The sequence below is a fragment of the Anomalospiza imberbis genome, chromosome 6, assembly GCF_031753505.1.
Source record: "Anomalospiza imberbis isolate Cuckoo-Finch-1a 21T00152 chromosome 6, ASM3175350v1, whole genome shotgun sequence".
NCBI lineage: Eukaryota > Metazoa > Chordata > Aves > Passeriformes > Viduidae > Anomalospiza > Anomalospiza imberbis.
The window spans coordinates 50784032-51072389 of NC_089686.1; the positions used below are offsets into that span (position 1 = coordinate 50784032).

General features: G+C 41.9%; 3 protein-coding genes and 3 long non-coding RNA genes across 23 annotated transcripts; 4 read left to right on the top strand and 2 right to left on the bottom strand.

Moving 5' to 3' along the window:
• The first annotated feature begins 7225 nt into the window (after positions 1-7225).
• Positions 7226-53489, top strand: RRAS2 (RAS related 2). Of its 2 annotated transcripts, none has more exons than XM_068194128.1 (6): positions 7226-7509; positions 41992-42079; positions 42562-42664; positions 44051-44159; positions 51333-51451; positions 52027-53489. In XM_068194128.1, exons 1-6 carry the CDS (start codon positions 7405-7407, stop codon positions 52112-52114), a joined length of 612 nt encoding a protein of 203 aa, XP_068050229.1. In that variant the 5' UTR covers positions 7226-7404; the 3' UTR covers positions 52115-53489. The 2 variants fall into 2 exon arrangements, with proteins under 2 accessions (XP_068050229.1, XP_068050228.1); XM_068194127.1 differs by lacking the exon at positions 7226-7509 and adding an exon at positions 14877-14903.
• Positions 53490-55777: 2288 nt separating this feature from the next.
• TUB (TUB bipartite transcription factor) lies at positions 55778-215551 on the top strand. 15 transcript variants are annotated; one of them, XM_068194138.1, is made up of 13 exons: positions 55778-55828; positions 177507-177558; positions 178896-179058; positions 190617-190754; positions 199034-199201; positions 203433-203504; positions 205800-205921; positions 206704-206895; positions 207473-207585; positions 208523-208637; positions 213349-213447; positions 213846-214017; positions 214422-215551. In XM_068194138.1, exons 1-13 carry the CDS (start codon positions 55803-55805, stop codon positions 214553-214555), a joined length of 1566 nt encoding a protein of 521 aa, XP_068050239.1. In that variant the 5' UTR covers positions 55778-55802; the 3' UTR covers positions 214556-215551. The 15 variants fall into 15 exon arrangements, with proteins under 15 accessions (XP_068050239.1, XP_068050233.1, XP_068050235.1 ...); XM_068194132.1 differs by lacking the exon at positions 55778-55828 and adding an exon at positions 72229-72380; XM_068194134.1 differs by lacking the exon at positions 55778-55828 and adding an exon at positions 72230-72380 and having other exon boundaries at positions 190620-190754.
• LOC137476091 (uncharacterized) lies at positions 61437-69635 on the bottom strand. The gene is made up of 2 exons (XR_011000244.1): positions 69002-69635; positions 61437-62796 (listed from the first exon to the last, which is right to left on the bottom strand). It is a non-coding gene; the product is annotated as an uncharacterized lncRNA (long non-coding RNA).
• Positions 215552-229064: 13513 nt separating the features above from the next.
• Positions 229065-232505, top strand: LOC137476096 (uncharacterized). Of its 2 annotated transcripts, none has more exons than XR_011000247.1 (2): positions 229065-229137; positions 232054-232505. It is a non-coding gene; the product is annotated as an uncharacterized lncRNA (long non-coding RNA). The 2 variants fall into 2 exon arrangements; XR_011000246.1 differs by lacking the exon at positions 229065-229137 and adding an exon at positions 230791-230907.
• Positions 231725-246711, bottom strand: RIC3 (RIC3 acetylcholine receptor chaperone). 2 transcript variants are annotated; one of them, XM_068194147.1, is made up of 6 exons: positions 246555-246711; positions 240695-240918; positions 240043-240121; positions 238428-238521; positions 233521-233666; positions 231725-232433 (listed from the first exon to the last, which is right to left on the bottom strand). In XM_068194147.1, the coding sequence occupies exons 1-6, from the start codon at positions 246682-246684 to the stop codon at positions 231946-231948; spliced, it is 1161 nt and encodes a 386-aa protein (XP_068050248.1). In that variant the 5' UTR covers positions 246685-246711; the 3' UTR covers positions 231725-231945. The 2 variants fall into 2 exon arrangements, with proteins under 2 accessions (XP_068050248.1, XP_068050246.1); XM_068194145.1 differs by having other exon boundaries at positions 233521-233669.
• LOC137476097 (uncharacterized) lies at positions 233665-237879 on the top strand. The gene is made up of 2 exons (XR_011000248.1): positions 233665-233873; positions 235004-237879. It is a non-coding gene; the product is annotated as an uncharacterized lncRNA (long non-coding RNA).
• Positions 246712-288358: the final 41647 nt, after the last annotated feature.

Genomic DNA, 288358 nt, shown 5'->3' on the forward strand with positions numbered 1-288358 from the left:
ATTTGTTTTAATACTTTTTCTTCCAGAAAATGAGATTAGAGTAAACACTTTTCTACTCTTGCTTTTCTGTCTTTTTAACACTCTCCTCAACTTCTTGCCCAATTTCTATAAAGTTCTAAGGGTAACACCAATGTCTCTGAGACTACTAACCATGTACCTTACAACAAATGTTGTCAGACTGAGATGATTTATTCCAACCAACCTAATTTCTCACCCTTTCTTTCTCTAATCAAACTCAACTATCTCATAAGTGGATCTAGAACAGTACTGGTGTGGGAGCTTTGGTGAGAAGTGGAAATGTGGCTTTCTTGAGTGCACTATCTTGCCAACTCCAAAAAAGCAATAGAAGCCAACTAAGAGGTGCCCACAAACCTTCAGGTTTTTGCAAGGTGAGCAGCAGAGAAATCTTGGGAGGCGTGATAAAAGTTGATTCTACATTTTGGGGTAGCAGGGTCATGAATGATGGAAAGGTGTATGAAAACGTGGCTGTTCCCAAGGCTGAGATTCAGAGACAGGTTTGGATAGCTCTGTGTTTCCTACAAAAGAACTACCTTTTTATTATGCTGCCTCTTGTAGCTCTGCAGAATCATCATAAATGTAAGAAAGCAAAAAGGCTCATGAGCATAAGGGGATAAGAAGTTTTCTATATCCTGTATGAGGGGAACAGAAACTAGCAGTGTTTAGCAGTTTTGATGATGAAGGAAAAAACCCAGTTTCTGACTCTAGTGGGGTTCTGATCATCCTGTGGTGGTACATGGAGTACATTAATGTGTACACATGATACATGTGTACATTAATCAAGGTCACTCATTTTCTGGCCAAGGAAGTCTAGCTGTGGTTTGTGGAATTGCCTTTCACAGCACTGCTGGTTCATCCCCTTCCAAAGCCCCCCACACTGTGCAGTGAGCTCGGCTGCTGAGCTTCATCAGGCTGGAGGGGCCCTCCTGCAGTGTGACAGGAGAGGGGCAGCTCTGTGGGGTGTGCTGATGTGACTGGCAGGCTGGGAATCCTCCAAACCTCTCTCATTGCAGGTGGCACGTGCTGCTATTAGGGACACACACCGAGACCAGCACGGGGACAGAGTTGCAGGTGTTACCTCAGCTCTCAGCACTGGACTCTGAACTCGCCACCCATGGGTTCACTGCAGCAAGTCAGGAGCTGCAGGGCTCTGCACTCTCACTGGGGGCAAGTTGTGGTGCTGCATGGCAGCTGCCCTTCCTGAGAGACAGCCCTCAACCTGTCCCTGCATTGTGGAATGGTGGATGCAGTTATCCACCAAGGAATGGCCACCGTAACGCTATTCCCCCGGGATCTCTCTGACCCAGAGACAACTCTCAGAAGATGCCAGGAAGACCCTGCAAGGGGTACAAACAGCAACCAAGGGCATGTGTGGAGCTCAGCAGCCTCTGGGGAATGCTTCCCTCAGGTCCCATAGTGTGAGGAAGATGGGTCAGCCATGACCACACTGGATGGAAAGGGGTTTGTGGTGTAAGGGATTGAAGGCACCACCTCCATGGCGCAACATGGACATGGCCACTCTGCTCCAGAGGGAATGCCATCTGCTCTGAGCTTACTTCTGTGTCACAACTAGTGTTTGTACCCCTACTTACTTGCCTTCATCTTGAAAGAGACCAGGAAAGGTACACACACCTTTCCAACAGAGTAAGAGTCTTCTTTCAAGTAGTAATTTGGAAGTGATTTGTGGAGAAATTTCCTATTGGGATCACTTTCTCATTTTTAAGGTCTACGGACAAGGTCAAAAAGGTACTAATTTAGGTTTCCTTCCTGCCTCTTTTTTATTCTAGTAACATAATTACATGAAGAGATAAATCAAAACATGTGTAAAAATAGATAAATACATATTATCGAAATATACCATATATCAAATCAGTCAAGATTGGATTGCTTGGTTTGGTAGAGGATTGACTGAATGCCCAGGTGTGCAGAACCTGAGCTGCTCACTAAAGAGATGATGCTCGTGCATTCTCTAAAAAAACCCCCATGTATTATTTTCCCTCATGTTAATTGCTCAAGGCAGTTATGTAAATGTTAGGGAACACATATAGCATCACAAACTTTAAACAGTCTTGTCGAAAAATACTATTCATACAGAGTTTATTTTACTCTTTTCTCATGGGATATTATTTCTCTGTAATTATTACTGGGTATAAACACGTGTATTCCTAATGTAATCGTAATAATTAATAAAAATTGACAAACCCATCTTAAACATTACAGAAAAAAAACCCAAAAAAAAACAAATTAAAAAAAAAATAGGACTTTTGTTTGTAGATCAGTTTCAAGCCTCAAAGAAAATGACATATTTGAAGTGCTTACTACAGACTACTTTACTGGAATAGATAGATGTAAAAATAGATGAAGATTTATAAAAAGCTGTAGTTACTTGGCTGAAAATAGTTTTACTTTTTACTCAGCTAGAAACTAATAAGTGTGTCTGAGGAGAAACAGCTTATTTTTCTCCCAGTTTCTGGGCACTCATTGCTCATTAAATAACTCATGTTTTTTGTATAGACAAGAACAATTAGCAGCTCTTTTCTTCTGAATTAGGTCTTACTTTCCTATTCCAAGGGAAAAAAAATCTATCTTTTTTCCCCAAGCTTTTTGTTTTATGGCTCTGAGAAAGCCAGTTTCCTCAAATATTCTTATGGTCAGCAGTGGAGTCCTTGATGGGAATTGCAGCACATGTATGTCCTTTAGGTGAAACTATCCACAGAAGAGGTGATGTTTATGGCCTGTTTGAGCAAGGTCAATAAACAAGTGATAGGTACATATAGAATCCTAAATCAATGGTATAACTCAGAGTTAAATTACCTGCCACTCTGACTCATGTCCCAAAGATTTTTGTAACTTTTTTCTGTACTAAGCCTGAGAAGAAGTTTTCTTCTAAGTAAGCTTTTAGGTTCTCACGGAGTGCTTTTTAGCTTTCAATATGTCACTTACTGCATACACATCTTCTAACCTTCCAAACCCACTTCTTTGCAAGGCTGCCAATGTAAAATAAAGTTCTGGATGTTTCCATCAAGCACTTCCTGAAGTCTTTTTTTTTTTTTTTTTTTTTCTGACATTATGTAAAACACTATGGTGATCTTTCTTTTAAGCCTGCCATCTGGATGTCATTCTGATTTTGTCTCTTTTTAAATATGCATATTCAGGCTAGACCTGAAATGACGCAGCTTCTTTCTATGCAACACTTCTAAAAGATGTACTTTCTTTCCCAGCTGCTTCATCAAAACTTTAGTTATGGCTCCATCATCTCAACTCTCAGTATTTCGAGTTCTTCCTCCCTGTTATGAAATCCCACATTTGCTACCTCCCCAGGGATATGAAAACTGGTGCTGCGAAATTTATTTTCCTGGCTGCATGGAGCACTCCAAACCCTTTTTGCGTCATCTTGCCCTGCTGCCTCCTATCAGTCCCAAGTTTCTTGTCTTCACCTGCTGGGTAAAGTGCGTCACCAGTCAAGTCTTTCCCAGGTTAGTGGATCTTGAAGTGAATCCTGGAGTGTGTAGTTCCCTCATCTCCATGTCTTTATTCACAGGTATACCCCTTGTCTTCTGAAACTAGGGCTCACAGCAAGTGCTGTTCCTGAGGGAAGACAAAGTGTAGAGACTGGCACTTCCAGGGCTGGACCTGCCCTTGGCTGCCCTGCTTTTAGACTGTCTCTATACTTGATATTCTCTCTCTCTACTTGTGTTTATACAGCAAAGAGCAAACAATTCTTATTGACATCTTTGGGTGCAGTTACAAAACTACAAAGCCCACCACTGTTCATTAATTGCAATCCATCTCCTGTTTTTCTGTGATCACTGCTTTTTGCTTTGAAAGAATATAACTCTATTTTAAAAACTAGATTTCAAAATTCACAAATGCAAAGAATTTAACAGTATTTTTTTGCAATAGACTCTTTTGATCATAATAGATTATTGTATTATTTTAACCCATTGTCATATCTACCAGTGTTATTTAAAGAACAACAAGATTTTCTTGCAGAATTCACAAGATTGGATAGCTATATCAGTGACAATACTGATATTGTTTTCAGAATACTAAATTTGTTTTATGTATAATGAAACTGAAACCTAAAAAATAAGGGATAATAAAAATGTTTGGCTTTCTATGTAACTTTGAACCAAGAACTCAGATATCCTATTCCAATAGTTTGCATAGAGATTTGCGTGTCCTTAAAACTCACTAAAAATCTGCTTTTCATGTCACTGCCATTCCTGGCAGTGGAGTTTAGTGGTTACTGTAATAATGGCCAACTGCGAGATTGTAGCTGTATTTTGATTAAAAACCACCCAATACTTGATAAATTAGCTGCAACTTCACTTCCTCACAATCTGTACTTTTGATTTTTCTTAGGCTGGAGAATGTAATTAAAAAGTAGGAGATTTGTCCTGCTGGATTAATACTCGCATGGGTCCCCGATCCTGGCAGTGGCCAGTAATTGATTTGTAGGTGAGAGAACACCAGAACCAGGACACGTGGGAAGAAAGTGGTTTCTTTGTTCAGCAAACATGCCTCCAGGCTGCCAGTACTTTAGGGGCTTCCCAAGTCAAAACTGTGCCCCTGGTCACTGTGCTTAGTAGCTGTTTTATGCTGCTTTCTGCTCTGTGACTTTTTCTAACCTTTTGTCTAAATGAAACATGCAGTTTCATTTTCCACAGTCCCTTGTGGCAGAGATGTCCACAGTGCCATTGATTGTGTCTGTGGAAAACAGTATCCTTTTTTTATCCCTTTTTGTTTGTTTAAACTTGTTTCTTCCTACTATCACTGGGTGTCCCTCAGTTCTCCTATTCTGAGGCTTTTTCTGTTCAACTTCCCTATGCTGCTTAGGAATTTACAGACCTCTGCTTTATCTCCCACTCACTTATCTTTTTTTCTGAACTGGAAAATATTAGGCTACGTATTCTTTCCTGTGTGAGTTGTTCCTTATTTTTGATTGGCATGGGCAATAAGGAAACCTATGTGAAAAAGCAGCTTATCACTACAGGAGAATACCGAGGCAACTGAGCCTGAGCTCTGGCATTCCTCTTCCGAAATACCGTTGTGAGTCCTGGGGACAAAGTATCTCCTTCTCATACACTTATCACAATTAACTCACAAAGTAGCAGTTTGTTTCCTGTGTGTCAGACACTCTTCTCCCTTGAGACAGAATAGGAGTTGAAGGATGTTGTTCTTGGTTTCAAAGTTTTGGGGTTTTAAGCGAAGAAATTCAGTTAAAGAATTGCAAAGCTCAGCATGACAAAGTGGGTAATAGTGGAATTCAGATTAGGCTACATTGTAGAAGAATTTTTGAGAGAAAGAGGTCACGATCTGGATGTTCATGATTTATATGGTTGGAGTGAAGGTTGAGCTACCCCAGCCTAGGCCTCAGATGTGGGCCTCGGTGAGGCCTTGGAGCCTGTGGCGCAGTTAAGAATAAGTTTGTGGCGCCGTCAGAAATTATGTTAAGGTATAACACAATGTACTGAGCTATCTAGGTGTAAATTAGTATAGGTCTGCAGTGTGAAACTTTAGCCACCTTAAGACAGGAACAAACAATGTTTGCTTGCCACTGAGAGTGTGCTCACGATTGTAAACTATCTGGAAGTGTATAAAAACTACTGTCTGTAAACAATAAAGGGAGAACGTATGATTAGCCATATTGGTTCAGATCTGCATATGTTCCTGTCCAGATCACCTTTTTTTTTATTAGTCCCTGCTTTACTACATCATGGATTTGCCCCCATGTGTATATATGATATCATGTTAGCTCATAATTAGCTCCACAAGCTGTAATTTCTCAGTGGATCTCTGTTAGTTACTGCACTGGGCACTCAGTCCTGTCCTGGGTCTGTGGGGGGAAGGAGTATCCTGCCTGTGGGACCTTCCCCTCCTTTGGTGCAGAGCTGAAATGTGTGTTGAATGTTGAAAGTTGGGGTTTCTTGGGTGAATAAGCAGGAGGATGCTGTCCCTGTCTCCCCACACAGCTCCAGTGTTGAACAGGTCAGGTGCCTTCAGTGAGGATTCCATGTGTGGCCACTACTTCAGGAGTTTTGTTCGTAGGGAGGAGGAGCCTGTCTGCTTTGCTGATGTGATTGTGCCGTTCAGGAACATGATAACAGCTCTGTCATTCTGTGTTGGCAAAAGGATGCACGTGTATACAGGTGTGTAAGATTAGACATACGTGGGGTCGTTGCTTTATATCTTCACAAAAAGGGGAGAGGAAGCAAAGAAGGAATTACCTGAAAATTCCCTGAAAAGCCAAACTTCTGCTTTGTTGTACTATGACCATCTGCCGAGTGTTGGTTGTGCAGAAACACCGTGGACAGTAAGATATTGCCCAAGGGGTAAGGACACCACTGGAAGGTCACAGCAGCCTGTCCCCAGCAGAGGCGGTGGAGATGCAAAGGGTGAATTTATCACACACTGAAACCAGAGTGCTCTGACCAAGTACAGAGGGGGATGAATATGGGGCTGTGACATCTAGCGGTGGGTGACACTCAGAGGAGAGGGTGGACTTGATCTGAATTGCTTAAATGAGTGAGAAAGCTATTCATGTGCACGCTCACAAGAAAACCTGATGAAGAGTGGCGAAGGGCTTTAGTCACTATGACTTTTTCCCATTTTTCCCTCTTGGTAGGACGCGACATTAGCGACGCTTCGGCTTTAAACCTCTCCGCGCCTTGCTTCTGCATCTGTACGAAGGGCCACCAACACCTCCCTCCCCATCCCGTGGGCATCCAGAGCCTCATTAATGTTGATGAGGCACTTAGACGGGCGCCCCACCAAAGCCCGTGAGGACATCGCTAATTACCTCCGCGGCGCGCTGTCTGCCGGGGTGGCCGAGGGGACACCGGGGGCCGCCGCCACCCGCACGACACAAACACAGCGGCGTGCCGGTGCCGCAGGGCGGGCAGCCCTCATGCATATGCAAGATTCATTAGCATGGCGATGAGCAGGCCCCGCCCCGACGGCCGTTTGTACGGCGGCTCCTCGCTGGCCCCGCCCCCCCGCGCATATCCCACCGTCATTTGCATGCAGATAAGATATGCCCCGCCCTCTTATTAGCATGGCGGTGCGCGGGCCCCGCCCCCGGCAGCCATTAGTGCCGCGGCGCCCTGGCTGCGGGGGCGGGTGGTGCTGTGCCTTCCGCTGTGCTCCGCGCCACCGCACCACCGCACCACACCACCGCACCACCGCACCACCGCACCACCGCACGGCGGGGCGGGCTGGGCTGGGCTCTGCTGCCGCCGCTGTCGCCGGCGGCGCTCGGTGCGGCGGGGCCTGCGGCTGCTCAGCCCCGGCGGCACGACGAGGAGCAGGAGGAGAGCGCCAGCGAGAGAGGCAGGCGTGGGACCCCGCGGCGGCGCTGCCGCGATCGCTCCGCTCAGCTCCCCCATGGCCGCGGGCTGCAGGGACGGCCCGGGGCAGGAGAAGTACCGGCTGGTGGTGGTGGGCGGCGGCGGCGTGGGCAAGTCGGCGCTCACCATTCAGTTCATCCAGGTGAGGGGCCGCGGCGCCCGGGGGGAAGCACTCCGCCCGCCGGGGCCTGGGCGCTGCCCGGCGCGGGGGGGCCGGGGCTGGAGCCGGCGCGGCGGGCGGCAGCTCTCGGCGGCGCCGTGGGATGCTGCCGGCGGGGCAGCGGGAAGCCCGGGGCGGGGAGGCGGCGGCATGACCTTGAGGGGCTCGAGGCGGCGGCGGTCGGGCTGGTGCGAGCCCCCGGGAAGAGGCGGCCGCTGGGCGCCGCCGGCGGGTGGGGTTCGTTGGCCGGGCGCGCTGGGCTCCGGGCGCCGCGGCGCTCGGGACCGGCGGCTTCGGTGTGGCGGGAGGGGTCCGGCCCCGCGCTCCGCCCGGGAAGCGGCAGCCGCGGCCGGGGAGCGGTGACACTCGGCGTCCGGCTCCGAAATAGTTGCCTCGGGCTGAGCATCTTGTGTTGGCCCGGCAAGGGGCCAGGAAGCTCCCGCGGCTCTCCCCGAGAGGAGGGGTGATTGCGAGCTGGGGCCAGCCAGCGCCCACCGCCCCTCGGAGCGCCTGCTGTTCATCCTGCAACTTGTAGACAATTGAACTTTTTCGTCCATTCGTTTTCAGTACACGCCAGAATAGGCGATACTAAGAGTGAGTGTCAGTGTTACGAGGACGATCCCTTTTTAGTGTTTCGCCACGAATTCAGCCGTGCCTCCTTTACTTATTTTGATCCTCTGCCCTGTTGCTCTTAGCTTTTCTACCTCTGTTTATGGTGGTAGGGGGAGACAACTACTTGCGTTCTGCTTGCTGCTGTTGCTGACGACTGAGCAGCAAATCTGGAGAGCATGGCTTCTTGTTTGTATTTTTTTTTTATTCCACTGTGGAGAGCCAGTAATGCTCTACCTACCCCTAAGATGGGCTGCTTGGCAGCAGGGCAGACTAGTCTTTTAATGCTTGGGGCAATGATGTCCTCAACTAATATCTTGTTACAACAAAATAGGTGTTGGGTGATCTAATAGCAAATAGACTATTCCTTTATTTCAGTCGTTTTTTTAATTCACATGTGCATCCATGTGTTCATTAGCTCAACTACTCTGTTAAAAATTTAAGCTCTGCAGCATAGACTAAGTAACTTCCTAGAAAATATTACTTTGAATTTTTGTGTAAGTACTGGATACCGGAATGCCTGTAAGATCCAGTATTGTAGGGAACATTAAAAGAAAATTTTCCCTTTGGGAGAATTAGTTCTTTGGATCTAGTTTAGTTTGTCTGGTGTCTTTTGAGGTGTATTGTACAGGTGTCTTTTGTCAGGTGTGTAGATGGCTGCTCAGTTTTGGTAGAGTACTGGCTGGTTGATCTGTTTGAAGGTGATGGGGCTGGAATAACTGCAGTCCTCTCAGTGTGTGGCTTGAATTCCTCATTGCTTGCATATGGAGATAATTAAACCCTGAGTTTTCTGCAGCTGGTTGAGGGTGCCATTCACTCAGGCACTACACTGCTGCTGTAGGTGGTGTTGCCTGTGTCTCGCTGTGGCAGTCATGTGTGCAGCTGGGTATGGCTTCAGTTCTGTGATGCTGCTGTCTCGGGAAATGTTGCTGAAGGGATTTCTGGATTGAGGCAGCATTCAGGGCTTTGGGATAACTTTACCTTTGCAGCAAAAAAGCTGTAATTTCTACTAAAGTTTGTAAGGAGGGAAAAAACGGAAGCTCACACTTGATGCCTTTGTATAGCCATCTTTTCTAAGAGCAGTAAGGTTCTGCTGAGTACTGGATAGCTTCAGTATTTGAGTACTTGTAGAAATTAAGTATTTAACTTAATAGTTTGAGCTTACATTAAAAATAAATATAAATTTTAGGCCAAGTGCTGTGACTGACACTTGTCTTTCAGCAAATATCTGCAAAAGAGGATCCCGTGACTGTCTTGCCACATATAAGGATCTTCTCAAGTTAACAGCAGAAAAATAAATCGTTCACTTTGAAAGAGTGTTGAGGCAACAGCACCATGGTGTTAAGCTGACACATTGAGGGTGAATTCTTCAAAACAACTTACTGTCAGTTTGCATAAAGTTATTTCCATCTTCTTGCCCTCTTGGCAGCTTTATCCTGAGATAAAATCATGCCACTGCAAAGTGAAGTTTAGCAGAAAATTCAGCTTAAAAAACCCCAAACAACCTGAAACAAAACTGAAGAAAAATAGCTGGGAAATACAGACCTGGGCAGTACTTCACATGCCTTAGAGAAGAGTTTTGTGTTGTTTCTGTGCTTGCTGTGTGGTTTCAGACAGTAAGGGATGAGGCTTGGTGTACTATTTATATCCCACAGCGTCTTCCTGCACTCTTAAAGCTGTGATGTTATCAAGTGTGTGCTTTGCCATGCAGGCACCTGGGTAGTTTCTGTATGGCAAGCGTATTGCCAAATATGTTGTTTGTCTTTTAAGGCTGCACAGAAACTGCTCCAAGTTGTTTTAAAATTGATTACAAGCAAGTCACATGCTTCATTTTTGGAATTTCTTAAGATTAAGTGACAAACATGTAGTGGCCTTCACTAAAACATGGATCAGTACTAGCTTTTGCTACATGACAGATCCTGATGTCAGTGGAGGATTTAAATTTTTTTGCTTCTTTAGTGCTTGTGTTTAAAATAAGGCTCTCACCAACTGAAGCTTAAAAAGGAAAACTTTTTTCTTCTTACTGATACTAGCAAATATTTCTACACTTGGTATTGCTTTCCTTTTTAATTTTCAGTAAATCAGTACTCAAGTACAGCTTTTATTTAGGTGCTGATTGTTTTCCAGTAAATCAGACTTTTGTGGTGATAGGATATCATGAGGAAGCATATGCCACAATTTATGTTGTATCTTTGAAAGACAACAGGGGATCCATACTTGAAAATGGGAAAACTCTTCCTTTATTTCAGATAAAACAAAGGGAAACATGAGAAAGTGAGGATGTAAGAAGAACCAGTTCTTCTTTCTTTTGCCCGCTTTCTGGCGTGTCTGCACAGCTCATCCTTCCCTGCCTTGTTTGGATGATGGTGGGAAAGCAGAGAGCATCCATCCCTACAGGAGTGGCAGTGGCTGAGGTTATGGCAGTGCAGAGTGCTCCTGTGCTTGCTGTCCTGTGTGTATCAGCTCCTGATGATTGTTGTGCCTCAGTCTGGCCTGAAACAACAACATGTTTGTAAGGAGGCCAAGTGAGCAAACCCATCTCCTACAATGGAAGCTCTCTGATGTCCTGAGTTTGGCCTCACTGTGCTAATTAGTGCAGTGCAGGAGTAAGTGAGGTGTAACTGGTCGCTTGTATAACTGCCTGGGCTCACCTCTCAGACATTCATCTGACACCTTGGAGTAGCTTTAGAGTTAATTAGAAGATCAGAGCTTTCAGTGGTTAGATGAGTAGCATGTTCCTTGAAATTCTTCCTCTAGGGAGGTAACACACAGCTCGATATTGCTGTTGGTGGGCCAGGATTTCATCCTGGAAATATCAGATCATTTCCTTTAAATCAGGATATGATAGATGAATTTACTGCTGTTGAGCCCATGCTCTTGTAAGACAGGAAGTGAAGATATTTTAATTGTGGAGGAGAGTTAATGGGATATTGCAGCTATAAACTCTAGGAAAGCAGCAGTGAATGATAGTTCAGCATTACACTACAGCATTTTGTAAAAGGCTAAGTGGTAGAACTAAGCATTCCTTCTGTTATTGAAAACATACAGAAATAATCCATCATGCTCACATCCCAAGAGGCAGAAAACTTTTAAAATGCATTGCAGCCAGTTAACTGGCCTCTTAGCAGGCTGAGGTATTTGGGAGTATGAGCTGTGCAGGGCACACAGCTGTTGCCACAATAGCTTTTCTCCAGCTGTCATGCAGCGGTCTGTCACAAAATACCCCACATTCCCTTGTAACTCAGCCCTTTGTAATATTCAGGTTTCCTTGCTCAAAGGGAATACAGCCTAGCAACTACCTAATCACCCTCTGATTTTTTTTATCCTGCAGTTGCCATTTACTTAATGCTTTTTTTTTTTTTTTTTTTTGCAAAACTGAGCAATATATAGCTAATTTTAACAGTATGCAGCAATAAAGCCACTAATTTTTTATTCTCTCAAGTCTGCTGTGCAAAATACTGCCTATTTTTGATCAGAAATGATAAATTTCTTTGTCCTGGTGTTTTTTCCTCTATGTAAAGCTATGGCTTTTGTTTTGTGACAATGACATGTATAGTTTTGCATACTGAGTAGGCTTTGGTGACTTGTATGAATGTATTAGTTAATAAATGTCACTAGATCCTTGAGATGATATTGAATAGATGTAATTCAATGTGGCTGAGTTGAGCTTAGTTTGTCAGTCAGCTTAATGTTACCTGTGGTAATGCATGAACATGTTTGAAACTACTAAAACACTTAACACAACACGAAATCTGTGTAAGGCTTCAGTGTTTGGAGCTCTTTTTATTTGTTTACTGATTTCATGCTGTATTTACAAGCTCAAATCATATTGCCAAGTTTGTAAAAGAAAATACTTTTCCTACTGCCCTTAAAGTGCCTGTAACAAATTCTGATTGGAGCTGAACTTACTGTTCCACTCACTAGTGAGTAAAATGAGTTGGATGTAGATTTTTGACTCTTTAATTTTAATATGAGACACTTTGTCTGAAAGCAGGCATATGACTTGCAGACAGATGGGTGAGCAGTTGTTCAGGCTTTTTTTCCCCTTTTTCCTTTCCTTTTCCAAACTGCTACTTTCACAGGACTGTTCTCATTAACTAGAAATAAATCCAAAGGTGGGTTATCTCAAAGTGTCTTTTATCTCTGAAATAGCTGTTGGGCAACAAAACAGCTTGTTCTGAATTTTATGCTCTATATGTGAATTCCAAGCTCCAAAATAGAGTAGTAGATTGAAAAGCAACAACTGAACGTGCAGCTGGTGTTGGAACCAGCATGCTGGGTGTTTGACAGACCCTGATGTCTTGGTGCCCCACTTCCCTGTGCTGCACTTGGGATGTGCAAATCCCTCCACAGTTTCTGGGTTTTCTGACTAACCCTTGGTGACCGTCAAAAAATACTCTTGGAGTAAGAGTGCAAGCAAATTAAAGGAATAAAATGCCACGGATTCCAGGCTGCAGATTCACTCAGGGCTATGCTGGGACTGGTATGCTCACACCGAGATAAAGCCTGGGGCCTCCTTACAGTAACTCTAGGTGACAAAATACAGTTTAGGAGCAACTGATTGTTGACATCTGTTGAGGTTAAAGGTGGGAAATAAAAATCCTAATCAAAACAAAGGACTTGTGGTGCAGTCACCTGGAACAATAAGGGCTGCTTGTCACCCTTCTTGTGAAACTTGAACTGCTCGGCTCCTTGCTTCCTGCAGCACTGCTACCAAGCAGAGTCTGGGCTCTATCTGGTTACAGATCTACAGCTTGGGAATGTAGTAGGTGACTTCAGGCTTGCCTTGCAGGCCAGCAGGAAACCTCAGGCTGCGTGAGTGTTCCAGCGTAGCCAACAGTGGCATAATGAATCCTGTCATCCAGCACTCATGCCTTGTACTAATGCACACACAGGGTAGAGCTGAGCTGGGTTCAAAAGCTGCCATAAATTTGGAGCAGTGCTTAAGTTTTGAGATACTCACCGTTCTGGTTTTGAGTGATTTACAAATTTTTTTCCAAAGTGAAATTCCTTTGGGGTAACTTAACCGCGGTGGCAGTCTGAGAGCACCTTTCTGTGCGCTAGCTCCTAGCAGTGGTTGCTTGTCTAGCGAGTAAATATTGACATACCTTTTGGTTATCAGGTCGTCTTCTACTGCCACTTGCACAAGGAGTCCTGGCACAGTTTCCCAGATCTCTGCCTGGCATGCCCTTTGCACTCCTAGGGATGAATAAGCAGCTGCTGGCCTCTAGCCCTGTGCCTCCTTCCTGTACTAGAGGGAGAGGCTCCTGCCTCTGGTTTTGGCTGGAGCTCTGAATTCCAGTGCTCAGTAGCAGTGGTGGAGGGTGGCTTTTATAAGTAGGGCCCTTATATTCTAAGAGTTTGGAAGGGTCTAAATGGCTCATGTTTGTATACCTTGTGCAACCTGTTTGCACTTAACAAAAGCATTCCCAGCACTGTAAATGTTGTGACTGAACTCCTTGAAGTATCCAAAGATAAATAGCAGCTTCATGAAGTGGAATGTAGCAGGCTTCTGGCTGGCTGATAGGATGCTGGGTTTGCTGCAGACCTTCCCAGATTAGTCGGTCTGCAGGTCTAGACTGGTGTGACACAAGCGGAGAACTTCTCCCTTTGTTCCAACAATTCAGGTGGCTTAACTGCACCGGTTTGGTAGTCTTATTCTTCAATTATGGTCAAAAGGCAGTGTTAAAGGACAATGGAACCAGAGAAATGCACCACTTCTTGTTCTAGTTCAAGAAGTACGTAAAACCAACATTAAAACAGAAATCATGCCTGTAACTGGTTGCTCTCTTTAGGACATGTCCAAAGATTTCTGGATGCAACAACCAAGACAAACTGTGAGGAGTAGGAGGCAACCAGATTGAAAAGTTTAATTGCAAATAATGCACTTAGGCGATGTTGGCCTCCAAGTACAAAGCTGTACTAAGTTGCTAGAGTTCTGTTTTGAAATTCTGAGAGATAACAGTGGTAGCCTGCCATTACAATTTTCTGGTTAGATCCCAAGTGAATTATTTCTGTCTGGGCAGTGGGTGAGACCCTTTCTGTTCGTCTTGAATGGTATCCTTTATGAAGACATGCTCTGTGACTGTGAAAAACTTTTTTCGTGTCTCTTTTTTATCTTTTCTTTCCTATTTTGTATGCTCTGTGTTATGGTTGAAGTGTGGTTGCAGCTCAGGTTTGGGATAGCCTGTAGGGCACTTAATGGGAACACGTAGCACAAAAGAAAATATTTTTCTTCTCTTTGTAACTTAGTTACTTAAAGTAGATAGCAGACAAGGAATGTTTGCTTAATATGTTTGTTTTGCCTTTTCTTACTTTTTTTTCCACCATGCACATACTTAAGCTGGTCACATCCCAGCACGTGAAGTTCATGATACACATTGGTGCTTCTGGGTGGAACTTTGGTGAGGTTGAAATTACTGTTTTATAGATTACTTGCTTTTACTAGGTTGTTATTAAGAGGGTTGGCTGGTCTGCTGTGCCTGGATTGTTCTTGGTTAAGCTAAAGAAGGTCGTGTATTCACATTTGAAGTGCTTGATCTTGAGGCTAATCAAGCATTGTGTGCAAGGGCTGCTGTTGCAACGAGGTCAGGGATTCTGATCTGCTGCTGGAATGGGAAAGGCTGGAGAACTTTGACTTATGCAGAGCCTCAAACCTGGCTGAGTGAGGGCTGCTGAGGAGGACTGTGTGTACTTCTCTAGTTGTGTGGGGGAATGACATAAACTCTGCTTACTGAGGGAGATCCTGTTGGATGATGGAGTTCATGGTGAATCTTTGTAACACACAAATGTGCTCGTGCTAAATCTCACAAAGGACTAAAGAGGAGAAGGTGCCTCTGGAAGAGGCTCATGTGGAGTTCCCCAGAACTGCAGTTGGCAAGTGAGGGCTGTATATATGACCACAAGTGCTGTGCTGGTGCAGATAGGGAACTGGAGGGCCTTGAGAACGAGGGCAAGTTGATTATTTGCTTTTTAGAAGGGACTGACGTGGGGAGGCACAAGGCTGGGGAAATATTTTTGTTCTTCAAGCCTGAAGAAACAGGGCTTTGCTGTAACTGAAGGTTTAATTTGATAAGCTACTACTACAAGTAAGGAAGAATGTTCAAAAGGTCCCCTTGTTGCCACAGCAGTTTGCCATTATAGCTATTTACTCCCTCCAGTGCACTGAAACTCCGCAAGCCATCAGAGTTAAAAATAACCAGGGAATGTTTTTACCCGGGATCACTTACCCTGTCTGGTTCACTATGCAGCTCTGCAAACAACTTCATCTGGCAGTCGAGCTCATTTAACCAGGCCTGCACCAGCTTCTCAGTTGTGAGCAGAAAGTGTAATTTTCAGTGAATCCAGATAGGAATGAGTTCAGGCAATAGAATGTATGCAGAAGGGTGCTATTAAAGGTAGCATAAAGTGCTGGCTGCTGGGACCAGCATGCTTTAATAATTAACTAGATGTTAGCTCTGACATGTAAAAATGGTGCAGTTGAAGAAAAAAAATTAGTGTAACACTCACAAGCAAAGTGCTCCACAAAGACCTTTATTTGGGGGGCCTATGAGAAGTGTCATTTATCAGCAGCTTAGCTGTGGGTACACACATTAATAACTATCAAATGTATCACTTTCCTCAAGTCTTCTAAGCCAGAAAATAAACTTGAGCTTCCACACAACTTACCAGCAAATTATTCTTCCAATCCTGTTCAGGGTATTCTGTAACTGTAGTGATATAATATATTGAGTCACCAGTTATATTTGCTAGGAAAAAACATCTGAAAATCACTCTCGTTACCATTTCGAGTTTTCCTGACAAAACTAACAATTTAGCTCATAATGCAGAGCATTTTCAGTATTCCTTATTTAAGCAGACATAAATCTATAAACCTGCAAGCAAATCTGTGTGTTTTGCTTCATATGTGGTAAGTAGACCATGAAATGGTAGGATGCCAGTGATAAATCTGTGTGAAAAATCTGGTATCTTTGGGTAGAAAAATGATCTACTAAATTTCTTGTTATTAGACTTGTTCTATGCAGGGAAAGTAAGTGGGATTACAGTAATATGCACTGCTTGAGGTAGGGAGTTATTTAACTGTGTGCTCATAATATTTCTGTGTTTCTCCCTCCTTTTAAGAAGGTGCTTTATGATCATGTTAAAAGGTACCCGTCTATAATATTCTTGTATATGTGCTGCCAGCTCTACTAAAGCAGCATGAAGTGTTTTCCTCTACTAGCTCACACTAACAAGCTTTCATTAGCAAAACCCAATAAAGTAATGGTGATGTATTTAAATGGATTCTGGCTTTGCATGACCCAGTATTACTGAGAATGCAATAATGAGTATATTTGAACTTTGCCTTGCAATTTCAGTTGCTGCTTAGGATATTTTTTTTTCCTAGTAGCTTGGGTTTGAAGTTCTCCAGAAACACAGCATCTTTGCCTTTGCATCCTATTCTCCTGCCTCCTCTCAGACCCCAAACTATGTTACCCGAATCTTGACCATGTCCTGAGAGATTTCCAAGATGCACCCATATGTGCTGTATCACTTTGATTTCCCATACTTTGATTTTCCTTAAACTGATGTTCCCCCTCCTTCTGAAGCAGGTTTGCATCCTGATGGGAATTCTCAAAATATCATGGATGGGAGGTGATATCCTTCTGTGCTCAGCAGCACTCCTGCAATGTTGCAGCAAATTATGAAGCTTTTTTTTAATGGGTGTATGTCATGATAAACATTTTCCAGACCCTCCAATTTGAAATTGAGCCTGTGAGGCCAAGATCCTTCTTAGAACATCAGCAAAGTTAACCAACTGTGCCTTGTTTTACCATCTGAGAGTATTTAAAGGAGAACTCTTAAACCGTGTAGATAATCTTATTTCTGTCTCTGTAGGGGCCTTAAGAGGGACGTTTGTGGTGGGTTTTTTTTTCTGTTGTTTTTAGAAGTATATTGTTCTGTCTGTGGCATCCAGTGGACCAACCACTTCGAATGTCCTGCCTTGCTGCTTTTATTGCTGGCTCTTAGCAGGTTGTCACCAAGCCACAGTGCTGTTGTCTACTCAGCTTTGGTTTGGAGTCTTGTGCTTCCAGCTCTTTTGAGTTGGTTTAACTACTTCTCTAACTGTTGGGACAATATTATTTTATGTTGTACAAGCGATGCTACCAACTGAAGGAGTGCTAAACCTTAAAGCTCTTGTCTGGTTTGATTGCTGTATGTTTAAGCTGCATGCCGTACCTGGAATACGGGAGGTTTAATCCTCTGGAGGCACTCCAGAATCATGAAGAAATTATCAGAAGGGAATCAGTCTGTTCACTGTAACTTCTTGAGCATGATTTTAGCATTAAATTTTACATAAAAACCAGGCCTTCTGCTGTAATGTAATTTAAGATGCTCCTGCTTCTAGCAGTTACATATTTTGTAACTTGCTCTGTCCTACTGTGTCAGCCCCGGGGTGATGCTGTAGAAAAGCTCATAAATGTCCACATAGAATTGGAAGAATTCTCTGTAGCTCATGGGGACCAGCAGAGCCATGGTGAGACCGTGGCGCAGGCAGGGTGGGTGGGACGGGCAGCTGCTTCTGCAGCAGATTAACCACAGAAGATGTGTGTACAACTGGCTGCAGCCTTGTGTAATGGGGGGAAGTTGACCTATTCCAGGGTGCAGGCTGACACTTAAGGGTGGTTGTTCCTCTTGCAGAGGGCACAGGGAGAGTTTTGAAATGCCCCCTGTGTGTAATCCAGATGAGCAAGTCGTGCTCTCGGAAAAGAGGGTGTTCAGCTGAAGCTTCTGAGGTCAGACTGTGTCAGAGCAGCTAATGGATCAAGAGGTTTGATTTCCTTCAGGTTCAGCTTGTAATGTCAAGGCAGCTCTTAAGTTTTTGAGGTGTGTCTTCTGCCTGATCCAGCTGCTGTAGGAGCCTGCACATCTCTGGGACTGCCTGGCAGTGGGTTTGCTCTTATATCTGTCCTGAGAACATTACTTAGTGCAAGGAGACATTTTAAACAGAGTGCTTCACTTTCATCAAGGATGTTTAAAACCTGAAACATTTCTGAATTCCTGTATCTGTGACCTAAATCTACTAACTATAGAAAATGTTTTGTCTCATGCGGAGTTTCTGCTTTGTTTCTCTCTTGCTGGAGCAGTACACCCAAATATATTTCTGCAGACATCTCAACTTCTTTGAATTTAAAAAAGACACTTGAAAGCTCAGCTTTTGAAGTAGCTAAAGATATGTTTTCCTTTAGCTGTCTAGAAGTTTTTGCACCCATTAGAATGAATAGAGTGTCTATCAGGTAACTGGCAGATTTGACAGATTATTTTTGTCAGTTAAACTATTTTTAGTCATGTATATCCTACAAAGGTTGACAAAATTCACTAGCATTTGTAAATTTGAAATTGCCCAATGTCTCTGTTGGTGGGACTGTATGGGAAAAAAGCCTCAGATCTGAAGTAGTCGACTTCCTTGTCCCATTATCTGCTTTCTGCCCAGTAGGTTACATTCCACACATTTTTAATAGTGGCTTCCCCTCCTCCTTAGCTGCTTTGACTTGTTTTGTGGGAGGGCTTGAATATTTCAACTGACACTCCAGAGGTTTTCTCCCAAAAAAGGAAACTGATAATAAAGTTGTTCATTTAAAGGAGATTTTTAAAATAATTGAGTTTGTGTTGATCTGGGTGTCTGTTGGAATTGTGACCTGGGGTTTTAAAATCCAGTTGAATTTGGGATTTTGCTCAAGGTTTGAGTTGGTTTTATTTTTGTAGTTTAAGAGCTAAAGTTGCACCTTGAAATTCTATCTCCTGTGCATTTCTTCAGTTTATAAATACTCTGAAGAAAAAAGAACAAAAGCCCTGCATCCCTTGAGCTGATCTCCTGAAAAAGATACTGGATACCTGCCTGCATGAGGGAAGGTGGTGATCTGGAAGAATTTGTTCAGGGTGATTTCATAAGATGAATAATTTAAACTTGCTTCAGACTAGGTAATTGAGGCTGGGTTTTCTAACAGCTTACATTCAAACTTTAAAAATTCCCTGCAGCTCATGTACTTTAGGTAGCTGTTTTGTACATGAGTTAATCCCATGCCAGTTGAGTAGTGTGAGACATGTAAAAGTATCTCAGCTTTTCCCCTGTGCTAGGAGTTATGAGCTGCTGCTGTGTCTGCCTAGCACTATTCACCTGGTTATTTATCATCTCTTTGTAGCTTCTTCCTTGAATGGATTGTCTCTCTTCAGTCCAGAAAACACATGATACACACAGGGAAAGGGACTTGTGCTACTTGATAACAAACCCCATGTTCTGTTATTGCTGACTGAACATCTCCAAGTTAGAGCACTGACTTTTGTCAGCTTCCAGGCTGTGTTTTGAGGTGTGAGCTGTTGCAGAGGAATGGCTGCCTGCTCTCCCAGCACTGGGCTGCCACTGCCATTCCCAGGAAGATTTCCCCAGATTTGTTTTTATGTCTTCAGGGTCTGACGAAGCACGTAGACTGTTAGTGCCAAAATGTACTTGAAGAGGTCTTTGTTATAACTCTGCTTTCCTGGTTAAATATATATATATGTATATATGAAAAACAGCAATGCATTAGTGGGATTTGATTCTGTCCCACATGTTTGTAACACATACGGTCCCCTCCAGGCAGCTTTGAGTTTTGGTCATTATGAAAGGTTGAGTTTAACACATGCACAGGAAAGGAGTCTTCTAAGACTTATGACTTAAAATACTTTCTAATGCTGGAAGAAAGCTCAAAAGAGAAACTACTTGCCTTTAATTGGTAGCATCCAGCCTGTCTTTGTAAATAACATCAACTTTGTAGCCTGTTAAACGCTGGCAGAGTTGTGTGGTGATAATGCTGTGATCACAGATGTTCACACTCTAGTACATCCAAGTTAAACAACAAGAAGATAAGGTCTCCTGAAGGGTTTCTAGACTGCCTGTCCAGAGGCTTCACCTGTGATTACTGCAAATCTGAATAGTCCATTATTCTGAGTGTGATGAAGTTGAAAAACCTGTTTCTAATCTATAGAAATTGAGAGAAACTAATGTGCTTTCCTGTGGTTTTTGGTGCAGAAGGATGTCTGCCTGTGCATTCCACACTCTGTTTTTCTCTTCACTGAATGCCTAACCACAAGATCTCTACTTGGTAGAATATGGGAGCGGAAATAGCAGTAGGGTTTGTTTTTTTTCTTTAAAGCCAAAAAAAAAAAAACAAAAAAAACCCCCTCTGATCAAACCCAGTGCATTCTAAAGCTGCTTTCTGTAAGTAAACAAATTGAAGGTCTTTGCATACTGCTCACACATTTTTAGATGACATTTGCTGTACTGCTGCCTCTGTATACCTTTAAATGAAACATTTGCAGTTCTTTGCTCAAGAAAGCAATCAAATAATGATTCTTTCTGCTTATTTGACACGATACTTCATTATGTGTGCCTGTCAGACCGGTAGAGAAGGCTGCACATTGCAGTTTGAATTTAGATGTTGCTCTGTAGTTCAACTTTGTAATGAAAACAAATGGCTTTAGGGGTATGTTCTTGCCTCAGGACAGAATGTTTAAGCTGTCTTTCCTACTAGATGTATGGTAAAGCCATTTTTTTCACGTGCTGTTACTCTGTTAGTAGCAAGTTAGCAGAGTTTGGAGTTAAGAGTTAGTAACAGTACAGAAGGACTGACATGTAGTGAGTCTGGTTGTTTTGCTATGAGTCCCTTACTTCTGTACATGTTTTCAACTGGGCTTGGGTAATTTACTTGTTAGCTACTCATTTCCTGTCAGTGTGAACTTGCTTGCAGAGAGAACAACTTGAATTTTGTATGTTTCTAATGTTTTTGTTTGTGGATTTTGTAATTGCTGCATTTCATGCTACAGAAGCTCTTGGGTTGCCATCTTTTTTCTTGTTTTTTGCATGGGGTAGCAAGGCCTGTTTGTGCTGTCCCTTCTGCACTCTGGAATCGGCCTCTGCAGGTCTGTGGCCTCCTGAAATAAAGTGAGAAATGGAGGGATTGCTTTGGAGAGGACTAAAAAGCAAGTAAGGGCAGCAAAGAGTGACATTTCAGGAGTACTGGCTCCCCTCCTGGAAAGTCTTATAGGACTTGTCAAGTTGAAAGACTATAAGCTAACCTAGTGTGGCTGATTATGGCATGTAAGTATCATTTGGCATGTTGAGATGATAAAAAGGATCTTGCTTGTAAGCTGGTCCTAGACTGTGGGGAAATCTAATACTTTCTGTGCTGTTTGTGGAATTTGTAGAAGTACTCTCTTTTCTGAGCTTGCTATATGCCTATGTTGGTCTAACATGGTTTTCAAAGGCAAAATATTTTAGTAATAAACAAACTAATTTACTTTTGTGGCAGTGGCTGTTCACAGTGTCTGTCCTGAAGAAGGTAGCTTACTTCACTTGGGATTTGTTACAAGTTAGTAATCATAAAATCAGAGGGAGAGATGGCAGCTGCTAGTAGAACCAGCTTGTCTGAAGTGGAAAAATACAACTAGCATGATCAAATTATTTTTCATCAGCCCTTGTCCTTCTTCCCTCTGATCATCCTTGTAGGTGGTTTAGACAATAAACCACCTTGTAGGTGGTTTACTAATGCCTTTCATGAGCTATATTCATCTGACATGCACCTCTGTTTTTCAGATAATAACGCTTCTCTTCTCAACTGATATTTGTAAAAGAATAATGTATAGAGAAGTCAGCCTGTATCTTCTGATGTAAATGAAGTAAAAATTATGTGGTCTGGCTGGCCTGTGCAGGCTGGCTTGTAAGTTTAGAAAACAAGTTTATTGGAGAATTTATGTAAATTCTTTGTAAGAATGATTGCACACAGGGCAGAAGGGAAATCACCTTGCTGGAAACCCCCGGAGCAAATCTTGACGATATGCTGTTACTGAACTGAAATATCTGAATTTGAGCCCTTAGTTTTTAAGTTCACACCTTCAATGCTCTAAAAATCCCAAAGCCTGCCGGTCTTCATGAGGTGGTGATGATAAACTGGTCAGTGTGAACATGCTGTAGGAGAAAAATAAGTTCTTTGTATATTTTGTGGTGTGCCTTCCTTATTTTCCCTTAGATCTTTAAAGCCTGCTAAAATACTAGATTGTTTTATTCAGAACAGGAGTAGCAGGAGAGGGAGAGAAGAATTTATTCTATTCTATTCAAGTGCAATTTGTTTGAAGAGTTGTTTTTGAAGGTTTGTGTGGACCTACCAAAGATTTAGCTCTCAGAAAATGGCGACAGAAAACTGGGCTCAAATCTGTTTAAAAAGGCACATAAAGTTACAGTTTTGCAAAGGATGAGAAAAGTAGTGTGTTTACCTGAGTGGAGCTGAGATGTATTGTGTGTAGTCTAATGGTGCTTCTGTCCACTTCAAGTTAGGAAGGAGCATTTCCCTAAAGCAAAGCATGTGAGGAGAGCAAGATCTCTCAGCCAGAAGTCTCTCCTTTCTGTTGATGGCTGGTATCTCCATTCTAGAGATACCATCTTGTCAGGATTTGTATACCTGCAGCAAATATGGTGTTCCAGAGTTTTTTAATATGAGGTAAAGAGCAAGGAAAGAGTGCAGGAAGTTTCTAGATCCAGTGGAGGTTTGCATGCTCTTGATGGTCTCATGTTCTGTGGATGCATTTAATAGTTTTCACAGAGTTTGCTGCTGTACTGTTGGAAGAGCATTTTGATGTTAAAGCCCTGTTTGCTGTACTAATCTGCTTGCCCAATTACTTAAGGAAAGCTGTGTTTACAGGCTTTAGATGACAGAACCAAGAGTGGAGAATGACTGTCTGAGGGTTGTGCTGTCACAGCAGGTGTGGCTGGGTCGGTATATGGAGCACTTGTGCTTCAAACAAGGAATTACAATACCCATTGTTTCATGAGAAAAGGTCACCACTGGAGAGCTCAGGTTCAGCCTGAGCATCCAGCTCTGGAAGGAAATCAGGCACTGTTTCCCTTCAGCAATTCATGCGCTTCTGAATGAGAAGTGTTTGCTCTTAATTTGATCTTTAAACTCTTCTTCCCCTTGGAGGAACTTCACTCACAAATGGGTAGAGAACTATTTTGGAACCTGCTCTACTGTACTGCTAAATAGGATATTGGAGAAGAAAATACTAAACAGATTTTCAGTGATCCTAAGGTCTATGTGACTCTAGAAAATGCTTGTAGCTCAAGCTGTGAATTCCTGAAGCAATGATGGGAAGGCTGTAGATGTGGTGTTTGATACAAATAATATTTTTTTATCTGTTACTTGGAATCAGCTTCACCATGGCAAGTGATGGTGCTTGTTGAGAAATTGCTCCAATCTTTCATTTGCCTTCTTTACTGCTACCATAAATGGCCATACTGTAAAAACATTAGTTGACTGTGTGTGGTGTTTGATTGTGTAGCACCTCAGCTGAATGTTTGCTTGCAGTTTCTTGATGTGGTTCATCACAGATGTGGCTTTTTGACATGTGAAAGTAGGTGTTTGCACATAAAACTAGTTTGTGGCATGAAGTAGATCTTAACATTAGAACAGGTCTCCCAACATGCATCTTGAGTGTGCTCTGTCTCTGGGTTTTAATGGAATGTGAATGGTCCCTTACAGGAGCTGTTTGGCTTTTTTGCTTTAGTTGTAAAAGCACGTGGTTTGGGGTTAATTATATTCTCACTGAGGTAGAACAATCCTTGCTTTTAAGATATACATGCTCTGAAAGTGCAAAACCCAGGATTAACATCTAACTGGGTGTGTCCTCCAACTCAAAATGTCATGTGAAATATTCATCTAACAATCACAGAATCAGGCTGGAAAAGACCTCTGAGATCAGGTCCAACCTTTGATCACCACCATATTACCTAGACCATGGCACAAAGTGCCTCATCCAATCTTTTCTTGAACATTCTTAACATTAACATCAGTGCCATAGATATTAATTGTTCGTTATCTCCACCTTTTTCTATTCCATGCAGTGTCTGTGATAATTCAAAGTGAAAAATAAACTCCCTCTGAGATTTCTACGTGTTTCCCTACCCTGTGAGTGGGGTGATGCTGACTGAGAGTGGTACTACACCCGCAGGTGCGTAGGCGAAGGGGAAGAAACACTGTGGTTGGTTTTAGTACAATCACATGTTTTGCTGGTAGATTTTTTTTAGATGGATATTGTTGCATGCTTAACTATGTAGACTGACTACTAAGGGCAAAATCATTTTTAATAAAATTTAAGGACATAAATGTGTTTCCATTTGACACTCTTTAGACATCTGAAGTTGCTGAGGCTGAAAATTCTGGCACTGCTTAAGAGGATTTTAATTGGGCTTACTGGGGCTTTAAGATCTCTTCCTTTTCCCTGTAGATCCACTAACAAGCTAATTTAGCAATTCAGTGCTTATAAGCAGTTCTGTGCTATGAAATGGTACTTATGTCAGGATCAGCAATGGTAAAACCATTCTGTAGTTTCTGGTTAGGGAAATTTGACTGTGTGGACATCTCCCTGTATGTCAGTTGTGACAATATTGGTCACATTGTGCTGTTAAAGTATTGACTAATTGGGAGGCTAATGCTACTCAAGCACTTGCCTCTGTCAAGCTCCCTAGTGAAAATTCCAGTTGTGAATGATTTGGCTTCGTGTCTGCCATGCTGCTGGGGTGGGCCTGTAGGTGCTACTTGCTTGGTGGAACAAAAGGGTGGTAATCCATGCATTTTCTGCCAGGAAATCATCCTCTGCCCAGACAGCATCTCCTCCTTGCTTGTTCTGTGATTCTGATGTTGATGGGACTTCATCCACACTGTAAAATAATTCAGGAAAAATAGATACTGCCCCGTTTGATACTCTTCAGCTGAATATAATTAAGTGTGGATTCTGAAGGAGGGGCACAGCCAATGTTAGGGTCGCACATAAGCTTTGTGTGTCACTCTGCAAATGTGCTGATTTAAAAGTGATGTCACTGAGTAACCTTGTGCTACTGAAGTGCAAGGTCTGGAGATACTGCAGGACAGCATGTTTGGGTTAACTTGTGGGATGCTGATGCAAAACATGGCATGGAGCCATAAATTCTGTCTTCCCAACAGTGAGTCTGGTGGTTTGGGTTAACTTGTTTTTATTTATATTTAGGATAAAACTTTCTCTTTTACCTCTTGTGTTTCTTTTAAGAACTTCAGCTGTCTGCCTGTGATGTAGAAGTTCCAGTAGACATGGCTTTGCTTCTGAAGAGTCAGAAATTAAGTGCTACACAGCCTGTTGTAAACAATCCTCATGTGCTGTACTGTGCCTCAGCCACTTGATGAGAAAACCAGGCTGAATTATGCTGATGTCAGATGGGAATGAGTAATAACCTTTGATCTTGAAATCTGCTGCTGCTGTAGTGAGAGAGACTATGGAGGCATTCTTCAAGGACATTAAGATTAAACTTCTCTGCGGGCACTGATTAGGCTGGAAAGGAAAGTGTTGTACTCCCCTGGTATCTGTGATGGAAAATACTCTGTATTGCTGCTTTTCAAAGTGGTTTGTCCGGCTGAAACTTTGTTTCAGTTACACCGGTCTGCATTGCAGGGCCATGTATTTGCACCCCGTGTATTTGATTTCTAAGTTTTGTTCTTCCAGAAACCTGGAATTTTGAGGATAGTGGTATTAATTTGAACAATTATTTCTGAACAGTAGTGTCCACATCTGTGAGACTAGCCTCTGTTTAATATGCTTGTGCTTTGTGACAGGCATCATGCCCCATCACGATCTCAGGTCAGCCTGCATCACTGAAATATCTGTGTTGGGTATCTCCCTGCTCACATGGGGTAGGATTTCCCCATCTTGCTCCAAAGGTGGAGTGACTTACCACATTGCTTTGCTAAGTTCAGTTTACAATGGCTAAGTCTGGGTTCTTTTTCTTCCCATCTGTCAGAATCAGATCTGTTGAATGCCGTGCCCAAGCAGTGGGACTAAACAAAGGCTTGTGTGCCAGGAAGGTCTGAACACTCTGTCCCCGGTGAGAAAAGGCTTACGCAGCCTGCCCCACCTTGGAAGAGATCCCCTTCCTTCCTTTCCACTCTCACAATCAGGTGCATTAACCTGACACCTTAGGTTAGAGCCACAATAAAAAATACCCTTAAGATTTTTGTTGTTTGGCTCTAAATCCCAAACTGAGGTTATGAGTGCTTCTCCTTGATGTGTCTGGGTTAAAAATCAGATGGTGAAATTTGAATCTCTTGAAAAACTTCACTTGGCAGAGGGGACATGAAGGTTAAGGAGCTTTTTGCTGGTTTGGGAGTGAGCGGTGCGAAGTGCTTTGTTCTGCCTCCTGGTCCCCTGGGAGCCCGTGTGCTGGCCTGGCTCGGAGCAGCCAAATCTCAAGTAGAGATCACATGGAAAAAACCACTTATTGACCAGTGCAAATTCTCCTTCTTTCTGAGGTTTTGCTGCTTAGTTGCAAACTTCTGAGAAATGGTTTCAGGTGGAGGAAGGCACATATTCATCTTAGAATACAGTGTGATTGATGACTGATGTGGATGTGCAAAAAAAGCCTGGGTACTCCTGCTACGGAGCTACTTTGCCTGCAGCATGGGACAAGTGAGCCTTGGGTTAATCAGCCTGGCTTTCATGCCCTGCCACTGTGGTATGTGAAGAACTTTGGAAATTGATGTGTTAGAAGTGTGTGTTTAATATGGTTTTGCTGTTGGGAGTTTTTAGCATGAATTTCTTGTTGATGGCTTGCCATTTGCAAGCTGTTCAGACACCCTTTTCTAAAGGAAAGTTACCCAGTGTGTGTTGTAGATGTCGGCAAACCCAATGGGAAGAATGATGATGTCTGACTTATTTCAGAAGGCTGAATGATATCTTTATTATAATCATGCTATGATACATTAATATACTATATAAAAGAGGATACTAAAAACTACATGCTACTCTCTCTCTCTGTCATATCTAACTCACTCACAACTCGTGACCCTGTTCGCCAGAGTCCAGACACAGGTGGATCTGACTGGCCTTCAGGCCCAAACAATCCACTGTGTTCCAACCAGGCATTCGCTCTAGGTAAACAATTCTCCAAACACATTGCACAAGAGAAAAACAAGGAGCAGAAATAGAAATTGTTTTTCTTTCACCTCTCTCTGTGCACCTTTATAAAAATCCTGAGAGAGAGAGAAATGTGCTTGCCACATATCACCGTTTTAGTATAAATTAAAAAAAAAAATAAAAATAAAAAAACCTGCATCTGCAAGTGTTCTGCAGGACCCTGCAAAAGAAAGCAAACACATCTCAAGAGGTCCCCTTATCAATTTGCTAGCTATCAATCAAAAGCCAAATCAAATACTGATGTGGAATGTTCAGAGATCCTTTACCTGCAAACCATCAAATCTCTAAAACGAATCTTACAATACAAAAACCCAAACAACAAGGAAAAGAATGCTCAAAGTTCAAAGTCCAAACAGCTGATTCTCAGGAGAAGGTGTCCATTGTCTGGAAACGTTTATCTTGACATCCTCAAAAGTCCTTCTCATTGCTGAAACAGAGAACTGCTGAATCCTGAAACAAAACAACTGAAGAAAGTCCAAATAACCATTAAAAAAACCCATAAAGAAAAACCAAATGTGACATCATATAATTTTCAAACACCAGAACACTGAATGTCATCCCAGAGACTTCAACAACCGATAAAACCAACTCTGGGCTGATCATCAACCATGCAAACATACCTTTCACGTGCAAAAACCCATCACCAAATAAAAAAGAAAAAAACCTGAAAAATCTCTGAAATGCCATGGCCAAAACTTTTAAATCGACCACTTTTTTCTTGTTCTCTTGTCTTGTCAACCACCTCTATTTAATTAATCTTAAATTTAACTTCAATGATTTTTTTTTCCCCCGAACTCTTGGGATCAGAATGCCCAGCAAGTAGCAGGCTTTAAGACCCTGCGCAGCTGGCGGCCCCGGTCCATGCGGGCGGAGCCAAGATCCCAAACCCGGCCGTGGGGGGCGCGGGGCCCTGCGGCCAGGGGGCTGGACCAATCGGCCCCAGCCCGGCCGGCGAGGCGGGGTCTTCATCTTCACAGCCCGCCCCTACCATGCGGCCAGCATCACGGCAATTCCTCCAGCATTTTGTTCATCCCGCACCTCAAACGAGAGCAGGACACAAGAACTGCCCCAGGGCTCAGCAGAGAAGGTGCTTTCCCCAGAGAAATGTTGATTCTCAGGACTTGCGCCACGGCTGGGCCGGCACGCAGCTCCCTGACCCCTGGCAGCAGCACCCCCACGCTCTCCGGGCACAAGACCAGCGGCAGCATTCCCAGAACTCATCCCCCCCGCCCCTCAAACGGGAGCGGGAGGGACGAGGGGCCTCGAGCTCCCGCGGGAATCCCCCACCCAAGCAAGAATTGGACCAAGAAAAACTCTGTTCCCCAGAAAGGCACTAAACTTCATAACTTCCACTTTCGCGGCAGCTGCAAAGAGCTGCTGAGGAGCGCCAGCACTAGGGAACAGGCCGGGAGGGGACCCCGGGCTGATTGGAGGCGGCGGGGTCCGCTCCAGCGCGGCCCCAGGCTGCTGCTTGCTCGCTGCTGTTGCTGGTGGCAGCGCCTGGGGACCCGGCGAAAGCCGCGGGAGGCGACGGGGCAGCCGGGACAGGCGGGGCCGGCGCGGGCGTCAGAGCTGATGTCGGCGGTGGAGCCGGCGCGGGGAGGTCCTCGGCCTCGGCTGCCGACGGCTCAATCGCCGGCTGCGGCGCCGGGGGGCTGGCTTCCAGCGCGGGAGGACCGGCTGCTGGTGCAGGGAGCGCGGCCGCCGCCGCGGGAGCGATGACGGGCGGTGCCGGAGGCGCCTCTGTCGCTGCAGGAGGCGCGGCCGCCGACTCCGAGGCACTGGCGGGCGCGGCGAGCGGGGCCGGCGCGGGCGGTGTCTCCGCCCCTGCCGAAGCCTGAAGTGGCTTCAGGCTGGCTCTCAGCGGCGGTGTGTCTCCCAGCTCCGAACGGGCAGGAGGAAGAGGAGGCACGGCTGCGGGCGGGCGGACCGGCGAGGGAGGCGGTGTCTCCGCGTCCGCCGGGGTCGGGAGCGGGCCCGCCCCCTCCGATGGGACGAGAGGGGGCTCACAAGCTGCAGGAGCAGGAGGTGGAGGAGGCAGTGAAAAAACCTCCCTCTGTGCAGAAGCAGAAGAAAACTTCTGAGCCACGGACAAAGGCTCTGCGCCCCCCCCTTTTCACGGGGCGCCACCTGCCGCACAGACTGGACTATCGAAAAAGGGGTCCATTTCTGGACTATCGGAAGAAGCTCGAAATAAATTCTCATGTATCGAAGCGCTCGGAGATCTCGCATGATGCTTTGCCTGATAGGAAATACAGGGATCTCCAAGCTTCTGGATTCAGGGAAAAACCCAGATCCCTGAAAAAAACACGAGTGTCTGCATATTCAAGAAACTCCAATAAATCATCCTCAGGGATATAAATTCCATAGACCTTAGCCAGATCTCTCCAGACGGCAAATATACGGCCATGTACACAATACAAACCAGTATCTATATCTTCAGACATTTCTTCCCAAAGTTAAAGTCCACCCCAGGTCAGGGCAGTATTATAATCAAAAATCAGTACCTTTTCAAAGGCAGGCAGAGGCGTCCGGTTACGGCAACTGCTCGGGGCTGCACCTGGTCCGGTAGAGAGGGTTCCTACGGCGTCTTACTTCCCCTATCCCTCGCAGGGACGTCGGACATGCCTTTTCAAGAGGGTTCACCTCCTTTCCCGTGTAAAATCACGGTTGTGGACCGATCCAGGTCCTGGTTCTTAATTCAACGTTCGGCGTCACCACTTGTTGTAGATATCAGTGAACCCAATGGGAAGAATGATGATGTCTGACTTATTTCAGAAGGCTGAATGATTTATTATAATCATGCTATGATACATTAATATACTATATTAAAGAGGATACTAAAAACTACATGCTACTCTCTCTATCATATCTAACTCACTCACAACTTGTGACCCTGTTCTCCAGAGTCCAAACACAGGTGGATCTGACTGGCCATTAGGCCCAAACAATCCACTGTGTTCCAACCAGGCATTCGCTCTAGGTAAACAATTCTCCAAACACATTGCACAAGAGAAAAACAAGGAGCAGAAATAGAAATTGTTTTTCTTTCACCTCTCTCTGTGCACCTTTATAAAAATCCTGAGAGAGAGAGAAATGTGCTTGCCACAAGTGTGGTTTTATTTTAATTAATTTTGCAGCACATTTTGCCATTATAATACATGCACCATGCAGCCTCTGATGTTTGCAGTCCTGAATGATTAACACACTTTGAAGGAGTCCATCATTTCATGGGTAGGCAACCAGTTATTTCATTATCATTTAAAATTGTCGTGCTCCAGGATAACTGTGTGTTTTACTGAGTTGGGTGAGGATCTGGGGGGAAGGCCAGTAACTATTAGCCTTGCTAATGAAAATAGATGGCTAAATAACACTTACACAGCTGTAATTTCAGCATTCCTGACACTTCTGGTTATGACACTTTCCAAACTTAAAGATAATAGAAATTGTCTGTAGTCTGCAAAATTAGTCTAGATAGTCTAGTCTAAGGCGAAAAGGCTGGAGTTGAATAAATATGTAATTTGGGTGAATAAAGCTGTTAGAGTTGTGCTCATCTTCTTGAAGCAATAGTTCTTATTAGATAGAAGTGCTATTTTATAGCTTTTTCCTAAATAATTAGTGGTTAATGATCAGTCAACAAATCTTTGAAAAATAAAGCACTCCAGACTTTGCTAATGAAACTGAGTGTTACTATGTTGGATATTGTCAAAGCTGATGTTCTAATATTCCATGGAATTTACTGGTAAGAGAAAAAACCCTACAGGACAGGAACTAATGCATTGCTATCAATGTCTACAATGACCTGGCTGTGTAAATAAAATGTGTTACTGGGTCTGAAAGAGTAATTTCAATGTTTTTGTTTCCCAGCAGGACAAGTGCTAAGATCAAAACTTCTGGAAGCTTTCATTCTTTGGGTTCAGTCCCTATTTAGCATTTACATATTTGAGCAAATTGTGTATTAATAAAGTAGTTGAATATATTGAAGTTAGGTCAAAAGGTGTCTCTTGGTGGTATTATGTGAACTTTATTAAGGTGCCTGGACATGTAAACGTGGTTTGCATGGCCAGTATTTATTTGGATGAGGGATTTTTATTATTTTTATGTGGCAATTCGAACTTCCTGATCTCTTGATCATCCTGAAGGCATCAGGGAATTACAGTGGAATGTCAGGACTGGAGATGATAAAACCTCCCTCTTTCATTAGGAAGTTGCTGTGGTTTAATTGTAGAATGAAATACTATCTTATAAATATTTAATCCTAGCTTGACTCATTCTAGAAAACTCTAGGCTCTGGGTTTAGTGGGCTAGTCAACCTGATTGTATCTTCATGTTAAACAAATGTTTTAAGAGGAAGAATGTGGGGAATTTACCTTCCTTAGGCTTTCTGCCTGACTCTTTCTGATGAATGGAGTCAGAATAAGAAAGGTGTTAACTTCAGAAAGTTTTGATCTTAGCTTGCTGTGGAGTCCCAGGGATCAAACATTTTCAGGTAGCTAAAATGTGAACTAGGGGTTAGAGATGCTGGAGTGCAGCTTTGTTCCACTGACTTGTTGGGCTAGAAAAACTTCTTACTTTAATTAATTTAATTACTGTAATTGTCTGGCTCCAAATGTCCATAACCTAAGCTAGACAATCTGAAAAGTCCAAGTTGATCAGAGTTATGAAGTGACTTCTTTCTTAATAGACTGGAAATGCCCTGAACATGGGTCTCCTTGGAGCCACTAAGCTGAAGGCTGTTGCTGACTGTGGTATAGTTAGATCTAAGTTACAGCAGTGAAGAGGGATTTTAATTGACTAAGTCTTTTCCAGTTACTGTGCTTAGTTTATAAACCAAATCTCTTAATTACACTGTCTTGAGGTGTTCTAATGATTTCATGTGTATGAGGAAAAAGTATTCTGTGACTTTTGCCTCCACAGGGGATTTTTGGAGCAACCTTACTTTTTCTTCTTACAGCTGTAGTCCCCATTATCTGATTATACAAAGTCCTAAAATCAGTCCTAAAATGTACTTTTAAAAAAAATGTCACTGCTTTCTGGAGAAAAAAACTTGAGTTCATTGTGAAGAGCTTGTGTGAGCTGCTAGTTTGAAAGCTATCTAAACATGATAACACTTTATGGATAAAAAGATGGTGCGTCATGAATGTTTTCAGCATTCCTTGAATTACAAGTGGTTAAGATGAGGAAGATGAAGTACCTGGTGTATTCATAGTTCCTGCACATATTAACTGTGAAACAAAAATGAAATGAAATTAAATCAAGACTCAACTAAGCTTGCAGTATAGAATATGCTTTACAGTCAGACACGTTTCAACTTGAGAAATAGCAGTGCTGCCTTCAAAGAGCTCTGTAGGTGCTTACTGGCATTAAAGAGCATTAACTGAAGGCATTACAAAGAAGTCTTCTCAGACAGTGAAAGTGCACCTTCTCTGATCTTCAGCAATGAAAACTGCACTACTAGGAAGTACTTGAGAGGCCAAAGTTCAGAGCACATATTGCCTAAACCAGGTGTCTGAGTGAGAATGTTTGGTGTGGTTTGAGTTTTGAGAATTATAAATTGGAGGGGAATGTTCACAGGCTGGTGAGCAGTTAATACCAAGTTGCTGTCCCATGGGGAGAGCTGTAAACTGGGGACTGAAAGGAGACCTAAGCACAGTGCAGATTCAGTTTGAGTTTAAAAGGTGGAAGCTGTTTTTTAAGGGAGTTAATATTTTAAAAGATGTTCACATGCACTGCAAAACATATATGAAAAGAAAACCCACTCTCATCAGTATTCACATGATGTTCATATAGCCAGCATCCATAATTTGAATCACAGAGTTCTTTAAATTGGAAAAAGCATTTAAGGTTTTCAAGTTGAGACTGTGCTGGAATCTGATGGTGTCTTTAAGTATGTTAGCAAAAGGGCATGTAACTTTTCAGAAAAATAGTTTTAATGATTATTCTTGAACTATTCATTCAATTATGAATATTCTGGAATATTACTCATTTTGAAGACATTTTCTTGAAACTGAAATAATTCAATTCTGTTATTTGAACATGCACTGAAAGGCTGTCTTAGTCAAAGTGGTGAAGACACTTTCTTTTCCCCAAGCAAATCTACTGTAGCTGGGATTATTTTTTTCCCCCACTGGATCTTGTAATTATCTCTTTAGCAGTTGCACTCTCCAGATTTCTACCTGTAAACCCAAGCTATTTTGCCAGCCATGCCTTAGGTGCCAGGGAGAAAAAAAGGGTGGGGTTGGAGAAGGTAAAGCTGCTTTTTTAAAAGTAGCAGTTAGGGGAAGGGCAAAAGTTAGCAGACAGTTTTTTAAGGCATGTTGAAATGTATAAGAGCTGATGGATGTTCCCTGTCAGTGCACAAAAGTTAACTTGATTTCAGTCTTTCATATCCCTGAGTGTTGGTCCACTACTTGACTATAAATTGATGAATAAATTGATGTTCCAGAACCAACCCAGCTTTTAAATCTGTCACACAAGTCAGTCCTGCTTAACTGGGGTTGAAATCTGAAATTTCCTAGCATGCCTAGCTGTCTGGAGAAATACCATTGGAAATGAGTGTGTTAATGGATACAAAATCCAAGTGTTCATTTTGTAAAGGCAAAAATTAAAGGTGCATAGAGAGATTTATGTGTTAACATTCAAATTGAAGACACTATACCTTCCATACCCCTTCCCCCTTGCCCCCCCATCCTAGCACATCTTTCCCCACACCTGTAGGGAATGCAGAACCAGTTTTGTTATTAGGTATTTTGGGTAGTGAGCAGAACAAAGCCCATGTAGAAGAAAGCCATGTTATATTTAGCTATGTGCCTTAAATATGCCCATGCGCTGAAGAGGGTTTTCTTAGGAGTTTTCTTTTTCTGATGTGCTCACTCAGTGATCAGTGTCCCATGGAGGGAGAGGGACAGAAGAGTCTGTGGATGTGTAATAGGACTCACACTTTTAGTGTTTCCAGGGTAAGCACAGCTTTTGACAATCCTTGCATTGCACAGAAAATTTAAGGAGAACTTACTTCTGCTTAACCAAGTCGGGTATCTATTTCTGTATCCTACTCTCTTCTGTCTTCGAGTTGTATGTTGGCAGGGGAATAATCTAATGGATGTATTCTGAGGCTGCCATGGCTTATAGAACAACTTCGCATTTCCCATTATTATTTTCTTCTTTAGTAGAACTGTTAGTGTTTGATTAAGCATGTACTTAATCACAGTTTGGTATTATATATATGTATGTTGCTATTTTTTCAGGAACAAATAAAAATTTTCAGCTGTTGTATGAATTTCCAAAGGGTTTAGCTTGTACATGTCTCATGTCATCTTTCCTTCGCTATAACTTCCTTCAGCTTATTCCTCTTCTGACTTAGTGACTTCATGAAATGAAGTGTTTCACATCACTGGGTAATGGCAGTAATTGAAGTTACAAATGACATCTGTTTCCCTGGACAGCCATAACAATGCTGACAGTACACATTAGGGCAGTGGAAAGTAGTGCAAATTGAGGGAAGCCTCATTGATTACTTGCAAGCACTGACTATCTTTTAATTTATATTTCTTGGAAGAAAGGAATGGGTGCACTTACTTGTTTGTATAATTAAAAGAAAGAACCTCTTAAAGATTTGTAGGAATATGGGATGATTGGATGATGACACACTTTTCTTTCTGTAGCATGAGGCAGTTTTCTAATCCTTGTTTCTTTAGTCTGGCCTTTATCAGGACAATTCTAGACCTTTGGTCTCCTATTCTCCCAACATTCAACACCAAAATATTTGCCCTCGTTCAGTAAAGTGTGACTGTTTATGCCAGCAAAGTGTGCTGAATGCAGTCCTGAACATTTATGTTTGGAGTGGTGCTGGGTTGCTGTGGGTACCTCCTGCAGTCCTTTTCTGGTACTGGTTTGGGCATTGCACCAAACCTTTGCAGAAGATGGCAAACCTGTCATCAACCCCAACAGCATCCACCTTTTGCTTTTCCAGCACCAACCAATTAAACCTGTCTGGAAATACTGGGTTCTAGTGAACCACCTGCTCCTGGGAAGAGGTGTGTGTTTGCTATTGGAACAAGCTTGTCAGAGGCTCTCTGATTAGTGGTGTGCTTTTAGTTTGTTTGGCGTTTTTCTGTGACACAAGTGCTCGGGGCTCTGAAAAATCCTAAATTTGTGTGTTTTGCTCTGTCTGTTCCTTTATTCTGGAATGCAGTCTGGGTTTATGTTTGCTTCTAGAAGTCACTTCGGGGTTTTTTTACAGCACGTTTTCCTTGTTTTCTAGCCAGCCAACTCATGTACTCTAAAAGAATGACTTCTCCTTTGTGCTGTGAAAGGAGGTTCTTTTAATCCCTTGAGGTGCTGGGGCCCTGAGCTGCTGCTTTGCCTGATTGCCCCTTCTGGTGAGCAGGTTAGCTCTGGACCAGGGCAGCACAGTGCTTGGGCAAGGTGACAGGTTACTGTCACCCATCTAGCGACTTGCCTGCAGTGACATAGAACCTGTCTGCTTCCTCCTCCAGAGAGAGGAACATAATTAGAACTCCTAGAAATGGTCTCTCACTTCCTTTGCAAGCTGGAGGAGGGCACAGTGTGTCACTGGGGTCACTTCAGTGCAGACTTGGCTGCTCTGCCACTCTCAGGTAGAAGAGTTATGGCACAGGCTATAAGATGTCATGGAAGGGAAACCAATGGAAGTTGCAAACTGAGTTATGCAGTCAGTCATTTAGATCTTAATTCATGGTCTGGGAAGGCTTTTATGGTGTAGTCAAGTACCTCAAAGAGAAAGGCATCCACTTTTGGCCCTACTAACTGGCCATGACACTGGAGCCCTCGTCTTAACCTGTGGCAATGACCTAGTCTGTGGCTTGGAATGAATGCTGGAAATAGTCATTTAAATGAAGAGAACTTGAAATGTCTGTCTTTCTGGGTTAAATATTTCTGATGTGATCAGTGTGGTGTGTGATAGGGCTGTAGGTGGTACTCTGCTGTATGTTGTATGCCCATGGTGAAGACCTGGCGGTGCAGGGGGTGAATTGGACTTCACATTGGTTGAGTGGGTCAAGAGTGTTCTTGGTGGAGTGCAGGGGAAATGAGGTAAAACCTAGAGAAGAGATGATAGTGTAAAAGGCAGGCAAAGGAGAAACTGCCAGAAGAAATACTCTGTCAAGGAGCACAGGAATCTTGGGATCTTACATTTCAGGTATTTGGGAATGTATTCAAGTCTAAAGTTGAAGCTTTGGTGTTGGTGGATGCTATACATATTTGTTTTAAATTCTATCATAAAAATTATAGCTAGGGAGGATTTTTGGGCTGTTTGCTATTCTCAAATTGCAGATGCTTATTTAAATCCAGAGCTGCTCTGTAACTGTAGCTGGAGGGTGGAAACCCTTCTATTTCCTTGCCTTTACTGGGTTTGAACCAAAAACTTAAAACGTGGAAAAAATGTAAATAAGCAACCAGTGGCTCTTTGAAACATTATGTGGATGTTTAGTAAATACAGATGGAGATTATAGAGACAGCAAGGATGAATATATATTTTGGCATGTACCTCTCCTTTAACTTACTCATAGTGGTGGTGTGCTCTCACTGTGCTGGGCTGCCTTTCATTGCATGGCCTTCAAGCTTGGTGTGAAGAGAAAGGGAAGAATGTTCTGCAGCCAGCCTCTGGACTGCAGCTTAGAGCAGCTTCCTGTCAACAACATCCTACTTCTCTCCCACCCTAAAACATAAAAGTGCAAAAGAAAGTTATCTCCTGACTTTTCATTTTGTGGACTGTTTATTACTTTATGAAGGGTAAATGTGAAAAGCAGCATAAGAGCCATGAATTGTCACTAAGGTTTTCCATCAAAGGTGCCTTTACTTTGTAATTTTTATTAATTTATGGAGTGGGACTCAAGCTTGTCAGCTAATGGAGGAGTTTCTTCATATGTATTAAAGGCAACAAATAAATGGAGGAAGAGGATAAACTTAAGAGCAATTCTCATATCTTCTCCTTACCAAAAGACTTGAGTGATTGATACAATGACTTAGGGATTGCTATTGCCTAAAACAAAGACTGCTAGAGCAGTAGTCTGTATAGTGTCATTGTTTCCATGCACTGCAAGTAGAAACTCCTGTTAAAGTCAGGAGATCATTTGAAATGCATTTTAAGATGATGAGTGTGTATATATGAGAGATTTTAGTGGTGAGTTGCCCATCTATTAGTGATGCAGGTAGTGTGGGATCAGGGATTTTTGTTATTTTGGTTTTTTTTCCCCTTTGCAAAAGACCTTGGCAGTGAGCTTTCCCATCTCTGGGCTTGATTGCCTCAGCAGTCTTAGAAAGAGCAAACCTAGAAAATCTGTTGCATGATATTCCGGGTAAATCGCATGGTTGATGAGACTACTGGGCTCAAATTCTCATTTACATTCCAGGAGATGGGTGGAAAGAGCTTTGATTTTGCTCGTGATTAAGGGAGTGTGTAACAGGAGAGAGTGTTGAAGTTACTACCTCCTGAGAAGAAATTTAACTGCTTCTAATTATTTCCTGCAGGCAGTGGCCAGCTGCAGTGGAGCCAGCTGAATGAGTCATGGCTCTTTGGATTTGTCAAGAGAAACTCAACGGCTCCTAGAGGAGCAGATCTGACACCCTGGGCTGTATTGGGCCACCCTAGAGAGCTGTGCCGTGTGCTCTGTGCCAGCTCTCATCCCAGGCTCCTGCTGTACTTCCTGGGACTGCTGTAGCCTGGCAGAGTGGCTGCTCTGAGGTGTTAGGGCTTGCACAGACAGCTTTCATCAAACAGACAGCACTAGACAGCCCTGGGTATTCCAGCACTCTGGGATGTGCTTCCTCCTCTCATTTGTCTAGACTGGGCATCAATTTGAAACCAGTAGGTTGTCAGTGGTTTGTGTCTGCTGGAACTGGGTTCCTGTTAGGTTTTTTAGCAGTTCTGCCACAAACTCTTTGACCTCTACAAAGTTATTTATTCTGGTGTAGGGTCTTGTGCTTGCTGGGTGAGCAGGCACCTTGCCCAGACAGTATTCAGGAGCAAAGGGATGGCCTCATGGAACACTTCAGCATATCTGCCAGGCCTTAATTCTTGAAACACTGTCTGAACAGCAGCAGGAAGGTCCATTTATGCCTAAATTGATAAATACTGTGTCTACTACATCTGTTTTTTGTAAATCAACCCTGACTGAATAAGGCCTGCGAGCTGTAGTTGTTGTGTGTCCTGCAGCACATAGTCCCAGTGCAGTCTGGGAAGACTCCTTCAAAACCAGCAGCTGTTTCAGCTGTTTCTGTTCCAGGCCTTGCCCAGTGCCTGGAGGTAAACCACAGCACTAATTGCCTTGCAAACCTTTCCTGTAGTGGCTGTGACAGCAGATTTGGCAGTACAGCTCCATGGGAGGGAAGAAAATACTTGTAAGAGCAATTGTTACATAGGGGACCTGTGGCATCTGCTCATTCTGAATTTGACATGTGGCTGATGCTGGATTAGGATGACTTAATCCTGTTTCCCTTTTTGAGGGAGGAACCACGTTCCATGTCTCTGTACCTAGTCTTGCACTCTTGCTTTGTGTATAGTTGGGGTTTTTTAATTAAAAAAAAAAAAAATAAGAAGGGTGGAGTGTTATAAACGCCAATCACTTGTTTCAAAAATTTAGAAAGTTTAATAAAAGTAAAATAGTTATAAAAAAAAAATACAAATGTAGTAATAAAGGTTACACAATTAGAGTTAGGACAATTAATGCGACAATAACAGCAAAGAGTTACAGCCCGGGCTGGGTACCCCTCCCTGGACAAAAGTAAGCCAGGAAAAGGGGGGACCCTGTTAAAAGAAATTTTACTCCTTAAAAAGGGTAATCTGTTGCATATACAAAACACTTTATGAATATGCATATATTTTATTTAAAACAAGAAATCCATCTGGTACGTGTCAAAAATTTTCTATAATCCCCAGGTGCCTTCCAATCTAAGTCCAGCTTGAAAAAGTTCGTTTCCGTTGATAAGGAAAACCATAAACTCCTCTCCTTTGGAAAATTTATGGGTTTCTGTAATTGTTATCTCTGTGCAAAGAATTTTTTTATTATCTTCTCCTTTTCTTGAGCTAATTAAAAGAATACACACATAATTTCTATTTTAACTGCTAAAGCTTACAAAACTACATTTACTATATTATTAAAATGTTAATACAACATAACTTTCCAACCTAGCATAATACATATAGTAAATATCTGCGTAGAGCCATATAATATGCATTTTTCACATGGAGGGAATCACAGAAATGCCCTGCAGATTACAGAACATACTGTAGTTGTTGGCCCTTGGACAGCTAATGAGGAAAATAAGAATCCATCTGAGATCATTATGGCTTGCTTTTTCTGAACTCTCCTAGTGAAAAATACCGCCCTTGCTGGATACAAACTTGCTGCTGTAGGTGTTCTACAAACACTGATTCATGAGAGCAAAATAAATTGATTCCAAATTCTCCCTTTTATTTAAAAGCTGCTATCCTTTACCATTTTGTAGATATAAAGGTTCAAACAGTAACTTTGAATTCTGCAGGATGGAGGAATAAAAGCTGAAGCTGGAGAGGGATAGGGAGTAATTTCAGAGTGCAGGCTCTATCTTCCATGGTTTAGTCACCTAATGCTTTTTTATAAATATCACTTTCTATTTCCTTAATGAAATATAGGACTTAAATTCCCTTCCTTGTGATCACCCCTTTAAAGTCAGATTCTGTAAGTGATATTATTTATATACTTGTATGTTCACAGTTTGTTAAAGGCCTCAGAAGAATTGAGACCTTATTTAGAGTTTATGTAAATCATGTAAATTCATTCCTCAAAGTTTCTTCTTAAACTCCTGGATAGCACATGTTGAGTCATGAATACAGGCAAAATAAAAGAGAACAGTTTTGAAGACTGAATTTTTTCCTCTTTAAATCTTAAAGGGAAGCAAGGTAAAGGGATGAGTTGTAGTTGAAGGAGCTTCTTGTTCTGAGGTGAGTGTTCTGCTGTCTATAGATGGGCGCTTTGGCTGTGTGTTGCATTTAGGATCCCATGCCTGTTGGTTTACTGGAGTTTTTTTAGTGGTAGAGGGCTTGTTAGGGTTTTTTTGTTTGTTTTTGTTTTTGTTTTTTTTTTGGTGGCTGTGGCTGCTGTGTAGGTGTATCCTGAGAGGACACCGATGTCTGCTTAAAATGCAGAGGAGCAGCTCAGGGTCTCTGCTCTGGGGGCAGCAGTTTTTCAGTGTGGTGCCAGATCTAAATAACAGATCAACAGCAACCTGTACAAACTCGTCCTGCAGCCAACTTGCATGATGGCTGTGGTATATGAGCACAGGTCATATATGTGCAGGTCATATATGTGGTCATATGACCACAGGTGGTCGAGTGTGCCACAGCTGGTGATGTGCTTCTTCCAGGAAGGGAGCTGCAGCTCAGTCCATGATCTCTGCTGGGGAACCCCTGTCCATGCTGCTGAACCAGGAGCCTGGCATGGACATGTCCAAGTGGTGGGGTCAGCTGGGTGCAGTCAGGACAGTGTCCTGCAGGCTGTCCTCATGTGCAGCTCCTAACCTGAGCTGGACAAGGGCAAATACAGCCACATAACTTGCCTGCAAAGAACAGAGTTAACTGTGTTCTGCACTGACAGTGGTGTGTCTGGAGAAGGTTAGTGGACTAGTGCTGTGATTTCAGTTCTTTTCCCCCCCCCCCCCCCCCCTTTTTTTTTTTTTTGTTTTGTTTTTCCAATGGTGACATCTGTTAACTTGATTTTGGTAAGTTTAGAGGAGCAGTGTGTTGTCTTGTTGGTATCTTTGTGTCATGGGGAAGGTGCTTCACCAAAGCCCCCTTCTTTTTTTTTTTTTTTCTTCCTAGGAGAAGAAAAAAACCATTCCTAATTCCTTACTGGTTTACAGGACTGAATAATGTACACAGGTGGTAGACCTGCAGTTCTGCACAAATTGTGCACTGAGTGCCTGCTGGGAGCATAGATGGGAAGGAATTTGATCAGGGTTCCGATTTCTTCAGTTTTAGGTGAAGTTAACTTTACTATGGCTGCATGCAAGCTAAAACTAAACTTGTCTTCTGATGGTGTTGTTAACCCACTATTCAGTACCAGGTCACGCAGTCTCTAGAGAAATGTACCAGAATGTGCTCTGCTCCACAGTCTGGGTGATAAGCAACAGCCTGGCAGTGTCTGGTGGAGCCTTGTGCTTAGGCCATGGGTGGCACAGGCATTTCATGGTTTATTCTGCTTTCAGGGGTTGTCTGTCTGGAGGATGCGAGTGCTTAAAGTAATTAAAACCAGGAGAGACATCCTGGCAACAAGGATGTTCCAACAAACTTCTTTCAGCTAACAAACTAAGTGCTACTTGTGCTGTGTGGAGCTGTTGCTAGAACTAGCTAGAACTAGCTAAAACTGCTAGGGAATTTTAGAAACAGCTGAGAAAGTACTGGTACTTCCTAGAAACTTCTGGCTCTGGGATGGGGAGAGGAAGTCCTGTAGACTTGAGAATTTCAAGGAACTTCTAAACCCTACCAGATGTTCAGAGAAATTAGAAGAGACCTTAGAAGTCCCTAGAAACTGAAAGTTTCAAGGGATTTCTGAGAAATCCTAGGCATTGCCAGTAATGTCTAGAAAATGCTAGAAAGGCTGTGGGAATCCAGTTAACTCAGTGACTCTGCTGGTAATCTCTACAATTTATGAGCATTTTCTAGGAATAGGAAAACCATTACTGCTTATCTCTGGATGAAGAACCAAATGGTTGTACATGGATAAACACATTCACCTTCCTTATGCTGTCAAGTGTCCAGTTTTAGCATCTCCCTCGGTGAGTGTCCTGTGTGTGCTTGTCTAAGACACAAACTTGTTTTCTTGTCTGCAGTCCTACTTTGTTACGGATTACGACCCAACCATTGAGGACTCCTACACCAAGCAATGTGTGATAGACGAGAGAGCCGCGCGCTTGGACAGTAAGTAGCTCACCCACAGTGCCCACAAAACTGGGATTGGGAATTGGTGTTATTCCCAGGAACTACCTGGGTGACATGGTGGCATGAAAAACACACCTCTGTGTTGCCTCTCCCAAGTGCAATAGAAATGCTTTGCTTTAAAAATTTCAATTTTTGCACATTGGTGATTTCTTTAAGAATAAACCAACAACCCTCATCCCCATGTATCTCTGAGCATTTTCCATCTGTTTCAGATGGTCAGGAATTAGCAGAAGTCCTCAAGTGTTTTGTTGTTTAGTTTCTTTGGTAGGTCTTGAATTGTTCAATCAGTGCAAGAACTTGTTTGGAGTATTAGAGAAATATCCAGTAGTATCTACAAAAAGTGGAATCTGCTTGGTGATGATGCACAGGAGAGACTTTCACAATATCTTATCAGGAATAATTTTTTTTTTCAGTCTATCAGATCACGAAATGTAGTAATTCATATTTTTGCTTATGTTCAGTTCTGGATACAGCAGGACAAGAAGAATTTGGAGCCATGCGTGAGCAGTACATGAGGACAGGGGAGGGCTTTCTGCTTGTTTTCTCAGTCACAGATAGAGGAAGGTAAGCCTGAGGTCACGTTATTAAAACAAACAAGTTTTAATTATTCTTAAATTGCACATGATCCTTAACTGAAATATTCTCAAACAAAACATTAAATATGTGTTCACTCTTAGGTGCAAGGTGTGATGCTCTTTCAGCACTGAAGAAGACCAATTTTGAACCAATCACTTTTTGAAAGTCTCTTTTTGTTTCAATAGATGACTTGAAAGTATACGCAAAAAAATGACAGCTCTATTCAAGAATGTTATTACAGTCCAGAATACCATTTTCCTGGGAGTGTCTGGTATTCAGTCAGTTCTTAGCAATATCCCTTTGCCATGTGCAGCATCAAGTAGCTGGCTCTGGGTTTCTGAGTGGGTTTAGAGTATGTGCCTGCACTCTTTTGCAGGCAGAGGTCCCTCTGCTTACTCCCGTGCATTGACTGAATGGCTGCAGAATGCAGATGAAACATCTTAGAAGCTCATGGAGAGCTGTGCTTAGTGACATACATCCCTTCTAGTTCACCTTTGCATAAGGTGTCTGGCTACCTAGTTCTTTTTAATGTGACTTTTTTTACTGGTGATCATCTTGCTTTTAAATTTTAGCTGGCAAACTAGATGTAAATGCCTTCAGGCTGTATGTCTGGAAGGCTACAAGGCGTATGTGATTGTCTGCAAATGTCTGTGCTGAAGGTCCTTATGTAGTGATGTAGCTTTAACAGTGTTTACTTGAAAGCAGTGATTTCTTTATTCATTCTCCAAAAATCCTTGCTTAGGCCAGAATTAGCTTGTTTAGCATACATCCTGGAAGAAGTTTTCTGCTCTGCTCAGCTTTCCTTAAGCACTGCTGGAATATTCTTTATGCTTGGACAGCATCAGTACCTGGTATAACTTGGTAACTGCAAAGCTTTCTGATATTTAGCCCTGCCATTTTTCTGTGCTTGACAAAACAAAACTTTCCAGCTTTGATAGCTTCCCCCAGAATTCTTAGAAGTAGCTCTGGAGGTGGCCAGCTGAAATATTGATCACCAGGGTCTCTATACTGTAGTTTGAATATTCTAGATGGAGTAGAACTCCAGAGTCAGTATTCGTAGAATGGACCATGGTTGCTTGATTCTCTGCAGCACATTGGCTGTGGGTCCCTATGGATTGAGACACAGTCAGTGTTTTGCTCACCCTGCAGCCCCACCTCAGCCCAGTGCAGAGGACACTGCTTACTTGGGGATTTTTTTTGAGTGTTGAATGGTTCTCTAACTGGTCATGCTGTGACTCTGGAGTGCCTGCAGCTGTCTGTGCTTGTGTGTCATTGCAGGGCAAGTCCCTCTTGGTGACTCATAATTTCTGAATTTTTCAGAACCCAAGAATCTGTGAATTAGTGCACTGATGTTCTACTTGTGTTCTTTCACAGCTTTGAAGAAATCTATAAGTTTCAGCGACAGATTCTTAGAGTGAAAGATCGTGATGAGTTTCCAATGATTCTTGTTGGTAATAAAGCAGATCTGGACCATCAAAGACAGGTAATTCATTTGCTCTTAGTTACTGCTCACATTCTTCCAGAAAATGCAGTTTTTCCCCCAAAACTATACTTCCTTCCAGAATGGGAACAAACAAATGAAAATCATAAGTCATATCATACAAACTAATTCCAAAGCAAGAAACTCCACTCAGTTTCTGTACTTGAAGAACCTTAGGAGTGTGATGGCATTCCAGCACATCTTCTGTCTGACTCAGTGGGGTTATGTTGAGACCAAGTCTATTCACAGAGCTGAGAGCTTTCTGTCATGTCTTGATTACTCAGGCATGAACGTGTCTGGTTCCTCAGTTCTGTTACTCACCACTGCGCTGTGCCAGCAGAGTGCATTCCAACACTAACTCCAACCATTCTTAGTCTTCAGTGCTCTTGCTTTTACCTTTCACTGCTGTTATGTATAAATTAGTAGTTATTCACTTCTTTCTCTTTGGCCACTCATCTTCTGCATAACTGACTTAAAGCTTTAAAAGTTGGAACTACAGCAACACAGTTTGTTATATTTATGTTCCTTAAAGTTTTGAAACCAGTAGTTTTCAACCTCACCTCTAGTCACAAGACTACTTAAAATATTTATTTTAAAATGATTTAAAGGACTTTCAAATATGTTTTTCTTAGTTGCTGTTGATTTTTAATGAATCCAACTAATTTGAGCTGAAATGAAAATAACCTTACTATAGCAACAGGAAAGGAACAGATGTCAAACTTGTATTTTCTTCAGCAACTAATTTGAGAAGCTTAATATTTTCTCTTGAGGCAGTAAGATGACACCAGAAGCTTGGTGGTAACGCATGATTTTCTGGGAATAAAGTAAATTGCTAAAATTGGTGGAATTGTTCTAAGAGTTTCACAAGAAAAAAAAACATGGCTTAAAGAGCTCAGTGAGTTAGTTTATGCAACATTGAATTACAATTACAGTACAAAAAAAAGTTCCTGTTGAATATGGTCCCTTGACTGTCACAGCCTCTTCATCCCAGAAGCTGTGTAGAAAGATCATGACTAAATTAAAAGCTATGCTGAAAGATGCTGCATTGAAAGAATTTTCACAGAAGTAGCTCACAAATTCCTCTAAAGTAACTTTGAGTACTCACACATTCACAGAACAGCCTGTCCCTGAGACAGGGGCCATTTCATTTCATTCCCTTTCATTCTTCAGTTCCATCAGAATTCCTAGATTTAACCTTGCAGGTCCTGGAACATCGGTACTTCATCTCCTGCACAAAAGTTAGCATTGAAATTATGGAGATGAAATTGAACTATTCTGCTAATTGTAATTGCTGAAGGACAAACTCCCCTCTGGGGGGGAGGGAAATAACATTTGGGAGGGAATAACATCAATGTTCCCTCCCAAATAATATTTGGTAGGGAAATAACACCATGGCTGTCAGCCCCAGCTCTCAGGATACCTGCAATTGTAGTTGGTAATCCTGGACATCCATTTCTAGAAACAGCTGTGAATTTTGCTCTCTCTCCTCCACCCTCCTCTTGTTATTACACTGCCTCTGTTTCTCCCTTGAAGGCAGAGAGGTGCCTGTCACCTGTTCTCCTGGTCCCTCTGCCCTGTTCCAAGCTGCTTTTTCAGGTGGAGATGGGCTGGAACACATTCAAGCTCAAAGCAGCTTTTTCTAAATTGCCTAACTTTGCCATTTTGCTGCTTATATCAATATATGTCTCCAAAATTTCCTTTTGGTTTTTTTATGGCAATATTAATTGCCTTGATTGATTAGATGCTGATGGGCATAACCTTTTGGTGCTCTCATTCACCATTTATATACCAATTGGTGGGCTTCATAAGCTGGGGCTTAGGCAGATGTAGCTGAGAAAACTTTTCTGGGTTTGCTTCAACAGCTGCTGCATGTTCTGAACTCTTCCCTGCCCCATCACATGTGTGTTTCACTTAGCCTTCAGTCAGTGTGAAGGAATGGGATTATGGGATGCTGAGCTGACATAATGGGATCCCACAAGGGAGAGGCTCCCCTCCCACTTGACTTCACATTCCCATTCTTCCCCAGATCTCACTTGAAGCACTTTTGGAGTTGAATCATCTCTCTGGGTGGGAAGGAGCAGGAATGGCTTCGTGGGACCTGTGTGAGCCAAATCAGCTTGCAGAAAGATTTGAGTGCCAGTGCTGGAAGCATGGGAAGGGGTGAGACTGTGGCTTGGAGCAGAGCAGGGAGGAGTTGGGCTGGGGGAGCAAGTGAGACGTTGCCCTTTGGCAGTAGCAAGCAGTGAGATGTTATCAGCTGGGCATTACACATGGGGGTTGAGGTTGTTTCTGCTCCACCGCGTGAGCTCTCAGTACAGCCATCCACTCACTGAAGGGGACCAGCTTGTTCATCTGGCTGAAAACTTGTCAACTAGTCCAGCCACCAGCTAAACCAACTAGTCCAAAAGTGAGGAAAAACTTCAGTCTGGCAAACAAGGTCATCCTGCTCTGGCTGCAGGTTTCTTGGCAGGCAGCTGCCATAGGAGCGGTGGGCTCAAAGGGGAGAGTGCTCCCTCACCTTGGCTGGGAGTGCTGGGTGAGTGGGAAGTGTGGGGCATCCCCAGGCTGTAACTTGTGGCCAGAAGCATAATAAGGGCAAGTCTTCTGCATTTTTACACTTTGCCTGCTGTTGTGTCAGGCCTCATTGAGCACCACCAAAAGCCTGCTAGGCCACGCTTATCTTTTACTTATCTGGTTCTTTTTATCTTAACTTGTTTAATCCCAATTGTACATTTTTCAGCTTCAGAATTAATGTAACACTTTTAGAGAGTCAGGAAGCTGGGTGTCAGTTTTTAGAGTAAAACCGCTTGTACCTGCTTTTTCCAAAAGGCAGGAGGCAAACCAATGAAACACATGCAATCTCTGAAAGACTTTAGCTAAATAAGGTAATTTAGTATGTCTTTGGATCAGCAAATGACACTCAATAAACCTTCCCAGAACCCAAAAGAGTTAAACATGTGGAAGAGTTCTGGTTGTCTCAAGGGTCTGGCCACACCTTTATCCAAGTAAATATGTGTTGAGGTTGAACAGAGTACAGAGTGCTATCTTTGTGACACCATAAATCTGGAGGCTAATGATGCATAACTAATCATCCTCATGTGGTGGCAACTGTTTTCTCAGGAAATACATGAACTGGGTTGTACAGCAGAAGTGCACAAACAATTGATGAATTGTTGGGGCTCACCAAAGGTGTGGTGTAAATTAGTGGGGCTTTATATACCAGAGACCATCTCACAAGGGGTTTTGGGAGGGACGTGAAGGAGTAAGTTTGAATTAGCAATTTGTCATGGTAATAACTGTATAGATAAATAGTTAAGCAGCTTTCTTGTGACTTTTGTCTCTCAATCTCCACAGGTTACATTGACAAAGAAAAGTGAGTCTTTATTAGAGGACAAGCAAGCATTAATCTTTAGAATGTATGATAAGAAATGAAGCTGCCAGTGTTTCCAAATACCCCAGTCACAAATTGCTGACTCTGAAACCAGAATTGAAGCACCATCTCTCATTGCTTTTTCCTAAAGTAAAGCTGTGTAGCATTCTTTCTGTTAAATGGGTTAATTCCTTAGAACTCAACACTGGATATTTCTACTGTAAGATAATTCTGTAGAGCACCAGATGTTTTAATAATAACCACTAGTGATGGAGGAGTAGACTTGTCAGTGCAGGATATGTGTGACTTTCTGTAGATAACTGCTAGCTTAATCTGGATCAAGTCTGATCATTCCCCAGATGGCACGGTTTCAAGGAAAATCCATGTTGCAACAGGAAAGTGCTTGGGTTTCATTAAATGCTAGTTCTTGCTTTTGCATTATGACTGAACTAACACAATGACCTAGTGCTGAGATCAGCTCTGTTACCTTTAAAGCAAGAAGAGAAAGAGAAGTCCATGTGACTTAACTCTTAACTATCTCTTTCTTGTATGAAAGTGTGACATAACTTCTTGCAGTGGTGGGTGTTGGGACTATGTCCAGGGACACATCTGTACCCACAGACAGATTGTACCTTTGATAGAAGAGTGTGGACAAACTGGAATTAGGGGACACTGAATTACCCCTGTAGGAAAATTGGGATGACAGATACACTCTTCGGGAATGATAGAACTCTTGGCAGAAGTGGGCAATGTTTTTGTGCTGGGAGCACTGTAGGGTGACCATAGAGTGGTAGAAATTGATTTCTCTCAAACTTGAGGAAACATTTAATTGTTACCTGTGTGATGTGTCCCTTAGTCTTGTGTAAGTGTCCAGGCAAAATACAGGTGCAGTGCTAGGTTAGGCAGCCTTGTAGAATTGCTTTAGGTGGAGGAAAGCATGGAAACTTCAGAAATTAATATATTTCTGGCAGATACCAGATGGAATAGTGAAGAGAGAAGGACTTATGTTCACAGAATTATTGTGCAGATACTCAAATGGAAACTGTTTCAGAAGAAGAATGTTAACTTAGGGAGGTGGGGAATAAGCTTTTCCATGTTTGACTGGCTCACATCTTCTGTAATGAGTTTTCATTTGAGAAACTTTCACTAACTGTCAGAACAGGGTTGAATGAGTGATATCCAGAAACAAACAGTAAAATATCCTATAACAAAAGGATGAGCATGGGTGAGCATTATGACTGGTTCTCATTTGTATTCAGCCTTAAGCTCACTAAAACTGCAGAACCAACACACACAGATGTACACACAATCACTACCATCAAATCTGTGGTTCTCTTTAGTTCTGTCAAGATAACATCCAGTCTTCTTTGAAGAAAAAGGATTTAATTTTTATTTTGGTGGTGATGTTAAATAAGCTGTCCCATCACACTTCCTGGAAAACCTGTCATACTCAAGAAGGGACAACAAAAAGATGAAAATTCATGTTTTTATTTACAAGTATTTCTATGTTTGTACTTACATTTCCCTCAGCTTTGAAGATGGTACTGGTATTATCTGGCCTCTAATTTACATCTTGGGCACTGCACATGTTTCCATTGTGTTAACAAACCAAATATTTTTTTAAACTGACTTTTGAGGTCACCAAAATTGACCACAAGTAACTTGACAATATACTCCTGAGACTGGCAAAAATTATTTCGGAATTTAACAGTTACAGGTATTCTTGTAAGTACAACAAGAACTTTAGTGTATTTGTAATGTTTTAGGTGCAGGATATTGTGGAAATGTAGCTTAACTTCATTACAGTGTTAGTTGGACATGTACCTGTAATGTGCTTTAGCTACAATAGTGAAGAAGTTCTTTAAATGTGTGTTTAAAGACTGAGTTCAGCTTCTCCTCAGAATTATACATTCTTTGCAAATTATTTATTTTTGTTGAACTTCAGCCTCTCACTTTCTGGAGCTGCAACAAACTGTGCAGGGATGAAGAAAAGTAAAAAAGAGTTAGTTTTGCTAGAACTGTTATAGATATAACTTATTAGTCTGAGGTAGAGAGGTACAGAAGGTTCTGGAAGCACTGGTGCAAACTTTAGGAGATTCTACAGTCATTGAAGTGCCAGAAAAGAGCTACAAATATTTGTCCACATGCAGCCTTCATAAGCTTTGCATTTGGAATATTTCAACATCTGAGGTCAGAGTGGAGAGTTGAAGTGGAATTGTTCTAGCTGGGGGAGCAGGGGTCTTCATTATTTTTCAGTTTTCAAACAGCAATAGAGGATTGAAGTTCCAGTTCTTTGACTTCTCCTTATGTGCCCTGCAGTTAAAAAGGCAGCTCCAGTAGCTCATCTTGGGGTTGAGTTGTTTCTGGGGGTTTATTTTTTGGCTTCAGCTGGTGATGATAACACTGAAATGAATGCAGAGTTGCTGTGAGGGTTTGAGATCAGCAGATGCATCCTGAATTACTCCAGCTAATGGCACAGGATGCTGGGAACATTTTGTTGAGCTTCACAAGGGTTTAGTGGGAGCAGCCCTGATTTCAGCAGGAGGTGGTTTGATACAGTACTACTAGTGGGATGCTAAGGACAGAGGAATCAAACATGTGGAGATGCTATCTATGCATGAAGGCTCTTAAACCACTGTGTAGCTGTTAAGAAACTATTTTACAAGCTGAAAAGTACTTCTAGACCATACACTGTGGTGAATGCTGCCACTACTTTTCTATTCCCATTTCCATTTCTGTGTAGCTCCTTAATCTGATGAATATTCTGGGTTCCTTTTCAGAACTAATTTAAAAATAAACCCTCCTTATTTTTGTTCTTATATCAGTCCTCTAAGTGCTGGTTTAATCTTTTTCTGTGAATGCAGTGTAATCTTTGACATTTCTTCCTTTAGGCATTGTCTTGGCAAGATCTGTTGTACTTCCTTTAGTCACTGAAAGGTGCCTTTTCCTCCCTGGCCCTGGGGATCACCTTCCCATTGGAGCCTTGCACCACTCAGGGTGGCCTCTGTTCTCTGACTTCACTGCTTTCCACCTCATCCAAAAATACTCTGTGGTCTCCTTTGGTTTTGCCTTATGCCTGACTTATTCCTCCTTCCTAGAATGGTCCACTGGCTTCCTGTCTTCTGCCTCATCACTTTAAATTTTGTACCAACTTTTCATGATGCTCTTTGTTTCCTGTTCATCTTCTTTTCCACTGTTGTCTCAAGGAGTCATTATGTAGCCAGGGTTTCTTTAATATTTCTGGATTGCCTGAAGGCCTCATGGATTTTTAGAAATCTGGTAATCTAAGATATATTTAAAACTGGCTGTGTTTTGCTATGTCATGAATAGATATTTTTAATGCCTTTTCGAAAGACTTAGAAGCTAAACAGCAGTTGTTGTTTTAATAGTAGTCTGATTTTTTTGTTTGTTTGTTTCTCTAGATTTAGCTGGAACAATGCAAAGGTGAATTTAGTAATAATATTCAGAATTCTGTTAGTAATTCAGCAGATGCTGACTGAAGCACTTGCTTTGAGGAGGAGCAAGGTACTAATGTCTGCCTGTGAAGGAAAACTTGGTCTTATGTGGAATTGAAGGCACCTGGAGGGAGGGGAATTTCTTGGAAAGTCAGTCTTTGTCTGTTGCAGAAACTTCCTTTTAAAAAAGTCTGTTTCCCAGCTGTGTAATGTGGACAGGGTGAAAACTGTGCTGTGCCCAAATAACCATTATTTCTTGAGGGAGCTGGATCCTTAACATGCACATGCCGAGTGTACTGGCAGAAAGCTGCTTGCAGAACCCTTGAGCTTAATGGCTGATATCTGTTACAGGTGACACAAGAGGAAGGCCAGCAGCTGGCACGGCAACTTAAAGTAACGTACATGGAAGCCTCAGCAAAAATCAGATTGAATGTAGACCAAGCTTTTCATGAGCTTGTCAGAGTTATAAGGTATGGTAATTGAGACCAGATAATTCATGTCCCTGTATTAATGGATAGCTGCAGCAAAGGTGTTGAAATGCAGTGAGAAATTGCTGGGAGGATTCTGCCTGCTGTTTCCTCTAAGCTTTAGCCAATGATCTCCATTATAAAACACTCAGGTGCATTAGGAAAAATGCTTACATGAATTTGATATATATTTGAAAGAGAATGTTGTTGTCTTAATCTTTCGACTTTTATTGATCACTCAGTCTGTAAATGTGATAAACTGCATCTGATAAACTGCATCTGATGTGATAAACTGCCTAAACTGCCTTCTGTAAAAAATTTGGTTTCTCAAAAAAAAAAAAACAAAAAACAAAAAACAAAAAAAAAAAAAAAACAAAAAAAAACAAAAAAAAACAAAAAAAAACAAAAAAAAACCCAGAAGGTGAAGTCAAAAACTATAACTTACTTTATCAGTAATTTGAATGTAAGAAGGAAGTGCATTCCCTATGAAAGTGCAAAAAGAAAGTGTGGAATACAGTAGTTGTGTTTATTTACCTGAAAATTATTCTGTGAATTTAATTTGAAATACCTGTTTCCAGGAAATTTCAGGAACAAGAGTGCCCTCCTTCACCAGAGCCAACACGGAAAGAAAAAGACAAGAAAGGCTGCCATTGTGTTATTTTCTGAGAATCCCAAGAACCAAGCTATCAACTGCCAGATTATTTTTTTTTCTTTCCATCATTTTACATCACTTCTGGTATTGGTCTAGCCTTACATGTGCATGTCCTAAAAGTGGTCACCAGAATAGCCTTAGTCCAAGAAGCTGGCAGAATAGTTCCTGAGGAAGACTTGGTCATCCTGGGGCAGACTTCAAACCAAAACACTAAGGCTGCTTCTCTAATACCACAGTTCCTTCCTTCTCTCCCTTCAGAGCTTGCGCCTTGTGGAGTTTTATTCGCAAAGGAGATGAAACAAAACCGTGTAGGACGAGGTGTTGAAGTCATGCATAAGTTGTCTCTTGTGAATTAATTTATTTTTACTTCTGACATTTCATTAGCTATTGCAGAGACCTATATTGGAGTATAGAGAATACTTTTTAAAAAAGGGGTGGATTGCCTTTTTTGTTTGTTTCTGCCCTCAGTTAAATTAGCCTTGAGTATTCAGCTAGCCTTATGAAACCTACACTGAATTTCATTGTCAGCAAAAATTTTCATCTTTCATTTATGCTGCAGTTTTATTTTGGTGGCCAAAACATTCTACTGTATTTATTTTTTGAATCCAGAACAGCTACAGGATGATTACTACTACCAATAGGATATGGCCAAATACCTGAGCTCATTCTGGATTTAGGCATTTCAGCTTATTAAGAAATTTCACATTATGTTTGAAAACAAATTGTGTCTTCCTTTGTATTTCTGGGTAAGGGATTAAGTAAAACTAAAATTGTAGCTGTTTTTGTTTCATGTGATATAAAAATGAATTTGATCTTTCCATTGCCAGAGATAATTAAATGTTTTTGCTATATACTTTTATACATTATTTTCTTATCAAACTAGTTAACAAGTATTTTTATATGTTTGTAAGCAAATATGCTTTCACAGCATAACTTGTGTATATGTAAAGATGAGTATTTAATTCTCACAGTTCACTTTTAACTGACAAAATGTGGGATTTGCCAAACTGTGGTAAAATTCTCCTTACTCTCCCGGTTATACCCAAGAATGGCCAATTATGTGCCTGCCCAGCACACCTATAGAGTAAAATCTAGTGTTGTGTTTTAATGAATTTCAGTATCCCTTGCTAAAGACTGACCATTATGTGAATTATTAAACTGTAAGAACTTTTAACTGATTGTTTAGTTAAACAGTGGATGGTTGTTTAATTTTGAGTTCTGTGGATTGTGTTTAAACAATTCAAGAGTATGGTCCCTGATACTGAAATACTGAGTGGTATTGCACAGTTGTCACCTTAACTGAAAGTGTCCAACAGTTCTTTGAAACTTGATTATTAAGCAAACCCTTGTATAACTTCAGGTGCTAGAATTAAAGATGATCTAACCATTTTTGGGGGGTAAACACACTGCCTCTTTCTGAATCTCTTCCAAAACCTCTATTTTTTGGGGGAGGTAGGGGGGTGAAGGGAGTGATGGAACCTGGCTTGGGAATAGCAATGCATATCTGCAACAGCTCAAGCTTGGAAGTAAAGAAACTTTACTTTGAAGAAACATTTCAGCTTAAGTCATGACAGATGACAAAAGCTGATGTTTGTTTTGGCTTGAAGTGTGTAGTCAGTGGTCCCATCAACAATCCTTGTGTTTTCAGGCTGTGCTCACTGTCAGGTGCTCTGCCAGAAATCTGGCAATGTCTCCTGAGAAAACAAGGCTGAAACCCTTCCAGTTCCAGTTACCTTTACAGCAGCAAGGCATTAAACCTTGGATTCAAGCTACTGCCAGGCATTGCAGAGGAATTTAAGTTTTTTTAATGTAATTTAGATTAGCTTGTGTAATGCAGTTTTGAGAGAGTGGGCAGCTTCCCCTCCCCGGTGGATTTATTGGTTGATGAAAGGCTACTTAGGAGGAGTGTGTGGAAGATTCAAAGAAGGAGTTACAGTGGAAACACATTTGGGAGATGGATTGCATTTTTCAAGTCAAATGTACAGCCTGTAGCAAACACCACGTGCTTTCTTAACTATGTAAAGCTCTCTGGAGGTAAATCACTGAATATGTGGCTTTAGAATGAGTTAAGACAACAGATTACAGCATGTATGATGAGACTGAACTTGTTCAGTGAACATATCTTTAGATTTTATAACTTTTTTTCTTTATTTTTTAACCTTTCACTCATAGTAGAATGGCTTTAAATAGTAGAGTGTTACAAAAATAAGTTTTTTTAACATGCAGCTTCTCATAGCTGATAGAGAAGGTGGTAGAGCTCCATGTGGAGAGATGGATAACTTTGAGGATGTTGATGCTGAAGAACCTACACCTGCTAAGCCACGTTGTAAACACAGCGCGAACCTTACAAACAAAATAAACAATCCTGGCACCACCAGCAGCTGCTGTGCAAAGTTTATTAACTAAGACATGTGCATATGCTTTTTAAGGCTTCTCTTGGAGAGAATGTGCAGAGAAATTTGTGTGGTGTTGTGTCTTTTTCTGGACTGTGGCACTTTAAGGAGGTGTTAAATGTAGGCATTTGCATCCTACTCTTCAGGCATGAAGTAAATATTTAGAAAAGAAATAGGGATTTTTGGTGTGTAATGGTGATCTAGGTGGTTGTGAGTTCAAAACAGCTGAAGGTATTTCAATGATTTGCTTTTCTAATGGTTGTAGCTGAAAGTAATGGTGAAAAATGATGCTTCTGGCCCTGGTGTGGTGCTTAAAGCAATATAATAGGGACCTTGTCAGTCTTTTTAAAAGTAGTAGCCCTGATCCATAGGCCATCGATTGGTTGTGAATTTACAGCATTGCCACCTTGCTGTAGGATAAAGTTTAGCAGACAGTCCAAGAGAGATTCTTACAACTTTTCCAGGCAGAAGAAATGCTTTAAGATTTGTCACTTATGTTTGTAGTTACTTCAGTTCAAGGCCACATCCATAAATCTATTAAACTTGCAGTTCAGGAATCTAGAGAGCTTAAAATGTACCCAGAAATTATCTCCTGTTCCTCCTAGATCACAGGGTAGGGTCCGGATCTGTGTTTCAAAGCACAAAACACCTCTTTATGGCCTCTCACACTTGCTGAACCTGCTGTTCCACTGGATGAGGAGTGGGGTTGATGTACTCATAGGCAAAAGCCTTTTTTATGCATAGGATTATGAGGCAAGCTGTTGTGAAAGGGTTAATAAAGCAAAATATATTTGGAAGGTGTTAACTCCCACTAATGCCAAGGAAAACTCTGACTTTAACGCATGGCCTTGTGGTTAGTCATCATTGATAAAGTTCAAGTCTGGATTATAACAAATACTGGCTAAGGTTCTTCTGACATCATTTATGTGACACGATTTCACCCGTGGTGTTGTGTAGTTGCTGACTGGCCTTGCCACATCTTGTTACAAGACTTTGATGAGCTTACTCCAAACAGGAGACTTTTGAAGTCAGTCACCACAAGCCCAGCACTGCCAAAAATTATCTGCACTTACTCTTTAGAAGGTCATTGCTGGGAAAGGGTCAGGCTGAACAGAATGCATTTGCACTTGATTTAGGTATAGATTTTCAAGATAGTTACCCTCATGTACCAAAACCATGATGATAAAAACACTCAAACAGAATTTAGGAAAACAACCAAGCTGGAAATAGGGGGAAATGGGAGTGTTTCCTTCATTACTGCACTGCCCTGCTGTGCCTTCAAGATAGGCTCTTGCTCAGAGCATCCTGGATGGTAAATGCACTGTTCATCACTTTGTAAGTGTGGCTTTTCCTGCCTTCTTACCTGGGTCTGTTGTAAAGTCAAGTTAAAATTGCAGGCTTGAAGCAAATTCTGGGTTTTGCATGGTGGTAAGTAGAGATCCTAATCCCAATGTTGTGCACAAATGTTGGAAGGCCAGAAAACTTTGGAAAATTCTTGATATTTAAGTATCCTTGTAGAGCTCTGACCATGGGAACACTTGCATGCAACAGGTCAGGTGCAGAAATGAGGATGGGGGGTAGTTAGAGTAGCCTGTAGCTGGAAAGATAAAAAACTTTAAATGAGAAACCACAGATGTGGAAATGGCAAGGGATTCAACCACAAGGAAAACTTCATAACAACATTGTGAATATGTGCTGGCTTGCTTTCTGTTCTAGACTTTTCTATTTCTTGCTTGCTATTCTAGACTTTTAAGACTTCAGTTATTAAGTTAAGCGTTTGAGAGACTCTTAATTATTTATAGTGACCTTAGCACTTCTTAAATTACTACATTTTAAAAAAATGCTTCTGACATGGTAGAGGGAGAAATTAGCAAGCTATGTGCAAACAACAAAAATGCAAGTAGAGACAGTGATTAAACCTCAAAATTCCCTATCTCTTAGTCCCAGGTGTGGAATAGGGTGTGCTAAACCCAGTTTTCACATCAGTTAAACTAAACTGAAGAGCAGTAGGAGTAGCAATTACTGAACTGAATGCCCTGAGATCTCCTACAGACCACCACGAGATGGCACCAGGAGATCCCCTACAGAGCTCAAGTGCCTGCTCTTAACGCGCAGGGTAAGAATGCAAATCTGTTGGTTTGTAATAAAACGGCCGTATGTCAGAGTTATTTCAGAGTAATTATTTTCCATGGATTCTGTAAAATCTTGATGGTTAGTAGCGGGGGGAAAACAGTGGTTTATAAATAGTATTTCTGAAGAAATCAGTATGAAAAGCAGGAAGGATGCTTGCAAGTTGAAAACATTAGATGTGTGTTAATTAAAACATTGTACAAATTCTTAATTTCTTCAGAGTTTGCCAGCTTTTATAGTTGCCAGCTGTGTTGGGAATATCAGAGACAAAGCAAAGATGAATGGTATTTGTGTATCGTTAGTAACAATAATAACAATAAAGAACATACAATTTGCAGTCAGAAAGTTATGTATAAACACTTCAGCTAAATAATACATCCATGATGATTACTGAAACCAAATTTTGTTGTGTTTGTAGGGTATCTGGGAAGACATCTGTCACTGCCAGGTTCTAAGGTTTGGGCTCTTCCATTGCTGCTTTGTGATGACTTCTTTCCAGCAGTATTACTTGTAATGCATGTCCTTGAGGGGCAGGGGAGTGGAAATAGAAAATACACACCTGTTTCTCACTTGTAGCATCAGAGCAATGCCTTAGAACTCCTATTTGACATCTTCATATTGCTAGGACTGAATGTGATATATTCCAGACCATTCCCCTCTGCCTTTCAGGAGTTAGGTGCTGGACAAGGAAAATGGGGAGTTGTTGCTGGGTGATTTTAGTGACAGTAGACACAACACCCAGAGCCTCCACTGCCTCTTGACCAAACTGATTTCCAAGGTCCATGTGAGGAGGTAGAATGAGGAGAAGAGGCAGGAGCAGTGGGTAAGGCTCAAGGCAGGGGTTATTTTGGAGGGCTCAACCTATACAAATTTATAGGGACTTAATGGAGTCCATCCAAGATGGAGAGAGAACCTGCTGATGTCCTCACAAGGCTGTTGGGACATCTTTCATGACCATCTTTAATGGAGAGCAGGGAAAATTCCTGGTGGCTGGAGGAAAGCGTTTCCCCCCCTCTTCAAGCAAGACCTGGGAAACAAACATTGGGAACAAAAGTTCCCAATGTAGGGAACTGCAGGGAGTCATCCTTGCCTCTGTGCATGGAAAGTCATGCAATGAGTCCTCCAGAAACATGTTTCTGGGTGCATAAAAGAGAAGTGGTTGATTATGGTCTGTATAAATATATAAATTGACTGGAGTCAGTCACACCTGACCACCAGGATTGCAATCTGTGATGAAGTGACTGAATTTGTGGATGAGGAGAGAGCAGTGTATGCATTTACCTCAACTCAGCAAGCCTTTCAACACTGCTTCCTGCCCTATTTTGATATCAAGGTTCAGGGTGTTGTGGGCTGGGTAAAGCATGGGCTGGCAGATTGGGCTCGGAGTGGTGGTCCTCAGTGTGTAACAGGATGACCTCCAGGCAGAGTCTGGTGACAAGGGAAAGGCTGCAGGCATCTCATCTGGCATCTTGAACATTTTACCAGTGAGCTGAAGGAGACAACTCAGTGCACTCTTAACATATTTGCAAGTGACACCATGTTGGGGAGAACCAGCTGGTGAACTTGGGCATGGGGCTGCTGGAGGAACAGGTCAAGGGGAGCCTATGGAATTTTACAAGGACAAAGGCAAAGACCTTTTTAAAATCAGAAGTTTTCTTTAAAGCAGCTTAGAACTCCAGCAGAGCTCTGTGACTTACCTGGGGGTCAGGTTTGCACTCATGCATGCCAGAAGGTTGCACTGGACTGTGGTGGCTACCCAGAGCATGCCAGGCTTGCATTGCTGGCTCCAGCTCATCAGAGATCCAGAAAGAAGAAACAGGAGCAGTGGCTTGTGCAGCTGATGTGTTTTAGGAAGTTAATTGGATACTTCTGTTAAATTTTTGAATGTGTGAAATGCTGCTTCCCATTTCAGAGAAGTTGCTTGTTGAGTGGGATGTCAAGGAGACAAATGGTGAAGTCTTGCAGCTCAGGCTCAGATTTTTTAAGTGAACCATGAAATAGGTATTGTATCTTGTGTGCAGAAGGACAAGGGGCTTTGGTCTTTAATTTGGGCTGCTTCCTATGAATGAGGAATAAATACATTACAAGGCTTTTGCAGTTTGGTTTCCAACTGGTCGCCTGCCAGAAGATTCTGCTACTTTAATATCCATACATGGATCCTCTGAAATAATGCCCTGCACAAGAGGAGACCTCTACTGTGGTTTTATGCTCTAGTGAAAGATTTCATAATTCAAAACTCTTCTCAGCCTGAGCAGGATCAAGTGACTTTTTTCCATATCTGGCAATTACATTATTCATTTCAGAACAACATTAAAAGCCTGGAAAGCATAACTGTTGTGTTCCAGGGTGAAATCTGTTACTGTTTTTTACAAACCTGAGATGTGAAAGGGCTGACAGCTGCAGGGAGATTTGTTGATGCTTTTTTGCCTGCTCTACTGAAAATTACAGTGTTTTTTGCCCTTTGAAATGTGGTCACTGCCTCATTTTTGGCTTGTGTCACTATGCTGAGGTGACTAAGTTCCCACTTCCCAGCAGAGGGGACAGCCTGATGCATGTGGGATGCCTCTGGATTTCAAATTCACTTTTTGATATTTTCATGTTCTGTTTACCTACAGTAATCCAAAATTCTCATGACATTTAAACAATGGTAATGTATTTTGTAAGCTTTAAAAATCAAATTTTAAAAGAGTAAATTGATTGGATTTTTAATTTGTTTTGCTATTTTTGCCCCCCCCCCCCCAACACTCCCCCTTCCCAAATCTGATTTATAAAGCCTGAGGAGCCTTTTTTAATGCTCCTGGTACTGAATTCCTTCTCTGGCAAAATGCCTTATGGAAGAAGGCATAATTCTTTACTGTGAGGGTGTTGAGGCACTGGAACAGGTTGCCCCGGGAAGCTGTGAATGTCTCTTCCCTGGAAGTGCTCAAAGCTGGGCTGGCCTTGAGCAACCCACTCTAGTGGGAGGTGTCACTACCTATGGCAGGGGGTTGGAATGAGATGCTCTTTGATTTCCTTTCCAACCCAGCCTATCCTGTGGTTTAAAATCTCTGTATTAGAAGCCAGTCAGTGTCAGTCCTTGTACTGGACACGGCTGCCTGGCTGGCTACTTCTCCACTATCTGTGATAGCTGCAGAAATCTGGGAATGTCAGTATGGTGTTCGAGGACACAACCCAAAGAGGCATCAACAGTTTCCTTCTGAATGCTGATGCCAGCAGGAATCATGGAGGAACAGGAATGGGAACAACACATGTAGTGCAGGGCAGGGATTTAAAACACCTTTACTAACACCTGGGGCTGATGCCATTGCTCCTGCAGCATAAATTGGAAAAAAAAACTCCAACTATTGTGGCTTTTTTGAACCTGAATTTCAGTTGGTAAAGCTCAGGACTTCTTTCACGGATAGGAGGATGCCAGTCCAGAGGGATGAATGCAATATAAAAATCCCCAGCAGATGGGGACTGGAATTTCCCAAAGAGTGGCACTGCCAGCTTGTTCCTGAGGGGCTTTAGGGCTGACACAAGCTGCTGAGTCCTTGAGGGAAACATTGGAAAGCTGCTGGTGTCCCAGAGGAGGGGAATGTGGTCGATTGGAGCATCATTGTCCAGAGCTGCTTTGTGCCTTCTTTAACACAAGGGAAACTCCAAGTTGTCAGAGCAATTTTTGTATTTCAGCTTTTTATTTTTATTGATTACCAAAGCAATACCTCACTGAAGGCTACTATACTCATCAATTGGCACAGTCTTATGTTTTATGTCCCACCATTTCTGTACATGTGGGAAATCAGGATATATTTCAGAGGGGAGTACAGGATGAAAAGAGCTAATGAATTACTAAGAGATTGCCTTAGCAGTTCACACTGTACAGATGGATGAAACCACCAAGCTGTCCTTTCAGCAATATGGTCCATGAGGGAGACGGAGCCTGCTAAAAAATACAGATCAGCATGCAGGCTGCTGTGGACTTCCTCTGCTTTAGTAATTATAGTATTTTCTATAGAGCAAGTACAGCATACACATCATATACATATATATAGTAAATATAGTATTTTCTAGCTCTTAAAAAGAAGGAAGAAGTTGAGCTCTCAAGAATGCATTGCCAGTTTCTTACACTTGTGAAGACTGGGACTTTAAAACCACCATGGGTGGCACAGTCAAGTTTCTAAACACTTCCAGGCAGAAGATTACCAGAGGGTTGGGTCATCCTGTGGCTGTGTAGGAATGGGGGCATTGCAGTGTGGAGGCTGCAGAGCCAGTGTGGGTGTCTCCCAGGCTGTCTTGTTTGCTGCTAGGAAAGCTGTGCTGCTTCAGGTTCCTTTCTGCAAGACGTAAATTGTCATGCTGGCTTCTTTGCAAAATGCCTGGAGCCTGACGAATGACGCTGTTTATTGTATCAGGAGCAGCATAAAATCATAATGGCTCTTGGAGGGAATTTTTAGAAGCTGCATTATCCTTTGAAAGGAAGATGAAATACAGAATTATGCCAGATGCTCTTAAGGATGTAAATACTCTCTTTTCAGGCAAAATCGTTAAGCCCAAATTTCATAAGCTTTACTTTGGCAGGGTAATGTGAGGGAAAGTGGAAAAGCAGACAGGCACGTTCCTCCTTCCTGTGTTCCCTGCATAAAGCATTATGTCATGCAAGGCACTGGTTTATGGAGTCCCCAGCAGGGATGCTGGGTGTCCTGGAGTCACCACTGCTTGTCCCATTGCTGCTTCTCCTTACTTCAACGAGCTGCTCTGCAAGACTTTTGTGCTGTTGTCTTCTTTTTTTTTTTTTTCTAATTTTAAAATTATGTAGTGTTTTTTTCACAGACATTTCATGCTTCTTGTAAGGGCAGCAGAGCTCCTGTGGGGATGCAGACTCTGCAGTGCTGTTCCTGTGTCCAGGCCCAAATCTCCTCCTAAGCAAGGTCCAGATGTTTGTTCTGCAGGGGAGTGCACTGTCCAGGTGTGAAAGGGTTTGTAACTGGTTTTCCTGGAGGTTTTCCTGGAGCTGTCTTAGAACCTGTCTAGTTACTGAATGAGAACTGGCGTGTTTTGTTCAAGCCAGCCGGACTCCCTCTGGAGCTGCCATGCAGGCTGAGCTGCAATAGTCTCCTGCTGATGTCCCGAAATAGTGACCCTGGCACTGTCCCCAGCTGGAGGCAGCGGTTGTCTCACATCATGGGACAGTGGTGTTCAGAAAAATCCCCTTAAATGGTGTTTAGGAGACCAGATCTCCTCTGTCCCTGTTCTCCCCCCACTTCCTCATCTGAAGAACCCCGTTTGAACCCGGGCAGCCCCTCGGGAGGCTAACGGGAGGAACTTTGTCGAAGCAGCAGGGCAGGGACATTAATGCGCGACCCTGTGGCAGGGCAACGCCTGCAGACCCGGAAGCATCCTCACCTCCAGGCAGCAGCCCCGAGGGCTTGGAGAAATCCCTGCTTGCGTAAGCACTAATTAGCGCTGCTGAAGGACTCCTAATGTCATCGAGCAACTGTTTGGGGTAGTGGGGACAGCGTAGGTCCTGTTGATACAATAGGTATGCATAATCACAGAGTGGGCATGCCCAAAAAGCACACTTAAAACTCTGAGTGTTTCTAGAATATCTAATCTGGAGTTTAGGTTGTGTTCTTTACTTTGCACTGTTAAACCTGCTAGGCTCCATCCAGTGACTCAGCAGGTACTTTGCCATTTGTCTGCAGGGAAATGCAGCAACAGCCTGTTTGCTACAGCCCTGCTGCCAGTTTATTTTTTGTGCTATTTCAACAGCTCAAGCCAACATTCCAGATCACATTTATTTGGGTGATAAAGTCATTTGCTGTATTCTGAACACCTGAAACAAGGAAGGTTTTGTGTCTTCTCAGTGCTCAGTTCCAGTCTTTCTCCCAGCTGGCACTGGGGATGGGGAGTCTGTGGGGCAGCTTCTCAATGCTTTTAAGAACTGAAATGTTATTTCTGCTCCAGCATTCATATGCTGTAACCCAGAAGCCCAGACCCTCGCTCCCCCCAGATTAGACATGCTTGCTTTGAGATGTCCCTGCATCTGCAGTCGTCAGAGGGAATCTCTGGAAGCAGGGAGCATACGTGACTCGTGACTCATTTCGGACGTGTGTGAATGCGGCTGTGCTCAAAGACACGGTGACACGTGCCCTGAAGCACTGGGAGCAGAATGAATGACAAGAAAACCATTTCTCTCTGTTATATGTAACAGGTATAATTCGCGCCATTTTTTTGCATTATATATATATAATATTAAATAGTTGTTAGGATGTACCTTTTGGCATTAGAAGCCCCCCTTCTCAGGCAAAACTAAGTGTGTGTTGAAACCTGATTTACAAGCAAGGGGATGTGGCTCGCCAGGAGATGGGCCTTATCTGAAGCGATATGGAGACACCCAGGCGCTGATCATCGCACGAACGACCCGAGATGGACATCAGGAACATCCCCCCGGGCCCATACATATGAATACTCTGTTCCCGTAAATTTCATCAAGAGTTTCCGACACCAGACTTTGAATTTCTCTGCCTTGTCGCAGAGAAGGAAATCTCATCAACTTATGGGACTTTGAATGAAACAAAGGACTGAATGCCGAAATCCTGGCTTCAGGCAAAATTTTCCCTATAAAAATCGCTTGTACCAGGATGGTGGTGTGGGAGCATAGAGTGAAATCTCTGCTGAGGCTGATCTCTGTGTCTTGCACCCAGCGCCGATCCCGGGCTCGGCACTGTCCTTTTCCTTGTGGCTGGCTAAGTTAGATCTCTATTGCTAAAATAAATTCCTTTTATTTTTTTAATTTGGCTGGATCATTTTTCATTTATAACAATCTTGGTGACCCCGATGTGATCTGGTTTGGGGTATCCAGGGGGTTCCCTATCCTCGATCCGGGTGGCGCCTCGCTGAGTTCAGCGGCCGGACGGGGAGGAGGAATCCCATGGAACCAACCGGATTACGAAAAGCCGCAAAAGCCACAGAAAGGAAAAAAAAGGTGGGCCCAGAGCTCTTGGAATTCGGAGCCTAAGTCTCCGAGGCTGCAGCAGAAATTTTTCACTCATAAAATCAACGTGCACGAAGAATCCACATGGGAAAAGGAGCCATAAGTATCGCGTGGTTGAGTGAGGCGTGAGTGGGTGTGCGTGTGAGATGTGACTTCATCACGGGGTGAGAGCGGATCCCAATAAACCGCAGTTTCACTATCCCACGAGGGAAGTGTCGGCAACGGGGGAAGCGATAGAACTCAGGTACACTCACAACACGCATATGACCTGAAACTTGGGGGAGTTATGGGGATCCACTCAGGGACAGGCCGGGGGAGGGAAGGTACATTCTCGTGGATTCGAGAAATTGGTAAACCTCACCGACTTCTGGACTCGGGGAGTCCAGGGAAACAGGTAAAAGAGAGCTCACCCTTCTTCCAACTGAAAACCCACAGAGCGGTTCACTATGCGGCTACTAAGTTGGCAAGGCTTACCTTGGTCGGGGAGAGACCGGTTTAAACATTTGGTAAGACTCGGTCCGGGACAGGACTAGAGTTAAGATGCGGTCCGGGACAGGACTGGAGTATACATTTAGCATGTGATTAACTGACTTCTTGGAACGGCTTACGGACACCGACTCGGAAACACGGTAAGGAAAAACTTCAAACATGGGATAAAGGAACAGTAAAGTCCAGGGGAGAACTCAAGAGAAGAGTTCTAAATCCTGAAAGGGTAAGAACTTAAAATCAGGGAAAAATAAATCGTGAGGAGGGAGGATGGGTTGCCCGAGGCTCCGAAGGAGGGTCCCCTGGGCTGGATGTTGGAGCGCTGGGAGGGCTGCTCCTTGGGGCGGGGGAGGTCCGGAGAGGAGATGATGCACTACTGTGTAGAGGTATGGGGAAACTGGGAAGTTGGAGGGTTCCTATACTGGCCCATTTTTGGTACCTTTGAGGGTGGGTTTTGCCAAGCACTCTCTGAGCACTTGTACGAAGAAGGGGAGTGGGATGATGAAGGGGTGGGGTATGCCAGGCTGTGGGAATATGCTAGTGTGCGGCTGTTCCCTATTAAGACCTCTGGCAGCAAGGTAAGTTCAGGTAAAACTTGGGAACCCCTGGAAAACCTACCACCCGCATACCAAGTTCCTGCATCACAAGCACAGGTCCCGGCCGCCCCACCAACAGCACCTCCAGCTCAGTCTGCATCGCCACCTAATGCCCAAATACTGGCTGCAGACGCACCGGGACCTTCTCAACCCCCCTCCCCACACAACACGGGGACACACACACACAGCCGCTTCACATTGGGGAAAACTCATCTCCTCCCGCCAGTAGAACTCGGCGTAAAGCAAGGAGAGAAAATACGGAGGATAGTGATGATGAAAGGGACAGACCTAATCTATACCCTTTAAGGGAAGTCCCAACCGCCCCCGGAGTCATCGGATTTGTAAACGTTCCCATCAATACGGGGGATGTAAGGGCTTTTAAAAGGGAGATGGGGAAACTAACAGATGACCCGTTGGGGGTGGTGGAGAGGTTGGACGAATTCTTAGGAAATAGTATATACTCATACGATGATATCTCAGCCATATTAAGATCCTTGTTTAATGCAGAGGAACGAGATATGATAAGGCAGGCTGCCATCAAGGATTGGGAATTCAGAAACCCCCAGGGAGGGAGCGGGGCGGAGAAGTGGCCAGAACAAAGACCATCACGGAACGCTCAGGCGGAGGAGGATCGGGCCAAAATGATCGGACTAAGAAACATGGTAATACAAGGTATCTGGGGAGCAGTCCCCAAAAGACAAAATATTAGTAAAGCACTAGGGGACCTACACAAAAGAAGGACAAACAGGTAAGTGCCCCTGAATACTTTTACTGTAAAAAAAAAAAAAAAAAAAAAAGGACACCTCAAGAGGGACTGTAAAAAAAGGATGAAAGTTGAAATGATTTTTCAGGAGGATTAGAGGTGTCAGGGGCTCTATAATTTGGGGTCACGAACATCTGGAGAGCTCTTGATAAAATTAAAGGTTGGACCCCAAAAGCAGGAGTTGATTTTTTTGGTTGATTCAGGAGCAGAATGAACCACAGTCTGGCAACTACTTCCCAGGTGCACAAAAGGTAAGGATTCTATGACCGTAATTGGGGCAAAAGGGGAACCCTTTCAAGTCCCTGTCTTGAGAGATGTAGAAATAGAATCTGAGAATAAAATCTGTGTGGGGGAACAACTTAGCCGACAAAGAGGCAAAAAGTGCAGCTCTGTTAAAGGTAAGTATCCCGGAGGTTGAAAGGGAGGAAACCCAGGAACCGCCCCCCCAACCCTCCAAAAAGGAGATAGAAGATTATCAGAAGATTGGGGGGCGTCTGGAAAGAGGTAAGTGGAAGTTGCCAGACGGGAGGGAATTCTTATTGAAAGAATACACTAGGAAGATTCTAAGGAGATTGCCCCAACAAACACACTGGGGGGCCCAAGCACTAGCCAAGCAATTCCTGAGATTCTTTGGCTATAAAGGGATATATGAACTGACTAAGTAAGAGGTACAGGGGTGCATAATATAAAAAAAAGAAAAAAAAAAAGTGCAAACTCCTGGAAATTAACACCGAGGAGTCGCCCAGCAGCTTACTGACCTTTTAAAAGAATCCAGGTAGATTTCACTGATCTACCTAAGGTCGGGAGATGCAAATTTTTACTAGTCATAGTAGACAAACTAACCCACTGGGTGGAGGCTTTTCCAAGCTCCAGGGCTACAGCCCAGACAGTATCAAGGTTCTTATTAGAAGAAATTATACCTCGATACGGGTTAGCAAGCTACATTGATTCGGACCAAGGAACACATTTTACTTCAAAAATTATTAAACAATTAGCAGATACCTTAGGTATCAGATGGGATTATCACACCCCGTGGCACCCTCAGAGTTCTGAGCAAGTGGAAAGGATGAATCAAACATTAAAGGCCCAACTAGCCAAACTAATGTTAGGAACAAAAATGTCATGGATAAAATGTCTCCCATTAGCCTTATTAAAACATAAGAACTATGCCTCATTCCGAAACGGGGCTTTCACCTTTTGAAATGTTATATGGGATGCCTTATACTCATAGTATGCCTGTAGGGCATCCGAAATTAGAGGATGGGCAAATACAACCATACCTGATAACATTAAATAAGAATCTCGAGGAATTGCGAAAGCAGGGTGTAATCATGCAGCACAGCCCCCTTGGCTTCTCAATACATAAGATACAGCCTGGGGACAGGGTTCTCATAAAAACATGGAAGGAAGTTCCACTATCCTCTCATTGGAAGGGACCCTATATCGTTCTTTCAACTACAGACACTGCTATATGCACTACAGAGAAGGGGTGGACACACGCGTCAAGGGTGAAGAAAATTGACCTTCTGGACCGAGCCCCGTAGTGGAAAGTCACCTCCTCCCCCGGCGATTTGAAAATAACTTTGTGCCGGCCTAGTAAATGACCAAGAGTAACTTGGTCAGATGTTCTGTACCAGATTGTAACTGTTACCCCTTTGCATATTTCATTCGCGAATACTGTTATAAGAAGTGGGTTGTTCACTATTGGAGAAGAATAAGACCTAGTGGGCAAAGTGCTGTGTGCAAAGTGCTTTAAACAAGAACAAAACCTGACTAGCTATTTTCTGGTATTGGCCACCAGGCTGAGACTGATTCAATTGGATTCAATAATTTGGTTTCGTCTATATCAGAATGGATTGAGGGGGAAATTACAAACAAAAGCTAAAATCATTACTGTTGAGTGCCGTAGGTTGAACAAGGTACCCTGCAGTGCAGATCCTCTTGAATTACGCTGGTGGGGCACCTTTGAGCGAAGGTATGCAGCTCGGTCTTGGTATGAAACCACTGACAAAGATTCCTGCTGCCAAGAAGATGGTCTACCCTGCCGCTGGAGGCACCTCAGTGGGCGCAGGGAACGGCAGAGGAATCCTAGCAGTGGGAGTAATCCTGATGAGCCTGAGTCTAGCCACATGCCTCAGTAACCTTCCTAACCCTGAAACAGGGGAATCCGGTGGCAGGTACTCAGGAGGCCCAGTGCCCCTGACCCCATGGAACTGCAGTAAGGGTAAGCCTAATAAACCTTGTTCTAAAATTAACACTCAACAGGGGGCATATAAATTCAAAGAAAAATTAAAATACCTCGAAAATGGACAGTCAGCACATAAATTGCACCGAAGGAGCCCAGGGGAAATTTCCATCCCAGCCTGTAGCAAATGTAATCGTACTGTATGGATTGGTGGGAAGCAAGAGTCAATTTTTGCTGCTTACTTTCAAGGTAATTCACTGTGTTATAACCCTGATGAACTAGGTATGTGTGTGATGGGGGGAAAAACCTACTGAGTGGGAAAGATTGAAAATTCTAAGTGAGCAATATGACCAATTGGAAAAACAATACACAAAATGGGGATTACCTGCTTCAGATCAGAATCTATTTGTGGATCTGATGCAGGAAATTGCCACGGAACTAAGGTTGTCGAATTGCTGGATCTGTGGGAGGGCTAAAATCTGCTGGAAAATGGCCTTGGAAGGGCGAGGGTTTGACTCCTGAACAGCTGCTAAAGTGGAAGGCCGACTGGACCCAAAAAATAATTCAAAGACCAGAGGGGTGGGTACTGGATAAACGGGTAATTGGAACTTTCTGTCTCAGCAGAGAAAGTAGAGATTACTCAGAAGTTGGAGGCTCTGTAACCATAAGATAAAATAAAAACTATAGAAACTAGTAGAAATAATAAGTAGGGCGCAAATTAATGGGTTAATATAAAAGGTGGGGGATTATTATATGTAACAGGTATAATTCGCGCCATTTTTTTGCATTATATATATATAATATTAAATAGTTGTTAGGATGTACCTTTTGGCATTAGAAGCCCCCCTTCTCAGGCAAAACTAAGTGTGTGTTGAAACCTGATTTACAAGCAAGGGGATGTGGCTCGCCAGGAGATGGGCCTTATCTGAAGCGATATGGAGACACCCAGGCGCTGATCATCGCACGAACGACCCGAGATGGACATCAGGAACATCCCCCCGGGCCCATACATATGAATACTCTGTTCCCGTAAATTTCATCAAGAGTTTCCGACACCAGACTTTGAATTTCTCTGCCTTGTCGCAGAGAAGGAAATCTCATCAATTTATGGGACTTTGAATGAAACAAAGGACTGAATGCCGAAATCCTGGCTTCAGGCAAAATTTTCCCTATAAAAATCGCTTGTACCAGGATGGTGGTGTGGGGACACAGAGTGAAATCTCTGCTGAGGCTGATCTCTGTGTCTTGCACCCAGCGCCGATCCCGGGCTCGGCACTGTCCTTTTCCTTGTGGCTGGCTAAGTTAGATCTCTATTGCTAAAATAAATTCCTTTTATTTTTTTAATTTGGCTGGATCATTTTTCATTTATAACATCTCCCTGACTGAATTCCAGCATGGATCTCATTTGTGTAGCTGCCCCTTGCAGAGGCTCATGAGTGCCCCAGCTTCACCATCAAAACCTTTCTGAAAATTTCAGCTCTGAAGAGAAATTGTCAGTAACACAGGCTGTGGGGTCAGGGGCAGCAGCAGAGCTGGTACACTCGCAGAGGAAAGTCACTGCCCAGCAGCAGGACAATCGATCACAGGCAAAGGCTTCACTGTCAGTCATTAGCATTTGTTTTGAATTGGTGAAACAGGAATTGACACACTCCTCAGCAGATGGGTCGGGAGACTTTGCATTCAGGGAGCTGTCACCCACGTGCAGGAAGCAGGGAGACACCTGGGTCCCAGGAGGCTAAGTCTGCTGCCCAGAGTATTTTTCTGAGGACTCACAAGCTGTTGTTTGCCTGCAGCAGAGCAGTGGAGACCACACTTGGTTCTACTCTGGAGTGCCTTTTCTGTGAGGTCGTGTGTGAAGGGGTCCTCTGAGGCAGGCACAGGCAAGTTCTCCAAGCACTACTCTGCCAAAATTTGGCGGGGGAGGAGGGGCTTGGTTTTGCTGTGTTACTCGTGAGGAGAGGCTGTGCTTGCCCTGAGGTTCAGCAGGGTCAGCCCCAAATCTTTGCATCCCAGTGTGGAGAGTTTTGTAGACGACTGGCTAAGGGTTAAAGGACACGATACAGTTCAGTTAGTTAAGAGGGGCTGAGGCCTCAAGGCTATTGTGCCCTTGAAGGTTGCTGTGCTGATATTAGGCAGCTTTTAGGCAATAATAAAATGTGTAACCAGAATGTAAGGGTAGAAAAACAAAGCTACATCAATCACAGGAATGAGGAGCATGCAAACTGGAAAGTCCCGAGGGGTGGAGATGGCCTTTGCAGAATAAACCAATAAGGAGCTTAGCTTTTGCAATATGCATGAACTTCATTATTATAGTTATAAATGTATTCACATATTTTGAATAAATGAGGCTTGTCGAACATCATCGGATGTGCTCGTCTCCCGTCTTTTCCACATTGCACCTGCCTCAGCATGCTGGGACAAGACAGCTCTGGCTGTGTTTGCACTGTCAGAATGAACCACTGTGGTTGACATTCTCCTGCTCAGTGCTTTGGTCCAGGATGAGTGAGAAGGAGCCTGAGGTGCCAGTGAGCTACACTTTGAATGAGGCATGTACAGAGGAGAGCAGCCAACCTGTGCTCCTTGCTTTTATTGATGTGCATTGAGGGGTTTGTTTCTGACAGAGGCTTCTCTGGGCTGCAGGCGCTCATCAGGATGATTTTCAGCTCCTCCCATGTGGAAAATGTTGGCCTTAGTAATCTCACAGACAAGCAAATAGTTTCAGTTTGCCCATTTCCAAATGGCTCGGTTTGAGCAGAGCAGGTATGTGGAGGAGATGGGTTGTGAATAACTCTGCTTTCCAGATGGTCCAATTCATCCAGGTCACTCCATGTGGATTATGAAAGAGATAAATGGGAATGCACTGTCTATACATCACATCAACAACAGGGTATATGCAGTTACAAGGAGCAGGGCTCAGGTCTGGGCATTTTAATTGCCATTCCAAGGAACTCTGTTTAATGTTTTCCCTGTTTGGAAGAAGTATGGCCAAATACCACCCATATTCAGGAAGGGTTTGATTTGGGTTAAAAGTGGTACATGGAAAAAGCTCTCGGGGTTGTTCTGCCTGTCCTGATGCAAAGGGAATGAGGGGTTTGCTCTATTCAGCCTTCCAATATAAAGACCTGAAATTTAAAGAGCATTCATTTACTTGAATAAAGGAACTGAATGGTGCAAGAACAATTGGCTAACTGGTATCCATGAATACCTTTGAGCCAGGAATGGAATGTCTCTGTCAGCAGGGTGGAACTCCAGGACTTTCAGCTGCTTTCTGGAGCTCTAGGAGCTCTTCACTAGCAGCCTCTGGAGCTTCAGCATGAAACCCTTATCAGTGGTTTGTGAGAAGAGTGACTGGGCCTGATTCAGTCAAGTCCCTTCCAGAGCTTATTTATGTATCATTGGGATTTTTATACATTTCTCATGAGAGATCTTACACATACGAGCAGGGCACCTGACTGCCCAAGCAGTGAATGAAGGAGCCAGAAGATACTAGCGCAGGCCAAAGAGTTGGGACTGTCTGGGAAAGGTTTGAGAGCTGTCCCCCCACCTCCCTGTGTGTCTGTAGATGTCCTGCATTGCCCTGGGGGCTGACTGTGCTGACCTGGCACTGCTTCTGGAAGCACCTCCCTTGGCTAGGGATGGTCAGGCCTTGTGGGCAGCCCCATGTGCTGTGGTGTTGCAGGAGATGGGGTCATGATCCTGCTGTTTCTGCCTGACACTGCACAGCCACGCAGCCAAGCCACAATCGTGGGACATTGGGAAGCAGACCTGATTCCCAGCCACTGGGCAGGTATGGGCGCCTGGGAGCACCACAGGCCCTGTGCTGCCTTCAGCTGACGGAGGTGACAAACAGTGCTCGGCGCAGGGCCTGGCACTGGACACTGCCGTCCCCACCAGGGACGTGTGTGCAGGAGCCATGAAAGGTGGTTTGGCCTTGGGTCCCAGCTCAAGAAGAGCCACGTCGAGGCTGGAGGGCTCTCACACCCCTGCCCTGGGGTGAACTGGGACCATGCGCTGTGCCAGACCAGTGACTGAAACCGGGAGTGCAAGGCGTTTTTTCTGCACTCCGAATGCCCCCTGCCCACCCCCTGCCAGCTGCAGGGGCCGCAGGGAGCGGAGCGGGCGGTCAGCGGCGAGGCCGCGTCCCTGAAAGGATGCCCCTGACCCCTCGGGCAGCAATGGCAACCGTGCGCGCCTCCGGGAAGATCACGGCGCTGGGTGGGAGGCGGCTGATGTCAGCGTAATGGACCCGTATCTGTGGCAACCGGATAAATAAATAAATAAGGCGCGTATGCCGGAGCAGGAGGCGCACAAGCCGCTGCGCTCCTCAGCAGGGCCCGGCTGAATATCCCTTAAGCGGCTTAGCAGCCGCGCTCCCGTTTGTTACCTGCGCGTCTCCGTGCCCGCCGGCTGCCTCAGAGCGTCCGGCCCCTCAGCGGGGACCCCGGGAGCCTCCCCTTCTCTTCATCCCTCCCTCCCTCCCTCCTCCTCCTCCCTCCCCGGTACTGGCAGTGGTTTGCTCCGAGCATCAGAGCTCGATGCGAAGCCGCTGCCGGGCGGTGAATTTCGGCGGTGCCGCGCAAGGCCGGAGGCGGCTGCCCCCATCCCCGGGGCGGGTCCGGCCGCAGGCAGGTGTTTGAGTGCCCAGCCCGGCCCGCAGCACCGAGCCATGTCGGGAGCGCTGTAGCCGAGCCGGAGATGGATGGTGTCAGCAGCAACAGGAACATGTCTTACAGTAGATGGAGTTACAACAGGTATCGTATGTCTTTTTTATTGTTGTTGGTTTTTTTCCCCTTTTTTCTTTTTCTTTTTCTTTTTCTTTTTCTTTTTCTTTTTCTTTTTCTTTTTCTTTTTCTTTTTCTTTTTCTTTTTCTTTTTCTTTTTCTTTTTCTTTTTTTCCTTCCTGATATTGTAAAACCATCACGCTGTTTATATAAACAGAGATGGGGAGCCCTCTTCAGGGAAGGAAAACCCTTTACTGATGTTGCTTTTCCAGTCTTGGGACACCCTACGTTTCCATTAACTCCAGCAGCGGCGTTTGATGATATTTAGCAGGTGTTTGTTTGGAAACCAGGGTGGGAATTTTCTGGGGTGGCCAGACTAGGCGTGCTCCCAGCCCTGAATGCAAATGTTTCCCAGGCTCTCTCCTCTGAGCAGGGCCCAGACTTCTGAAAGGTGATCTGTAGGAGCTGCTGCTCAAAGCTTTCAACAAATATAAACTAAAGCTTGGGAAATGGAGGTGGCAGGGAGCCAGGATATGGCTAAAGAGTGATGCTTTCAAGTAAGCACTGTGTGCAGCCTGGGTACCACAGAGCTGAGAGGGCTGAATTTGGGAATATTTCAAATTTGAATTTGAAATACTCCCACTGTGTTTCAAACCAGCATGTATGCTTTTCTTCTTCCTGGAAACAAATTTATTGTAGCATTAGTTTTGTTTTATGTGATTCGTGGTTGTGACTGACAGGTTCTTCAAGCCTGGATCAAGAAAAAAGAAAAAGGTACAAATTTCATACTCTTTTTATTTTCTTTCTTTCTTTTTTTTTTAATTTTTTTTATTTTTGTCTGTGTAAATGTTACACCTGAAATGCTAAGCATAAGCAGTGTTAGCACCTCACTGAATCACCACCACAAGCCACCACGATATTCTGGAGAAATAGCCCTTGGAAGTGGTTTTCAGTGGTTAACCAGGTATTCAGCATTGCCCACGCTTCCTGGATGTGTGGGTATGTATGTTTTATATGTGCATCTAGAGAGTTTCACTCATTTTTGGTGCATTCCCGCTGCCTCAGCAGTAAAAATACAGATACAGTAGTGCCAATGGAACAATATTTTCTTTAAAAAGAAGGTGTATGTGTTTATGTGTATGTAATACTGAGTTATACAACAAGCTGTTATTATATGCGTGCATTGTCCCGTGCAGAGGATCTTTTCCATCTGATGGCACATCCTTAAAGAGCAGCAGTGAGACCCTGAAGAGCTCAGTCTATCCCATGTAGCCCAAGTTTACAGCAGCTTCAATATTCTTACCCTACAGTAAACAGCCCAAACATTACACAAAAACTGCTCTTGGAGGTTTTCTCCCAGTGCTATCACGTTGTGATCTAAGCTTATGTATTACTTGCAGTCTATTTCTCCAGTTTTCAGTCTTCCTGACCTTGATGGAGAAGTCACTGATGAGTGTTCATCAGCCTTCACCTGGGAACATTCTGCACTTGTGTGCCCACCCTGCTTGGCTCTCCTACATTGTCTTGGGGCATAGATACAATATTTCAGTGCCCAGGCTGTATTTTGGTTTTCAGATTTGGGGTTTTTTCCTAATAAATCCAGTTTTATTAGATTTGGGGTCAATTTTCAGATTTGGGCCAGTTTTCAGATTTGGGGTTTTTTCCTAATAAATCCAACTGTGTACTATATATATACATATATATATATACATACACATATATATGCACACACATATTTCAGTGCTGTGAGGATGAGGAGTCCTTTGAGGAATCACAGCTTTTACTCATAGTCTTCTTCTGAAAACCAGTGCAGAATTGCTCTCTCAGGCTGAGCCATCCACACCCATCTTGTGCCCAGGTTCCTGGCAGGAGAAGGAGCTAACTCTCTCTTATCCCAAACCCTGGTGGCTGATGTTTGCTTTTGGATCATGTCCCAGCTTTGATTTCGCTCTCCAGTGGCCACTGGAGTCCCAGAGGCTCTTGGGGCGGCAGCTCTGTGGCAAAGACATGTGGGACAGCCCTGTGAACAGCCAAGCACTGTGTGAAGGCCAACGTCTTTTTCTTGGGAAAAAGAACACCTTGGTACTCCTCTTGTGTTGGCATCCATGAATCAGCATTGCAGGAATAGAGGGATAGGGCCAACGGAGATGGTGCTGCCTCCCATAAATGCAATTGCACCCATAATTTAAAAAAAACACAGGTATCATCTATGAAATTAAACTAATTAAACAAAGGGTTTGGCCTTTGGACTCTGTAAGATGCATGCAGGGATTTTTTCCCCATGGAAAGGAGGGGAGTTGCTGTGTCCCTTCTAATTGGCCACACGTGTGTGCAGCTGGCAGGTATTTTTCTAATGGGCTTTATTTGACATTTGTTGTGTGTCAGCATTTGGCCCTGTGATTGTGGTATTCCCTTAGGCTTGCTGCCCAGGATATCCACAGGCTGTTCCTGCAGATAATTTGTGCAATCCAGAGCAAATCCAATCACTTGACTATGAAACTCAGGGTGAGGGAGCCCTGTTGAGCACAGTTCCCCTCAGCTGCTCTCCTAACCAAGGGGAAACTTCCCCCCACTCCCTCTGCTAGCCTAGACCAGTGTGTGTGTGAGAAAGAAGCAGGTACAATTGGAAAAGGCTCTCAGTGATCAAGTTTGGCATTTCCACACCTGGCTCCAGAAAGCTGGCCTTATCTCGTGCACATCTTTGCTTTCCTCTAATTTTAGTGCTGTTGTAATTCCCTGGTCACTCTGAACACTGCCAGCTGAAAGCACAGGACAGGCAGAAATTTAAACAAAAACTGGGGATATTTTGATGATCCTAGAACACTTGGGAACTCTGGGTTCAGATGGCTAACTTCTAGAGTAAAAAAATCTTCTTTCACCTTCTGCCCTTGGTGACAAGCTGTTTATTGGACAGTTTATATTAATTTTCTGTTTTGCTTCTTTTCTTCTTGAGCATCATGCTACCTGGTCATCATGCCTGTGGTCCCTGGCTGTGCAGAAATGCTCATCTTCCAAGGCAGAGTGAAACTTGTTCCCTTCCAAGCTTTCTGTGTTCAGTGCTGGTGCAGATTTTGGCAGCTGGGCTGGTGGCTATAAGCACTCTTGCTGCCTCCTCCCAGCTTTCTTTGGGAACCATGTAGGCCCTTGCTCTTGGAGAAGCTTGAAACTTCCTTGTGTTGGTGCTGTCTGCAAATAGAGGTGCCAAGTGGAGGTTTTACCCAGTGCTTCTCATCATTCCCAGGTGGAAATGAAAGCTCAGAGGGAAAAAACATTAATATGATAGGAAGGTGAAAATGGGGAACAGTCTTTGGCTGCTATAAGACTGAAGAGCCATTCTCATGAGCTGGAACACCTGAGTCCTTCCTAGTACTCACAGCAGCTGATGACCTGATTGCCAAATGCTTAAACCTCAACAACACAACCCAAATTTGACCACTGAAGGTCAAAATGGTGCTCGTGAAGGCTTGAGGGAGCTCTAATACCATTCATGTTGTTGAATTCAATTGAAAGCACAATTTAGGACAGTGTGCAGAATTCAGTCAATCCATGGGCACAGAAGACCTGTTTGAAATCAAATATATGGGCAAATACTGCAGAATGGGAATCTGCAGTCCACATTTGGAAAAACTGCAAGGAAACAGTGGTTCTCCATGATTTTGCAAGGTTTTTTTCATGAATCAGTGGACTGTGCTTAGCTCTCATGGCTAGTCCAGAAGGATTTCTTCAGAAGCTGAAATTTTGCAGAAGGAACGGGTAACCTTCACATCATACCTATGCATGAAAAAAGATTTTTTTGCAAAAAAAACCAATAAGCCACAGCAAAATACCAGATGTCAAGTCATCCCTCCTTTCTCACATCTCTTCCTGACACCAACACATCCATAGTTTTTCCACCCTTTTCTCTCCTGTTTTGTCTCCAGACTTACTTTCTATTTCTTTCCTGGAGAGCTTCAGTGCAGCCATCCCAAATTCAGTAATCCCCCCATCGTGAATGATAGAAGTTTTATCCAATAGCATTTGGAAGTATATTTTGGGAAACCTACTCTCAGGTTGTTTCAGCTGTTGGAGACAGCTTGAAACTTTTTTCCATTGATCTGTCTCTTTGTTCTATTCTGGATATCAGTGTTGTTTTTTACTTCTTTTTGAAGCTGCTATTTCTGGTTTTGCCTTTTTTTAGCCTGTGTTGAAAAGCTGTGACAGTGCATCTGGGTCACAGAGTTGGAGGGTTTTGATCTTAGATCTTTGCTTTTGAAGGTTTTTAGACTCCTCTGTCTTGATTTTTCTGGGACATGTTTTCATCAATGAGTAAATAGGGCTGTCCTCCAAACTTCATCCAAAAAAGTTATCTTAGAGAAACTTAACTTTCTTTTTCCTTCTCTCCTTTGAAGTAGCATCTGTGAAATCCTGAAGCATGTACAGGTTTGCTGCAGTGAGTGCACTTTAACTATACCAAAGAGCAGCTCCTCTCTATTTGCAGCCAAGACACCCTTCTCTCCTCTGCCTTCTTGTGTCTTCAGGTGTTTCCTCCTGGATGAGGTACCTTTAAAGCTGTAATCACTGGACAAAGAATCTGGGAGGACAAGAGGAGAAAGTTGTTCTACAGGTCAAAAGAGAGGTAGAATCAACCAACCCTCAAGTGGAGCCAGAATAAAACATTCCTATAGCAGATACAGAAATCTTTATAAGTTTATCAGTGTTGTGCATTTAATTTGCTGGTATTAGGTTCTTTGTTTTTCTTTCATAATAAAGCATCTTAATTTCAATAATGTAGGAGAAGCTAGAGTTTGGGAGTGATGTTTCTTTCCTTAAGCCAAGGCACTCGGAATGACCTGAGGTGAGTTCATGTGCATCTTCCTATGCTCAAGGGTGAATGTTTTGTGTTGGTTGGCAGCACGTCCTTGGAGTGTGTGAATCCTCCACAGACTTGTGACAGCCTTGCAGAGAGGTGTGGGAGAGGAAACTTCAACTCCTGCTTCCCTGAAGAAGAAATTTTAAAGCTTCTTAAACAAAAGTAGCCTGAGAATATAATTTAAACCTACTTGGCTCATGTACAGCATGATAATCCTAGTGAATGTAAGGATTTCTTCACTGAAAGAGTTACAAGCACTGGAACAGGCTGCCCAGGGAGCTGGCTGAGTCTCCATCCCTGGAGATATTTAAATGCCATGTTGATGTGGCACTTAAGGACATGGTTTAGTGGTGGACTTGGCAGTGCTGGTTTAATGGTTGGATTTGATCTCCATGGTAATTTCCAACATAAATGATTCTGTGGTTGGTGCTTGGAGCCGTAAAAATCACAGCCAGCAGCTCAGTAGTGAGAGTGAAGGGTAAGTTTTCCAGGGAAAGTCAGTGTTACAGCTGGTCTTTGGTTTATCTGTAGTAATGTTATATATCCAGGTAACATAAGCTAGGAATTTTCAGTAAGAAGGAGAGAATCACTTGAGTCTTAGTTTGCAATAAAAATTGACACAAAATATACACATCTTTTGTCAGTGCAGTTATAGACCTCTGTAAAAGTTCTAAGCTCTCTGCAAAGCTTTGTGCTTAAATCCTGCCTTCAGCTTGTCTCTTGAACCATAAAGACAACTCAAGCATTTCTTCAGGATAGAAGGAGGAATAGGAAACCAACAAAACTGTCTGTGAAGAGTGATGTACCACAAGAAATGGCATGTGATATACCACAAGAAATGCTGCTCTGAATCTCTTATTAGCACTTTTCTCTTCCCTTGCTCTGTGGTCTCATCACACACTCCATGCAAATGCCTTTTGTTACCATGTCTAAAAGACACATTGACTCATTTCTGGTGCTGGAGCATGGGATTGTCACTCTCTGCTGTGCCTGAATCCATGCACTGTGCAGGGAAGATAGAACACTGCAGCTCTGAACTATCAGATATTCTTTGTGCTTTCACTGCAGCTCTCAGTGTTAGATTATATCTTAAAGAAAAATCAACCATGTTGCTCGTGATCTGCATTATCATAAAAAGAAAACCTTTTCTCTCTCCAGTATGTTGTGTTAATGCCACTACTAATGGAAGTCTGAGGAATATTGATCATGGCTGAACACCAACAGAGATGGTTTTCCCCTTCAGAAATGAATCAGGACAGAAGAGCCATCCCAGCTGTTGACACAGTGGGATGTCAATTGAGATGACCAGGCTGAGTTCAGCCAGCAGCCACCTGTGTTTGTAGAAGAGGGATGTTAACCAGTGCCTGGATATATCTGAAATGCTTGAATGCTGAGGTCAAGAGCAGGGGAAGATTCTAGGAGCTTGTATGAAAACAAAGATTGCTCCCAGAGGAGTACAGCTCTTTGAAGAGCAAATTGTCAACAAATCAGCTCAAAATTAATTTCAAAAGTAATTCTTAAGTTCTAATTTGTCTCTAGAAGTATACTACATCGGTGATCAGGCAGGTAAGTCACCTTGCTTGGAAAAAAACAATATTATTTCTTTATGAGCTTGCTGTGTTGTGTGTTTGATTCCTTTTATCCTACTGCTACTGTGGTGTGTTAGGGTCCTATTACTGTGGCAAACTGCCACACTGTGTCAAACATCCAATTACTTACTTACCTGTCAGGTAAATGTGCCAGCTCAAATTCCTTCACCAATTTGTGGGTCCTTAGGCAAACAAGATCATGCCTAGATGTAATTCCAGAGGCAATGCTCTTCTGTTTTGGATACAGTCCAATTTGTTTTGAAGTCTCACTGTTTCATGCTCCTCCAGCACCCTCCTCCTCCATGCTGTGCATTTCTGCTGCTTGTGAACACAAGGGGCTCTTTAGAGGGTGGTACAGATCCTCATGGCCCATCCAGGCACAGGTGTGATTGATATTTACGTTGAACTATTGATCTGTTCTTGAGGAATTGGTGTGCAAGCTCACCTAGGTTCACTCTTATCTTCACAGAGTTTGCTGGCAATCCTTTAAAACATATTTCTCAAAGTGAAACTTTTCCAACTTGAAAATCCTGCTTGAAAATCCTGCTCAGACATCTTCTGCTGGGACTCCTGAAGTATGAAAGCCAATTCCTTAATGTGGCTTTTCTAGATATGCTCTCCCAGGTTGTTTTGCAGAGCTGTAACCTAAAATCCTGCTGAAAGCCAGGGAATTTGCTTGGCTGGTGAAAGATGCTCCCAGAGAGCTTTCTGAGGAAGGCTGTGTAAGGAAGAGGTCTGGAGGGATTTGGCAGGAGCTGTCAGTCACAGAGTCAGTCCAGGAGAGGTTGGCTCCACACAGACTGTATTGCCTGTCTGCAGGATGCTGTGGTTTCTAAGAATATAATTCCATTTTGCTTCATCCCTGAATACTTGAATTTTGTTCTTTTTTAACACAGTAGTATATTAAGTACAGAATAAGCTTTCCCAAACTGAAATTTCTGCTTAAAGTTAGTTTATCCCTCCATCATATTTCTTTTCATCTTAGGTGGAATAAATAAAAGTGCTCTGCTTTTTAGTATAATTTGGCTAGATTCGGAAGAATAATGAAACTCGGGCTTTGTAACGAGGTCTAGTAGAATGGATTTATCTTCTGGATTATGAAACAGTGCACTCAGACTAGAAAATATTTTTTTGGTAGGAAGGTGCAGATGAATCAGAAGTAAGAAATGAAGAGAGGAGCCAGTAGGGAAACTGGGAGCTGTTCATTATTAAACACTGTAGAGCAGGTGAGATGATTTTTATGTACATGTGAGGCAATGCTGTGACCAAGAATGACATGTGGTCAGTGGATTTGGTTGGGTTTATTTAGGTGGGTCTGAGTAAACTCAGAGGACCTAAATTGCACAGTACAGATTTCTGGAGGGGGGCAAAAACCAGCTTTCTAAATAATGAATAGTTTATAGCCTTGTCTTACTAGCAACAAGTGAGTAACAGGTAAATGCTGAGAGGGAGCTGGGAATTAGTGGGATTGGAGCGGGACTCCAGTGTGTTGTGTGAACAGAAGACTTGAAGGTCTTGGTGGTAGCTTTCCTTCCATGGCATTCTGTGCTTCAGCAGGCCTAAAATCCAGACACAGATGGATAAGTGCCTCCTTCTCTTGGAAGCTGTGATGTTACCTGCTGTGGTTTTCTCCCCACCTGTGTTCTTCAGTGTGCACAGACACCCTGCCACATTTTCCCAGAAACTGCATTACCCACATCACCACCACCTCAAATTTCACTCCTCTTTTCACCTTCAGCATGCACCAAATACACTTTTGTTTCTCTCTGGCACGCTTCCTTTTTCTTCTTGCCTTCCTAGAAATCCCTTGCATATATTTAACTAGTGAGGATTTTGAAATTCAGTGTGGGCCACTCATGCAAGAAGCAGAAGAGCCAGCCTGGGCTATGAACCCTGTCTGAGGCCAAAGACCACTTAAGTCCCTCCTTACAACCCTTCTGTTCTTCTGCTAATCACAGTAAGAGGATTACCTCCAGGAGTATGGGATGCTGGCTACTACGGCCAAAGATGTTAATATCAGACTCCAGGCTATTTTCATTCATCCTTTTGCAAATGTAAAATGATTCCTGAGGCAATGGGTGTACTGGGATCCAAGGCAATGTACTTGTGCCTGGAATGCAGGTGTATGGATAGCAAGGAAAGGAACTGTGAACTAAAATATAAAAACTAGTTTAAGATGAAAGCTGAGAATTAATGTTCTAGACTTCTTGAAAACCAGAGATTTTGATTCCACTCTCCACTTTTATTTGGTAGTTGTATTACACAGATGTTGTTTGCTCTCTCTTATGAAAAATAATGAGCAACAACACAATATTATACTGCTTTTTTTGGATGTCTGAATTATACCTTAGGTGAAGGTGCACTCCTCCCATCAGCTCTGGGTGCAGGTGAGCTGCTGTTTGCAAGAGAGCTGGGGCTAAGCCGTGGCTATTTATGTTTTTAATTTTCGGAGCTCCTGGAGTTGAGCTTCAGTCTGACTACAGGGATTATTAAATATATCATCTCAAATATGGCATCATTAAGTGCAAATATATTGCTTTTTGCCTCTGAGACTGGGAAGGAAGGTGGTGATATTTTCCTGATATTTACTGTCTTCCCTGGGCATCAGGTCTTGGCTGCCAATAAGGCAGAAGGCCCTGCTTCCTGCAGCCCCACTCTTTGCTTCTGGGGAAGTGAAGCCGGGATTTATCCACCAGGCATCCTCTGGCCAGGCTGGGACTGCAGGCATCTCAAATATGCCTCAGAGGGAAACTGAAGCTCAGATTTGGTGATCTAACTCTGTTTTGTTCACTGTCATGTCTTTATGATATATTATATGCATTTGATTAATTCACTGGGAAATCTACATGGACTAATAGGTTGTTTTAAAATGTAATTCAAGTGAAATACCTGCAAAAGCAGAAGCATTTGTTTTTCTCATCTCATGCAGTGAGGTTTTCCTGTTGTCTTGGCTGAGCTGCAGATTTGTTAACATAAAGCAACAAAATGCTGAGTTAAGAGTGAAAGAAACCTTGCTTAAGGGTGGGAGACAAGGATCTGTTCCCATCTTGGTACACAAAAATGCACTTGTTTAGGTGCAGGCTTTCATTGTTAATTAACAAATGTGAGTGCTCTGCAGTGCTTCTCTGGCCATCCCGTGTGGAGCATTCCCACCCAGCCTGGGAAAGCTGTCCTGTGGGAACAGTCCCGGATTGTGGGTGCAGGGTGAGGCTGAAGGCAGTTCCTGCTATGCTAAACTCTCTTGATAGAGGAAGCTATGTATTTATCTTTGACTCAAATTGATTTTTTTGGCATTAACGATTATATTCCTGCTAAAAATCTCTCTTTGCTCTCACCTTGCCCCTACTGAACTGTGGGATCATATCCATGCTACGAAATATGTGCCTAAATCCCTTTCCTGTGGTTCTTACTAATCATGCCAAGAACAACAATGCAAAGAATACTGATTTGCATCTTTACTTTCCTGGCTAGTTATTTGGTCTAGACTTTGTCACAAAGAGAAGCTGCTGATATTTTTATGCATATATTCTTCTGATGTACTGTGCAGCATAAAAGTGCTTGTGCCTCCAGTAGCAGTGTGATGCTCCAGCAGTGGTGTGAGGCTCTGAGTGTATCTGAAATTCTGGTTTCTTTGCCAACAACTGCTTTTTTTCTACAGTTGTAATGTCCAAATTTACCTCTTTGATGCCATCTCAGTGACAATGCAGCTGCACAAAAATTCTGAATTCTGGTTACAGTAAATGAAGTATGAACTTTTCAACGTCAATGCTAGAAATATATAAAATCTCTTCTTTTTTTTTTAATCAAGTTTCTCTTCACCACTCTTGTGTAGGTAGTTGGCAAGTCAGGGTAGATGACTTGGAGAAGAATAGGTACAGAGAGAGGGTGTAATAAAACAGATTATTTAGCAGATAATAATACTAGAGCCCTTTAATGAGCCTCTTCTGAAATATCTCAGATTGAGTCTTTTAATATGGTGCAGAAATTATGCAAAAAGTTTTCTAATGATACTTCAATTGTGTCCACAAGTACTGTCAACTTTTTTCATGAATAAGTTTACCAGAGGTCTATAAGTCATAACTTACGCACCATTATAACTTAGGCACTGTCACGTTTTTCTGTGCATAAAGTACAGCAGATTTATAAGTTATAAGTTTTTTTTTTGAGGGGAGACAACTGAAAACCCCATCCCTGTGCAATGGACTATTCAAATATATGCTCAGATCCTGATATCTATGATATGGGGAGACTTTTTAAATGCTTAGTAGTCTGACTTAAAATTTACCTTTGCCTGGATGCTGTGCATGAGGCTTTGCTAAATGAAAGAAAAAGAGCACAGATACCAGGGAAAGGTCTCACTGTAGAGGTACTGACTGTTAAAATTTGAGTTCAGCTTTGTTCTGGTTACAGCCTTGTGGGCTGACATTTAACTACAGACTCGTGTTCTCTGCCCTGGCTCCAGATGGGCTTATGAGTACTCCAGTCTATGGATGTAAAAAGAAAAGTAATCTATCATGGAAGACACAGAACATGGCTGAGGAAACAAAAAGTGTTATCCAGCATGTCTTAGGGAATTGGATTGCTGACATCAACCAGCCACCCTCCATCTTTTGCTCACCCGTGTGTAGGAGGGATGTTCCTTATTGGATGTTGGAGGGAAAATCTCTAGAATTAGACGTGAAGTTCATTCCATGACACTCCCTGAGAGCTACCAGTGTGCTCCTTGCTCTGCCATCTTATTTGTTCTGAGACTGGGAACTTCACTATTTCTTTCATGATTTTCAGACACCCTCTGGATATTCTAGGAGACTTTTATGGCCACTATATGAGGATTTTTTTAACCAAATCCATATTCTCGTCCCTCAGTCTGGAAAGGTGTTGGTGCAGGAGATACCCCTTTAACAATACAGGAAGTTTAGAAAGGTTTTTTTTTACTTCTAGCTCTTTCAACCCCTCTCCTTTGTATTCTTTTTTTTTTCCTGCTACTTTACTGTCTTGTCTCTTCTTTCCAGTTTTACTGCAGTTACATCCCTGGTGATAGACCATAACAAAAAACCCCAAATGGGTATTATTTTTGATTCACCTTAGCAGTGGACAAGGCTAAAGGAAATGAGAGAGGATCTTCACAGCTTTTCACTTCCCTTAGCTGTTTCATGAAGGATTCAACTGCCTGTTGTATTAAATCTGTGCTGTCTCGATAGTGCATTATCTGACAGTTGGCCAGAGAAATATGAGCTGCTATTTTGAGGTATTTAATCACATTCTGAAATGTTATTACAATGTGGTGGTTGTGCAGTGAGAGCATGGCTTTGTAGAGCTGGAAGCCTTGCATGTGCAGTGGTAGGTGAGCAGCCAGGCACCCCTGCAGCACAGGAAAACCCAGCTGAGCAGATGGAGAGGAGCCCTGCTGAGAATGACTTGGGGATAATGATGGATGAGGGGCTGGACATGACCCAGCAAAGTATAAATGTGCGCTTGCATCCCAGAAATTACCCAGATCCTGAACTACATCCGGAGCCCCATGGGCAGCAGGGCAGGGAGGGGATTCTGTCCCTCTGCTTTGCTCTGGTGAGACCCCACCTGCAGAACTGCATCAGCTCTGGGGTCCCAACTCCCAGCACAGGAAGAACAGGGACCTGTTGGGGTGAGTCCAGAGGAGGCCACCAAGATGATCAGAGGGATGGAGCACCTCTTCTATCAGAAAAGGCTGAGGAAATTTGGATTGTTCAGTCTAGAAAGGAGAAGGCTTTGGATGACCTCACTATAGCCTTCCAGTGCCTGAAGGGAGTCTGTAACAAAGATGGAGAGGGACTTCTCACAAGGCCATGTAGTGGCAGGACAATGGGGATGGCTTCAGAATGAAAGAGTTGTTTTAGATTGGATATTTGGAAAAACATTTTCACTGTGAGAGTGCTGAGGCACTGGCAGAGGTTGCCCAAAGAAGTTGTGGATGCCCCATCCCTGGAAGTGCTCAAGGTCAGGTCAGATGGGACTCTGAGCAACCTGGTCTAGAGGAAAGTGTTCCTGCCCACAGCAGGGGGGTGAGAACAAGATGATCTTTAAGGTCCCTTCCAACCCAACCCATTCCATTTCTTCTGTGATTCGCTGTATAGGAAATGATGTGGGCAGAGGTGTTGATGTCCTGCCTTTCCTCTCCCCCACTCTCAAAATACCTGTTACCAAAGGGGTAGAGGGAATGGGGAATCTTCCTCCCAAACATGCATCCAATTCCTACTCATGAGTTCAGCTGTGCTAAGGTCATGTAGCTCCCCTACCTCAAATCCTGCACATGCATTCCTTTTTTCCCCTCTACCTGCCTAAATTATATCATATTCACCTGCATTGCTCAGTGTTGCAAGACATAATTCCTTCCCATTTTAAATTAAATCAATTCCAAAGCTCTAATTAATGGAATAAACACACCTTTCTCCTATTTGCTGACTTAAGACACTCATCAGAAACAATATTTTCATCTCAAAGTGAGGTCTCTCCCCAGGAGTTTGCATCCTGAAACCCCTAAATTTCAGGTCCAAGACCTCCCAAATGCCCAAATTTGACCTCTTGGAACCCTAAATTTTGGGTTCTGATCCACCAAATGTTGGGATCCTGATCCCAAATTTTGGGGTGCTGACTCCCCTCCAGTCCCCCCAAATTTTTGCTCCTCCAGTTTGGTGTCCACACTCCCCCATATCCTCAAATTTAGTGTCTTGAATGCCTGATTTAAGGTCCAAAACTGGGTGGTTTTATAGGACTTCCCAAACCCCCCAAAATTTGGGGTCCTGACCCCAGATTTTGGGGTTCTAATCCCTCCAATTTTCTGCCATCCCCAGAGCCCCCCATTTTGGTATACCAGCCCCCCATCCTTCAATTTTGGGATCCAACCCCCTCTCAATCCCAAATTTGGGCTCTTGAACCCTGAATTTTTGGATCCTGACATCCCCAGTTTTGGGGTTCTGACAATAGTGCTAGTGGATAAGAGGGCAGGCAGCTCCTGGGACATATCACAGCCATCACTGGGGCTGGTCATCACTCTTTAAGGCAGAGCTGCCTGGAGATTTAGGAAACATGTCTACAAAAATGGACTATCCATCACCCTCCAGCTGCTGTGAGGCTGTGAGGAATGCAGTCTTGGGCAGTTTTCCTGCACATTCCCCCGTTTTGGGCTTGTTTCATGAGCAACCCCCCGAGTGGCTGTTTGGTTACCAAGAATAAGTGTTACCAAGAAGTGTTACTCCGGAGTGCTCAGTCACTCAGCCTGAGCCCCTGTGGCAAAAAATAGCTTTATGTAGATTGCAGGAGGTACTGAGAGGAAGCTGAATCCCTTGAGGCTCTTGTAGGAGGGGGAATGAAAAGGCTTTTTTGTCCAACTATGTCATACTCATGCAGTCATGCCGAGGCATAGTGGTACACTGCTCCTGCTTTTCAGAGGCCCCCAGATCTATTGTTTGTCTCCAAAAACAAGATAGCTGCAAGTCACTGTGATAAATGACAGAGCAGCTTCCCTCCCTCCCTGCAGGTCAAGCCTTTCCAAAGAAGAATAAGGAGGCTGCTAACATGGGGCTGGGATTTCTTCCTGAAACCTGCCAGATCCAGAAACTTTTTTTTTTCTCACTCAATGCATTTTTTTTCCAATAATAGAAACTGTCACCTGTAATTAAGAGTATCACATTGAAAAGTGAGAATGGTGCAGAAGTGTATGTAATTTAACTTATTCTGAGCCTGCTCATTCCCCTTGCTAGAACAGACAACATTTTTAGTAACCCTATCCAGTCCTTTCCAGCCAGCTGTAGGTTTTCCTATTAAAACAAGGCAAATCTCCACCACTTAAACTGCAAGGCAAAGGGAGGGATGGTGGACACTGGGTTGCCTCCTTCAGCTTGAGCTATGCCTTAGTGATCATGGAGATTTGTCTTTTTTTCTTTTTAAGCACGGGCAGTAACAGTGCAGGTGGGTGATGCTACATCTTAATGTGGCATAATGGCCCCAGCACAAACCTTGATTTTTTTAAACATGTTTTTTAAAATATTGTTACATAACTTGGGGTTTGTGTCCAGTGAATTGCAGGTGGGATTTGGATAAGCAGTTTAATACACCTCTTCCTGTGTGCAACTGCATCAGATTTGGCTGACAGATGTTGGCAAAATGCCATTCCTTTCCTACACCATGCACTAAAGAGCTGGACAGATAAAATAGCTAAAACAACAACATTCTGGTATCTATGACCCAATAGAGGTTTTATTATTAGCCCTCCACAGCGTGCAGATTTAATAGAGTACCATTTTCTTTGCTGAGGTTTCAGTATATTTCAGATTTCCAAGGAATGGCCCTTGAACTCCAGTTCAGCACTGGCTGCATTAAAGCTGTTTGTTACTAAGTCTTTGTGAAGAGGTGGAGGTTAACTCACATTGATCTTGTAAACCCTTTTGATTTTGCAAATACAAAAGGCAGAAAACTTGAAGCAGACAGAAGGAGCATAGCATTGCATTCAAGGCTTGGTGGCATTAACGAAAATGCCACTTTTATCATCACAAAATCATTGAGATGCTTCTGAAATATTTTTTCAGCTCCTAGTCTCTCCTGTGTGGAATGTGAAATGGCTTCTGTTATTAGCAGTTATCTTTCATCATAAATATGTCTGTTAAGTCACCTGGAGCTGTTTGCCAGATATACACAATAATGCTTTCTTTGGTGTTTAACAGCAGACTGATGAGATGCTCACTGCTTTACTGTCACTAATTAGGTAATTGCTTCATCTGGGAGATATGTTGCTGATTTTTCAGATGCTTGATTTTTCAGGAGAGTTGACTTTAAACCCAGGTCACTTGAGTTGGCTTTTTAAAACCATGGTTGAGTTAACAAGTTTGCAAGTATTGGTCCTATTTTTATGACAAATTTCCTATCCTATTATGATTGACCTGTGATTTAGGCAGAGCATCAGTCTGCTAAACAAATCCAGGTATGTTTTTCAAATTCTAACTGTGGCATATTGTGAGTGAGCTTAGTTGATCAATCTTCATAATTCTTGATATAAGAAGCACATTTAGGATTTAAAAAAAATCCTCCAAAACCTAAGTTAACAAGAGATCTAGCATTTTAAAGGTGTAGGAAATTGGCAACACTTTGGCTGAAGGCTGAAAAAATCCCAATCTCTTTAGAAAAGCACTGAAATCCCTCAGTTTCCTGAAAATACTGCATGCAGCTCTTCATGTGTCACTCCTGATGTCATTCTCCTATGTCATTCCTGATCTTCTGATAAAGAAAAGGTAAGCCTGATACTTTCACACACAGGTTGGAAAGGAGAAATATGAAAATAAGCACAAGTCCTCATGAGAATTGAAAACATAACAGTCCCTCTGGTCTGTGACACGCAGGACAAGTGACGTGGCTGATGCTGTGCTTGGTGGCCTGGGGAGCCTGAGGTTGGTTGGTGAGATATCTTGCTATGTTCAGCTGACTTTTGTACCCCACTGGACAACAAAATGGACAGGAAAATTATTCATTAAGGACCCCCTAACTACTTGTAAGGGAATGGCTGAGCCCTAACATCCCTGCTGGTCAACTTGTAATGGACTTTGGGACAATTAAAAGTGGCTTAAACTGGACCCTTACACACAAATAATGATGAGTGAGCGGTAAGAAAAAATTGTGGCAAGTGAAGCTGAACTAGAATGTGACAGCATTTCCTAATTCCATAGGAAAATGTTTCACAAAGCAGCCTCTTGTTCACACAGAGGCTTTAACATCAGAAGCTTTAGTGAATTTGTGCAGTCCCTCAAAAAATTTCAAGAAAATTTCAATCCAAAATCTCCATTGGAGCAGAATAGATCGATATGAAAGAAAAAAATAACTTTTCTTAGGGCACTTTTAAGAGGGGTCATGCTGGAATTTAGCAAAATTTGTCAGAGCTTGTGAGAGAGCAGAATAAACCAAAAGCCTTTCCCCCAGCTCCAACCCAAATCATTCACATCCTTAAAACAGTTAAAATACACTTTAAAATGCAGAGAGCAAAATAAATGGGTATTTTATTTAATTATGATTGCACTGCTTGAAATACATTGGGGAATTGAATATTTAATATCTCGTAAGATTGGCTAAATTTGGAGGGGAAAAAATTCAAATATTTTCAAGGGCCTATACATTAGTTTAAATAAAGCATGACTACATACTACTGTGATTTTCACTCCTGTCCCCACTCATCCTTCAGTACACTTTAGGCATGTATTTGCTTAAAGTGCAAATATTCTAAAAGAAAACACAGTGGAAGAAATGTTTAAAATTGGAAAGAAACACAAGTGCCTTGCTTCATCAGGAAATGGAGAGCAAATTCTACATGAGCAACACAGTGAACTTCCTCCCACGTTACATCAGTGATATCCCCCAAAAGATGGTGACAGTGTAAACAGAGGATGCTGTGTACAAACCATGGAAGGGCTGTACAGTCATGTTTTATGGATGCCTATCATGCTGAGACAGGATTATTTCTTTTGCCAAATTATTAAAAATCTTTTTCTTTCTCTGCTTGGAGTAACTTGTACTCAGCTTTTTGAGGTGGGCAAGTGCAAAGTCACTGGCTTTCCACATACCCTAGTGGAAGATTTTATCCTTTTAACTTGCAAATTTTTAGGTGTGGCCTTCCATGTCAGCTGGCTGGTTGTGCTGTTTAGCACGTCCCAGGTATGGCCAGAGATTGTTGCCCTGACAATTCACTGCTGCTGAATCAAACTTGTTGTCTAGGCAACTACCTTTAACTGGAAAACCATGAGTTAAAAACCAGAATCTTAACAGTGTGAGCTCTCCATGGGTGGCCTCAACAACACTCAGGGCTCTTCTAAACCATAATTTTTACAGGTGTGCTCTGTAAGGATGCAGTCCAAGGGCATGAAGGGGAATATGGCATCAACAAGGACTGACTGATGACTTCCTGCAGTGGAGAGCTGATGCCTCCTCCACGACCAGGGAGGAGGGGCCGGATCTGGTTCCTGGGCAGGGACTCCAGATCCCCTCGGGAGAATGCAGAAGGTGGAGTGGGAACACCGGGTGCCCTCTTGTGCCCTGCAGATGTCTAGCATTTCACTCAGTGATATAAAATGTCAAACCCTTTCCCATCTGTTAAAATTTGTGTGCTGGGCAGAGCAGCTTTTTATAAGGTCCAGCACAGACAAGGGAGATGGTTTGCCAGCAGCTGGGCCTGACCCATGACTGTGCTCTCATACTATTGAGGGTTATAAAAAACAGGGAGAGTGACTTTTGACATGGGCTGGTAGTGATAGGAGATGAGGGAATGGTTTTAAACTAAAAGAGGAGAGACTTAGATTAGCTATCAGGAAGAAATTCTTTGCTGTGAGGGTGCTGAAGCTCTGGCACAGGTTGCCCAGAGAAGTTTAGGCTGTCCCATCCCTGGAAGTGTTCAAGGACAGGTTGAATGGGGCTTTGAGTAAACTTGTCTGCCCATGCCAGGGGCTTGGAACTAGATGATTTGAAGATCCCTTCCAACCCAACTTTTCTACGATGGCCAGCAGAGTTTTTAAAAAGAAGACAGAGAAAATGCAGTTTCTGGCTTTTCAGTGGAGATACAGGCAGTGCCCTACCCCTGTGCAGTGCTGATGGCATGTCCCAGTCCCCATCCTGGGGCCACCCTGGTATAAGGGAAGATGACAGAGGACAGAAAGAGATCTCCTTGTTCTTTGATGCACACATATTCAAAACGTGTTGTAAATAGCCTAGCTGCACAGTAGTGGCAAAGTTGCTCATTCAGAATCACATGAAATTAGCTCTGACATGAGAGTTTCATTGCAGGTGCTTTCAAGTGCACAGCTGGGCAGCTGCAAAATAGCATCAGCCAGGAGTACTGAACCTGGAAAACTCACAGTGAATGTGGGTGTGTTTATGCTGACCTTTGGCAATTCTGGCTTTACACTATGTAGCAATGTGCTGAACTGATGAATTTCAGGAATTCCTGTAAGTGATAGAAAAATATTACTTCTCTCTCCTGAGTCTCTGGCTGTTCTGAGGGTGTCTTTTTCTAGACTTGAGCTCTACCTGTGAGGGTGCAGCTGTGGGAACTGCAGAGGGTCTGTAGGAGGGAATTCATGGGATGATGATGGTATAAAACAGAGGTGCTGGGGCAGAGAATGCAGGTGAAGCCAGCAGGGTAAGGAGTGAAATACATGAAGATGGGTAAGCAAGAGCTAAAGAAGCACATCCAGCATCCTCTTGTAGAAGTTTAAACACAGCTTCCTCCCTGGGGCTGCTCCATCTCCAGGGCCTCAGCTCTTTATTTCTGCCACTTGTAAGCATCAATAGAAATAAAGAAAATACCATTTTTTAAGAACCTGTGCTGCCTACTGAGTGAAACTTCTATGCTTCTGTGATGCTTTGTCCCAGTAAACATGAAGTGATCTCTCAGAAATTATGCTAGATATCTGTCTTCTGCACTTGTGTTGAAAATCTGTGTGGCCAGACAGATACTGTAGTAGAGCCTGAAAAGAGTCATAAAAATGGAGAAAAAGATAGTCTTTGGGAATAGAATAATAAAATCATAGAACAGTTTGGGTTGGAAGGGATCTTTAAAGTCCAGCTCATCTTGCTCAATCCTCCTGCAATGAGCAGGGACATTTTGAATGAGATCAGGTTGCTCAGAGCCCTGTCCAACCTGGCCTTGAGTGCTTCCAGGGATGTGGCAACAAATATTTTGATGTAGACAGAGGAGGTATATTCCATATAAAACTGCAGAAATTGTTAACTGAGACCTCTGAGGCAGAACAGGTTTTCTGCTGTGCTTCTACCAGAGCCATCAACAATCTTGGCAGTTTGAGTTTCCTGCTGAAATTCACATGTTTTGTGGGAATTGATTAATTACTGCTAATAATCTTGACAGAATGCTGTCAAAACATGTTGTTTTGATTTCTATGGAATATAGGAAGCAAGTCAAAATTAATCACTGCTGCTTGAAATAGCACATTTTGGCATTTTTGGCATTTTAAATTTAGGGTTCTCAATTCTTCATTAGAATGAGTTCTTAGCAAAAAAAAAACCCAAAACCAACCAACAAACAAACACCCCAAAACAAACAAACAAACAAAAAACCATCCAACCTTTAAAATTATGCAATAATGACTTTTTCCCAGTTGCTTCCATCTCATTTTTTAATCAAATATATCCAAGGCATATAAAAGAAAATTTAAAATTGAGATTATATGTGTGATGTGTGTAAAACCTTTATATGAATGTACAATTAGCTCCAGACTTAAAGCCTTAAAATATATTGGATATTTTAATTGATGCTGAGGTTCAAAATAGTATGTTTATCACATTTAGGGAGGAAAAATAATCATCCTTTTTTGGTCACATCTACTGAGATTTTGGAGGGCATTCCTAGGAATATGCTATGCCTGAGATGCTGAGAAAGATTTTGAATCTGCTTTTCAAAGACAGCCGATTCATTTTTTTCTCTAGAAAAAGATGCTACAACAGACCTTCTCAAATGTGTTGCTGATTTCTTTATCAGGAAAATGTAGCATGTTGTGGCACAGGACCTCATCCCAGCTGTAGTTCCCTGATGTACTACAAGAGGATTCATGGGATCTGAAAGGAAAACAAAGGGGGTCTCCTTTTTTCTATAGTGCAATGCTAATTTTGTAATGAAATACGTGCAGAGGAGTGATTCAATTAATATTGGAAGAGACAAGGAAGAATGTTAAAATCTAATTGTGGCTGGGAATGTGTGAGTAAATCGCAGGGAACAGCTCAGGACCTGCACCCACAGAGGTCTGGCAATTTTCAGACAAACCCAGGCAGCACCAGCTTGCAAGTTTTAAAAGTTTGGTTCCTTCATTGAACTCAGAAGGTTCAGGCTCCCCTTGTTATTTTAGAAATTTCTTCTACTGTTGCACTCCCATGATAAATATTCCCCTGGCTGGAGTACCTGTACTCAGTGCCAGATTTCAGCAAAGACCTGGAAGGGTAACACAGGGATCTGTCTGTCAGAATCTCCTATGTTCAACAATAAAAGATATTTCAGTTTTTGGAACAGTGTATGCACTATACATCAACAAATACTGGATTTGTCAAAACAGAAAGTGAAAAAGGAAATTGTTTGGCTCATTCCACTGAGCTGAAGTCTGTGGAAGAAGATTGTTTATTCCTCTGGGCATGAGGAAGAATTTTGCGCTGATTTGCTTTAGACTTATGAACAAAAATGACAGAACCACATGGGTATCACTTTTTGTTGAAAAAGAGATCTCTATGAGAAATAAGAATACTTTATGGCAGCATTTAATTGTAACTATAAACAAGATTTATTCAGCAGCTTTTTAGCCATTTGCCTTTTTAAGACTTTTTTATATCTGTAAACATCTAAATCTGTTTTTGTGATCTGTGAAGCTCACACAACATTTCCAGACTCCTCATGAAGGGCAGCTGAAGAGGCCAAGCACAGATATATTTAAAATATCACTGTGGTTCACGCAGGAAATCTGCAAGCGTGGCAGGGCAGGTATGTTATCAACATACTGCCTGATGTTTAGCATGCAGGCAAATGAATCCAAACTCATTTTCTACTGCCATTAAATGGGTAAGGGAGCTATTTTGGTCCACTTTAACAAATACTCTGGCATTCTGCATGCTGTACTAAGTATTAGGATAATGTTTGTCATTGCAATCATAGCAGCCATTATTATTTACATTCTGGAATTGATTTTCCCAGTTTCACTTCATTGCTTGACAGCTTTATTTACTTTCTACTTCTCTGTGTTGTTTTCTAGAGACATAATGAGAATTGTGATTTACCGAGTTAGTGTCAGTGTTAATTATTCTAAAGGAAATTTAGGTGTAGAAGCATAACTTGCTGGATATTGTAGTCTATCAACTAAGTCAAGTTTCAAGGTGGGATGCAGGAAATTTGCTGTACATGAAGTGAGAGAAGGAAATATTCTAAAATCTAGTCTACAGTTTAGGACAACCCTAATTTGTGTTTTCTGCACATATCTAATGCAAGACTATTTTAGAAACTAATGTAATTACATAGAATGTAATCTGCATTCCCTTCAAAATTAAAGTGTTAGCATTTCTATTAACAGGGGAGAAAATGAGATGCCACATTGAAATATATCAAATATTTAATATCCATATTTTGAATCTCCTTATGCCTTTAAACTCTCCCGCAGTGCTCCAGCTGCAGAAAAACTCATTTATTGTTCTAATTGAAGTAAACAGCACCTGTCATTATGGCAGATTGTGCCACCAGAGTGTTTTCAGCTGGAGCACTTGCTGCTCTTCCTGGCAAATTTTGGTTTCATGACAGAGTCAAGAGGTGGTTGAGGAAAGCACTCAGGCAGCTTGGTGCCTACCAGTTTATGGCAGACCTATCTGTAAAGCCCATTGAAACCCACAATTCTGGTGGGGAGGGAGGAGGAGGGAAAGGAAGGAAGGAAGGAAGGAAGGAAGGGATGCTGTGGGATCAAAAACTGTCACTCTTGTCAGCTGCAGTGAGTCCAGATCCTGGCACCTGGAGGGGCCTACTTGTTTTATTTGGGATTCCAGGCAGTTATTGTGCATATTAAAAGAACCATCTTTGTGTCTAAGGCTTTTAAAAGCAGCATTTTTTGCAAACCTCAGCTCAAGTAATTGAAAGAGGATTTTCCCCCTCATTGTTTTCCCTTGGTATTTCCAGAAAGCATAATATTTGTGTATAAATACTTGCTCTCAAAGGATTTGTGGGGCTTGCCAAGGTCTGTTTGCCTCTCTTATTTGGGGGGGGTTGTGGGGGGAGAATAAGAGAGAGAGCCCTATGTATGATGAGCTTTTCCCTTCCTCCCAGTTCAGTGTGTCCTTAAGCCTCAAACTGTTTTGTGGTACAAGAGGAGTCAGAGTGGAAGACATGATCAAAACAAGGAAAAGGAAGTGGGTTTTCACGCAGCAGGCAGCCTGCCAGAGAAAGCTGTGGATGTGAAAATTTGTCATATGGATCCAGGAAATGCCCTGAACTGAAAATACTTGAAGGCTGAAAAGAGAAGTGTCAATTTTAATATTATTTTTTTACTTTTTTTTTTTTTTCAAGACATATATTTACCTTATTAATTCATTTTCTCTGTATGTCCACGTTTGCTTGTGCTGCAGACAGGATGCTGAGTTTTTTACAGTCTGCTCTGTTAGTGTTTCCAAGGCTTTTATGGAAACAGAATAACACCCAAGAGGTAGCACCATGCCAGCATGTGCTGATGTAATCCCTCTGAGATGAAAAGAGCTCTTTAAGTAAATGCAAAGTCATGTCCTAACCTAGCACTTGTGATGAGACAGTGAAATACAGGCCAATAAATATTAATAACTCCCAGCTAGCAATTCTCTTTCAGATATCCACGCTTCAAGCAAACTAGCATTGTTCTCTGTAGCTCATAAATTCCCACTGAAACAATAATTGAAAGTGGTAAGGCTCTTACCTGGAAATCTCTGTGTGGACAACAGAAGCTGCTCATTTTCAAGAAACAGCCTTCAACCTATCAAAATTGGGGAAGAAACACAAACAGCATGGACACTTCTGTAGTGCTGGGTAATCCAACCTCCTTTCTAGATCCTTGTGGACTTTTTGCATGCCTCTGTGTGCTCCTTCACTTCCACCTGACTATTCCAGAGTCAGCAAGAAAGGGTCATGAGATGGAGATAGCACTTGTCCCAGAGACAACTTTTCCCTCTCTGCCTCCTTGGTTTGCAGTCTGGCCTCAGACCAGAAGGATGCTCACTCACTTTGTTGTCCAGAGCAATTCCAATGGAATTTGATAGCCCTGTATTTGGAGAGAAAGGAATTACAGCCCTGCTCAGAGTCCAGCAGGGTGGAATCTGCAAGGCTCTGCTCCCATTCATGGTTATTTCCCACTCATCCAAAAACTTGTAATCTTAAACCTCTGTGATTAACTACATGTGCCATATATAGACAAAATAAGTTTATGATTACATGGAGCCTGGCTTTGCTTTCCCTTCTCTTCCATAAAAATAGGGATGAGTGCAAGCAGGCCATAAACAGGAGTTACTCCTTCATCTTGGGCTCACATTGTAGCTGAAAATACCCAGGCACCTCTTTGATCTGCTTTTGGTTTGAGTTATTAGTGATATTTAATCAACAGGTATGTTTATCTGGCAAACTATGAGCAAATGATGCACAAATTGCTTTTCCAAAAAAAATTAGGAAGTACATCACAGCCTGACTGAATAGGCAGGAGGGCTGCTGGTTTATGTCAGGTGTTTCTCTTAAAGGACTGATTGTGGAGGAGGACCAAATTCTGCTGTCTTCACAGGGGTAGGTGGGATTTATGGCATGTTATTCCTGCTTCTCTGGAGTAGAAGGATGCATCCTGAGGAGATTTTGGGCTATCCCATGTTAATTGCTAGGTAAGGTACTGAATATTTATGTAGAAAGCAGAATAGATGAATACAGTGCACAGAAGGCATATGAGAGGTGGAAGAGAAGCAGCTCAAACAGGTAAGAATATTTGGCAACTCTTCTGGAGGCTGATACGTGGGGAACATCTCATTTAATCCATCACAGCTGAGCTCCAACAACAGGGAAAGGGGTGGCAACTGAGCCCTGAAAATGCAAAAAGATGAATAGCCTTCTCTGTGTTTAAAATCCAAGATGAAATTAATATCATATTTCCCCTTCTGTTGCACTGTGATTGGAGTTTTTCAAAATGCTTCTCTTGCTTAGTGGGCAGGAAAATACCAGGAAATGTCCAATAATAACAAGACTTCTATACCAAGCTGTTCCTAGCCTAGCTATAGGAAAGCTTATCTATGCTTTTGTTATTTGACATGGTAACTTTTGTACGGACAAGAAATCTCAGCTGTGGGGTCGGGTTCTGTTGCCCTCCATGCTTTAAGAACAACCACAGACAAAGGTTTCTCTAAGAGGTGGTTGCTCTGGGGAGAGAGGAACAAAAAATAAGAATTGCAAAGTCATGTGAGCATAGTCTGCATATTTGCATGTCCTTCTTGAGAACACCAGAAAAATATCTGCATTTATGTCTTTTGTCAGGGTCATGGCACAGCCCTTGGATCAGAGGCCAGCAAATTAATGAACTTCTGAATCATAGCCCGTGGGTCTTTCCCTTCTTGTCTCTGCTACAGGAGGGCAGAAAGCTGAACCCAATAATATAAATCTGTTCTTTGGTGCTCACTGTCCTGTCTTATAGGACAGGTCACTTCCCACAGGTAGACAGTGATGTGTTGTGTTGCTGCAGAATCTCTGCCAGTATTTAACTCACTTGCCTCTCTCAGGAATAATAAAGAATTAAAGCTGTGACATTAGTAGGATTGTGGGTCAAAAAATCTGGTCTTCTTCAGCATGTGAGGGCATTTTCCTTGTGCTGCTAAAGGGTGGCTAAAATCAAAAGGCTAATTTTTGGAAGGCCAGCCAGTCTTGAAAAGTTGCCTGCTTTTGCTTTTATATTTCAACACCAATTTTTCTTTGATAAGTGTTTATTTGCTGTTTTCAAACACTACCTATACCTCAAATGCACCAAAGATTTGAGTAAATTACTGGAAAAATACCATGACATTGATCAAATTCATGATATATTAGTGCTGCAATTGGGTGCATTTAGGTATAGCTGGAAAAAAAATGAATACCTCCTATGTTATTAGTTTAAGAGCCTACTCTCTTGCCATTAAAAACAAATCTAATTCCCAAACTGTCTTTACCACCCTTTAATGCTGTTGTTGATTTAGTTCCTAGAGACTGGATTATTTTTATCTTGAGAGTGGGGAAGGGGGATATGTTTTTTTAAAATTTCACTACTTTTGAAATTAAAATATTGGATATATCTCATTATATCAGCAGAGAGAGCCGAGAGTTATTTTGTAGAATACACAAAAAATAGGCTTTTTTAATGGAAGGATGTAGGTATGTGTGTATGTTCTCACACAAGTAATCTGCTGCTGTCTTGATGCCATCCAATGAATCTCGATGTAAAATTTAGGCTCAGTTCTCAGTCACCTGAGAGCAAAGCTCTGAGTCTTATGTGTCTAAAATCCTGCCTAGGCTTGGCTGAGAGAACTCTGAGCAGATGGGGGAGACTGGGGGAACCACTGAAGAATGTGAGTTCTGGCAGAAAGACATAATAAAATGCATTGTTTCCATAAAGGCAAAGGTGGGGGTGCACCCAGTGTCCCAGAAGAGCTGCTGGCATGGACACAGCTGTGAGCTGGTTCTGACCAGCCATCCCTGCTTTGTGCCTTTCATGTTCAGCTCAAACAACTGCCCACACAGGCCTGAGCATTCAGATGCTTGAGTTCTCCTCCCAGCTCTGCAAGCTTAAATAAACATGTGAACATGTTCAGGGGCAGAGCAACATTCTGCTATGCTCTGAGAGGGACAGGGTGGTGCTTGTGTTTACAGGTGGATTAGTGGTTACTGTCTGTCACTGGGGAAATTTAACTAATTTTCTCCACCCAGAAATTCATGTGTGCTACTTCATTTGCATTAAGAATTGCAAACAACTATGGGTATGACCTTTTTTAATTTTCTAGTCAACTTCAGTAAACCTAAGCTGGCAAAACACCTGCTCTAGCTTGATAGCAATGAGAATTTCACAAATTCAACTGTAAAGTTATCCCAGTGCTTTTCCCTTGGTTACAAAACACGTGCATTTGGGCATTTGCAAGTAGAGGGAAGCAGGAGGAGCTGAAGCATAGCTGTTCGTGTTCAGGGCAGCAAATCAGGGACAAAACTTCTGGAATACAGCTGGAGTCACCAGGCATTGGATGGAAGGAGGCTGCAATGTTGTAGGGAGCAAAGATTTAGGATCAGCTTACCACAGCAAACAAATGGATTTCTGCCCTGGCAGACCTTAAAGTACGCAATTTAGGTTATTCCTAAAGAGGGTCAAAGGAGCCAAATGTTGCTGATATTGATGAAACAAACAACAGTTAGGTTTCTGGTATATTTCTTCACTGATTTCAATGTTTTCTAGACAAAAGGCAGTGTATGGCAGCTGAATACCTTCCTCTTCATGTCTTTCTGAAGTAACACAGATGATTATTGTAGGACTTCTCTGCAGCCAAATGCTCTTAGGACTGACCATGCTTTGTCATGCTTCTTAAATTAATCCCAGCTGAACTGGTCAAGGCCAATACTGTTTCTTGGAAGCAGCTGAGTGGGTGAGTCTAGCTGAAGAGGAAGAAAACACATATCTGCTCTGCAAGTAAACATTTATTTCAGCTTGAACCTTGGGATATGAATATTTTGTTTGAGTTGTGGCCTGACCTCAGTCACTTTGTGTCACTGATCAGATGGGCATGAGTACTTAAGAAGTATAACTTATATAGCTGAGAAATGTTTATGGAAAAACAGGGAAAGGAGACTTTTATAAAAAAATGTGTCTAGGTAGCTCTTTTACCCTGTATCTCTGAGAGTGCTGTGATGTGAAGGGATATATTTAATGCTCAGGTTGGTGTGTAAGCTGCAGTGCAAGTTGCAAATTGAGCTACTTGCCCTAAATGTATCCCTCAAAAATGAGAGGGAGATTGGCTGTGGGGATGAACAGTTTTATAGAACAACTCATATTTTCAGAATGGCTGTGATGTTGGGTTATAGCCTTTTTCAGAAATCTCTTAGGGAGCACAAACTTAGGAAATATTGTCTTATACCATACTCTTGATTGGAAAAATACTTAAGCAGTGAAAGATGTTGAAGAAAACATATGGTTTTGCTAGACAAAAGGTACTGCTGAACTTAGATGTTCCAGGTTTTCATGAACTTATTGCTTTCATCTTTTAGAAACTGATTTATCTGAAGAAGGTCTCTCTTGTCTTGATTTCTCTTTGCTCAGTGAAGCTGTTTTTTATTTCACTGTGAAATAAAGTTGTTCAGATCTGTATTTTTATCAAAGACTGATGTTGGTAAATAAGCACAGGCAGCTTCCAAGCAATTTCTATTTCTGGTTATCTAACAGGTATTACTTAACTGAGGTAGAAAAGCACTGCTTAGAGGGAAGTATTTCAGATGTAAAGAGTGTTTGCAGCTTATATCAGAGATTTGGTAGTTTCTGCTCTGTGTATCCAGTGTCCTGTCCCTTGCCCAGTGCAGCAGCCCTTGTTTAACTCCTGTTGGAGTGGCACCCCTGGCTGGCAAGCTGCAACTGGGAATTAGTCTCACATTCAAAAAAGAGAAAAGCTGTGTGGGAGTTTGTCACTTTAAAACATTGAAATGTTACTTAAAATCTTCAAAACAAAGGAATCCATTGCAGGAAATGGTCAAATCAGTCTTGAGCTCTGTATATCTTCTGCAGTTTTGCTGTAGTTTTTTCTAATAGACAGTCTAAAGTGAAAACCTTTTCAGTCCAGTTATCCATTCTTTGTTTGTATTCTTAGAACCAGACCCTGTAAACATGATACTTTTGCTGATGTTTGCTGATCTCTTCTCTTACAAATCAAATGTGTATTTCTTCAGCTATCAGAGTCAATTTTTAGCATCAGAAATAATATTGCCTCCTTCAATGTTACTAGGTCAAGAAAGAAGTTATTCCTTTTATCTTGTCTCTTTGATTTGGGCTATAAATGTAAAATAGGTTGCCTGGATTTTTTCCCAGATTATAAAATCTTTGGCTCTGATGAATCAAAATTACACTGTTGTAATGTTTTATCTGTCCCAAAGGATTTCAAATTATACATTGAGGTCAAATTTCAGTACTTAGTGAAACTTTTTATGTTCTGCAAACACTAGTGGTATTTTTCTTTGAATAGAACTGCAGCTTCAATGTACTTGCAGCAATTTGCCTTCTAGTCCTTTTGTGCCAATAAGGTAACCTAAAGTTGGGTTTTTTTCTCTCAAATTGAGCTATAGCTGGTGTGGATGTGAGCCTAGAGCTGTGTGGGATACTCCAGGTTGCTTTTGTACATGGCATCCTTGGGCCTGGCTCAATGCTCTTCTCTTTTTGGTCTGGTTGCCTTACACTTTCTGTAGCTAAATTTAAATTCTGCCCTGTTTCTCAGGGTCTTCATAAGGATCTAAGCCATTGCAGAGGGTAAAAAAACCCCTACAAATGACACCTTACAGTTCACAGCAATTTTCTGTGTGAACTGAGTCAAGGTGAAGGAGAATGCTCTCCCAAACACATGGAGGAGCCACTTCATCCAAGTGAACACACACAAAGAAAGCCAAAGCATACATATGGGAGGGAAACAATTTCATTCCTGGTGGAAACAACATGGTTTTTTAGGTGAATGGGACTTAGTGTGGCCAAGCACTTTTTACTACCTCTGAAGGACATTGGTAGCTTTAATGTTGGAAAGACAGAAAGGTTTAATACATAAAATGTTAACGATAGAAGGGGAGCAGGTGCTTTTTCTCTCTTAGTAATTCATAATTAATGTTTACAAGGCAGGAGAACGTATGGGGTTTTGTTTGGGTATTTTTCCTCTCGTTTGAACTTGGGGAATTTCAGGGCACAGTAAACAATGGGTTTTCCATTCCAGTGAACAAGCTGTTCCAGGCTCTCAGACTGCAGCTTTTAGCCCATTAGGTTGAATTCTGCTGGAGTGATGGATGCTGCACCACCATTCAGCTGGCAGCCTGGTGTGTCTCCATGCTTAATTAGTCAGGTAAATCAACTCGAAAGGCAGCAGTTGCCTTGACAGAAGCACTGAACGAGGTTGGTTGTCATGTGTTGGGGTTTTCATGCAGTAAATGTTTGGCTCTCGGGGGTTACAGTTGGCTGGAGCCTGGAGCAGAGGAGGTAAAAGGGAGTGTGAGCACTTAGCCAAGAGGTGTGGGAAATCCTCTGAGTAAGAAGCAAACAGGATTTGGCTCTGTTGGCACAAGCCTACCAACCTGAAGGCAGGATTTCAAGAGAATATTGGAGATGGGCATGTTGCACGCTGGACTGGTGTTCTGAGCAGCTGAATGCCTTCTTCACTCCAGCACACAAACTAGCTGTGAGATAACATTGGAATTGCATAAGATGATTGTTATAAACGCCAATCACTTGGTTTTTAAAATTTTAAAAGTTTAATAATAATAAAATGGTTATAAAAATAGTAATACAATTAGAGTAATAGAGTAATGAAAATTTAGAGTTAGGACAATTACAAGACAATAAAAAGCAAAGAATTACGGACGTCCGGATGCTCTCGGGCACTTAAGCCCAATAAGCATGCCTTGTGAACAAAGGAATAACCTTTAAAAGCACTAGCCTGTTGCATATTCATACATCTCATACATGATGCATAAATTCCTTGCAAATTAAGAACTTTTCTGGTTTTTGTCAACTTCTTCCCCTTAATCCTGGTGGTTCCATAAAGACGGAGAGAAGGTGGAAGAATGTTTGTCTTTTCCGATAAGGAGGCAGTAATTCTTTATGGGCCCCCATCATTGTCATCTCTGTGTGAAGAGTTTCTTCATTATCTCATCTCTTGCTTGAGCTAGTAAAAAAAAAAAAACCCACATACATAGGCTCTATTTTAACTACAAAACTACATTTACCATACTATTAAAATGTTAATACAGCACTTCTAATCAATATAACATAATACATATAGTATTCAATTTAATATTTGCGAAAAGCCAGTCATAAAATGTGCATTTTTCACAATCCCTCCTCTTATTCTTTATAAATCATTTGGCTTGAGCAATAGCTCTTATCTAATTGCATTCTTTAGACTATGTTAGTAATCAAATAAAAGATGGGATTAAACGAGGAAGAAACATCAGAACAGTTGTAAAACATCCAAGGAAGAATTCTAATTTCTTCCACTATCTATTCTTCAATACATTACCCCATCAGTTAGTTTTTAACATTGTTTTCCCACTTTTGGACCGGTATCTGGGTTATTTCTTTAATTCTAATGCCTGAGTGGCTTTGTTTGTTATCTTCTCTATGACTGCTTGGAGTCTTATAATACGATTCAGTATATAATTTGGGTTTAATACAGAAGTAGATTGCTGTGCTGGTTTCACCTTTTTGTTTACTAATGGCCTTTTTGCAAAATCTTGGACTGTATTCCTGAAATCAAATGTAAAACAAATCCATCTCTCTCATTTTGGACATTCAATGCCCCACCTATTACCATTTTTTCCTAAGTTCCTTGTAATTCAATATTTTTCCCTTTTTTTTTTTTTTTTTTTTTTTTTTTGCAGGTACTCAGTTTGGATGGGTTATAACAGTGGCTGTTGACATGGGGGTGTGTAACAAAAAAGGAACTTTGGTTTCTTTCCATGTAATATTTTTTGTAGCATTTGTGACACAATCTTGCCAGTATCTCAAAAGGTAAAAGACAACAAATGAGAGACAGAAACAGGAATAACAGAGGTCTGGTATGGCTTATACCCCCACCTCCCCTGCCTATGGAGTTGCTTCCCATAGCAGGTATGTGTGATCTTCTCGGTGGCGAGTACAGTGGTCAATCCAGGCTTGCCCTCAGTTTCCTTTGTTACTCTTTTTACTAAATATCTTTAGGCAAGTCCTTTTCAACACTCCTTAACTGAGGTTTCTTATCATTCCTCGGGTATCTCTCAGTCAACAGGCACTGATAATTCCCATCCACAAAACAAAGTTATTACCTCAGTTGCTTTGAGTTCTATCTCTATAGGGGATAGATTCAGTACTCAATACCTATTGCAATGAGAACATAGATTTTGTGAGCTCCAATACCAATCATTCTCATAATTTGAACATTTACTTATAACCCAGTTAGCATGTCCAGCACTGAGATGAATCAAATAAAGTATACAGTATAATACTGATGGTAATTTCCCTTCCTCCTTGTACAAGTCACAGGCTAAGGCCAGAATGTGAGAACTCTGATTAAAATAATCTTGATCTTCCTGTTTGGAAGTATTCCTCTCTTAAGGAGGTGCTGGAGGCGTCTGAGGGCTTATTTAGGCAGTGCTTAAAACCAGTGATGTAAGCTTTACCTTATTTCTCAGTTAGGTGTTATTCTTTGTACCTTCCTTGGTTCATTTGGGTTTTCCCAAACTATTACCACCCAGTCCCAGTCGAAAGACAATTTGGTATCACCCAGTTTAGATGTGATAGTCCATTCTTCAAGGTTCTTCACAAGTTCTTTGATTTTTGCTGTCGTGAATTCACCCTCTTTCCGTGGTTCAGATTGCTGCTTTAGTGGTACCTGGAAAGGACTTCTTAATAACAGTGTTAAAAGAAAGACGATACTGCATTAACTATTACCATTAGCTTTCTTCAAAACTTTCTGGGTTTAACTAAAAGCTTTTTTCTACAGCTGCTTCTTCTTCTTGTGTCCAGCTGTTTTAATAGCTGCAGAGGCCAATTCTTCTTCTTGTGAGCTATAAGTAGTTAAATAGAAAGACCAGGCCAATTTTAACAGGACATGTATCACATCTCTTGCTTTTTACTTTTTGGGCAACATTTAACTCATTCTTCAGAACAAAAAGCCTCCTCTTCTTAACAACAAAAACCTGAAAAAGAAAGGAGTTCTTGCTTAAACAAATAAATCACTTTGTGAAAGTCAGCTATCTCTGCCTTGATCTTATCTTTAGTGGTGGTCCCATTTATTTATTTATTTATTTATTTATTTTTTAACAGTCTTGCATATAACTCTGTCCTTCGCCTGCCTCTCTCTTTTTCTCTCCCTCTCTTTCTCTCTTCACATTTTAACATCCACATTCCAGCATCAGTCCACCTTCTAACATCAGTCCACATTCCAATGTCTCAGAGAGGTAAGTCTGCCAATCACCCCTCCCCCTTTTTCAACTTCTTTACAAATTAAATTACTTTTGTTATGTGCGTTCTGCAAGCATGCAATTCATGGCACTCTCCACCAAGGCTACTAGCCACTCACAGCTGACACAGTGCCAAAACTAAAGACTTGTTTTTCTTCACAAGCTCAAAAAGGTCGTAAGAACAAGGTAAACAACAACTTACTTCCAAAGTGACCCTACCTGCACCAAAAAAATTTAAGACAATGCTAGTTAGTGCAATGCAATTTGCAACGAAGCCAAGGTTTGATTTGGGAAGGGCATCTGAGGACACAGAGCATGAGTTTTACAAATCCATATTTTGAAGAGAGAATGGACAAACATGAATACAGTGGGGGGAGACAGAAAGTAAGGAATTTGTCTCTGCAATACCTTCTCTTTGACTGCTAGGAAACGCTGTTCAAAGAGGCTCCTGTGGTACAAACAATAATTGGATGGAAAGAGGCACTCTTGAATTTAAGCTTTAATGTCACAATAGGAAACAGCACCTGAGCACTGCAGTGGTGAAGCACCCTGCCTGCAAACTCACTAGAGGCAAGCTACTGCTGCCACGCTGCAGGGCTACTTGCAGCACAGAGGGAATCACGACCAAGCCCTCCTTGCAGGCTTGGGTAAACCACACAAGGAACCCACAACTTCTTCATAGCTGTCTAACTAATTCCAGAAATAAAACTACAGCAGAGATTCCCCCCCACCATTTTTTTTTTTTAATGTGTGTGTGTCACACACCTACAGCTATGCTGAAAGTAACAAATTAACAGCTTACATTAGAAGATACTGAAACCTTTTCTTCATCCAGCTTTGTGTGTTCCCATTTATATATGTAGCCATCTCTAGTTCGAGGTCAAAAAAATGAGCCCTATTTTTCAGAAGTGCTATGCATGCACAACTCTAGCTGCTGTTCTAGGTGCACTGCAAGTAGTCAGCACTTCCAGAAACACAAACAAAACAAAAAACTAAAAAAGCAAAACACATTTGGGTACATGTAAAAGGACTGGCTGGAAGAAAAAAATGTTTCTCATTGACCTGCCAAGTAGCTGGTGTTACCTTTAGTTTAACTTTACACACTGAGAACCATGTGATTGAACAGCTTCACATCGATTCAAAATAAATTAAAAGTAGGTCTGGCTATGCCACAGCTGTAAACTAGTTTTTCAACTTTAGAGTATAGCAAGTTACAAATTTCAAGATGAAAAATCGCAATGCAAATTGGAAGAAATAATTTAAACTACTTGTACACAGTAATGGGAAAAGAATTAGCTGAATCAACAGCTCAATTAAGACATTTGCTCAGTATGAAGCATCCTTCCCTATTTCCTTCTCTAGCCCAAACTTCTTTGTTAATTTTTTTTTGTTACTTTTACAGTATCTTTGCTCACACTATAATATTTTGGAATATTTAACAGACAGGTTCTTTTTGCCCCTGTGTCTACTACAAATTCTAATTCTTTTTTCTTGGGGACCCACTTTTAAAGTTATCACAGACTCTAGATGGTATTTTTCCCTTAAAAAAATAGAGCCTCTAATATCCCTATTCTTCTTCTTTGCTCATCTCTCAGAAGATTTTCAGATCTGTTGCTCTCTTAGGACAATCTCTCTTATAATGTCCTTTGCTCTTACAGTAAAAGCAGACATTCCTGGAATGCTCCTGAGACTTGGTTTGTATTGGGGTTTTATTTTTTCTGTTCCCCTGTGTCTACTACTGTCATATCTAGGAGTAGTGTTTGTGTGTTTTTGATTTTTTTCTTGTAATTGTTTTCTCACATGGTGACTGCCACAATCCTTGCTTTTAGTTTGGCTTTGGCCATAGACTTTCTGAGCCTCCTTTAATAAATCATCTAATGATTTGTCATGCTGATCTTCAATTTTTTCCATTATTTGGCCAAGCACAAAGTTAATCTTTAACAAAGCTTTTCTCACATCAGTCTCAGGATCCATTCTGGAATGTTGCCTTATATTTCTCCCAAGTCTGTCCAACCATTCAGTTGGAGCCTCCCCTTTCCCTTGTTGTGCCTCAAAAGTCCCTTCAGCATTTTGCCCTCGAGATGATGCCCCTTTTTTTCTCTTGATTATTAAATTACAATACTCATTCATATGTTTTCTCCCCTCCTCATTATTTTGACTCCGCTCAGGAGGTGCAGTTGGCATTTTGTCCTCTCCAGGGAGGGGATGTGGTTTTTCTTTACTCCAGGCTTCTTTGCTTGCAATTTTGATCATTTCCCTTTCTTCTGGAGAAAATAGTATCTTTATTATCGACCACATTTCTTCCCAGGTATAAATGCTTGAACTTAAAAACTGGTCTAATTGTTCAGCAGTGCTTATGGGATCCTTCAAGATCCCTTTGATTTCCTCTTTAAAATTCCTGACCTCAGAAGAAGTTAAAGGAGCATTTACAAACTCAGTTCCACCCCCTCCCATCAGGACCTCTCTTAGTGGAAACAGATCCCAGTCTTTTTCTATAGCCTTTCTCCCGTGTTGTGAGGAAGAGTCTGGAGAATGTTGTTTTCTAACTGAACTTCTCGTGTTCCTATAAGAGGCGTCCTCCAGGTGCGAGTTTCTTTGGGCTGCAGCTGCGGTTACCAGGGGAACGGAGCTCAGGGGAGCATGGGCAGGGCTCGCTGCCGGAACCGCCAAATGAGGGGGCATTTCCAGGGGATACCAGCCGGGAGCGTAGTTAATGGCGGCTGGGTCAGCTCTTCCCAGCAGAGGCAAAGCAGCAGCGGGGGTGCCCAGAGCAGCTGGCACGGTCTCAGAGTCGCTGGGGATGGGGCAGAGGAAACAGCCGCAGGAGGAGCTGCCAAAGATGGGACAGACGAGAGCCCGCCAGGCGCGGCCGGTGGAGCGGCCACGGACCAGCCGGGCGGGATGGGGGCAGGGACTGGTTGGGCAGCCGCGAGCAGCGAGACGGGGACTGGTACAGAGGCTGCGGGCGGTGAAACAGGCACCGGGACAGGCGCCGGCACTGGGGCAGGCGGAGCTGAAGTGAGCGGCTCGCTGGGACCTGGGACAAATGCCAGGACTGGGACAGACGGAGCTGAAACAAGCGACGAGCCAGGGCCTGGAACAAGCGGCTCGACTGCGAGTGGTGTGGTTCTCTCTTGTTCCACTCCCTTTTCCCCTTTTTCTTCCTTTTTACTGGTTTTCTGTCCCATTTCCCCCCCCCCCCCCCCCCCCCCAAATCTTATCTATTCATTCCATGCTCTTTTTTTTTTTTCTCACATTTTCTAACAACCTAAATACTACCTTCTTTCAACTACCCATGCAAAAAATCCTTTCTCTCACAAACGATTCAACATAATACACCTCCCTCTAAAAAATAAAGCTCAAAATAAACAATCTACATTACATATCTTCCACTCATTTCCATTTACTCACCTTTATCTCTTGCTCACTCTCACTCACATTCACACCCTCAAGCCTGTTCATTTATACTTCTGGACTTCACAATACTGTTACATATACTTTCATTCGTGCACACTTACTCACTTTTATTTAGCTCAAAACAAACAATCTGCATTGCATATCTTCCACTAATTTCTATTTACTCACCTTTATTTTCCACTTACTTTTGCACACACATCTACACCCTCAGGCCTGTCCATTCATACTTCTACATTTCCCTTTATTTTATTGCACAGAGGAAGGAAACGTTAGCAAACCTCTTAGACTTACACAAAGGGATTTCCGTTGCCAGAGAATCGTGAATCGTGTAAGCCCCCACCCTGACCCCTTCCACCTCCCCGAGGTTTGGCTATCCCTCTTCCCTAGAGATAGCCCCCGAGTCAGGGGTTCGGACCTCCGTACCTTTCCCGATCTGGACTCCCCACACCCCCTCCCCCAGGGGGAATGGGTTAGACAACTACTTTACGCAGCTGCGGTGCTAAAAGGTCCTACGATACTGAGCCATCCTTGCTTTGGGGGCAGCCTCTCTGGGCTTCAGTACTGCTGGGCCTCTGGGAAGTGCCCTGAGTTACTCAATCCTGGGTGCTCTCGAAGGTTAATATCTCAACCCAGCAGACTTTTTCACTCAAGTTTTTGCAGGGTTTTGCCTAAGCTCCCACCCTCAGGGGACTTGTTGGTGCGGGACCCACCCTCGCGTACACAACAAGGAAAGGTACCTTTTGTTTGCCTCTGGTTCCAATTCACCTTTGAGGCTGGCTGCAGTCACAACTTCCCCCTCACGCCCAGGGGAACAAGGCTAGTTTTGCGGGTTTTGCCTAAGCTCCCACCCACAGGGGACTTGTTGGTGTGGGACCCACCCTCGCGTACACAACAAGGAAAGGTACCTTTTGTTTGCCTCTGGTTCCAATTCACCTTTGAGGCTGGCTGCAGTCACAACTTCCCCCTCACGCCCAGGGGAACAAGGCTAGTTTTGGGGGTTTTGCCTAAGCTCCCACCCACAGGGGACTTGTTGGTGCGGGACCCACCCTCGTGTACACAACAAGAAGGTACCTTTTATTTCACCTGATAGGTGTTACTGGCCAGTGTTGGTATTCTTGGATATCCCTCAATCTAGCTGTGTTGTCCAAAGCAGAATTTTTAGGGGCCCCTCTCACACATTTTACCTTTTGAATTTTTTTTCTCCAATTAATTATGCCAAGAAAACCCTCTTTTTACCTTTTTTTTTTTTTTTTTTTTTTTTACTCCCCCAAGGGGTCCCACTCTTTCCCTGAGACCCAGTCCTGGTTTTCCCCAGGTGGATTCTCTCACTCTTTTTATCACTCGCTTGGTCTCTTTACTGGCCGCTTTTCTCGCAAAAAAGACGGAAACGCAGCATAGGAAATACCTCAATCGCTTAGCAGGTCTGGGGTAACCAGCCCGCCTCTCATTCACACACATTCATCCCCCCTTATCCACCCCATCCCAACAAATACTTACCTATCCTGTGTCCTTGGGTCTTTGTTCTTCGTGTACACTTTGGTCTTAGGGGCTAATTACCGCGGTTTTAGGGAATCCTTTCCCTTTTCTTTATTGTCTCCTTTTGTCCATCGGATCGTGACCTGCATCTGGATCGTGACCTGCATCTGTCGGTAGCACCAGGGGAGCACAGTGAGGCTGCCTAATCAGTGCAGGACGCGTCGCGTCTCCCTCACTCTGACTCTCCTAAGGCACCGGCAGAGAGGTGTTAGGAAGCATCCTCTGCTACCATTTGTTATAAACGCCAATCACTTGGTTTTTAAAATTTTAAAAGTTTAATAATAATAAAGTGGTTATAAAAATAGTAATACAATTAGAGTAATGAAAATTTAGAGTTAGGACAATTACAAGACAATAAAAAGCAAAGAATTACGGACGTCCGGATGCTCTTGGGCACTTAAGCCCAATAAGCATGCCTTGTGAACAAAGGAATAACCTTTAAAAGCACTAGCCTGTTGCATATTCATACATCTCATACATGATGCATAAATTCCTTGCAAATTAAGAACTTTTCTGGTTTTTGTCAACTTCTTCCCCTTAATCCTGGTGGTTCCATAAAGATGGAGAGAAGGTGGAAGAATGTTTGTCTTTTCCGATAAGGAGGCAGTAATTCTTTATGGGCCCCCATCATTGTCATCTCTGTGTGAAGAGTTTCTTCATTATCTCATCTCTTGCTTGAGCTAGTAAAAAAAAAAAAACACATACATAGGTTCTATTTTAACTACAAAACTACATTTACCATACTATTAAAATGTTAATACAGCACTTCTAATCAATATAATATAATACATATAGTATTCAATTTAATATTTGTGAAAACCCAATCATAAAATATGCATTTTTCACAATGATAATTATTGATATTCTCAGTACACTCTTGGGCCTGACACCAGCTGGTTCTGGTAGTTTGGCTTCATAGGGATTGGGTCCAAATCGTGAATCATTTAGAGATGGCCATATCCTGTGCCCACCTACTCCTTGGCTGCTTTTTAGAAAAGACTGGTCTGTCCCAGCCTCAGCCAGCTGAATATTGGCTCTGAGCACAAGAAACTGCGCTGACAGTGTGCTCTCCTTGCAGATAAGGCAAACAGTGTTCTGGGGTGCACTGGAAGGAATGTCCCCAAGCAGACCAGGGGAGGTGTTTATTTCCACCTGTGTGGCCCTGGCCAGGCAGGACCCAGGGTGCTGCATCCGGCTCTAAGGAGGTAATTCCTCAGTAGCTGCCTCTGGCAGTGACTGCAGGCTCTCTGCTTTTATGTGCCTTGCAGTGGTCAGTGCTGCTCACACTGGGCTGGAGAACCATGAGATTGCTTTGCAGGGTACATAAAGGGCTCTGGTTTTGGGCCAGCTGTTGTCTTTTGAGCTTCATTCCTTACCTGTCTCCATTTCAGGTCTCCCACAGAGACTTTCAGCAAACCCCACAGGGCTCAAGCTCAGCTGGTGTAAATTGTTGCACCTGCTTTGGTTTAAAAAAACCAAAACCCATTAAAAAATACCTTTCCTATTCCAGTCCCTGTGTGGAGTCCTTGTTGCTAGATATGAGGTGACAAGAGGCACATTTGCAACATAAGCAAGGCAACGGATTTAACAACCACACTAATTAAAGCAACTCTTCCAGTGATGTCTGTCTAAATTGCACTCTTAGGTAATTAACTCTTTATTGTTGTTGTACTTTTTCCAAAGCATCTCCTCAAAATCGAGGACTTCCCTCTGCCCATGTTTTTCAAGAATAGTATTCTCATGGATTGGCAGAAACAGTTTTCATCCATGTTCTAACAGAAAATCTCCTGTTATTAATCAGGTTTGGAATTTTTTTTTTTTTTTTTTTTTTTTTTTTTTTTTTTTTTTTTTGCGGGGGCGGGGTGGGGATCCTGTTATTACCAGCTTTTGGACTGGTCTCCAGTAGTAACTTCATACACCAGAGTTGGCTGTTTGTAAGATCATCTTGCCTGTGAGCTGTTGTGAGTGGCTCTGAAGAGACAAGTGGTTTATGCCTGAACTAACAAAGCTTCTGTCTTTCGGCTTCTTTGTCTTGATTTTTATCAGGTCCTAGTCCCAGGCATCCCTTTCCATCAGGGTTTTGCTGCCCTCAAGCACACTCCCACTGCTTGCTTACTCCCACTGCTTGCTTGCTCCCAGCAGCTCACAGCCACTCTCTTAAGACCAATTAAGATGCTGAAACCTTGAGCAAAAGCCTCTTTAGCTAAGTCAAGCTCCTAAACTCTTCAGGACCTCAAGGCAATTTTGCTAATTGGTACCAGAAACACTCTAGTGAAGGCAGAGAGCTTGACACCTCTGCCAGAAAACCTCTGAATAGCACCACACGTGAAAAGACCCGAAGGGCTGTGTAGCCCAGCACACTGTTTTGAAACAAGGAAAATGGCTTGTGGCAATGCTAGTCTGGAGCTAAGAAAAGCTGCGAAATTGTCACAGGCAACAAGAGATAGGCAATGGACTTCCTTGAGTGGTGCCTTGTAAGGGCTGCTGGAAGTGACAGCTATAAAGCCACGCTGTTTGCTGGCAGCTTTAGTAAATTTTGTTTGCTGCTCAGGCAAAAGGTGGCCTTGTCACAGTTAAAAAATTGACACAAGCAGTTCACAGGGAATCAACAAGACAACTGCAAACAGCAACAGCAGAACATATCCAGAGTAGCAGGGGAGGCAATTCCTTTAGACAATATTTGATAGGGTGACCCCTCGTGCAGGGAACAGGAACAGCCTGCAGATAGACACCAGGTTTGCAAACAGACTTTGGTAACTCCAAAATCATAAATTTTCAACACTTTGGTTCTGCTTAATCAGCTCCTGGAGAAAACCAGTCTGTGTTTCTTATACCCAAAACTAACTGCTTAAATGTTCATTGCTCACTGCAGGAGCTGCCTGAAAGTAAGGCTTTGAAATGAAATTAATTATTTCTTATCTCTTTTGTATAAATTCGACTTATAATCCTATGGTTTGTACATGGATGTTGTACACCACAGCCTGTAAATGTTGTCACCCTGTGTCAGGGCAAGCCTTTTAAGCACAAATAAAAACCCTCACTGCAAAGAACTCAACTTCCCCATAGAACTCTTCAGCTTTAGCTTGACTGTGGCTTGGAGGGGTTCACAGGAGGTCTAATAATAATCTTTTTCACCCAGTATCCAATAATTTTTGCAACATTCTGTGTTATAGAAATGTTGAACTCCCATAAAAACTGCTTTCCTATAGAACCAGGGAAAAAAAGCTTTCTTAATACAATGCATTGTGTTACATTTTAGAGCATTCATGAATTTGATTTCCTTTGCTGCCGTTTAATGAAAATTCAGGAATGGGACAGTATTAGTTTGACAGGTATATTTCTTTGTGTGCTGTCCTCCCAAGGCATGTAAAAGGCAAAGACTTTTCCAGCATGTTGTAGTTATTGCTTCTCATTGAAAATTCACTTTTATTTCTAATTATTGAGACCTTTCTGGTGTTTGTTTTCAGCTCATAATCTGAAGTCCAGAAGCCAATCTATTTTTTTGCAGTTCCTTTCCTAGGCCTTTGTTTATCACTCTAAGATGCAAGACAGGATAATGGCAGTTAAGAACCTTTATCACAGGAGGGTGTACAGAAATTTCTGTGAGGCAGCTACACCCAAATATGCTCAAAGACAAATTTCCCTTTGCTGTAAGAATGAAGGAAGGTGCTTCAGTAATCCCTGCTGTCAGCTCAGCCTCTAAAAGGGGACAAATATCGCCATCTTGCGGTTACTGTTCTGTATGGAATGGTATGGAAAGGAGAGAAGTATTCAGCTACGGCTAATTTAAAATAAAATACTTTAAATTCTGCTTAAAAGGCTGTGATGGAACACAAAAATAAAGTTGCTGCAATAAAGAAAACCTGATTTCTCTGTTGCTGTTCCCTCTTTATATAAAGAAAAAAAAACCATTGGTGAATAGCATATGTCAGGCTGTCAGAATCCTATTGAAATAGTAAGTCTTATTTTGTTAAATAAAAAGGAAAAAAAAAAAAACAAGTGATATATTAGACATAGTTCTTAATTTTAAGACAGCCTAACTACCACTTGTACCTTCATTTAAAAATGCTGCATTCATTTTTACAGGTAAAGCACAACAATAGGTTCAGGTTCTTAGCAATTGTTATCATATAATTTTTTTGTGTTTTGACTGTATAAAATGATTCTCTTTTGAGAGTTGTAACTGTGTGTAAATCTACTATTCCTAGAGCCAAACACACCAAAAAAATGTATGATTCTATGTTTTATCACCCTGACACTGATCTATTTCACAAATATAGGGCTGGTTTGCTGAAGGTCTGAGCTGCCAGGACAGAGCAATGTAGTCGGAAATATATTCCCAATTCTTTAAGTTATTGATTTAACTGATCCAAGATTAGGTGAGCAAATGAAAAACAAATGTTACACTCCAGCACTTAAATTGCTTGTAATTTTAGCACAATGTTTGTGGGTTGAAGTCCAACAGGATTTCACAATACTTCAAAGGCAAGCTTGCATGCTTGCTTCCAGATGAAACTAAAAGATCACCTGGGAGTGATTTTACAGCTTTTTCTTACATTCTTGACCTGGTTGATGGCTTTCTGATTAACTCTGAACCTGTTGCGGAGTGCTTGTGTTCGACCTTCTTTGCCCATAAAAAAGGTGTTTTGCTGCCTGAAATGCATAAATGAGAGGAGATGGACAGTATGTGCTGAATGCAGACACTGGTCAATTTTACACTGGAACAGCTTCTCTCCTTCCCTGTGCTCTGCATTTCACACAACTGATAATTACTGTGATTTTTATTTATTTTTTTTTTTAATGTGGGGAATGGATTTCTTCAATATCCTATTAGTGCCATCATTTCTGCTTGAAAAAGAAAGAAGGAGGGGGGAGGAGGGAAGATACTAGTCCAAATAGAAGCCTTAGAAGTCCTGATTTCTGAAGGTTTAGGGCTGTTTCAGGTCACAGTAGAGGTAGTAGAGGTCTGACTAGTCCACTAATTTTTTCTGACAGCCTCTAGGAGAAGATGCAAAGCGAACAGTTTGAGAAACAGCCAAGAATATTTCATCACCCATTTTTTCCACTCAGGCTATCAAGTCTGTTGATGAAAGAGCAAAGCAGACGTATTCATGTATTTATATTCACATGTACAAGACTCTGGTTAAAGAAATAGCTCAGCCATGCCAGGGAATTCAAAGAAAAACACTGGTGCTTAATGGCAGGTGACTGTAAGTGTGAATATCATCTTCAAACAAGCAGTGCTGGCTGGGCTGTGGCACCAGCTGGTTCTGCGGTGCACTGGGTGTTAGTTCCCTGTGTGTTCTGGATTAACCCAGCAGGCAGCTAAATGAAACAGCCACTCACAGTGGCTGGGGGAGACAATTTGGGGAAAACAGGTAGAACTTATGAGTTGAGATAGAGTTTGATAGGACAGAAAAGGAAGGGAATATAATAATAAATGAATGCACAAAGAAGTGATGCACGATGCAATTGCACGTTGCCCCCTGACCAATGCCCAGCCAGATCCTGAGCAGCAGGCTGACATCCCCTGCTCAACTCCCCTCAGATTTATTGTTCAGCCATATGCTGTGGGATATCCCTTTGGCCAGTTTGGGCCAGCTGTCCCGCTGTGACACTTCCCATCTACTTGTGCCCCCAGCTTCCTTGCTGTCAGAAGCTGAAAAGTCCTTGGCTTGGTGTAAACTCTATTTGGCAACAACTGAAACATCAGTGGTTATCAACATTATTCTCATCCTGCCTAAAGGCAGCCTGTACCAGCTACTGGGAAGAAAATTAGCCCACACAAAATCAGGACAGCATGGTCCATACTGGAGCTCTCTTTATCTCAAAGCGTGTGAAGGGGAACCCTGGAAGAGTTCAAAACTGCGTGCATGTGGCACTTGGGGATATGGTTCAGTGCTGAGCATGGTGGAGTTGGGCTAATGGCTGGACTCAGTTATCTTGGAAGCCTTTTCCATCTTCAGTGACTCTTTAATTTTTTGTGAGTGCCTGGAAAGAGAATGGAGCAGCTTCTGAGTGAAAGCTCTGCCTTTTGAGCTTGCCATCCCAGATATGACCAAGTCTCTGTGTCTATTTGTCCCAGGAGATGCACAGCTAAGATTAGAGCCATGCCTGTAAAGATGTGACTCAGTTCTCCCTTATAGCTCCTCCTTTTTTGGTCCTAGAAATCATAATTAAGCAGAACAGGCACATGGTAATGAAATAACACAAATCTGTTGTAATCTGTAAGAAATTAAACTAAAAGGATCAGGCCCTTTGGTTTCTGTGTTCTTGCTTTCTGTCCGGTCAGGGCAAACCGTGATCCTTCTGCTATTCTTGGATGTTGCCCTCTAGAAGGCAAATATTGTGATTTAGTGCTAAACTACTGCGTCTGAGAATTTATATATCAACTGTAAGGATGTTTTTAAAAAAAACCCTGAGTTTAAAAATTAATTTTGATGCTTTATTTTGTTCCTAGATTTTTTCCTGGTTTTCAAGCTTTCCTCCATAAGTCTGGTGGCAGAATGTGAAATAGGAATAGGAAAGTGGATCTTCTTAACCAGAAGCCCTTCTTTAAGGAAAAAGGTTAAGCATCCTAAGAATCTGGATGAATATGTTGTTGTCCAAGCTTGTAATTTTTATGAGCTTCCTCTTTTCCCTTTAAAGGAAATGACACATACTCCTCAGAACAATTCTGCTCTAGTTAGAGCTGATTCTGCTCTTAGAGCAGAGAATGTTTGTCCCCGTTCTTGGCTCTCTTGCTTGAAGACTGCAGGAGCTTAAGGGACAGTACTGAGGGTCAGAGGGTTTGGCTGAAGGCCGTGCTCTGTTCCAGCCCTGACTGCTGCCTGGGTCATGTCCTGTGGATGCTTCCTTCAGGCTCAGGGAGGAGCAGTGAGGATGCACTAATGGTGCCCTGAGCAAAGCTGCTTGTTCCTTGTTCTGAGACTCCTGCTCCTGCTTTCTGGCAAACCAGGTGGTGCAGAGCTCTGCCTTTGTGATGAGATTTCCAACCCAGAGGTGTTTTCTTCCTGAAGAAAGGTAGCTGGAACTACAGCTCCTCCTGGCCCCCTGAGAGTATCAGCTGTGCACAGAGGCAGGAGGGGAGGAAGGGAGCTGAGTGTGCAGTGCTATTGGAACTCATTCCAAGCCACTCACTTTGCATTTTCTCTTTTTCTTGCCAAATTATAGATCAAAGTACAGACCTGAGTATGCATGTTAGGAGAAAGCACTCAGATAACTTCTCCTTCATTATGTTACAGGCCGTTACTGCATTAAGACATAACTGGCAATTTCATTAGAGTTAATTGTTGCAATTTTAATGTCACTATCAAAGTGAAGTATCCTGGCTGTAAGAAGCAGCACATCATCTTCTTTTGCGTAGTGGCTTAGTTGTTACTACATGCTTGAGATCAAGACTTGGCCGTATTTCTAAAAGACAGATTCGATTTTAACAACAAACCATCAGGGGTTCTCTGAGTTTCTCAAGGCAGGAGGTCAGAACAGCTCTCCAGGGCCGACCTGTCTGATTGTGGTGAAGCTGAGATATCTGTGGTTCTTTTTGTACTGCTGTTCCTTTTTTTTTTTTTTTTACCTTTTAAGGGCAGCCGCTTAGTTGTGCTAATGTGTTGTTAAGCAATTAGGCAGGCAGCTCACAGATCTTTCCATGGATGTTGAATTGCCAATTGGATATTGATATTGGGTTTTGTATTCCCAGAAGCATTGGGGCTGCTTTGTTTTTGAATAGTACCTCATGTGAGCAGGAGGTGCACTCCCTGAAGTGGCTTCCACCAAAAGCTGCCTCTGGCTCATCATATGAAATATACAGTAATTAGATACTTTGGATCAGTGCAAGATCAAAACCAAGCCATGGTAGAAATGAAAGCACTTGTTATTTAGACAGGTCAGCTTATTATATTATATAACCTTATAATTCTTTGTAGCATTGTTGACCCTCTACAAAAGACAGAATAATTAGATGATATCTTTGTTATAGTGTACTACTACTTCAGCTCCTGAACAGCAGGGAAAAGATGTTAAATATGATTTAGGAGGCACTTTAAATTGTATAGCAAAGCTTCTCATAGGGGTACCTATGATAAAATGGTCACTTAAGGCTAAAATTAACTGTTTTATCTCAATAAAGGCCAGGATTTGCTCTTCTAATGGCTTTTAGTGCCCATTTTCTTTTCAGCTAGGCAGAGAGGCAGTATAGTGGGACTGGAAAATCCATCCAATTGAAAGAATGAGCCAGATGTTCCTTGGAAGATGTAGACAGGCTTGTGACTTGTTTTCCTTTATTTTTTTCCCTCATTGACCACTTTGGGCACATACCACTGAGGTGTTCCCCCTCTGGTGAGGCCTTGGGAAGGATGCCTGTGTGAGAAGGAAGGAGCATGTGGCCCATCTGCATCCACAGAGGAGCATCTCCTGGGCTTTAGCAGGCACAGAGCCAGCAAGATTTCCTGCAGCACTGTTTGCATCTCTATCAATTTTGGATTTATTCAGACACAGATTTTCCTTGAAATAACTAGTCGAAAGACAACAGCTAAACATAGAGAAAAAGATAGAATATTGCCAAGGAAATGCAGCTCCTGTGGGGTGGGATACCACTGGCTAACTGGCAAGCCTCCTGTGGGCCTGGGTGCTTGCTGCATTGCTTGCTTCAAATTAAACCAAGTACCAAACCGAGGTTGGGGATTTTTTTATGCTGTTCCTTTCTCAAAAGGCTGAATTCAGACAGCACAGTTTGGCAGAGGCAGGAGGTGGCCTTTTAGAGGGAGCCCTGGCTTGTAGTTAGCCAAACTCGTGATGTCTGGGCAGTCCCAGCAGTCAGTGGAGCAGAGCAAGGCAGTGTCTTGAGCCCTGGCAGGTTGTCTCAAAAGCTCAGTGCCAGTTACAGGGAGGCCAAGTTGCCTTCTCTTGGGAAGTGGGGAAGTCTGTAGGTGCCTTCCAGGTTAGGAATCGGCAGTGCAGTAACAAATCACCTCTGTAACTGGCAGCAATCACCCCGGTGAGCCCTGCCCTAAGCAGCCTCTGGAGCACCTATTTGCATTCTGCAGTTCCCTCCCATCAGGGTCACTCAGCCCCGAGACTGCTCTGCCTGCAGCTATACTGTGCCTGAGGATGCCAACACAAGAAGCAAAGTGACATTTTGAGAGAGATGTCATTTCTTTTTAAACACTGCAAAACATCCACCCATCTGTCACAAACATGTCTTCCTTCCTGGCACTCCAGCATCTCTGCATCAGTCACACACAGAGTACAGCTCAGCACACAGGAATTTATCAAGTTAATTTTATTGTTCATATGCCAATTTTACTTGGGAGCTTCAGAACCACCTTCCTTTCACCCCTTACCATCAGGCTGGGACTTTTATTTTAAGCTTATCCTAGAGAAAAGTGCTGGAGAAAACACAAGAGGGGAAATAGCGCTGAAGTATCTCTGAAAGATCAAGCTGGCTTGCAGACAAATTGAATGTCCATGTCCTGAAGGATGTCTGCTGTCTGATCACAGAGTTGGAGATAGAACTCTTAAAGCCACATGTAGCTGATTGCTTTCCACATCCTTCCATAGCTCCTTTTTTTTTTTGGAAACTCAGCCTGGTGTGTTTGGACTGTATTAGGAGATGCTAATCCCTCACAGGAGAAAAGTGACTTGCCTGGTGAGCTGTCACACCAATAGCAAACCAAGCAATCCTCATCCTTTTCATTCTGGACATTTTGTTGACCCTAGTTAAACACTAGTTACCCAGAGCAATTCCATTGTTATGGTATTTATGAATAACTTCACTTTAAAAGGGATAAAGGATACACAGTGCACACAGTCACTGTCAAGATCATCAGCTTACTGATTTGCCCAGATGTTGCTACCAATGTTTTCCATCCAACCCTTATAGCACCTTTAGAAATATCTCGTTCTTTGAGACAAATTTTATTTCCTTTGTTAGATATTGATATGTGTGCCTTGGCTACCTGTGTGTGACTGCTGAGATAGAAATCAGCCATAACAATTCTGGAGAAAATTCCTTCTCCTTGTGTCTCAGTCACCTAGAATGCGGGTTTCTAGAAGCTGGATTGCATTTGTCATTCTGAGAGTGCTGCTATTTCATCAACAAGATAAAGTGAAAACAGGGATTAGTGAAGTTCACACATGGCTTACCAGGTAATTCAGTGCATTCATGTTAGCTTCGGAGAATGATGAAGGATGAGGCCAAACCAGGGATTTTTATGCCTTAAGCCTTTGGAAACCTGACTTTCTTTGGAGCACTCATCCTGAATGGAGAACTCATCTATGCAGTGATGGTTGTCTGTCATGGGCAATGTGTGCTTATTAAGTAGACCAATAAGGCAGCTCCAAAGGCCTCAGGAAGTTATTTCTCCCCTCCATCAGCTTTTTGACTCTATCTTATATGGAGGGACCCAATTCCAGCTCTTACAAACCCTGAGACTGAAGTGTCAAACCAAATGGCAAATAGTGGGGTGGTTCTGGCACTCCCAAGTAATGAAAACTTCTGCCTCTTGATGTTGGAAGAGGGATAACAAAGAGATTCAGCCCTATTTCTCTGAGAAGTAGGGGGCATTTCCCATGCCCCAGAGATAGGAAGGAGATGCACTAACAGAAGGCAGGCAGATTTTTCTTGCTTATTGTAGAGTCTGCTGCCTGAAATAAATAATTGTTTGTATCTCCGGAAATCTTTTCCAGCCAGAGCAGCAGAGGACATGGAAACTGGCCAGAGAGTTCAGACCACATTGCATTGAGTTTTATGACTGGGACAATGGTCCAGCTGGACTAAAGAGATGGGCAGGTTGTCTTCTTAAAGAAAAAAAACAAACCAAAAGACCACTCTAAAATCCCTCAATCATTTTATCTCCACTGTTTTAATTGGCATATCTGAGTTATGGCCTAAATGTGAAAATAGCATACTCAGAACTTTCTACTTTTGTTGTAATAGGTCTGTTGCCAAACTGCCAGTCAAATCCTGTTTGCTCCAAAGAAAAGTGTAGAGATAGCTTTTCTGCAATTGAGACTCCATTATCCATCACCTGAATATGCTACCCAAACAATGCAGCATCCTTCAAATGTCCTGAATCCTTTTATAGGTATATTTTACTTTTGACTAAATTATTATTAAAAAAAATCTAGTCATCTCTGCTAGCAAAACATAATTCTTTTTAATTTAGGCTGCAGCACTCTCACCATCTGAGAATATCTTTAAAGATATAGAAAATGCTTTATGACAGGTTATTTAGTGCACCTTTTAATGAACTGTCTGAGGGAGAAACTGAAATATTGATTGTGGGGCTTGATGTTATGTAAGGGAGTACAGGTGGAAACCTGATAGTTTGGGAGGGGGTGGTTATTTGTCAGGGGTCTGGAGTGCAAATATGTAGAAATTTCTGAATTAGGTCTTGCATCTCATTGTCCTCACTGTATAATGTCCAAGTGGGCTGAGCCATTTTGGTGTTCTGAAATGTGATATAGAAGGAAATTACCTTCTCCTCATGACCCAGACACAAATAATGCATGGCTATGGATAAATTTTTATTGCCAATAAACCTGATGCTTGATCCCATTTGATTAAATACCATTCCCAGATTTAAATGCTTCTGAAGGATGATCACTCAGACTTTGTTCAATTTCCCTTTTGAGTTGGTCTGGAAGTAAAATGCTGCTTTTGAAAAAGCTGTGTGATTTAGTTCCCTCATGTTCATTTAAAAACGCTTAAAGAATGTTTTTTAATTTTGATTTGGGAGGGTGGACAGACTTAACTTGAGAATTTTAATTTACTCCTGCCTAAGCAGCTTGCTAGCTAATTCAAATGCTGAATGTACAACTTAATCCAATAATGAATTCTCTCAGATGAGTGCTGAAGGCATGTTATGTTTTAAAAATCTCAATCTGCTTTTCTAATGTAACAATGAACAATCTAAGGGTTACAATAACTTCATCTGGACTTCAGATGGGGATGTGTGAGACAGAAAGGTTGTCACAGACAGAGATATCGCTATCAACAGAAGAGAAGTGGGATTCTACCAAGCTAGGAGAAAAGAAGGTGTATTGTGGGAGTAAAGAACTTTACATATTAGTTCAGTGAGCAGCACATGAGAAGGAAGACAGAATCTCCTCAGACAGTCTGGAACTGGAAGAACTGTGCTAGAGAGGCAAGTTGAAGGATCAAGTGTGGTTGTTAAGAAGTACCAGTAAAGAAGATGATTTTGCTAATGTCTGCTCAAATTTGGTGACCAAAGCTAATGAGAATTCTAAAATTACTAGGAAAAAGAAAGAGAGAGAATGAGATAAAATTTATAGAGCCCTGTTTCTATTCTGTTACCCATTTTGCATAATCTGGAAAACAGCAGAAGTTTATTATTCTCTTGCACATTTTATTTATAAAGTCAGAAAATGTGGATAAAAGTCTTGGCTGAATTCAAAAGATCTATTTTCATTCAATTTCTGTGCATCTGTTCAAAGTTGTCTCTATCTTTTCAAGTGTACTAAAAATTGTTTTCTATAAATATTTTTTGTTGTTTCTAGTGGCAGCCTGTTAGCATTTTCTCACACACAACCTTAACAAAGGAATCCCAGAGCAATCTGAAATAAGACAAGTTATCGTATGTGTGCATAAAAAACAGCTGTTAACACTAGTCTAGGTGTAGATGCTACAGTGATGGAGAGGTGATTAAAACCTAAACATGTTGTTTGCCTTGTGTCAAAAATTGTGTGGCCAGCAGGACCAGGGCAGGGATTATCCCCAGTGCTGGGCACTGGTGAGGACACACCTCAAGTGCTGTGTCCAGTTCTGGGCCCCTCAGTTGAGAAGGGACATTGAGGGGCTGGAGCAAGTCCAGAGAAGGGGAAATGGGAACTGGTGGAGAGTCTGGAGCACAAATCCTGTGAGGAGCAGCTGAGGGAGCTGGGGGTATTCAGCCTGGAGAGAAGGAGACTAAGGGGGACCTCCTTGCTCTCCACAACTCCCTGAAAAGAGGCTGCAGCCAGGTGGGGGGTGGTCAAGAATTAATGGCCTTAAGATGCACCAGGGGAGATTCTGGTTGGACACCAGGAGGAATTTCTTCATGGAAAGAGTTGTGTAGCACTGAAATGGGCTGCTCAGGGAGTTGGTGGAGTCACTGTCCCTGGAGATGTTTAAGAAACTACTGGAAGTGGCACCTGGTGCTGTAGTCTTGTTGACAACTGGTGATTGTTCAGAGGTTGGACTTTATCACCTTGGAGGTGTTTTCCAATCCAAATCTTTCTGTGATTCTGTTTTTGAACACCATGACTTGGCCTTAAACACTGTGGTCGGTTTGAGTAGGGCCATGTTGAGAATTCCTTCAGTTTATTCTAACAATTAAGAAAACTTGGAGATGTCTGGTTGGGCTGATTTAGATGTGCAATGTAGTTAAAGCAGTCAGTGAAATAGATTAATTATTGTATGCTAGACCACAAACTCTGTAGACTGCCAGCACTGAAATACTGGGATGGGAAATCCTTGTCTGGGACATTCTGATGCACTTTGAGAAAACCAAGCTGTGTAGTTTCCATAATTTTCTTCATCTAAGAATATAACATAAAATGGCACTGCATGGCAGGTCAGAAAAAAACCCTAAACCCATCTTTTTTTTACTTCATTTATAGAACTTGAAGCAACATCTGAAAATGTAGACTGTAGATGTTTGGAGAGTAGGACAAAAATAGGAATTTAGATTGCAAGTTATTCTTTCTGATTCAACTTTTTTTTTCTATAGATTATAGAAAAGGAAATATGAAATGCATACTAATTTGCTATTCTTAGCTTTTATTTTTGAGTTTTGTTCTTGCATGTAGCTGTTTGAACTGACAAACTATAATCCTCCTTCTGAAAATTGTAATTGTGCAGAGAATTATAACACTTAGTTTTATCTCAAAGAATATCCAAAATTACAGATCAGTATCAGCTGAATTATAACCAAAGGTTATAGACACTTATTTTCAGTATTGTAAATTGAGAAAATTAGCATCCTGAAAAAAAGGTTTAATTACCTTATCTATGGAGAAACATTTAAAAGAAAGTATGTGAAGAAAATCCCAGAAGGTTTCTGCTGAGACACAAATCAGAACTAGTTATCATTAGAAACCAGTAATAGGCAGTAGCACTGTGTAGGAATGGAAGCAAAATTCACTTACAAAAGCCTGTGTCTGGTTTTTCAAGATGCCTGATGTTGTATTCTTTCCTTTAGTATGCTATTTCCAAAATCTTCTAAGCCTTTGGAATTAAAAGCCATACTTTGGCCGATAGCCAGGTTTTTCAAAATACTGAAAGTTTCTGAAAAGTATCAATATTGTGTGGCCAGTGACACTTTATCATAATATTATCTAGATGAGGGTCTTGCCACTTTAAACTGAAAAAGCAACAACTTGGCAAAGTGATTCCTGATTTATGTATGCATGTCAGCACTTCACAAGTACTAAAATATAGCATTTGCTGATTTGCATGCTGATGCCCAAGCTGGAAGATACCAATTTAACTGCCACTGCTTCATTGACTGCTGGGTCGAGATTCTCAATACGTTTTATAAAAGTGAAACTGTTTTATCAGTCTGGTCCTTTTTTTTTTTTTTTTTTATTCACCATATGGAAACTAATATGATTGCTCTCTTCAGCACAGTATTACTATATGCACGAACATTGCCTGAAACACCACACACCTGAATTTTGCAATTGTCCTTGGCTCATCTTTATGTTGAAATGTGTGCCCTTAACTAGCAGTCCTGCTGCTCACAGTCATGATTGGAAAGGTCACTAGTCCAGCTGTGTGGATACCTTGTCATGGGTTGCTCAGAAACACAGAGAGAGGTTTTCTTGCTTTGTTGCTCCCTGCAGAACCTCTGAATTTTCCACAAGGAGGTGCTTTGCAGCAGTTGTGCAGCACAAGGTTGGGTGTGTAATGCAAGGGAGCTCCTGTTTGCTGCTTTTCCAGAGGAAGCCTCCAGATTTAAGTACTCTGCTGATTTCATTCAAGCACTAGAAATGCTTTCATTTCTTTGGCATTCAGCCTGATTTTTCTCTGCTGTGCCACCTGATGGTGCTTCATCAGGCAAAGGGTTGAGCTGAAAGGATTTGAAGGAGGTGCAATTAAACTGTGCCACAGAAGAATATGTTTATTGGGCTAAAAACAAGAAAGAGATTTCAAAATAAAATATCACCTGGGAGCTGGGGTGTTGCAAGAGCTGGTATACATTTATATCTGAGGGAATGCACAGCATGATGGTTGCCAAAAAGTTTGAATTTCAAACTCCAGAGTTCAGTTGAGCAAATCACGTGTTTAGAGGCTTTAAAAATGTATGATAGAACAAACTCTACTGGGTGTTCCCTATTTAGAGCTAATTAGGCTACCTTGGCCTGCAGAGAAATTAGATTAAGAGTTGCTGGGAACAGAGAAAGTATTTTTATGTCAGTTTTTGTCCTGGAGGGAGAGTTTTTGCATGACACCCTTCCATAACATTGATCTTGTTGAATATATTATTTTTATCATGCATGTATCATTTTGATTTACTAATTAGATTACTGTAACTCTAGCAGGTAATCAGGCCACTTGATTACTCATTTTTTAGAGCCACAGTAGAGTTTGAGAGGATGAAACAAAACCCTCAAGCAATCTGTAAAATCTTCAGTGCAATCCACTTTTTCTCCTGCTCCTATTTGCAGTGCTGGCAGTGATAAATGGGGAGCAGAGAAATTATTTAAACTGGGTATTTTTGAAAGCTTGTTGCTCTCTATACCACCCATCTGGATTGCTTAGTGTGGCAAAAATAAAAAATACTGGGCTTAAACTAGACAGCTTTTAAAAGTGAAATCTTTGTACAGGTCAATGAAAAGTATTAGAGTGCAGTGCAAAGGAGAAATATTTATAAAATGCAAAAAACCAACCCACTAGCAACAATGTTAAAACTGTCTACATACATTTATAGTGATTGATTCTCATGACTAGTTGACCCATCTTTAAAATATGAAATTAATAACTTTTAGGCTTGGCAGAAGATGTGAAAATATTTGGGTTTATGTTTTGGGTATGTGTTTTTGTTTTTGTTTTGTTTGGGATTTTTTCCCATTTGTCCTTGCTTGGTTTTGTTTTCCAAATTACAATGACATAGGATAAATTCTCCACTTTGCTTCACTGTGTCTTTTCTAAGAAGTTAAGGGCATGAATTTGCCACAATTTTTTTTTAGCTGTCTTTCACTGTCTTCGAAGGCAAATTACACCATCATGATAAATATTAAATTTCTTAATCAAATTTTTAGAGACAGAGATCAGAAACAGATTCTATCATTTTTCAAATTAAACATTTTTATTTTGTCATGAGGGCTTCCCTTCCAGTATCTTTTCCAGTTTGCTATGTGCTTTTGGAAATGGGAGGGCTAAGTCTGTGCATCGTATTTGAAATATGAGTGCAACGTATATTGGGCTATTGAGATAACTGTGTTCATACTTTCTATTCTATTTATTTTCTTTTCAATTCAAACCATCTGCTGACTTCCTCTTTCACAAAGTTTCTTTGAGACTTCACTAACTTACAATCATACAAGACTACTTGGTGTAAGCAATGGATTATTTTTCCAAATTGAGTTCCCATTCTAGGGCTCTCATTCCTGGCTTTACTGGGCTGTTCTGACACCCAACAGACTGCTACATCTTATCTTGTGTTCACCTGAGATTTCTATTCTGTGTCAAATGGATTTAAAAGCATGGCTATGAACTTATTTATTCCTGAAAGTGTTAGTTAATCCACAAAACTTGCATTACTTTACTTGAATTACATAATGTGACTGTTTTTAAGCAAAAACCATAAAGTATTTTTATAATGCTAATGCAAGCAGCAGAAACTAGTAATGAGTTTTTCATAGGAAAGTAACTGACCAGGAATGAAATTCTTGGTTTGGTGAAGGAAACAGTGATGTTTCCATTGGTCTCAGGGATGTGTTCCCTGTGAGCTTCTGAGTAATTTCAAAATACTGAATAGGTTTCTGAACATAGTGCTTGTCTTCAAATACACCTTTTGAACAAAGAAAAGATGAAATGCCCAGATTTGTCTGTCTTCCCCATAGGCCTGTTGTGAGGGCACTGACAAAGCCCAAGTGAAGTAGCCACACTGCTCCCTCCTTCTCTGTAAACTCAGTTCCCAAAAGCCCAATAGCTCAGCATTGTCAGACTGAGTCAAACTACAAGTAATGGTGTGATATTGATTTAGGGCAGCTCTTGGTACCCTATCAATTTATATGTTCTCCTACTTAAGGATTTGCTCTTCAGTAGAAAGCAATTCATTAGAACACTGTGGGGAAGATTTTGTGTTCTTCCTTGAAACATGTTGAACATTTTGAATAAAAGAGTAATTATAGTTGTTAGAGTCAGCAGAACAATGTGAAGTCATTTTACTCAGAATGATATGCAAGCACTTGTCAGCTTGCCATTCAGAAGAACCTTTTAAAATGCTACAGTAGTTACTTTCTAATTGCATAAATATTAAGTCACAGGAACACAATTAAAACAATCATATTCAGGGAAAGATTCTTGCATTTGGGTTTTGACCACAAAATCTATGGGAGAAAATCTATGTGTTTGTAGAAAAGCACTAAAATAACATTTAATTTAAGACAGATTTCTTTCTGAAATGGCCGTTAAAAAAATCCCATGCCAATCACCCCCTCTAGTCCTGCCATTATATTATACTGTCCATACTAGTACTTGACATTAACCTATTTTAAAAAGTGGTTCAAATAGAAAACTCTTGTGCCAATACATCCATTGTAGGAATGTCCACAATGTATAGGAAAAGTTGTATTTTGTTCCAGTGGTTTGGGGGTTTTCTGTTTGCAGTTTGCCACCTGTGATGGATCCCTGCACCACACTGACTCAGCACTGGGAAGCCCCAGGGTACTGAACCATGTTGAGAATGCATTGTGCTATTAGATTCTAAAATGCTTAAATACCAAAATCACATAGCTGGCACTGCTGGCCCTCATTTTCACAAGTCAGATATTTCTGTGTGATGTTATCCCCCTGATTGTTGCTGAGGACACGTAGTACAGGAGGACAGATTTTTAGTCCCCTTATATCTGTAAATCTAGCGAAAGTTTATTGAATTCAGTGGACTTCTTGGTGAGATTTTTTCTTGTACAACAGGGCAGAATTTGGGTTATGTTCTCATTTCCTGCAGGCTTCTGTGCTGCTCCATGCTGGCTGCAAAAAAGGCACTGCCCAGCTCAGATAGCTGCATCCCAAAGGCAGAAGTGCTCCTTGACATTTCAGCTCTGGCTCATAGCAGTTTTGCTGCCTTTCTGCTCTCCAGTTTCTGCAGGCTGACTGCATTCATCAGAATGCTGTATTATAAAAATAGACTGGTTACTAACACATCCATAAGTCACTTCATTTAGAAACAATACATGTACTTTTTTTGGTGGGGATTTTGGGCGAGTGGATAAAATTGCATGAGAAAACCCCAGGGCTGTTTTGGTAGAGTATCACCTTGGCTTTCAGCTAGATCCTCATGAGACTGGGGATGTGAGTAAAGCTGCTGTACTCCTTCTTCTGTGAAATATGCTTCAGGTCATGGGCTCTTAGACGATGTTTGCCTAAGCCCTCTACCTTTAGATGAACCCTTGCCAAACCCACCCTGTTCTCAGCTACAAGACATCATGCATAGTCTTTTCCCTAGTGAAAAAGGAAAATACGTGGTTCAGACATCCAGAAACCTTTCAGCAGATTATCAAGGCATTGCTGTCATCAAAGGTTAAACCAGCTCCATATCCAGAGGGAATGTACCCTGAAAATAGGGTAGTTATTATGTTTAGTACAGTATTGTTTTTATCTTGAATGGTAGCATGAAGCTACTGGTCTGTATTTGTGCCCAGATATGAAGGTACTTTTTGGGGGACAGAGTAATCTGTGGGTAGCACAGATAGGTTTGCATGCAGGTGTTAAATATTACTTCTTACATCACATACACCAATAAACGTTGACTGCAGGAATGAGGAGGTTCTTTTTTGAAAACATGTTGAAAAACCGAAGATTGTCTTCACACTAGAGAGTCTACAGCAGATTACCTGACACTCAGGCTGTTAATTAAGAGTCTGAAGCAAGGCACTATGTTTAAAATACTAGTCATGATATTACTAACCTATTTTTTTACACAAAAAGCTTGAGGATCGTTCCTGTTCACTGAGTAGATGAATGAAAAATCATGCAGTTTGAGGTTTATACTCATGTTTTTTCTCTGTTAATTAGAAAGCCACATCACACTTCATGATAATTTTCATAAAATTCCCTGAAATTCAGCTTTAATGATTTAAAGTTAAACTAGGGCTTAGTTTAAGTTAGTGCTTTTTTTTGTCTCTGCAGGAATGTTGGGACTGATAAGAAAGGATATGAGAGCTCAATGACCAAAAGAAATAGAAAAACTGGCTGTGGAAGCAAGAAAATTATTCATTAAAGAACAAAGCAGGGTCAGCTTATCAGGAAGGTCAGAAAAGTGCCCTTTAAGGGATTTGCTTCACAATGGCATGAAGACAAATCCTTGTAAGGAATGCTGAAACCTAAGTGTAGAAGGTTTGTGCAATGCAGCAATTTCTTACATCAGAAGTGAAAATGGTGCTTTTATCTTGGGTGAATGTTTTGTAATTAATCAAATTTTTTCTTTCACTGGGACAGTATCTTTTCACATGGCAAAATTTGACTGTGTTACATGAAACAACAGGTGTGGCAGGGCATTAGGAGTATTCAACTGTAGAAGAGCAAGGAAGATCTATACTTTTAAACTTTATAAGAGTTCTATGGGGAAAACAGTGTGGCAAGTGTTTCTGTTTCTGGAAAGTATGTGATACTCCACCATTTTATTTATTTTTTAAATGGAGAATGAAATGGGCAATCTCAAAGGTATAGATTGTCTGTATGGGCAAGAAATGTATTTTCCCACCAACTGTTCACTCAGTGGTAGATTTATGTATTTAATGCACTGTTTTATCTGTCTCAGGGGAAAGAATATAATAAGCCTCAAGAATATAATAAACCTCATGTCTTTAAAAAGAGCATGCCTTTGTATTTAGCCCACAGACAATCCCCTGAGGTCTAACTTCATCAGAGGCTTTCAGTAGCAGGAACATTAACCAGGAATGAACCCAGAGCAGAACATAAGCAAATCGGGAGAGTCTGAAATATTCAGGGTGTAGTTGGGAAAACAAGAGCAATGCTGATGTCTGTGGCAGTGTTATCTTCTCTCAGTGTGTCTCTCTTTTTTTCATATTTTTTGTTCTTACGGCTTCACTGTGGGTCAGGGAATTCTTTAAAAAAGAATCAAAACCTTGACCAAGTGTATAAATGCTTCATTTGAACTATTCCTTTAAACAAAATATTGTGCTTTAAATTATTAAGGTTCATGGTAAATCTTTCTTCTCTAGCCTGTAGAAGATTGTGCTACCTACACTTATGCTACCTGTCTGAAAATGGTGTCAGCTCTTTTGAGATCATGACAAGTAAATTCAAAGAGCCCTGAATAAAGATGAAATACTCTGGTATTGAGCATGATATTCCACATTGTATCTTTTCCACCAAGCTCCTTTTCCACTTGGTCTGAAGTGATAAAACTGTAATTAGCACAGAACACAGCTGGTGAATTGATTCCAGTCCTGGCTGTGGATCCAAGATGCAGCATCACAGTGGGCCCTTGAGCTGCTGAACTGCAGCAGCAGCTTGCTAAAGGAGGCACAAATTCTTCCTCCTGAGCTTGTATGGTCATTCCTTTCTGTAATGCATTCAGTATTGTTGTTCCTCCTGCATATTTACAGCTTCCCTTAAATCCAGGTTACTTAAAGCACTGAGCACCTCATTAAATGCAGCAGGAACCAACCCGGTCCTGAGTGTACAAAATGGACACATAGGTGTAAAAACTTGCTCAAGGTCAGTGTGAGCCTGTGGCTGAGCCAAGTGGAGAATTCAGGTGTCCTGATGCACAGTACAATGCTTTTCCGCTAGGATGCAACATCATTGTTGTGCAGATAATGCAGTAAGAAAATGAAAGGAAAGGGTGGGGGGTGATACATCATCTGGACTGTGAATCACCTCTTTTTCAGCATTAGATGAATAGCAAGGTACTACAACAGGCAGTGAGGTAGTTACCCAATGCTTTAGGTGTTTGTGTTTCTGCTGGTGCTTTTAAAATACACAAGAGAAAGGGCCATGCAGACTTTTCTTGAAGCTTACATTAATGTTATTTTATTTTAATGTCAAGTTCATGTTTTGATCTGTTACAATTCCACGTCCATTTATTGATCTTGTCCTTCATCCCTTCTCAAAGACTGATGAGAATACCCACAGTGTTGCAGTGGGATCACACTACCACAGTATTCCTGCATGATATTCTGGGATCTGAATAAGAACATGGTCTTCTTTTCACTTTTTTTAAAGAGAAAAAAATTCAACAAGAGAGACTTTATAGCAGTGATGACATTTAGCCAACACTTTCTCAGCCTGTGTCCTCATCAACCGGGCATGTCTCAATTTGAGTAGAAATTGCTCTTCATTAAGGGGATTGTTTAAGGTTAAGCAAGACAGACCAAGGTATTTGAAAATGACACTGTGGCAGCTGGGTCATCTGAAGATGTCTCTGTCTTTGACCATGTGCTTGTCACAAAGAGACACGTGAGGCCACGTTGTAGGTATCCCTTATAGTTTTGAGTTTCAAAAGCTTGTGTCCTGAAATGGTCTATGACTCACCTCTATCTGCAATGTTTGCCCTTGTGACCAGATGATTTTATTATTTTAATGTCCTTCTAAGAGAACTGCCAGCAATTCTTCTTCAGAGTTTCTCATTTTTCCGAAATTCAGCTATCTGCTTCCTTCCTGAAGTCAGCAACTGTGCCTGTTTTGCTGTTACGCTGACAGATTGCCTTTAAGCTGCCCCCTTGTTTTTTGAAGACTTTAATGGATATGCCACTTGTTTTTGTTTGTTTTTCTTTGAGCCTTGTGCTTTGAGATTTGCCTTCTAGCAATGTCAGAACAGTTAAGAAGCTAAAGCTGTATTTTGTCTTCTGTAGCTTCTAGGAAATTAATTTCCCTTCAACTAAAATGCTGCTGTATTCTCTCTGCTCTCTGCCTTACACTCTTCTGCATCTTTCCACCCTGATGGTTGCTGATTGTACATCAAGTTTAAATGTAAAACTTGTGCTTTATTCACACTTCTCTTCAACAGAGAGGCGTTTTAAAAATACAGTCATTACATTTCATAATGGTAGAGTAGTCTGGAATAATCCTTCAGGCCAAGAGCATGGGGTAACCAGAACTGTTAGTTTAGAAAATGGGCCATGAGAGTCAACTTTGACCCAAGTTTACAAGCAGCAGAGTGCAAATGTGTTACTAGATGTGGATGTTAGCCTCAGAACTTGGAAATTCTGGAAGCATTCTATTCTGAGAACAATTTAAGGTAATTTTAGAACATGTAGCTCTTTAGGAGAAACAAAGTTCTTCTGTAATATTTTGGTTGACTGATTAGGTAACAGTCTCAGGCCTGCTTTAAAGGAGACTCCAAAATTTCTTATCTTAGGGCAGGCAAGAATTCTGATTCTGTTATCCTTGATTGTTCAGTAGCTGAGCAGGTGACAGGCACAGTCATTACCACCTTTCAAGTTTTCTCACCATGTAAAGTGCATACCAGAAGTGCCCACTGCCTTTCATGCTTCCTTCTCTCCTGCAGTTCAGCTCAGCTCCTGCAGGCTTGTCCTGAAGCTTGGAAGTGCCTCAGGCTTCCCAGCACCAAGACTGTGTCCTCATGAAAAGGAATGGGAGTAGAACAGCATCTGAATAGCCGTGATTTTCACGTTTAAAACAGGAGTGTTGAACCAAAGTTGGCAACCCTTGGGAATTTGGAGGTGAACCTCTGACCTGCATTGCCTTTGGGGAGGCTGGCACCATCGCATTGGTTTAACTAAACCCTATCAGTCCAACGCCTGCTAGTGCTCCTGTTCTGCAGATCAGGATCCCAGCTCACTTCTAATTAAAAATCAGGATTTAATCTGAGTGCAGATGAGCCAGAACAATCTTCTTATTTCCTTTCTGCCCTTTCTTTAGTGTCTGTGCTACTTTTCTGTTTCATTTACTTTCACGGGGTCTGTTCAGAGATGAAGCAGGCTGGTGGCAATCGTGGGATCCCAGATATGCATTTTGTTTGTAAATACTTCCAAGTCACCAGAGTTCTGTTTATTGCTTCATAGTTCTACTGCAGGAATGCCTCCACTCGGTTTTCTCTTTAGGAAGAGGGAGAATCAAACTGCTTTGTTAACAGTTGAAGGATGCTTTCTTTGTCAGTGCAACTGTACCCACTGAGAGGACCAGAGCAGGTTGAGAAGCTGACCACATTTTGAATGTTACCTAATTCTTTGAGCTGTGAGTAACCTCCTGAGGGGTGACACACTTACAAAAGTAGCTCTCCATCTTTTTTGCCACAAGCACTGTCTTGCTGAAAATAGAATCCTCAGGAAAAGCAGAAGACAGTGACTGCAACTGCTCGGAGCTGCCTCACGCCATCCACAGAAAATATAAAACCCACAATGTATGCTCAGCTGCTGGTACCAGCTGTCACATTCATTATTGTAATTGCTGCCATTAGTGTGCTATTAATATTTCTCTTACAAAATCATACAAGAAATCAAATTAAGTCTGCCCAGTCTGCAACCATTTGTCTTTGTGGGTCAAATCTCACCAGCAACAACTCCTAGCAGTGCTGGCCTCCAAGGAAACAATTGTTAGGAGGAACTTCATTTCCCTGAGTTGCTTGTGCAACTTTCATTCTGTGCTGGAGGAGAAAGGCAGCATGTACATTTGGCAGGGCACAGGGATAGCTGCTGCAGGATCTGCTTGTCTGTTGCAGCAAGTCTGTCACCTTGCAACAAGCAGCAGGAAGATTTCTGGGCCTGTTCTGCCTTTGGTGTAGCTTTGTACAACTTGAAGACCCTGTAGCTGGCAGCAAGTGCAGTCTTTTACCAAAACGGCCATGGCTTGGTCTGTATAGGTGGCTTAGTTTCCAGGCTGGGGGCAGCATGCCAAACCACCCTCAGATGTGGATTTGAGGTAATGTCATTCTGATCATTGTGAAGTTCTCCTATATTAGCTCCTCAACATCAACATATTCCTAGAATAGCTTTGTTGTGGACCAGGATTTGGCCCTTTTTTATGGGGTTTTACCTTCCCTATCTCTGATTTTTCTCCATTTCTTTGGAGAAATTCTCATCTATGAAAGTGCCATTGAGTTAGCACCTTTCAGGTCGTGAGTGCCAGCACGTGACAACAAGTAGCTGAAAAAAAAAGTGTTCATTTCCATTTTATTTTTTGATATGAAATATTACAATGGAGAAAATTGCTGATCTAAATGACACGTTCATCTGAACGATGAATATAGCTGAGGAAAGACTAGTCAATTTTTGTAGTTCACCTCACAAGAAAATGCAAAGTACTGGAGAAAGTTGCTATATTGGTGATTCGTGGTCTGTGCCACATTCCACTGCTGTGGAAAAAAAGATTTGATCAGAAGTATATTGGGAGGTAAATATTAATTACTTGGTGATCAGTTAATGACTCAGGTATATATCAGTCTGTTGTCTGCTGTGGAATGCATATGCTAATACTGCATACATATGGCTATAACATGGCCAGTTCATGGTGACTCTGCATTTGGGTGCACTCGTGTTCCCTTAAGCCTGTCCATTTACAAGGAAAATACTTCCAGCACTCCACATTGTACATAAAATGTGAAAAGCAGAATTTGAAAGATAAAATCCAAGAGGCAGATCAAAATAGCCTCAGTTTATTGGGGAACAATAAAGTTTTCAAAGCCAGTGCTGCAGCATTGGAGAAGCATGGCACAGCTTAGGGATGCATGGGCTGCTCGGTGCAGGTGCCTTTTTCACAGTGCTGCAGCTCTACTTCGAAGCATTTAGAAGCAGTAAGTGTGATTTTATTTCTTTTAACTTCCAAAGATGATTGGTGCCTGCTTAAACAGTGGCTCCTCCTGCACGGATAGGTGCCCATCCTTTATTTGGCAGGGATACTGTCTCTCCTAGGTGTGTGAAAGTGCCATTCCCACACTCTTTTCATACCCTTCTCCTCTCTGCCTGGAGGGCAAAGGAAAGGAAAGGTAAGCTGGTTCTGGGAGTTACCTTCTTCATTATTCTGGATTTCACCTCCATCCTCGCCCAGAGTCGGCTTGTTCACCCTCTTGGCTCAGTGAGAGGGAACTTGTTTGCCCATCAGATAACCCGACTCTCACAGGAATTTCATGCACCCTCAGAAGTGGAAGAAGGCTATACTCAAAGTGAACTCTAATCTAGGACTAGACCTGAGTACATAATTTGTCCCAGCCAAAAAGCAATCACCTCAAGGAGAAGCAAAATACAAAATTTGATGGATTCGAAATGAAAGCAGTTTATTCCAGAAGTGTCATATGTAGGCCTAATTGAAGCAACAAGGTTTGAGGGAGACCCTGGTTAAGTTTTAGCAGTTCATCATTAGTGCTGCATCTGTCATGTTTTATGATGACTTAATATTACAGAAATAAGGGACCAAGCTCTCAGCTGATGCAAATCTTCACTGCTCACTCCAACTCAGTGAAGTTCTGCTAGTCCCTTTGGAAATCTGGAGTTTTATTTGCAGTTTTATTGTTATACACAGTATTTTCCCTGCTTGCAGAGGCTTTGCAGTATGTATTTTAACTAATATAGACAATGTTGATAAATTCATTTGAATGCAGAATCTTCTCTGCACATTAATAACATGAATTCAGTCACACCAAAGAAGTACCTGACCTTGCATTGCTAATGCAATTAAAAATACTGAAGAGATCTTGGTACAGTATTAGCTGTTAGCACTGCAGTTCTTCCATCAAAAATGTAACATGATGTTTATGCTGCTACAGAAAATTCAGTTCTATTAATTCCCAAGTTGCATCCTTTCCATGTGAGAATGCCCATCAATTTGTCTTTGATCATCAGTTTGATGATTTCTTCTTCCTACTAATATCTGTGTGCAGTGTTTTACATCTGAGAAGTTGAACTGATCTGTTCATTTGCAAAATGACATTTGATGTGACCTCTGTTTCACTTCTGTCATTATATTTTCATCCCACTTCTTCCTACAGTTTGTTGATCTGAGCCAGGAACATAGAGCTTGATTTTCAGGGCACTCTGCTTCTGAGATGAGAGGGGACAGAGGCATTGTCAGTCACCCCTAGCTGGGAGTAAAAGGAGGAAAAACTCAGCAACGTTCACAAATTTGGCATAAAGGAGAGATCTGAACATGTAATGGTGTGCCTTGGCAGCCTGTCTTCAAATAGATCACGCTGGTCTTAAATCCAAATCCTGTGTGCCAGCAGTCTTAGACAAAGAAATTGAAAAGCTTTGGGCTTGAAATCTGATTTAAATTTAAACCATAATTGATTTTTTTCCTCATTTTGATTTTTATGAACAGATGGACTATAGCTAGCAGTTGCCCTTGAAGAGTCTTTAAAAATGTAGTTCTGTGAACTGTTTCCCTGAAGATTGATACAGCTGTTATTTCTTCAGCTGTCTCTGAATCATCCTCAATTACTATATGTCTTTATAAAATAATTATAGGTTTTATCCAGGAACTGAGTTTGGCTCTGTACTTTTCATAAAACACTTATGCAGAGTTGGTTAGCAAAAGAGATGATTTAAACCAAGTTTTCAATTGCTTAGCTTTGAATTTTATTCTCTTATTCAATGTTTTGCTATTATGTAGCAGCTATATTTTCTTGAAACTAAATGAAAAAGGTTTTGGCTCCTCTATCCATCTCTTTACACTTACTAATTTGTGTGTCAGAGTAAATCACACACAGAATGAACTTAGGAGAGTTATTAGTTCAGATGAAGCTATTCTGACTCAAACAAATAAATAAATTATGATCTTGCCCTGTAATGTCTCTGCTTGTGCAAACGTTGGTCCACTCTTCCCCTTTCCCTCTGCATGTGCAATGGGGAAATGCTTTGTTAAAAAGATCAGTTTTAAATGCAGGCTGAGAATGAACAGAATGAAAGTACTTGGCATTAGCTGTGAATGACAAAGTGATGGAAGTTGGGGGGTAGCCATATGAAAATGTCGTACAAAGGTGCAAACTCAGTTCACGATTTCATCAGGTCCCTGCCCCTCTGTACCTCCAGATACATCTTTGACAGTGTCTTGGGCAATGGCAGAGGGAACGGCAGCAGGTGAAACATCTGCCACAGTCAGATGTCCAGCTGCTGACACATTAAGGCTGGCAGGTCTCTCTTTCCCTTCAGGTGCCCTAGGACATTTGGGCTAGAAAACACTTTGCAAAGAAAATGTTTTCTTCCCTCTGCACCTTCCATTTTTTGCTGCCTTTAAGGACCTCTTTTACTTGTGGCAGAGACTGGGCTAAAGCACCAATTTTCTGGAGAAATGTGAGGAATTCAGGAGCCATATAGCTTCCATGAGCTGTTATAGAATGGCACAGTGGGGATTGTTCTTATTTCAAGGTGAGTTACAGATTATCAGAAGTGTTGTTAGTAAAAGATTTTCAGCTTTATAGAAGTTGTGTCTCCATCTTTCTTTTCCTTATTATTTTGATGCACATAACCTGTAATTTACAGGTACTGTTAAGGAGGATTGCATGTGCTAATCTTTTGCCTGGAGGAATTTTCAGTGTGTATCTCACTGAAATGAAGAATGGAAGGAGTCTAATCCCTAGCTTTCTTTCAGTCCATTGTGCCCAGGGGCTGCTGCTGGAGTTTTGCAGGGCTTCTTAATGGAAGTTGTCACTTCCATCTGGATGTGTTCAGAATAACCTCTGGATTCTGGTATTTCCAGTATCTTTAGTACCTCAAGAGTGAGTGCTCAATAGGCACATTAGTGATTTGGGCCTTTCTAAAAATCTCACAGATTTTACTTAAATTACAATGGCTTACAAGTTCATCTTAGCATAAGTGATTCAATTTATTTTCCATCTTTGCTTTTTGTTTGTTTATTTATTTTGGACAGGTCTTCCTCCAGATAATGGCACTTCAAGGGCAGACAAACACATTTGGGGTCTGTCCTGCATCACACTTTGGCTGCCTTGGGTGTTTCTGCTGTAAACATTGCACAAGGAAAGAGAGACCTATGGGTGAGGCGACTTGTTAAGAATCACATAATTAGGTCCCGGACTCATTCAGCTGAAATTCAATCTCATGTGCTGCTGCAATTTAATTGCTGTTTGCTGCCTCCTTTGATGCTTTGCTTTGATGTCTGGAGTTCTCTAACTCTTCAGGGACTACAGGTGCTCATAACACTACCTTTGTTCATTAATATTTTATTTTAAATAAACGGGAGATAGATTGCTTTGGAGATGCAGCTGATCACAAGATATGAAATGTAACTCGAGCACCTTTAGAAAGAAATATGTGATGTTGAAAACCTGGCATTTTTCAAGATAAATATATTGAATCAATTCTGCTCTTGAGATTGCAATTGAGACAGAGGCACATCTCTCCCTGTATCTGCTTAGAATTCACTTCATGTCAGTGGGGAATGAAAATAAGCTATATTCAGTGACTCAAACCATTGATTGGTCAGTGTTAAAAGAGCCCAGGCTTTCCATTTTAAGTTTGGTCAGAATGTGCCTGTGTCATGTAAGCAGGCAGGAGTACTCACACCACTCAATATTTTTTACAGCTGCTATTCTGCAGGAGTAAAGTACACTGATCTCAGGATAGGGGATATATGCACAGAGGCACCCTCTGTTTTACTGTTACCATAAAATCTCACTGGTGGACAGAGAGGTCTTGTTAAGCAGGATGCCAATATGAAAGCCTACAAATTTTCCAGTACTCTTTTTCTTATTTTCATAAGCCAAAGGTTTAATTTAGAGGAAAATCACATTTGCTGATTCTTCCAGATATTTGAATTAATGAAAAATTTTCTCTAAATGTTGAGAGTGAATTGCAAATATTTAAAAATTGTATAAGGGAAAGATGGCACTTGCTGAGATTAGGAGAACTTGGTATAATACCTCTTGAGGCTGGGGTTTTTCTCCTCTCAGAGCCCCTACCCTGATCATGTTAGGCTGACCACAGGATATATTTGCAAAAATAATTCCATCAATTCCAGTGGAAATTCTGGAAATGTCTATTTATTGGCAATTATTTCCTTACAAAACATAATTTTCATCTGAGTCTGGCCCACAATGTCTTACTTCAATGTTATAATGCATTTAGGTCAGTTGAAATTCCTGCATACCATGTGAGTAGCAAAGGGAAAGCCAGCAACTCTTCAAGTGTTTTTTGACAGCTGGGTCAAACAGCAGGGAAACACGTGGCACTCTGTGGGGCTGGGTACTTTCAGCAGAAGTTAGCACCAAAACATGTTTTTTTACAAACTGATTTGTTTTTAGAAGATCATCTGAAGTCAAATCTGCTGTTCAGAAAAATATGCAGTATATTTCCTTCCAAGGGTTGCTCATTTACTGTATGACTGGCATGTGCTGTGCAACGAAATTCATTGCCATGAAGCAGTAAGAAATCAGAAAATAAAAAAAGAAAGTATCAATACCCACCAGCTGCTTCTGTCTATTTCAGGTCCACATCTCTTTGCAAAAGTAGTCTGTGACACTTTTCTAATTGAATTACTTACTCCAATATCCTGTATGTGGTATTCTTGGAGACTTTTCATTGTTGTAGGGTTGTTGTGGGTTTTTTCCCCCCAGCCTGCTGATATATGGACTTTTTTTGTGTAGTTTCTGTATTTAGTCCATTAACTCCCACACTGTCTTTTAGACCTGAGTCTCCTGTTCTCAGTGTTTATTTTTATACAATTTCCCCTCTGTCTTATTCTCTCCTTTTCCACAACAATTTGCCTATTACACCTGCATGAACTTTTTCAATGTTTTCTGGATTGGCTGAGTTTTTTTCTGTTTCTCCTTGGTTTAACTTCCTCCACTGAGTCTTGCTTTTGCTTTGACATTTCTGTATACAGGATGGGTCTTGTTGAGCTGAGTCTGGTAGAGAGTTAAATAGGAGAACAAGCCAAGAGGCACAGAAGGAAATTTCTCCAGGTCTGTGTGTCTCAATACATCTCTCGAGTACTCAGGTACAATGCAGCACTGGCTGCAAACAGGCTGTTCCATTACCACTCTCCTCATGTAAAGGAAGACAGTGGGGACAAGGATCAATAAATAGCAAATGTCAGAATGAGGAAACTGCTCAGCATTTCTGGAGGAAGAGGCTGCGCTGCGGGCACAGTGGGTTCTCAAGGACACTGTTAAATTTGGACTCCACGAGAGGGAGCAGAATCACACAGCAGGTATAGCAGGATATATATATTTATACATATATATCAGGTATAGCCTGTGCCATCCACTACATACAACTGCTTCATTATGGCTGCTAGAGGTACAACATGTACATACATTGTATGTATATAGAACACAGCTAAATATACTACTGTTTTCAGGGAAAGGGGTCATCAGTGGTTTTTGAACAGTTTCCTAGTAAATGCAGAAAATATGGTGGCTTCTGTAATGCCTTCTTCCCCCCAGCTCTTTCCTACTCCTTCTTGTTCCTCTTCCAGTCAAAGCGTGCTGATCTTCAGAGGTTAACTGTGCTGTGCAGGACAGTACTGCAGAGACAGAGAAATCCCTTCCTAAAGACCTGAACCTCTAACTTTCCTGAAGAATCTTAATTCTGTAGAGCCAAGAAAATGGGACAGAGCTGTGAAAGGAAGAAATGTAAACTGAGACACTCAGTCATACGGGAATGGGAATGATGGGTGGTATCAGCAGGGAAGGCAGTCACAGATTCTGATGTCCTAAGCTCTCATGCCCTTTACCTTTTTCCTCTCCTCAGCTCTCTCACTGAATCCAGCCTTGTGGCTAAGCTTTTATAATTATTATGCTTTTTTTTTAAGTGAATACATCATATATTTTCCCAGTTGAGATCATCTCCCTGGTTTCTTATTCTCCATAGCATGTATGTTCATGTTCACTAAAGGAGAGTTGCATTGTTCTCAGAGTCTCCTTTTGATTTAGTCATAAATAATGTATTTTGTGTGAAGTTGGAATCATCCTTGCTTTCAGGCAGGGATAATTTGTAACTCGTTGCACCTGAAGGGGAGTTGAAGGGCAGAGTTACAATCATGTTACCAGTGTTCTGGCCCAGACTGGAATAACAGTGTTTGGAGCACGAATGAAACAGGCACATGAATACAGCAGGAAGGATAGAAGGAAAAATGCAGTGTCTGTGCAAGGAAAGTGTAACAGGATTTGGCTTGGAAGAAGAACAGGGAACTGTCACAGATAAAGAGGTGCAAAGAAATCCCAAAGAGTCAAAGTAGCAATACCTGAGTTGGATATTAAATAGAATATCCGTAAATATCTACCTACAATAATTTCGGATAAAATGGATATTGTCTAAAAAGGGTCTGAGGGGCCAAAAAAAAAGTTTGGTTTATGGAAAGAAAAATGAAGAAGAAGATGTCTCAGAGTCATCTCCATGTATAATAATCTGCATAGGCTCAGATAATTTTGTATCCATGTAATTTTTTTAGCATTTACTAGAAAGATGTAAACTATTTGATTGACCTTTGGTTTTAATTATTATCCTAAAATTACATAAGAAATGTAGCTTTAGGCTACCTTCTGCTATGGAGAAGTCTCTTTGAAGAACTTAATTTTTTAAAGTGGAAGTCTTATTTTAATGCATCTCCAGCCAAAAAAAATCCTGCCCTGGCATTCTCCAGTGGAAACTGGGGCTGCCCAGCAAAGAGCAGTTAAACTTTGACAGCCACATCACCAAGTAAACACTGAAATAAAGCATTTTATAAGAACATGATGAAACACAGAAAGAAAAGAGTTATTTAGGCTGGACCACATTGTTGAACACAGTGTCTCACATTTAGCTTATGTTGAGCTATTTGGCCACGGCTTCAGTCATCTATCGAGACAAAGTGAAAAACTGTGTGCTGTAATCAATAACATTAATAGCGTTTGCAAACAGAAATTCTCAGCCAGCAGTTTAAGTTAATTTAGTGTATCTGTGCATTTGAAATTATTACCAGTTGCATTAGATTTGTAATTTAGGGAAACCCTGAGTAAACAACATGCTCTCATCTTGTCCTTGTCCTGGCGACCATGGAGGACTTGGAAATGCCTGGCACGCGCTACCCAGAAACTGATTTGTATGCGCTGGGGATGGGTGTTCTGGGGAGGATAACTGATCATCCCCCAGCTCATCCAGAGGCTTTCTGTACAGCTGCAGCTAAACCAAATCAACTAGCTGTTGCCTCAGTTTGTCACCCCTAACATGAATGTGACATTTTATGGCATTGCAAAGATGATGTAAAGCAGTCATATTACGAATAGTGTCACAGATTGGCCAGAAGTGCAGATGATTTCAGTAAACCAACTTAATAAGTTGCATAAATTCTGAAGGAAAATCAGGTATTTCCGTGGCAAGATCAAATATATTTAGCCCATTCTATCAAAAAGACTGCAGAAGGACAATAATTGAAATATTTATTTCTGCTCCTTTTGAAAAGTTTTACCAGCTAGATCATTTTAAGGAAAGAAAATAAAAATAATAACTTGTTAGTATTTAATCTTAAATATAATCTGAAGACTTTGAAGACTGTAGAATATTTCCTCACTATAAAAATGCTCGGCTATTCTAAAGCCGGTTTCCAATTTTCCAGCTACTTTGACTCCAAAAAAAAAAAAAATTAAATCTTTTTTCTTTGTACAATGAATTCAATCTCATTTTAATTTGATTGCAGCTCTGTGCTTAAGTGTAATGGAACGTTAATTCTCTTAAAATCTGAAGCTTTTTTTTTTTAATAGGAACTGACTTCTTTGAGTAATCATGTTTGATGGAAGAAATCTAGAGGGTATAAAATGAGAGGGTCATTATCACGATGTTCCATCTGAACACCTATGGCAAAGCACTTCTGGTTCTACTTACAAGTTCTGCTGGGAGCATTTCAATTTTCTGGCTCATTGTCAAATGAAGTTAACAGCTTTTAAGGGCAGATAAGTCACATCTGAATTTGAACTATCTGTGAAATGGAAACATCCCAGAGATTAGGCAGGATTTTGTTTGGCTTTTTGTTTCACTCCCCCACAGCTAAGTATGAACATTTAAAATAAACTCTCAGCTGGGTAGACAGTTTTAGATATATAATTTCAATGTTTGGGTGTTTGTTTTTTTCTTTTTTTTTAAATAATAACTGGAAGTAATTCCTATGTATGCTTTCACAGAATACCTAGGATGTGCTTAGCTTTAGATTAATCTTGGGGTTTTGCAGTACTAAGTACAGATGCTTCCTCACCATGCTGCAAAGGGAGGACTATTTAATATGAAGAAGACATGCTATTGTTTGCTAATAGCTTGCAAGAATGTCAGCCTGGCTCTGCAAGTCTGAGTTGGAAGATCCTACTTTTGTCCTGGAAGGACACCTCAGGGTCCTCTACACTTGGTACAAAGGGAGATGCAATATTTTCCCCTCTTGCTGGCTGAGTGTAAAATGATCTCCAGAAATGACATTCTTCTATTGCTGTCTATCCTGTGATTCCATGAAAACAAAACAAAACAAAACAAAACAAAACAGAAAAGGAGTCAGAACAGAAAATGATCCTTGACTTTTAGAAGGCAAAAAACCCACCCCAAAATGACATAATTTTCATGGGCAGTAAATCTGCATTTGGTTTCCTATGAATTTAGACCTCTCTTATAGGGAAGAGACATGTACTTTAGGCAGGGGTATTTTTTAAAAATATGTCTTTTTTTATTTGGTATTATAACTGCCTTGATTGATATGTAAATAATCTAAATGGTTCAGAAAAGTCCAAAGAGCATAATTTCTAGAAATGAGAGCAAATGTACAGTGCAAAATTTGGTATAATTATAGATAAAGGAAAAAGAAAACTTTTAAAGCAAAACTTAGGTGAAATAGTATGCTGAAATGGCATAGGATTATCCAATTTTATATTTAAGCACTGTCATAGGAAAATTCATCCTTCATGAACAATCACTTTAGGTATTAGGATGTAAGAATCATGTTAGAGAGCAGTCAAGCAGGGACTCTGAAGGGAATATGGAACAGAATCCACTTCTAGTGACCTCACAGGATTTAGGTAATTGTTCAATGGGACAACAATTCCAAAGATGACAGGAGCTCCAATTATGATGATACCAGATTCTCGCTCAAGTTTCAATGACTGCATGTACACCACTGACATAGTTTGGTTTCCTCTCAGTAACAGGATTTTTTACTTACACTGGAAAATAAGAACAGTGGATGTACCCAGTGCAAGAATTTGAGAGAGATGCTGAGTGTGTTACAGGATGTGGTATCAGACTGAATTAAAACTTCTTTAAACGTGTTGAAAACAGGCCACCATTGTTGAAAGCAGGCCACCCACACAAGGACAGTGACATATGAAGTTTGATTTCTAGTGCTGGCAAAGGGAGCTTTACAGCTTTCCCTCCTCAAAAGTTAGCATTTTCTCATACTTTCCTATTCTTTAGGAATGTGTAGATGTAGGTGTCAGCTTGATGTTAACTGTTAAAGAAACTGGTATTAGACAGGATCTCCTGGAGCTAGGCAAGCTCAAACTGAAGTGACTAAAGTGAAAAATTACCCTTGGTGGCAAGAAAACTCTATTCTGTTATTGCAGGATAGATTTTATTTCAGGGTGTTACTGATAAGTATTTATACTTCACAGCCTTACAATAAAGAAGCAGGAATGAAATTATTGGAATGAGAATAGATGAAATGGAATAAGGAAAGGTGAGCTTTTATGGAGAGATGGAGAGGATCAACCATGTAAACACTGCAATTAGTCTTTCATGAACCAATCTGTTTCCTCCTCAGAGTTTCATCTTCAAATTGTTCACCTTTACCATAAAATTTTCTTGTTATATTTGAAATTGGGGTATCAAAAATAATGACTTTTTGTTTTTCTTACTAGGGAAACAAGATCTAACCTGGGCTTCTTTCTGTTTAAGGCACAATGACAGTGAACTTGGCATAAGCCTCATCCAAAGACCACAACAACAGACAAAATTACCTCTGTCATGTCTTTGGTATTACTGAAGTGTTTAAGGCCCAAATTACCATTCAGGGCTATGATTTTTTTTTTTTTTAATTTTTGGGAGAATTTTCTTATTTTTTGATTTGGGAAAACGTTAACTTCCTTACTGTCATCCTGAGAGTTTATTCTGAATTTGATTCAATGCATTTCAGAACTCATTGGTTGGGAATAAATATACTGACCCTGATGAATATCAGCTTCACAAAACCTTCAACTTTTGCATCTGGTCCTGGTTAGATCCACAGTTTGATTTTCAAACAAGCAAACAAAATATCCTAGATATTCTCACAACTGATCTGAGCTTTATACAGAAAAATCCATGAACATTTTTAGGAACTCCCAGTTTGTAAGGAGTACAGATAAATTTTATCTGGCCTGGTTTAACTTCAAATATAATCTCTTGATTGTAGATACATTGGAATGGAAAAATCTAAACACAACCACTTCTGTAGCCATGCAGCACAAACATATCTTTCATTATTGCTTGTCAGTTGGAGCTTAAAATTATAAAATCTCAAGCCAATAAATGAAAGCGCAGAATCTTTACACATTTATGCCAAATCTGTTCTGTTTGTGCTACTATAAGACTTAAAAGACTAGATAGAAGTGTTTCTGCACTGTGCTTGACCTGACCCAGAGGCAACAAACTAGCAGCTCATGCCATTTTAAGAGTCCTCAAAAGTAAAGATTGTTTTAGTCTCTTAGGTGTCTTTTGAAAGGGTTGGGAACTGTGAGTTAGGATGTGTGTTACACCCCAGCATAAACTGAGGATGGTTTATTGAGTTCATCACTACACTTTCCCCTTCCTAAAATCAACCTTTGTCCAGGTCAGCTAAAAAGGCAAACAAGGCAGGAATTTAATTCAATACCTAACCTGAGCCTATTGAAGCAGCTCTGTGGGTTAGGAAACCTGAGGCACAGGACATGCAAGACCTTTCTCTCTGTAGCATACAAGCTCTGAACAGTGCCATGCTCAGCAGTGCAGATGTAACAGTGGGCCTAGAAAGAAATACAAAGGACTATAGATAGATAAAAACCCCTCTATAAAAGATACTGTGCTCTTTTTTCAAATCAGTATACAAATTTACTACTTTTTCTTTTAATGGGCTAAACAATTAAAAAATTAATTTCCCCATTATGGGAAAATTAGACTCAAAATAAATGAATCTGTGAATTTAGGAAAGAGCTTACATCAGTTTCTTATTTTATTGCTTTCTTAGGTTCTCCAGGCTTCCTTTCAACAGTTTTCTTCTTTGATGTCTTGCTCTCTACCCAGATTGCCAGAAGGCTTTCTGTTGCAAATGCAGGTGTTTTCAACTGTTAGATAGAGTTGTGTTGTATTATTCATCACCTCGATATAAAAATGTATTAGTGGGACACTTATTTTACACAGAGGACAAAAGAGGGATAATTGGAAAGATGGCAGACTGTATACAGAGGAAGATATTGCTTAGTGAGACATGTTTGACAGAGGAGGAGACAGGTTTGCACCTGCCTCACTGCTATTTCATGTATCTGTCCTTAAACCTTTAAAGCACTGTTTTTCTAACAGACTGCCTTGCTCATCAGGCTGCCATCTGAAACTAATTGAACATGGTTTTTGAGACTTACAGCTCTTTTCACAGAGAGCACCTAGGAATCATCATGGTATGTCAGGGTTATTAGTTGCATGCTGGTGATTTCCCCTGTTTTTTGTTGTTTTAGTGCTTGGTAAAAACCTGTGTGTTCGAGGCCAGGTCTTCCCTGAGCTGCTGGGAATTACTAGAGGTACCAGTGAATGGATCTGCAGGTCAAGGGCAATCTCAAGGCTTGTTACACAGTAAAATGAACACCTCAGAACTGCTCCTGACAAGGATTTCTCTGTAACACTTGCCCTGTCATTCAGAGATAGCTCTGTGTGCTACACAGACAAAGCAGAGGGACATCCAGAGAAGGCTGGCAAGTTGTGACCCTGCTCAGAGATGTGCAGTAACCCTGCTCTTAATGCTGCCAGCTGCAGGGGATTGGTATTCACCTTTCACCCCATTCAGCTGCTTCAGAAATGGAGGCAGAGCATTGCTGGTGAGAAAGAGCCAAAGCTGGACAGTGAAACCGTTTAAACATATTTAGCAGAGATGGTAAAGGGATGAAGGAGAATCAGGGTGGGAGAGGATGAGAAAAAGGGTTGGGGGCATAAGTAAGCCATTCAAAAGCCAATAAAATGCCAGAAAATTGTTTTCCCCTTCTCCCCATAAAATATTCTTTATCTTTCTTCTCCTCAGTCAGCTTTCCCTGGATGGACATTATGTTCAGTGCATACCCATCTTTTAGGGCACCCTGGCAGTCTCCCATTTTGAGCACCTGGTAACTCTGTATACTTTGCATCTGTGAATCCAAACTTGATCTTGGACTGTTAAATGGACAGTAAGGAACTTTCATATTTTGTATAACTCCAAAGTTCAGAGGCACCTTTTTGATGTGTGTGCATTTGCTCATCTACCAACCTTTACACTTACGGCTTTTTGAAAATAGATATTCTAATCATCAGTCTTGAGAACTTTTGTCTCTGAACATGGGAAGCCCTTCTTTTGTCTTTCATCTCTTCTGAAGAAGCCTCAGTGCGTAAAAAACATGCAGCTTAGCACCAGGAGATGGGAATCTCTCCTTAGATGCCTCCTCAGCACTGCCAGGTGGTGGTGAAGCTGTTTTTTCACAGCTCCAGGTTGTGCCTGACTGGAATGGAGGCATCTCTGACCAATCCAGTGCCTGACACTGGTCAAGAAAGCAGCACAATGTTTTATTTGTATGGATAGGCAAGAATTCTTCCTTAAAAGCAGATCTTGTTTGGACTTCTGGAACAGGTTTAAATTCTGGTTTCTGGATTTAAAATAGCCTCTGACAGCTCATGAGAGTGAGGAACATGATAATGTTTATATTTCCTGCTAAGCATGCAACTCTGTTGACTCTGCTGGCTTCCAGGCCCTGACCATGATCTTTGGTAGTGAATCCAACCATAGAGGAATGTCGAGTGAAAAAGTATCACCTTCAATCTGTTTCTAATTTTCTAAGTTATAATAGTCTCATTGCTTTTTATGCTATAAACCCAAAATGAGGGTTCTTTTTCTGTTCTACTCGACCATTTCTAGGCACGTACCTCTAAACTCCCCATCTCTGTTTTCTTAGATGAAGCTTTTCTTTTTTTTTTTACTCTCTGCTGAGATGTACCATAACCTTCTTCCAGATGAGTCCACACATCAGGCAGAAGACCGGTGTTGCAATTTTGGTATGGCTTAGCAGGTCAGAGCTTCACATCTTTGTCATTAAGGTGCTCCTCAATATCTAAGCCTTTCCAAGGTACAGTGAGTGCCACATTTAACTCTTTGGTTGTTTATTTCCCTGTTTTGGTAGAAAAGGTGACTTCAGTTAACTTGCAAGTTTTCTTTAAATATTTCCCCCATATGCAGTACAAACGTCGCCTACAACAAAACTTGTGAGCTACTAGAGGCCAGACTGGCATTGTTCAAAGCAAATAGAGACAGTATTTTTGATTAATCCTTTTCTTCCACTATTTTTTTTTGCTCAGGTCAGGTTTTTTTCCATGAAGTCGGTAACTGTTTCTATAAATTTATAATCTGACACGGGATTTACATTGTTTAAAAGGGCTTTACTTCTGCTGTGGCTGTAGAGCTGGAGCAGAGCTGGTCTTGTGCTGAGAGGATGGGTGGCCTGTACTACACCCGTGTAGCAAAAGGTGGGTTCCTCAGGGTGCCGTTACTGTGCTCTACTCCCAGCCAGCCTCAGCTTCCCACCGTGGTTTTCCCAGGAGAGCTGCCGGCCAGGGCCAGCAGAGGCGGCTGCGACCACCAGATCCCAAAAGCTCTCATCACCGCAAGGCATCAGTCCGCTGTTGGCAAACCGATACCATGGATTCTCCCTTAGGGGCCGCGGTAAGCTCTTACTAACAGCACCCAGGCCGTGGTTCCTCGACCATTTTGGGCTGAGTTGCTGCAATTCATACATTTTGGCGGTGGGCTGGGTTGAGAGGAGCCTGCGTGCAGGCTGCGCTCTCCTCGCACCTCTCCACGCCCCGGTCAGCCGAGGTCTGCCCGACCAGCGCCCGACTCATGGCTCGGTCTCTGCCGATGCCAGGGCGGGCTGTGCCGTGCCGTGCCGAGTGCAGCCCGTGCCCCTTCCCCGCGGCCGCGCCGCCCGCATGTGCCCAGCGGCGGCGCGGCTGACAGGGCAGGGGCGGGCCCGGCACAGAGGGCGGCTCGGTTTGGCTCGGCTCGGCGGGACCCGCCTCGCCCGGGCGATGCCAGAGCGCGGCGGTGGCAGCGGGGGGGCGGGCGGGTAGCGGCAGCGGGGACGCGGCGCTGCTGCCCTGCCTTTCCCTGCCCGCCGCTGGCCCTTCCCCCGCCCCTCCCCGCTCCGGTGCGCGATTCAGCCGCCGCTCCGGGCAGGGAGGAAGGGCTGGGAGCCGCCTCCCGCTGCCCCCGGCCGCCCCCTCCCCATGCAGCCCGGCCCGCCGCTGGGAGCCCTCCCCGGGGGAATGTTTCTGCGGCCGCTGCCGGGATAACCGGCGCGCCGCCCGCCCCCGCCCCGGACGGAGGATGCTGCCCGCGCCGTGGCGGGTTCCAACTCGGGCAGCAGCGGCCGCGTCCGCCTCCTCGGCTCCGGGCAGCATCGCCGGGGAGAGATGAGTTCGCGGCACCAGGCGGACTGGATCCCTTACAGGTAGGGGGAGACCCCGCGGGAGGCGGCGGGTGGGGCGGAGGCACCGGGGATGCCCCTGGGCAGGAGCCGCTGCCCCTCGAGGGGTCCCCGCCGGAACCCGCAGCTCGGTGGCGGGGCCGGGGCGGCCGGATCTCCCCGGGGCGCGGCGGGGCGGCTGTGGGTCCCGCCGTGGGGAGCGGATCGTGGGCCGCCCCGGGCGGGCGCTCCCGGAGGGGCGCCCGGTCCCGCCTCCCAACTTCGGGTCGGTGCCACTCCGCGAAGTTCGGGGGCTGCACTCGGGGCGAGCTGTCAGCCCCGCGGGGAGCGGGCAGAGCGCGGAGCTGTGCTGCCCTGCGGTCCCGGCGGGCGGAGCGCTGCGCCGTCGGTGGCGGCTGCCGCGCCTCGGGCGCCGGCCCCGCGCTGCCCCCGCCGGCGGCGGCTCCGGGAGCGCGGCTGCGGGCGGGCGATGCGCGGGGCGGTCGCGGCCGGCGGTGCCGCCATGGCGGGGAGCGGGATTGCCATGGCAGCGCCCGGGCCGCGGCTGCCATTGGCTCCGCCGTTGCCATAAGCTACGGGAGCCGCGGCGCGGCGGCGGCTCGGGAGCCCCGTGCGTCAGCGGAGCCGGCCCCGGATACGCGGAGCCCCCTGTCCCTCCAGCCGTGCCCTACCCCGAGCCCCCAGGTGTGGAGCGGGAGCATCCGCGGCTGGAAGGAGGGAATAGTTGGAGTCTGACTTGCCGGACCAAGGGGAAACCGAGCCTAATATTTCGCTGCGAGCGGGATGGGCTGTTCTAGTAATAGACCCCTTTCCGAATATGCTCTTCTGAGTACATTAACATTATGAGTTTGTTCGTTTTTATTTTTAGTTTTCGTTAAAGTGTCTTTTTCAAGCTGAATTTTTACAGAAGGACATCCCGAGGGGCTTAACAACGTGCTCTGAAAACGACAGAAAGCATGTTTCTTTCATTTGTTTGGTTGTAAGTGAAACAAGGTAGATACATTAACATCGGAAACGAGGACACAGTCTTATGGTGCGCCAGGGGAGGGTTAGGTAGGACACGAGGAAAAAGTTCTTCACAAAAAGGATGATTGGGTCTCGGAATGAGCTGCCCGGGGCGGGGGTGGTGGAGTCACCGTCCCTGGAGGTGTTTAAGGAACGACTGGATGTGGCACTCAGTGCCATGGTCTGATTAACACGACAGTATTCAGTCATAGGTTGGATTCAATGATTTCAGCGGTCTATTCCAACCTAGTGGATTCTGTGATAAACCTTTTATTTTTGTTGGAATTAAAAATATATTCAGAGTGCATTTTAAAAGAAGGGCAGCTGCTTAAGCAGGTCAGTTGTAGTTTGCCACATTCTTATTGACAGTGTTTGTAGCAGACATATGCCACAACAAATGCATCGTGAACACAAATACATCACTCCTTAATACAGAGAAAAACCCTAAGATAACTGCACAAGTGGAAATTTCCTATTTTGATATGTGCACATCATAGTTCAAATCAGTAGAAGAATTAGAAAGAAAGAAGCATGATTACAATGAATCTAAGAATATTGCCACTCTCTCAGCAATAGCACTTTCAGCCCATGCATTTTGAAAAGATGTAAGGAATTGGCAATAAGGCTTCAAAAATGTCTACTGGATGCATTCTGATGCAATTTGAAGCCTTGTAATGAGGACAGAAATACCAGAGGAACAGCTGTCCATGGCTCATCCCAGCAGCAGTGGAAGAGTTTCTCTGTTCTCTCACTGTACACAAGGCTCTGCAGAGGCCAATGCCAAAACTTTGCTGAGGGATTTTATAGCAGTGGCCTCAAAGAAGGAAGTAAAACATTTCTATTTTTGCTCAGTGCAGCACAAACAAAGGGAGACAAAGCAGCAAATCTCAGAGAAACACAGATTTGATGATACTCATATCTTTTCTTATATAATGTTATTCTTGAATGTTAATGATGTGTTTATGGTCAGAAACTGCTGAGGACTGCTTGAAACCAAAAGGCAGCCAAACCACAGTTCTGCTCTGAAGTGTCTTTATTTAGGCTTCTAACAGTGTTCTCTCAAGAAGCTGACTTATTTTTCAGTCTTCAGAGGTAATTTTTGAGTTTGAGGAATATTGTTGCAAATTTAATTGGACTTGTGTGTGTAAAGCATCTTCCAAGATCCCCTAACACATACATGCCCAGGAAGCAGTGGTTTCTGAATGCATGTGTGACTGAGTTTACAGATGAAAGCACTGTATGAGTAAATTAGGTCAAAGTACCATTTCGAGGGAGTGAAATATACAAGGAGAAGGAGAGACCTGATGTGCACCTCTTGGAACATATCATCTTCTCTCTGAGAGCAAAATGCCCCATGCTTATCTGCCCTCTTGCTTCACATTCTTGTTTACTGTGGTTCAGTGGTTGCTGACTCTCAGAACCCAGAGGGAGGTTTAGCACCTTCTTTATGGTCTGGGTGGCATGTGACAGCCAAGAGTATCACTGCTGCTTTTGTGGGAGACAGAGCATAGGCTGCTGGGCATGCTGAAGTCTGGAAAGATGCATCCTTCTGGCACTGGAACATATGTGCAGCTATATATATTAATTAACTCAAGCAGAGAAGGCTTGTATTTCCACTAGTAAAATGTCATATTTTTCCTTTCAAGTGAAATGAGCCAGAGGGAGTCAGTTCCACATGTGTCATGTACAATTCATTAAGCAGTCCACCTGCGTGTCCACAACTCGCAAACTTACACTTTCCTTTTTAAGATGCTGAGACCATTTTGAGTGAATTAACAAAAAATAGGCAATTTTTTCAGTGTCAGTGCTAGCTCATGCTGAGGTCAATAAAAGGTTCATATTATTTGTGAGTTTGTGATTTCAGTGTTTTGCCCTTATGTCTTTTCATCCTCAAGTATTCTGCTTTTGAAACGTTAATGGTCATAGGATGAGATTTCATTTCACTAACTTTATGAAAAATAATTGGGAAGCTGTTTTTAAAAAGTAAATATATTGCATTTATTTTCATGAAACACATATCGTAGATAGAAATTTAAGGATATGATTAAGCACTTACATGAAGCTGCACACAAGGTACAATGAGCTAGGAATTCTTTAATTTGTACCTGCTTTTAACAATGTCTCTGCTCCTTATTACAAAGAGTCAAAATAGTTTAAATGCAATTTAAAAAAATCAGTTGCAGTCCATGTAGCTGCTTCCAGCCCCAAAAGTGGTTTGCAATGGAAGTTAAGAGTAAGATGTAGCTTCTTGAGGAATTATGTTCTCAAGCACAGTAGTGTTTTCCTTTGGTATCCTTCAGCAGTTTCCAGTAGAAAATACAATGCAGAAGTGTCTGGGAATCATTAAATTCACAGGAGTTCAGTTTTTTTGTTCAAAAGTATGTTTTTGTTTCATATCTTTTTCTTGAACTAATTTTTGATTTATAGCATTTCTTAAATATGACATACTCATTTTTATTTTATGCTGATGTGTCTTGAATAAGTGAAGACATTCTTCATACTATAAAACTGCAGTCAAATAAAACTGCTAGGTAAGATGAAAGTACCAGTAAACTCAGTTGCAGTAAGGCCCCTGTCTCCATTATTATTATTATTTGTTCTTATGTTTTCAGCTGCTTCTTTAACAATAAATCTTCATCCTGTAACTTTAAAAGCAGCATTTACACAACCAGCTAACCTGTTCCATGAGAAATATCTAAACGCCACCAGCTGAAAAACCCAATTCACAAAGGAATCAATTTAATGCAAGTCCCCAGAGTTCTCTGTAAAGTATGTGTGGTGCTGCTGAGCCTTGGTTTGTGTGAATAAACCTGCCATGGCCAGAGGGGACCCCATGAACTGTACCCTGGGAGGGCTTGGCACTTGGCACTGAGGGCACTGAAGACACTGAAGAGAGCAGATCACACAGCCTGCATTTGCAGTGGCACAGTATGTCTTGATATGTACACGATGGTGGTAATAATGCACATTATTTTTGTTTGTGGCAGGTTTTATTATGCTCAATTTTTGTAGCTTTCATGAATTTGCTCTGAAGTTTTAAGGCTGTGCTTTGATATTGCAGCTATAAACAGTCACAAGTTATTTACTTGCCAAGGGAAGGATTACAGTTGGAAGAAAATTGTGGAGCACAGCTGGGTTGTAAATTCATGAATCATTGCAATTAGGGCAGATAAGAAGATTTCTGAGAGTGTGATGTGTAAACAAGTCCTGGAACAAAAATGGCCTTGAAGACCAAGGGTATCCCACACTCGTTTCTGTGCATGTTGTTGAGGTAGTGGGATATTATAAACCCTTAATTTGTGGCATTGTGAAGGCAGCAGTGCAGGTGGAGGGCTCACCTTGCTGCAAGGTGCAGTTTGTGACTGAGAGCATTGCAATGCAGGCAGGCTCTCTCCCAGCCTCCTGCCGTAGGGAATGGCATAGATAATTTACAAGAGCTGCTTTTTTTAAAGAAAAGAGTTCGAACACTGTGTCTGTCCTCTTCTCTGAAAGAGGCTGTCTTGTCTCAGGCTATTCAGTATATAAAATTAGCCTGGTCATGTGCTTTTAAAACATTTAAGTTAGAGCTCTTCCTTAATAGAACTCCGTGCTCTTGCATGGAGTGTTCCTGCTGTGGTGGTTTGCCCAGCATCAGTGTGAGGGAGATGTCAGAGGCAATTGCTACCCCGAAGCTGGTAGCCTAAATCAACCAGGCAGAAAAGAGAGGTGAGGAAATAAGTATCCCAAACCGTGGAAGTTGCAGGGTGTTGGCTTAAATGGAAATGGGACAAGGATCAAGGGAGAAGAGCTGCAGAGCTGGGTGTGAAACCTCGTTGTCTTGTGCTTTGCAGTGTGCCAGAGGTGGATTTAAGAAAGGGGCTGAAGGGTCTTTGCCTCCCTTTGCACGGGCTTTATGACAGTAAGTGATGCACCAGTTGACTCAGAGCATGGCCAGCCCCCACCACCTTTGCTTTATCAGCAGCCAGATTGAGATGAAAACTGATTTTTTCATAGACCAGTGGGTTTCTGGTAGCAACAATCATTTGCAGGTTCCTGGCAGTGACAATCATTTACAAGCCATCTGTGCCAGATTTGGATCACAGCCAGGAAGTGGATATGAAATGTAACGTCTCTCCTCTTGTACTTCCCTGAGTCGGACAGTTTTGATTCTTATGCCTGAGGCTGTTTGGACATTCCCTGGAGTGGCATCCATTTAGACATGCAAGCAGCAGTTTTTCTGGAAGGTGGTACTTTTTAGCTAGTAACTAAAAATTGCCATTCTAGAGAGCTGGATTCTTTTCACACTTCCTCCTCATTTTTCTTCCTCTCACACTAATGACTTGTTTTCTAATTCATGCTTTTCTGTTTTTTCCACCGATGAACAGATTTCTTTTTGCCATTTTTCCCTACATCTTGCTTTTCTTGCTTCTTTTTCTGTTCTCTTTCCTACCTTGAGATTATTCATGAAAATAGAATTCTGTCTTGCTAGCTGTATGGTGCCTGCAAAAGATACCCTTCTCTGTAAACATTTGCTATTTAATTTGTATTTTATTGTTTGTAGCTTTTAAAGAAATCCATCCCAACTTCTCATTGTGTTACTTAAGTAGTTAGTACATTTGTGATTTTTTTAAAGCTGAAATTATTTATTTTGTAGATTATTGAGAATTAATTTCAGTGTTTGCAGTGGTGTATTCAAAGATTAATGCCTTAAGCATGGATGTTACAATTGGTGTTTATTTTGTATCTCACTTACTGCTGAACATTTTGTTCCTGTAGTATGTGAAGGCCAGTAACTGGGACTAGGAGATGCCCTTCTTGGTGACAGGTCTGTGTCATGCACCGGGGGTGGCAGGGACAGAAGAACTGTTCTCCCACAGTTTTGCAATCTCTTTTATCTTGATGTAATGGCAGGGCGATGATGATACCAGCAAGTTCTGAGCAGTCTCAGCTGAGAGTGCAACACTTCTGTGGGCCCTGCTGTCATTTACATAATGCTAATAATATGCAGGTATACAGCAAGGTAGTCATAGGCTTGAAAATTTTCAGTTTAGAAGGCGGGTACAAGAGAGGAGCACAAAATGCAAATGGAAAGCTCAGGGTGATTGCTGGCATGGGTGTTTTTTTGCTTTCATTTTTGTTGCAGGCATATGATCATTAGCTTCTTTGGAATATCTGTTCTTAAGAAAATGGGAAGTCAGGGGATATCGACTTAGATAAGGAAATGTGCTCTCAGGGAAGTGTGTATAGAGTGTACAAAGGCAATAATAGGAGAAGGTGGAAAGACTGGAATAATTATTTTGGATGAGTACATGTCATAAAAGATGAAACTTTTGTTCTTGACATAGTTATTTTATGCCAGGTTGTTGCATCTAACACTTGATGGCTACGTAATTTTTGTAGTTTAAGTTTATGTTGTGTAGCTTCATGACACATTAAAAGCACAGTTTGCTCCATAATTAAATTACTTTTTAGATGGTTTTGTATTTTATTCTTTTATGTTAATAAGAAACTAAAAGATATCTTTCCTTTCCCTTTCAGTGATTACAGCAGAAGTAGGTTTCATACTTTTGTATTGCTAATAACTTGAGGGATTACTTATTTATTTATTTTTTTATCCTTAAAGAGAAATGGTGACCCAATTGAAAACACTTCCTCCTTCAGGGAAATGCAGTAGGCCCTGCAGAGAAGAGGAGAGTAACTGTTTCTGCCAGGACAAGAACTTTGCAGCTTTGGGTGCTGATTTTGTGCATTCAGACCAGCTCCTTCCCCCTGAAAGCATGAATGCTGTAGACAGTAAGGCTGCCCTCTGCCTTCTGTGCAGTTGTGTGGCTGCTTGCAGGGAGCTGTCACAAAGAGGTGGCACCAGAGCCTTTCTACTGACTTAGAAGGAGGTTAGATTGGTGCCATCCCCTTCTCTGAGCTCATGTTTTAGCTGAGCAAATAAGGGCGAGTGGTGTGTAATGCATGAATATGCCAATGTGCTTGTGAGTGACACACTTATCTTGCTCTCTGACAAAGCAAGTGCCCCAGTCATTCTTTCATGAAGTTGAGTTCTAGCTTGGATTCTCAGATGTTTATGAAAATTAAATCTTGAATTGCAAATTTCAGTGGAAAACTCGTGATCCCTGTTGTGATGCATGTTAACACAAGCCTGTGAATATCATAATTCATGATTATTGTAACTCATTTGACACAGGTAATGAAATCACAGCATGAAGTTTTTAATGGTAATTTCAATTCCAATCACAGTTCTAACTACCGGCAGATGAGATATTACAAGATGAAGAAATTCCTTGATTAGGTGCAAATGATGACTAAGATGGAAATTGTGTTTGCAAGTAAAATAATACATTGGTATTTGATCTACAGTTAGGGAAGGGATCTGAACAGTTCTGTCTTTCAAATTTGGTATCAGTTTGAAAGCAAAATGAAGTTAAAGGCTAGGTATTTGCATTAGTTATTCCTGTGCTACAGCAAGAAACATAAGGAAAACAGGTCTGTTTTTTTTTTTCAGAGCAGGTTGTTGCTAGCCCATATTACTACAGCAGCATTTTCACTTGGTTGCAGTTACAGCAACAAGAACAAATTGCATTGCCTCACGTTGCAATTCTCACTTCTGAAAATTTGAGGAAATTATTGAATGTACCGTGGAAATTAAAGAGCAGATAACTTGTCCAGACAATGACTTAGACTAACTGCTCGGATTAGGTTGAGTGGAAACCAAAAGACTAAGACACATACTGTACCCTGCAATTCATCTCTATTTTTGGCAGATATAAATTCCAATACTCAAGCCAGGAGTGTGAATTTCCATTAAACAGTGTTTTGCAAACCTAGGAATTGCTTCAAGTCTTCTGTGCTGAAACTTAAGCTCAGTTGTATGGGTGAATAATGCCTCTTTTGGGACACTGCATCTGTAGAGCAATGTTAAATAACTTTAAAGGTGTCTCTACACACCATTGAGTCAGACCTTGATAATTGACTCTTCTAGGTTATTGAATCTTAAATTGCTCCACTGGCTGTTGCTGCAGATTTAAAAATTCAAGTGTAAGGTTTTAGAGAAACTTTCTGTATTTGCCCTAGAAATAACATTAACATTGTTTTTTTGTCCTTAAGGCAGAGCTCATGTGACTCTGCATGTGGCATATTGTTACATCTCTGCAATCATTGAATCATTTGCTCAGAAAAGATCTCCAAGATCATCAAGTCCAGCCATTTACCCCACATTTCCAAGCCCACCACTAACCCATGTCCCTAAGGGCTACATCTACACAGCTTGAAATACCTCCAGGGATGGTGACACCACCACTTCCCTGGACAGCCTGTTCCAAGGCTTGACAAATGTTTGAGTGAAGAAATTTTTCCTCATATCTCAACTAAATCTGACCTGGCACAACACTGAGGCTGTTTCCTCTCATCCTATTGCTAATTACTTGAGAGAAGGTACTAACCCCCACCTGGCTACAGCCTCCTTTCAGGTAATTGTGGAGAGCAGTAAGGTCCCCTGAGCCTTTTCCAGGCTGAACACCCCCAGCTCCCTCAGCTGCTCCTCACAGGACTTGTGCTCCAGACTCTCCACCAGCACCCATTTCCCTTCTCTGGACTTGCTCCAGCTCCTCAATGTCCTTTCTCAACTGAGGGGCCCAGAACTGGACACAGCACTTAAAGTGTGGCCTCACCAGTACCTAGCACAGGGGACAATCCCTGCCCTGGTCCTGCTGGCCACATTATTGCTGATCCAGGCCAGAATGCCATTGGCCACCTTGGCCACTTGGCTCATGTTTAGCCTGTGTTGCAGTTCCCCCAGTTCTTTTCCACTGGGCAGTTTTCCAGCCACTCCTCCCCCACCTGTAGCACTGCCTGGGCTCATTGTGACCCCAGGACAAGACTCAGCACTTGGCCTTGTTGAACCTCCTGCTGCTGGTCTTAGCCCATCAGTCCACCCTGTCCAGATCCCCCTACAGAGCCTTCTGCTCTCCAGCAGATCCCCACCCCACCCCCCCACCTAGCTTGGTGTCACCTGTGAACTGACTGAGGGAACCCTTGATCCCCTTTTCCAGATCACTGGTAATGGGTCATATCAGAAATGCACAAGTGATTCACTCCTTCAAGTAAGGTGCAGTTCAGTCTGGGAGGAGCTGGGGACTGCCATATTTAAATTGTTTCCAGTATATGTGTTAGATTGTTTACAGCTAGGACTTGTTTACAGCTGGGAATCTGCCACAGCACAGCTCACAATGGGAATATAACTTTTATTGTAGAATCATCATCTGGTCTGAAATAAGAATATTCATGTTTTGGTTATTAAAAGAGCACTAGCCACCTATGAGCCACCTAATCTAGGCTCTGGCTTTTCAGAACACTAGGATAATTCTTGGATCTGCCAGGTATATTATTTAAGAAATACTTTATTAATACCCAGAGAAACTGGGCCATTGTATCAGAACAAAAAGATCATAACATTGCTAGAAGTTTGAGGCATCCTGGAAGATGCCTTTTAAATGTTGGCTATTTCAAATAATGATATACTTTAGTATTCTGGCAGTCTTGATGCAGCTTGAAAAATTCTTAATTACCTCCTTGGGGCTTGAATATCATTCTCAGATTTTGAAGATCAAGAAAAACCAGCACAGGAGAAATTTAATTGAAATTAAAAGTCCTTCCTAACTTCCTTCCTTCCTTTCTGCTGTCCTTCCTTTCTTCCCTTTTTCCTTCCTGTTATTGTTCCTGGGCACCCTCTGTTTTTTATTAATTTAATAAAATTGCCTTAGGATTTGCAAGATGTAGCTTGTTCTTGAGTAGTATTGGAAGGAAAAAAGTTCTCATATCCTGTGCACCTTGAGTCAGAGTGATTTCCAGATTATTCTGTTGGAAAAAATGTGGAGGTATCTTTGCATAAGATGGAAAGTGGGATAAGCAAGTTCAGGGTGTTCAAGTCTCTGCTCCTTGTTTCATTCTTTGAAAGGTGTTTCTAATACCTCAGATGAGTGCCTGGATTTTCAAGTTATTTGTTGATGTGTGCTGGGCCCAAAATTTGTTATGAAACTGTGGAGGTCATTAAGTTTATAAACTTTGGATTTGATAAATTGGTATTCTCATACAAAGATTTCTGGTAAGAGAATCCAGTGAACTCTAGACTTGGAAGAAAATATTTTAAAAGCTTAGGAAATTATTTTTACTTACAATAGCTGTAGTTTCTGAAAGCTGTCCTTTCATTGATATGACATCAAATTGTGTAAGCTTTAACCAAATTGAAGGAGATAGTAAGGCAACTGGGAGCTCACTGGGAATGACCATCCTGTTTATTGCTTGTTGTATTCTGTTAAAATATAAAGGTTTTGAAACTGAAGGTTTAAAACCAAGCAGAATAGCTGTATTTTATCTTTAGGCTGGTATAGGCCTTTCAAAGGAAGGAATGCTGTGAACCTGTCTATGGCTGGATTTTCAGGAGTGCTCAGATTCTGTTGAAAATACTTAATGTGGTGGAATGAGAAGGGAGGAGGAGGACTATTGTGCTGCTGAGTCAAAATGACAAACCGCTTGTAACACAGTGTAGTTTTTATGTGTTCTTTGGCAAAACCAACTAATTTTATTCTGAAAAAGCTTATTCTGAAAAAAAAAAGTAAGATACATTAGGGGCGCAGAGATTTTCTCTGCATTTTGTGATGGACTGTAAATATGCCCAGTTGACATTGTTAAGCATCCTCAAAGTAAGTCTCTGTGTGTTGGGGTGAAAATTCAACCCAAAGGGTTTTATTTTATAGCCAGCTCTGCAATACTGCATTTGCTGTGGTCTTGGATGAACAGTGCCAAACACGAGCACATATTGCAATAAAGAGTGAACAGAAGGATGTTGTTCTGTATGGTTTTGCTTTTCAATTTGCACTTGATGGCATCTGTCTTGTTGCTAATTTTTCATGACATGGTTATGATACTGGTTTTATTTTTTGTTTTTGTGCCATTAGAATAGGTCTATAACTAACAGTGATTGAGTCATTATTAATAAATCTCTGAGTTATTTACTTTGGGAAGTGAAGGCATTTGTTTTCTTTTTACATCATTAAATGCCTTCCTCTGTTTTCGAATGATACTCAAAACTTAAGGAAGCTTGTTTTCCTTGTTTCTGTGGTTCTCTCCTTTTTTGTGTGTGTCCTCTGTAGCTGGCTGATGTTGGTTTTGGGAGAACAGTTGATGTTGCTGCTGGGAGAGTGCCTGGACATAGTGTGGCTTGTGCTAAATTTGTCAGTCAGTGGCAGTATTTCTTTATAATCTTCCAGCTCTTCTTAAATTAAATCTTTCAATAATCATAAAGCAGATAAATATTTGAGCAGGATTCCAGGTCTCTGCTGCCATCCAAGAACTGTCAGCAGCAGTCTTTCTAAAGTAGATTCCAAACTCAGGAGGAGGTCCTTCTATCAGCAGGTGGGAGAGGGGGGAGCAGATGTGTTCCCTGGAGAACAGCCTGGTTTGCCAGCACACAGAGCTTCAGAAGGGTGGGTGAGCAGTCTCTGGTCACTGCTGGGGTCACTGCTGTGGGCTGGCAGTCCAGAGAGCCACCCTGTGTACTGCCCAGTTTGACACTAGTGAAGATAAGAGCGGGTGCACTGGTAGTGTGCAACGCCATCCCACAATGGTAAACACATTTGGAGGGTCTCATACAGGAAGCTGTTGTTGTCTTATAAATTTCTCGCTAGCTTGTGCCAGCCAGCTTTCTTTCCATAATTCTGCTGAACCTCCTTACCCTGTTCTAGTTTTGGCAGAGGTCCTGAGTGAGCAAGAAAATGTAGCCCTCTGAATCTGACAGAATGAAGCTGTGTGACATTCCGTGGATGCTCCTTCAGGCTGAAATGGCTCACCTTGTATCCTGCAATAAACACAAACTCATGGATTGTGCACTGAAGTATTAGAGCTATGAAAAATGTACCAATAACAGTGATCACATGCTGCATCAGTTAGACCTTCTGTGGAGTGGGTAATTAGTGATTCATAAAGAAACCAGAAGATACACAGTCATATGTATTTATCAGAGAGGAGAAGAAAACATCTGCCAGTGTATGTTTTGATTAGACCCAAAGGGGACTCTTAGCTTCACTCCTTTTTAATGGTCCAATAGCTAAAATCATTCTTTCTGCCTTACTTAAATGCATTTGGAAATAGCTTCCCACAGTGCCTGAAGTGGTTTAATTACATCTGATATGGTTAGATCTCCAGCTTTGTGTGCCAGAGCTTCCTCTAGCTGAGAGGACACATGCTCGCTGATTACACATTTGTTTGTCTCCTTTGCCTGGCATGCTCCTGGTGATTTGCAGTGTGGCTGTGGCTCAAGAGCTCAGTGGGACAGGTCCCTTGGTGTGCTGGATGCACCTTGGCATTGTGCTGGAGTGCACTGCCAGGCTTGTCTCACTGCCTCCACTGTTCTGCTTGGTGTGGAACTCTGGGAGAGATTGTGAAGACAGAGATGTATTAACTCTGTGTTACTGATAGGGACCCAGCGCATACAGAAATGTGGCTTTTCCAGGATGAAAACTCAGTAGCAAGACTGGGGAAGGAATTATATTTGCTTTATTTTCTACCCTTCTTTCCCCCAAATAAGATTATCTTTTTTATTTCACTTATATTGCTCTTTGGCAAATCCAAAGTGGGCTAGTGAGAACTATGCATAAAAAAATGAGCCCAGTCAATTTACTTCATAATATGTTGATGTTGGAAGGAATCTTCTTGTATATATCTGTAAGAAATGGTCCTAGGATCCATATGAAGACTGGGATCCCTGCATTTTAGATAGCAGAATTCCTATAGCTGTCCTTCATAATGTTCCCTATGGGGATTCTCATTGCTCTAGTCATATATGGAGCTGAGCCCCAAAACGTCCTCTGACAGAGAGAGTGTTTAAAGCCTTTACCTCTATCCAGCCACCATCTTAATTATGAAATCCGTTGGATTTAGAAATATTAACCCTCTTTAATTTTAGTTGAAATTAATCAACTGAAGAAATTATTATAGGCATTATGAATGCATAAATCTTTCTTCATTACAAAATGAGGCAAAACCCCTTCATTATATGAATTGTCAGTGAAAGAATTTGAAGTTTGAGTACTCTGGTCTAATTTTATTATACAGGTCCCACAGAAATGAGAATTCTTCCTGAAACTTCCAGAGGTTCCCTGCCTTCTACAAAATGTGACATTAACATACATTCATTGGAGATATAGATAACTTTAATCCTTCTCTGACAAAGACCAAAATATTTTGAATTTAATTTTAGTTGTATGGTATGATCTACTTCCTGTTCTAGGAAATCAGCAACCAAGTCGATAATCACATATTTCTACTCACATTTTACCCTTTTTAACTGAAAATATTTCATAGGAGGGAAGTACCAGGCTTACAAGTGTGTCCAGAGACAAGGCTGTGCATGGCACATCAGTCCCCAGTGGACATCCCTTTTGCTGTAATTGTTGCTAACAGGCATCATACCAGGTGAAATGGAATAATTAAAATGGTAACTTCAGCCAGGTATTAAAAAGATATGAAAAGGTTGGTGGAAGCCCTTTCCTGTAATGGTTTGCTACGGATGTCACAGCACCTGAACAGCTCTTTATTCAATAAAAATGCATTACATCTTATTCTGCCAAGCCTTTGCTTTGCAAATTAAACACAAGACAGTCTCCTGGCAAGATTTGTATGTTTTTGCTGTGCCTTACATATCCACAAAAGGTGTTGGTAAATTTTTCTGTGCAGTTTGTCAACACAATCTTTCTTTAGCAGTTAATCTGATCTACTTCAGCTGAGATCTGCTTAGTTACATTTTTAAATGGCACACGAGAACAAATTAGCTTAGTCTTGTTTTCTTTGTTGAAAAATGGAAAGCACAAAATCCAAGACCTGTAATATCTTGAATTACCTCAGGACCTGTTTCTGTCACGCTTAAACAAATCTGCTACAAAGGCATGGCTGCATCAGCTCTCTAAAGCTGTACCAGTTTAGAAATCAGAAACTGAACTGCATTTAAACAGATTTGTTTTTTATTTTATGATCAAAACATTTGGGGTGGGAAACAATTTTTACTTTTTCTGAATACATGAAGAGTGACATTTGCTAAATTCTACATTCTGGTTATTCTTTCTATCTTTCTAGCTTTTTTATTAAGTTGTAACCACATAGGAAGCAGTACTTGTCACAATATAATTGCATATTGGAGATTTGTGTAAGTTCCATACCTTGAATCCACAAGTTGAAGTTCAAAGTGATACTATAGTTCATCTTCCTTTAAAAAACAGAGAAGGGAATAACACAAAACTACCTCCAAAAGTTGCCAAACCCAGTGATACCCAATTATGCTCAAACATCTGAATTATGTTTTAAAGAAGATGATTTGTCTGTTCTATGCAGTGTGTAGAGTCAATAGGTTTTTCCCATGTTTTTTCTTATCCCTGTCTTTGTGTGGGCTGATAACATGTCGGAATCTTAGAACAAGAAGAATAAAAAGACAAGGAAAAGAGATTTTGTGCTAATTGGTAAGTGAACTGCAGTATCTGGTATCTAGCATGAAAGCAGCCATTGGAATTGCAGATTTGGCTACCCATTTTGTTTCTAGGAACTAACAAATGTAGAATTTGCAATCCTGTGTAATTATGATCTGATTCTAGAGTACTGTAATTTCTACCAGTATCTAGAAATATATATTTTTAGCATAAATTTTCAGTAGAGAATGTGCAGGGATTAGTGGCACAACCTTAATGAGAATTACACTGCTTAATTCCTTGGATATGATGCTTGTATTGTGTCCTTTATCTATTTTGAGAAGTCATATTATACTGAAAATCTGTAGCAGTATATGAACAGCAAAGGATACTTGTGGCTTTGTGTGAGAGCTGTCCATCAGTTTATAGAACGTGGTACACCTTTTGCTTAGCCACTGGCACATGGTGAAGGAAAGAATGGATGCTTAAGTAAAAACAGTTTAAAAAATAGTAGATTGAAAAAATGCTGACATCTTTTTGATCTAGTTCTTTTGGATATTTTGTTACAGTCATGAATGACAGCTGCTTGCCAGTTTAAGAAAAACAAATACTTAGAATTGACACAGCTTTTTAAATCTAATTATCTTATGTGTGCATTATTTCAAAGACAAGGTTGCTCTTTTTTTTCATGTAATGTATTTGTGCAAATCTTAGGAGTTTTCAAAGTAACAATAAAAAGCACCTTAGTGTCTTTCTTTTTTTTTTTTATTATTCCTCCTCGGTTACTGTTTGATGGCACTGGTGAATATTTGACAAGCAGTTTGGAAAGCAAAGATAAAAATGAATAGTTGTTTTATCAGCCATTTATTCTGGTGTTTAAAATTCTGTGTGCTATAAGCTTTTATTTTGCAAATACTTAGCCATTTGAGCAGGTCTAGATGGCAATATTTATGTCCAGCATTAATAAGTTATGTTAGTCAGTTCAGGATCAGAACCCTAAAAATTAGGTTGTGCATATATCAAACCCTGTTTTCAGTCTGATTCAAATGAAGTAAAAATGATTTTCCAGAGTCTGAAATGCCTTGCCTGGGGGACTGACTTTGCTCTCAAGCAGTACCACACAGACTATTCATGTGACAATGTTTTAAAGCCCGGAACAATAATTTGAAAAAGGTAGTTGCAGTTAGAAATATGAATTAGTTGGGTTGTGATCATTAGCTCTTAATTTTTCAGTAATTTGGTAACTGTGTCAGCTAGAAGCTGCATACTGCAGAGGAGATTTCAGCTGAAGATCCAAAGCTTTTTGGGGACACGGATTCAATGTTCTCTGAAGCTGTGTCTGGGCACTATCTTGACTCCTCTGCCACTGCCTTTCTCATAAGTCTCTTGCTGGCAGCACACATTTTTGCATGTTGCATACATCTCACAGAGCAAAACTGTGTGTCCTTAAAGGAATTGCTATATCAATTAACTGCCCAACACTGAAAGAATCCAGCATTTGAGTCATGCCAGTTAATGATGACAATTTTACAGACTGTATTAAAAAAAAAAAAGTAGTAATTTTCCAGTTTTTCTTTTATATATATGCACACACATATATCTATGCATATATACTTAAATATGAGGAAATAATGTCTCATCTGGTTTCTGTTGAGACATCAAGCTGGATAGAGCAGATAATGTATCACTTTTCTCAAGCTATCACAATTCTTAATAATGAAATGATTTAAAGATATTTTTCCATTTATACATCACTGTAGCAAGGCATTTCACTTAGCATTTTTACATTGCTACACAATGTACTATGAAGTGTTTTCACTTAGCTTTTTGTAGCACCACACAATGTACTGTGAAGTGTTGAGAGAATAATCCAGAGTAATTATTAGACTAAGTGATAATTTCATTGGCGGTAGTTAAGGAGAACCAGATGAAGATGGTTGTCAGATATAACAAAAATGGTCACGGAGTAGTCAAAAAGAAGTATAGTTGGGATTCTGATAATTCATAGTGAAAATAGAACTAAAAATACTGCAATAACATATACCTGACCTGTTTTAAATTTGACTAATTTATTTGAAACACTTAAAGCTTATGTGCTAAACTAGGTGTATAAATTCAAATTGGTGAACATGGTTATGGTTGATGTTTATGAAAAACAAAGATGATTGAATTTTATGCAATGTACATATTTTAGTATGCTATAAAAAGAGGTGTGTTGCATAAGAATACTGAGACTGTTACTTGATGTGACACTTCCAAGTACTTTAAAGGTACTGAGTGCATTTTGCTATTAAAAGGGATATATTTTCTTCAATTTGATATAGAAAAAGCATGCCAGCATATTTGGGGTTAAATTAAGTATAGCCAGAGTATGTAAATAAGGGTTGAATGGGACAAGTTAGGTTTTTTCCTTAAATGTGTCAAAAAGTACTACTTGTTCCTTTTTCTATTACAACCTATGATATGTGATTCTGTGTAGTATTATCCCATGTTATGTTTTTCTCTTCCTGTTTATTTTCTCTCCTCAGTTATTTTTACTAAAGAAAGCAAACTCCCTTGCCTGGGAGTTACACACAGATGTAGAGAAAAACATTTAATGTAACAAATGGAAAGAAAAGCTGAAATGCATTCCAATAGGGTTGGAAGGGGCCCTTAAAGGACTCATGTGAAAACAGAGCTAGAAAATTTGCTTTCACTGTACACAAACAAGGTGGGTTCACAGCTACAGCAAACTCTGTGTTGTAAAATTTTTCTGCCGCTTCTTAGGTCTTGAGAATAAATTCCATTTACCACACTTGGTTGCACTCAGAAGCAAAGGAAAGGGATTAGCTTAGTTTTGAAGTAGACAACAATGCTCTTCAGGTTGTTTACTCACAGGATCATCTTCACACCAGGAACTGATAAATTGGAAGATTAAATATGTAACTTGTTTTGAAATTATCTTTGAATGCTGTAGACGTCACTGGGACTGAATCCCTGTGTCTCACTAAAGGGGAGGAAAATCACCATCCCAGCCTTATTATTATTATAGTTTTCTAAGATTTATTAAAATCTGAGAAAGAGTCTCTTTCTGTGCAGGCACTGTGTATGCACACTGTGAAAACAATCCTCTGTCTTCAGGAGCTTATAACTAAAAACCCCAGCCTGGAGGGATTTATACATATGCATCTTTTTATGCAATGTGAAGTTAGTGACAACATTCTCATGAGATTGAATTCATGGTTTTGGGGATTCAGGGCCCAGGAATAAAGATCAGGCTGTATGGAATACCTCATCTGCATAGAGTGCTTTTAGAAATAATGACTTAGTTTTCATTGTAGGGAACAAAATAGAGGCCAAATGGTGTTTGCTATTTTTGATAGCTATCAACATCTTGCCAGTCTTGAAATCCATATCTATGTACTTATCCATGAGATCTGACAAACTCATTTTCCTTTGACAATGTTGTCCAGGATTGTCAGCATTTGCTACTAGTATAGAAGGTAATACAGAGAAAGAAGTCAAACCAAAAGGAAAAATCTGCTTTCCTCAGTTCCAGCAAAAGAGTACTAGATTGGATTATAAAGATAGTATGTGTGGGGGGGAAAGTGACAAAATATTTTGTTTCACAGTTAGTATTTATCATGAAATGACATGTCTTCCCTTAGAAACTGTATTCCATAGAAACTGTAAAACCACCTGTAAAAAGGAAAAGGGAGCTTGGCTGTTTCAATTCACTAGCATCTATCAGAGTTACAATTCTTTCTGTATTTTTGTTCAGTTTTGACTGTTAGAGCAGCAAAGGTAAACTAGGTAATCTCTTTCACCTTCATGTTTTCGATAAATGGATACCTTGATTTTACTATTGCTTTAAAAATACAGTAAATACAACTCCATCTTTTTCCTAAACACATGCACAGGCAGTGGGATCTGTTAATACTTTGCTGCATTGGTGAATTACCTCAAATATAATCCATTTCACCAGCAGCATGTTTGATCTACACATTGATGCCTGTGTTTGCACTCCTGCTGCAGGAAGAAGCCTCACTGAACACCTGCAGCAGTGACCCTATCGTTAGCATCAGTGTTTTGTTTGTTAAACACTTCACTATTATGCTATTATTTAAAAGGCCAACATTGTTTCTAGGTTAATTACTGTACCTATGAGGCTTCATTCTTGCTTCACAGAGGTGTTTCCAAGAGGAGTTAAGACCTGTTTGTTACTCTTATTTTACAGCTGTCTTGGAAGGTTGTACTGTTTGATGTACAATAGGCCCAGTAGCTGCCAAGTGGACAAACCCATGTTTCATAGAACAGGTATAGGACAGGGAGGGAAGGGAGCCAGCAGTCATCTTGTGCAGGTTTTCTCTTCATCACAATGGCTTACAGTGTTTTCCACATCAAAAAAGCAGAGGTCTGTTCTGGGTGATGCCTTTTACCTGGTCAGTAGTAATGGAATGGGAGAATCATTGTGGCCCAGGCAGAGAACTCTTGCTCTGCAATGTGTGTATGTGTAAGTGCAGTTTCCTTATCCAGACAATGTTTTTCCCTAGTCTGTGCTTGTTTAATTTACTGTTTGTTGTGGTTGTGTGCTTTGTACATTGAGGGGTTTGGTTTGTTTGTGCATATATTTTACTGTTTTAACAGCTGAGACTGGCTGGGTTTTGGTATTGAGAGAGAAACGTGGCTGCTTGGGCTGGATCTTTCCAGTGGCTGGCAGCAATATGTTTTTGATAACGGCACTTCCTGACAGTTGTGTCATTTGTCATCTGGATTCATCTGCATTGCAGGTAGTGTATCTCCAGGTCTCAGTGGGTTTGTGTTTTTTTTTTTTTTTCTTTTTTTCTTTTTTTTTTTTTCCTTCCCAATTTACTCCTCTTCAGGTACTTCTTGTCAAACTACTTTAAATGCAATTTTAGCATAGATCACCTGAAGGCTATTGTGTTTTATTCATGTTTATTAAATTCGCCTGTCTCTTTCGGGACATAGATTCTTTCCTTTATGTTTTGTTCAGAGTTTGTGTGTGTTGAAGGAGAGCGAGAAATAACCCAGCTCTTCCAGTAGGTGATTATTTTCATTACCTGCATTTTACTGCCATATGCTGTCTTGTTCTGTTCTGCGTAATTGTAGAGAATGAATCTGTACAAATATTAGTTCAACTGATCTTTCCAGGGCAGTAGTTGCAGCCCTGTAGTTCAGTTATTTAAAACATGCAATGTGTGTAGGGAATAGTTTTGCTTTTCATCTCACTAGATCTTTTCCTGGCTGCTTATCATCCTCACTGAAAGCTGTCAGCCTAGGCATTTCAGATTCTAAACTGTAGTTTCTTTTTTCTATGACTACAGTTTTGTTCTGATTTTACTCAAAGCTGCATCTCATTACTTCAAAGCATATCTGAATTATCTGCAGAGCTCCTGCTGTTCCCTTCAGCACTGAGAGTCTCTTGGGTTATTTGCTCAAGAATGGTCAATGTTTGATTTATATATCCTGTAATACATCTACATCTAACAATTGTAATACAATGCATCTAACAATATATTTTACCTGACTCTGATGATTTTTTCAAAAACTTTGTCTAAGTAGAACATTTAGAAGATTTGATTTCTACAATTGCTGTTGGTTTCATATACCCCTAAGGTTGTAACAACTGGAGATCTATTTTGATGAACTGTTCTAATTAAAACAGACCAAAATGCTGTTATGGAATCATAAAACGGTTTGGGTCAGAAGGAACCTTAAAGATCATCTCGTTCCAACTCTCCTGCCACGGATAGGGACACTTTCCACTAGACCAGGTTGCTCAAAGCTCTATCCAGCCTGGCCTTGAGCACTGCCGGGGATGGGGCATGTACAGCTTCTCTGGGCAACCTCTGCCAGTGCCCCACCACCCAAACAGTAAAAATGTTTTCCCTAATATCCCATCTAAATTGACTCTTTCTCTGTTTGAAGCCATTCCCGTTTCCTGTACTACATGCCCTTGTAAAACATCCCTCTCCATTGTTCTTGTAGCTCCCTTCAGGCACTGGAATTCCACAAAAAGGTCTCCCCCGAACCTTCTCTTCTCCAGGCTGAACAACTCCAACTCTCTTAGCCTTTCCTTATAGGAGGGTGCTTCATTTCTCTGATCATCTTTTTGGCTTTCATCTGGACTTGCTCCCAGAGGTCCATATACTTCTTATATTGTGGGCCCCAGAGCTGGGCACAGGTAGGGTCTCAGGAGTGCTGAAGAGAGTGGGAGAATCCCTTCCCTCACCCTGCTGTCCACGCTGCTTTTGATGCAGCCAGGACACGTTTGACTTTCTGGGATGAGAGCTCGCATGGCTGGGTCCTGTTGAGCTTCTCATCAACCATCACCCCCAAGTCCTTCCCTCAGGGCTACTCAGTCCCTTCTCCTCCCAGCCTGTGCTCGTGCTCTGGACCAGCTGCAGGACCTTGCACTTGGCCTTGTTTAACTTCATGAGGTTCACACAGCCCCACCTCTCCAGCCTGTCAGGGTCCCTTGGGATGGCATCCCTTCCCTCCAGTGTGTCACCACACCACACAGCTTGGGGTTGTTGGCAAATTTACTGAGGGTGTCCTTGATCTCATTGTCCATGTCAGCAACAGCTGCACTAGTCCCAGTACTGATCCCTGGGAATGTCACTCCTAACTGGTCTCCACTTGGACACCAAGCCATTGACCATGAATGTCTCTTTGAGTGTGACCATCGAGATAGTTCCTCATCCACTGAGGGCTCCATCTGTTAAATCCATGCCACTGCAGTTCAGAGACAAGGATGTTGTGCAAGACTGTGTCAAATGCTTTGCAAAAGTTCAGGTAGATGATGTCTGTGTCTCTTCCCTCATCCACCAGTGCTGTAGCCCTGTCACAGCAGGCCACCAGTTATTTCAGGCAGGATCTGCTCTTACTGTCACAATGTTTGCTGTCACCAATCATCTCCTCATTTTCCATGTGCCTGAGTTCAATAGGAACTTCCCTGGACTGCCACATCATCTCAGGTATGATGGGTAGTGGCTTAGCTACTCCTTCTGCCAGTTCCCTCAGGACCTGTAGATGCATCTCATCAGGTGCCATGGACTCCTGCACCTCCAGGTGCCTGAGATGGTCTCAAACCTGGCTTTCTCCTATGGAGAGCAGTTCTTCTTTCTCCTAGTCCCTGCCTTTCCCTTCTGCACTCAGGCTGTGTGGCTGGAGCACTTGCTAGTGAAGTCTGAGTCAGAGAAGTCACTGAGTACCTCAGCCCTCTCCGGTTCCCAGGTAACCAGGTCTCCCAATTCCTTCTGGAGAGGATACATATTTTCCCTTGTCTTCCTTTACTCAGCAATGTACTTACAGAAGCTTGTGTTGCTGTCCTTGACATCTCTGGCCAGATTTAATTCTATCAGGGCTTTAGCTTTCCCAACCTGATCTCTGGCGACTGTGTGGCCATGCTGAGGATTTGGCTGGAGTTAGTCTTAACAATTATCTACATGGAATTAAAAAAAAAAAAAAGAATGTGTTCCTGTTGTTACATTTGCTCTCAGTTAATCTGCAGAACCGTTGCCAGACATAATGAATGTCATAAATATTAATGTACAAAGGACATTTAGATAAACCTTACTGGAGCAAATAGTACCAACAACCTCTCAGGAAGGTCTCATTAATTTGCTGATTTTTCAACTAGTTTGCCATCCAGGATTTGAGAAGAAAATAAAGCATTTGGTTCTGTAATTATTTGTGCAACTGCAAATGCAGTCTGCTATTAACCATCTGCCCTGCAGGCATGACTTTCAGTGCCATTTGGATCATTAGCACAGTGTATGATCCTCTGCATCTTCTGTTTTGTGGCTGGCTTGGTGCTGATACTTCTCTTACAAATATCTGTTTCTTGTTTCTGCCTTTTTTCCTTATCATTTTCCTTTATTATTTTCAGTCTTTTTAAGTGTCTTCTGCACAGGCAGAAGAGGTGATGCTGTACTCCTGGACTGGCATGTTTTTATTTATTATGTGAGATTCACAATGAAACACTATTCCTCTGAAGTTTTGCCTAAAGAAATGTAATTTCTATTTCTCCAGGAGTTCCTGGTGTCTGTGTTTTCCTGGTCAGTTCAGTGGTGACTGAGAGGTGGCCTGTAAGAGTAGGTGGTTGCCCTCTCTGCCCTCTGAACATGGCATGGGAGAAATCCAAGCACTGCTGTTGCTGATCTTTGCAGTAGAAGGGCAAAATAATATTCAATGTCCTTGGGTTGTTCCTCAATATCCAGACTTCTGCTGGCTTAGGTGGCCTAGCAAAGCAGTCACTCATTTTACTATAAAGAGAGGATTGCAGGTTTTACTCTAAATCAGGTGACTGAACAGCTGCTTTAGGGTCAGAAAGCCTTGATGATTCCTATCATGAGGAGAGCCCTTTTAGAGTGCTTTGTAAATCTTTGATTAGCCTGTGTGCCTGATACAATAATGTTCTCCCAAGTGGCTTCTGGTGTGCTCAGTCTGTGGGACAGCAGACCTTGTTTTATGTAGGGACTTGCAGGTGTGGGGATTTCTGCTGACTTCAGTGCTTAGGAGTTGGTTGAATTTCACTTGTTTGAAGAACCTAAATGCGTGCCATTCCCCCGGAATGACTTCAGCCTGCAGGTCCCTAACACTGTTAATGGGCTTTTACAGTAGCATTTCATCAGTGCTGCGGGAAAGCTCATTGTTAAGGACTTAACAGTAACATTATTGAGAGCAGTTGGGCTTTATGGAACTACAGAGACTTTACAGAGACATGTAATTGTGTGAATATGACAGATTGTATCCAGTCAGCCAAGTGCTATCTCTTTACAGGAATTTTATTTCCTGTGTTTTTGGAGACTATAATGTTCAAATGGCACATTACAACCATTCTTGTTCTTTTGAGTCTGTTCTGCTCCTAAGGATCCCATAACCTGTTTGTCTTGACACAGCAACACAGCAGCTTTCTTCACAGCAGGAGTGCATGGAAAAATCTGAGTGATCTTGAGGATTAGTCTGGTATGGTGTATTTTGTTTTTTTCTATCTGGTTTGATCATCCACTGTTTTTGAATTGCAGCTCACAATATGGCAGAAGAAACTCAAGATGAAAATACCCCCTCTAATTTTCCATTTGCTTCTGGGTCAGTGTTCTAAATGGGAGGAACGATTTCTTATCCAATTCTTCATCTTTTTATAATGTGAACCGTTTGTTTCACGAATTTTCTCTGCCTATATATATATTCATTTTGCTTGTGCAAAGATCCCTGATTTCACACAGAGTTTTTGGGTGATGCTGTTAGTAATATATTATAAAGCAACAAAAAGAGGAAATGCAAGGGTGACACTTCTTAAACAATTTGTTAAAGTTGAGTGGTAGTATGCGTCTGCTTGTTTGACCAGCTGTACTTTTTGGTGCAATTAGTGCTGGGCTGCAGAGATGTGTTGGGTGAGATTTTGGACCTTTGTCCTTGCAAAAAATTGTTTTAATGGAAAATGTTCCTGTATGAAGCAGTGTCAGGAAGGAAAAAAAGCATTGCCTTGTTCATCAGGCAGAAGCAATAGAACTGCTTTACTGTGGCAGATTTTTCTTTTTAAAAAACCCTTAAATAAAATCAGTGACTACATGCATTTTGGGCATTCTAATTAGAAACATTTCTTCTTAATTGTTTTTTCTTGCAATGGCTTCATGAAATACAAGCAGTTTGCATTTTCAAAGAGCAAAGGCAAAGTACTTGCTGTGAAAAGTGTTATTTGAATTAAGTATTTTCAGATTTTACTTTAACTGAAATCACCCCATGTGGAATTACAGTAAAAATGTAGCAAGATGCTGACTTACAGAATCTTCTGCCTTCATCTCAGCAGTAAAGTGTGGAGCTTTCTGTGATCATGAAGTTCCATCTTTAAAACCTGATTAGTCTTGGGTTTCTCTCTAAATGTTTTTTAAGGAATAGAGATTATAAAAAGCTTAGAATACTAAATTTATTTCATCTGTTTTCATCTTTGTTATGACATGCAGTACTTTAGTAAGCATGGCTTACTATAAATTGAATTTAATGTTGAAACTCTTTCTGCAAAATAGATTTTGTGTCTTAAAAGGGTGGTATGAAAAAATAATACTTTGACTAAAATGTGATTTTACTTTAAATGTTTTTCCCTTTAAAAAAACAGGAGTTGAGATGTTTGAAGCAAATGCCGTAATTTAAATTTAAAAATAATGCTATCTAAAGATAATACTTAAATCTCTTTGGGCCTTGGTCCAGGCAACTGATAGGAATCTTTACAATAGGTAGCTATAGGCTTGACTTCTTAAACCCAGCATTAGTAACTTCTAAATGGGTGGACTGTTCAAGTTCTGTATAGAAGGATGTTTTTTTCCTGACTCTGCAAGGAAATATATCCAAGCTCTGATTTGTCAGCTGAATTTGGACTAGACTATTACTGCAGAGCTGAAAGGCTGTTTACAATATTATGTATAGTGTAAAATTGCTTTTTAAGTGGGTCAGAGCCATAGCCAAGATGCCAGGCAGATGCATGATCCTCGATCTAATAGGAGTAAAAATTAATCTTACTGGATCTTCAAGATACTTCAGCATGCTGAGCAGATTGCGAATATGTATGCATGCTCTTTAATAATTCAGTTTTCATGAATTATAAAGTTATATTTCTCTATTAAATCTGACTGAGTTTCATGCTGCTTCTGGGATTTTCTAGCATCACATCAAACATGTAGGCAGAATTGTTCTAACAGCCTCTCCCTCTCTCTCTGAGATTATTTCCTGCCATCTTTCAGTCACAGTTTTTCTGCTGTACTGGGCCTTTAGTTTCTGACCATCCCAGTTATTTGGACCAGAGTGCAACAAAAAAACTGGGCAGGACAGGCTGAGTCCTCACCACGTTAAAAACCCTTCCAGAGGGATGAGCAATTGATTCCTACTCTTTTGAGGAAAGGCAAAGGCTGTGCTTCTGCTCACATCCTATTTTGTTTTCCAAAGAAATAAAAGGCAGAAATTCAGAACTGATTTCAGCTCTTGGACCTTGGAGCATCCAAGAGAATGCCAGATGCTGTGCTGAGATGATCTGCTAAATCGTTTTGCAAGGACTCACTGAAGTGTGATAAAAAGGGTCAGTGGCACTTACACACTTCATCTCAGAGTCCTCTGCAGATGTTTTTCAAGGGAGCAAGATTGAGGGCCTGATGGAATTTCTATGGAAACAGAGCTTATATGATTTATTTATTACTTATTTATGCATACATATATTCAAACGCTGACTTCCCTTAATGGCATAGCTTGGAAATCACCCAATTTCAGGGGACTTTGTTCGTTGGAAATTGGGGAATGTGAAATGTTTGCTGCTGGTCAGCAACTCCAAGGTCCAGCAGTTCTGCAGAAAACACTGACAAAGTGCAGTCGGAAAGTGGAGTGTTTGTTGTAGCAGAATATATAGGCTAAATTGAACCCCTTTTGTATTTGGAGTTGCATAAGTGTTATTAGACATCAGGAAAGGACAGAACTGCAGCTTTCCAGTGACACTGGAACTGAGTAACTGTTAAAATAGATAGAAATGATGGTAATAAGGCCTTTTTTAACATTATCCTGTGAAGGATTAAGAGGAGTGGTGGGGGCAAGGCATTCTCATATCAGTCCAGCATCCTGGAGGGAGAGAGGATTGTTGAAGCAACCATATTCTACTGAATGTTGCTATCAGTGAAGAAAGCTGGAATTCAGTTTTATTTGTTGCATGTTAAATGCAAGGCTTGTCATTAATGCATGCCTAAAAAAGGTTGTGGGAAACTACTCAGAACTTTATAAAATATGAAGTGGGATAAGGAAGGAGCTGGAAGTTCCAGATGACATTGTCATCTGGTTTTCAGGGTATGCTGGTCTCAGCTTTGATTTCATCTATTCAGAAGCTTAAAAAAAATTCTTGCTGTAAGAAGGGCAATGTGGAGAGGTGTTTTAGCATTGCAACATCCATAGTTTTTGGATGGAGTTTTATTTTTTTTTTGGCAGTCCTCTGGTGTATCTGATAGTTGCTTTGCATTTCTGGAATGCTGAATGCAAATCACACCATTTTCTGACTGGGTTTTTGCTGTTTGGTGTTATTTTAACTGCCATGTTTACCATGCTACAGCTGGGTATTAAGAGACATAAAGGAGCTGTGCCTGAACCTGAATTTGTCTTGTTGTGGCTTCCCACCCAGGCACAGGACATTTTCCTGCCCCCCTGCTCCATGCAATGTGTCATGCCAGGACATGGATGCTAGGATGGTGTATGCATTGCTGCCTCTGCAGTTCTTGGGGTCTCTGTTAGCATAATTGCATGGTTTTGGGTTTTTTTCAAGCATTGTCTAAAAAGGAGGATTTGTTCAGGCCATTGAGCCTGAAACTTTACACTTAAGCATCTTTTACTCAATTGTTTGGCTGAAAATCTCCATTAGGGTAATTCTACTTTCTGGCAGTGCAGCTAATACTGCTGCAGTCATAGTGAAACACTCTTCTGCAAACCTGATATTGGAAGAATGTGTGTCCTCCTTTTATAACTTCTGTAATTTATAAAATGAAGAATGCTTGGTGTAAAGCAGGACATTTTTATATGTGAGGTTTTTTTTTTCTTTAATCATTGTTGTAGACTATGGGTAATGCATTACTTTTACAAGACATAGTAATTTCATACCTGAGGTACTTGAACAGCATAGTTTTAATCTGTGGAACATCAGCCTTTTGTAGCACATAACCTAAGAAAAATTGTAAAAGGCTGATGCCACCAGAAATGCTTAATTATAGGTCCTTGATAATGCTGACATTGGAAAGGGAGCATTCTGCATGCCTTTATTAGCTGTTCTGTCTAACTCTACTACAGTGTTACTATCTCCTAAAGACTGTGAATTAATACATGAGATTCACATTTTTAATGCAATTTTCATTGCAATACTCTTGGTTTGTATGTAGGTCAGAATGTAGGTTTGTCCTGGATCTTTTTTTTTTTTTTTTTTTTTTCTCTTTTGGATTGTTAAGAGTGATATAAGAGAAGGGGTTAACATTTTATAAAAGTGTATTGTAGGAGAAAATGAATTTTCCTTGTAAGAGGCTATTGTTTTTGTTCTATAGCACTATTTTCCTTGTGGATGACCTATTACTGTTTAAAAGATTCAATTATCTATGTTTAATGTTTAACTATAGTGTTCTTACAATAGAGACCTTTGTTCGCCAGAAAAATAAAGCCTAGTCAGTAGTTTGCTAAAGTACTTTGCAAAAACAGCTTTTTGATTTCAATGCGAGTCTTCAGTATCTAACTAATGAAAATGATTGAATGCACAGGAACTAATTTCCCAACAAGCAACAATTATTAGAGAGAAATATGGCACTGAGTAATGTTGTTTGTCTTGTCTACCTCTAAACGTTGAAGTGTGTGGCAACAAGTGTGACTTCTCAGATATTCAGGAATAAATTATGGTTCTCGATGAGCAAAAATTAGGTGGTTAATTTTCCTACCATAATTTTAAATACTGCTGAGTTGCTAAGCAGTTCACTTACACTCCTCCCTTTTTCTAGGCTTTATATGCAAATTTTCAATTTCAGTGCTCTATGCATTGATGTTTTGCATTAGAAGAGAGTGGGAAAAACCAAGCTGTAGACAGTGGATTTTGCATTTCTTTTTGAGCTGTCTGCTTATATATTTCTGTTGAAGTTTGTGTGAGCCAGAGTTTTGCAATTTTTTGTGGACTGCATTTAAATCCTCTGAAGTCAAGTTTTTTCAGTTAGGGCAGGCAGACTTCCATGGAACATAGTGGGAGTTTTGTATGGATAACTGCTGTGAGAGTATCCTCCACTGGATGCTGTTAGGTGTTGTTTTGAGTGATAAATTTGTTCCAATTAGGTAATCTTTGTCTTTGCAGTGTTCTGGATGATGAGGGGAGCAGCCTGCGTCAGCAGAAGCTTGACAGACAGGTAAGATTTTGGAGGAGGACCTTCTTGCTCCCTAAATTCTGAATCCTGGAGTAATGAAAACCCTGATAAGTGATAGAAAATTGCATCCTCTGAGGGATGCAGAAGAGAGATCTGTAGAGGCTGAAGTTAACTCACAGGTCTAACTTTCATTAAAATTTGTCTTCTGACTGTGGTTTGAGTAATTCCCACTGCCTTGGACTTGTTTTAAGCTGTTGTACAATGTATTTGTTACCCCACTGATGGAGCAGTCACACCAGCCAACAGAGATTAACCACAAAGTTTTCATTCAGTGGATTTAGCTCTTGTGGCTGTAACTTAGTGGCACTATGTGCTGTGTTGTCTATTTTCTGACTGCATTCCTACATGACTTGTACAAGGGAGTCAGAACATGAAATCTGAGGGAATTGTGTTATCAAGCTTTAATGGGAGTTGAGGTTTCTGATTTTACTTTGATTTCTGTGGTCCCCTTCTAAAAAATGTTGCCATTTTTATAGTTAAACCTTGTGAGTTTAATTTTATCCTTTTCTATTGCCACTATTTCATCAGCCTGCATGTCTACCAGCATCTCATTTTCAAATTCAGGTACTATTTATGCCATAATCCTGTACTTAATTCTGATTATGGTGGAGTCATTTTGAGGTGTTAACACAACTTCGTGAGCTGAAAGAGTTCACTCTCCATTTTTATTCCTCAATTTTATTGCATCTCCTTCCTAGAAGCTAAAATATCACTGTACAGAAGCAAGGAAAAGGTAAGCTAATAGATAAATAAAATTAACGGTTCAGTTCTCTGAAGTTGTGGAAGAAGGCTCAAATAAGGTCCCTGTGGTGCCACTGGATGCCAAAGGTTTTGGTTGTCAGCAGGTCTAGCTGAGAAATTTAAGTATTTAATTAAAAAGTTAATCTATTATAGCTGTTAAATTAGACTTGTGTCCGGTATTATCACTCGATTCTAGTTTGCAATTACCTGCTTTTAATTTACAGAAACTGAAATTGGCATCTCTGCCTCATGCCCTTGCTTACCCTCCCATTGCTTCATAGCCAGCATTCTCACACTGTTGTTTTCCCAAGGGTTATTTCCAAGCAAGCTCTGACAGCTGGTGGGCTGCTCAGAAAGATGTATTTTAATTATTTGCTGTTTTCAGCAGAAGGTGTTTCAGCAGTGGGTTGGTTGTGTTTTTTTGGAAAAATTTCCTGTAACCCAACATCCCAATCTCCCTCCTGCCAACTGCCGCTGCTGTGGAGCCGGGGAAGGGATAAAGCTGACCGTTGTTTTCCATCCTAGGCTGCTGCTGTTTGGAGTGCAGTAACAGATGCTTTTCTCTGTCTTTTCTCCAGAGAGCACTGCTGGAACAGAAGCAGAAAAAGAAGCGCCAGGAGCCACTGATGGTTCAGTCCAATGTAGAGAGCCGGGCAAGGACGCGCAGGACTAAACATTCGGAGGAGCAGGCCCCACTGGTTGAATCCTATCTCAACAGCAACAGCAGCACCATATATCATGGTACAGATTGCCACCTGCTGCAGGTGTATTTGCTGAGAGTACTAGTGTGGTGCTCATTTTATGCTCAGGAGAACAAAGGCTCTTGTTTTGCATGTTTTAGTAAATCATTGATATCCTTCACTTGTGTTTGGGGATAAAACCATGAGAATTTGCAATTGTACCTTAATGGGAGGGAGCAATGTACCTAGCTGCCATTTCAGTGCTGAACTGGGAAAGAGACAACTTGTCCCTTCTCTGTGACTATTTAAGTTTCTTCAGCCTTGCTTCCTACTAAGTAAAGCTGATGGGTTCCACTCTGAATGTTCCTCTGCATGTAATTTTACTTAAATCTGACAAAGGTAATGATAAATTTGAAACCTATTAACTGAGTTCAGCCAGGACTGAATATAGTAATTTCACAGATTCTGTGTTTCTGCAAAGTCCATTAAAACAGGTAGAGAAGAACATTTCAAACTTTTAAAATGTCTCCACTTTCTCATTAAAGATTACAGGATCCAGTAGGGATAGAGTCACTTCATGTGTCACACCCACAGGGGAAAAAAATTATAATGCCATTTCTTTTCAAAGACCTTAATAATCAGAAATAAATCCTAAGAAAGCCAGGCATTATTTAGTTCTGTCCTCATATCGCCCATGCTTTTTGGCCCTCTTAAGATGGTATGGGCATACTTTTCCTCAGGATTTCCTAAGGGGTAGCTTGGGTAATCCTTGTCCAAAATTTTACTCTTGTAGATATCATTCCAGGTTGATAACACCTCCAAGATATATAGAGAGTGGTAATTTTCCAGTTTTCTTGTTTTGCAGATCATTAACTTGAATGCAATTCATAAGGTATTCATAAGCTTCAATAGCAAAAGGCTTCCTTCCCTGACTATCGATGAGTTTGTGGGACAGGAGCTGAATCAATATCTACTGATATTGACTGGGAATGCAGTTGGCAGCTTTCTGTGTGGGAATGGTGTTAGGTGGCAGGGTACTTAGGTTTTGGGATTTACACAATAAATTTTAAGATGCCTTTATGACTCTAACTCTGTTAAAAAAAATAGACCAACCAGTATCCTGCTCTTATACAAACAAAAACTTAGCATTCAGTTCAAATATCTGTCATTTTTACTCCATGTGCTGTACTTTTTGTCTCCCTGTTGTTTTATTTTCACTTGGTGGTCTTATTTTTCCACAAGAACAAGGTGGGTATTTAGTAGACTAACAAATTCTGCTCTGAGAAGTGCAGGTTTCAGAGTCTTTCCTCCTGGTTAGCAATTGCTGGAATTTTTTTAGCTGATTATAGCTACAGAATTTACTGTTAGAATCTGGAAATTGCATTGTTTAAATGTTGAGGTTTTGATAATAATGGGCCTTTTTAATCTTGTTTCTGCAAGCAGATAGGATGCCATAAGTGGTTCCAGATGGAGAATTATTTTTTCAACTTAGTATTATTTTAATTATTTTTTCTAATAAGTATTTTAGAAATTAATAATATTTCTCTTTACTGTCTGTTTCTCAGGGTCTGGGATGTATTTTTTTAACATTAAATTGAATTGCTTTTTAGTCTAAACAAAAAAAATAGATTTAGCACAAACATTAGTTTATTTTTTAATCAGACAAAATAGAAATTTTCTCTTTTTCCTCTTACACTCAAGAGTTTATCAAAGGTACAGAGCTGTTCTAAATAATAATATCTTATCATAGGGAGCAGGTGCTGTTTACTGAACCCCCTATATTATCAGTTTGTCAGGGTTTTAATTTTCACAAATCAGTGAAAAAGACATAATCATCCCATAACTGGTAACAAATTTCATATATGCATTAACTGAGCTACATTGTACACCAATTTGCACTGGAGTGGACTTTCCCACTATAAGTGAGATTAACTGTGCTCTCAAGGTAAAAGTGACCCTTCCTGTCATATTATACCACACCATTCATTGGAACACTTGGGATTTATTCTCCCTAAATCAGTTTGTTCTAAATTTGTCTCTCAAACCCTTTTAATATTTCACAAGATTTCAGAGAAGCAAAGAAATATAATGTTCCTCATATTCAACACGACATTTTGTTAATCCCTTGGGACAGCTCTCCTTGTAATAAACCATGCAGTTTGCAAGAGCCAGCTTAGAAGAATTTAATTACCTAGCAGGGTGTTTTATTGCCTTGTAAAATCCTTTGTTAGGCACATTGCTTTTGAAAATACTACAAGAACTCTTGAAGTGTCCTTTTTTGGTGTGGCCTTCTCTGGGAATGTGCTTAATGTCTTCAGTTCTCCAGTTTGCAGGGTACATTTTGGGGTTTGATGACCATTTTTAACTGTGGCATTGAGCTTTAGGGCTGGCGGGTTTTGTTTTTTTTTTCCCCTTCAATGAAAACATTTCTCTGTGGCAGTGTCGGATGCATGAGACAGCTGGGCTTTTTCTAAAGAACTATTCTGCTCTTTTCCATTCATTTGTTGCTGTTATGGGCATGCTGATTCCAAGTTGAGAATGGCTCTTTGATGGCACTTGATGCTCTGCTGAATGAACTGCACTGCTTGGATGAGCATGTATGTGAAATCAATTCCTGTGCTAGCAAATGCTACAGAAAGAACACTTCTTTCCACCTTTGCTCTGCTCTCTCTTTTAGCTTGTACTGATTCTGTGTAGCACAAAAGTACTTGTTGATTTCAACAAACAATTGGATGCCTGTGTGGAGATATCTCTATGGTACTTTGAGCAAAGTAGGTCAGAGATGGCATCTCAGCAATTTTCAGATGCTGGGCTTTCTGTGCTGGGAAATTCTCCGTCATACACTGCCACTGCTTATTCTGATGCCATTATCTGTGCTGGGAAATTCTCCTACATACACTGCCACTGCTTATTCTGATGCCATTAACTGTGCTGCAATGGTTCCCTCATAGGCAACTCTACTCTGCAGTAAAAACTCATTTAATTCCAGAATAATTATCAGAACTTGGAGTAGAAAGTCAGTCATTCTTCTTCTGGAATAGAACATCAGCCTGGTGAGCTACTTGTGGGTAGATAGAGTAGAACACTGTATTTTGCTAGTTAAGCTAATTGTATATTGCTAGAAATGCCATAATTTTTTTTCTTAGATTACTTCAATGCAGAGAAATGACATTGGTAGGCCAAATGGTATTTATGTTCCCTGCCAAGGGTTGCTAGCAATTCCTCTGGGTACCATGAGACTTTTAAGGAGATGGGTGCTCTTCCAGTGAGGAAGTGGCTCTGCAGAATCCACCGTGCACAGGTCTCCACACAGAACATTTCTTCTTATTTGTCCCATATTTCACCTACAGATAAAAGTCTTCAAATACACTACATGCAAGTCATTTACAAGCTACAGTGTATTTTTAAAACCCTTTTGTTGTTGACATAATGCCTAATGAACTAATAACAACAAAAGTTACCTGCAGGAACTGAGATGAATTAGGCTGAAAAGACCAACATGAGATAAAAACTCCTTGGCACTCAGGTCTATACGAGGTTAGCTTGAGCTGGAGTCCCAGCCAGTGGTAACAAAGTCATTAGCCTCTGTAGATCAGGTAGGTGGAGTTAGGCCCTACATTTATCTGCCTGCCCTTTCAAGGAATAGGTATCCTTCCACTGACTTGCATGATGTCATTCCATGGCTCTAGCTGGTACTATTTACAGTAATGCCTCATTCTCTCAAATGCAGCTCGATGCTATCTTTTCATTATAAATAGCCACATAAGAACCAATAACATCTTTTTGTATTGCTATTAAATTTAAATTCTAAATAAAAGACAACAAAGGCATTCATTCACCAGAGGAAATTTAATCCTTCTTTATAGGAGAGATCACTTACATTGTCTTCTCCTCATGTGTTCTGGTTTATTTGCAGTTCAGTGTCCTTCATAAGGACATATTGCTACCTGTTTGTTTAAAGTTTCTTTAGAATTTTACTTGCTGTTCTATAATATGTCACCGTTACATCTGCTTGCTTGTTTTCATGTATTTCTACTCAACTTATTCTGTGAAGTTTGTTGAAAACCTTAACAAACATTTTAGCCTGATTTGACATTGCGGAATTCTGCTACCAATACAGTTCATTTCAATCTAGATTGTAAATACTGAGCATTCCTGGAGCCAAATAGCATGCAGAGATACACTAATTACTGCAACAATTTAATTACATTATTTAATTACATTTAATGCAGATGCTGAAAACCCATTTTACGGAGATTTTACTTCTGTGAAATGGTGAATTTCCACTGGGGAGTGACTTTTCACAGCACTGAGGAAGGCAGAGATTTGAATGAGTGCCAGATATGCTTTCATTAATATTGCCATACTTTGTTGCAGCTGTGGTGTTTTTATATAAGACTTGAAATTAAAAATGTTTTCAGTTAGATACTCTCAGAGTAATTTTCATTGCAACTTCCAATTTAGCGATTTAGGTTAACCATGTGTAAAAAGGCAATGACTTTTTTACTTTTCTCCTCTGATATTTGGCAGCACATCTAGGTGTAATGGTTGTGTGGAGTGTTAAACAGACCTCTGATGACAATTCATAGCTTTGGATTGTTAAATTTGACGTGTCATTCTGCTATTTACCATGAATGATGAGAGAGAGTTTTCTGATGAGTATCCTTAGCTGACAGCTTTAAAAGATGAATCAATTAACTATTAATTAAAGAAATTATATATTTGCCTGTTCATCAGAAGACTGTCTCTCCATTCCTGTTTTCCACTGACCTTGGAATGAGTAGGTATTAGTTTATTTTTTGAAGAGAGCAAGGAATGTTCTTTGCAAAGGGCTGTTATACTGAGAGATCAGGCAGCACTCCAAACATCATGCGGGCAAAATACTTAACTTCCAATAAGCAGATATTCTGAAATCTTTATTTCAGCTGCAGTCTCTTCACCTTAATCTTTAAAGCATCTTTTTGATTTGTCAGCCGTCCTTACTGCACCAGTGCACTTCCAAAATAAACAAACTAACCCAGCAGCAAGGAGAAGAGTGCAGTAGGTAGCAAGTGTTCCACAGGTCTTTTTGTGGTTCTTGGTATTGAACTGTTTGAGAGGAAAGTTTAGAGGAAATGGCTTGAGAAACTCCCTTCTCTTTCCTTTAATGTCCCTCTTAAAGTGTATTTACTTTCAGTTACTACTTGATATTTAGCTGTTTTCTGTCCTGGGCAGTATCTCAGGAGCCAGGAGGTGAGGGTACCCTCAGCACAGGAAATGCCCTGGCAGGCAGAGTTCCATCCCAAAGGCAGCAAACAGGAAGGGCCGAGCTGCCAACAGCAGTCCCAGACATGGCAAGGGATGAACCAGGGCCAGGGCCCTGTAGGCCACCAGTCAGGGTGGAAAAGAGAGGCTGCAGTGCACATATCTCCGTTGGGCAGAGGAGCTGCCTACAGTGCTAGGATGCTCCCAGGAGGCAGGCTGGGTAGCAGCACCTCCAGCACAGCCTTGGGCTCAGCTGGAAGAAAGCCCATGGGCAGGGTATGGGTGGAACCCTCCAGGGAGGCTTGTCAGGGCAATTAAAGCCTAGTCATGCCCTCAAGGCTCCATTATCACAAAGTAATTATGTAATTTATCACTGTCTTTCATCTTCCTGGCATAGGTTTTTCATAGATCATTTTAGCTTTCCTTATTAGTTGTCTGCTTTCCCAAAGTCTAGTTCATTGCTATCAACTCTCCACATGCTTCCTTTGCCTTCCCCCTCCCCAGGATTAAGCAGCAGGTACTTGGGGGTTTAGAAGAATCTTTTATTTAATTCCTTCCCTTGTTCTCTCTGAGGAACTCTTAGACCAATGAGCTTTTAATAATGTCCTTAAGCAGCACCAGGTTCCCAGGTACATTGGTTCCATTTTTTGGAGCTCTAAAATACCCATCCCATTTTGCTTCTGAGTATTTTCAGGTTTGCAACATCAGCCTGGTCATCACATCCCTTTAGAGGCATAAACTGCAAGGAGCCTTAGGGAATTTATTGGCAATAAGGTTTTGGGAATCTGGAATCTGACTGGAGGTTACTATCTGAAGGAGTAATGTCTTTGATTATAAGCATTTTGAAGCAGGAATCAAATTTTTGCATGTGATCAAACAGTAACTAACACACCAAAGTCCTTGTCCATATCCAGATCCTTGTATTTAACTATTTGTGTGGTCTATTTCTACTAATAGAAATATTTAATTGCACTGTAAAACATTGTGGGTTTTCCCATCTTCAGAATATTTCTGATAGACTCCAGTGTCTTTTAAATGATTGTAGAAATACTAGACCAGTTCAGAATCTAAGTGGATTAAATAAACTAAGAATGAACAACAGCCCAAATAAGCAGCTGGACTGACTAAGCCTAGAACTTCACAAAGAAAAGCAACAAGCCATTCTTACAGTAAAACACAAGAGCTTCTCAAGCAACAGCAAGAAAAGGACGACCAATTCACAGTGAGTTGTTAAGGTATACCCTGACTGAACTGTAGTTGATCTTTCTTTGCATGATACTCGTTCTGGGTTTCACTTTTATTGTTGAGAGGATGTTGGTAAATAGAATAAATATTTGCCTTATACTTGCCTCACATACCTCATTGCCTGGTTCAGCCTCTTTCTACTTAAAGTGTTTTCCAGACAGACTGCACAATTTTAGAATTGTTTCTTCTTTTTGCGATTTTTCATTTACTTCATTCTTCGCATAATGTACTGATCAAAAGCACCCATTTTTAGCACATGGCATTTTTATGTGATAGAGATTGGTAAGTTATGATTCATAGATTTTTTTTTCCTTTTTTAAGGTCATAAGAGTGTACAAGCACTCATATCAAGAAATATGGTCATACAAATGGGAAAAAGAAATCTGCATTTTTATTCATGCTACTTTGAAACATATTTCTTATGTGAACTTCGTGTCATGAAGGCCAGATGGAAAGACATGTTTTACATTTTCATTCACTCATATAAATATATGTGGGTGATTTACAGATTTGAAAACTAACTTGAGTTGTCTGCATCATAGTTTATTCACATGCTTATAAACTGCATCATTTTAATTGCCTGCGCATTGTAGCTCTATCCCTGTAACCTGGAGTGTTGTCCATCACAGAACTGGTTCATGGAGAGGTTTCTTTTTTCCCCTTTCCTAAATTAGGCCATTGGTAGTGCAAGGCAAAGCTGGGACTGTTGGGGAAGATGAAATAGAAAAACCTTATAAATATGATTGCCTGGCAAAAGATTTGGAAAATAGACATTGAGATGAGAACTAGATTTGAGATAACAAACCTTGACTACTGAATAACTAGAAAACAATAGTATAGCCAGGTTGAAAGCAATCCCCCTTTCTGATTAAACAATGCCCTTTACCTGCAGATAGGTCCAAAGGTCACATGGAATGCTCTGTCTCACCCCCAATGTATGGTTCATCCCACACCTGTAACCCTCCCCTGAAGTATCAGGTATCTGTGACCCCATTGGCCCAAGTCCTGTTCCAGCCCACCTTGAAGCCCCCTGATAAGGTGTGCCCGAGGGACCAGACGCTCTCTTGGATCTTCCCCTGGGACCCTCACCTGGAACCCTCGCTCCTTCTCTCTCCCTTTCCCTCTCTCCCTGGGCCTGCCATGAGTTGCAGCTGGCAACTCCAAGCAGGGCCTTTCCCCCCTTTTAATAAACCACATTTTCTAAGACCTGACTTCAGAGATCTCTCATCCATCCAAACCGTCCTGGAGTCCTGTGCTCCCTACATGGGACACTGCCCTTGTCTGCCTTAACAAAGCCCTTCCATACTCAACTGTATTATGTTAACAGACTGTTTGCTGATTGGTCCTCTTTCTTTTCATCTCAGATCCTGAATTAATATTGCAATCTGTGCTCCCTTCTGTCTCCCAAAAAATACTATTTAAAATACTCTATTGAGTTCATAGTCAGTACTTGATTTAATGAACATGGATGAATAATACTGAAATTAAAGTCACATAGTTGTTTTATTTGTAAGCTTGGCATTTATCTCAAAACCATTTCTTTACATTTTTTTTAAGTTCATACTAGAGTGAAATACCAGGTCTGAGAGTCCAGTGGATTTTTCTGTTTGAAATACTGACTCACTACAGCACTTGCTCCTCCATTTTTTTTCTTGTCTGAATGCAAATTCTAGTGCAAACAAATAATTATTCTGGAAAAGGAAACTTTCTGGGTTTTTTAAGTGAAAATTTAATAATCTGGGGTGGGGAATATGAAGTATCAGGACAGATTTTCAAATCTACTCTTTTATTGTTTAAGATAATGTCAGTAGGGATTTTTAAAGCTGCCTAAATGGGTAGCTGTACTGAAATTAATGCATTTTTGAGTGACAGTCTTTGAAATTTCATTCCCATATAGCTGCATTTAAGGTTCTTAATTTATTTATCCTCTGGTGCTGCCTATCATTGTTTTTAACTTTTTGATGTCCAGTGAAAGACATAATCATATTGTTGTATCAGTGAATACTATTTAGGGAGCCAGTTTCTCTCATTTTCCTTATTCAGGCTTTCTTGCAAAAGAATTGTAAATTGTTTTATGGGCTATCTAGAGCCTGTGGAGAATGTAGGCTAGACTTAACCTCAAGGTTTCCATCCTGCTGAGAAGGGAAATTCTTGTCAGTCTGTTAGATAATGATCCAAAGATGCAGCAGAGGGCAGAGCGGAAGACATTTGATCCTCTGACAACATGGCTGGGGATAAACACTGCCTCTCTGACTTGCTTCATCTCCACAAGGGCAGCCTGGAAGGAATGCTGGTTGGAGAAATTAAAAGCTGCACATGCTAATGACCAGCTGCAGAGCGAGTGCACAGGGCTTAGAAATGGTCCTTCTTCCAACTCTCCAGGGCAGGAGAAAGCACTGGAAACAGAAAACAGGATTTTTTACTTTACTCCACATCCAAGCCTGCTGGACCAACTGAGCAGGGGAGGCTCACAGACCTGTCCCTTTGGATTTGCAGGCTGCAAGGATCCAAATCCTGGCTGGCCTGTTGACAGGAGCTTGCCTAAATGCAAGGATATGCCCTGAACCGAATTTGTACAGAAAGCAAACTTTCTTTGGTATCTGCAGACAACACCAGAGAAAACATGAGTGAGTGGGTGAGCCTTAGATGAAGTCTGCTATTTGCCAAATAGCTAAAAGCTAAGAATGAGATGGTTTTGTGGTGGAGATGGCATATTGGGATTAAATTTGGATTTATTATGGAGGTAGTACTTTAAATGTACTGGTAATGCTCAGAAATGTATCCTTTAGAAACAGAACATTCTGTGCCAATTCGTTTCATGAACCCAGGCACAGTGTCATTATCTTTGTGATTTAAATCTTTTTTTGCAGCCTCCATCACTTGTGTCTGAAAGGTCCATTTACCACAGACTGCAGCCAAGGTATATGCTCAGAATGGCTACTGAGCTGAAATCCTGTTCTCTGCCTCATAGAGTAAAGCAATGGAAATACTCCCTTCTCTGTCCTTTGCAGCTCCCTCACTGTACTTATTATCAGATACCTCTTGCTCAAAGTTTTGAGGCAAAAGTAATTCAAAAAACACCAGGGCTTTACTTGTAAGATGAATGAATGGCTGGCAAGATAGAGAAGATAAGTCTTTAACTTTGCAATTGATAATGTCAGAAAGTTTTATCCTTTGCTTATTGTTAATTGCTTTGGACCAAATAAATGGTGCTTCTGAGTGAATGAATGCACCCAGATTTAAAATGATTTAGAGAACTGTCTGGCCATTTATTATAGGTTGTTTGTAAAGTACTGAATTTAATTATAACATGGATTATCATCTTCAAAACAATTTAAAGAACACAGCCTAGTTTTTAAAGAGAGACTGAGGTAAAAATATAGCATAGCTGCTGGGTTGGCAAATTGCACCTATTTAAAGACTGTGGTGAGCTAACTCTGGTTCCCTGCATAGTCTGAGGCTGCCATGCCCATGGAGGTAGGGCTCAGTGTAGTGTTTTTTATATGCCATTTTCCCTATGCACTCGCTCCTTTGATTTTGTCCTATTCATTTCCAGTGCTCCTTTCCACTCAGCAAAGGGATTGCAGTGCTGTGATTAGGGTTGACAAAGGCAGACATGAAAAATTGGGCAGTGACAAGCTGGTTCTTTGGACTTCAAGTCTCTCCTCTAATAATTTAACGTATATCATTTGTGGAACAGAACCCTTCCTCTGCACAATGAGAAAAGGAGCGTGTGTTTGAGTACCTCAGGTGCCTGCTGTGTTGTGAATGCAGTGCTACTCATAACAGATTGCTATGCTGGGGAGGGTAGCAGTGGGTTTGGGAGCTGCAGTCTACACAGACATGGCTAAATCTGTTTCATCTTTCTCCTCTGAGAATCTCCCTGGCGTTTCTATTTCTATTCGCGTGCTTGAAGGATTTGCTGAAGAGGAAAGTTGCTTCACAGACCAGAAGCTTAGGGAGAATTTTCCCCTTCAGAGAGAGAATAGTGTCAGTCCACATGTCATTGAGAATCATTTAGTCTTTTGGGCATTTAAGATGTTTGTCTGGATATTTTAGAAGTAATTTTAGGGCAACCAGTTATTTCCCATAATGGTGCTTAGTGGACTTTTTTTATCCTTTTAAAGAAAGTACTTAATTATGGGAAAAGGAAAGGGTGGGAGGCCCATGTGCCAGGGAGAGAAACCACGGCCACCACATGAAGCCACTGGGGTTTAGCACTTACCAGTGACTAGCAGCCAATGCCAAAATCTCTTGGTGCCCACCTGTAGTTTGGGGTGTGAAGTTTGACAGTTTCTTTATGCATTTCACGAAGGCAATTGTGACATTTATCTAACTTCGAGGTTTGGTCTAGCCAGAGGAAAGAGCTATGGTGTGCGTTGCTTTCAGAGACTCAAATATTGACTTCAAAGTGTGTCGTGCTTTTAGGAAAATTATAAAGCCTCTCTTTACTTTGAAAACAAGGAACACTGCATAAATTATGCTGACATTCACAGTTTATGGCATGCATATTTTGTAGAGAGACCTTCTAAGGAATTAATTAATTTGTGTATCCTACAAAGTTGGGAGAGTTTTTAAATTCAGCTTGGGTATAATTTCACCCTAAAATGCCTGGCCAATCTACTCATCATGCTGTGTTACACAACTGTGCAAGATGTGCTTTGAAAGTAACCTTCAGATGATTCCCTGTTTAGAGAGTTAGGATGTAGCTTTAAGCATGGATGCTACAAAGTCAAAATTTTTCTGCCTTCATGCTGCCACTGTTGATGATCATTCTGGCAGAGCTTTACTATGAGGAAAAATGCTTCCTACAATAGCTCAGTAACACAATAACATTCTGATGCCACTTTTGGACTGAAAGTTAAGAGTTGATATATTATTGTGAGGAAGAAAAATGTAAGGAAATATATCTCAGCTAACCTAACACTGAGATTTTTACTCCAGCTTTGCAAATTCTGGTTTACTTGGCTCTCCTCATTGCATGACTTGTCTGAAATACCAAACTTTGCTATGTGTGCTTTCTCTTTTATGCCTTTGCAAAGTTCTCAATTCATTCTCTCGTTTCTCTCTGTTTCTCTCTTCTCTCTCTGTTTATTTTCTTTTTTGGTGGGGTACCCTAAATCTCTGAAGCAGTGCAGGAGGCTGAACAGGAAGATGTAAAGGTGGTAGTGGACGCCCATGCTCCGAAACCAACTAAAAAAACCAAGGCAGCAGCTGCGAGCTGTCAGAGTAGCAGCACCAGAAAGGAGAAAAAAGGGAAACACAAAGGTTAGCTGCATGCAGCTGCATGTCAGATGTAAATTCATTGTTTTGCTGTCAGTTCTCTCTCTTGTATTTTATATAATTTATTTGAAAATCTGAAAATTGTCAAAAAGTAATTTCCTGAAAATTTTCTGAGGTTGGAAAGTGTATGCAACTTGGTCGTGTCTGGGCATGTACAACCTTGGAGTCAAAAAATTTGTAAATGAAGTCTTTTCCCGAGGAGAGTACTTGTTCAAATTGCAGAGGAGGAAGAAAGTTCTGAAGGAAAAATGATGGTGTTTTCTTGCAGTGGTAAAAAAAAGAGAATCGCCTTAGAAGAGTTTGCTTTTTTAGATTATCTGAAACTAATCTTGTTTGGAGAAGCAGCCTTAAATTGCAGCTCCTTCTGTCCAGCTTAAACCTTCTGAGTGAGGTTTAAACTATACAAATTAGAGGTTAAGGGGCCATTTTGAAAATCAATTCAACAAAATTGAGATAACATCCTCAAAGGGGTTTTTCAAGTTATTACTTCAGTGTTGCTTTGTCCCACCTGGCTGACAAATGGGAGGTGTTTGTATAAAAATTTTTCTACAATGACTTTGTGTATGATGAGGTAGATGAAAAAAATACATTATTGGTAATAACAAAAGGGTAGGTAAAAATGACATTGCCACTTTTAGATTTACAATTTGAGGTAGGTGCAAGAAGTAATGAGCTACTTTACTGGTATTTAAATTTATATATATATATGTATGTGTGTGTGTGTACACTCACAGAAAAAGAGAGGCTGTTGTACTACATACAGTTACTTTTTATGTGGTGCTGAATGACTAATGAAATGAAATAACTTTCCAATAATTTGCAGTTCTTGAATAAGGCCACTGTAACACTGTCCTGCCTGTATTCCTATCTTGTGCATGTCCAGCAATTTCTCCACTGTTACTTCAGTGAGAAAGTAGTATATATCCTTGACAAGTCTTTTTAAAGACAGCAATGACTAATAAAGTTAATTATTGAGGTCAAAGTATTGGGGCTTATCTGTAGGGATTTTGCAGGACTTGAGCCTACCTTAGTCAAATCCTTTGCGTATTGCAGCTTAATTCTTGAGATGTGAATGTACAGCATCTCTCTGCCTGTAGCTCTTTTGGCTGCAAGGGAAGCTCTAGGTTATACAGGCTTTAGAGCCTGGGCTTGAGCTAAAGGCTGTTCATATATTTGAGAAAAGATGGTGTGTGTTAGAGGTAAAATTAACTCAATGTTAAAATTATTGGTAAAATAAATGAACAGAAAGTGAATGTTTCCCAGTTTAATGTAAAAAGTAATGACATTCCAGTGTGGTAATACAAATGAAAAATTTTATTTTGAGGTACATCTTGCTGAAGAGTAAAAATTATTTTGCCAGTTTAAAAGAAAACCTGAAAGGGAATATTATGTGAGCTAATACTTAAATCATGGTTATGGCATAGCCTTGAGGCTCTGTTTTATCTCACATAATACCTCTTTTGACATACCTGTGTCTGTACTGTGTTCGGAACTGAAGAGATTGTGCTGCTGAGTTTTTTATTATCCCACAACAGGTAACACCTAGTATTTTTCTCACATGCCAGTTACAATTTTACTCATCTTCTGAAACATCCCCCAAGGAGGCAAATGTTGGCCTATGTTAATAAAAGCAAGTTGTGTCAGTAAAAGTGAAGTCACTTTGTGTAGACTGAGAACTTTGGCATGCTGACACTGCTCCATGTGTTGGGAACTAATATTTTTAGCCCAAGAAACCTCAGCCACTGCTGCAATTCTTACTGCTCATCCTGCTCTGCTGTGGGAGCTTTTCCCTGGCCTTCAGCATTTGCCCACCAGTTCCAAATTTTCAGAGAGTGGAGGTGTTATTTGTCAATTATTTGTCGATTATAGCAAAGAAAATGCTGAGTATCTCCTCTCCTGATGTTCATGTTGATGATTAGAAGCAAATGACAGCCAGTCAAAGTACATTCAGAGCATACACATAGCACCTCATCCAGCTCATCTACTTTTTCTGTACCCTGGGATTTAGCTGTTCATTCATGTATAGTTTTACCCTTGGAATAGTATCTGGTTTACCTTTGACAGTGCTGTAAACTTGGGAGGATTGTGACTGGATTTTCAGTCTTCCGTCCTTATCAAAGCTGCAAAATATTTTTTTATTGGATGTAAAAGTAAATGCATCCTTAAAATTCCAGAAGGATTTTGCTGATAAATCCACTACAGACATAGCTGATTTTGAACTCTAGGAATGAAGAAAATGCAAATGGTAACAGACCCCTGTAGTGGAACTTGTATTAGTTTTCAGTTATTTTTAAAAATAAATGTGAGTATTAAGGAAAGATTTATTTATAACAGTATTGAATGGATTTGCTAATGACTTCAGATGTAACTATAGAAATGGATGAAGGGGGAGTTGTTTTATGCCATGTTTTAGCACAAGAGATTTTGCTGGGGGTGTCCATTGGTAATTAGAGCAAATCTTGGGAAATTTTAGGTTCTGCTTTTAGCTTTGCAATCACTTCAGGTTTGTCTCCACTCTGAGTGTAACCTTTGTATGTCCTGTAAATGAGCAGGATGAATGCTGAGGGGTAAATACACTTAACATGCTAAAATAGCATTTAAATGGTTTTGTTAGTATTTAGCTATAGTGGACCTTCCCTTTCTAAGCATAGCCCAGCTCTTTGTGTTTTAAGAAAAAAGAACACTTAGACCAGATCCTATGAATAAGAAGCTAATTCAGAGGAAAAAATTGTTGAATTATACATGAGTAGCTGTTGAAGCTGTAGTGTAATGACTGCACTCTGGTTTTAGATGTGTAATGCTTTTTTAAGTGGCTTGAAGAGTGATGAATCTATAATCAGAACAATGTGCTGAAGACAAACGTGAGAGAAAAATCAGGTTTAATGAGGTTACACTGGCATAGGAAAAGCAGTATAGCTAACTGCTCATGTCAGTGCACTTTGTAATTCTGTGATGGGTAACATGGTATTCAGCAATTTTTTCTAAATCTGTGATTATTACTGGTATTTCTTAATGGCAGTGTGCAGTGTGCAATGTGCCTATTTTTAAAAAGAACCATAATTTTTGTGGGACAGAGCCTGGAACTGCCGTATATTGATGACATTTTGTAGTAGCTTAGCTCATTAAACTGGTATTTCTGAAAGCTTCAATCATACAGTTTATTGCTTGGCAAAATATTCAGTATTGCACAAAAAACCCACCCAGATGTAACAAATGCATATGTAAAATGGTTGTCTTTCAAATGGAGATAGTGGATTAAATTCTGGTTTGATTTGTGGTGAATGGGGGTGATTCAGGATAACAGTGAACCCAGTGTACAGCATCACTGGGTGGTTCAACAGAAAAATCATGCAAATTAGTGAAATTTTTTGCAGCAGGAACCTATGAAAAGTATGCACCCTATATAATATTACAAAACCAGAGCATGTTTAGCTATCAAAGATCTTGATGAGTCTTTGAAAAAGGAGATTCATGAAAGTATTACAGGTACGTAGTGGTGTCGTTACTTTGTTTGGAAAAGTTTACAAAGAATTTACTAAGTATACAGGATAAAGTGAATTTTTTGGCTGTGTGCAGGGAATGGGGCAAATCAGGAAGGAAAAATGGAACTTTAAAAAGACCCCAGAAAAGCATGAGAAGCCAGGAGTTAATACAAAGTGAAATCTAATATGAAAATTCAGGAATCATTCTGTGAAAAGTTATTGGTGGTTGGTTGGGTTTGGTTTTTCTTCCCAAAACTCTTGCACTTAGACTATGTAAATACATTCCAGAAAAATTGTAGGAGATTCTGCTCTAAACTGCCATGGACAAGATAAATGAAAATTTCTTTCTTGTCAGTGAAATCAGGAACCTGAATGTGTTTAAAATGTCAAAATAAACAATAATTTCACAGAAATTCTACCATAAATGTAAGTGGTACATTGTGTATTTCCTGCTTTCTGGGAGCCAGGAAGCCAAGGAGCTGCTCTGACACACAGAGCTTTTCCTGCCAGGGTGGCTATTCCATGTTTTGATTTGGTTGGCTTCTTCTGTGTTTCTTCTCTCTCTTTCATGCCTGTCTGAGTGTTTTGATTTGTGCATCCTGTCCCATTTTCCTATGTAACAAGCAGCTACATTAACACTGGCTGGCTCAGAAAGCAGCAGCAGTTGTTGGGTAAGGAGCACCATTTCTCACTGTAGCACTTCCTTTCTGATGGGGGAGGGAAGTTCATGTAAAGCAGATTTATCTCAGCTTCCCTGGGCACTAAATAAAAAGGGTAGGAGGAACAACAAGTGAATTTCCACCAAGAAAATTCCTGTTATTTCTAGATCTGACAAACCTTTCAGGCTGTGCTTTGGCAACATGTGAACTTGATTGTGAAGAAGTAATTTTGACCTCCTAAGGATAAAGATTTATGAATGTACAGTTCCTGTTTACTGTTTTAGATTTCATCAAAGTGAATATAGAGCTTTGTGCTCGAGTACTTGCTTTTATTGTCCTGATCTGGTGCTAGCAGTAGTCCAGTGGAGGTTTGGACTAAATCATCTCTGGACATCCTTTAAAAAAAAAATTATATTTGCTCCCTTTCCCTCTAAACAAATCCCTTTGTGATTTTTCAGTTGCTTGAACCCCTATCAGCGGATGCACAGACCCTATGAGAACAGGAATATAATGGGAAATTACTTAGAAAATATTGTCAGCAGGGTTAGCCAAGTTCTCTAAAGGATGGTGTCAGATCTCCCTGGGATTCCCTGTCCTTGACCTCAGAGCAGGCCATCCTTTATTGTGCTGCCATCCCCAGTTGGAGGGAGAGCTGCTCTGCAGAGGTCTTGAATAGCATTTGCACCCAGAGCCTTGGGTGTTATTCACATGGATATGACTCCTTTGTCAGTAACTGAGCTCAGGAAATGCATGTTCTCTTCCAGAGGCCTCCTGTCTGACCTTGGTCAACTCTTCAGGTCTGATCTGCAAAGGGCTTAATCATATTCTTAGCCTGTAAGCAGTGTGGCCAGCTTCATACATCAAACTTGTGCCTTAAATGCTCTATGAAATGAGAACAAGAACTTCCCTGTCCTGCAGGTCTGTATTTATAAAGCAGGGACAGAATTACTTGTGTTTCTATGCTATGTTCCTTTCCTGATATGTAATCGTTTGCCATTCAGTAGTTTATATTACCAGCTTTTAACAGATTGGTGCTGCCTATTTATAAATATTTTCTAGAAGATTTAGGTCTAAGAGAATACAGGCATTGATGAATAGTAGTTTGCAGGCTATAAATGCCAGCAATGCTCATTTACTGATGCTTTTCTTTTTTCTCCAGTATTGCTTTGTTTTTATTTCTGGTACCTCTGGTTTTCATCTGAGACATGATCATGCCAAAGTGTACCAAGAGGCCTTTTCTGAAGGTACTGGTGTTCTGAGGGTAGTTCCAATCTTCTTTCCTCTCTGTCCTCATTCACATTTGCTTCTCAAAAATTCCCCTTACTTTTAAGCAGGTATTCAAGGCTGTCTCTGTCAGTCTTTCTCCCTACCTGATTTTTGGGAAGCATTGTAAAAAGTGCTGACCACAGCAATAAAAACTTTTTTGGCACAACCCACTCAGCTTCTTTGCCTCTTTTGGCTATGTCCTTAAGCACAGAAACTATAGATGAGTGGTTTGTTTTATTACACAGGCAACCAATCTTCTAGGGAGTGGATGAAAAGGAGTCAGTGAGGCAAAGAGGGGGAGAGATCCACCTTGAATATCATGGTTACACAAACTCGGAAGTGTTTTCAGATGTTTCCAGACATTTGGCTTACAAAGATGCACTTACACCATGTGATATAGAAAAATGTGTATGTATGCCTGCATTTAATCCCATTTTACACATGCATGTGTAGCTGCAAAGATTATGCACACACAAAAGTATTAAGTAGCTAATGCTGCATTTGCCACCTACAGTGTTCTAATGCTCTTTTTTAAAATCCTCTCTGTCTTGCTACATATTTCATTCCCTTAAATGTGCTCACCAGTGGAACCATTCCTAACGCTTAATAACACACTCTACCAGTGATGCACTCTTCAGAACACTGAAATTGATTTTTCTTCTCTAAAACTGTGACCTGCCAGTGTAGCCTTTGTCCTGACTCCTAATAATACACGATGTTCCTGACAGCATGGGATGTGAGTGCAGATGTTCTGCAGGCATTGGAAAAAAGCAGCCTCAGTGCAATCTCCAGTGCTGTTGAAGGCATTTCATTTGCTGCAGATCAATGTCTACTTTGAAAAGGAATAATTAAGGTGTTTTGTTCCTTCTCAAAAGCATTCTCAAAATTAGGTTTGTATCATCCAGTGCTTAATAAGGGGCTAGGTATGACATGCATGAGGCATCTTGTAAACTCATGGATGCTTAACACTTTTGAAATTCAGAGTATTAAGGTAAAACCTATCTTTAGGCAGTGACTTTAATGATAATAGTTAATATTGTAAAGCTGTTAAAAATACCACAGAGAATCTGAGCAGCTACCTATCTGTTTTAGAGCACCTTTGCAGTGGTGCTTCTCCTAGGATAAATTTTAAGAAAAATACAGTTCTCTTCACTGCCATATTATACCTGCAGCACAGAAGATGATACTGTTCATTCTCTATCATGCAGACCTTCTTCTGAAGTTGTCATCCTAGCAAGGTCGCAGAGACATTTCCATGGACTTTATCTAGTCCTTCAAGGTTGGATGGACAGATTATTTATTTGCTGTTAGTCGTTGTTGTTGTTGTTAGCTTTGCTGTGAGTAAGTCAGAATTTGCAGACTTGGTACAGAAATTGCCAGGGTCTGTGTAATGCAGATGAAGCAATAGCTCCTTGTGGTCTTGAACTCTGTGGGTTTAACACCTCTGCAGTGTCAGACTGCATCTCATTGGGTGGTTGCACAGCCAGTGCTGTTCCTGGGGATATGAACCACTCTTTTTTCCACTTATGCTTCATATTGCTGTGGCAGTGACAGCAGATATTGCAAAGTACAGTTAAGCGTGCTAAATGTATAATCCAGCTGTCTTTTAATGCAAGTTGACAGCTGCTGGCAAAGCATGATGAAATGGTATTCTTGGAGATTTCTGCTACAGATCATAGTCAAAAAAAAAAAAAAAAAACCAGAAAAAAAAACAAACCACCCAATCCTTGCAGCTCTTTCTCACAGGGTTTATTCAGCTCTGTTTGGTGGGAGAAGCACCATATTCCTTTACTGAATTAGCTTTCTTCAGTGCTTGCTAACTCTCCACAATGTTGCTTGCTTATTAACAAAAAATTTGACAACAGCAGTAGAATACAGCTCATGCTATTTATTATATTTATGCATGAAAATATTACCAGTTTTATAGATACAGAGGTGCATTTTTATATAGCTGATTTAGTAACATATTCCAGCTCTGTGTCTTCACGAAGAGCTGAAGTACATTTGCAGTCTGATGTTTTACCTCACTGTCCTGAAGAAACAGAATGAAATTGTCTTGTGGTAAGAACACCCCCCACCCATTATTTTCTTTTTCTCTCTTTGGAAATGATTTACAGCCATAAGTAGGTAAATAGTGTCTTTTTGGCTGTGGTCAGGAGCCACAGGATCACAGCATGGCTGAGGCTGGGAGGTGCCTCTGGGCACTGTCTAGTCCCTCATCACTGCTCACAGCAAGTTTGGGATTTAAGCATCTCAAGAGGATGGAAGTTCCAGGGAATATGTAATATCTTCCTTATAGTTTTGCTCTGATGCAATAACTGTATGGCAATTTCGTTAACTCAAAAGGTGTATTTAGGCTTGTTAATATGCTGCCCCTCTGTTGGATACGCTGGCAGATCTACTTGTGAATTTTCCAGGTTTTTGAAGCTTTAAAGTATTTCATGATAGCAGTGGTGTTTATATGGGGATATGGCATAACCTGGGACTCAGGTTCATCTGTTTCTGGATCACTTGTGTACCCTTATTAAAAATTTATCTGTTTTCTTTGGCAGTTCTCTCCAGTGTGTTTCTTTTCTGCTTGGTTTTCAGTCTTTCTGGTGCATGGGGCAGGTGTGCTTTGGGGTGAGGAGGGCACTAGTGAAATCCTGATCCTCTCCTGGAGATTTGCCAGTGTAGTATGTGGGAAGTAAAATGTTTGCCTTGGAGGCTAGCTTAGTCTTGTTTAAGTCTAGAAATATTATTGAATGTGAACATCCAATCTGTGACTCCTAGAAAAGCTGCAGTTTTTGTGACTGAGCAATTCTCTTTTCAGTAACTTCTTGACACAAAGACAACTAAGGCTTTTGCTGTCTGACAGGGATTGATGGCCCAGCTGCTTTTCAAGATGATGTTCAGAAGATAGGAAGTCAAGTGCAGATTCTCACAGTTGGACAGTCTAGCCATGATGAAGATGATGGCGAGAAAGTGGCTACTGGCCAACAACAGCAAAGCAAGCAAGACCTTAGAACAGCAATGCAGAAGAAAGGTAAGTAACTAAAGCTTCCTTCATGTTCTCACTGCTTGCTTGATGGACATTGACTCAATTTCCTATTCTCAATTTCTCAATTCTCCTATTCATTGACTCAATTTCCTATTCTCACTGTCAGCCGTAACCTAAGCACAGTTTGTTAGTTCTGGGTGTGTTCTCCTCAGAACCTGTTAGGCTCTATTCTGTTTCCTAAAAAAATCCAAAACCCCAAACCTAAAAAAACATAAAACAATGAAGTTCACTCTTGCTTCAAGGAACAAGAGCTCTGCAGGCTCTCAGAGATATGACTTCCCCATCTGCAGTGCAGTGCCATTATTAAGGTACCAGGTAGATGCCAATGCTCACATCCATCTGTTCACATTTTTATAATGCACAACTCTGGAAATCACTTACTTGATGGTTAAAAACCAGCATGAAATAGCAACATTCAAGCTAGAATATTAATTTTAGTGGTGGGGTCAGTTACACATTGTTCATATTTTCGTAGTGTCTGTTTAGGGTTGCAGAGGTGAAAAGTACACCACATTCTGCAGCATTCCCCACGCAGAGTCCTCAAATGTTCTGGAATTTATTTTTCTTTTTCCAGAGGCATGCATGCATTGGGAGATTGATTGTGTATGTACACATTCATGCATCTGCCTCTTCCTTCCTGCACTGTTATCTCCCCTTAGACATGAACCATAGGAAGAAAAAAATAAAAATCCCCAAACCCTCACAAAGCATTTTCTGAAGACATTTGCTTTGGAATTGTTCTTCTTTAGAGTACAGCTTTTGAAGCAAAGATGGCTCAAGCCAAGAGCACTCTGATGCTTTAAGAATAAACTCTTTGTGTATAAAGAGCAAAATGCAAGTGCAAACTTCACTTGTGTAGAATGGACTATTCATACCTAAATGCTGCCTTTTGTCTGCAGAGCAGTTCTCGCTAAGATTCATTTTTTCTGGGACGTTACCCTGCAGATGTGAGCAGCTCCAACTGAAATGGGCAGATTTTCTCCAAGTGTGCTATTTCCTGGGCATTTGAGTTGCACGGATGTTGGGCATGACTAACAAGTTCTGATCTGTGTGGTGATTGTGTTGCCTTAGACCATGGCTCAGAATATTTAATCGTTGGGCACACTACTCAACTAAAGCTGATTGACTTAAAAAGTACCCACAGACTTTGCAAATTAGGTCACAGCACTCCGATTTTTACTCTGGGGGACACTTCTTTTGATAGTTTTTTGCCAGGTTATCATATATTTTTATTCTACGCAAATCTGTGTTTAATTTTTAATAGAAGCAGAGAGTGGAAATTTTTTTATTTGTGTTGCTTCTGTATATTGTCAAATATATGATATGACCTTTTTTACCAGGTTTGAGTATACTCCTGCTCAGAACAGACACTGCTAAGAGTGAACCACTTGTGTGTTTCAAGTTGAGGCGAGGGGGACACTTTCATTTAAATGGGAATACTGAGGTTTATTTGTTTTTATTAACAGCAGAGCTATGCTGGGTGAGACACAAAGACAGGTATTAAAATAATGCCAGCAGCATCTCTGTAAATTGTTTTTACTATATGTATATGGTGTGCTGCTTGATACCAGCAGAGGATGCTTGTTTTGAGAAAGTTTTGAGTATCCCACCATTAATATGATACTTTACGCAGAGATAAAGCTCTTCATGTGGATTCCCACTGCCATTTCACTGCTTGTGGCATGTCCTTACTGGCATGTCACCTGAAAAGTGTTTAGAGTTGCTGCCTCCCATCAGGCCTTCAAAGTTGCTGTCTCCCATCAGGGCTTCTTCTCTTGCATGGAATAGGAGCAGAAGGAGAAGTGCTCAAAGATAAGGCATTGCAGAAAGGGACCTGGGGGCCCTTGTCCATGACAAGTTGCACAGGAGCCAGCAGTGCCCTGGCAGCCAGGAGGGACAACCCTGTCATGGGGGTATCAGGCATGGCCAGCTGGGCAAGGGAGGGGATTGTCCTGCACTGGGGTAGCCTCACCTTGAACAGTGTGTGCAGTTTTGAGTGCCACAGTATAGAAAAGACATTAAACTGTAAGAGAGTGTCCAAAGGAGGCCACAAGGATGGTGAATGTCTGGAGGACAAGCCGTATGAGCAGTTGCTGAGAGCATGTGGTCTGGTCAGCCTGGAGACAAGGACACTGAGGAGAGACCTCATTGTAGTCTTCAACACCTTCATGAAGGGAAGAGGAGGGGCAGACACTGATCTTTTCTCTGCAGTGACAGTGACAGGACCCGAGGGAATGACCTGAAGTTGTGTCAGAGGAGGTTTGGGTTGGATAATAGGAAAAGGTTCTTTACCCAGAGGGTGGTTGGGCACTGGAACAGATTCCTCAGGGCAGTAGTCACAGCACCAAGCCCAACAGAGTTCCAGAAGCATTTGGACAGTTTGCTGGGACACATGGTGTGACTCTTGGGGTGTCCTGTGCAGGGCCAGGAGCTGGACTCCACGATCCTGAAGGTTCTCTTCCAACTCAGCTTATTCTGTGATTCTATGAAATGCTAACTGGTCTCATGGCAAAAGCTGAATCCCATTGGATTTGCATAGCTCTAATTCATGCCTGTTCTGCTCTTTGGCACTAACCTGGTGGAGAGAAACTTCTCTTAGCACGTGTCTCTCCTTCCCCAATGAGTCAAGCTCTGTAACAAGACAAGAGGTTATAGGCTACCAAGTGTGAAAAGAATATGCCACTTGCAAGAAAATGCCAAATGTTTTATTTGATTTCTCCATCTGTTGGAAATTACCATCCTAGAATAATTTTCCTCCTGTAGGAGATATTCATCCTTTTAATTTCCAAAGTGTTAATCTGTAGAGTTCCTCCCTGGCAAATGAGTAACTAGGACAGAGTCAGACTTTCATAAGTTTTAACACTGAATAACTAACATGTAGTCCTCACTCTTATCAGTTTCCAATATGTCTCTGTAAAGGGCATGGAATGAGCAATTGGGTCTTAGTTCTTCTTTGCCACCTGAAGTTTTTAGACTTAGGGAAGGGATCAATTTCATTTCTGGATTCCAAAACAGGAGCTCCCTGAAGCATTTTTCCCCGCAGGTTGTGAGCGCAGATGTTTCTAAGGCTGGCACAGAATTTTCACTACTAAAGTATTGGTGGTGAAATAGTGAGCACAGGTGTAGAAATAAACCAGTTCTGTCTGTGGATATGAATTATGGCTTTATTGTGCAGCTGCCAGCTGAGGAGATGGACTGTATCCATTACCCATGCATAGAGGCTAGAACACGATTTTCCTTATTAAGAAATAATGCTTGTGATTAATGAGTGTGTGATTAATAATGAATGAATTCTACAGGCTTTGAAAATATCTGTTGACCTGTGAACTCAGGCCTCCCTTGCATAACCAGGTCCTGTTGAAAGGTTTTGCTGTTGCACTCTGTGGTGTATGTCAGCACTGGGGGAGCTGAAGAATTGGATAATGAGCGCTTTCACAGGGCACCTGAATGTGATATTCTAAAGGGATATGCACTGAAGTTACTGGAAGCAGCACTAAAAGCAAAAAGCATTTCAATGCTTTTTTTGCTGTCTTTTTCTTCATCTGTTCCAACATTTGAACTGAAGAAAACCATTACTGAGTCTATATCTGCTGTTTATATTTCTGTACATCAGTTTGGTTTTGTCTGCTTGTTACAGACCAAGTTCATATTCCAGAAGACTAAACTACAATAAAATGTTTATCCCTGGAGCTCCCACAAAAACAGCTTTAGAGAGCCTGATTTATTCTTTTGATGATAAGGACGCAATAGGCACAGGGACTGAAGTAGAATTTAGGCCATCTGAATATGAATCGGAATACTTATTTCAACGTTACTAATTCAGTATTGTGTAGAATCTATGTGTATCACTTATATCAATCAGGTTTGAGGGGGTTTTATTTTGTTACAATTCCAAAGAAGGCCCAAACCCCACCATGCAGTGCACATCACACACAGAAGTGTTGGTGACACAACTGCTCAGTGTGAATAATGTTTGCTGAAGCTTCAGCTCTGTGATCCAGGGCTTTTTCACTTTATTCAAGGTACTGAAACTGAAGATCACAGCAGGTAGAAGGTGAAATTGATAGTGCAGTGCAGAAATTGTGAATCCAAGCAGCAGCACTGTGGCCTTATCCCAGAAGCCTTAAGCCCTGTGTGGAGTCCTCTTGCCAGGTTACACTTGTTCACTCAATGAAGGGTTTGCAGAATCAAACCCTTGGATTTTTTCCTTTCTCAGATCCCCATGCAAATACATCCTGGTCCTCTTCCACCTCCCAATCCAGTCTTGTTGCCCTGGATCGTGTTCCTGGTGAGTACAGAAGGAAAAAGTTAATTATGTCCATGCTGCTTGGCTGTGGAAATCTGCATTTCATTTATCCTTCTGCATTGGTGTCGTGGTTTGACATGGAAGTAATTTTTTCAGGAAGTTGGGTCAAACCAATCAGTGGTCAAGTTTAGATATTGGCACCTGAAGTGACCACTGAAGATAGGGATACGTGTCTGAGAACACAGGGGGTTAAAAGCAAGAACTCCCAAGAGCTCGCTCTCTTTGGTTCTGGTCAGGGTGCTGTGCAGACCTCCCCTGCCCAGCCATGGGGCTGGGTGGGGGAGGGGAAGCCATGTGGCCTGGTCGAGGTGAGCTGAGGGGGCTGAAGGACTGGAACCGAGCTAGCTCCTGTGGATGGAAGGGTGGAGAGAAGCGGAGATATCTTTGTCATCCCCCCCCCCCAGAGGGAAGAGACAGAGAGTCCGGACGGCACCTGTAACTTTGCCGGTGTGGAGGAGAAGGAGGTGGGGGGAAGGCGCCCAGCCTTGGCCTTGGGAATCGGCTGCTGGGCAGAGATATCAGCCGTCCAGAGAGTCTGAGCTTTTAACCCTTTCCTGAGAAATGAAGGCTTTGTAAAATATTACTCCTCCTTGATTTGAAGTAGAAGAGAGACAGTCTGGGATCTGAGATGATGGAAGAAGAAATTCTTGAGTTGGAAGGAGATGATGGAGTGGCTTGTGGCTGGACTTTTCTTGTTAGCCATAGACTGAACCAAATTCTCCTAACAGAAGATGCACTTAGGGGGGTGCATTGGTGTGCCAAGAGACTTGTTTCAGTGATTACCAGCAGAGGAGTAGAGAGAACAGAGGAGAGTTGGAGAAGGTGTGGAGAAGCCCTCTGTCTTCAAGGAAGAAGAAGAGGAGAAGAAGACCTCTGTTCTTGGACCCTCAGCCCCAGGGGAAAATGGGGGGGACTGTAGTCCCAAAATGAGAAACTGAACTGTTGTCTCTTTTGGTCCATGGCAAAGCATCCTTAAAAGAGCCCTATGAGCAGTCTGTCCATGCACAGTGGTGAGAGCACTGTGACATGGAAAGGAGAGTGTCACCATGGCAGATTTTCTCCAGGCGATTGCCATGTGTGACATGGAAACACAAGGGTGGCAATTGTGTTTCCTGGGGAGTCTGTGGCACAGGAGAGACTCCTGTCTCCCTTGAAAGACTGAGTATTTGATTATCTGAAGGGTAGCAACTTGATCAGGATCCTGGGTGGTGTCTCACTGTTGAGTTTGTTTGGAAATTAGGTGGGAGGAGGAGGGGTGTTTTGGAAAGTCTTCATCCAGGATTTAGTGTTTGTAGTTTTTATAGTAGTAGTAGTTTAATAAAGTTATTTTCTTTGTTACTAAGCTTGGGCCTGCTCTGCTCTGTTCCTGATCACATCTCACAGCAATTATTTAGAAAAGTACATTTTCATGGGGGCGCTGGCATCGCGCCAGTATCAAACCATGACAATTGGACATACCCATAACAGGAGTTCTGGACCAAGTAAAGTTTTTTGGGTTTTTTTAAAGGATACAATATAGCCTGTAATATGTGGACTCTAGAGAGCTTGAAGTTGGATATGGAGTGGCTTCATCTTCATGATACTCTTTGAAAAACTAAGCCTTGCAAATGTCCCACCATTGATGCTTTTTGCTGCTAAGACCTATTTGATGTTCAAAGTTGTGTTTACCTTTGAAATGTCTGAGGTTTTGAATTCCTGTAAAGTCAAATTTTCAAGTGCTGTAAGGCACTTCCCTTGGCCTGGGCTGATCCTATTCTTTACATGAAATAAGACGCAGGAGAACATTTCCTTAATGTGAATGTTTCTTCTTGGTCTAAGATGTGCTCTTCAGCAGATCACACAGCTAAAAGTGTGCTGTAAAAGGGCTTATCTTTTAATTGTGAGGGTTTCCAAGTGACTGTGCTAGGTTGTCCTCTCAGCTCCAATTTCAGCTTTATGATTTTGTGTTGTGTTTGAAGTACTTGATTGGATGAAGATGATCTGAATTTAGTTCTTAACCATATATTTGCTCCTGTATCGCTGGATAACTTGATCCTCTCTGTGGAATGGAAACCATGACATTTCATGTCTCTTTTACCTGAATGTTTAGGCTTCTCAGGAGAGCTGCTGTCTGACCCATGTGTTCATGCTCTGCCTCGCACAATGAACCACTCTCACACACCCCCTCACTCACGTGTGAGCCTTGGGGTGCAGCAGTTTGATAAGTGGTGTTTTACAGCAAGTATGGGCAGCTTTAATCTATCACTATTTCATATAAGTGTGCTGTTGTCTCCTCAGGCATTTCAAGTAGCATGAATTTTGATGAGGAAGAAGATGAGGAGGATGAAGACAGCTCCAGTTCTTCACAGTTAAACAGTAGCACCCGGCCTGGTTCTGCCGCAAGCAAGAAATCCAGTAAGGTAAGGGGAGAGTGCTGAAGAAGGAGTGTGCAAACTGCTATGAACTGTGTGATTTCAGGGTGCACTCAGGATAGGTCTGGCTTTCTTGTTCTTTGTTTATTATGCACTAGAGTCTCTCCAAGGTGATTTACTGTGATACCTCTCAGGCTTCGCAAGAGCAAGCAATGAAAATAACGACTTGGAGAAAAGAATGGCAAATATTGTCTGAACTTGAATGAAGAGAAAGGGAAGCAGTAAATATTTACCTTTCTACCTCTTGCAGGTGCTCAGAAGGATCTTTTGTTTCCATTGACTTTTTCTGGGCATTTCCCACCCTGTTCTCTCTGCTACAATCTGAACATAAAATGTGACTTTGGCTGGTTCAAATATTCTAAATCACAAGATCTTGCTAAACCAGTTGATGGTGCCCTGCTCTTTTATATACTGCTCTGACTTCTTATCTTCGTTAGATTTCTCTGGAGCTTAAACTCTTGCCCCCTATCCCATTCCTTCCTTCCATCAAAGGCCACCCCTCACCTTGAGCACAGCCTTTCTGACAGAAGGAGTGTGTTGAGATGGGAAGGTGTGAGCCAGGGTTTGCTCTGTGAGCCCTGTACAGCACTCTGTCTGTGCAGCCACCCTGTTCTGCTCCACCAGGTGGGTCTGTACACAGAGCATCAGGAAGACAGTATGGCCTTTGGTTTGACTTCTTAAAAGTGCAGCTTCTATCAAACGCCATTCCTTTGTGCTTATAACCTTGTAAATGGAAATTAAAAACCCCTGAATTTTGCTTATTGTTTTAGGAAGCGGCCTCAGCCCCCAGTCCTTCCACAAATGAGCCTGTCATAGATGTGGATGACCTGGAGGAGTTTGCTGTCAGACCTGCCCCACAGGGGGTCACCGTCAAGTGCAGGATCACAAGAGACAAGAAGGGAATGGACCGAGGGATGTACCCTACTTATTACCTCCACTTGGAAAGGGAGCATGGTAAAAAGGTCATAACATAACTTGAATGGCATACCAGTTGCATCTGAATATTAAAAAAAAAAAATTAATAAAAATCTGAAGGAGTCTTACAAAGAAAATGTAATCTTATATTTTGGATACATTTTTGCTTTTGCTAGATCTACCCTACAGTCTTCCCAAAACCAAAGAGGAGTATCATTTTCATCCACTGCCTTTCTTCATATGTCTAATCTTTGGCTTTAAATAATCCATGCCTGGCACCTTTATGTGACTGCCAGCAGTTGGGGCTCTCTGCATTCTGTGGCCTGAAAAGCATCTACTTCCAATTCAGCTGGAAGAGCCAGAGCAAGTTAGAATGAAACATTTAATAAAATAGATCAGATTTAATTATTTAAATCATAAATAATGGTATGAGGGGTTGAGAAGTCATTTTCCCTTACCAGAGTTTTTTTTTCCTGGTTTTGCTAAATCTCAGGAGATCTTCTGCTACTTTGCTGGTGGTGCTTGAAGACAGAAAAATTGCTTATGGTTTCCTTATATCAAAGCAGGGAGTGGTGTGTACTAACCCCTTTAGCATTCTAAAATATGTTTTTTTGCATTGCTTAGGTGTTTCTTTTGGCTGGAAGGAAACGAAAGAAGAGTAAAACCTCTAATTACCTCATCTCTATAGACCCAACTGACCTGTCTCGGGGTGGAGAGAGTTTTATTGGAAAACTGAGGTAAACAGTGATAAGTCTAGGAATTTTCTTTATATAATGCAAAGTTTGTTCAATATTAAGAAGCCTGTAATCCACTGTGTCTTCTTAATTAGAGGAACCAGTATCCATTTTCAAAAATGTCTCAAGTACTTACAGGATCACATTTTATTAAAAGTCAGCAGGACTAAAGCTCTTAAGTGCTCAAAGGCCAAATTCTCAAGGGTGTACCGGCACAACTTATCTTAATGGGATTTTCAGAAGTGCATGAGTACATTGTGTCTAGGCTCTGTTGATATAAATACTTTGGAATGCACTGTTACACAGTCTGAAAATCCCTTTGGTTTTGCCTGTTCCTCAAGATCCAAATTACTTATTTACAGGCAGTGGAATTATTTCAGAACCACATGTTCCTTTTCTGTCTGTCCCCACATTGTACAGCCAGTCTGCTTTGATCCCTCTGTGGAGCCTCTGGGTGTATGTTCAGATCATCTGTGCCTGCGTTGTATTTTGCACTCCTTTCCATTGCAATAGGAAAGATTTGATCTCACTAATGGCTTTATAAAAGTCACTTCCTATGTTCTAACAGAGTTTAGTAGTCAGGTAAGAAAGCAGATTGTTTTGTAGCGAGTAAGTGTATTTTAAAAACCAAGCAGACACACAAAATAACCCCACCCAAGTTTTTCCTTACAGCTTTCTTGTATTTCCTAATTTGCAAGATGTTATCAGAAATCTCCAGCATGATGATAAGGGACATTTAGTATACACTTCTGTACGGTACCTTTACATTTTTGTCATTTTGCCCTTTAATCCAGGAATTGCCATGTAGTTGGGATTAGAAATAACAATTGTCTGAACTCAGAGAGTTGCCTTTCCTCTGGGGCCACAGTGAAGGATAGATGTCTCAGGCAGCATTGCTGACAAATGATGATTGAATTTTCCTTTTATTTTTTTTTGATAGATCAAATCTTATGGGAACTAAGTTTACAGTTTATGACAATGGAGTAAATCCAATGAAAACAACATCCAGCCTGGAGGCAAGTACCCTGCGTCAGGAGCTAGCTGCTATTTGTTACGTAAGTACTGCTCACAGGCACAGCGTGCAGGAAGGGCAGCTCACTTTCTGAAACAGCTCACTGAATTTCCTTCTCACTTATGATTATGTAAATCAGCATTCAGACTTTGATGTAACCAGGCAGCTGATCTCCACCAGAGAAACAGGGAGGCTCAGTGCAAAGTAGGGGTGAAAAAGCCTTGTGCACTGAACAGGGTTGCCCATTTCTCACCTTTGGTGAGAAGGAGGTGTTGAAGTTCTTAAATAACCCTCTGGAAAGGGTAGGATCACAGCCTGCGGGCATCACTTGAGGGAACCTCCTGAACTGGGAAGAATTGTGCACATGCCATTACTGCTCTAAAGTATGATTGATTGTTACGGCTTTTTGGAGGAGGTGTCTCTGATCCAAACCATTGGTAGCTGACAGCTAGGTCTAAAGCAGCTGAGATTGGGATAAAAACTCTAAAACTCCTTTTACCAGGGAAAAAACCCAAGTAAAATCCAAAATTTGATTGAATGAGAGAAACCAGGCTCTTACAGGAGAATAAGTAGCATTTGTCAGGAGCAATGCAGGCAATCAAGGCTTGAAACACAGTTGCTGTTGTTTCACAGATGCATAACCTTTTTGGTGAGAGTGTTCTTTCTGTCCAGAAATACTTGGGCCCAAGAAACCCTTCCAGTGAAAACTGGTATGTACACTGCTACAGAAAGTTGTCTGGTTTCACAAATCAACAGCTTCGATAAAAATATCCAAGAATTACTTTTCTGAAGAGTTCCTGCCCAGATCTAATCAAGGATGCATGGAAATCTGTAAGGCTGAGGTCCACCACATACCCCATGTATGCACAGAATGTGTTACCAGAAGGGTGAGCTTTGGGCTGTGAGGAGCAATGCATCTGGAAGATTTCCATGAGCAAGGAAGCTGAGAGCCATCCCTTCTGTGCAAGTGCTGGGAGTTCTGAAGGAGGGCAGTATTAGCTGCCAGCACATTCTCTTCCTGCTGCTTAGGATGCAGTTTTAATGTGGCAGATGAGCAGATACATATTCCTCCCTTCCTATTGGATTTGAAATTTTGAGAATTTCCAAAAATTCAACTTGCAGGATTTAAAATGACACTCCAGCATTTGAGGTCACTTTAACTGAAGTATCAGTAGAAGCCTAGCAGAACATACATGTTTAATAAAGGTAGTTTTACCTTTATATAGGATGGCATACCCTGGAGCCAGGCAATTAATCTGGTGCAAACTGGAAATGCAAAAAAAACCCAAAGACAATTAAAAAAAAAGTTATATATTGAGAAATGTAGGCATTGCTTAAGTCAACAACAAACAGTACTTGAATGGTGAACAATAGCAAATACAAAGCTGTTGTGGTCAGCAGAGGTAATTAGAAGTATGGGTGTTAGAAAAACCAAACCATAACCACTGTTTGGAGAATGGGGCTGAGATAAGCTGCTTGTATTTGTCTGTAATCAGCAGTTTGAAACTGGTACATTTGTATAAGAAAATTACTTTTTCCATTGATATTTTGGTACTAATGGAGAAAGGCAGCAGGCTTGCAGGTGTGCTATGGCCAGAGGACAAAAGGAAATTGGAATTGTATTTAATTTCAAACTAGCCAGGTTTGCTAAAGTGAGATTTTTGTTCCTGGCTGCAGCAGAACCAGAGCAGAGAGTGCCAGGTAGAGCAGAGCTGAAACACCCTTGTCCTAAGGTAGTTTTTAATTCCTGCCCTAAGATTTCCCCTGCAGCAAAAGCTAAAAAAAACCCCAATAATTGGAAAGTACCACTATGCCTCTCACTGTCCCTCAGGTCATCTGAGCAAGTACCCATGTAGAGATCAAGCTGTACCCAACTTACTGAGCATGACCTGCTTAATCATCCCAGCAGGTGTAATTTATATAAGCAGAAACTGGTGATGCATCTGTGGCTGACTGTGGGATAAATGTGGTGAGGGCTCTCTTTGTGGAGCTCAACTTAAGATGTGTTTCAGGCAATAGGAACAAAACTAGGCAAGGTCAGAGTTTCCTCTGGTGCTGTTGACCACTTTTACTCCCCTTGTGTTGGCAGCCCAGCATATTAATAAACCTGCAGCAGCACCTAATGGCTGATTGCAGAATCGTTGGCAAAATTTATCCAGGAGCACTGAGGAGCAAATGTGCCACTGGTAGCAGGATTTTCTCTGCTGGATTCCATAGTATCTCACAGTTCAGATTCCAGGCAGTGAGCTCAGCTGATACTCTGAGGTGTGGCTCAGGTTTCAGTACAGTAGCAAGACTGTGTTCCTACTCAGGCCTCAATCACTTGCATTGTGCTCCTCTAGTGTTGTGGGTTCTGTGAGTTGGGCATTCCTTGGAATGGTAATTTCTACAGAAAATATTAAGAACAAGGCACAGCTGTGTGAAACAAGCCCAGGAAGGGAAGTGGCTGCAAGAAAATGGGGGTAATAAAATCGGGAATCTCCTGGGAGCTGCTGGAATATTCACCTTGCTGCTTTTATCATGGCAGCTATTGCCACTAAAGCAATGTGCTTACATAATTATTTGAAAGTATGCAATATTCTAAAGGCAGCCCTGGGGAGAAGCTCTTGCAGCCCAGTTTATTGTGAGGCTGACTGGATGGGCTAAGGCAGAGAGTGCAGCAATCCTGGGCTAAGTCCTGAGCTGCTAAAAATCATTGGTGTCCTGGCTGAGTCAATAGGACTCTGCCAGTGACCAACATTTGTGTTTCTGTGTAAACCAAGACTGTCACTGGCATTAAAATGGTGTGAAATCAGAATTTGGTTTATGTTCCCCTAATAATGCCCGTTGTAGTCTTCCTTCTAGGCACACACAAAAGAGTGGAGGAGGGAAATAAAAGAGAAGCAGGGAGTGAGGCAGGAGGTGAGGTGATTTTAATAATTTTCCTCACATATTCCATGTTTACATAATTTCAGTTTGGTACTGTGAGTTTAGCAAAAGGGGGTAGCATTTGCCAGCACAGTGTGTGATAATTGGTGATGGTGGTAATATGCAACTAGTAACCATTCTCTTATCAAATGTCAGAGGTACAAATTTCAGTGTTTCTGAGTAAACCCAAAGAATTTTTTTCCTCTGCTTGTAGGGAGGGAAGTGATTCAGCACTATTATTTAATTTTACCTTCAACAATGTCTTCAACCAGTCAGCATCTAAATTAATTATGTATAGCATAACTGCAGCTTGAGGAGAAGAAAAGCTTGTAAGGCATAGCAGAGAAGCCCAAAATTGTTAGTACTTAGTGGAAAATAAGCATAAGCATGAATCTTTTCTTAGAACTTGTCCTCTGCTGAGCTGAGTCTCTCCTACTTATAAAATCTGCTGGCAGTCATATCAGTTTTCATCTTGCCATGATGCAGAACCAACTGAACTGATAACATGTTTTACTCTGCCCAAGGAGGGGACATAAATGATTCAGAAAAAAGGCAGAATCTTCCCATTAATGTGCAGAGCTAGGAAGATATATGAATATGCCTGAATTGCTTCAGGAACATGCAGTAAAATAATTCAGTAGAATTTCTCTTCCATGCGTGCAAATCTTTAATGAGTTGTGGAAAATCTCCAGATGATTTGCTGGAACAGGCAAAGTTATTTCAAAGGTCTGGTGATGTCAAAGCTGCGGGTATTTTAGGTGGGTATTTTCAGATGTTTCCAGTGGGTTGAGATGCATGGATTTTTGCTTGCAAAAGTAGAAGTGTTTTAATAAGTTCACTGTTCCATGAAATCAGGACATTTTAATTAAAAATATAAAAGCAGAGACAGCTGATTTTGTCACTTTTAAATATCCCAGTGGTAAAGCCACACCAGCTGGAGCCTAGGGGTATCTGGTTCTTGGCATCCTGTGGTATGTTGCTGGGAACAATGGGAATGTTCTTCCTGAGATTCCTTAGTGCATCTCCAAAATTCTTCATTTCAGTTTGGCAGATGGGGAAAAAATACACGTGACTGAAAAATGCTATCACAAAACATGAGGAGATGGACTTCAAGGTGTCACTGTTTCATTCACTGGGCTAATGCTAAAATTGGGTCTTATTGGAAAATATTGCTCTTTACCTTTTCTGGTTCTCTTGTGAAAAGCTGGTCTGGAAAGCATCAGATCACTTTTAATGGAAGAATTTGTATTTGGATTTATTTTTGCTGCCCATGTGGTTTCTTTACTTTCCCTGTCTTCATAGCTAGAAAATTTGCCATTATGCTAATGTGTTTGGTTTTTTTTACCGTGGTCATTTCTAAGCAAACTTTGAAAACCACAGCACTGCTATCAGATGTTCTGACTAGCATTTTGTTTGCTTTCGTGCTGGCTCTGGAATAAATGAAGCTGATCTCATATATTTAATTTTGTCTCGCATCAAAATGTGTGACTGCATTTTATGATTTTTAAATTGCAACTACTTTATTTTGGGATCTAGCAGTAGCCAAGCAATCTGGTTAATTCATATCCTTTCTTAACAAAGGGATGTTTTTTTAAAAAAATTATATTAAGGTTCCTGGCAGCCAGTGTTAGGAGTGTTTCTGGAAACCGCTCTATTTCCATTTTTCCTGTTGTCGGAGCTTCTAAGACAAAGCTAGAATGTTTGGCAGTGCCAGTGAGGTGGGAGTTTCAAGATGTTTTTTGAGTTGACTAACAAATAAGTTTCCTGAGCTGCCACAGTGTCTGTCTGCTGAAAAAAATAACTTGAAAAATAAAGAACATGATGAAATCTTTTCTAAACATTTTTAGGAAACAAATGTGCTGGGGTTTAAAGGACCTCGTAAAATGAGCGTGATCATACCAGGAATGAATATGGATCATGAAAGAGTTTCCATCAGACCACGAAATGTAAGTCTTACCAGCAGTCAGCACTAAGAATTACTTGAATTCTTTTTCAGGTAGAGTTGGGATTTTTTATTTCCATTTCTGAAGGTCTAGAAGTTAGTAAAATGGTATTCAAACAATTGCAGAACAATGGGATGTGTGACTACTGTGACTCACAAAAGCTCTACAAATAAAGTATTTTGATAAAAAAAGGTAAAACTAACATTTATCAAACTGTGGAAAGGACTCAAATGCACATTTGCATTTAGATCCTCACAGTTCTCAGTTTCACTTATTGAAGTTGTTCTGAGGATTGAGGGTTTAGTCTTTGGGCCAGGATTGATGAATTTTTTCTTCCTTGTTAATATATTTTTTGTCATGTGAGCATGTTAAACTGAAGAGTGTATCTGTGGTGTGTGCAGGAACATGAGACGCTTCTTGCAAGGTGGCAGAACAAAAATACAGAGAGTGTCATTGAGCTGCACAACAAAACCCCAGTCTGGAATGATGACACCCAGTCCTATGTTCTGAATTTCCATGGTCGAGTCACCCAGGCCTCGGTGAAGAACTTCCAAATTATCCATGATAATGATCGTAAGTAGAGCTCTCTGCCTGTAATGTGTAGGAACAGCACTGCACTGGGAGGGATTCTGCCCTCACAGTTGTCACCTAAGCAAGTTTAATTGAGATCTGTATAAGCGGCTTCAACAGTCTATACAGAAGCCAACATCTCCCTGTTCTTGAAAAAAGCACTTTTTATATGCGTCATTTTTTTTGACGCTAACAAGTCTTGCAGCCCTTTATCACTCAAGCTGTCCTTGCTTCTCACTCTGCTATCAGCACACCCACTTGCATGAATAAGTGCTGTGAAGTTTGAGTGAGCATGTTTGGGTGGTATTTCGTTGCTCTGGGACAGGGGATAGGGTTGGATGCCTACTTATTTAGTGAGGGCTGCAAACAACAGTAATGCTTTTTGCCTTTCCTGACCTTTCTGGCAGCTGACTACATCGTGATGCAGTTTGGCCGTGTGGCTGAGGATGTGTTCACCATGGACAACAACTACCCAATGTGTGCGCTACAAGCCTTTTCCATTGCCCTTTCCAGTTTTGACAGCAAGCTGGCTTGTGAGTAAAGGGGCGTGGGTGAGCATCCTCTCGAAGGAAGCAGTTTGCCATATGATTCCCAATTCCTGCTGGTGTCACTTATGGTCCATACTAAAAAGGTCAGGGAAAAATACAGTTGTGGAGGACCACTCTGTTGCTGAAAAGAAAGTAAAAGGGATCTTCTAAAAATTCAGGACATTCAGGAAATTATGTTTTCCTTTTTTTTTTTTTTTCTGGCATATTTTTCTGGAAGTGACATCAAGTTTTTATAAGTAGGAGTTGTCTCTCACGTCCCTGGTTATGTTATAGGTGTGTGCCATGATGTACTGTACCGTGGCTCCAGTAGCACCATGACAGTGGTGTCTTTTTTAAAAATCCAGAAAGGGCGTGAGTGCTCTTTTTACATTTAAGAATCATTCCGAGGCTGTAATCATACCTCAAGGTTGCATTCCTGCATCAACTAATCAGAGCTTCACATCATCCAGTGTAAGAGAAAGACAAGGAAAAAAGATGCACTTTTTTTTTTTTTCGATTGTGCAAGGATCTCATGTAGTATAAAGCCAAGTCTAAAGGTTGAAAACTTCTACTGGACTGAACTTGATGCATTGCTATTGTACATGTAGTAGGGCATGATGAATTTTAATTGCAGTAGGAGGAAACGGAGAAGTGGAAAGCACAAAATAATGTTGCACAAGTCACTTGAATTCTAAGCTGTCATTATGTTTTAACATCTACATGCTTTTTAATTTGTTTCAAATGGAAATGTATTTGCAGTACAGAAAGGGAAAAGGAAAACATTTTGATGGCAAGAAAGCATAACTTATGTTGAATTTGGCATTTTATGGGCTGGGAATTTATATCCTTGTATTGCTATGGTAATTCAAACACATATTTTGTATGTAGTGATATAAACAATTGGATAAAGGCACTTTGCAGAGAGTCTTATTTTGAACATGCTGTGTAAAGCTGAGGAAACTAAATGGTAATATTTTATTAAATTTGTCTGGCCTTTTGAGCTTTTACAATTTGTTGATCGCATTTTTTGAACTTTGAGCAGCAGTAACTTTTCATATTTATTTCCCATTGTAAGAATGCTTGAAATCGATTGAAACTGTGTATGTTGTTCTCTTATGTAAATGTGCCAGCTACTGAGCTAAATCCTTCTAGGCAAATCTAGCGTATGCTGCATACAAATGAGACACTGGCAGGACACAGAATAGCTTAAAATAGCGCAGATTTTGTGTTTCCATTTTTCTGATCTATCTGAAATATAGAAACAAATACTGTTTCAAAACAAAACACAAGCAAAGAATAAGCCATTGTTATCTTCTGCCCTGAACATTTCAAAAGCCAGGAGCTGCAACTCAAAAGCACATTGTAAAAATAATGGTCACACATCTTTAAAAATAATGGTCTTGCTGCCATTTTCTGTGAAATGTTATCCAGAATGGCACTCAGAATAGTAGAATTTATGTTCACCAGAAGGGGGTGGAAATGTGAGTGAAGTAGTAGCTGTGTTTTATATTGCGTGTATTCAGGCCCTCCTTTTTATTCCTTATAAACTCTTGCACTGCACAACCAGAGATTATGCAATGTAAAAATGAGATCAAATCTGATTTTCTCATAGTTGACAGGCCCTTTTTGATTGTAGGGGACAGGCCATAAAGCTCTCCTCAAGGTCATGCCATTTGAACTATATAATTTCAACTAACAAAATAAATATGCTTTCTTCACTTTTGCCTTCATCTCTCCTTCCCAGTATACAGAAAAAGGAATTTCAGATAAGGGATGCAAATAAATAATTGCCAACATTTTTTCTAATATTTTAAACAATCTATGGGAAGAAAGTCTACTGGCTTTAAACAGTGTTTTATTATAGACTCAGCATGTCAAATATTCTCTTTAATTAACAGGAAGATCTGTCTTTTTTTGTCCCCTCATCTTTTTGCACTGAGCCTTTCCATGCAATGGTATAAAATGGAAAAACACCTTTTGTTTGAGGGAAATGAGCATCCATCGGTTCTCTCCATGAATGATCCAAGTGCTGAGTCATGAGCTGCAGGGAAATTCTTTGGCTTTGCACATGGGTGCTTTGTTTTTCTCTCTAGCTGGTGGCTTGCCACAATTTCACATCCCCATCTGTCATCTCACTGTGGATTTAACAGAGAAGGCCCTTTGGCCTTTGCTTACCTCACGTCAGCCTTTAAAAACTAGCTCCCAGTGATCACCAGAATTTTTTGTTTGCACTACTGTAAAACCAGTCAGGAATTTCCAGTGCTGTTATTTAAGTGTGATGTGGATTTGAAGAACTCTGCAGCATGGGAGTGGCTGAATCTGCATGGCTTGAATTCTGTGTTTTACCAGTCACATGCTTACTTTAGAGCCTGAGAAATCGGCGCCTGACACAGTTTTCTGCCTTTCTCTGTGCACAAGACTCTGTCAAAGGAGCTGAGTGTCTCATGGTGCAAATACACAATCTGCTTGCTTTAGTGGTGGAGCTGCTTTAGGAAGGGTTATTTTTAACCCAGATCATAACAATGGTCTGACTCACATCATGACCCCCCAGGGAATTGGCATGAAAGGAAACTCATGTGCAGTGAACTCCTGCACAAGGGTAAGAATGAGGTGCTGGGGAAAGGCTGCAAGTTCATCGTATTGGGACAATTCTTCTGCCAGCACATTGTGTAACTTCACTCTCACTGCATGTTCTTCCCAGCCAGGTATTTTTTTTTAACCTGTAACCATGCCAGGAGGAAAGTGGTGACTCAAATTCCCATAATCTTAACAGAACCGTACAGGGCCATCAGCCAACGAGCTGCTGAGGGAAAAACTCCTCACAATCAATTGAGGTCACTAGAGCAGGATGTTAACCTGGGACTAGGAATGAGGAACTCTCATTAAATCTGGTTCAGTTAGAATAGGATTTGTTCCTAATGCCTTTTGCCAAAACCCTAATTCCTCACTATTGTTGAGCATGGTACTGGGTTTGATTCACTTGGCCTTCACCATCTGCTCTGGAAGCAGTTTCAATGATTAATTTTGAATCTGTATAATTTCTGATGGATAATTTTTGCTGGATATTTTCTGGTAAAGGTCAAATGCAAGGTGATGCTACAAGCTTTCCAGCACATCTCTAAATTTTGTCCTCCTAGCTTGGAAAGGTCAAACCAGGTTCTGTCTTAGCATAGATTCATACCTGAAATTACATTTTTCTCATGAAGTTACATTTTCTTCCCCATCAGTAATAAAATCTTAGTACTAGTAAGTATTTTCAGAGACACGTGCACACTGAAGTATGAAGTAACCAAAGAGCAGTTAGTGGTACACTCCTGTTAGTAACTTCTGCTGGGCCTGCATTCAGTGTGCAGCAGGGCATAACCTTGTTTATTCAGTGTGACAAAGAATAGAATGGCCCCAAGCTGTGTATTTCCTTCACACAGTCCTAGTGAATGTTTGGATATGGTAGATTTAGTGTTATTTAAAATCCAAATATTAATGATTTTTTGCATCTGCTGTTGATTTTGGCAGAGTTGTAAACAAATTCCTTGCCTGAATTGCTTATGGGCAAATGCTGCATGCTTTAATGAGAGTTCCTAATCTAACGTCACTCTGTTTTCATCAAACAGTTTCTTCCTGGCCTTTATCTAATTTTCTTCATCTCTGATGTTCTGTTTCCTTCTCATTCTCTTTACAATTCCTTTATCTGCTCTTCAAGGATATGCAGCTCAAAAGTGTTTGACAATATTGCTCAGTGATCTCTCAACAGATGACTAATGCCTTAGGTGCACATTCAGTGATGCTCCTACAATAGAAGACTTATAAGAAGAGTGAATTTGGCCCTTTGGCTTTTCAGTAGAGTAAAATAACACATTAAAAGGTAGCAGATAAAAAAGCTTGCCTAAAATATAATCAGAATTTTTCTCAGTAAACATTCAGTTTCCAAAGTATTAGTTGCAAATCAATGAGCAGAGCTGTCCACAAGCCTGAAGGCAGGCTGTTAGATTCTCTTTGTAGTGCTGCCTTATTTTTCTTTTTTTTTTTTTTTTTATTTTTTTAAAATTTTTTTTAATTTTTTTTCCAAAAGGTTGGAAGTGATTTTGTGAGCTGAATTGTGTTGGTGGCCTAAAATAGTTTATTTTTTAGAAGCTAGGCATCGCTCTGTTCCTTTTATAGGATAATATATGGCACATAAAACAGTAAGGTCATAGGCTCTTGTTATAAATTCTGCTGCTAAGAAATCAGTGGGAATGGTTTTGTAATAATTACTGGGCAAATCTCTTGCTATTCAAGTTGCCTTACAGTAGTGCTGGAGTTCCCAGCTGGCTGTCCTCATGAGGTCCTAGCACTGAAGGAGTTGGAGTGAAAAGGGCACTGTAATAAAATCTGGTGGCTGCATAATTGAAAAAATATCATTGTGAAGTCAAATGACACCACAGAGTTTTATCAGTCATGGGGAACCAATGCCATCAATTCAAACTTTCTTAGGTTTTGCTCCCTTGTGGTGAACAAAGGAGGGGCTTTAAACAAGCAAAGACACCATTGAGCTCTCTAAAAGTATTGGGCATTAGATCTACTTTTCTGCTATTAAAATCTTGCCCCTACCTGGGTGATGCCCATTAAAAAAATCAGGACATCAATCCAGTCCATACTATGGAAAATCATTCTCAGTTCTTGTGTCATAGCTTTTTACAAATTTTATTATTAATTAATTTGTGATTTCACATAAGGATAAAACAAGGATAGGGAAAGAAGAGTTTTTGCTCTGAAGGGATGATGAGTCTAGACAAATATCAGATTATTTTGTTTTTGTTTATTGTAGTAGGACAAGACATGGGGTTGCCTGGTGTTCTGGGCAGAGGTGGTTTCTCCTAATGTATTGCAGGTGTCAGAGGGAAGATTTTGGCTTTGATCCTGTGACATTCTAACTATTTGACCTACCCTATCCCATTGCTCTCCTAAAACACAATTTCTGAGATTTTTTCCTGCTTTTACAGAAGCCTGTGCTCACCAATCAGATATCTTTGCTTGGCAATTAAGGACAGCACAGCAGTCACCTTTAATAGAATTATAAGCTGATGACTCAGATTTCTCAAAAGGCCTCATTTTGATTACTACATTAAAGTAGTTTTATACATATAAATCTTGCAATAGAGTTAATCTAACTGTAGGTGCAGGCTTCTCTTGTATGTGCTACTTAATGAAATCAGGTTCCTGTTGTTCCTCATGTACAAAACGTATCTTCCAGGGCTCTGCTCTGTAAATGTTTGAAATTAATTATGTTGGCATTCTTCAGTTCTTTTTGTTGCTTGCCAAGGAACTAAGAAAAGAATTTGCACAACTATCTCAATGCTTTGGTGTTTTGCAATGAACTATAGCTCAGTAGCTGATACTCACAAATGCCTGTATATTGGATGGAAATGCATTAAAACTTATTTTGTATGTTGTATTTTATTTAATTATCTATACATTTTCGATTCCCCTTTTTCAGTAAGGGTATGTTTATCTATACCTGCACTGAGAGGATTTGAATTAAGTGGCTTTCCTGAAACTCTTCAATGGAACCAGTACTCTGGTTTGCTGAACAGCTCTAGGAAGAGGACACTGTTCAGAAAAATTATGCATACATTTTGAGAGAAAATCTTCCCTATTCACATCATAATTGGAGTATACAATAACACTGGAAGCTTATAATGTTTTTATTTAAGTCTTCAATGGCAGTTTGAAAATTGCTCTGACGAAAGCTTGTTAAGCACACAGACTGTAACAAAGTCCTGCTTGAGAGTCAGAACCTCACAAGTACCTGGAATACTTGTGATCTACTCTGTGCTTGTGTACAGGCAAAAAACAAAATAAGTCCTGAAGAGTCAAAATCTGTGTTAAAGTCAACACAGTCTTCTAGGCTGATTCAACACAGGCCTGGGGATCGGGTCATCTGGGCTTTAATCCCAACGGAGTGTCTGACTTTGTGCAAATCTTGGAACCTCTTTGTGCCTCACTTCCAATTAGTTGAATGGAACTCCTGGGTTTTGGCCTGGCTGTGTCCATCTCTGTACTGCTGAGAGGATTTCCAGGAGTGCTTTGAGGCTGGTGGATGACAGGTGGTGTTGCTGTGCTCAGAACTCAATTTAATGCTCCCTGAACCGACCAAAATATGAAGTTTTCTGCTGTCTATGTAGAAACCATGTGACTGACCAATCTCTTAGGATCAAATCTGGATGCTGTTGAATTCTTGTCAATGATTTAACTGAGGCTTCAATTTTTTTACCTTGTGTTATTTTTGGTTACTAAAAGTGCAGAAAAAAACAGTAAGGACAAACCATCTGATACACTATTCGTTCTGACAGTGTGTGTTGTTGATTGTGTTTTACTTCCCAGCACCTGCTGTTTTAAAACTATTATTCCTGAACACATTGCAGAGGTTCAGTTAATGCAATCACCTATTTATGCTTTTATGTAGCAAATTGAGACACTTGGCTATTGTGCTGCAAATTGCCTTTTTGTATTTTTGTTTGCTTTTTTCTTTCCCTTGGATGTGACTCAGTTGTTCAGAACTATTGTTACTGCCCACTTTGACTCTGTCATGCACATCTGATTTAAAAACAATGAGCCTTATGATTACTGACTACCTTTATGCTCAGCTGGGATGTTTAGCGTTTCTCACATTTCACCCTGCATCTGTGGCTTCCCACTGAGGCTGTCCCAGTTGGCACAATGCCATTAGAAGTGTCAGTAATTTATGAAATGTAAGAGTAATTCTCAAAGCAACAGAATGTAATTTATAAACATTTTTATAAATTTTAACATTAAATGTAGCTAGGTTTAATGCTTACAGTTTGGATGAAATTGCAAGGAGATTATTTGTTCAAAATTTTCTTTCCTTAAGCTTGGTTTGCAGCTTGAGTTTGCATTTAGGAGATATAGTAAGTTTTAGTAAGGTTCTGATCCTGCAGCTCCATGCAGATTGCCAGACTGCTGCCAGCAAGCTGTCAGAGTGATGAGGACACATGAAGCAATGAGAATTCCAAAGTCCTGGCAAGAGTGCACTTCTTAATTCTCTTAGGCACTCTTGAGCATCACATAGGAAATTGTGCATCTTTCATATATTGACTTACTTACCAAAAAACAGCAGGAATATTTTCACTCCTTTTGAATTTTAAAATTTTTTTAAGGCCTACTATCTAGGTAAGTGTAATCTTAACATTTACTCTTGATATGCTGGAAAATTACATCATGAGATCACTTATTTTGCCAGTGCAGAAAATCTCACCAGCACATGAAACCAGAGTGTGTTGGGTGGGCTTTGGACACTGCTCATGGAATCAGTAAGGTCGGAAAAGACCTCCAAGACCATCAAGTCCAGCCTTTGATGCTCAGTGTTTACAAAAGTTTATAAACCCTGGCACCTCGTAGCAGGAGGTCTTCATTCCTGAAGTCTGAGTCAGAAGAAGATAACCCAATTATTACCATCCTGTTCTCTTCCCTAGGGAGAATCTCCTGGCCTTCTAGAAGTAGAACTTTGTTGATCCTGATGTGTCTTTAAATATTACAGCATTTTTTAGCTATTTTAAAAACGTTTTCAAAGATGTGGTTTAAGCTCAAATAAAAGAGTCTTTCAAGTAGTTAGAGGTGAACCAAGTGGGCTTGGTAGAGAGGCAGCTGCTTTTTCCAGCAATTCCCTCAGCTGTTGTATGAGCAGCGCTTGATAATCCTGCTGGAAAAAAAACATAACATAGTTATTATAGTGTGTGTGTAGATAGATATGTATATATATGGATATATATATATATTTTTTTTAATATATATATATATCTATATATTAGCATACAATAATATGTTTTCCTTGGGTTTTGCCTAATGATGCTGCTGGTTTGTGCACCATGACGTTTCTTTCTGAAGGGCAGAATTTCCAGTACTAAACACAAATAGAGCTGTGTTTTCTAGTAAAGACTGCCTCATTTCCTGCTACCTTACATGTGGTTTGGTGTTTGTTACTAAAAATATAAACTTTTCACCCAAGAAAAAAAAAAAAGGATTTCTAGACAAAATCACTGACATTTAGTGCTGTATGGCTGGGTTGGCAGAAGGCTTTTTTTTCCCAACGAGGAATGTTATTATTCCTTACTGTTCCAGCTGTTGCCATGGGTGAGCACTAGGAGACAGAGGGTCTTCATTTTGAACTTCATCCTGAAGACTAACTGGTTTCAGTTTAGAATACTGGAAAACCAAACCATGTAACTACAGAGTTTTCATCAGGCAATTAAGTTACAGTGAAATTGAGTTTCATGCAAATTAATTTATGAGAATGACCCCAAACAACATGGGAACACTGAACAAATGTCAGGAACTGAAAAGTTACTCAGCAAAATATTTAAATCAAGCCCATTGAGTTTTCCTAAGTAAACAAACAAACTAACAAACAATGAGGCTCTATTTCATTCCTAATTGTATTTAGTTGGGGATTCAGTGTTTTATAATGTAGGCTGAAAAGAAATTTTGTGTATTGTTAATTCTAGCTTCTGTTTTAAAGTAGGGCTGCAGCAGTGATGTGTACTCTTACAAGATTTCTAACAGTATCACCACAAAAAGCTGATTGTGGAATATAGCTCTAGCTGAGGAATTCTCAAGAATTACTGAGTCCAGTGATACTATGACAAGGTTTTTGTTGATTTTCTTTTCTTTCCAAAAAAACCCCAAACCTGTTTTCAAAAGCACTGTTTATTCAGTCTTTTGAACTACATTGCACAAGTCCATGAGGTTGAATTCCTATTTGGTATCACTTCAACTACTTTCTTGCAGGTGGTAGATGCTTTTTAGCTTCTTGGTAATCTGTGTTACTGGGATTCCTTGTTTTGTTTTAAGTTCCCTGATTTTTTTTTCCATCCCATCTATAACCTTCTCTTCTTTCAAACGTGCAGGTTTTTTCCATATGGGGGACACTCCAGAACACTAAGTCAGTGAAAGCTCTATAAAGTCAATATCTGTGAATTAAAGTGTGTTAAATCCCTGTGTATATGTTCTCATTTTGAAGTAGGGTGGCCTTCAATTCTGGTTGCATAATCTTCCACTTGGGTATTCATCAAGTTGGGCAGTTCAAGGTCGTTGGGGAATTTTAAAGTGCTGAACAAGTTTCAGACCAAGCCCTGGTGAACATGTAAAGAGATTCACCCCTCTGCACTCTCAGGGTGGAACTTATGACTAACTGTACCACATTTTTTGGTTTCTTGAACTCAAAGCTCAGCACCTGCACAGTAGAGGCCACATTTCCCAAGTCCTATTCCTACTGCAGTAGCTTTCAGCACTCTCTGATTTATTGCCACTTGTATGATGAATTTAAGCTTCCTGACAACAGTATGCTTTCTACTTGGGATTTTGTGGCTACCAGGATGCTTTACTAGTGTAGCAGAGCTTGACTCTAGGGGCGTGATGAAAACAGTGCCCATAGAACTAGGTTTATTTGACAGTGCCCATCAGAGGGTATGCTTGTTTCTCAGGAAATAATCTTCCTTTCTCTTTTTCTTCTTACTTTCTATCTGCCTGGATCTGGAGGATGAGAGCCCCTCTTAACATTCATGCAAGCCATGTCAAAAAAGCACACACAGCGGGTTTCTCACGGAGCCATGCAGCTCTCACACGCTCACTGTCACCCTGCTCTGTCACAGTGCATGTTTGTCCCCGTGTGCTGTCCCCTACCTTGTGTGTCTGTCACCAGTCAGAGGACACGGCTGCAGAGACTTGCATGGAAGCTTAGCAGAGAAAATGCTGAACCGAAGCCATTAAATTATAGCTCTCCCAATCCTGAAGAAAGAGCTCCTCCTGAAGGCAAAAACCGGGACCTGAGGCTCTTTAAGTTACTTGAACTTTCCTTGTGTTCGTGTTGCATTTCAGAAGAGAAGACCTGGTTGTTATACTTGCACTATTTTGAGCCCTAAGCCCAGAAAAAGGCAGCACAGAATCCAAGGAGTGCAGTTGCAGAGAAGCAAACCAAATTGCAGACAAGCTCCATTTGCAGATGTGGAGGAAGTCCAGCATGCAGGCTGGGCAGTGGGATGTGCTGGGAATGGCAGGAGGGTGATTTCCTGCCAGAGAATGAATGGGCATACTGCTTGGCACTGCTTGGAGGGAGTCGTGGGTTTCAGTGTTCAGTGATAGACTGATGATCACTGCTTATGTTGTGTTATATTGGTAAGAACTCTGTCCATATTGCTTGTTTCTCATCTAAACTGCTCAATTTCTGTACAGATTTCTTCATGATGTTATTTTCACCCATTTATTTCCATGACAGGCCTAATCCCAAGCCTGCTGGTGTAACCAATATTTCTTTCAAACTTCTGTTGTGTCTCCATAATGCCACACTTGTATGTCCTTGCCAGAGTCCAAATGTCTTGTCTTTGTTTAAATGTGGGCTTAACTGGATCACAAAAATTGGGCATTACTGGCATGAACACTTCAGAAAATTGGATTTGAAAGGGAGGCCAAAGTTTGCTCTTACATACATCCCATGAAGACTTGTTGACACTCAAGGGGGGAGATCTAGAATATCTGTTGGTGAAAAATGTTCACCTTTTCCATTAAATGCGCTGCCAAATTCAGTGATGACATTATTGCTACTCCACAGAGCATTTAGAAAAACAAAACCTTGCCCATGATTTAAGGGATAAATAGGGTGGAACTGAACCTCCACGAGAACTAGCAAATCACAGGGAGTTTCCCTAAGAAACAAGGTCTACAAAAAACAAACCTTTTACTTACAGAGGCTTACTGAAAAACATGTACAAAAAAAATGAATATATTTAATATTTTTTTTTATTATCTTAAAAGTGTAAACATCTTTTCTGGTGATTGAAACTGATTTTATTTCACATTAAAATCCTGTGCTCAGTGACAGGAAAATCAGGTCCTCTGACAGGTGTATGCATAGTATAAAGGGGACATACATACATGCCCAGCAGGATTGTCAGTTTTAAGTGTGGGATGGGTTTAGTTTATAACTTTCCCAACATTTTCTAGGTTTAGATGTGCAAACATTTGTGCACACATGCATATAAATATGGACACAGTCTTAAGAACTTAACGCCTTTTGTGATAACTTCTTTCCACTCTGTTCAGTGACAGCATAAACCATGCTATTAATTTGCCTTGGGGTTAATAATTGCAAAATATCTCTAAAAATCAGTTACTTTAAACCTATTTTAAAATAATTTTGAGCAAGTGATTTTTTTCTCTTGAAAAGATTACAAAATTTGTTCTCTCTCATGCTTTCCATGTGAGTATCTATTACAGAGAACCATCTGCTTTTCCTTTGAGCTGACTTTTCAGTGGGATTCATCCACACAGTGAGCTAATCTCTACCCCATGATCACAAGACCAGGGCTTTTGTTTCTCCTTTTTGAACAATTTCTTACACTAAAAAGCAGGGAAACAAAACAAAAAATGTCTGCGAAGGATGTTTTGTAATTTGTTGCACCTCTAAAAGTATCTCAGAAAGTACATACTCTAGAGGTGGTTAATTTCTGAGAGTTCCTAGTAGCCACTGAGCTGATTTGGTACTTTTCAACACTGTCTTCATCCAGCTAATGACAGTCTGAAAGATCTGGTGTTTGGGAGCAGCTGAAGAAATACTCATTTTAGAATATTTTGAGACTATATCTGCCTGTAAAGAAAAATAACCTTTGTTTCTGACTTGTTTACTTAAACTTCAAGAAGTAGAAAATGTGCTACATGAATGTTTCTGTCCCTAGAAAATGAAAAATCAGATTAATTATTTTTATTTTTTTTTTAATTCCCACAGTAAACATTTTCTGATTCATCTCTTTGCCTTTCTTAAATAAACCAATGTTATACCATAGAATTTGAATATGTTATGGTCTATATTGTCTTTACATTATATGGGGTTTTAAAGAATGGAATATATCAAATTTGACAAAAAATGACCTAATCATGAGAACTAATATTTAACCAGACATGTTTTTTCACCACAGCTGTAATATGTCAGGCTTGTTTGCACACAAGACTGTCTTGGCCTGTTTTGAGTAGCCAGGCAACTCCCTTTCTGTTCAGACTTTAGAGAGTTTTAGATAAACCTGCTAGAATGTGCTTTTGCAAATTAAATTTTTTTAAGAAACTCTTTGGTATTCTGGAGTAAATGTATTTATTTACCACGATGTGCAATGACTGATTTTAGTGTTTGTGAATACAGAACACTGTGCCGAAACATTAAACATACTTTTTTTGAAACAAAGATGTCTTTCCCTACCCAAGGTCAGAAACACCTCAATAAATGACTTCCACTGGATATAGAATTATTTAACATTAGGAGTTTCCAGTGCCATTTAAACTTTATTTTTACAATTTCCTCTGTTAGGAGCAATATAGTTTGGGTAATCTTGCACTTGGGCAGGTGTTTGATCCCAACAGAGAGGAGAGGTGGTCTGTGAGCACTATCTAAGCCATCCCAGGAAGATCACTGAGAAAAAGGAGAGGTGTCTATTTGCTCTTTAGCAATCTGTGCCCCCCCCAAAAAACTGATGAAGTTCCAAAGCTGAGAAAAATCACTTGCCCAGACCAGCCTTTCCAGCTGTGTTTGGGATGCTCAGTCTGTCTGGTGTTGCATTCATTCGCTTCGAGATACATGGTCAGTATAAAACCATTGATAAATAGATGATTTTCTAACACGTACTTGGTTTTTCTTCCTCAGTGTTTGTGATACATGAGGTTAGAAACATAGGAATTTATTATTTTTATTAGAATTTGCAAGTAAATATCATTTAAATACAAGATTATTGCACTAGATTTTTCTGTGTTCTCAAAGGTAAGCATAGTTTTCTTACTCTTAGCTGGAAAATTAAAAATCCAAGATATGGACACTAATTGCTAATGCAAAGAGTTAGGTCATAAACTTCTAAGATATTTATCTGTTCTCCAAATACTATTTGATAACTAATGCTCTTTAAAGTATTTTTGGGGACAGCAGTGATCTTACATTTTGCTTTTTTTCTGATCCCATGGAATGCCCAAAACAATCTGTAACCATTCTCAAATATCCAGGGAGAACTAAGCCCATTTGTGGGTTTTTAAATCTAGTTTTATCATAATATTTCGTTTTTACAACACATGTGCTCTTTCTTTTACCATTAACAAAAAGTACAGCCGTTTCATTTGCCAGGTGGGAAACATCACAAGTAAAGGAACGTGTGCTTTTAAAGGGCCTGACTGCTTCCAATGGGCATCCATCTGAGCTTCTGTGACTTTTTATCAAATTTCCAGCTTTGCTGATGTTCTGACCTATGATTTTGATTTACTTACTTCATCAAAGTTCTCTGAGAATCCTGATTTTGATCAGCAAAGCTCTCCTTCAAATTATGAGTGTTCTCTAATGGAAGCGAGCAGTTAATAGTTGAGAAAGCTGAAGACACACATTTGATGGTCATTTTCTAAAATGCTCCTCTAAACAGACATTTCTGTTTCAGAGGGGGGAAAGCTGAGGCAAAGGGTGAAAAGGAAATATTATTCAAACAGGAGGAATCCCAGTTTGACGGCTGCTGGTGAGCTACTACAGGAGGCAAGGCTGGCTAAGTTCAGAGAGCACTTACTGGTCCCTGGGGAGGGGCTGCCTAGGCCATTGACACCTCAGGGATGAGCTCTTGAGGCTCTCTGGCACCTTGCTGCAAAGAAAGAGAAGCCTTTAGCTCTGTCACAGGTGTTAAAAGTAGCCCTAACAACTCCTAAGGTGTAAGGGATTAGAGCCCTTGCAAGGCACATGTTAAAAGGGAGTTCAGTTCCTTTTTTTTCCATGTAAAAGTGGGGGTTCACATTCTTCATAGTGCTTGAAACAATAGGAAATAGGCCTGGCATTGAAAAGGGGACCCCCTTCACTGAGGTTTTGCAAACCTGGGAGAAAATGTCTGGTACAGCATAATTATTCTAGGAGCACACAATAATGCTGTGCCAAGAGCATTGGGCAACTCCCATCTGGAGAACAATGGCCATCACGAGGAGCTCCTGATCAACACAAATCCACTTTCTCCTGGTGATGTCTTCCTGGTGGATTCCCAGATTATGTGGATTACTGGTATGTTTTGAACAATTGCACCTGGCAGCTGTGGTGGTGAGGGCAGTTGGTGGGCCAGACCCATAATTCAGGGATACAGACACTCTGGGGGCTGGGCTGGTGGAGTTGGCATGAAACAGGGCTGGGTGGTGACTCTGGATGGGGCACAGGCCCTTCCCATGGGTTGCCCCAGCTGTGGTGGGTGACATTGACATAGGCACTCCCCCCACACCCCATCCCAGCACCGATGTGAGGAGTTCTGTGGGAGTAGCCCCAGGCTGGCACCCCACCTTGACTGGCACCCAGCATCTGGCTTGGAGCTGGTGCAGACCAGGGGAATCCAATTAATTTCATTAAAGCAGAGTGTCGCAGAGGCCCATGGTGGGTGTGTAGATGCAGTGGGATGCCTACCTGGGATGCTCCTGTCTGCCTCAGAGTGTCATAGTTCCAGTGACACCCAGGGAGCACTCACCAGTCTATGACAATCCCACTGGCCTGTGCCTGTATCCACAGCAGAGCTCCAGCACATCTCCTACCTTTTCCTTGGAAGCACTGGGGAATGATGTAAGGGCTTGGCTGAACACTGGGGTGTGACTGACACTAGATCAGACTGGCCAAAGCCCCAGCCAACCTGACCTTGAATGTTGACAAGGATGGGGCATCCACACTTTCACTGGGCACCAGCTCCACCACTGCCCCACCCTCATGACTAGAGGTAGCTCCCTCAGCCTGCCCTTGTGTGCTGTGGGCCCCAAGTCCTCACATCTCCAAGGCCTGGGCTGGGCCTATACCCCACACATTAGTACCTTTCCAGGGCTGTGGAGACCAAGAGGGGACAGAGGAATCCATAGGCACTCACCAAATCCCAAAAAAGAGAGGAAGAAAGAAATTTTGCTGTTATTTTTTTGGTTTATTGGTTTGGTTTTTTAAAATTTATTTCCCAACATTGAAAAGAACTTCCTATGAAGCAGCTAGAAGGGACCTTCATGTGAAGGCCAGCACTTCTTTCTGCCATCTGTTGCTTCTCCAAAGAAACAGCTATGTTCTTGGCTTGGTCTGCTAATATTCTTTATGCAAGGCTGACTTCACTCATTCATCAGGGATTGTTGTTGACCTCAGACTGAAGCAACGCCACCTCCAGACCCCAGGAACCTCAGTGGCCCTCTTGGGAATAACTCCTGTCACCTCAGCACAGTAGCCTGGTGAAAGCCAAGTCAATTCATGTCTTTCCCTGAGGAGCTCCAGGAAGGGTGGGGTAGGGGATGAGAAGGAAGGACTTATATAACACATGGCAATCAACAAATGATTTTTGATGCCAGGAGATGGAATGGGTGAGCTAGTAGGACAGGCTCTGTGTGGAGGCTGGGACTCCATAATATTCTCTAGCACGTTTGCAAAGAAGAAATTACTAGGGCTCCATGCCTGCATTATGATAACTTTACTCAGTTTAAAAAAACTAGTCTCAAATTGTTGATGTCATAGCCTAAAAAATCCCAGGGTGTAAGGTGGCAGCAGCAAAGCAGGATATGAGCATGGAACTGGAAAGTTTCTAAAGTTTCTAAAAAACACCTCCTACTTAAGGGGTCATGGGAGCACAGGTGCTGTCACCAAAGTACCAAATAAGGAGGATGACAGGATTTTCATCCTCGTCTTGTTGCTTATTTTTCAGTCAGGCATGTGCGGATTTTGAGCCGCCAGAATTCCTGGAGGCACACACTGGATGTCGTTCCTCGCATGTTGGCAATGGCTCTCATGGTGCAAGGGCTGATGCTCCTCCTTCTTCTCCTTCCCCTCCTCCTCCTGCACTGTCGACTGCCATTTTTCAGGCCCAGAGAAAGTGACTCCCCCTTTGGCTGCTGCTGGACACGTCTCTGTGCTGTTTCACACAAAAGTGGGCGGCCACCCAGCTCACTGCTCCGGTGGTTCCCTGGTAGGCTGATGTCCATGGGCTGCACACTGTTCCCTGGTGGGCACAGAGCCAAGCTCTGCATGGCCGTGACCAGGGAACTGAGGGCGGTGGTACTCGTGGCAGAGGGGTGATTTTGTTCCTTCTCTTCCACAGCCTCCTCCTGGCACATGCCTTCCTCTTCGGTCGTCATTGGAAGGGGCCCTGCTGCCATCCCTTACAAAGGTGGTCTGCCAGCCACCTTGCTGCTCTGGCTTTTCTTTCTTCCAGACATTCATCAAGGGCCTCAGAGCTCGGTGGACAGGGGGCATCTGCTTCTGTAGTGCCAGGGCACTCAGGGGACTGGTGACATCACAAAAAGCCACTGTGACTGGGCCATGAGAGTGGCCCAATACATTCAGGTTATGGTGGGCCTGAAAAGTGCCCAGGTATGGGAGAAGCAGGAGAGTCATGAACCTTTCCTGGAGCCCATCCCACATGCCATGCTGCTTGTACAAGAAAAGCTGTCCCTTGGGCACAGGGATCTGCCACCTGTCCTCAGGAGCCCTTGGCTCCAGCACCCTCCTCATCCTATACCTGGGGTGGCCTCAACATGACCCTGGCAGCAGCATTCCAAGAGCATAAAAAATCCACAGGTTTCCAGGAAGAAGGAAAAGACTACCTACTACCTTCAGTCTGAGGGTCCTCCTCATACTGTTCTCTCCTTTACAGACAAACCTTAACACTGCTCTTTTGGTTTTAATCTCTAGGGATATTTTTAGTGCTCTCACACATTGTGGTCCACTTTCTGCAATCATCTGGGAATTTCACCACGGCTAAGGCAAAGTTAAAGCACAACTCACAGAGCTTCAGTCTTGCTCACACAAGTAACACAACATGGATTAGGTTACTGTCCCAACAACACAGCAAGGAGCTGTGGGGTAGCAGAGAAGCTTTGTGGATTGTGGTGACAGCAGTTTCTCAAGAGTAGAGAGCAATGACAGAGTTGAGAGAGTCATGTATGTGACTATGATCTGCTCTGATGACCAGCTAACACTGCGCTAAGAGAAAGAAGGCATATTTTGTCCTTCAGCATCCCAGTAAACTCATGTATATATAAGTATTTGATTAACTCTCCGAACTAGTAGCACACAGATGGTTTTGAAAAAGCCAGAAGAGACATTTGGTTAACTCTGGATGACAAAGGGCAAAACCAAGGACAGCTCCTTCACAACTGAAAAGGAATGAGTCACAAATATCTGCTCCAAAAATCAAGGACAAAGCACTGTTGGCAGCATCATGGTAACCCACGACAAGTGGGCATGAAAGAGGGCACTGGCTTCCAGTTCAGGCAGATGATGTGACTGGTACCATGAGAATGCAATAGGTACAAGGAGATGAACACAGAAAAGTCCTCAGTGGGAACAAAACCCATGTGGATGACTGTTGATGACCTCTACCTTTACCATCCAGATGGTTGTCCCTTGTCAATCAAGTACTTTGGTGTTGCGCTTTCTCAGTGTGCCTGTCTCCTCTGAATCACTGGGTTTTTGCTTTTCCAGTGTAGCATTTTCATTTTGAGACTCCATGGACAGGTCCTCTTGGCTTGTCTCTTCTACTTCACTGCAGCTCTCAGAGTGGAATCCAGCATTCTCTGCTATGACAGCAGGATCATCATCACAGCAACAGCAGCACTCCCCAGTGCTCTGGCTGGGAGGAAGGTCACTCTTCTCCTCCTTGACGAGAGTTACATCATCCTTTTTCTGCATTAAATCCTGACAACCCATTCCTGTGGTGAGATCACTTAGCAGGGTTTCATCATAACGATAGTCCTCATCTTCCATGCCCTCCATTCTTTCCGCCAACTCTTCTGGAGAGGGCTGGCTCAGGTCAGGGTAATCTACAAGGATTGTGTCCTGTTTGCACTTGAAGAAATTGGAATTATTGTAGACAGGATAGGTCTCTTCTGGATAACCTTAGGAATAAAGGGATATGCAGCTTGGAGTATTACCAGCATTTAAAAGGAGTCCTGACCTCAGTGGTGGATGCTAAGTTGGCCAGGACAGTTGTTTTTCCTACTGCCAGTGCAAGTGTCAGCTCTTTAATGCCATGTACACATCACAGTATGAAATCCATGGCAAGAGTGTGCAAAGCATGTCTTCTAGGGAGATAATGAAAATAAATTCACTTACTTTTAGGAAGCCAGGACATCAACCCTGACTTTCAAGAGTGAAAGAGCTTTGCTGGAAGCTATGGGGGCTAACAGGTAAAAATGGTATGCCTTAGATCTTTAAGTGGATCCTTCTTTTTTTTCTGCTTACAAATTGACTGATGCATGGTTTGAACACTTGCTATAAACAGCATTACAGATACATCAATGACTTTGTGCATTTCATTTTAGAAATAACATCATAAACTTATGAACAGACCTCAAGGCCAGTGTTTATGCTTTATGTTTTGAATAATTTTGAAAGCTTTTTAAAAAGCAAGAAATTAAGTTTGCATTTTAAATTATGATATAGAGCAGCTCAACTAAGATATCTTGAAAACATATTTATGTAGCAGCTAAACACCAAGGAATGAAAAGGACATTAAAATAAATAGTTTTTAAAAGACTTCCTGGAGCTGACTTTTACAACATTGAAGCTAACAAAGAGTGACTAATGAAAAGTAAAAACTGTAAGTTATCTAAGACATACAAATCTGATTTCCAAGGGTTTTATGATTGTCATGAAATCCAGCCCAGCACAGAAAGGAAAAGATATAAACCCAGAGCAGCCAAGCCCCAGCAGCAGATGGAGCATATGTGGATATTCATACGCCACTTTGGGCAGCAGATAGTGCAGTGTTTACACTAAAAGAAATGTTAGATACCTCAAAATCTATTTTTTTCTGTTATGTTTGGGGGGAAAAAAGCCAAGCAACCTCTAGCAAAGTTTTGAACACTGGCTTCTGGAAAAGGAAGGATAAAGTTAACCAAAAGTTTGAAAGGATTTGGAACTGTGAGTAATCTTTATCCAATTTTTCTTGCAAGGGTAATGGTAAGAAAGGCTCTTGCTTACCTTCCCAATCTGCCATGTAAGGAGCTTCCTCAGCTTCCTTCTCAGGAGAGATGTCATCTATGAACTTTCCTTCTTTCATAACTCTAGTAATTTCTCTGAGTTGTTGAAGTAACATTTTTTCCTGGTCTGTTGTAACATTTTGAGTCCTGCTAGAAAATATTAGACATCAGAATTTAGTCCACTGTTATTGCAAGCTATGAGAAGAGTCTGAACCTAACTGTTTGGTCCATGCCAGCAGCACAGTCTGGAGAAACCTACTGATGAGTGTGATCCTTCCTCAACATTTACATGTGCTCTGCACTTCAGCTGGGTATAGTTTATCCCTATATCCAAAAAGCCTGCAATTTAAACAGGTAAAGGAAGGCAGGTAAAGCCAATGTGAGAGCAAGATGAAAGTGACACACAGAAAGGAGTTACACTACAAAAGACATTACAGAAATTTCTCACCTTTAAAAGTGTGTTAGGTAAGAATTAGGGTGAAGTGCCTTGTGCATTTAATAATACTTATAATACTTAATATTATAAGGAAATGGAATTCTGAATCTGTGCTACATGTGTAGCTTGTGAGGCTGATGAAAATTTCTCACAGTCATTAGGCTCAAGACTCTAAAATCTCTCTTTAAGACCATTAAATGTGCGAGTTGGACAGATCATCCTGTCATTATAGACAGTCAACAATGCAGCCTGATGGGGAGGTGGAGGGCAGAAACAGGAAGGAAGTTTTAAGAATGGAAAGAAGGTGTTACTTTTAACTGTCACTTGCCCTTTAGAACTAGAGGGAGAGGACTCAGATTTTTATCAGATTGAAAGCAAACATTTGACTGGTTCTACACCGCTGGATCTAGTAATTATTACTGCTTAGGAAATACAACTATTGCTGTAACAAAAATGCTTCCAAAAGATAAGATCATGTAGTAATTACATGTTATTTTCTCTGCAAAGAAACAAGGCTTTAAAAAATCGTATGGACAAAAAGGTAGTATTTGGAGGGGGGTGCTCTGCAGCCTGCTAACTCAGTAGGCCAGAATGAGAAAGACACTGGCTGCCACCAGGGGTGAAAATGGTTCTGACCATTGGTGCTTGTTTCATCTTGAGTTCTAAAATTATGATATCTTAAGGTTTAGGTTATTCTTGAGCAGTGATGCCAGTTCAAGCCACTCCTCTGACACTCTTTGGATCTGTGTATGAGTTCAGGAGCTGTTCCCCCCAGTTACTTGAAAGGGTGGCCCTTGGCATGCACAGAATGCTGAACTGTAGGTGGTATGTGAGGTCAGACAGATGATCTCTGGTGATCCCTGGTCTGGAGAGCAGACAGACAGATAACTACCAAGAGTAGATTCACTGAGTAGGCTGCTCAGTGAAGTGTAGGGAAGAGATGGGAAGAAAGGAGATGGAGGCAGATTTTGGCTTGAGGTCATTAGTATCTATGTAAGCCTCATTTTAGTTATCAGAACTCTAATAAACTTGCAATGTCCTTCTTCAGGTTTTCCTCTTACCAGCTGCTGGGACTGGAGCAGCACTCCAAGAGGTAACTTTGTGCCACTCTGCCTAAATGGGAATGATGGTGACACGATGGCTATGCCACTAAGGGCAGCAAAGTCACACTTGTTTAAAGTAAGATTAGCATCCTATTACTGGTTGGTGTGATGGTGGTGGAAGTGCTGATCCTGGGCTGGATTTTGTGCACAGCTGCAGGCACAGGTGTCTGTAACTGAACTTAGCTCAGGAGCCAGTTTGATTAGCACCTACCTAGATTAAACTGCTTCCCTGAGATCACTTTTCTGCACTTCCACCAAGGAGCACTTTGCCCCACAGTTTGAAAAGTTGATATCCCTACACTATACGTAGGTTGCACTGATTTTCCCCAGGCTGTGGTGGCAATCTGTACCACAAACAACTGAATGTGTGAGGCAGCACCTTCCCAAAAGCTTGGCTTATGCAGATGTGGAATCTGAAATGTGAATTAAGAGGCCCACAAAAAGGAATGGTTTCATCAGCCTTTGACCAAAGCTGTGACAGAAATGCTGAACTAATCCTCCTTTAAGAGACAAAACTGTACCCAATTTGAACCCATATCACTTGGCTGAAGACAGAGAGGCCTATCTCTTTAGCACGTTGGGCAGATAAGCTGGCTCAGATAACAGGATCAGTCAATGCAGCTGCATCACTGTGGCATTTCATACAGGAAAATTCCTAATATGTGGGATACTCTCATTAGAAAACACTCCTGTCTTACTGCAACACAAGGGCTCTGTATTTCAGAGTATTCCTCCTCCAAATACCTTGCTTAAAAGGCAGATTTCCCTGCAGAGAGGGAGAAACTAAAGCCCATGTGTTATTTTGACTTCATTTAAGGCCTCTGGGAAGACTTACTGTAGATTGCTGGCAGTGTGTAAGACATCTGGCTGCCTGCACATGGGAGATTTACCAGGATATAATGCACTTAGCAATACTCAGAGGATAACAGACGCAGAAGGTTTACAGTGCAAGAAAAGGTCATTATTTTTGCTCTCTGTATTTGTAGCTCCAACACAAGTATAATTTTTCATAATGGCAATACTTACACTTTGAAGAGTCCCAAAGAGCTCACTAACAAATAAAATAAAGGTTTCTTATTCCTACTGTGAGATTAGAACATTTCCTAAAGAGCCATCATGACTGCAGGGAAAATAATCTAAATAATCTAAAATGGCATCTCAGACATGTTAACTGGCAATTTTTTTAGCTTCGTGATCTTAAAGTAATCACTATCAAAATGCAGCTACATCCCAAAAAATGGTTCCCCACAGAGTCTCTTCCATATCAACTTTGCTCAGTTCATGATAAAAAAAGAAGCTTTTCCAGTTGACAGCCTGGTAAACAAGACTTTTAAAACAGGTAGGTGATCTGCATTATTTCTACCTCTTACCTAACTACCAGAAATAGGAATTTTTGGTTACATTGTTGACGACCTGGCCAGGCAGTTCTTTCTTCCTCTTGCTTTCTTCACCTTGCTTCTCATTTTTCCTATGACATGCTAGGCCTCATTAAAAGTACCTGTACTTGTACTTTTTGATAGTTTTGCATTTCTGGAGGGTTGTTTCTCTACTTAACGTTGTAGCAATTCCAGCTGGTATGCTGGTTTGGAAGGAAGTCCCCTCAGTTGGTTTGGAGGTTGGTCTTCAACTCATTAAAAAAAAAAAGCAAATCCAAGTTTCTGGTTGCTGCTTTCTACAACACAGGCTGGCTGTTGCTTTGCCATACCTGGTGTAAAGGGCCATGGTCTCACCTGGGGTCTTTCAGCATTAGTTGAAACTTCATACCAGTTATTTCTGTCTCTGACTTTCCTGTGTAAGGGTTTCTGTTTAACTGCAGATCAGTTAACAAAACTCAAGTAATTTTGACTCTCTTATTCTTTCCTTTTTATTTAAATCTATCAATATCCAGATTGAAAAGCCTTGCTCAGTACTCCAACTACACTTTCTAACCATAGGTTTTATTTTAATAGATTTACCCAGTATTAGTGAAATTAATGAGTAGATTAAGAAAGCTTCAAAGTGTTTGAAAACAGCTATTTGCTCCATCAAGAGGTGCCTTTCCCCTCCTCTTCAAAGAGGCAACACACAAAATTCTTCATTAGATTCAGATTCTCATTTCCCCTGAGACCTTTAGACCCATCTATATAAATAGTCTGGTTGAACAAGGAAGGGAAGTGCTACTAAATAGAGGCTTTGGGCCAATAACACAGAGTAGAGCAAATACTGGATCAGACCCTAAACCGATTTTCTCTGTAAAAAAAAAATATTCCATCCTGAGAATCAGCACAATATCTGGGCAGTTCATAAGCCTATTTCTGTCACCTTAGAGGAACATGTAGAACATTGTGTCAGCTCTCCAGCACAGAGATGAGTAGCAGTCAAAGCAGGATCCATCTGTTCCACTAACAAAGCCCGGGCAGTTTAGGGGCTCTCCCACTGGGACCTGGCTGAACATGGGCAAGTTGGGCACCTTGTCTGCCCGAGACTGTAAGGGGCACAGCACAATGTGGGCAAAACTGCACTCAGAGAGAAGGGGTTTGAGCCACAAATGAACAAAACGTGCATGTTCAGCACAGAATTCCTAGAGGATGGGTTAAAACAAGCCCTGGCTGATCCAGACAAAGTTAACATGATTTACAACCAGAGCAGGTCTCATTTTCTGCAAACCTCACCTTCATATTTATGGTATTTCAGTTTTCACACTGCAGTTCAGCAGTGTCCTATTGATCTGTTCTTTTTACTCCTTATGAAAAACATAGACTTGTTTCCAGTGTTTCTTTGTAACATAGACCAGTGATATTAGATTTGTAGGAAACATTAATAAACATAATAAAATTTTGAATGCTGATTTTACAATTCTTTGTCATTTATATTTAGAAGTAAATGCATGAATTTAAAGTGGAAGTGGTATGTAATCAGATTATTATACAATTCTGCCTTAAAGAAAAATGTTATGGTTATTCTAACAGGAATTTACATAGATTATAACAGCAGTTCAATTTAGGAAATTAATTCATAGAACTGGAAAAGAATAATTCAGGATATTATTCTGGTCACATAAAACAGGCTGTTTTATGTAATTTAAATGTAGATGGTTTATCTTCTGTTTACATATACCTGTCATTTTCTTCCAAATAACACACTGTACAAAGGGGGGAAATAGGGATAATTGCTTTTCTAGTTAAGGAAATGAAGTTGGAAAAAATTATTTATTTTATATATAGATACTGAAAAGGGAAAAACTGCAGAACAAGAATTGGGATGTGTAAAATCAAACTTCTATAATGTGAAGTAGCAATAAAAATGCTATTTTAATATAGATAATGGAAGAAAGTTTAATTTCTAATCAATGTGGAACCTCTCCTTAAAATACTCTAATTTGAAACACACCTGTCATACATAGGTCCTACTCTGTTGATTAATTTTTCCATTGCTTCTTCTGTCTCTCTCAGTCTTTCCTGGAGTTGAGTGAGCTCATAGTCAGCTGTAAAACAAAACAAAACAAAACAAAACAAAACAAAACAAAACAAAACAAAAAAAAAAAAAATCCCAAGATCTGTCACTAGGAGCCTTGAAAATGTATCCCTGTCCCATTATCACAAGTAGCAAATGCTGTACCAAACCAAACTGCCTTTGAGGAAACTAAAACATTCAGCTTAGAGAGTTCTACCTACTTTTCCTGGCCTAAGAAGGTGAAGAATAATACCAATATTACACCCGTTTAAGCAGCACAAAGGCACAATGAAACTTCAACATAGTAGGAATTGAGAAATCCATCAACAAACATCCTGCTTTTAGAAAGACCTCTATCCTGCACAGATTGCCATGACTTAATGCAACACTGATGTAATTATTTTGCATGTCTGAGACTTTAAAAGAAGAGGAAGGGGAATTGGTAAAGAGAAAGGAAGTTACTTCCTCCAAGTCATTATGTAAGTGGTGACTCAGTCTTCAGGTTCCTAATCCAGTGACCTGTCCCCTGCTCTGGTACAGCTCGCCATGAATGCTTTAGGAATATAAATGAAGAGCTCTAGAAAAAGGCAGAATAATTTTCACTGTTAGTTCTTTGGGATATAATGATGGCAAAGTTAACTTACTGCAAAGTTACTTTCTCTCACCAAGCATCAGAGAAGAAAATATAATTACCATTGCTAATATATCACCCAAAATTGCCAGGCACAACGCAGCATGACTACAGTGGAAACACAATCTACAGAACTGAGCACATTAAGTATTCCTAATATGTGCATTAATGTCAAGAAAATTACAGCTATGTTAAGAGAATTACCTTCCTGCTACCATTTTCTATAAAGCCCTAAGCACTTTTCTTTCCTATTACAGTTTAGCCAGCTAAACACAACACATTTAAATGCTGTAATGGTAACTACTCTTCCAATCCTCAGTAGAAAACTTATTAATTTATCTAATAAGTGCATACTTGAATCTCTCTCACCAATGCTTAGGTAGAATCAAATTAACATTTCAGAATACCATTTGTTCTCTTTATTGCATGCATGAAAACTCAGCATTGCAAAAAAGGGACAAATTAGGGAAGTGCCTGATGATGGCTAAAGAATTCACCAGTTTAAAAAAATTAAACTAGCTTTCATAGTATCTTTCTATGCTCTTACTAGATTATTAGGGATTAGACAATAGTTACAGCTGGACATCCTATTATCCATTTTTAATTATTAGTGACACAGCTTTTCAGCAAATCTGTGCAGTTAATTCAGCAAACCTCATGAAAAGCCATTTCTTTCAGAGGGGCTTGGGATCAGGCTGCTATCACAGCCTTATGGGTTGAATGAGCTTAGAAAGTGACAGTGCAGTAATTCTTTTGAACTCTTGCTTTTTCCAACACAGAAGATTCTGGCTTGGTTTTGGGGTTTTTTTGGTTTTGGGTGGGAGGGAACATCATCTTTACAGTGCACCCAGAACTTGAAGAACCCTGTTGGACCATTACAGAGTCAACAGCTACACAGATACAACTCAGAGCCATACTCACTGATTTTCCTCTTCATGTTTCCAGGTGTAGCAGGAGGGCATTTGCGCTCTGCAGGAGTAGTTCTTCCTTTGGAAGCCAGCTGATGAGGACAAGAACATGGCCCTTCTATCAGTTACAGCAATAGTAATAGATAAGACCCAGAGACAATGGAAAAAAATACAGGAAACTGAAAAACGCCAGAAGGCAGCCATGGAAAAGCACACCCACCAGCAAAACCATGAAAGATGCCTGGAAGATTTTGCCAGCTGAAAACTCCTATCAGACTCTTGGAATAAATAACAACATGTAACATATAGAGTACACATAAAGTGTAGCCACATACAACAGGGAAAAGAATACTATGTGCATATTCAAAACTAATCTAACATTACTCTAGATGTGCACATTTTACAGGAGGAAAAAAAAATCCTTCAGAAATTTTAAGAAGTCAGAGGCCAATGCAGGATCAGAGAAATCCTTCCCTGCATTCTTAGCTACAGTCTTTGCAATAGCAAAACCCACAGGATAATCCAGTCTTTTGACCACCAGGCAAAGGTCCAGCATAAGTATTTTTTTGAGCACAGCTGAAATGGAACAATGTACTGAAATGAGAGTATAAATTTTTTACCCAAGTTTTTTATTTCCCTGACTTTTCAATTTATGTTGGTCTTACCTTAAATAAAATGTACAGAATATATAAGAAGATGCCAAATCCATATATAGGGATAATCTGTCCCACAAGGCCTCTTCCACTTCCACCAGTGCTTCCACTACCACCTCCACCTGCCTTGGCTTTGGCAACTGCTTCAGTAAGATGAGACCTTGGAAAATGAGGGACAGCTCGGCCGTTGGGAGTGGCGTGGGAATGCATCCTCGGTGGAAAGTGACTGAGCTTCCCTGCAAAAAACCACACAATGATCATTTCCTTTCTGTTACTTTCCACCCTTTTACACATAGCATAAACCTGCAGCAGGTGCAAGTGACCTATTTTCTCTGCTTGTAAATTCACCACCACTGATAAGTAAGTAACTTGTTGAACTAAGTCTGTAAACTCAGCCCTCAGTCTCCTGTGATGTGCAGTGCTGGGAGTTAGGTTTTACTTAAAAGCCATTTACTCCTAGCAATTTTACTCCTATACAATTAGGAGTAGAATCATACAATTAAAAATCTCCTGATTTTAAGCAGAGAAAGCACTGGCAGGGCAATTAACAAAACAGCAATTTTAATAAGTATATTCTTGTCCGAATACCCAACAGATTACCATCTCCAGCAGGATAAAATGCCAGATTCCTACTTGTTTCTCTCCTCAAGATCCCCCAAGAACATACCAGTTTTCCACTGTGAGCCTGATCTTTCAATATTGCTCAAAGGCATTTAATGTGTAAATGTATTAATGTCCAAACCTGACACCCTGACACACGACTGCAGTGTTTGCCCAGCACAGATTTTTGGTACTTGCTGTAAGAATTGTATTTTACCTCATTTTACCAAGTGAGCAATGAAATATTAAGAAAAGTGGTTTTACCTAAGCTGTTCTCCTTAAAAAGGTCTAAGGTAAAGCAGTGTGAGAAAGGAGATTGACTATAGCCCAGGACATATTATCTTTGGCATTTTAGGGGGAAAAAAATTTAGAGGTTTGTAACCTTTCTAGGCAGAGTTAATTTAACACAAGAAAGGAGAGCAAGCATAAGTGGATGTACAGATGCCAGAGTTAGACTGCAGAGAGCCTGAAATGGTGCTGCAAATGATTTCACGCAACTGAAGGGTGCAAGAACCTCAATAAATTTAAGCTCATGCATTATTCTATTTTCTTGCTGCCATCAATTCAACAGTTTTGCTGTGAAATTCACTATTTTACCCCTCTGTGTAGTTGACATCCTGCTTTCTATCTCCATTTCCAGCCTGAATGTGCACCTGCACTCCCTTCCACCTACTGGTGTTGAGCCGAGTTACTCAGCTATGGAATCTGGTGGTGGGAGGTGCTGGATGGAAGCACCAGAGATGGGATTGCCAGGCTGGGCTGCAGCTCACTCCCTGATCCCAGCTGGAAAACTCCCCCTCCCTGGCACACATAGCCTGGACTCTGCTGCCTGGTGCTAGGACAGGCTGCCTGTGCTTGCAGAAAGAAAATGAAAAGCAGGTTTGAAGTAGCGCTGCTAATAGCTGCCTTTACTTCTGCAAGTACACAGCTGCAAGTGCTTTTATGAGACACAAAAGAAAAAATTAATTAACATTTGGTCTTGCTAGGAAACACCATCAGAGGCAGCTAAATTCCTGAGCACAGAAAATTGCAGTAAACACTTACTAGGAAGTGATATCAATAATTCATGAAGTTCCACTATTGAAAACACATTTTTCTTGTAGATGATAGCACACATTCCATGAGTTCTTTAGTGTAACTGCCAGGGTACACTACCATTGACCAAAGCCACTCTCAGATTAGCTTAATTTCAAGGAAGCTGTTATCATGTACTTAAATTTTAGTGAATTATTCAAAGTCTGTGATGGAAAGCATACTATCTTATTTACAAGAAAGTCCTCCTGCTCCAGCAACAATGCCCTGGAGCAGTAGGTCACTGTGGAAATGAGTGTGATGTCGTGCAGAGAGCAGCATCACTAAGGCAGGGATGAAGCAGCAGGGCAGGTAAACACTTATAAAACATCTTATGCAAATATTACTTACTTTTTAAAAAGAGAGATATTAAGAAAGCAGAAAATAATTGACAAAGGTGAAAATGTATTTAAAGTGAATAGTTTTCTAAATTATCCACAAGCCTCGTTTGTGCTTTAAAAGATTCAAGTGAATTAAATATAATCAGGGCAAGTGGACAGACACTAGACATTTCATTATCAAGGTAATTTTAAAGGGGAATTTCTTTACTCCTATTTCTAAACCTACCCTATTGATTTTACACTTCTAGAATTATTTCCTTATTAAACAAATACTATCTTCCATAGTTTTTTATTGTGAAGAACCCATGCAAATTACACAGAAAATTGAGGGCACAAGCAACTTGAAAACAAAATATGCACAAAGCTCTTAAATGCACATTTAAGTGTATAAATGGAAAATGTAACAATTTGGGTATCACTGTGACCTGAAGAAGATTCCATGCTTCCAGGGATAAAACAAACCACTTTCAAATGGAGACAATAACATACAGAAACAATAACATAACATCAAGAAAATCAAGTGACACTTGATGAGCAAGAAGGGCATGTCTTGGGTCCTTATTTGCTGCCCTACCCAGCTGCCAGTGGGGATGGTGCATACTTCAACAGGACATTTTCCTGTTGTGGGAATGCTGTGGGAAGAGCACTAACTCTGGTTAGTTTGAAGAGTGCCAAAGTACTGTTCTGCTTTTGAAGTATTTCTTTACACCCCTGTGACAGCCCGAGGGCTGCATTCATGCAGACTGATTGCTGTGTGTGGCAACTCCCGCCAAGCACACCCTACCCAGCTCTGCAATCTTTTTACCTAGGATTTATCCTACACATTTAATAATGTTGTCAGTTTTAATGCTTCAGACCAACTCTGCAAACCAGCTACAGGGCAAGCACAGCATGTTTTGTTTAACCCAGTCCCTTCAGAGCCTGAAGTCCAAAAATGAAATTATACCCCAGCAAACATTTGCATTGTTTAAAAGCCTGTAGTTTCTGAATGTAGATGAAGTCCTTAATGGCATTTTCACATGAGAATGAGAATTCACATGAGAATAATATTAACACTCAACTAAAAAGAAGTAAATCTTAAAATCTGTATTTACAACACAATGAATACAAACAAACCAACCAGATAATGATACTCAGATCATTCAAGCATCTTTTTTTTCCATGAACGCTGTTATGTGTTCTACTTAAGGGGTTTTAGGAATTGCTACTGAGCCCAACTCAACTATTTATAGAGTTGTTTAGATTTATGTTACTGTACTATTCAGCAACTCTTAGTCTAGGTAATATGTGTCTCTGCCACATCATTTTCTTCAGGACACCAGCAGGCAACAGATGTGTGCATTGCACAAATTCAAGTTGAGCAGGGGGATTCCTGAATTGTCATATATTTTTTGGTAATGCTGATGCCACTTGATTGTTTGTAAGGTTTATCTGAAACTACCAACTTAGAGAGTGGCCTTACAAAATGCATGGCATATATTTATGAACACTAGACTTAAAATGTGTTTTTAAAACTGCTAGTAGGTCCCCTTTTTACTCCTCTTTAACAAAATATAAACATTCTAATGCCTGCCTGTGAAGTCAGCTAGGAATGGGATACAAACACAGGACGGTCTTTAAGTAAGCTTTGTCATATACATGAAATTATTACTGTGAAAAAGAACAACATTCCTGTCTGGAAGATAATATTAACTTCAATAGTTCAATGCTCACCATTTTTCTAAAAGAGACCTCTGAAAATGACTTTATTAGAGAAAGTTCCATTCCCATGTCTAAAGCCTGTTTTGATAAAAAACCTTCTGGTAACACTGAGTTCTAACAAACAATACTAAATTTTAAGCATGTTTTATTCAGAGACATTTTGCCCCCCAGACTACCATAAGCACTTTATTAACTTCAAGAATGACATGATTACCTCAAGCCCCTAAAACTCCTGCCAGGTAAGTGCAGTTATCAGTGCACCGAGGAGGACAACTAATAACAGAGATATGAATTTAAGTGGTTCAATCAAGATTTATTCTTCCAATACAAAAATAACTTCAGGTGAAATACAATTTGGTCTACAGAGCAGGTGTAATGAAATCCTTGCTATCAAGCTGAAAATACGGGCTATAAACTCTCATCTGAAACGGACCAGCTGAGGTGAGTTATTATATCCTCAGCCAAAGGCAGGTGCTGGGGTGCAAGAGGGGAGCAATGCTGGGAGCCTGTGCTGCATCAGGCACACACAGACCTGTGCTGTCCTGTGATCTCTGAAGGAATGATGGCAAGTATTTACAATATTGAGGATGTAGAGAGTGTTTATGTTACCTATTTTAAGCATTTAATTGCAGCTGTGATTAAGCCACCCTATCACAGCACTGCTCAGAAGCAGCTGTGCCAGAACAGGTATGAATACCATTCATTCAACAGATGACGCTGAAAATAATTGGAGGACAAGTTTGTTGTTGGGATTTTTAAAGCCATTTTCTGTCAGATCAACCTGCAGCCAAAGGAAGGAGCACCACAACATTAACTGTTAAGTGTAAACTTAAGACTGCATTGCTGTGGGAAAATGGTGTGTCAAGTTCCATCATCTGGTACCACTGTGGGATCAGTTGGGAGCTGTGCAGGGGCAGAGGTTAATGGGGAGCCAGGTGCCACGTCCCAGAGCTACCACCCCTGCTGTGGGCAGGTGACTCCACAGTCCTCACCTGTGCTGGCTGCTGGACCTTTATGGGTTTTCAGTGTGAGGAGATCCTGCAATGGAACTGTACACCTGCAGATCTACAGTGCTGACCAACCTACTCTCAAGTTCTTAAAGACCAAAAATACACCTGGTAACCACGAAAGGGCTGTTGTGGCAGGGAAATCCTGTATTCAAGGTAACACTGTTTTAGCAGTTAATTTCAGCCTGAAAGTCCTCAGAAAACCTTGAAATACTAAATTAAATCCGTATCACTGAAGAGTGCAGACATGGAAGAGCCAGGCTGTTGGAAGGATACAGAAGACACAGTCAGTGAATGTGAGTCCCTGAGGGACAGCACCCTAAAGAACTTGTAAGTTCTCTCTGCTCCCACCAGCCCCACTTCTGGCTTGTGGGCAGCCCTGGGCAAAACTCCCTCTCAGCCAAGACTAGGGGTTATGAGATCAGCTACTCTTGTGAAGTGCCTTGGGCAAAAAATAATCTCTGCAGTACAAGGCAATGGCCATAAAAAGGATGGGAGATGCTTATATGAGCCCACTCCTTGAGAACTTAGAGAGGACATGCAGAGTTGGAGAGCAGGCACAAAGGACACAGCTTGGGGGCCACAAGGACAGGACATGAGCCTAAAATAAGCCACCACGTGGCCACAGCATTATGAGAATCTGGTGCATGAAAACAAAAGTTAAAAACGCTGGCGTAGGAAACTGAACAATGAAGACGATTCAAATGAATTTTTATTTCATATGCAACAACAAAAGCATTCCATACACAAAATAGCAAAATAATGAAGGGATGTATTGCAATGAAAAAAACAAAAGAAACGAAAAAAGTGGAATGAATATGTCACTTTTCGGGAAGCTTTAATACCCCGCACATAAATAAAACAATATTTTGAAGTTTTTAAACTACTTAAAAGAAGAAGAAAGTAGATCACAGCGTCAACCACGAATGAATCCTCCGGCACTCCACAGGTCGCTAAGGGACGAGCAAGGGGGAGAGACGCGCCAAGAGGGAACTACGCTAGGTTTCCATACCGGGCGGCGGAGCTCCCGCGTGCAGCCCCTGCCCCTCATGGAGTCCCCACAGCCCGCCCGGCCCGGGCTCACCCCGAGCGGGACCGCGGCGTCCCGGGCGGGAGGACAAGGAGGGGCGGGGGCGAGGATCGGCCTCTTACCCTCGGGCGGCGCGGCGCCGGGCTCCTGCCTGCCGCCAGCCCGGGGCAGGAAGGTGCGCGGCAGGAGGAGGGAGACGCAGAGCACCAGGCAGGACACGGCGGCCACCCGGCAGCACGTCCAGGCCGCCATGGCGGAGCTCGGCGCAGGAGCACGCAGGCGCCGCGCGGGAGCCCGAGGGAAGCGCGGGGCGGGGGCGCAGGAAAAAGCGGTGGAAACGTGTGGGGATTGCAGGGACTGGGCTGCGGCCTCCAGGGACAGTCCTGGGCCTCGAACAGCTGCGGAGGGACACGGCTCTTCTCCTTCCAGTGCCTGAGGGAGCTTGCAGGAAGGATGGAGAGGGGTTTCTTACGTGTAGTGACGGGAGCCAGGGGAATGGTTTTGAACTGAAAGAGAGTAGGCTTAGATACGAAAAATGTGTGCTAATGTCTTTACAGACAGTTCCATGGGTGAAGTAAGGTGTGGGTGTCAACATCTTTGAAATGGGTATTAATGCCTTTGGGCAGCGGGTTTGTTGCAGAGTGCAGACAGCTCGGCTCCCGACATACGCAAGGGAAAGCACAAACCTCAACTTCCAAACTTTGGGGTAAAACAGTGCCTTCAGGGAGGGAATACGTGGTAGGCGGTTCTGGAAGGCTGTGCCTTCCTAGTACCTCAGCAAATGGGGAAAGGAAGAGGGCAACCGGCGGCCCTCTTACCTTAGGATAAGAGGAGGCTGTGCCGTCCAAAATCAGTGGAGGGAAAATGCCGTGGGCCTGTGCCCCAGTGGACTCGCTTCCTTTATTCGAATAAAGTTGCAGGACTCCTCTTGTCTCTTTTTTGGTTATAAACCTCTGGCATTTGTGGATTTTCCTGATGTTATGTGTAATAGGTATAATTTGCGCCTATAAAGTGATATATGGGTAGGAGTTTTTATATTATTAAAATACAGACACAAAGCAAGCGGACAAGGACAAGGCGGGGGCTGCCTCATGTATGTCAAAAGCGTTGTGGACAAGGCTTCAATTACAAGTTAATATATGTGGCTCTCTTGGATATGGGCCATTTCTTGAGATAATCTAGGAACTCCCAAGCGATGATCATCCAGACAACTACCCGAGATTAGGATCACTATCCGAGATTGGGATCGCTGGAACCTCCGGAGGATGCATCTCAATGCTGGGTTCCCGTAACTCCATCATCGATGTACATAGCTTCCCCGACCTCGGATTGTACAACCCTGTGCAGAGAAAAGAGACTTTATGAATATGTGGGACTTTGAATGGAAAGAAAAGACTGATTGCCAAAATCCCGGCCTCAAGCAAAATAAACTATATGAAAACTGCTCATGCAGAACGGATGGTGTGAAGCATAGGAGACCCTCTGCTAGAGCGGTCAGACCTGTGTCTCACCCAGCGCTGATCCTGGGCTTGGCACTGTCCTTTTCTTTGTGGCTGGCTCAGATAGTATTTGATCTTTATAATAAAAATTATTTTTCTTTTTTTAATTTGGCTGGGTCAATTTTTACCTATAACACTGACAACTGGGTGCTCGGTCTGGGATCGTCTGTGTCCGGCACGCAGTTAGAGGAGCTGAAGGCGCAGCTCACCCATTTTAGGTGAGCAGCTCCCTTCGGCACTGGTTGGCACCAGCGGTTGCCGAGGCTGTCCAGGAGACAGACGAGAGGTGGCCCAGGGGTCTGTGAAGGGGTCCACAGGGAGAGGCAGTGAGTACAACTTCGGGGTGTAAAACATGGCAGGACACCCAAGCTGGGTAACCAAGGAAAGTCAATAAAAGGGTTTCGATTATAGGAGGTGACAATCCCCAAATACCTCGAAAGAGTCCTTTGGGAGAATGTTGAGCTGGTTTGCACATTCTCCTTGTAATATATGTTATGGAATAATTCATGCTTATATAAAAAATATATATGTAATAAATGGTGCTTGTACGAAAAAATCTTAAAGTTTTAAACCACAAGCTGCAGCTGGGGAAAAGTTGAGAAACCACAGATGGCAGCAAGCAGAAAGACCTCATATGCAAACAAAAAAGTGTGGCTCTGTGCGGAGATGGGCCCTTTCCTAGACCATCCAGGAGGCACCCAGCAATGAGGAACACGCATCTCAGTACCAGGTTCCCGTAACTCAACATCAGCATTCATCGCTTCCCAGAAACAGCTTTGTCCAGCTCAGCACAGAGAAAAGAAGACCCCATGAATATGTGAAGCAAAGAGAAGAATAGGAGAACCTGTGCCCCAGGCATAAAAAACTGTATAAAAAATGACTGGACAGAGACAGCATTCGTGAACAGAGGGGATCCGATGCAGTAGAGGTTGGATCAGTGTTCACCCAGCGCCAATCTCAGGCTCGGCACTGTCCTTTTGATTGTGGCTATCTAAGACCGAATCTCAGTCGCGCAATAAAAATCTATTTTATTGGTTATTAATTCGGCTTGATCAGTTTTTACCTTTAACATCCTGGAGGTCATTAGGGACAGAAATGCCCAAGGGGGGGCACCAAGACGCATGGAGAGAGGGTCTCAGCAAGCTGAGCAGGCAATATGATGTTAGTTTGGGAAAGGATTGGTTGAAGTGGGGTGAGGAGAAATAGGGTTAAAGCAAATAGCAGCGGGAGGCTATGTGGTAAGGAATCTTTGACATCTGCAGTCTAATAGTGGGAGTGGCTTTTGTCTTTTGTATTCCCGGCTTTCAGGAGAGGGAAAATAAGGAGGTGTTGTTCCTACAGCCCCACCCCTCCCCGGGCCATTTTGGAGCCTGGGTGGAGGATTTGGGTTTGTCTGCTTATTACCCTGGGGGCCTGGACAGTGCGGTTGGATGGGGACTGGCTCTAGTGTGTGGTGAGGAGGGTGACACAAGGAGGAGCAGAGTGGAATATCTGGGAAATGGAGATTGTACATGGAAGAATTAGGATTTTCTTTCAATGATTTTGTTTGGGTCACCAGAGAAACGACTGATTGTGAGCTGTGGGAGAATGAGCACCCACATGCAGTAGGTGGAAGGGCAGAATAAGTCTCTGGATGAACTGGTTAGAAAGATATGAAAGAAGAGATTATGAGGAAAAGGTAAAGGGACAGGCAAGAATAGTGTCAGTTTTTACAAGCCCCTATGGGAAAAAGTGCTGGGTGCCCCAGGACCTAGGGGAAGGGGGCAGCCACCAGGACAGAGATTGGGAAGGAATGAAACATTAGACATGGATCATCAAGGGTGTCAGGATCTGCTATCATAATTTGATTTTGATGCCAAAGGGGGAACAATTGTTCAAATGTTCTTTTCGTAAGTGGGAAAGATGCATGTGTACATTTGAGTTTTGGTGGCAACTAAAAGCAGCATAGGGATGCCTGTGAGAGTTTGCTGAATGTGTGAGACGGGTTTGAAAAGCATGAGTTCCTGGTTATTCCAAGTTGTGATTGTGGTTTGCAAGGAGTGGATTTGATGACTGGAGTTGGGAATGTGAGTTAGTGTTGTAAAGGTTGATGGGGAGGCTAGGACTGTTTGAGTGAACCCAGAGGTGTGTGCATTCCCAGGGGAACGTGGAAAACTGGATATGGAGCCTCTCCACATGACTCTGAGGAAACCTGGAGAAAAGGTGTCTAAAAAACAACACCCTATTTTAAGGGAGGAAAAGTAGGGGTTCCATCCTGTTGTCGTTAGTCTCTGTTGAAGGCAGGACTTTTGGAGCCATGTGTGTCTCCTTATGACACTCCTGTCCTGCCAGGTAGGAAATCAGATGGGACTTAAGAGAATGGTGCAAGATTATTAAACCCAGGCACTCCACAGTCCCAGATCCTTGTACCATCATGTACCTGATTCCCTCCTGACACTGCTACTAAAGGATGCTTTCTGGGGATGCCCACTTACAGAGCAGAGTAAACAGAATGTTGCCTTTGAGTGGGAGCAAGAGGCAGAAGGGATTATTTGGGCAAGAGGTTAATTTACTCCATCCCTAGGAATGAGGTTATTGCAGTATGTGAAGAACTTGCTCCGCCTGTCAGGAGAATGGGATGAGGTGGTAGGGGAAGGCATTGTGCAATTATTCACTTTTCTGGCTGCAAGGGAGGCTTGGAGTGTCTGAAGGGAAGGCACAGGTGATGGAGGAAAAGGCTGAATATTTGGGACCTATTTTGACTGAAGACGTGAAGTGTGATGGCTCAGAGGAAGTCCAGGGAATCTTGGAAGTGCCTTTGGCCAGGAGTAAAGGGGAGCTGTGACAATTTTTAGGATGAAAAGGGTATTGGCAGAAGTAGATTAAGGACTTTTTATTCTGTGACTTTTTAACCCAAGATTGTCCCTATGTTGTTGTATAGACACAAGAAGGAAAGCAGAACTTAAGAACATTACAAGAAAGGTTGATTAATGCCCCAGATTTTGCTCTCCCAGGCCCAGAAAAGGAATTGGAATTGTATGTGGATGTTGAACAGGGTTGTGCCAAAGGAATTCTAGTGCTGGAATGTTTTCAAAGTGAGGGGGTAGCCTCATTGTTTGCTGTAACATAACTGAGGTTCAGTTGTCTGCAGAACTGTGCAGCCATGGCTTTGATGGTAACTGATGGTAGGATTGGTAAAGTCTGGCATCAAATTCTAAATGGATGACTGTCATGGCATGTTCCGGGGGTGTCCCCGTGGGGCCCCCCTAGGCTGTGAGTTCGCTGGTAGCAGCAGGCAGGCAAGGAGACTCCACACGGCTTCTGAGGGTGCTAATTACAGGAGGGTTTATTGGGGGTCCTACCCCCAGGAGGCAGCATGGTTTCTGAGGGGGTGGGGGCGGGGGGAAAGGGGGAATGAGGGGGGAAAGGGAAGGGGGAGAGAGGGCCTGAGAGATCACCGGCGAGGAGAGCTGGCTAAGAGAGCGAGCGAACCATCCCCCTGGCACACTTAACAGGGAGATTCAAAGTGGGCACGGAACAGATTGGGCCAATGGGATTACAGACACATGATACTGCAGGGGAGGATCACAGGCTTGGAATAAACCATACATTTTCGAGGGGTGAGACAGAGCATACCATTTAACTAAAGTATAACACCATAAATTCATCCTTTTTTGTTAGAAAAAAGACGAAGAGAATTATGATAATTAACAATTTAAAAATGAAGCAGTAATTACACAGTTTTACAGCATAAAATAAGTACAATTGCAGTGAGGATAAATTTAATACACTATAAACAGTCTATCTGACTTGTTGTTTGTCTTTGGTGGGAGGTATTGTAAAGTTCTGAAAGGGTGTTAACACAGTACAAAGATAAAATGAGTATTTAATTGTAATAAACGGCTTATGTGGGTCCATATTGCAGATTTTTAAACGAATTTAAAGCATGGGTGAGTGCTTAAAGGGCTTCAGCCTTTGGCACTGAGCTCATATGAGAGTTTTGGGATTGGCCTTTTCAGCGTGACTGGCCCAATGGTGTCTTACCTTTTCCAACTGGCTTTTCGGACCACCACAGCCCCCAGTTTTAGGCTATGGCATCGACTTCTGTTCCCGCTCTCCAACCGGTTCCAACCGGTTTAACCCAGAAGACCCCCGGTTTTAGGTCGTCCCTCCCACTCCTTTTGCCTCCTGCCCGGATCTCCGGGGCCCGTGGGAAGATGGAGGTAGGGGTTATTCACCAAAAGAAATCGCAAAATACTTTCCCAGACACCATTTTAGGTTATCAGTCACTCTCAGAACCTACTGAGGACAGCATAAACCCAAAAGCGATTCTGGTCCAGCAGTCTAATACTATCTGAATACTTGCTATTCAAGAAACAATTGAAAACTGCTTCTTGTTGGATCTACCCTTGTGACCTGACAGGCCCCTGCTTTCTAAAACTGAAAACAGGACAGACAATCTGCAATATGAACACACACTTAAACTAGAAAAGCATAATTGTAAAAACTACTTCATGGGGAGGGGAGGGAAATGGAGAGAAGACAGGTATGGGATAAGAATGATAAAAAGATTAGAGGGTTTTAGGATAAAAGTTCTAGCTGACGAGCTCTTTTCAGCTAGAGCAAGTGGATAGGGATTGGGAACTGGGAGGTTACGGGGAGCCAGGGACTCTGTGAAAGAAAAATCTTTTTGGGGTACCCTGTGCCTTTGAGCAGTTTGCTCCCAGTGAACTACCCAAAATAAGGAAAAAAGGGGTATGGATTGCAGAGAAAGATATCATCCTGCTTTTGAAATAACAGGAAAAGGAGATCATGAAGTACAATTTACAATTCAACTAAATATACAAGGCTGTTAAAAATGGTGTTACAAAATTATTTTAGCTTTGGGTTTTGGTTTCTCAGCTTCTTCCCCAGTTCCAGCTCCCACCCTGTGGGATTTGGAAGGTGGAAGATGGGAATTAGGATCAGAAGGGGGGGGTTGGTTCATGAGAGACAGGGAAGGGGCGGAGCATGGGGGAGAAAAAGCAGGAAGAAAGGAATTTAGGGAAGGAGAAAGCTGAAGATGTTGCCATGCCATGTGGCCGGAGCCATCTTGGCTGACACGTGGTCGTGGCTATGTTGGATAATCCTGGGGTTTTGTATAGGGGAAGGCGGGTTAGGGATAAAGTTAGGGAGAAGGGGCAGCAAGGGAGGGAGAGAGTAAGACTGAGGAAAGAAGTCACAGAACTGAGGAAAGCAGTTTTTGGGGGTGCGGTGCCCGGGTCGTCTGGTGGTTCACTCGTGGAAACTGGAGGGCTTTTGCCGCTGCTGCGGTCCAGGGCATCAGCTGCTTGGGCTCAGCGCTCTGCATGGTTCACCCGCTCTGAGGGGCTCCCCCACCGCGGCCAGGCAGGGGCCGGGCGCGCTCCGCACGGCTTCTCTGGGTGCTGGAGCGCGCACGTGCAGCGGCGGGGTCACTGCGGGCCGGGGTCGCGCAGGGGCCGTGCCACACTGGGGTTGTGCTGTGCCGCGGCCCGCCAAGGCCGCGTTGCGGCCTGGGCCCGCGTGGGGCTGGGGCTGCACTGCGCCAGAGCCGCGCCGGCTGGTGGTGGTGGGATTGCGGGGCATCTGCGCGGTGGTGACGGGGCCACGTGGGATCGCATGGGGCTGCGGCCCGGCACGGCCACTCTGCAGTGCTGGAGGCGGTGCTGAAGCGGTGTTCCATGGGTTTCTGCGCTGTACCGGCGGGGCAGTGCTGGTCTCAGGGTCGTCGATCCTCGAGCCCGGAGCTGGGCACCGTCTGTAGCAGCGCATTTCAGGAGGGGGAACCCCCGGGGGTGTCCCCAGGGGGACCCCCCTAGGCTGTGAGTTCGCTGATGGCAGCAGGCAGGCAAGAAGACTCCACATGGCTTCTGAGGGTGCTAATTACAGGAGGGTTTATTGGCGGTCCTACCTCCGGGAGGCAGCATGGTTTCTGAGATAGAGGGGGGGAAAGGGGAGTGAGGGGGGAAAGGGGAGAGGGAGAGAGGGCCTGAGAGATCACTGGCCAGGGAGAGCCGGCTAAGAGAGAGCGAACCATCCCCCCGGCACACTTAACAGGGAGATTCAAAGTGGGCACGGAACAGATTGGGCCAATGGGATTACAGACACATGATACTGCAGGGGAGGATCACAGGCTTGGAATAAACCATACATTTTCGAGGGGTGAGACAGAGCATACCATTTAACTAAAATATAACACCACAGGTGACCAGCACTAGATTGTTCCAGTATGAGAACCATGTTTAATGGAACAGGAGGATTTGGACTTGAGAAGCAGAAAAAGTGATGAATCTTCAAGAGTCATAGGAGGAAAAGGAGTTACTAGATGTGCTCTAGTAAAAGAAGGGAATTGAAAGAAGAGGAGAAGCTAACATGCACATGGGTCAGCACAAGCACAGAATTGTCGGCCTTAATAAAAGCCTGCAAAATGTATCAAGGAACGGTAGTGTCGTGGTTTGACATGGAAGTGAATTTTTTTTTCAGGAAGTTGGGTCAAACCAATCAGTGGTCAGGTTTGGATATTGGCACCTGAAGTGACCACTGAAGGTATGGACACGCCTCTGAGAACACAGGGGGTTAAAAGCAAGAACTCCCAGGAGTTCTCTCTCTTTGGTTCCAGTCAGAGTGCTGTGCAGACCTCCCCTTCCCAGCCACGGTCTGGGTGGGGGAGGGGAAGCCATGTGGCCTGGTTGAGGTGAGCCGAGGGGTAGAAGGACTGGAACCAAGCCAGCTCCGGTGGATGGAAGGGTGGAGAGATGCAGAGATGCCTTTGTCGTCCCCCCCACCCCAGAGGGAAGAGACAGAGAGTCCGGACGGCACCTGTAACTTTGCTGGCGGAGGAGAAGGAGAGGGGGGGAGGTGCCCAGCCTTGGCCTTGGGAATTGGTTTCTGGGCAGAGATTTCAGCTGTCCAGGGAGTCTGAACTTCTAACCCTTTCCTGGGAAATGAAGGCTTTGTAAAATATTATTCCTCCTTGATTTGAAGTAGAAGAGAGACAGTCTGGGATCTGAGATGCTGGAAGAAAAAAATTTGAGTGGGAGGAGATGATGGAGTGGCTTGTGGCTGGACTTTTCTTGTTAGCCATAGACTGAACCAAATTCTCCTGCAACAGCGACTGCATTTAGGGGGATGCGGTGGTGAGCCAAGAGACCTATTTCAGTGATTACCAGCAGAGGAGTGGAGAGAACAGAGGAAAGCTGAAGAGGGTGTGGAGAGGCCCTCTGTCTTCAGAGAAGAAGAAGAGAAGAAGAAGATCTCTGTTCTTGGACCCACGGCTCCAGGGGAAAATGGGGGGGACTGTTGTCCCAAAAAGGAGAAGCTGTTGGACCCTCAGCCGGAGGGGGAAATGGGGGGGACTGTAGTGCTGAGATGAGACACTGAACTGTTTTTTTTTCTTTGGTGCTTGGCAAAGCATCCTTAAAAGAGCCCTATGAGCAGTCTGTCGATGCATGGTGGTGAGAGCACTGTGACATGGAAAGGAGAGTGTCACACTGGCAGAAGTTCTCCGGGCGGTTGTCATGTGTGACATGGAAACACAAGGGTGGCAGTTGTGTTTCCTGGGGGAGTCTGTGGTGCAAGAGAGACTTCTCTCTCCTTTGAGGGACTGCGTATTGATTATCTGAAGGGTGGCAACTTGATCAGGAATCCTGGGTGGTGTCTCACTGTGGGTTTGTTTGGAAATTGGGTGAGAGGAGGAGGAGTGTTTTGGAAGGTCTTCATCCGGGATTTAGTGTCTGTGTTTTATAGTAGTAGTAGTTTAATAAAGTTTTTTCTCTTTGTTATTAAGCTTGGGCCTGCTCTGCTCTGTTCCTGATCACATCTCACAGCAATTATTTAGGAAGGTGCATTTTCATGGGGGCACTGGCATTGCGCCAGTGTCAAACCATGACAGGTAGTGAATGTATTTCCAGATTAAAAGTATGCATGTGGGATGGTCCATGCTTTTGGAAAATGATTTCAGAATATGTGACTGTCCTGGGGTGACAAGACATTTTCATGCTTTGTATCCCAATCGTGTATTCCTGTTCCCGTGCTCTCAGTTTGTTTTGTCTATAGCCGTGCCTCTCCCCCGGCTGCTTGCTCTGGCTTGCTGCTGCTAGCTTTAGGCTCGCTTTGCTCTCTTGCTTTTTTTTTTGTTTTTTCTTTGCTTGCCTTATTTTGCCATTTTTCTAATTTTGTTTTTCCCTTCCTTCCTTCCTCCCCTTCCCTGAAGACATCGGACCTGCTTTGGACCTTGATTTGGGAACGTCAAGGAACTCCTCCGGAGTCTGCATTACAGAGAAGTTCAGCACCCTCCTCAGCAGACTGCCCAAGCCGTTTAGCCTCTCTTGGACTGGTGAAAACATTTGTTGTCATCTCAGGCTGCTTTTCTTGTGTTGGGGAGTGTTTTTTGTTCTTGCTTAATAAACAAGTTTTTTCCACTTTTCCTCCGAGGAAATTCCTCCCGAACCCGGTGGAGGGGGGGGGGGGAGGAGTTGTGGAGGTTTGTTTCCTTTAACAAACCTCCTTTGGAGATTTTCCTCTAATTTGTCCTAAACCAGGACAGTGACTGTGAAGGCAGTGGACTTGGACAGGGGAACTCATTTGACAGGGGGATCCTTGAAGGGATTTGAGAATTCGGGTCAAATAGAAGGGATGAATAGAGTAATAAAGAAACATGCTTTGAAGCTGGTGACAGAAGCTAAGATGGCATGGGTATGGCTTTTGCCATTACCTTTGGCAAGAATAAGAGCCACACCCGAGGGGAATATTCAATTATTCCCCTTTGAATTATCAGGGATTCTTACCCTGTTAATTTTCAAAGTGTCAGGGAGGTGAAGATACATATTTAAACCACCATGTGACCAGGATACTGTGTGTAGTGTAATCTCTTTGACAGGAAGCCCTGTTAGCAGAGACATTGCCTTTGGACATTGCTGTCCAGAACGTGCAGCCAGGACTGCAGAGACAGCAGCCAGGAGAGCTAGACATGGGTGGACCCTTGAGTCAAGGTCTCTAAAGGCCTGGAGATTTGGACTTCTCAGCTGGAAGAAAAGGATGGGAGACCTAGGCTGTCAGTAAGCATGGACAAGGACCTCTAGGGATTAATGGAATAATAGGAACTGTCATTGTCTATTTTATTTTCTGTATTTACTTGCCACGCCTGGTGCAGGGAGGGACCAGATGTGGAAAAGTCAGGAGGATGTGTTCCAAGGGTTCCAAGTTGCTATAAAGGATGAAGTTACTAATAACTTAGGTTTGTAAAGAGAAATTGAGAAATAAGAGGAGGGACTGAGAGGCAAGCTCATGTCTTCATAAACAAATGGATGGGTGAAGATGCAGATGTTAACACCTTTGAATTGTGTCTTAATGTCTTACAGACTTTCAGACTTTGGGCAGTGGGTTTGTTGCAGAGCGCAGACAGCTCTGATCCTGGCACGGACAAGCGACTGCACAAGGCTGAACTTTTGCACTTTGGGGTAAAACAGTACATTGTAGGCGATTTGGGAAGGCTGTGCCTTCCTACTACCTCAACCAGTGGGAAAAAGAAGAGGGCAACATGCAGCCAGGAATTAGAATAAAAGGAAGCTGATTCTTCCAAAATGAAGAAGAAAATGGAGAAGAAAACCCAGTGGACTCTCTCCCTTTATTGAAATAAAGCTGAAGGACTCCTCTCTCTCCTTTTTGGACAAAAACCTCTGGAGTTTGTGTGTTTTCCTCAAAACAAATGACATCAAGTAAACACTTGGAAAACCTGGACCAGATTTCGGCTGGCGTCCGGAATGGACTCGGCAAAAGGGGAAACCCGGACTGGATTCTAGCCGGAGTCTGGAATGGAGTTGGCAAATTGGAAAACCCGGACCGGATTCCGGGTGGAGTCCAGAATGGATTTGGCAAAATCCCTTCCAACCTAGACCACTCTGTGTGATTCTTCCTTACCCCCTCCCCCCCCCCCCAATAAGTGTTTCCCAGGCTCTGGTTCCTCTTGCTTGTAGCACTTTGAACTTTCTGGGGGAAAGAAAAAAATCTCCACTGCGCCCTGTTTTTCACTGCTCTGCAGGGTCTCAGCAGGTCTCTGCTGGAGGCAGTGATGGGGCAGGTGGGTGCAGGGTGCACAAGGCTTGGAGCATCCATGGGAACATAGTTCCCATTCTCCCTGGTCTGAGAAGGGGCCAGGACCTTTCCTGTGGCAGAACCACTGGAGTTAGGGCAGACAGGCTGCAGGCTGCAAGGGCAAGAAGGCAGTTTGGATTAAAGCATTGCTTGAGGCTCACCTTGATTCTCCATGTGGACTTGTTTCCTTCATTTGAACATATGGGACAGATGTAGAAAAGTCTAGACTATAGCTAAGCTTAATTCAATTTACTTCAACTATCTTAAACAACAAAAATCAAAAATGTGTCTATATTTTCAAAAGAGGGTGTGAAATATGCCTCTTGTCAATGCATTTGTTTAGGGTGCTGCTGTGCAAAGTCATCCTGAAACCATCTCCCTACTGCGCTAACAATAAAAGATCGAAGAGAGAAGTTCAGTGTTTGTACTTGTTCATTTCCACCGACTGAAGCAAAAAAGTGTCAGTCATGTCAAATTAAATTATATGGTTTTGTATTTCCATTATATTTATATTGCACTGTATTACTGTGGTTGAAGTAGACTATTTTCCATGGGGTCTGGGCTGTGACTACTGAATTTAACTCACTTTACGCAAGAGCTACCCTTAATTAGACTTGAGCTGAGAGCAGAATTGCTTTGACTAACGCTGCAGACAACTGTGGTAGCAGAATACCACAGGCTCTTAAATTACTTCAAAAGATATATTCACTGTCTGAACAGCTGGAACTGGATGGACAATTCCAGAACAGCAGTCCTCGGTCAGACCCCGCCAGCCCTTACAAACCAGCCTGGCTGGACTGGGTCCTTCACCCATCACTCATTCACCAGGTTTCAGGCTTCTCACAGTAGGATTTCTGGGAATCCCTGCACTGTTCCTGGAAATGAGAATTGTGGGAGCTGTCATTTTGGTGTCTGTGCCTATTTCCTAAACTTGTCAGCAACTCTTGATGCCTCCAGAGGCCAAGTTAACAAGTGAGGGCATCAAAAGGAACATTGCCTTGATCAGAAATGTGTCATCAGTTCACTAACAACAAACAATTCCCTCATTCCATCATGAACAATACATTGTTGTTTTCTAGCAGTTTATAATATTCAGAAACAACACTTATATAGCAAAAATATCCTCCAGCCAGTAAAATAGATATTCAGCAGGTACCAATAGAAATCTCCAAAAAATTATTTATTTTGAACTTCTGGACAGGAATGTTAGAAAGTAATTTAATTTTATTCCTATTTATTTAACCCTCCTGTTTTCCCACCTACCTGACTCTCTGCTATCATATGCTTACTGACTTTTCCAGTTTCTCCTTATTATGGGACAAAGCTTTAGAGGCAATTTAACCAGTATGAATCAGGGGTGGGTTTTTTTTTCCCTTGTTTTTATGCTTTTTCCTTAAGGATGTTCTTGGGCTATTTTGTTTTGCAAGAAAGATCAAAACCTAGCAAATGACAGTGGGAGTTGAGGAAATTGTAAACGTTCATGCTGCTATCGCCACACTGGCAATAATGAAGTGACCATACCTTTGCACAAGTATTTGTAACTTATTTTAAATTTTGCCTTTTGTAGAGGAAGGGTCATCTTCAGAAGGCAGACCATTTTCCACATGTGTAGGTAAGGATCTACATGAGCCACAGGAATACCAAACTTTGGACTATGTAAAGCAATAGTCAACTGTTCTGAAAAACAGGAAAGGCATGAATGGTTGAGAATGACTGCTGATAATTCAGTGAAGAGAAAAGTAACGTGAAAGAACTTGAATGAATAATTTAAAGCCTGTCTTTTTATCTTTTTTTTTTTTTTGTTGGTCTGCTCATTCTTGACTGGCCATGTATAAATTGATATAAAAATGAACAATCTCTGATGTAAATCAGGCAGAAATTTCTTAACTTAATCAAACTAACAAATGACACAATAACTTCCTCATTTGTCTAGGTTTTGTCAAAAGCTGTGCTACCACAGCTCCTCACCTAAATTAGGGAGGTGCCTATGTGCATGCTGGAAGCATTCTCACTGCAGAGTATCTTAGTAGCAAAGAACCAAACTCTGCAGTAGCAGGTAAATGCTAACACCAGTTAGAAGCTTGAGAGCTTGTTTTCTGAGGAAGAATGTAATTCCTTGGCAGTTCCCAAAGCTGTTGATTAGCTGCAGAGCAGGGAAAAGTCACTGGCTGGGCTGTGGAGGCAGAGCTCTATGGGAAGGTCTCAGTGGTCTGCAGCAGGAACTTTGTGCACAGCACAAGAGCTGGCACAGCAGCAAAAATGGGTCACATCCTCTGTGCCTTCTGGGAGCAGCCTGCAACAAGGATGTGGTTTCTTGTCTTCTGTGTGTGAGGAAGCCTATTTGGCGTCTCTTCAAGTCCTCCCCTCGCTGAGAGCTGGAGGATTTGCCCCTAAATGAGCAGTGTTGACTGGCGGCTGCCTTTGTGTTTCCTAACTCCGTGATGAGTGGCTCAGGTAGCATCCGGCAGCAGGTGGGATTGCTTGCAGGAACACAGAAAAGGGCATGGTTTAGCCCATGGACAAGGTGATGCCTTGCAGTGGGAACACCCTTTCCTGGTGTTATTGATCAGCAGAAAGAAAGCTCTGATGAATTCTGTGGCCCTTTCTGTCACCAAAAAAAAAAAAAAAAAAGTAGCATTCCGCTCCAATTAATTAAACAAACTGATATGAATTCCACACTTAAATTGCACTTTGCATATCCATAATCTCTGCACTACATTTTATGTACACTTTACCCTTGGGTAAAAATTTGTGAGCATATAAATGCTTTCTCATATAATCTTGCTAAAGCACACTCTTCCCTATAAATATTCATACTACTGCCAAAACATTTGCAAGCTTTCCCCAAAGGTGCAATATGTGTAATGTACTTTGCCTTCTGGGTATAAATATTATCCAATACATTTTGGTTAATATGAATACACTAATTATTCTTGTAACCCTTTTTAAAAGGGTCATCCTCATGATGTGAATTTAAAAAAAATGTAATTACAGTAATTGGATACTTAATCTAATTAAAATTGGCTTTATCTTTAATGGGAATTTTTCTAAAGAGGCAGAATGACAATTGACTTTCTGATAATCACTGTTTTCTTTCAGCTAGAGGATGCATTTAGTTCAGTAGGAACCAGAGAACATGGCTTTTTTACCACATGCCAGCCACCTTTAGGGCCACTTAAACTACAATTTTATCCATTACCAGGCAAAACTTCCACTTTACTTGGAAATAAAAGTTCTTCATGCTGAACTGATTTCATTGTGGCTCAGGTAGAGATAAATTAGGGAGTGTTTATGGTGCTGATTATGATGCAAGGCGTGCCTTAGAGAAGATGTTGCACAGGGGAAGGTGCCAGCTTCCCAAAGCCTGGCTCTGTTCAAGTATGTAGGCACAGTCATGTACAATGAGCTCCTCTGTCTTTGGGAGGTGCACTTGGATGGTCCCCAGCTTGCTTGGGTTGCATGTAAATTCTCACTGACATCATCAGAACTCCAGACTATTTGGATTATCTCCTGGATTTATAATTCGGATCAACATTTCTAATGCGCTCTCTCTTAAAGTCACTTTCCATGCAGAGTGGCAGGAAGGACTGCCACTGTTCAAAGGGGGAAAATGATTTTGAGTCCACACTGCATCTGTTATGGCGGAAAACCAAGGAGAACAAGTTAGGAGTTGTATGGGAAAGAGTGGACAAGTGGGTTCGTGTCGCTGCCTTCAGATACCTGTGACATAAACATTTATGTCTACTATAAAGCTGCTGCAGCTTTTGGGGCCTTTGCTTTACTGGAAGCCAGGCAAGAGATAAAGGCCTTCAAGGAAAATCAATCAACTGTTTTGTAGGCTCAACTTGCCAGTGGTGTGTTCCCATATGACTAAAGACAGACATATATTTCATAGAGGAATAAATCATTGTTTTCTAAGAAGGATAATAATTTACATCCTCAAAGTGTTTTCTAAAGAAAGATTAGGGAAAAAAAGATAGATTACATAGAATGGGCCAAATCATGACCTAGTGCAAGGAGACACCACTGATTTTGATATACCTGTATTGACTGTTCTCAGTGTCAGCTGGGGGATGATCTGATTGCCAGAAGAGTCTTTTGGGTTTTGTCCCTGCAGCCTGGTCTGTGCCAAAGTGAGACCAGACCCCCCTGCAGGATGGCTATGCCAGTTCTGACAGGAAATCTGTGCCAGAGTCTCTGTAAATGCTCTCTGTGCCTCTCCCATGGGCTCAGCTGCTGTGCCTGGGGAGTCACCTGGAGCTGACAGACCAGAAGTACTGGCATCACATTTCCACAGGAAGCTGTTCTTTGTGCCCAGAGAGCTCCTGCTGAGCTCAGCCCACTTGCAGCCCCCTGGGGCAGGCAATCAGCTAATGAGCAAAGAGAGAAAGTTACAATACTGTGCTGCTTTTTGGGTCAGGAGGAATAAATATGTGTCTACTGCTGAGCATGTAAGTTAGCAGTGACTGCAGTGCTGCTGAAGGAAATAAGTGTGGAGGTGATGCTGTGATTGAAACACTGTGTTTCAGCAACAACCTGCATGTGGAACACATGATAGCAAGGAGGCTTCTAAGAGAGACATTTATGTCCTGTGAAAGATAAATTTTGGAGTGAAATTAGCACTGATTAAAAGAAGAATTTCAATTAAGAAAGAGTTACCAGGAAAGGTTGATCATAAAATGAATGCATAAGTTCAAAACAGCATCAGAAGTACTAAGGAAGCCTCAAGTTTTATCTAAGAACTGTAAATGGGCTCAAACTTTAGCTTTCAGCTTATGAAAAACATTTGCCATATGAAAAAATGTTCATGCTGGAAATACTGAAAAGCGTGTCATTTCCCATCAGTTTTTTAAATCAAAGTGATATCTTTGTGCAAGCTGGACATTGGATAAAGAAATAAAAATAATACCTGCTGGCCTTCACTAAGTTTGAAGATTCCAGGTTGAAATTAAACATGGAGGCAGTATTGAACTTTTCAGTGCACCTTTAGTGGCAGAACCCCAGTGCACTGGCAGGTCCTGTACCTGAGACACACAGACATGGCAGTGTGAGGAGGTTCTGCTGCTATACAGAAAGTGCATTTTTAGGCCTGGCAGTACTGCAGAAATGCTGTGGGAGGTGAGGAAAGGCAGCATTGTGGTGGCCAGCAGTGTGAACTGCCATTTCTCCAGCCCTGAAGAACCTTCTGGTTGGTATTTTTATTTTGAGGCTATTATTAGCTACTCAATACAAAAAAGCTGAAAGCACAATGATTCACTAGAAAAATCTGAGTTCTTCAGAAATAAATTTTTGGAGTGCCATAGGAATTCCTGTCCCTATTTACAAGGCCGGGTCAAGCTACACTAACAGGCCTTGCAGTAGCTTGTAACTGAGGAATCTTGGCAGATGCCCATCCAAATACTCAGAAAAACAGAAATGATGTTTTAGGATTAAGTCTGTCTTGGTTAAAATCTCTGCACTGCTGATGTGGACTCCAGATAGGCTTATTGTGAAACTAATATCAAACATTGCTCTAAGCATGAGAGAGAATTATTGCTTGCTGAAGGGAATAGATGTGTCCAGGGAGGGAAAAGAGTCTGTTGCCTGTCTTCTCTTTGCAGACATGCAAATGTTCCTCATCTATCAGTGGTGCAGTTGCAGGAAGAGACTGGCAAGTAACCAACTTGACAACCATTGATCTTACAAAACCACAGGAAAAGTTTTCTTGCCTAAAAGAAAACTGCTCTTGTCTAAGAGAAAGGTCTATGACAAAGTGTGATGTAAAAATCTTGCAGAGCAGATCAGGTGTTTCTAATGAAAAGAAGGCCAGACATGACTTCTACTTTGACCATAGTCAAAAAAGTGGTTGCCACTTTCCAAAATCCTGCTATGCACAGGATTATTTCAGATAACAATTCAACACTATGCACAGTGAGAAATGAGCAGGCTGGGCAGTTGAGCGCTAGCGACTTCCTTTGCAGCAGCTTTGATATCCTACATGCATCACAGGTAGAAAAAAATAAAACAGAACCCACAGGATTAGTGAAAGGCAATTTTTGGATGTCTCTGAGGTCAGCATCCCTACAGCATATGGAGTGTGGTGGGAGCAGGAGTTGTGAAGCTGGAGCTGTGTGTGGCTGGCTGACTGAGCAGCCTATGTACCTGTATTCCAGCACTGTGGAGATGGGAATGAGCCCAGCTGAGTGTGGGTAATAAAACACAAATAGTTCATAGCTTCTGCCCAGCAGAGAGACAGGAATTGGAAGGGAAATTTGAGTAAAAAAATCCACTTGGTTTTGATAGAAAATATGAAAATATACTGAAAACAAGGCATGGAAAACCATAAAATTTGAATAAGAAAACTAACCCAGCACCTAGAAACATGGGAAGCATGCTTGGAGGTGGGGGAAATCTTTCAGCACAGCCAGAACCACTGCTTAGTAAGTTGGTAGGATGTTCAATGCTAATTATCACAGGGTGGTGTAGAACAATTTCTGAGAGAAAGAGGTCACGATCTGGATGTTCATGATTTATATGGTTGGAGTGAAGGTTGAGCTACCCCAGCCTAGGCCTCAGATGTGGGCCTCGGAGGCCTTGAAGCCTGTGGTACAGTTAAGAATAAGTTTGTGGCGCAGTCAGAAATTATGTTAAGGTATAACACAATGTACTGAGCTATCTAGGTGTGAATTAGTATAGGTCTGCAGTGCAAAACTTTAGCAACCTTAAGACAGGAACAAACAATGTTTGCTTGCCAGTGAGAGTGTGCTCACGATTGTAAACTATCTAGAAGTGTATAAAAACTACTGTCTGTAAACAATAAAAGGAGAACGTTGGATTAACCATATTGGTTTGGATCTGCGTTTGTTCCTGTCCAGATCACCCTCTTTATTATTGGTCCCTCCTTTAGGGTGGCTCAGGAAAGACCAAGAAAGCAGAGAAAAATCTACAATGACATCTCCTTTCAGATGAAAGCTGCAATAGAAACCTCTTTACTGCTAAAATCCTGTGGTCAGAAAGCAGCTGTTCCTGGGTAACTGTAAGGATCATTAAGGGCATTAAGTAAAGGATCCTGCAAAATTCCTTTGTGGGCAACCCATTTTGTCTTTAGGGTTATGCTTTGTAAAGAAACACCAAACTGCTGGAGCACTTGGTTATTCTCACCATCTCCTTTTGATAGGAGTAGCCCACAAGACTTCACACATCACATCCATTCTTGTTCCTCAGCAAAATCCTCTGATAACAAAGAGCCATGCAGCCATTTATGCACCAAAACCAGGCATCTCAGCAACACCTAAGGCCTCAAATTTAAGAGCTTGTTGGCTTTTGTACTTAATCTCTCTCTTGCTCTTGAAAATTTTCTTTCAAGGGGAAAAATTTGGAAGCATAATTTCAGTTTTCCAGGAGATGGCAGTGCCTCTACAGAAAACAGCTGAGTGGTTGCGTTGCTAAGGTGACTGTTCTGTAATTTGCCAGTTTAAAACTCATATATAACAAGTTTTGATTTTTTTTTAATAGATGATAATTATACTTCATTGACTGTCAAAAGCAATAATGATAGTACTCATTACAAGTTTAAAGTGTGTCTGAATTCCCAAGGGCACACAACAAACATTAATTCATCTGAATGGAAACAGGAGACATAATTGGGCAGTAACTCATTTCTATCACATATAGTATATGCTATAATTAATTTTCACCTCACGTTTTTCACACTGGATGTTGAACTGGCCTCCTTACCCCCATCTCCTCTGGCTGGGGCAAGTGCGGGTGTTGCAGGAGTTGCAGCATCAGGCACGTAGGCAGCAAACTCTGGATGCAATCTGAGGAAACTCCATAGCACATCTGGCACCACCCAGCAAATCTGAAGTATAAAGCAGGTGAATAAATATATTGAAAATTAATAAGGAACAGAGCACTGCACCAGATGCAGTGGTATGCTAAGTACATTGCTAAATAGATTGCAATATGCTAACTAAACTGTCTAAAATATATTCTTGCTTTCATGAACTCTGTGAGCTGATGCCTTTAATTTTCAGGTTGAGCTTGATTTCTGATTATTTTTTGTCATATCATATTTCAAGGATTTTGTATTATGATTATATGTGTTTTCCTAAAAATAACAGATCAATGAAAAGATGCAGAATTTTACTGTGCTTCTTTTTCCATTCACTTATTATATTTTTCATAAGTCTTTCATTACAAAAAAAAAAAAGGCCTCTATTCACACTAGAAAGGCTACCTACCAGTTCAGTGAGAAGAAGGCAAGCAAAGAGTTATTCTACACCCTGCTAACATATTCATATAAAACTCATCCAATTTTGTTAAGACCTTTTGTGGAGAATCAAAAGTTAGCTAAGATTGTATTGTAATTCCTCTTTCCTGACCTGAAAGTCACACAGCTGGATTCAAGTAGGCCAGAAATATGTGCTTTATAGAAGCACCTTGTGGTTGGGGCCTTTTTTGAAGCTCTGAAAGTTTATGCTGCTGACCCTGCCCCCCGTACCAACGACCGAGTCTCCAGTAGGACCTCATGGCAGAAGGCAATTTGTCACAACTGTCAGATAGCTGGCAGAAGGAAAGATCGTCCTTGTTTCATACATGTCAGCCCCTACCTTTCCCTTGTAACAGGGCAAGAGTTGCACACTGCTCATTAGACCAGTGAGATTCTGGTTCTGTGGGACACATCAAAATTTAAATACCCTGGAGGAAAATAATTTGCTGCTTGATCCAACAGCACATTTTGAAGTTAATGTAAAAATGTTCATTAGCATCAATGAGATTCAGATTCGATCCCTGTTTCATAGTCAGCAGTAATGTAACATAATTGGCTGCTTAACATCGTATTTTGCAAATCATAGGAATTCATGGAAAGCCATGTCAACAACTGTCTCATTTGTTAGAGCAGCAGCATCCATGTTTTTTACAGCCTGACAGGCACAAATGTTCTATCATTTGCATCCCTCCTAGGTGGTGCTGAACTAGATCCCAACCTGTGTGGGAACACCACTTCACTGGTGGGTGCTGGTAGGAAGGACTGATAATTTGTGATAATAGACATAACTTGATACAAGAATGAAATTAAGGCATGGCATAGTAACATTTTTTATGTGTAAATTTTAGATCTCATTGTTAATGATGATGATGAAGTAATCAGTAGTGGTACTTTGCATTACATACATGACAAAAACATCAGGAAATTATCGTACATGGCAGCTAATCTCTCCATTATTTATCCCTTCTAATTTACTGCTTAGTCTTTACAAAAAAAAAAAAAAAAACAAAAAACCAAAAAAAACCCCAAAAAACCCCCACATAAATATGGTATTTAAATGATAATTTTTCAAATATGACATTCCATGTATTAAACTGCGCACCAAATGAGTAGGACAGGGTGACACTAAGAGCTAATCAAACAGAAGCTCAGGTCCTATGGTTGATAACTCATGTTAAGGACAAGGAAATTATCACGCATCCTGATTTCTGACTAAGCAGCTTTGTGAAGATCATGGCATGACTCTGCACTGGTGGGCAAAAGGATGGCTGGGCAGGGCTTGAAAACTGCACTTCAGTAGAGCCACCTTGATTTTTATCTACTCAGGATTTAATTCAGCTCTTTTAATTCAGCATTTAGCACAAGCAATGCCAACACAGGTGTCACAGACTGTGTTATTCAGAGGTGTTACTCTGTACATGTGAACAACAATGAGCACCAAACAGGCCAGGTCATTGCGGAGTGTGGGGCACCAAAACCAGCAGAAGGAACACAGCAGGTTCCTGTCACATATGAGAAACAGCTGAGTGTCAGGGGTAGAATATTTCTCACACACACCTGACAGCATGCAAATGTCTGTAAAACTCCAACCTAGACCCTGGAAGAACACACTCCCCAAAAAAACCTAATAGAGCTGGAAGCAAACTAGATGAATACGACTGAGAGCATGGTCATAGTCATCTCTTGTCACCAAGGTAATTTTCAGAAGTAAAACCCAATGCCTTTGAAGGCATGTGCACCTCCCACACAAGCTTAAGGGATGTGATTCAATGCCATCCTTCTCATGCAAGAAGTACAGGTACAGCCCAGCTCCATACAGCACATCCATCCCTCTGCAGCCCCAGGTAGGGTTAGTCACCAAAGGACAGGCAGATCAAAGAGCAAAACACTAACCAGGGTCTCAGGGCACTTGTTATTTCTGGTACAGTTACTCTCCATGTGTCTTTATGGAAGCCATTCAACCTCTCTTGTCTTTAATTTCTGCTTGGTTGGAATCTTCCAGTTGCTACCAGGACTTCATCCGTAGTCCCCATTTTATGTTTAAAGCACAGTTGAAGCCTCTGGGCACACCACTATTGCTACTACTGACAGATGGTTCCCACAAGTGAGGAAAAGAAGAATGCCACAAGTATGGCTTGTTTTAGAAAGTCCCGTTCTCAGAAACTGAAGAAACACCCTCAAAGAGAGGCACTGGGGCTACAAACACACCGGGATGAAGGAAGACTTAAGGGCTTGACAAAGAGGGTAGAAGTGACAGGTTGTGATTTTTCAGTGATTGGCTGAGAAAACATTCAAGTTTAAACAATCTCTGGATGTGAAGCTGTAGGGACAGCTAATACAGAGTTCCCATTAAAAATCTCTCAAGAGATCTTGGAAGATTAAATAAAATACCCCAAAGGCCCAAATTCTGTCTGCAAATCAGGCATCATCCACTGAAATGAAAAGCTCATGAAGTACACAAGAGCAGCCCAGCCACATGGGCTGGCACTTGCCCCATGTGTGTCTCTCTGCCTGGCCCCCCACCAGCACATCTTGCCTGTCCTCCCTGCTCCCTCCAGCTCTGCTCCCAGCCACTCTCACAGCCCACTCTGAAGCTCATGGCTCTGCTGATGCACGCGGTTACAAATTGAAAAATACCCGGGGAAAGGGCAGTTGGTTGATCTCACCAGAAGCAAGGCTGGATGTGCCTGATACAACTGCTATTGAAATCCTGCAAGGCCGGGCACCTGCCTTTGGGGTAGGGATGGCTGTGAGGGGCCGTTTGGCCAGTACTGCTGGCTCACACAGCAGTGACAAATGATGACAGCAGGAAAAATATAGAGAAAATAAATCAAAGAAAGTGAAAAAATCCCAGAGATATTAATGGGTGTGAGCTGATGGTTTGCCTTACTTTTCCTCATTACATCCTTAGGCTGTGCAGCAGACTATCACATTGTGCCACAGCCTGTGATACAACTCTGGCAACAAGGCTCGTCTCCTGATGACAGACAGATATCTGGTGGAACTGCTGCTGAGCTGGGGGCAGGAGATCTGTGAGCCACAGCTTTGCAGTGTGCCCAGCTCATCTAACACACTGACCAAAATTTTTATGCCAGTCATTACTGCTTGCATTTGGCAAACCCTGGCATTGCCAAGTACCTGCACCTGCAAATAATTCCCTGGGAATTGCTGGCGCTGCTGGTGCAGCTTGGAGCTCAGCAGCCTCTCTGCTGGTCCATTATTTCCAGGAGACATTTATTATGAAGAAAGCACTTATTCAACCAAATCTCACAACAAATAGAAAGCATAAGAAAAATATTAAGTCAGCACTTGGTAAAACAGTAAAGAATATGCTGTTTACCAGGGTAGGTTTCAGTGCTGTTTAAGTGGTGGCAGGAGGAGACTGGACTGCTCAGCTACTAGGCACTGCTTTAAGCAGACTTTTCCTCTGTGATCCACAAGAATACTTCTGTGGGAGTTGCTCACCTGTGCTTCAGTCATTGGAAATACAAAGCTAGGTCTCTTAAACCTTACCAAAACCCAGTGGGATTTAGGCTAAGGAGTCCTGTGTGTTTGAGGACATTCAGGTGCCTCAGTCTGGCTGGTTGGGGTGTGGGAGGCAGTGCCAGGCACAGATCCATCCTGATGCACTGGCACAGAGTCCAAGATGTGGTGCAGCTTCTCCAGGAGTGCATCCATACATATCCATCTTTAGTAAGGGACAGATTATAGATCGAAATGGAGGATAACGGGAGGACGGTAATTTAAATCAGAGTAGTTAATTGCACGTAAGGATTCCTAGCATCCTCTTAGTTTCCTAATTGCTAATATACTTAACACTGATTTTATCAATAGTCCATGATATATAAAATTACTTCATATCAGCTCATTAATTAATTAATTATAGGAAGGACACACACATCAAAGCCAAATGTAGACTGAGGACCCAAACTTCTCCTTGAGCACAAGGAGCAGCTCTAGTGCAGTGATGCCAATTCCCTCTGGTCTGTGTGTTTTTCCAGATACTGATTCACAGCAATACAATTCTGCAAAGGACAGGTAAGGAGGAGATGTGGCCACCACGCCAGGACCAGCCTGTCATCTCAGCTTTTTGAGACTTTACCTTTAGGGGCAAAGAAGCTCCTGGGTAAACCACAGCTCAGAGCTGCAGCCAGCAGATCAATGGCTACAAGAAAGTACAGAATTAAAATTTATATATATATCTGTACCATTTTTTGAACCTTCTCCAAATAGCTGAATGAATATGCTAAGAAACGGGATATAAAGTTAATTTTTCTATGAGAGGATCTCACTAAAGCAACAGAGAAAAATATTAGTTATAATTAGACAAGCACTCTAAACTGTGTTCAGTGATTGCCTTCTCTATGGCTGGTTCTGGTGAGAGTGAGATACTGTACATTTTTCTCACATTGTACAAGAATTGGGTGAACTTAGTTTCTGATTACCCAACCCAACAAACAAAGCCACTTCAAGCCACCATGTTCTACTTCTAAAATAAGTCTAGGAAGGGACAGACAGCCATTAAACTGATGTGCAACAATCCTCTAAGTGATGGCCTGTCCATAACCTGGAGGTCATCCCACTCCTTTATGAGTAAGGACAGATAGGATTGTTCAGTAATTTGTGGGGTTTTGCCTTTTTCTTTCCTGGTCAAAGTGGAGGAGGAAATGGAGGAAGGCTTCTGCTCCAATAAAGAGTTTTTATCACAGAACAATCTTCTCTTTTATTGTCCAGTAAGTCAAAATTTGATTAATTCTCTATTTTAAACATCACTGACAGAGTAAAATGATCACACTTTCTTCCCAACACTGGCAAATGAATGGTTTCAGTTTCCTCATCTAGGATCTCTCCTTTCTATGGGGCTGGAGACCCCTCTGACTAGCCCACTCTCAGTCTTCTTCCCTTCAGCTTCTGCATGCAATATATATGTATATAAAGAAAATGTGAACAGTCAGCTAAAGTGAACAATATGAATTTTAGCTTTGCAGTCTTTCAATTTATTATTTACAGAGAAAACCAAACTCCAAGCATGTTTGCTTCATGCTGATTATCCTTCTGGGGATTAAAAAAAAAAAAAGACAAAAAACCATTGATTTTTCTTTTACCTTAATTTCCACATTGCTTCTGTGCAAACAGTCTATATACCCTCTTACATTATTTTTTTCCTCCTCTTGAAGACCAAATTGAGGACCTTTTGCTTTTTGTATACACAGACTCTTTATGAGTGCCTTGTTTGTCCCATTTCTCACCCCAGCCTACAGTTACCCCTCTGGTTTCATGTGCTGATTTATTGCTAAAGACTGTATTTTCCATTAGGGGAGAAGAAGGGAGGGAGTACCAAACAAACGCCAGTGGCTGCATTCAAAGTGTAATGCTTCTTCTCACAAATAATTTAAAAAATGCAAGAACCCAAATTTACAGCTAGGAGGCCCACTTGAGGGATCAGTTAAAATTTACTCCTTTATACACATGCCAACTTGGACTTCAAAAAGACTTTATTCCCAAGGATAAACAACCCAATATTTGTGTAATATAATTAAGTGAAGGCATCTTTAAATGTCATACCAGTTTGTGCCATGCTTTAAATTGTTATGCATCAACAGAATTTAACAAGATGGCCAAGGATCCTGCTTCCTGTGTGAATGCGATAAGCCACAAATACTGTATAGCTCTTTAATAGATTGCCAAAATAAAGCATTTTGTATGCAAATTATTCATGGAGTGGCAAAGCTAATATAGTGCCAAAATTACGCCCACTGGTCCCCTGCAATTAGTAGTTAAGTTGAAGTATCTTCAAACCGCAGAATTTCTTTCAGTGTCTCCCAATACTTGAAACATCTTTTCATTTATGAAAATAGGAAATAACAGCTTTTATTTTCTCTTTAAGGCCTAGGGTATGTGTGCTGTAGCAGAGAAGTGGCAAGAGGGATCTAATCAGAATAATTGCACATAGGCTACCCAGGAAATAAATATGAAAGTCCAGTGACTTGCAAGAAAGTTGAAGGAGAAAGGAATAATTTGATTTCACCCTCCCCAGCCCATACCCCTGAAATAAAGTCTGTGAGCACTGTGAAGAAGGTCTCAAAAAGCTAAGTGGAAAAACCACAGCAGGACTGAAGAGAAATTGCAAGCATTTACCAATAGCTGGGAATGGATTTTGAAGAGCCCCCAGGTACAGCACCTTCCTGTCTCCTCCCAGAATCTCCCTGTTCAAAACACACCTGCATTTTCTTGGCAGTGCCAAGAGAAAACTTCCTTGGGGTGCACCAGGCATAAGAGCTGCCACCATGAAAGGCCCACACCTGTAAACCATTTAAGCTGTAGCTTCACTGGCAAGAAATCACCTGAAATGTTCTCTTCCAGTAGGTTCAGGGATAAGCCATCCATAACCAGGAGTTTCTAGTTTCAGGTTAAGTACACAAATAACCAACAGCCACATCACCTGGGAAATACTTGGAAAACTCTCAATTCTTCTGTGAAGTAATAATGTTCTGCCTTCAATATTGATTACAGGAATCTTTTGTCAGAAACAGAAAGAAAGAAAGAAACAGGATTTCCCAATCTCCACATTTCCAGTGAAAAATCTCTTTCCCTCTTTTTCTGCTAAGACAAACGTAGGGCTGGTGAGAGACCCATGGCAAGGGGGGAAAGCAGCATTGCTCCTTGATGGACAAGTTTTTTGAGAAACCTTAAACTGCAAAGCATGCAGGCTACATTTACCCTCTTTGGTCACTTGCAACAGTGTGTGGAAATGTAGCTTAGTGAAGAAGTGGAGGGGCAGGTAGGTCCTGTAGATCAAGTACCCATTCTGTAGAGGGAACTCCAGCTGCCTTTTCTATTTACAACCTAATCATCAGAGTAGAGTGGTACATGCCAGGGGGCTGGGATGGTGATTTAAAGAGCCTGTGTCAAGCTGCTTGGACCTAGATGGCCTTTCCATGCTAACCTGGAGGATTTACTGCCAGCTAAACAACAAATGTAATTTTACTCGCAAACTGTTCTATGAAATGTTGTGGAATACCATAAAAAACTGTATTCAGTCCAGTGAACTCCAAAAGCTGTAATCTACAGCACTCTCATAACCTGGGGGGCAGTGGGGACACCCAAAGCCACCGGACCCTCTTCCATATTTTGATATTAGGAGAGGGATAGGACAGCAGGCCTTACAGCAGAAAACTGCAGTCCCTTGGAAAAATAAATAAAAGCAGCCACCACCACCATCATAACATAGATTTTGCATTTTGTCACATTTTATACCGAGGTAGGTTTAAATATGTCCTTTTTTATAGCGATGTGGGTTTTAATGTCCACCCTGCCGAGGGGAGCGTTCCCACAGCATCTCTGCTGGACAAGATTTGGCAGAAGGCACGGGGAGCACACTGCCCCAACACTTCCCTGTGTGCCTGGCCAGCAGCATGCCTTTGCCATGGGGAGCACTTGCCAGATGCTACTGGTCAGGGTCCCACACTGACAACTTGTCATCGATTCAGCCGGAAAGAAAAAAAATGGCAACCAATGAAAATCAATCTTCTGATGCTCCGCTGCCTTAAATACCACTAGAGCAAACAAACAGCCCTAAACAATACAGCAGAACCCATATATCATTTACCCTAAATGCTCAAGCATTTTTACTTCATAGCCTGCAACATCCGACTGTGGTACCCACACCCGCTGCACCGGGATGATAATGGTGCTGCATTGTTCCCAGGCGTCTGGCGGCCTGATAAGGGCTGCCTGTGCTTAGATGATAATGAAAGTGGGCAGGCTTAACATTGTGATTGGAAAATTTCTTGGGTCTCAGAAAAAGGTTCTATTAAGCCCACTGACCCCAATTGAATATTAATTAGCTAATTAACAGATTTATTGTTTCATGCAATTTCTGGAGAGGCGATTTTTTTTTCCAAGTGCCATTATTTTTTTAAATTATTTTTTGCATTGTGTATAATTGAATCTTTGCAGCTGCCAGCATCTTCTGCATGATTTGGCAAAAAAAAAAAAGAAAGAAAAAGCACTTATAGCTTTCCCTTTTTTTTTTTTTGAGACCCAAATGTTTCCAATCGCTTTAGCGACTGTTTGGGGGTGGGGGAGGGAGGGAGAAAGACACAGCTGATTTATGTTAAGTTCTACAGATTTATTTATTCTTAAAAGCTTAACTTAAAAATGTCCACATTTTTTTTTCTATAATGATTCACTGGTCTGTCTTTTAGCTGGAGGTTACTACACAGTGCACTGCTATTCCCAAGGAAGCCACTGAAGTCTACACCCTACCTTTCATACATATCCTTTTAGGCATCAAGCATCTTTCCTCTGCTCTTACCTGTTTGCTCCTGCTCTTTTCTGACATGCAGATACTTTCTGCCCAGCTGGGGAGGACAGGGGACTTGGGCCAGCCTGGCTCTGCCCTTCCTACTGGAGGGCCCCTTCCATGGACCACATGGTTCCACATTTTTTGCAAAGTATTTTCCTAAATACTGAATTATTGGTGAAGAGAGGAGAGGTGATGTTTTACCATATGGATGATTTCAAAGAAGTTTATTTGCCAAAGACTGCTCAAAGACCTTCATGTGAAAGTGAGCAGGGGCCCACAGTGATCTGTCACATTATGCTGTTTGTTGGGGTGAGGGGGGGATGTTGCAAATTTCTTACGAATCATTTACTGCATCACATCTTTTTCTAAAGGAGAAAGATGTCTTTTAAATAAACCCATGGTATTTTTGCTGTTCAAAGACACTACCATAAGCACTTTTTAAAGTTTCAGATATTCTTATAATGTTACAAGCTGAAGTAGAAAATGTCAAGAGAGAATAGCATTATCCTGTTAAAAGTAGAAAAGACAGGAATAAACTTGCATTAGAGAATAGAGAACTCACAATTTATATGGTGCAAGAGGGCGTACAGATCTCTTCAGTCCACACACCTGGACTTTGGGCTACTTCTGATGTCCAAACACAGGATTTGCATAATCTGCTGTAGCAAATGTGGTTCAAAACCTAGACCTGGATCTTCTAAGAGTGTCTTCTTTTAGGGCCTTCTATGACCATTGTGTAAGACCACCAAGACAACTATATGTTGTGGTTAAAAACTATAAGAAGTGACACCCTGACGGGACATGTGAAAGGCTCAGGCCCTTACAGAAATTAAACTGCATTTGCCTTGTGCCTCATGGACAGAAGACAATACAAGAGAGACAAGTTTATACCTGCCACAGCTACAGGGGGATGCAAGGATGAAAGCTCATAGATAGTTCTTCTTTGGTTTCTTTCTCAGAGTGATGATTTTTCTGTTATTTTTCTCTCTTTTAAATAAAACTGTCAGTGTTCAATGAAATAATTGATTCGTAGCTTTTAAGCAATTCATGTTTCTACAGCTCACAGTCATGTTTGGAAACCTGTGAAACAGGTCCTTGATAACTCAAGACACTTTTTGGATCCACAGAAATGCTGCCAGATTAAATGAGTTAAAATACACCTAGTATCTTGCTGCAGGTGACACCAGTGCGGATTATGGACTATACTTGCACAGCAGCATAAAACCCAGCTTTGTTGTTTCTGAGGGAGGATGGACACTCACTCAGTGTCCAGAACTAAGTTGCATGACACAGAAGACAGCAAGCCAGCAGAGGCAGCTCTAGGCCCTGCCTAAATTTGGATCCAGCCAACAGTTTGCCCAGTCATGGGGAGAAGTGCAGGTGTTGGGATGCTCTTGTCCATTGCTGAGATAACTGAACTATCAAATCACAGAATCACGGAATTATTAGGGTTGGGAGAGACCCCTGGGGATTGTCCAGTCCAACCCCCTCTGCCAAGGCAGGGTCACAGGAGCAGTGACACAGGAACATATTCAGGTGGGTTTGGATGTCTCCTCCCTGGGCAGCCCTTCCAGTGCTCTGACACCCTCAGTGTAAAGAAGTTTTTCCTCATGTTGAGATGGAACTACCTGTGTTTCAGTTTATGACCATTGCTCCTCATCCTGTCACTGGGCACCACTGAAAAGGGTCTGGCACCATCCTCTTCATCCGCCTTGGAGATACTTATATGCACTTATGGGATCCCCTCTCAGCCTTCTCTCCTCCAAACTAAACAGGCCCACTGTCTCCTCACTCAGAAGATGCTCCAGACCCCTCATCATCTTTGTGGCCTCTGCTGGACCCTCTCCAGTGGCTCCTTGTCTCTCTTGTACAGACAAGCCCACAAAAGGACACAGCACTCCAGTGGCCTCAGTGGGGCGAACTAGAAGGACAGGATCAGCTCCCTCAACCTGCTAGCCAACTCTTCCCCAGGGTCCCATTGGCCTTCCTGGCAACGAAGACACACTGCTGGCTCATGGTCAGCTCATCATCCACCAAGATTCCAAGGTCTTTCTCCACAGAGCTGCTCTCCAGCAGGTCACCCCCAACCCGTGATTGTACTTGGGGTCATTCCTCCCCAGGTCAGAACCCTATTGAACCTCATCAAGGTTCCCTCTGGCCTAGGTGAATCAAGAAAATTTCACGAAGTGCAGTTGACATAAACTTCTTTCTATTCAGATTTCTCTGCCTTTTTTTACAGCTATACCCAATCCTGAAGCATGCTAGCAAGGGAGGTGGTATTTAAACCACATGATCATTTACTTAAAAATGTTAGATGAACTACTGCTAGGGCTCCAAATAAAAACACCACAAAATGGGATTTCTAGTTAACCATAAAAACACAGGGAACAGGGAAAGAGAAACATAAAGCTTGCACTAGGCTTATGGAGATGTGTGAACTGTGCCAGCAAAGAGCCTGGACAAGACTCATCAAAAGGTTAGTTGATACTAATGTAATTACTAGGAACAATTTAAATAACTTTGCTTTTTTTTTTTTTTTTTTTTTTTTTTTTCCCCAGAGGGGAAAAAAAAATTCCATGCTTAAAACTGGAAAACAAAATGTTTGATTGAGGTCATCTTGACATCCATTAGTGTGATATATGAAGTGGAATTCAAGGCTGCTCCATTATCAAGGTTCATTTTCGTTGCTCAGATCTGGTTTCCCCCTCCCCTCTCCCTTCCTGTTTTTTTTTTTTTTAAAAAAAAAAACCAACATGGCCTCAGACTCAAGGCTGATTACAATAATTACATTTTCTCCCTATAATAGTACAAATGATTCAAGGAGTTATTCAGAATGTTTCAATGTCAGCACTTAGATAAATGCTCCTTTCCCAGGGATTGCATTTTTTATGCAGAATGTTAGTTAGCAGCAGTAGTAAAGGTGTAGTTGTCATAAAACCGTGAATTTACGTGCCCAGTAAGTGTATTCACAATTGTTTGGTACTCGGCCTGGCAATGAGGCTGAATGGGACACCAGATAATTTATAACTGCTCCCCAGTACAAGAAGAACAATTATATTGTGTGCAGTATAAAATGGCCATTATTTAGCTCAATTTTCAAAAATTATTTGAATAAAATGCCTATCCTTTGCAAGGCTATTTTCTTCTTGGATCTAATTAGATACCCGAGGAATACAGGATATATAAATTTTAGCCAGCAAATATATTTATGGAATTTTAATTCGCTTCTTGTATACCTCTGCCATAAACCTTGTAAGCCTTCCTTGGGAGGTTTTTAATCGTAAAAAATAAAAGGCAAAAAACCCCAAAAGCTGTACAAAAGGTAGCTGCTGTTTTTCTGACAAGCAGCAAGATGCTGTCTGTACATTTCACCTTTCGCACCATAAAATTACTGCTGTTTTTGAGAACAAGTTTGTTTGTTCAGACTTGACAGATTGCAACTCTTCGTTGGGAGGAGCTGGGCAGCGCTTTGGAGGGGCCTCAAGCAGGTTGGGATCCGTGGGACTTCCTAGCACTTGAGCTGAAGTTTCCATCCCCAGCCTTAATCCCCTGCCCTGAGCCTCCCCTCGGCTTTCGTAATGAGCAGGTCAGACTGCTGTGGAAGGAACCTCTCAGGCAAAATTCTCCACGTAGCTGTTCTGACATCTCACAGAAGAGTAAACAATCCCCAAAACAGTTCATAAGCTCCTGACTGCAAAGATCAAAACTCCCTTTTTCAGATGGAAAGGACATGGTAATGGCTAGAAGCTACTCCTGGGGATATTCCAGATAGAAACAAGAGGAAATTTTTTCACAATGAGCACAATCAGCCTTTGGAATAATCTCCACAGGGAAATAGTAGATTCTGCAACCTCAGATACTTCTAAGATTCAGCTGGGCCTTTTTTTCCAGGTCATGCTTTTGCCAAGAAAGGTTGGACCAGATGATCCTTGAGGTCCCCTATTCTCTGATCCTATGAGTTGTGACTGCCCACCTTCCTCTGAAGGTGACAGAGGCAGGGAGGCTTCACAGCACTCATAACACCTGGCTCTGGTACCCGCTGTGCTTTTCCTTTGCAAAACATGGAAATTTTGTTCTAGATGGCAAAATTGATTTCCATCACAAGGGTGGCACTTTTCCTTAGTTTGCTCCAAAGTATTTCAGGGGTGAACAAAATGAATGATGAGTAGGGACTGGAGGAAAGTCAGGTTTAACCAGTCTCTGTATAATTTGTACCTAAACAGGAATTCAGGTAGAGTAGGGACAGACAAATGTCAGAAAGCTCAGGTTTGTTAATCACTGGGCTCAGTTTAAGACATCATCGAAACTTAAATTTTACCAATTTTGAAAGGAAATTATCCATGCTATTACCATCTCGGTCATTCAATCAAAGTCTAAAATTAGGCTTTCTCCTTAAGGAAACCTTAAAATATCTGACATATTAATCTAATCCAGCTGTCTGAGAGTTGAGGTCACCCATCGCCATAGAGCCAGGTCACAAAACATTGCATTAACCCCTGCCTTGGGAAGGAGATCTTTCATGGAATTGCATCTGCATCCATCTAACTAAAGCAAATCCAGTCATATGTCTTGCAATGGAAAAAAATAGTCAAGGGAAACCAGGAAGGCAGCAGGCAGGGGAAGGGCTGCAGTGGTATCCTGACAGTATTTCAGCTGCCACAGCTCCCACCTGCCCTTCCCTTCACAAAGTCCAAGGGGACGGATGCAGGAGAGAGCTGGGATGAGAGGCTGTGCTGAGTGCAATTAATTTATATCTCCATTTAAATAAAACCTTCTCATAGACGTAGCTTGGGAGGAGGCAGTACCACTTGGCAAACAAAATTGTATTAAGTGCACTCCACTAGAAATGTTTATACTTTGTCCCTGAGAAATGTTTATGCTGGAGTACAGTATTTAACTTATCAATTTGAAAGTGAACGACAAGGAGAGGAGTACAGAGGTTTTCTTCTTTCAGAAGCATTTGTTAAGTGCCTTTCATTCGTGGCAGCTCCAAAGTCAGGGTAAATTATCTGCAGTGACCAGAGCTGAGTGTGCCTGTGGGGACACTCCAGCAAATGCACATGCAAAAAATGAATGAAGGTTTGGGGGAATGTCTTTCTTTCTGATTAAATTACTTTCTTCTCACCCTCTACTGGTGCTGATTTGCCTCAGGAACCCAGAATTATGTTAGAGCAATTGGACGAGGGCTTAAAAGAGAAGACTGTACCCATAAGCATGAGCAAACCAGTGCCTCCAAATTTTGATCAGGGGCCAGCAGCCAGCTGATTCCATCACCAGTGAGGCTGAAATACTCTGCATTTTTCTAGGGAACCTGCCTCTTAACACCTGCATGCATGAGGAGTGTGCACACAAGGAAGCACTTGAGTCCACGCTCCTCTTTGCTGCTAACTTAGATTCCTCTCTGGAGAGCCTGTAGGCTTCCTGAGATGAATGTTTTGTCAGAGTTCTAAAAACATTCTGGCAAGGCAATGCAGTGATGCAGAAGACACAGTTTTCTGTAGGAAAAAAAAAATCCCAATTAAATGTTGTGTTCTGCAGAAGGACAGTGCAGAAGTTTTGTGTGTTGGGCATCTTCAGGAGTCTCAAAACCAGGATTATCATCTTGCCCTCCCCCAGCAGCAGGCAGCTGCTTCTCACACACACCCCAAAAGACTGTGCTGCTAGCCCCAGTTGCTTTTGCTTGGTGCAATGTGGGAAAGATCTACTAGAGTGGGGGGAACTGAATTTTAAAAAAAGGAGCAGGAGGGGAAGGAAGATTGCTCACTCTAACCATCATCCATAACATCGTGTTTGATCTTTACATGAGGCTCCCAGGGAGGCAAAGAGGCGGTGTAGGTCTGAATCCAGGAATAACAATGTGCACTTAATAGTTCTCACTGCATGATGGAGTGTATGATACTGACATTTTACCAATGTATCTTCAGAGGTTAATGAGGGAAAACCTGCCTGGAGCCAACAGCTCAGGACCTGCCAAATGGGAACTGGTTCTTTCTGTGGGGAGAAGAGACCCAAAAGAGGGAAATAAGAGGCACAGAACAAACCACCTTTTCCAGCTACATGATATTTCAGTGGCCAACAATAAAGAGCAAAGGGAGGGGAACCTGGTGCCAGAGGGGAGGCAATGAGGGGAGTTCAGCAGCTCATGGACAACGAGTAGGAAGAGACGAAGAAGAGCCACAAGTCCTCATGGCAGTCTCAGCATTGAACATAACATCAAACAGGCTCTTCATTGTGTCCCTAATGTATCTGTCCGTGATATTTTTTCCATCCTCCAAAGATTTGCTCTAGAATATCCACGACCTGGGTGCCTGAATCAGCTCAGAATCAGCAGCATTGTGATTATAATCGTTTTAAAAAAGCATTCATGGAGAGTGGGAGAAGTAAGCACAACCTCTGAGAAACCCAGAAAACTCTGCAACTCTTGGGTACGAACATTAAATGAGGTTTAAAAGCTTTCCGCCCTCCTCAGCCCATGTGTCAAGACCAGACATGGTGGTGGAAGATTGAAGGAGAATAATTTGCAAGGGAGGGTGTCATGGTTTGACACTGGCAGAGGGGTGTAATTTATCAAATTCTGGGAAACTCATCACTTTGCTTTGGATGGGAACAAATGGCAAAAATAGCTGGTAGTGATGTGTAGCAGTCAGAGGCCCTGCAAGGCCTCCATGGCAGTCATTCGCCTAAGATAAGAAATGCCAAGTCATGATGAGTGGACCAAAGCAGCCCCTCTTCCGCCCTCGGACCCTTGTTATCTCTCTGTAAGGCTATAGGTTGTATTCACCTCAACCCTGGCCATCGGACAATTTCCAGCACCCCAGCAGCCTACATAAACCCCCATCTCTGCCCAGTTCAGTAGAAGAACTGTCACTGGAAACCTTCGCAGGAGCTACTAATAAAGACACCGCTGCGGAACTTCATACAGACTTCTCCTCTCTCAATCCCTGTGTCTGCTGAGGCACTTTTGTGAGCACAGAGCGAAATCACTTAAGAGCTGAACTCACAGAGCTGAAATCACTCCAAATGTGCTCGCTAAGGTTGCCTGTGGCTGGGAGCTAGCCCGAGGGCCCAGAAAGGCTGTGCCTCATCAGCACAGCGCTATCCGGGACACCTATGGCGGCAGCTGCCCAGGGCGCCAGACAGACCCCCGGGAACCCAGGCCGTGATAGTGATGAACAGGTTTTAAGAGGCACCTGCTCCAAAAGTGCTTTGTATTATGCAGAAACAGAAAATAATTATAATTTTAAAATTATTTTGCCTTCCCCATTGTTCATTTGGTGTCCTCTCACCAAATGAATGAAATAAACAAAAAAGAAAAGCTCTCTGAGAAAAGCAACATGTGTCCCCGCTGAGGGGGACAGAGCTGCTGCCTTTGGGACATCTTGGTCCAAAGGGTGCACATTTTTCCACCCAGCTTATTTTAAGAAAGTTACACTTCATTGCTAAGAATAGCATTCTATATCAACAGTTGGATGCACACATGGTTAGCCTTGAACTACAGGAAAAGTTCTCTCTTGCTAATGGCACGTGTTCTCAGGGATGAGAAATCGTGATCAAAAGATCATGTGATGAATCCTGCTATTATTTCTGACTCTGACACGCAGTGAGCTACAGGCATGGCATCAAATTTCATTTCAGTGCGTTGAAGGGCCTTCACTGGCAGCCCTCAGGGCTTTCCAGAGCAGTGAATCCCCCTGATTCACCTCAAGATCCATCCTGTTCCATGCTTGCAGCATGATCTGACCCAGCCTGGTCCAGACTCATTGTTTATTTGGGGCTTTGTCTAGACCAAGACCAAGACACCAAGTGCCCAAAGAAGGTGGTGTGTGGCCGAGGTCAGGGAGCATGGGGCTCTCCCCAAATGGTTCCTGGCCATTTGTGATTTCTCCCCAGTGCATCCCACGTGGCAACTGGCTTCATTTCAGCCACCCCATGGCTGAATAAAGCCAGCACCCTACACACAAAAAGCCCCAGACCCCAAAGACAGGCCTCTCTCCGAGGGACCAGCACATCTCCTAAATGTTGGGTGGGACATGTGGCCTGGCAGCAGGCACAGCATGGTGTCCACAGCATTCCTGGGAAGCACCAGTGCTACTGGTCCCCCAGAGCAGCAGAGGAGTCAGGAGAACATGGAGCACTGCCCAGCCTGCCCCAAGGAAAGGAAGCTGCTCCTTTATAAACCCTGCCTGCTCTGGAGCTGGATCCATCCCATTACACCAAGCTGAAATTTATATGGCAGGAGGCAGGGGAGCACAAGCACACGGGCTGGAGCAACTGGATACCCTCAGATTTATACTCCATTTGGGATGATAATGAGGTGGTTAATACAGAAATAGAAGACAGCAATAAACCACTGACTTTTATAGATCTCAATGTGAATCTGAATCATCATTTGGTGACCAGGAGATGGGTGATATACGGCTGCCTGTCCCGCCTCGCTTCTCGCAGCTCCCTGGGAGAGCCACAGCACCAGGGAGCACAGAGGCTGATAAATCCTGCCTGCCTGTGCAGGAACAGTGTCTATGGGATGGGATTTGCTAATGGAATATGGACCAATTAATCTCAATAAAAAGCATGTTCTTCTTGCATCGAGATCCCTTTTCCTCTACTCAAGTTGTGCTCATTTTTAAACCCTTACATTTCAGTGGAAATGCACACTGGCAGCTGAAGGCAGATTGTGTTGCTTCCTTTAATAAAGGGACTAAAAATTACTTGGTTTCTGATGGGCAAGGAACATTACCACTAAATTACCTACTTTCAGGTCACACAAAGTCATCTAGACTTACATCAACCTGTTCATAACTTTGGAAAAAAAAATCACAAAACTATGGAACATGTGCTGTAAATGCCTCAAAGTTCACAGGAGCTAAAAAAAAAAAATACCAGCAACTTGACAAATTAATGTCTTGAAACTGTAACATGTACAGTTAATTGGATAAAAAAAAAAGAAGACCTGGGCTGACTAGAAAGTTGATCTAGTGAACTCCTGAGCAGTGTAATTTACCAGGGCAGTGATCCCACTGCAGGTACAGGTTTACCTGCTGCACAGCCCCAGGTGTGTCTCCTGTGCCCCACACAATCACTGGGAATGCTTCTGTGGCACTGGAGGTCGTCTGCACCTCAGCAGTCACCAGGAGTGACTCTGCAAGAAACCCCTGAAAAACTCAGGGCAGAGCCAACAATGGGAGGAGGCGGGCATGGAGCAGAACACTGTAGGACCAGACCCCAAATCCCAAATTCCACCTCTGACATCTGCAGCAGGCGGACAGCCCTGGAGCCTCCTGCTGTGTCAGACCATCTCCAGCCATGGGGAAGGAGCACTGGTTTGAGCTTTTGCTAATGGGGATAAAACCTGAGCTTATTTTATTTTCGTGGGGTAGCCAGCCATAACCACAGACCCAAGCAGGTGCTGCCCATCACACCTTGCTGCTGAAAAAGCCCCTGCCAAGTTACCCCCTTGGGACCCTGATTTGGGACATGGATGGGCAGGGTTATCTTTAGCCAGTTCAGCCTTGCCAGTGTACAAGGAAAGACAACAAAGGTTCAAAGCAAGGTGTGTTTGTACCTGCAGCCTTCTCACAGCCTTTATCTCCTGCTGTAAATGTTTGGGGCAGGTGAAGGAGGAAAGTTACCACAGTGCTGTTTGATCCTGTTATCAGCCATAAGTTGAGTTTCCAGGACCTTGAGCCTCACCACTTGTAAGAGCAGAGTCCAGATCATACACACACTTTTTAAAATATGCTTTTCCTCAAAGCAAGACTTTAGGAGAAGCTGCTCACAAAGCCAGCAAATGACATCAACCAAAGGTTCCATTCATCAAGTGGCTTCTTAAGTGGCAGGAGTACTTTATAGAGGCCAAAGCATCTATTTGCTGCACCTTTTCCTTCCATAAATTAGACTCTTGTCTTCCTCAGCGGAGCACCACTGGAAACGTGAAAGAAAACTAAAAGTTGTATTGGGTCAAACACAAGAAAATAAAAATTACTAGAAAAAATGCATCCAGAGCACTTTCTCAAACACTCAGGTGAGTTTAAACATGAGCAGCCCTGCTTAGAGGGCTTTTGTCTTCACCTTCAATCAGTGCACAAGCTTTGCCTACAGAGCCTTTTTTATTTGGTGAATATTAATCGTGTCCACACTAGTCTTGGCTTTTGCCGTATTTTCAGGGAATTAGGACATTTTTAGGAAATTTTTCCTCGCTATGCAGAGGGAGAGTGCTGGGCAGTACCAGAGAGGCAATTGGTGTGAGCCATTGCAGCTGGCCAGCACAGCCTAAGCAGAAACAGAACGTACTCACACACCCCAAACCAAAAGGGAAAAAACAACCCCAAAATCCATTAATTCTGAGTACCAACAGTTTCAGGAAGAGCACAGCCCCTTTGCAGACATTCAAAAATAGGAGCTCTGCTTGTTGAAGAAATTATTCACTGTGCATTATTTGCTCTACTAATAAGTTCCTTTCCCTCCACGTGCTTGTAGGAGGTGAGAGCCTCCCCCTACATCAGGCTTCAACCAGGCCTCATTCTGCAAAGCCACCAGAATCACCCCAAATTTCCAGCAGCACTGGGATGAGAAGGCGTCATCTACACAGAGGCAAAAAGCAACTGGATCTCAGTAGGAGAGAGGCCCCTCTGCCAGAGCCAGGACTTGGCATCAGAGCATCACACCACAGGGATGCTGTCCTGAAGCAGCGCCAGAGCCACCTGGTGCCGCAGTCTGGCTGCAGCAGTGCGGGAGCAGGACACCAAGGACAGTGTATGCTCGGACACACGGACATGGGAGCGTGGGGAGAGGGTGATACATGCTGGGACACACAGACATGGGCACAGGGAGAGGGTGATGCACAGAAGTAACCACAAAGCCGGCTTTACAGCTGGTTCACTTCGTGGGCATGTGAATTATCCCCACTGCAAATTCATTCCCTGCAGTTCCCCCACGGCCAGGATGGGGCTACAGTGCACCCCCTGCAAGGGACACTGTCCCAGGAGCCCTGTGACACACCAGTGAGGCAGCACAGAGACAAATCATGCACTCTGTGAGCTATTCTCCCCAAAACTGCCCAGTGACGATCTGCACAAGCCTCAGGCTTGAGTCTGCAACCCCTTTCCCACACTGCTGGCCAAAATCAGAGCAGAGCTGACGTGTTCTGATCTTGGGGAAATTGCACACCCCAAAAAAAGGCTCTCCCTGCTGTAGCATGGGAACATCAAATGCCATCAAGGTTGAAAGGCTTCAATAATTCAAAGGTTTTTGATCTTGGAATAAGCCCTTTGTGTAGTGCCACTTAGAGCAGGCTTTGATTAAAGGATATTTTGTTAATTGCTGTTTAAAAGAAGGAAGGACATTTTTTGGTAGTTTTTGCCTTTTTAAGAGGGGTTTAGTGCTTGTGCTATCCTCAAGCTGCCAGAGCAGTGTGACACTGCTGGGCATCATGGCAGCCTGGCAAGAGCCGAGCTCCTGGCCATTAATTGCCGGATGGCTCAATGTCCTCCAGCTCCTTCCCCCCTTCCAGCTCCAGACATTGATAAATTTTAAGCTAAAAGACCAACTGAATTTATTATCTTCCATTAGTTTAATACAATACAATTTATTTTTAAGCAGCTTCACTCATGCAAAAGCATCCCAAAATGATTCACAGCAGATGACAGGCTCTGCATGCAAATCCAGACAGTTTAGACCCTCCTGCATGAGTTGTCCCACTGGCTGGACCACAACCAAGAGGATTTAATTATCCTCAAAATGGCAGCATTGTGCTTTGTCCCACAGAATGTGCAATCAAAACAAGGCAAATACAGGAAAAAACACATATAGGCAGGGCCAGGGGAGAGACAAAAGTAGATAAAAATATGAAAGAAAGGTTGAGAAAATCACACTGCAGAAAAGATGCTCAAGAAGTTGGGAGGAGTGGGAGAAGCAGAGGGAGCAAGCAAGGGAACTGTTTGGAAACCAGTGGCACAGAAAGTGGAAGCTGCTTTAGAAGAGCAGGGAGCTGACCCAGGACTCAGAGGATGAGAGAAACACAGTACCTTGACAGGCAACAAATTTATTTGCACTAGTTCATGATCTAGCCCAGTGCCATTTCTACAAACAAACAGCATTTTCCAAAAAACACTTATAGAAGCTTTTTTGACGAAGCCTCTCCCCTAAGTTGTGGTCAGGACAGATTTACTTAAATGACAGAGGGCAAAAACTCTCACCACAACAGCCTGACTCAGTCTCTCTCCCAAAACCCAGCAGGAGGGGTGGGAGCTTTGTGACCAAACAGGGCCATCATTCCCTCCCACAGCAAAGACCTGTCCTCCAGCCAAGGGGTCTTGACTTAACCAGTGATCTGACATTCCTTTCCTTACATACTATTGCAACTCTTAGCAAGAAGCCAGAACAACACAGCACCAGCACATACCATGTGTCCATCACAAGGCTCACTCCCTTGCTCAGGATGTGCAGACACATCCTGCACTTTCTCCAGCCCAAACAAAAGTTCAGAAAAAACCCACTGACTTGTTCCAAGCAGAGACTCGCAGCATCTCCCCCCAAACCAACTTCCTCAGCCACCTGCAGAAGGTGTAGCCCTGATCATCCTGCTGCAAACCACCTGCAGCTGCTCCAGCTCAACCTCCTGGGACAATTAAAGAGACAGAGTAAGGACACAGCAGCATGTCAGAAACCTGCAGGACATACCTCAGCATTCCTGGCTGAACTTGGAGAAGCAGGGCCTGCAGAAAGCACGGGAGGAGCAGCATCGCTGCCCGTGTGCAATGCAGCCACAGAGGAGGCAGGAATCATTGTTTGTGCATGATGTGTAAAAACTGCGGTCCCAGTACAGCCCTGGGGAGCCTGGACAGTGAAGTGACACACATGGCAAAGTTACACAGCCACTGCCAAAACAATGCCCTACCCATGGCAGATTCCCTTCCCTGAGCCACCAGCCATGTCACCAGCCCCACTCCGCAGCCCAGAGACTGTCCTCAGCCCTGGCAGCAGCTCTGGGGACATCACCTGGCACACACAGATTCCATATGTTTGCTCTGGAAAACAACTCTCCGGGGATGATTTCAAGTCAGATGCCCCAAAAATCAAAACAGATTAATCCCACATGATTAATTGCATTCCATGTGATTAATAGCATAAAAGCTGTCTCAAATGCCTTGATTATTTTTTTTTCTCCCCATAAAGAAACAGACACTTCTGCCATGTGAGAAATAAACTTTCCCTTCTGAATTTCTCCTTGTCTGTAGAACATTTATAAAGTGGAAAAGCCAGCGGCAAAGCATGTCAGAATTGTCTTTTAAGGGGTTAACATTTGTAAGATGAATGCTGCAAGAACCCTTTTTTTTTTTTTAATTAAAAATATATATTTCTGGAGCAAAACCACAAACCATAAAGAGTGTTTGCCTGTTGGGAGACTTGTTTTGTAATGCGGTATGAATAACCAGCTGACAATCCATTTTTTTGTTTTCTGTTCGTATGGCCAATGGCCATGAGCCAGTCAACTTTATTGTCCTTGAAATGTCACGATTTTGAGTATGCACAGAATTCTTAACTGCCCAATTTACTGCATAACATCCCTTTTTATTATATGGCAACAATGTGATCCTGGGCTCAAAGACTTACCAGTTAAGAAGATTATGTGTTTTCCTTTTTCTGTTTTGTTAAAGTGCCAAGTCTTGCATTTTTGGCATCTTCTAAAGAATAAAATGTCTTCTGAAATATTCTTTCCAAGCACAGAAGTTACCTCAGAGGAGCTCGGCATGGCAGGGCTTTTTAGTACTTTCTCTC

What these genes read in the sequence shown, in the direction of transcription:
- RRAS2 (XM_068194128.1), top strand. Translation starts at nt 7,405, where the DNA reads ATGGCCGCGGGCTGCAGGGACGGCCCGGGGCAGGAGAAGTACCGGCTG. An exon ending in TCAGTCACAGATAGAGGAAG is followed by an intron (nt 42,665 to 44,050) that starts GTAAGCCTGAGG and finishes GTTCTTTCACAG; the next exon opens with CTTTGAAGAAATCTATAAGT. An exon ending in GAGCTTGTCAGAGTTATAAG is followed by an intron (nt 51,452 to 52,026) that starts GTATGGTAATTG and finishes ACCTGTTTCCAG; the next exon opens with GAAATTTCAGGAACAAGAGT.
- TUB (XM_068194131.1), top strand. Translation starts at nt 98,869, where the DNA reads ATGCTTCTTAAATTAATCCCAGCTGAACTGGTCAAGGCCAATACTGTT. An exon ending in AGCAGAAGCTTGACAGACAG is followed by an intron (nt 177,559 to 178,895) that starts GTAAGATTTTGG and finishes TCTTTTCTCCAG; the next exon opens with AGAGCACTGCTGGAACAGAA. An exon ending in AACAGCAATGCAGAAGAAAG is followed by an intron (nt 199,202 to 203,432) that starts GTAAGTAACTAA and finishes TTCCTTTCTCAG; the next exon opens with ATCCCCATGCAAATACATCC.
- RIC3 (XM_068194145.1), bottom strand. Translation starts at nt 246,684, where the DNA reads ATGGCGGCCTGGACGTGCTGCCGGGTGGCCGCCGTGTCCTGCCTGGTG. An exon ending in CGGCGCCGCGCCGCCCGAGG is followed by an intron (nt 240,919 to 246,554) that starts GTAAGAGGCCGA and finishes GGTTTTTTGCAG; the next exon opens with GGAAGCTCAGTCACTTTCCA. An exon ending in TTACATGGCAGATTGGGAAG is followed by an intron (nt 232,434 to 233,520) that starts GTAAGCAAGAGC and finishes TTTATTCCTAAG; the next exon opens with GTTATCCAGAAGAGACCTAT.